This window comes from Cygnus atratus, chromosome 6 (assembly GCF_013377495.2).
Source record: "Cygnus atratus isolate AKBS03 ecotype Queensland, Australia chromosome 6, CAtr_DNAZoo_HiC_assembly, whole genome shotgun sequence".
Lineage (NCBI taxonomy): Eukaryota > Metazoa > Chordata > Aves > Anseriformes > Anatidae > Cygnus > Cygnus atratus.
In genome coordinates this window covers 33,069,764-33,306,747 of record NC_066367.1, presented here as the reverse complement: position 1 = coordinate 33,306,747, position 236,984 = coordinate 33,069,764, and the positions used below count along the sequence as shown (strand labels likewise).

Here is a 236,984-nt window from a genome sequence, read left to right as displayed (position 1 = left end):
TTTACAGGATGGTTGTCTGCCCATCCACTTGGAATTGGATTGGTACTAAGTTTTTGTTTCAGATGTGTCTCCTGTGGAACTGAATGGGGATGCTATTACCTCCTGCTGTACTTCAATGAAATACCAACTGATGAAAGTAAGAAGCGAATGTTTTCTTTTGAATGTCGTAAGGCCTCTGACCAAACTAATAAACCATCCTGGCCTACACTAGCACTCCTGATACTGCAATAAAATGTCAGTGACAAATACAGTATTTTGCTGCCAGAAAAAGGCAGTTTTTCTGTTTAAGATGTGTATGAAACACAACCCTGCAAACAAGTTGGCTAATGGTGACAGTACTGTATTGCTCTTATGCCTTTAAACATACTAAAACATAATCACTGGGCCAGCTGACAAACTCTTTCCAAATATGCAAGAGTGCTCTCAACTTAAGTGCTGTACTCAAGATGCTGGTCAATATGGAATATTGACTAGTTAATGTCAATCAAAACAAGCGAACTTCCTTCTCAGGAGCCTCTGAATGCACCACAGTGTTCTGATAATTCAGGTGAAAATGTTCCTGTCAGTAGTGCTAAAAAGAAAGGAAATATAGAAGTCTAGAATAGATGTACCTCTCATTTTCAGAATGACAAATGAGCATATTATACTAACACATCCAACTGTGCTTATAATGAAAATGGATTTATTTCAACTCCGTACAGACTGACGAGGAATAACAAGTGTTCTACACTCGCACAGTGACCGCTGTCTGACAGAAGGACCGGGACCTGTTTTCCTATTGCCACTCATTGGTTCCACTCTACAGAATGCAGTAATATCACGTTCTTTTTGCCTTTTTGCACCCTGGTACTTTCTATCATGCCATAGCGGGTGCTGACGGTAGTATGACAATGTTTAAGTGAAACAAGGGGACTGTAACAGGACAACAGCTTACTCTACTGCCAAGAGAATGCTATTTCCCCAGGAGAATGTCTACCTTAGGAATGAGTAAAATGATGGACCTCATCCAAACTTTGTCAAATATAATTGAAGTTTTTTTTCTGTGACTGCTAAGAGTTAGAGTGGGCCTGAAGGAAGCATCACAAATCTGATAGGTATTTTTCATTTATTTAGTAGAAGGAAGGAGGAGGGGCAGAAAGAAGGAACAAATGAACCACCACCACCACAAATAACCTCAGCAAAATCAGAACACAGAAAATCCAGATGAAGAAAAACAAGGTTCTCTTCGTTATCACTGGTTGCTGGGGTGCAAGAGACCTCCATCCAGTTTGGAACCACCTTTTCTATGGAAGCCAAAATGTTATGGAAATTACAGGCAGTTTCAGCAGGGAAGAAAGTTCTGCAAGTGCATATTAATCTTGCAGCAACCACAGAACATGGGATGGCATCAGCTGATTTAGATTGAACCCAGGGAAGTGGTTTCTCATTGATTTTTGGTTTTTGTTTGTTTTTAATTGATTTGGGGTTCTCCTGGTTCCTATCCAACAAAGGGAGGTTTGAGAAGCCAAGCAATAATATCATATAATAACACAATGATTATGGCCAGTTCTTTTTCTCTCTGTTGACTTTGCGTACAGACTTGCTACGCAAAAAGTCCAACAGGGCTGGAAAACAGGACCCGGGTCTTTAAGCCCCTAACCCTACCTCCTTTATCCAATGTAATATACTTTGGGTGAAAGAAGTGTCATGAGAAATAAAAGGCAATGCTGGAAAAGAAAGCAGCTTCTAGCTTCTATGATGTTGCAGTCTTTCTGCTTCTCAATAGCTAGCTTATATAAATAATGGTCTGATCTGAAAGACTCTGCATTGTGGAGCTGCTTAATGTTTTGAATTTATATTTACTTAAAGGCAGAGTACGTCCCTTCTCACATGAGGCCATGTTTGAAAGCAATGAAAAGCGTAATTTAAAAGAAACACTAATATTCTTTGCAAGCCTCATATTCTTTTCTATAGCCTGAACACTATAGCATTTATACAAATAGAGACAGCTGCAGCCCCCACCAGACAGTTTCATGTAAGAACAGCAATTGAGAACATCTAAAAAAAGGAACATATTAAAGTTGAAAATTTGTGGTTAGGTCTTCCTAGCTTCTGTTTTTTTTTTTTTTTTAATTTATTATTATTATTATTATTATTTATTTCCAAGTCATTTGGAAACCTACCTCTTTCACCTCCTTTTAAAGGAACAGAATTAGGAATCTCCAGGAACTTTCCTCTTGGGATGATTTCTGGAAGTTACAAGAATGCTAAAGTAACTTAGAGAGACTTACAGAAAGGAGGCAGTGTCCGACACGAGTCACTGGTCTATTTTCCATTTATGCAAGGAATCCTGATGGAATCCATTCGGTACGGACAGATCTCCCTAGAAGAGAAAGAATCTTGCAGTAGTTGCGTTAGGGAGCATTAAATCTGTTGCAGCAATTTCAAGAGACTCTTCATGGCTTGCACTGGATAAACTCTGCATGGGAGCATGACTCCCAAATCTGACTCAGAGGTTTTGTATCCCTGCCAGGTGCTGAAAAGTGATTTGGCCCCAATCCCTTGTCTCTCATCATGTTACAAAATTGGTTCTACTCAAAGGTAAGGATTCTCATTTCTTTACAAACACATTATAAGTGCTACAGAGATGTGGCAATCGAATACTTTGAGCAAATAACAAAAGGTATTTTCTACTTTTCATTCATATAACTCATATCTATGAAGAGCCCATAAAGAAAAAAAATAGTATTTGCAGGAGTTACTAGTTTCCAGTCTCTCCCAGCTAAGCCCAAACCCCAAAAAGCATTTCCCTCAGAATAACTCACTTGTGTTAGCTTATGCAAGTGAGAATGTCTTTTGAAATTAACATCAAATAGACACTTTGCAATATTGCATCCATTACATGAAGGAAAATAAAAATACTTTAGGCATTGTTTATATTCATGTTTATGTCAATCCAACTAGAAGAGCAAGAGCCCTGAGATCACCAAGCACAGTAAGATAGATAAGGGTGAAGATCAAATTTAAGTGAGAGGCAGAAGACTTCAAAAATATTTCATTTAGTATGTACAGCAGACTCTGCATGAAGGAATCACGAGATTAGGTAAAAAGCAAACAGCAGTCCCTCTCGCCATGATAGCCAACTCAATTCTATAAGGTTGAATTCTATCTCCATTCTATAAGGCCTGAACCTCAACCAATTTCTAAAATTACAGTTTATATCCCTTTCCTTAACATTTACTTATATTTACTTTTTAAAATAATCAATGTTTTAAAATACAGCTGAAATGCTTATCATACAGCATTAAGAAGCATTTGTTTAAAACTAAGTAATTTCAGTAGTTCACTAACTGTTTCCAAATAGGTATTCCTAAAGCGTCACAAAACTTTTTTAAGGCAAGATTGACAGAATACAAAATCATGTTCCTCGGTTTGCATAAATATTGCTTTCCCACTGGCCTTTCCATACTCCCCAGATTTGCTAACCTGTCAAAAGAGAAAGGCAACCTGAACTTTATATAACATAAATGGAGATTATACACTTACATATCAACTGAGGACCCGGGCTTCAATGTCAAATTGTCTTCTGGTATTTTCCTAGATGCAAGTCAGAGCACAATGCAGTTTCAACATTTATCTGCATGCCAGTGAGCACGCAACTGGGAGCCTGTGCTAGCACGGAAAATGCTTTTGCTTATTTGCACTTCTCTATTTAGTCATTAGAAACCAGCAGAGAGGAAGAAGCTAACAGCTCTGGCACAGATCTATCAGTAAAATTTTCTATTTTTTTCCCCACTTCTGTTCTCCTAAGGTTTTTATTTTTTTCCCTGTGCTTTTCTGTGGCCCTAGGAAGGCCAAGTGAGTGAACTGTGCATGTCCATGGACACCAGCAAGTCTCCAGCTCTAATCCCATGCAACCCCATGACACCGCTGTATGTTTTGGGACAGATTTTAGCCTAATATTAAAAAATAGCTGTAAACATGACCAAATTTCACCTCTGCGGGGTCTAAGAGGGGTGTGTGCGGTCCTGAAAAATGGCAATAGCAGATGGAGAGAGAGCAAATTCACCAGAAAATTTGGCAGGAGGGGCAGATGGGGCCTTCCTCCCCTGCTGGACCAGCACCTCGGGAGCGGGGGGCAGCGCTTGCCCCTCATCCTGGGGGGGCCACGGGGGGCTCCCCCCTCTAAAAACACCCCAAACCCCGCAGGGGGAAGGCAGAGCCCACCATGGCGAGGGGCGCCTGACAGGGCTCCCGCTTCCTCGGCCAAGCACCTCAAGCCCGAGGTCCCTGTGGGCTCTGGAGGGCGGGCAGCCCCTCAGGGCGGCCGCTTCCAGCGGCTGCCCACAGCCCTTCCCTCAGCCTCAGCCAGCCCCGGCGGCCCTGAGGGGAGGGAGCGCCGCCACCTCTCCCCTCCCCAGCACCGCGGCGGGACGGCGGCCCCTCACAGGCCGCTCCGCACGGGGCAGAGCTGCCCTCCGGTCCCGGTCCCATCCCCGGTCCCGTCCCCGCAGCCGGGCGCTGCTGCCGCCACCGAAGGCGCTCCCCGGGGCGGGGAGGGGAAGGGAAGGGCAGCGCCGGGAGGCGGCACCGCTCTCCCACCTGCCCCCCGGCGGCGGCGGCGCCGAGGTTCGCGATGAGGCGGCCGCGGGGAGCAGCCGGAGGAGTTTGTTCGCCGCCTGGCCCCGGCTTCCTGATGCTCTGAGCCGGAGTCTGTCTCCTCCTCTCCCCGGGCTCGCACCCGGGCTGGATGCTCCCGTTCGCTCCTCGCCTCGCCGCTCCGCTCGCCAGCCGCCTCCTCGCCAGCCATGGAGCCGTCCGCAGCCGCCCTGGACAGCACCCCGGACCCCGCCATCGTGCAGCCCCCCGGGAGCAGCCCGTCGCTGCCCCCCCGGGAGCAGCAGCAGCAGCAGCAGCACCAGCAGGAGCAGCTGCGGATCGGGGAGAGCGGGCAGTTCAGCGAGGGGCTGGAGGACCGAGGTGAGCGCCCGGCGTCCCTCACCCCGCACCCGCCTTCCCCCGGGGCAGCCTACCTCCGGCCCCGGCCGCCCGACGCCCACCCCCGGCAGTTTTTTATTTTTAATTTTTTCTCCTCCGTCTTCCCCTGCAGCCCCCTGACGGCCGCAGCCCTACCTCCTCACGCCTCCACAGCAGCCCTTCCCACCCCTGTCAGCCCCACACCGGCTCTGCCCGGACCCTGCGGGCACTCCCTTATAACACCCCTCTCCCCGAACCTTTCCCTTTTCGTTTCCCAGCTTTCAAATCTCCTCACAAACTCCAGTAGGGGCTGCTCCCACCGAAAACTTGCCTGCCTGCCGGGGCAGCGGGCGCACATGGCGCCGCCGGGCTCCTGTCAGCGGGGCCCCGGGCGGCCAGGTCAGTCAGGGCCCTCCCTTAGTCCCCGTCCCCTGACTGGTATTTTATTCTTTACCGAAGTACCTGACCAGGGGTGGAAAGCTGCCTGCTTCCCAGCCGTGTTAGCCTCAAACACGTTAATTTTTGGATGTCTGTTGGCGGTGTGCAAGGCACTCGGCTTACCTGCTGCCCGGCTGGGAATACAGGCAGCTGCCATTTTAACCCTCCGCCTTGCCCCGGCCTCCATAACGTCTCCAGGCTCCTGTTCCACACAATTTGTCTCCATTTTTTAATTCACGTGTTGGGTTTTCCTTAGTATCTCTGTTCCATTTTGTCCCATTTCTCTCTCTTTTTTTTTTCTTTGCGCATCCCAAAGTCCCTTTTGTGTTCCCAGTCTTCACCCCATCCTACATGTAACCCCTGTATCCCCTGGTCTCTCTCTGGCTTTCCAAACTCCTGTGCTTGCTTGCTTATCCTAGCCATGAAATAGAGATATACCGAGGAAGAGCAATCACCATCTTCCCTGCACGCTTTCGGTCACGTTGGGACTGGGGACGACCCTTTTCCCACGGGTGCCCTTACTGTCACAGCCAATGGCAGGTGGCAGGCAAATCGACTGAGGGCAATTTGAGGCTTCAGTTCTGTTTTAAGCAGTAGGAATCAGAAATTTTGGTTAGGGTTCAAACGTGGAAGTTAGCAGAATTTTCCATTTGTGCCCAGTATGACAGAGCTAAAGATGAAAGCTGGGCGTTTTGGTACTAAGGGTAGTTCTGAAAAGAGAGAGAGTGCGATGTACCTAACCTTTCTTTCTAGGAGGGAGAAGAGACTAAAGCTGCTGATTATTTCTTTCTTTGCATTCACACTTTCAATGGCCCTCGTGGTAGCTTTTTCTCGTAGTCCTTCATAGGAAAGTCACCAATTCCATCTCCCAGCTTAATTCCCAGTCATCATAGAGGATATTCTGGTCTGCTTTTTGCAGGTTGTCCCCATTGGAATTGTTACAGTCTGTCCTTTTAGATTGTACTTTTTCTTATGCTCTTTTCCTATGAATCATAGCTGATCCAGTTATAGAGATGATACTTCCATGTTTGCTAAAAATAAAAAATAACCTCAAATTTTAGAAGAAGATATTTGCTCTTTAAGATCTAGACCCAAATTCAGTGGTATATTTTTTTTTTTTGATGGGGTCCTTAAATTGACATCTTACGTGAACAATTTTTCTATTTGCCTTATCTCTTTCACAAATTCTAACTTGACATTTTAAAATGATCCTTTAGCCAAATAGAAAAGTACTTCTGGTAAGCCAGCATATGGTAAAGAATATCCTAGAATCACTTCACAAATATGCCAAGCTTGTGTTCTGCAACTGTTAGGCAGGTTTTTTTTCTTCTGAATTTTTTTTGGAAGAAAATCAGCTAATATATGAAGGTACTAAAAGATAAAGTAAAAATCCAGTGGATTTAACCAGCTCATCATCACTTCTTTAATGTAGGGTTATCTATGTGTTAAATAAATAATTGGCAGTAAAATTATTCAGTATGTTAACATCAGGGTGGAGGAATTTTATCAGTAGATACTAGCTTTTCATTTTTGTTGCAATGCAGGTTATACTGAAAGTATCGTTCAGCCTGCCTCCAATAGATGCTTAAAATTTGTTTTCTTATGGTCAGAGGCAAAAAGTGGAGGTTTACCATGTGAATCGTGTTGTTGTGTGTAAATTAATGAGCAGGTGTTGATTCTCAATAATTTCCATGCTATGGGTTTGGTAGTCATGTGAATGAGTTTGTATTTTTGTGTGCTATCCCTTGGGACACTCCTGAGAAAAATACGATCTTTTCAGGGAAGAGAATTTTAATTACAGAAAATATTACTTTAGGAAGGAAGGGATCATATCTGATAGCTAGAATATGCCAGCCATTTTGAAAGAGAGAGGGAGAAAGAGAAAGACACACACACACGCACGGCAGAAGTGGCTCAGTTTTATAAGGATTGCAGTCTCTGTCATACTGGACACGTGCTTGACATGTGAATACTAATTGGCAGTGCTTTGCTAGCTCTGGGGCTTATTATTCACTTCTCAACTTAATTAGGATATTATTTGATTTGTAATTATCAGCTGTATATGTTGGTCTTCCCAGGTAATAGTGAGCAGTAGCCATGAATTATAGGATGTCTTTAAAGAAAGAACCAGGTGAAGGATGTTTCTTATTCTGTTTTGTGTTTATTTCATGTTTGAAGTCTTGAGAATCAAAATTGGCTAAGGAAACCTACTTTGCTTTATATTCCAGCAAGATTAGGGCCTTAATTTAAAATGTCTGTACTGGGGAGGGGGCAAGAAGGGGGAATTACAAAAACATGAGATTTTTTCTGTATGGTTTTATTAGTAGAAGTTAATCCTTTATTTCAAAATCTGTTGTTATTGACCTCATATCAGATAGCAATTAAACTGTGGATTGTTATGTGTACTGTCAGAAGATAGGTGAAACGTTGCAAAAAATACGTATTCCTTCACACAAATGAAGGCAGGCTAAGTGAGAAATGGCAGTGCAGTGCTGTAGGTAAAGGACTCAGACCTTTCTGAGTTGTCATCTGGTAATTTTCAAGTGTTAGACAAAGAATTTGCGTATTAAGACACAGACATTGTTTTCTGTTGGGCCTAGTAATTCTCTTGTGCGCGAGTTTGCGAATTCTTTTTCATTCATGAAGAGGGCAGAGTGTAACACCGAAGGGAGGAAATATTTGAAGTTGTCTGAAAACACAGCATTAATTTAAATTCTCCCAGTGTCTTTCTGAACTCTCTAATAGAGAAACTCTCTGCTTTCCACGCAAAGTAATTGACGGGAAAAAGCGTAAGGCATTTTTCCAAGAGAAGACGAATTCCACCAACTATTCTGGGATTAGAATTCTGACAGGCTCGAAGTGGCAGAATAAAATCTGGTGGCTCAAACTGCTACCACCCCTGGATGCCTACCCTGCTGCTGACACATTGCTGCCCCTGGGGCAGAGATGTCTGATTCACTTCTGCGTTGATTCCAAAATCACTGCAGTGTTGAGCCAGCGCATTACAGCCAGTTGAAGTTAATATCTGCTAGCATTAATAAACTGGGCTAAGCGTGGTGTGGGTTCAGGAGTACGCTCATAACCAGATCAGGTGTCCCTACCTCCAGGGTTGCAGTAGCCATCAGAAAGGTTGGAGATAAAACTGGGGGAGGTGAGGACAGTGACAGCTTCAGCTGTTAGGTTTTAATCTGCTGCTTTGTCTGCCAGCACTCCTCTTCCCTACCCTTTGCCTAAGACATTGGACTGGCTACTGAAAGATTTCACTATTTCTACACACATTTTGACAACATTTCTACACACAGCGACCTAGTTCTGCACACTGTGGTCAGGCAAGTCCCTCTGAAAAGGGATCATCACCTGAGAAGGACCACCCACAATTTCTGGAGTAATTCATTAAGAAAGTTAAAAGTCATCAGGCCTTCTGTCACCAGCTAAGCAGATTTGAGTTGGAACTTGCTGGTGAAAAAAATGTATCTGCATGTTTCAAATTAAATGAATATCATATGCAGAAAAGAATCTGGATGGGATAAACAAATGGCAAATATGTTTAATTATGAACGCATCAGAAAAGTGGCTTAAGACTCAGACTGAGAGAACAAAAACCAAAGAATGTATTTTTAACTTGGGTTCTTTTCTGCAATTTAAGACGAGTGGACAAAAGATCTGCACAAATTGAAAGCATCAAAGAAGAGAGAAAGCAGTCCTGTTCCGTTTTGTTAGCAGACCTTTGCGCTGATTAGAGTAAGGCCCGAATTGTTCTTCAGACAGTTCCTGGTGCAGCTTCTAGCCGGGGATGTATTCTTACCTTTGGGGAAGGACATTACGCTTCAAGAGTTCTTTTCAACTGTGCTAGCTTTGATTCTAAAGTGTGCCTGCTTCTACTTTGATGCTCAACATGTGCAGTGTATTCCCGTGCATCGGTAGGTTATTTCTCAGAGGCTGGCGGACACAAGTTTTTCTCCTATGTTAATTATGTTCAGGATCCTGAATTGCAGAAATGGTTTTTGATCTCAGTGAGTGTAGGACGGGGCTCTTCCTTGTGTAGATGTATAGGTGGAAAACACAAGTGATGTGAATTTCTGTTAACTGCCGCACAATCGCAGTGCTCTTGTAAGTGGCTGAGGTGTGGGCCTTACCTTCCGTGTGGAATCAAACCAGCTTGTGTGTGTTGTGCTTGCTTACTCATACATTTCTGATGGCTTTATTCACCTAACCACGATAACCTTGCTAATGTGAGGAGGATTTGATTCTGTATTGATTCGATATGTAATATAGAATGTAAATATGCGATCTAGGTCTGAACTAACACAGCTGTGTTTTTAAAAAGAGCAATGTATTGTTCATATCCTCTTTGCTTATTGCTTATCAGGTTTACTAGAAAGCAGTACAAGGCTAAAACCTCATGAAGCTCAAAGCTACAGAAAGAAGGCATTGTGGGTTTCCTGGGTCTCCATTATTGTCACACTGGCTCTTGCAGTGGCTGCTTTCAGTGAGTATTGGGAATATTTTAAATCTTCACACCTCTTTCTTTTTTTTTTTCCTTCTTTTTTTCCTCCTTTATTCTGTTGGATTCTCAGAATTTCTCAGAATCTTTGTGGAAGCTTTCTCATGTTTTTTCTTTGCAACTGCTAAAAAGGTTTCTCTCTAGACTGCCTGTGTCTGCATGGTGCTTATAAATTAGTAAAACTGTTGTTTTTTTTCTGCAGAGAATAGGGTTGTTGAAGGTTGGAGAAAGAAACAGGAGGTGTTGATTCCTGTTAACATTTATGCATGTGGAACTGTTCGTTTTACAGAATAGCGTAAAAAAATCATTATGGAGTGGATTGCCTTTAACCAAAGAGGTCAAATATGACAAGTCTTAATCCACCTGGGATTCATAGTTGGAACACTATAATAAACAATAGTGAATTATAAGGGGGAAATATGTCATTTTTCTTACACTAGCAGATAACCTAACACCATGTTAATGTGAAAGAGAAATACCAGCCTGTTTTTAAGCCAGCGTTTTTCCGTAAGTTTCAAGACATTTGTCTATTTTACCTCTACACAAAGAATTTGAAAAACAAACAAAAAAACCTCTATTTGGAAAAGTGAAATATATTTCTTTTATTTCAAAGCAGGAAAAAATGCCGCCTTGTGTAAATAAAGATATATTTCAGTTCAGTGCAAAATCTTAAACCACCAGCATTCTTAACGTAGTCAGTTGAGGAACACTACATTCTCATAAGGACAAAAAGAAATGTGGAGTCTGGATCAAAATCTTTGCAATGGCACATTGTTTGTTTAAAAGAGGAAAAAGCAAGAATTATTGCATGTATATGTTTGTATAAGCAAAAGGAAAGCTCTGTCTAGGAAACAAGGCATCTAAGATGTTTAAAAACATCATTCTTCAGCTTGAAAAAGACACTTGCATTTTTTTTGGAAGCTGCAGCAGCATGTGTTTTATTATTCTAATCTGCAGTGTTCGACCTGCTGCTGGAAGTTGGTGTCAGCTCCCAGGAGAGATTATTAGAATCTGACCAAATGGTCTCTGAAACCCAAAATACATTACTTGGAGCAGTTTTTATGGAAACATTGGTACAACAGCTTGATTCAAAAAGCAGAGAAAAGAACAGGAACACTTAAAAGCAGAGTCTAACACTAAAGAATTTGAGCATTAACAAGAAAGCAGGGCATCAGAGTTTCCATTTTGTTCTGCTTCATGAAAATGCAGTAGTCTGTCTTTTGTACTGCAGCAACATAAAACTGTGTTTTAGAATAAATTTAATTCATTTCCTATTAACAATATAATTTTAGGAAATATTGAGACATAGCTTTATTGTATTTTAAACTTATGTCAGATTTATAAGATATAAGTACAAAAACAGCAGTTAAACCACCCTATTTCTTTTAAAAGGGTCTCTTTTAAAATTTTGTAGTTTTGTTAGGTTATCTGCTAGCTTTTTTTTTTCTTTTTTTTTTTTCTCCTTATTAGTGGCATTCTGGTAGTGTTTAGAAATCCTAACAACAACAACAAAAGGCAGATACAGTAGTCCCTGCCTGCATGTATATTGTGACTCAGGTGGAAAGGATGGTCACTGAAAGACTGAAATCAGCTATGTTTATGGAATTTTTCCTCTTGGCCTGAAGGGGTTAAATTTATGAAGAACAAAAGAGGAAGCAGCACACATACATATTCAATTTGTAGGGGATCTCTTAATAAACAATTGACAGTTAACTTCAGTGCCACTGAAGTATTGTCAGGGCTTTTGGTATGCTTAATATTAAAACTTTTTAATCTTTGAGGAAAATGCAGTGCTTCTAGAATCATTTTGCTCCCCCATGTAATTTTGCAGTTGTGTTCAGTTTATTGTCTCACATCTCTTTTGCTGTCCTTTTAGCAGGTTTTTCTAGCCAATCTGTGATCTGAGAGACACGTCAGGTTCCCAGAGTTTGCTGCCTGTTTTATATAAATGACTGGTTGTCACCCTGGGGTGTCTGACACTGCCAATTCTTTGCAAACACCTGCTATTTAAAGTATCCTGTTTCCTTTTTACCTCTTGTCTGTAATGGTAAGGTGTTAGCAACATGGCCGTGATGTTCAGTGAGAAATGGGAACCTGCTGTGGTAATTGTCAGGCTACACTGACGTACTCTCACTACTCTTTCTGATTTCCTCATAAGGTCTTTATGCAAATTTCTGGCTTATACTCTTACAGGCCTCAAAATCCTTTCTTCTGAATGTATGTTACAATGCTGCTTTGCAGCTGCGCTGGATATGGTAAAGATACTGGGCCAGGGAATTGGCATTGCTTGGTAACCGCAGTTGAAGGAATGGGGCACCTGGAGGACAGGAAAAGTACTAATGAAAGTGATACTTGTTGCACGGACTGTGTGCAGAGTGGGGAGGTGGTTCCCAAGCCTCCTTGTCCAACCAAGGATATGTAACTAGACTTCCTTCCCTTTTTTTTATGGCCTGTTCTGTCACTTGTGTGCTGCAGCTTGATTATGTCCAGCTTTTCAAAGACCAAAGTTGCTTCCCAAGCTATTTTTTGCAGCATTAGAGTATGTTGGAATGGCTGCTCTTCACTGGTGTGAGACGTTTCCTTCCAGTGGGATTACAGTGCCCCAGCTGAACCCTGATCTTTTGCTTGGTAATACTGAAAGAGACTGGTAAATCTCAAGTTGATCTGAATGCATAAAGAAGTTCCTTATTTAGGTAATGATCCGTGGCACTTGAGGCTAGAGCTGCGCTGAACTTTATGTGTTAGTCTTATTGTTAAAAAGGACATCTGGTCAAACTTTCTGGAAAGATCCATTCTTTCTTACTGTCAGGTATTTAATATGCTTAATTTTACTGCAGAAACGCTGTGCTCTTAAAAGACCTTTTGGCAGCTTGAGCTGCTGTCTGTAAATACCACTTCCTGTCTGCAGAAGCACTGTGCGGTAATCGTCGTGGTCTCCCTAGCTCTGGGTGCTGTTGAAGGCATTGCTTGTCAGCACATGGTTGCACAAGGCTTCTATAAAGTCTTTATAGACTTCACTTTGTAAAATCCTTGATGTTAGCAGAGCCCTATGGTGCTGTTTCAGTGGCTGTAAGTTAGGCTTGCTTAGGATCAGCTCTTTGTATTCTGACATTTGTGGGTTTTGTGCAACACATCTATATTCAGATACTAAGCAATGCCTGACAGATAAGTTAATTTCCCTTTTCCTTTCTATATTGCCTGAAACATGCATGCTTGTAGAGTTCTCATCAAGAGTGTATTTTCATTTTTGTAAAAACATAGTCATAAACTGAGACTGGGCATGATGAAAGTTACTAAAATCAGCATTAGGTTGCTGCTCAGCACCCCAAGTAAGTACTGGAATAATCACGTTAACATAATTCTTTCTTTCTGCTTCACAATAATACAAGAAAAGAATCATAGCATAGTAAAACATTTCTGTAATATATGTACGTGTAGTATAATGGTGTGATCTAAATCATTTTGTAATAACAACGATAACTTCTCCTTCCTGTAGCTGCAGTGTTGTAGGTTCATCGTGAGCCTCGTTTCATTGTCATAATAGAGGATGAGGGATTATTACAGGTGGAATGGAACTTTTGTGTTTTGCAACCCATTGTTCTTAGTTTCTTGACATTTATGTTACTAAAACCTAATTCTGAAAAAAATACAAATACATCTTTTGTTGTTATAGTTTATTTTCTACCCAACGAGCTAATCTCTGATCATATTACCAAAGCAGAAAACAAACTCATTCTGCCTGGTACTTCTTGTCCTGTTTAGACTTGTGATTCACAGAACGCGTTCTGTTCATTCATCTTTTTGATTTGATTAGCTAAAATTGTTTCATAATGAATTGAGTGGTCATATCAATATGTCAGAACAACACATAGACCAAATTCTGTGCTGCAAGCTCTCTTTGTAGCCAGAGATTAATTCAGATTGTATGTCAGCTTTGTAAAGGGCAGTGGTCAAGGTGGGACTTGAGTCCCAGTGTGGTGAGAGCATGCCTGAATAGGCTCTGCATATTAACGTACCACGGGAAAAGTTGACACAGGGCTATTTGCAAAATGCTGGGGAAATAGCAGTAGGTTGTGGAATCTGTCCCGAGTGCTTGATGGACTACTTGTTTTAGACCACTGTAGATACACTTGAGGGTTGAGCTTTGTAGAAATAACTGAAAACTTTAGTGCAAGTGATATGTTTATGATTTGAAGTTTTACCCTGGTAACTGTTTAGCCTGGTGTAATAAATATGCACTGTTATTTTGAGAAGGTGAATTCTATTAATTTGTTTAGTGTTTCAGTTGCAAACTTGGTAGCTATAATTCTGTAAGTGGAAGTATTTTATAGAATTAACTATTGGTCCATGGATAAGACATTGCAAGAAAATGCAGAGAAACTGATGTTCTGATTTTGTATGCAAAATCATTTGTGTTTAAACATGAATTCCTGAAAAATTCTTTATTAAAGCAAACTTTCACATACTGGGATTAGAGAGGCATTTTGTTTGAAGTGGAGGGAAAATGAAGTTTTAGGATAGAGCTTGCTCTCAGACAGGAGGTTCATGCTAACTTAGACTCTACAGACATTCAAATGCCAAGAGACCTTAGAAAGTCTGGATCCAGGTTCACTTTCCTCATTCAAATGACTAAACTGAGCCAGAAAATCTTGTTTTGGCTAGCTGTAGGACATGGATGCTGATTCTTCTCCCCTATTACACTACTCCAGTGCAGTTCAAATGGAGTTACATGGGACAAACACTGAGCAAGTGAAGATGTTGTCCTCTGGATGCTTGGATGTGGAGATATTGATGTCATCTGTCACTCCTCATCTCAGGCATACTACACATACAACTGAGTTGGGGAATGACTGTATTAATTTATTAATGAATATATAATTTTCCCAGTGATCCATTCCTATTGTTGCTTGAAAAATTAAATATATGCAGACTTTGCCTCGTTTGCACAATACTTAGTATACCCTGGGCGCAGCTGTGAATAATACTACTAATAATGAATGTAGCTGAAGGCTCATGATTCTGGGCCTCTTTACTTTGGATATCCAATTCAACAGTCTTTAAAGGTCATTGAATTTCAGAAAAATGCCAGGCATTCAGAACTCAGGTTGGTTTAAGAGCATCTCAGCTGGGCACCTAAACAGAATTCTCCAGGATCAGACCACATGGAAAGTCTTGGTCTTTGTGTTTTCTCTTCTGGGAGCTATAAAGCATTGCATTTCTCAGTCCTAAAAATCTGAATGTTGTTTTTTTCTTTTTTTTTTTTTTTCCAGCAGAACATTTGTTGTGTGTATTCAGAAAGTTCCATTTTAAGTCACAATGCCACGCGGAAACTTAAAATGAAGTAAAGGCTAAGTACAAAATAGAACCGCTGTGTGATAGTATGCAGATCCCTCATTTTGCATACTTCTCAGGGCATTTAATTACATCATTTACAAAAAGACAGCTGCTTCAGGGTTGTAGTCTCACAGAAGCGTTAATGAAATACAGGATTTAAATTCCCAAGGTAGAATTCTGATATTGGTGACATTTGTGCAGCCCTATTGTCCTCCTTATGACTGTATCACTACAGTTGAAAACAGAGCTTGGCCTTATATCATATTATACCTAAGATCTAAAGGACAAAAACCAAATTGCCTGTGCAGCACTGGCAGAAGAGAGTCTTGTATAGGTCAGTCTGTACTTAGTAACGGCAAAATACAATTTTCATTCACTGAAAATGAAATGAAAAGCCAGTAAGGGCCTGTCTTTTTTTAGGCATACAAAACTCTAAGTGACTTTCTTGGTAGGAGAAAATAGCATATGGGTGTCAAGTTCAAGACTGATGACTGCTGAACAGAAGTATGGGTCTAAAATCTGCAGTGCTTCACACGTCATGAAATCTTTTACTGAGCTGACGGGCTGAATGATGACAGAAGTCTGTGAAATCTAGAGTAGCATAGAGACAGTAGATGATCTGTATCTATATATTTAAACAGTAAAGAAAAGTTAAAAATCGTTGCTGTGGTGGAAGTTTATTAAAACAACTGAATTCATTTTTAAATGCTGACCTTTAAAATATGAGAGCCTGTTGTATTTTTGTATTATAATACTGAAGCTTAACCATTCCTTGATCTATATGGTGATTCCTTCCTGATGAGAGAAGGTGATCCCAAAGAATTTTGAAATTAAAATCAGGTGGTGATATTGAGGGAAAGCTAGCACTATAACATCATTTCTTATAGAATAGAAATCCTCAGGTATGTTAAATCTAAGGTATGTAGTGTAAAAGTCATAATCACAATTCTGTTCCTTATCCTTTTATTTTTCCTTGATGAGATTCAGAGTTTTGTTGTGCAAGACTCTGAAGTAAGTCTGGGCAATATCTGGTCCTGTAAGAACTATAATAGTTATTAACATCTATTATATTATATAAAGCTTATACCATACAAAATACCTTTATATATAATATACATATTCTAATATTTATTATTCCCTTATATTCCCTATATAATATTCCCTTCTAGTACCTAAAGGAGGCCTGTGGGAAAGCAGGAGAGGGACTCTTTGTCAGGGAGTGTAGTGATAGGACAAGGAATAATGGTTTTAAACTGAAAAAGGGTAGATTTAGGTTAGATATTTGGAAGAGATTATTTACTGTGATGGTTGTGAGGCCCTGGACCAGGTTGCCCAGAGAAGCTGTGACTGCTCCATCACTGGAAGTGTTCAAGGCCAGGCTGGATGGGGCTGTGCGCAACCTGGGCTGGTGGGAGGCATCCCTGCCTATGGCAGGGGTTGGAACTGGATGGGCTTTAAGGCCCCTTCCAACCCAAACCATTCTGTGATTCTATATTTTTATATAATATTGTGAATATATTTTTATATTGTGAAATTGAAATTCAGCCCTGAGTTCTGCTGTCGGAGTTCTGCTGGGTTTCCATTACAGGCAGCTTTGTGTTTGATGATTCAGAGTTTCCAATTAGGTGAATGCAGCTGGGTGGCAAGGTACAACGTACAGATGAGTAAGGTAAACAACAAGGCAGTGGTAAGTAATTGGGCTGGTGTCGGGCATCCTGCTCATAGCCCTCAGAGAATTATTCTGTGCTGTTAGAGGTAGGTGTAGATGGAGACTGTTTTGTGTATGGGAAGGGATTAACTGAATGCTTAATGGGGTGGGTTGTAGGCTCATCAGTTGGTGAAGGCTGGCCAGTGTGGGAATGATGTGCCCTACAGCCATCCCTAGCCTGCAGCAGAAGAAAAAAGTAGACAAAAATATTTAGAAAAAATATTTACAAAAATATTTAGAAAAAGAATGGATATTAGGTTTATTGCATGTGATCAGTATTAACCATTGTATATAAAAACCTCTTTGACTTTTTTTTTTTTTGTGTGTAAAATGTAGTTTAAACGATCCTCTAGTACAAGTCTGAATTGCTGCTCTGGCTTTTTTTCGGCACATCACGTAGACAAGTGGTTATATACCTGCCCTTGAAGAAACATGCCTGCAGTCTTAAAAGTCAAATGTATTTTCAATCAATCGATGTAGTATCGGTTCCCCACAGTAGTAACTCGGTTATCACACACTTAGGCATTGTGCAAGGGCATGAATGTGTTAGCAGACTGCTTTATGAACGCCTGATGTACCGGCAGAACTTGCTTTTCATAAATCATGAGGATTCTTCTCTGCCCCCCTCAATTAAAAACCTGCTTTGCTTATTGACAATGACGACTCTTTGTCAATGTAACTCTTTGTATCTGGAACTGAAAATCAAGAGTAATGAAAGAAAACAGGTGTTTAATATTCATTGTGCGTTATCACTTCATTGTTTGATGTCTGTGAGGTTGTAAGTCACTACTGAGGTATGACAAACTGCTTGGGCAGCAGGGAAAGGGATGAGTAGCATGGCTTTCTTTTCTTTAGGATTTCTTTACTTCTGCCAGAAATTTTTAAAAAAGAGATATTTTAACTTGGTAGACTACAAAACGTAAAACTTGTACAGGATTTGAACTGTTAAATAACAACTGGTTTGCTTTACTGGGGAGGTTGGTAGCGCGTGGTGTTTACTTCTTGGCACCCGCTCGCTGGGATTTTTCAGTAGGTGTTTGAGGTCCTTTTGCTGAAGGTCTGGAGCCTGTTAGATTTTAATACTTTTCAGGACAGATTTTCATTTCCAGATGACTCACCTCATTTTGATATGCCTGCACTGTAGGAGGAGCTTAATACCAGTGAAATAATCACATAAATAATGTCTGCTGCTTTACAATGCAGCGTCGCTCCCAGCAGCTCTATTTACCACGTCCCGGCAGAAACCCCGCGGGCTGGCTGACAAACGTGCTTCCAGTGCCAGCACTGGGGGGAAATGGGTGCCTCGGGTGGGCTGGGTGGTGGTGGTGGAGAAACTTGCTTATAGCAAAGGGTGGTGTGCCCCTCCTGGGGTTAATTACCCAGGATTAAGTTCAGGACACTTTTTTTTTCTGAAAATACCAGCAAGAGCATAAAACTAATGTCCGAGGTACTCCTGTTTGTTACCTGCTATGACACTTTTTAAGGAAAGGCAAGTTAATACTAATCTTGTGAAAAATCCACTTTGATAAATTAATCTAGTATTTCATTTGAAAAAAAACCACCAAACCTATTATTTATCATTGTAGGTGATAAACTGTAATTGAGCCCCACTATGCTCTGTTAAACTGCTGGGCTATTTCAGTGTAGTAGTAGATGCATTTCTGGCACGTTGCAAACAATCCATGTGTGGTTTGATCCAACTATTGTCATACCTTATAGAAAATGTTACACAAACATTACCCTAAAATAAAAATAGGCAAAAATACACTTTTTTTCTCTTCCATTGAGGTAATATTGCTTTGAGGGGTAAGGGTCTACAGTTCTGATCTCTGTTTTACATTCCCAGATTTTGATGGCCTGTCAAGCAACTGCAGTGTCAGTTGGTCAAATAGCTCAGGTTGAAAGCTGGATAGACTTTGATGCTTTGCATTAAAAGGGCAGTACTACTGGGTCAAATTAGTTTTTTTCAAATAAGGATTATCTTAAATCTTCAGTAAAGATTGAAGCCTAATGTCTGGAGATAAGGTAAGGCAAGATAACTTTTATTAAAACACTAACCTTCATTTGCAAATTAGCATTCTCTGGGGAAAAAAAAAAGCATAAAGGGCTCCTGTGTATCTCTTCTGACTTTCCTGTACGACCTGTTACCGTCTTGTTTTCTCTGCACGTGCAGAAAAAGGGAAAGAAATGCTCAACTTTGGAGTGAGAAGAAGCTGATTAGTCAGTGCTAAGTCAAAGAAGAGTGACCAGAAATAACCAGCTGGTATTTTGCTAGACATAAAAACTGCAGAGGAAGGGGGATAGTCTGACAAGTAACATAAAAATAGTTAGTCAAGAGGCACAGTGCCTTCCAGGAACTGCTGCAAAATAACTGGCTTTTGGTACCTGCATCACAAACTCTGCCTTTCTGGAGAGATCTCTGGGCCATTTTCAAGCTAGGTGCAATGCTGAGAACGTGAGTAAGACCTACTGCAGAACTGGATCCTCAGCTGAATCCTAAATGAAGTTTTCTCATCAGGTCTGAAGTCTCTGTATCTTCTGCTGTTAAAGATTATGCATCAGGGAACTGTTACGTATAATGTATCTTTTCAGTATGTCAAGGTGAAGGAAATGTAACTTTCAGTACATTGTCCTCAGATCACATTTTTTAAAGAAATGTATCAGTGACCAAAAGATAACAGTATTTCCCCAGGCTCTGAAAAGGAATACTCTCAAATTTTAGAGCCAAGATCTGTTATCAGTCAGTGGGAGATTTAATAGGGTGCAAATGCAGCCTGCATTTTCAGCTAGGATCTGTAGCTGGGCGAAATAAAAGTAGCTCCTTGAGTTCCTGCTCTGGTAGGCCTGATAGACAGCTTTGGTTGAGATGGAATGGAAATACTGAAGTCCAAATTAGAAAGGAGTTACTCAGAAGTAGTATTTTGTGGAAATTGCCTCTTTTACTGTGATTGAAAGAAAGATTCGTGATCCTGCCGTGGTACGAATACACTCTCAAAGCAATGAATGGCTTCGGATATTTAATAGCAGGTTGGTGCTTGGCGCAGTAAAATTCACATTTAGTGTAAATGGAGTTAGTCACAGAAAAGCGTTTCTAACTGATCCATGGAAAACATCGGGCAGAGCCGAGTAACCAGCATCAGGCCTGACTAGCGCTAGGGAAGCCAGTGGCAAAACTGCTAGTGATTTCGGTGGTGAAAGTGGTGGTTCCTAACTCCGTGGCTAATGATTGGCGGGGTAGAAGATCGCTTCCTAACTGCTTGGCTGAGGAGTCACGAGCAAACTGCTAAGCAGCACGGGCAGCCCGTACTATCAGGGTTTGATGTTGATCCGTTTGTATGTGCGTAAGTGCATGCTGCTGGGGATACAGGAAGGCAGACCAAAGGCATCGGTCTCAGCTTGTTCTGTAAGCCAGTGAGCGAGGGCTGGATGTAGCCTGCAGGACCGCTGTCTGCCTCCCCACTTGACAGACCCCGCTGTTAACATATAGCAGGCTATAATGCCTAACTGTGTGGAACCAATCGTACCCAAAAGGGCCCATTCACTTGTTCTTCTTTGTGGCACATTAGAAACTGATAATAAACTGCGCATCCTTTTTACTTAGCATGACTTGGTATTTCTGTGTGTAATTAACTGCAACAGGAGAAGGAGAGATTATTTAACAATCTTCTCGCTAGACGTGAAAAAATAGGACAGCAAATTAATTTTTATAGATTGTTAGTTAAAGAGGTAAAATTCATTATGTCCCTTTTACTGTGTGAGTTCAGATTGCATGAAGACCTTTGTTACTGCTGGTGCGTGTGGTTTTACAAATAAAAAAATCTGCTTTTGAGATGTGGGCAGCAAAATGATCCAATCTGGTGATTTTTGAATCCTGGTGAATGCTCGGGTGAACAGTACTCAAAGGGAGTTTCCCTGCCATTCTCCCACCAAAGGATGCTCGTTGGGTTATCATATGTACATTTCCCTGCTGAGAAGCATCTGGCGGATGAAAATAAGGCTTGGATTTAAGGAATAATGTGGCAAGTAATGTTTAATGGCTTACGGGATCTTTGAGCTTAAAATCTCCTAAATATAATTTACAGGGGCAGATCTTCAGATGGAGAAAATACGCATAGATTTGACTTGCATGGCTTTATGTCAGTCTGAAATAGATAAGCATCCAACACTAAAACGTATGGCAAATGATAGGATGAACTTATTTTAGGTGACGTATTTTCAAACTTATTTATCCTTCTGGCATTTTCTTGTTCTTTTAGTGGTTAGACTTGCTTTTCATCCTTTATTTTTTGGTGAGAGAATATTTGCTTAAGACAGCCCGCTTAAACTTCCACAAGTGTTTTTAAAGGCTGAGGAAGAAAGGTGAATTAACACTAACTCAGATCCTGCCGGGTTCACAGGGATTTGGCCGAGATTTTGCTTCAGGGACTATTCTGATTCTGGTCATAGCCCAGGCTTTCTTCGTAGCCTTGGGAAAATGATTTTGCTGCTGTAAGCTTCTTCTCCATCTGCACACATCAGGTTTTGATCCATAAAAAAGTAAATGAATTTTCTGCCCCAAACCGGAGTGTTGTGCTGTATAGTAGTTGACGTGTTTATGTGCATCGTGAGTCTTCTATAGTGAAAACTGGCTCTGAATTTTGTATTTTGAGCTCTGGGCAGGCATTGCAGGCTTTTTTGTCTCAGCCCTGGACCTACTGATTTGTGGGATATTTCAAAGTGACAGAATTTGTTAGGCTGCAGTGGTTTAGATGTATGTGACTCGCACGCAGGGCAGCCACCACACAGCTGAGCGAAGTTTTTATGGAGAAGCGCGTGGTTTTGCCCCAAACTTGGAGAGGGATCACACTGCTATTAGAGCTGCCTGATGTGTTCAGAGCGTAAAACTTGTTGTTGGCGTCGTTTCCAGCGTTTGTGGCTGCTGAGCAGTTTGTCACCAGCAACAGTGAATGTTACGCCTGATCCGCTGGAGCTGTGTGCTGCTGCCAGGAGGGAAGCGTTGCTTGATAAAAATCCCGCTGTTCATTAAGGCACCTGGACTTGGAGAACAGAGAGGGGAAAGTGTGAATTTCTGATGTGCGCCAAGGCTGGCTAGCTAGAGAGAAGTGCAAGAATATGAGACAGCATGTGAAAATCGCTGTACCAAACTATTTACTTAGGGGCTTGGACTTTCTATCTCTGCCTCTCCCCTAGCTTTGTTAGACAGTAGAGAGATGTAAGTCTTATTAATATGACTTTTTTAGTGCTGGGAGAACTGCGTTTCTTCTGTCGCTCTCATTACTAGTTTTGTAACAGTTTTAATTAGTCAGATAGATTTTTGGAAAGAACTTTTTACGACTTAAACCTGCTAACAAATGAGTACTGTAGAGAAATAAAGGAAGATGGGAGAATGCTGGGAAATACTTGCCTTGAATTCTGTGTGTACAAAGTTTTTGACAGCAAGGAAGAGATCTGATAGAGGTTGGCAGCTTAAAAACTTCTTAAGTCTCTCTGAGCAGCAAGTAAGGTGCCTTTAGTCCATTGACAGGAACGCATTAGTGAGGCCTTGAATATTTACTTCCAGGAAATAACTTTTTTTTTTTAAACTCTGTTTGACCTGATGTTCTGTGTAACTTGTCTTTTCAGCACAAGTCTGACGTTACTCTTTTGCAGGGCTGTGCTATGTTTGCTACTTTTACTTTTTTGGGTGAGAAAAAACTGAGCCTGAAGACAGGGAGGCTTTTGTAGGAAAACTCCGCAGTTCAAAAGTGAGGTTTGAAAACTGCATCGAAAGTGCGGTTGGATTCCGCGAGGTAACAAAATGGTTTGTCCTTTATTCTTTCTTCATTTTTTTTTCTCCAGGAGTTGAACAGGCATTTTTAAGAGGCATTTGGATAATGCTCTTAATGATCTGTTTTAACTTTGTGTCAGCCCTGGAGTGGTGGGATGGTTGGACTTGGTGGTCTTTGTAGGTCCTCTCCTACTGCTACTCTTCTATTTCTTTCAGAGTTTGGCTGGCTCAGGTGTGCCCTGGTAGAACTAAGTCAGCTGTATCTTTCACAGAGGGTGTGGACTTAACTGCATTTGCTGCTGCAGGAATCTGCTGATAGTTTGTTACTGAGCTGTGAGTATTTTTCAGGGCTTGATACAGAGATGTGAAACTGGAGTCTGATGGGTCAGACTAGTTGAGTCGTGTAGGTCCCGGAAGGTTGCTGTGGTGGAGAAGGATTTGTCCCGGGTCCAAGGGGTTGAAAAACTAAGCAAGGATGTTTCTGAAGACTACGGAGGTCTATCAGCGTGAACATTCATGCTGTCAACCAGAATGGTGTTCCTGACTGGTTTTCCTACGTGGCTGAAAGTTTGTATTTGCCTTTTTTGAGAATGTAGAGGATGGCCATGCCCTGCCATCTTCGGACTTTCTGCACATGAAGTTTTACTCTGTATTTCCTGCTGGTATGCTTAGAGTTTGTTGTGAAATAGATGCTATTTTGCAATGACAGTTGGGCACGCTGAAATTTAGTGGAGTTAGTGATGAGTTGTTCTTGCTATGTACTGTATGTATTTTCTAAATAGACTTACTGCTGCAATGCAGCTTTCTGCTGAGTGGGAAAAAAAAACCCTTGCTAAATTTTCATCTTACAAAAAGCAAGCCAAAATTATGTGCAAAATTCTGTAGTATAGGGAAAAAAGGTTTCCTAAATATGGTGCTGATTTAAAAGAAAACAAAAGAAAGCACCCCCAAAATTGTGGTGAATTTGTTTTAAATTAAAGTCAGAAAATGCTTATCACTAATGACATAAATTTTTTGTGTTCTGATGCAGTTCACTTATTGAGCATACAGGATGTATGTTTCCTTGATATTGCTTTCTTTTTTGAGCCTGTTATACTTGTCATTTCAGTGCCTGGTGGGGAGAGGAGCTTCAGGTAGATGGCTTGAACCACCTACAAAAGAATTACTGTCTGGTCTAGTCAGTGCACAGGAGAGTATTGCAGCCTCAGGTGGCGTAGGAAGTGTTTGAAAATGTTGATGGGAATTAGGGAAGACGTATGGAGGAATTCTTAAGGAAAGAATATTAAATACTAACAGGGAATCTACTGTGTCTGCAGGTCAGCATTGAGAAGGTTTCCCTGTCTTGGGTGTCACACGTTTGTGGCTGTCAAGTCTTTGTATCAGACTGCTTACAGAGCGGCCTTCACAGCACCTTCACCGTTCTCGTGCTCTGTGTCCCTGGAATGAGAAAAGCCAGAGTCTTGTCTGATCACCTGGGCAGGCGACTTGAGTGCTTTTAAAGATGGGAGGTTTCTGATTTTTGCTTTTCCCCAGGGGACTTCTGTAATCTTGGTATTACTGATATATTACACAGCTTCGAGCGTGATCAGCCTCAAAACTGTGAATGGTAGGTGGACCTGCAGATTTCCATGGCATTCCCATCATTCAAGAGAGCAGGCATGCTTTCAGCTGGAAAGGAAGGCTGGAACCCAGCTATGGCTATGCTAAACTGAGGTGGAATTGGACTCGTCAGTGGATTATCCTGATGACGACCCACCGAACTCGGCTGCATACCACTTTACAAAGAGGGTAGTGATAGCAGAGGGCACACAGGAAAACAGATTGCATGACTGTGTTGCAAAGAAGCTGCAGGACTGATAAATTGGTTGGACAATCTAACGTATAAATATAAGCATGCAGATACTGTGAATTAGAGCAGGAGCACAAACTGGTACCTTGCTAAGTACAGTGTGATAAGGAATTAAGTTGTGTGGATGCAGTGTTTCTCAAAATGCAGTCTCAGTTTCAGACAAACTAAGTTCTCCAGCAAGCTGGGACAGCAAGGGGTCAGGGGTTATAGAACCAGGCCTACGCTCCTTTGTGCTACATGCTGCTTGGCAGAGTGAGCAAGGTTGCTTATAGCTGATAGTGATACAAAACTGATTTAATTCAAAAAGAGAGTGTCCCATGCTGTCCGTTTTTGAAACACTCGCATATCTTAGGAGAAAAGGAGCTTTTGAAGGTAAAGAATTGTATTTGCTGATTCTTGTCATGTTCACCTATGTCTTTTTTTTTTTTTTTTAGAGTTTCTCATGCAAGTATAAATAGGTCATTTATCAGAAGTAGTGGACACATGAAGACCTGACCTTTGCTCGTAATGAATCTATTTAACTATCATCCAAGTGATGTATTTCACAGTCAACTGTAGTTTAGAAGTGATATTACCTGAGTTTTACAGCCAGTTTCACAGCCACTTGTATTTTGAAAAGCAGCAGATTTGATCCTCAATTTGAATGTGTCCATCTCTGGGGGCGAGATAGGAATGAATGCACATGGTGTGTTTTTCCTTTCACAGTGACCTAGGCTTCACATTTGGAACAAGGTGAATGTGCAAAAAGTATCAGTTACTACTATATAGTGCAAGAACACCTTTTAGACCTAAGCATTTACAGTCTTGTTTTCCACACTCTAACTTTTTGTGTGCACATACAACGATTACACTAGGAGGTTAGGTAAGAAGCATGGAAATTAATGAAATGTATCCCATTAATGATGATGCATAGCTCTTACACTCATAGTAATGCATCGCCCTTGATTTCACTTGTGTGACTTTAATCAGAATTGATCTAGACTTTCATACCCTATGGCATGTGTCTTGTGATACAGAAAAAAATTGAGATAAGGAGAGTCAACGTCCTGGGTCAGCAGAAGATGTTAATAAAGGGGCTCTGTTTGGGAGGTACTTGGTATTCATTATCTTCACTGCAATCAAAAAAAGTTCTTTGACGTAGGGGGAGGTCAATAGCTGAGAAGATTTGACTTTGTAAAAAGAAAGCACAAAATACAAAGAATAAAAAAGTACATAAAAGAATGATTTAGGTTACGTTTTCCAATTCACTGTTACCTAGTTGTGACATAAAATGAAACCGATAAGCATACAAGGTAAGCCATGCAATATGCCCGCAGTACTACAGCTGTTTGCAAAGAGCAGCCTAATGAACCTAGGAATCAGTTTACTTCAAAGAAAGACATTTTCAGTCTGAAGATATTGCCAGGGAGCACTTGTTCATGCTTCCAAGATAGGATTTTGACTGAAGCAATCAAGGTCTGTAAACCCTACTACCGCAGTTTAAGAAATCACTAAACTGTCCTTAAATGTCTCCTGAGTGCCTTTGCCTCTAGCTTTGTTTGCTACCTTAGAAAGTCCAGATTTGTTTTAATATAAGTTATTTATTTTAGCTTTAGGCAAATGATAGGCTCCAGAAAATCTGTATTCAGTTTCCAGTTCTGATGCTGTAACTCCATTTTTCTGTCACTACGTTGCACTTGGATTTTGAAGGCTGCACCCAGGTCTAGACATTTTAATTTAAGATAAAGAATTAGAAGGGAATTAGAGATGAGAAATTTGAATGACAGATGTAATTATTTGTTTTGTTTTCACTGAGATTATTCACATCCTCTTCATACACTTAGTAGGATCGTGGTCTTGGGCTTTGAGTTCTGCAGAGATCTGTTTCTAAGTGTTGGTATAGTATAGAATACAGTGCAGGAGTCTACCACTTTTTGATAAAAGTGACAGTGGTGGTATAGTGATAGAAATCACAGAAATACAAAATAAGGTACTTAGGACTTTGAAAGAGGTTCTAATGTGGCTGCATATGGTTTTGATTCTCTTTTCTTAGCTCTACCTATTAAAAAAAAAAAAAGTCAAGATCATTTTGAATTCTGATCGTCTCTTTTTAATCTTCAGTTCTTCCTTCTGTGGTTGGATGGGAGAAGATCAAAATTTCATGCTCCCGTGCCACCTACAGGTGTGTAGCACTGGGGAGTTTGAGGTGGGGATGAGAACCCTCAGTGAGATTCACGGTGTTCAACTCAGAGTGGAAGAACAAAACCTAACCCTTCCCGTCCCACACCTGTATTTAACAGTGCTTTCTGTCTCTGTTGCCTCATCTGTTCCCATGCTTATTTTAGGAGGAATCTAATGGCCACTTAGAAAAACATTGTTTTCTTGTTTCTTGCTCTCTGGAAGGACAAAGGCTTAGAGCAAAGAGGGATTGTACATTAGTACAGAAGCAATTCTATTGTGTTACAGCATCTGGAAGCAAGGGTATTAAAAGTCACCGAAACACAAATTCTAACTCCAAAATTCAAGTGAATTCATGTGGCTTAAAATGGGCTGTGAGTTTAGGGAATGTCTAAAAATTAAATTTATATTAATTTTTCATTGGAGTGCTAATGAGAGAATGGAATGCTGTCTGTGAGGCAGTGAGGAATGTTGAGAAAACGATGAGAAAAATAGCCTCTGACTTTAGTTTCTGTGATTTTAAGTGCAATTTTAAGCCTGTTATGAAAGGCTTATACTCTTTGACATATAATGGAGTTCACTGAGAACCAGAGAAGAAGCAGTAACCGCCATCAGAAATGTAGCTATTCGGTTTAAATTTTTTATTATGTAGAGAATAACAAAAACAAGCCCCTTTTCTTTTTTTGTGCGTGTGTACAGTAAGGCTGACTTTCTTATGTTTAGGAACAAGTATTACGTTTCAATCCTATACTGCACACTTGTGTGCTCTACTTTCTAGGCCAAGTGTTTACACCCTCTGTTGCCCTTTTCCCAGTGGTAAATGGAAATAACAACACTTTATTTCTGTTTCAGAAAGACCAACTTATTAAGCACATTAGCACTGCCCAGTAGGAACCGTGCTTCGGATCACAGGCTAAGGGAGAAGGCTGCATTGCTGTACAGCTTGTTTTATCTTTTCTCCTGCCTCCAGCACTACAGCTATTCAGGCAAATTGCCATTAAAACAGTGTTGTGGATCAGTGCACGGAAAATGTGAGTTTTTATGTACAGATGAAGGAAATTGCAATGCTTTGGTTATGGCATTTCCTGGTATACAGGTTTAGTTGTAGCATTTAGGAGTACAGGGGGCATCCCTTTCATGTAATTTGGCATTAAGAAGGTTAAGTACCCATTTCCCTGTACATTTCTGGAAGGACAGGCTGTCTCACCGTATGTGCCTCACTGCTCCCTGGATCCACTGACATCGGTGGTTTGAAAATCCAAGCTCCCAACACTGCTGGGCGCTGCTGTCAGTGGCTCACAGGCAGTACCCAGGTGTGGCAAGCCTGGTCCCCTTCTTGTTCCACGCAGGTACAAACTTTTCTCTACTTGGCAAATGGAAAGATGATGTATTCTGGCTGTTGGCAATTATTAGTCTTAATTTTTTGTTCACCTGCTTGTTTGCAAGGATTACCATGCTCTGTTTTGATTTTCTGTAGGCTATGACCCTGCATCACACAGCTCACAGTGTCTGCTTCTACTGCCGTGCCCCCTTCCCCAGTTACTGGTGAAGGATCCAGAACATCGTGTTACTTTTCTGTTTGGTGAAATGATGATTAAATCTGAGCTGGTTTAGAAAATAACATAGTGATTCATAATGCTGCACACAGCTCATGTTGAATTTTAAGATTAGTAAAAATAGCAAGGGTAGCTGCTTTGAACAACTGTCAAGTTTGCGACGCCAAAATTAATTGACAATTTTTTTTTTCTTTCTCCCCTGATTTGCTTGGATTATAGAAAGGCAGAATTTAGCTTGGTGTGAAAGCAGCAGAACCTGGAGACGTGAATTCTTTATGCATATGCACTCTTATCTATCAGATGAAACTCTGACTCAACTCAGCAAAGTTTCTTAGCTTGGATTTTAATGGAAAGAAAAATGATTTATCTAGTAGATTAGGAATGTTAAGCAACTTCCTCTCTTCTGTGCTCGCTGTACAAGTAATGACATGGTATTTCTGCAGTTCCACAATATAAACCTGTTTAGTTCATACAGTTAATTGCCTTTAGCTGGCATTGGGTCACAGCGTTGCAAGTAGTGGACGTCAGAGCAGTTGACATTTGTTTGAATGGTTTTCTGTCCCCAGCAAACGAATAGCTTGCCATCTTAAAAAATTAAATTAGGTTTTCCAGTAGTACTCGAGAAAGCCATGGTTTTGTATTTGAGGTGTAAAATGGAAAAAGAAAGGTCGGAGAAGGAGAAGCAATCTCGTGCTGGAAGCGCATGTTACCCTGGCTGCCGTTTGTTGGGCGAGAGGCTGAGCGCTGAGCCAGGCAGGAGCAGTGTTTGCACCAAGTGCAGCCTCTGGAGGACTGCACAAGCCCTCTGCTTCTGCTCTTCTGTGGGCAGCGTCTCCCAGCAGGGGAGAACGAGAAAGCAGGTGCAGTCCACGTGCCAGTTTTCTGGTGTTGCTCTACTTATTCTTAAAGGAAGATGAGGACAAATTGAGAGTCAGGTCTGGCAGGGTGGTGGGTTGTGGGGACGCCAAGCAGCAGATAATTTGTCCCCTATGGTCACTGTGCTTTACATTTTCTCTTTCTGCTGTGGGCATGAATCTTCTGAAAAGCAGGGGAAAATCTTTCTTTTGTGAAGAAATGGCCTTTAGAATAAAAATTCCATTAGAATCAAATTACATGTTTAATAATTTAAGATACTATTTTAGACGTTATAAAACTGAAAGAACTGCATATTGCCTTTTGCTCACTTCTTCCCTCCCTTTTTTTCCTCCTCCTATTTTTTTTTCTTTGAAAGTGCCCATTTTTTTTGGACCTGAACCTGTTTGAGTCAAGTGCTTAAATAGCACACTTTATACTGTTCTGATCACTGAACACTGGTTTTTTCATTACACTTTTACAATTCTTGGTTGAAAGTCTGCTCTCTAGGTTACATATCCAGTGTTACTTTGGGGTCAAGCACCTGTTCTTAGACAGGCTGATGAGCACTGATAGCACTGATTACCTTGATTAGCATTGGTAACCTTGCCATGTGGTTTCCCAGGGGGTGTTAACCAGGTCCTTTTTGTTTCTGTGCTTTCCCTGGGTCTAACTCTGCTCTTGTCTTGGTCATGTCTTGGAACTACAATTCCAGATCCATTGTATCTGCCGAGTTGCAGTAAGTTATGTGTTTGGTTTATAGTTTATCACTAGCAACTAAATGCCAACGAATCAGATCATATTTACTGTTCAGTGCTACTGCGAAGGGTACATTAGAAAAAGAATCATTTGAATACTGACTTCAGAGGCCTAACATTGACTCTTAGTACCCCTGATCACCTCTTAGTATCTTCTCCCAAGGGGCAGTTTTGCCTTACATGATTTTTTTTCATGAATTGTTGGAGATGGGTTATTATATAAGGTTTTTTTTTTTTTTTTTTTTTTTTTTTTCCCCATACCATCTTTATTTTAAGGGAAGTTCATCTGATATAAAGACAATTTTGAAAATATTAATTCCAGAGGACTTGCAGGCCAGGACACTCGTTTTTTATCATGTTTGTTATTTTGAAAACATAACCTATTTGTTTTCAAAATCTGATACATCGCTTGGTGGGATTGGCAGCTCAGGATCTCCAAACAGTGAAGTTTAACATTGTTTGACATTGTGTGCCCTGTGATAGCAGGGTGTTGGAATTTGTGAAGTCAGGGTTTGAAGCATATGAAGTTTTGAAATTTGAGTCACTGCTCTGTAAGCCAAATTTCAGTAGGAAGCCTGTAAGCATTAATGAAAAGATTGTTTAATAACTGTTTGTGAGGCTTGTTTTTGCAGTAATTACCTTTCAGAAACACAATATACTAGTTGAAGCATGTTTCATTTCACAATCAAAGCTGAAAACCTTGTGTAACTGAGAAATATATTAATGAATTACTAACAAATATTATGTATAGTTAGCATTTGATCTGCACTGTGATTTGGGCACGTGTTGTTTTTCCATGTGTAACAACACTATAATTATCAGAAAGAAAGCGAAGGATAGTAATAGTACCCTGGTACTGGGTACTTCCAATGATGAATATATTTAAGTTCAGCGAATAGTAGTCCTAAATGTGGATAGATTTTTGAAAAGATGAAAAAATAGTGAAGTTATTTCCAAAGCAATGCTTATTTTGTTGGTGCAAGGGTTCAGAAGGCATCTTATAAATTTGCAGTTCCGCTTTGAAGCAATCTAGTGGGGGAAATTGTAATTTAAAAAATTACACCAGGAGTTAAATTTATACAAACTCAAACCACCAGGCTATTTTAACAGGCAGAGTGCTGTATAAATGAATAGATTAGATCTGTGTTTGTGTCGGAACCTGAAGGTGCTATCACTGTGGAATTCTACACCATCGGCTTTCACACATCACATGTCAGCTGGGTAGGATGCAGTGCTATTAAAACAGCAAAAATATCAAAGGAAGTGCCTTTGAGGTGTCTGATCTATTTCAACTGATAATTAAATGGTAATTATGCAACAAATCGTTCTTATGAAAAGGTTTAGTTGAGGCAATGTTGGAAATGGTGAGTATGTGTAGAAATAGGGACTTCTTTGGGAGTACTGATTATCTTCTTGATGCCTGAAAATATGTATCAACAAGATGATGTTCATGGACCTAGACTAAGAAAGTCCACTTAAAGAAATGGTGTGGCAATTTCTGAAGTGCCATGAAACTCCATGAGAGGATTTTAGAGAAACTTAAAACTGTCATGCTGTCATCAGTGACTCAGATGTCTGGCATAGGACTTTCCACTATAAAATTTCCTTTAAAAACTCCGTTCTTTCAAATATTTCATTGCATTAGAGAGGAGATGTTTTCTGAAATAAATCAAAATCCCATTGTGGGTATTCATATCAAGTAAAGTGTCTGAAACTCTTTTTTCCCTGCAGAATTATTGGACTTAAAGGATCCAATGTGCAAGGGATCTTCCTTATTAGAGGTTATTTTATGATCTTAACACTGGTTGGATGCTGTGGAAAACCTATATATCCAAGACTAGGCCCCGTTTCTTCTCCTGCAATGGGAGAATGTTTCCCTCCTTAATGAATCCTGTCTGTTTTGTCTCACAAATGCATTTTTTTTCTGTATAATTTTAAGTTAGCACAAGTTTTTAATATTTTAATTTCTTAATACTGACATTTTGTCTTCATACATATATATACACACACGTAGGTAACACATAGGTAATTTCAGGAGTCTTTTAAAAAGGTAAAATTATGTTCAGAAATACACATGTGCTATTCCTGCTGTCTTTCAGACCAATTGAATACTTGTCCTTGAAGGGAATGGCTGGGCTATGTGCTTTGCTGCACTGGTGGCATCATAGCATGAGCTCTGCTGGTGCTGATTTTGAAAGTCAGAAACATTAGGAGGAACTTGAAAATCTCGCTTATATTTTTGGTAGCTAATATTTTGCCTAAGGGGAACAGCTCCTTCCAACTTATGCAGTGCTTATTTCCTATCCTGGAATAGTGCCTTCTGATGTCTTAGCATTTGGAAGTACAAGTGCTATTTGATATAAATTATTCAGTGTTCTTGAAATACCATTTATAACACAATACCGTATAGTCCTACTGGTGGCTGCATGACATGCCTGGCCTGTGGGCTAGCTTGGTACCGGCCTGGACCAAGGGAAGCTGTTGTCACCATTCATTTGTCGCACTGAAAGAGGGGACCTTCTCCCCGCTGGGTGGCTGTGGCCAGGGTTCCTGTGCTCCTCAGCTCCAGCCGTTGAACCGATCACCTTACCTGCAAAAGAGAAGGTTTGAAGCTGCTTTGGAAAAAGAAACTTTTTTCCCGTTGCATCTATTCAGTTGATCACATGTTTTATTAGGTTTACATGCAAGTGAATTTCGACTCCTTGACAGGTACATGCTTGTGCGGTTCTCAGTATACATGCACAGACAAAGATTTTTGACTTGGTTTTTGTGCCGTTAGGGCAAAAGTGGTTCTCCAGACATGTTTTCAGCAAAACCCTGAAATTAGTAAGTGGCAACATCAAAAGTTCTTGTTTTTTTAATGAATAATGTCCTACTTTGGAGAAAGACATATAGTTTTTGATCAGTCCATGCTGCACTTCTGAAGTGGCTATGAATTAAAACGTAGGCTGTGGACCTGGGTGTCTGATATCGATCAATCTGGAACCTGAGGAACCTGCGTACTTTTCAGTATATGCTCTTGTAAATGCATTTTGAATCATAAAACATCCCGAGTTGGAAGGGACCCACAAGGATCATCCAGTCCAACTCCTAGCTCCACACAGGACCACCCAAAACCAGACCCTGCGTCTGAGAGCGGTGTCCAAATGCTTCCTGAACTCCAGCAGCTCGGTGCCGTGACCATTGCCCAGGGGAGCCTGTCCCAGTGCCTGACCACCCTCTTGGTGAAGAACCTTGTCTGAATATCCATCCCGAGTCTCAAAATCCTCAAAAATCTGATAGAGTTACATGGGCAGCCCCCAGATCACTGGTTTGCCATTTAAGAATAACAACCATCAGCTGCTATTTGATAGCGGGGCTTTATGTTTTTGCTAATGGAGTAGTACCATGTCGTGCATGCATATTGAATTGCCCCATTATTAGTTAGCTCTGCAGATGAGCACAAAAGCCACAAACACAAGACATAAATATGTCAATGGAATCATTCAGGGAGGCTCATTTAACTTTATTTAATATTAGAGAGATCACTTACGAAAGATTATGGGATACTTCATTTACGGCTTGGTGCTTTGACTGTTTTTCTTGGAAAAGGCCGCTATTTGGAAGCATAAACACATTTTCTGCTAAAAAAATGTTTAAAGCAAAGCTATAATTGGACGTCATCCTTTGCTAACACTCATCTGAGAATATAGTAACAAATTTTGTAGGACTTAGCTGGTGTCTGTTTGAATGGGATTTAACACAGTTATCTGGGCTCAGGGCACCACACAAAGGGTAGCTCAGAGCGTTTTCTCTCGTGCTTTTCTCCCTACCCCCATCCCAAGTTCAGCATCCTCGTGATACTTCTGAGTGTCCTGGCATAAATAAGTCACTGTGGCACCTGCTAATGTCTCAAAAAGCAGAGAACTGGAATGCCTCTTGCTAGCAGAAGCTGACTGTCACAGGAATCACTGCCTTTCCTCCCTCCTGCCACTGATTTCCTTCTGCATCAGGGTGAGTCCCTGAGAACCACACGGTATATACCTCATTTGCTCAGACTCATTGGTGATGTGACACAAAATGGCATGTCGTTGTCTGGCTGACAGACTTCATGCTGTTGTTTGCTAGAAGCTCCCTTTTAGCTTTTTAGTTAGCTGTTTCCCCTAGCAGTATCTTAAGTGTTGCATTCTTAATGTGACACACCTGAGCGATCAATATCTTTAAAATGCATTTCAAGGAAAAGCTATTGAATGATTTATCCAGAAAATGCAGAGCATGGACAGATCCTTGTCCCTTGCCCGTGTAAAGCTCACACTCTAACCGATGAGCCTAATGACAATAAGAAATCCCAGAAATCGCAGTTGTTGCTGTTAATCTTTCTTAATGAATGTAGGGGCTTTTAGACCTTAGTTGTGTAAAAACCATTTTCAGATAGGAAGATCCTGAATTATTCATCTTGCAGTCATGCATCAACATGTATATGGGTCCCTTGAGAAACCAGTGCTGTGTGTTCTGTTTGTTATTTTTGGTTTTGTTTTGTGAACGTTTTGCATGGAGACTGGCAATTAATATACCAGAATAACGAAATCCTGCTGTTGTAATGGCAGACATGAAAAAGCCAAAGTAATTTGACCCACTGGAAGGGATTACATCTGAAATGTATTTGGATTTTATGTTTTTCTACTTTTTTTTTAATATATCTCCCTGCTAATTTCGTCATCCTTACCTTTTAAATAAAATCAGCTGTAATAGGCTTACAGGTCCATTTAAATACATTTCTGCAGAGTCCATACAAAATGGCTATTGTTTTGTAAACCATTTTTATCTCCAACAGGATATCCCAAAGACTCTTGACGGTGCATTGTACTTAAAAGGCACGTTCCCATTGATGACCTTAACAAAGTTTATCTTTTATATATTACAATGGGCCCTTTCCCAAGCACCACAAGGTACGCTATGAATAGAGCACAGAAATACAAAAGCTCTCAAATAGTTTGCATGCAAAATGACATATGGCAACACAGGGATAGCCTGGATTTATGTGCGTAGGCAGCTGCAGTGTGTCTGGGGAGCACTGATCTGACAGGAGATGCTGCATGCCCTGGAGCTCTCCATAGATATTTTAGCCTACGAGGAGACTTTGTAGGTGTGGAGATCCAGGTAATTATTTAGGCAGTAGTGACTTTGGGGTTTCTCCCTGCAGTAGCACTGGATTTGAATGCTTGTTGCAGGAAAAACTACTCGGTTAATGTGGATTAAATCAAACAAGGATCAAAGTGGCTTGTTGATTTATTAATGACATGTAACTGGCAATCAGTAAATTGTACATGAAGGCTCGATATCAGCAATACAATGGATAACCCACAATATTAGATGCTTACAAACTATTTACATGTAACTGTGAATTTCTAAATGCTCTTTTATAGCTCACCTAAGGCTATATGTGCATCCCCATCCCTCCTCATGGACAGAAAGGTTATAGGGACACATCTTGCTGGGCGCGTTTGCACACCTCCAGCTGGGGACATGGCGATTCATGCCAGTGGATGCTAATGAGGCCAGGTTTTGCCCACTGCTGTTTTTACCACTCTTCCCTACTGATACAGATGTTAGTATTGCTTTGTTTTAAAAGTTTTTTTATGCTTTTCTTGTTACTCTGTAATCGCGTGGGTGGTTATTGTCCTTGTCTTTAGCGTAATCAGTGTTGGGTAGACGCTTTCTATGTTGTTTTTGAGTGTTGCATTCACACGCACTATTTGCACTAGCATCCCTATCTTAACAGCTGTTCTTATTAAGGCCGTTTTGCCGAGGCCTCTGCAAATGCTTGAAATACTTTCTCAAGTCTTGTAAGTCCTGAAACCATCGAGCAATTGAAACCTGGAGAGTCCTACCGTTGAATACTATAGATCTGACTTTCTGCCCCAACACCTTTTTTATTCTACGTAGCCCAAGAAACCATTGCAGTGTTGAAAGATGCCATACCATGAGAACTGAAATGATAGGGTTTAGATTTAGTAATGGGTTCCTCCATGCTTTTATGTCTCCACCCATTAAAAGGCTTTCACTGAATGGAATTGAATTCCTACGTATCTATTCCACACACTACTTCATCTGGCAGCTTTATGTCCTTTGCTTCCATTTGCCACCTTCTCACCAGGCTGATCTTGTAGCGATTGCTCGAATCAGAACATTTTGTTCTCAGAAAAGGAATGCTGAAGGTTTATCCCCTTTTAAGTGAGCATTTCAAAGAGTGATGAATGTTTCCTATTCTGTCTGTTGTGAATTCATAAAACAAGGCCAAAACGTACCTACCTGATTGAGCCCTACAGGGATCTTTACATTTTACATTTTATATCATACTCTCTGAAGCCACAGAATTGGTCAATAGCAGAGCTGGAAATAGGACCCCAGAGATCGGACTGCTAACTCCTGGCCTAAGCAGTCATCAGAGACAGCTCTGCCTTTTTGCTCAGCAGTTCTTGCCTACTCCAGCCTGTTTAAGTTTTTCTGAAGTTTAAACTACGATAAACATTTAAGGTATGAAGATAATTCGTATTTGGTTTAGCATGCATATGTGTTCCTTTACATTACAAAATCTCCAAACATTTTTTTCCTTTCAGTAGTAACTTGAAATTTAATAGGTGTATATATCTATATGATGAATGACCTGCAAAAAAGGACAGTGAAAATATGGCAGAGAATTGTTCCTGGGCTTCGGGTCTTTGCGTTGAGGAGTTAGAATTGCAGCCTTCAGCATTTTTGGAAGCCTTGGGAGGTGTAAATGCTGGCTTAGCTAAAAAGCCGAGTAATTCACTTGGAAAACAGTGAACAGTCTGGTGTGTTTTTTCTCTGAGCTCTGCCAATGTATGTTATGGAGAAATGGCTAAATGAGGAAACGCATGAAAACATTTCCTCAATTCACACCTCCCACTCAACTGACAGTTCAAAAACTGAGTCAGAAGGGCTAAGAATTGCTCAAAAGTACTGTTGGAATTTGGCATTGACTTTGGAGCCAGGATTTCATCTTCAATTTGTCGTACATTACCTACTACTGTTATCAACTGCCGTGTCTTGACCGGTGAAAATCCTTTATTGAAGACTGAGAGTTCCAAGTTAATTATTTTTTTTCTCACCTGTTTTTCAAATTTTTGGTTTTGGAAATCCTTTGAGGTTCTGTTTTGGCAAAAGAGTAGCGAACTGCTGTTGCTTTGATTTCCTGTACTTTTTCCATATTTGAATAGGTGAAGTTTAACTGTATCATCCAGGGCTAAAGGTATCTGAAGAAGTGAAATACTAATGGATTGCCAATATAATGGTAAAAACTTAACAAATGTTAATCCTGTAAGTGCCAGGAGGTAGTTTTATTCCTAGGTTTAGGTGTTTCATAGGCTGGGTGTCTGTGTAACACCTGATTCTGTAGAATAAAATGCAACAGCAACCACCTGCTAAACTCAGAATTTCAGCAGCTGAATATCAGGTATAGGAGAGATGCTGAATTTGAACTACCCAGGAGAGGTATGGCTTACTGCAGAACAGTCTTAAAAATAATTTACCTTACGAAAACTTCTGTATTATGGGAGTTGTCAGTCCTGTGCTTCATCACTCTATAATATTATGAAGTAAATGCCTATAAAAACAGAGAAAAGAACGTATATAATCAGATTTGTATGGGGATCATGAAAATTAGGTATAGTGGGGGAAAGAAAGGCAGCCTTATTTGTAACAGGTTTTTATTTTTTTGGCTAGTTCATGATTTCCTGGCGTATATTCCTAGTGTATCAGAAGGGTGGGTGGAAAGGAAGAGACTGAGAGAAAGGAAAGTTACAGAATAGGTAGCAACATTCTATACATTATATATCAATATTTATTTATTTGAATTTTTAAAATTCTGGTACCATTTGACGTAAATGGAATTGCCTCAGTGCGTTTGTTAGAACTTGAATTGAAATTGATGCATGATTGAAATCTGTTTTTATGTTCAGCCCAATTGTGTTAGTTGTCACCAGGATGACGTTAGATTGCAAGTTGCTCCTTGTATAAAGGTTTGCATCTGAATCCACAAGGAGAGCTGAAAAATTTGTTTCTAGGAACCTGCTATGTGCAGAAGCATTTTCAGCAGCAGAATTGATATTTCACCATACTTGAGAAATATTTTCTTACTCTGGTCTTTTATGATTTTATTTTATTTTTTTTATTGTAAAATAAAATGTGATCTGTTTGAGCAACATATATAGTTGCTCATTTTGCCTGGATAAACAAACTGGCATTGTGTAAGTGTAGAATTTCAGTCTAAATTCTGATTAACATATCTTTGATTTGATTAGTTTCTTACTATATATTGCAGTTTTAAGCCTTGTCTTTGGGAAAGAATTAACTACGACAATACAGGGGATGTAAAAACATTAGAACATCCCATATTTACAAGGTATATTTGAAATGGGTCTTTCCAAATAAAACAACCGACTTATTGAGTATTCATATAATTTTCTAAAATGTGTTATTGATATGGTAGAGTGTAGTATCATTAAATGCATATATTTGTCTCTCAGATAGATACAAATACAAATTATTTTTATTGTTGTCATTAATATTTGTGTTTCCAGGCCTGCATTTGGAATAGGAATTTTGGTGGTGAAGATAGAGAAGTCTGTTCCAGACTCACTGTACATATAACACTTTGTACCCATTGTTTTAGCCTAGTTATTTTAAAACCAGAGATCAAACATATATTTTTTTTCACTATGCATATTGGATGTGATGCAAGGCCTTTTAGATTGTATTACAGAAGACTGGAAAGAGAAAATAAAAATGCAAAATACTCTCAAGTTTTAATAAAGGCAATCCCTGTGTGTATAACTAAGGAACTCAAAATGGTGATGCAGTTTGATGCCAGTAGAAATGCAATAATTATGTATAAGTGCATGCTAGGTGCAGTCCTTTACGTTGTCCAGAAGTGAGTCTGGAGCATCACTACGTTTTTACTCCAAGTGAGCAGATATAAGGGAAGCTGATTTTGGCAGCAAATGCGTATACCAGAGAATTTCAGTTAAAAATGATTCCTGTAATGGTAAAGCTGAAGTCAGTGATATATTCTCCTCTTTTACCTTAACCAAGACCTTGACCTGTGCTAATAGAGAAGAATAGCTTAACACTTAGCTGCACATTCATTGAGGTGGGACATTGTTTTGCTTAAACAGACTGTCCAGATGGCTTTGTTTTGAATATCGCTTTCCCTGTTTGCTTGGCTTGCTCTGGGAATTCTGTAAACATGACAATATGCTGACCACATCTGCAGCACACACACAATACCCGCCGTATTTCTTCATGGACCTTTCATTTATATGCCACAATGTGAGAATTTTATATTATGTAATATAATTTCTTTCCTATTTCTGAACAAAATGTGTGTACCCTCATTGGAAGGTTTTTACATGGGTTCAGTAACATGTTTGACCGGCCTGTTTTCCGATCGCATGGGTGACAAGAATATGGTTAGAGAAATAAAAAAGCATTTACAGAGGAAAGAGCTATTGCCAGTTTTTGAAGCCAGGCCATCAGATATGTATTAAATGAATGTAATGGGCATTATTTTTCATTGCACAAAGCCTGAATTCTTTACCTTTTGGTACACGTAAACAAGATTTCTGTGCTCAGAAATCTTCAGTGAGATGCAGAACAGGCAATTTCCAATTTTTATTAATTTGTCTTTTGGAAGTTACACTATTGAGAGTGCAGTTCCTTTTAATCCTTTGTAAAATTTTGAAACTTAAATGAGAATAATCTACAGTATCTTAAATGAGAATAATCTACAGTATCTTTATGGCCATGACATTTTTAACAATAACAAAATACCCTTTAGATTTCTCAACATTCTTATCACAAGGATTGAAACGTTGAATAATATGTATAACTCTTCAGCTGTGGGTTTGTAAATAGTAGATAATTTTAAAAACAGGACTGAAAAATAATGTACCTTGACAGCCAGGACTTCCTTGATAATTAAAAGAATATAAAACTGGAGTATCTTTTATTTCATAATTTTAACGTCAAAACCATGCGTTACTTCTTTACAAAAGCATTCTCTCAAGAAATATAGGGAGCACTGTGGGGTACACATCTGATCCAGATGTTTCTCAAGTGCTCTGAGAAAGTCTGCTTTACTGGTAAACCATCGTCTCTTGTTGAGTGGTTCTTTTTCTTCTCTTCCTTTTTTTTTTTTTCTTTCCATCAAGCTGAAAAATATTCCTGGTATCTCAGCTGGAGAGTGCTGTAGACAAGTGCTAAAGAACAGTAATATGTCTTGAGCATGGTCAATCTATAGTAACTCAAGACATCAACACTTTACACCAGAAATTTAGCATACACCAGAAATTTAGCATATGAAATACTCATGAATCTATTATAGGCAAGTATTTGTACCTTTCCTTTCAGTCACCAAAAGAGGCAGACAGTTTGTCACATATAGACATGTACACAACATTGGTTTTATTTTTCAAGTTTCTGATATACATACACCCCAGACACCCAAGATCCACAACCACATACCCAGTGCTTGACTTTCTCAAAATAGCTTGCAGCTTCGGTGACCAAAGTTCACATGCAGTAAGTAATTGGAGGCTGTTAGGATTTTTGTGGCTCTAGGCTGGCTTTCGTGCTGCTGGAGCTTAAACACACCTGGCTGTGTCTGCTGCTGTCATACGTGCTGCAAATGGCCAGATTGGTGGCAAACGAGACTGGTCCGCAGCTGCCAGTGCTGAGCCGTCATTTTTCTGGTTGCTGGATAGGTGGCTGAGGCATCATTTTGCCCGTCTCAGATGTACCCAGTCATTGCACACTGCTGCTCAGATTTTGGGCGTAGGAGGTCCTGGAACTAAACCCGCATTGCTATGGCTTGGAGGAAATGGAGGAGGAGATGGCAGCACGGCAGCCAAGAACAGCAGCAGCCCAGACTGTGCGCCGTATTTTGGTTAGCTGGGAGAAGGTGAAAGAATAAAGCTCTGCTGCTGCTAGGATAAGTCTGACAGTTCTCTCTTCCTGTCTCATCCTTTCTGGTTCCAGATGTCTAGCTTGTCAGCGGAGTATCACTTCGGGAGAGATTTACTGGCTGTAGATGCAATCTCTGGAGCATTTGGTGGGCACGTAGTAACTCAAAACCCTGAACTAGAATGGAAAAGAAGGAAATTCGCAGAGCTAATAAATGACACGTAGCCCTTAGATATCACACTTTTTGTGCCTCTTCCCACATCTGACAAATAGTTCCTTAAATAAGCTTTTGTAGTAAAATAATCTTAAAGTCCTGCCTCAAGTTGGATGATTTTCAAAGCGTAATGGACCCTGGCTACTCTGTGCCCCAAGGAGAAGTTGGCACAACCAGGGTGTTATTCCTGGGGTGTCAGGGTGGAACGATCCCCAAGAATCTGTGGGGTATGCCCATTCTTCCCTCCATATTTGCATGCCCTGTTTCTTAGAGAAGTCTCTCTTCGTGATTTTTTTTTCACTGTATATGTTTTTCATCTGCTGAAATCCTACTGAGGATAATTAGCAAATAAACCTCTGAAAGATTATCTAATTAATGGGAAATTGGAGTTGTACAGTTTGGCTCTAGAGATGAAAGGAACCCGTGTGTCTGCATGCACGGATGGCCCTGTGTTATCTTTCCTTAATGGATTTCAGGGGTGTAAAGTGATAGGTCGGGAAGGCTCCAAATCTTCTCATAATTAACCTACAATCTACTGAAATAACGAGGGAGATAGAGTTACTTATGAGAGTTTGGGCAACGCTACCAGTTTAAATGAGGTATTAATGTGGCAGAAATTTGTCAGTTTCTGTTGGGGTTTACAAAATCAAGACCACTAATTAATGCCTATTTATTGATTCCATTCATTTATTCGTTACTTTCATCCTTTCTTTAACGCACGTTATGGCTAAATGACTTATCTGGCACTATCACCTTTTAACACGACACACCAGCCCATGTGCCAGCAAATGCTATGCTCATAAGCCTGCTATTTTCAGTTCTAATTAACTTTTAGATGTGTACATTCATCAGAAAGAAGGGTAATATTGTGATTAAAGGTTTTATTCATTTGCTTAATAAAACCTTTGTTCTAGCGATAATAATTAGCACGCTCTTGTAGAATAGGAAGCTTGGCACGGTAAATTTAAATCTGCCTTCCCCCCATCAGCCTCAGCCCTGCACATGTGTCCCTTTTTGACTTCCACATTTGCAGTAGGTATAGGTTTTCAGATGTAAATTAGATAATCCTCATTAGATGAAGGATGGACGTTGCAGTACAGTTTTAAAATAATCCTTTGCCCTTTTCCCCTCAGCCCAAATCATATTATGGCATAGACAGAGACTGCCTCACAGTTCAAACAGTAGACAATGGCTAAACCTGATGCAGAGGCACATCCTCTTTATTCCAGAAGGAGCAAGTGTTGATTGAATGCAGTTGCTGAACATCCCTTGAGCCGTGCAGTTCTGTTCGTGGTCCTTGCCTTTGCTCCAGAGGGAACTGATTATCTCCATTTAAATGCTACAGCAGAAAAGGGAGCCTAAAAGAAAAAATGAGATGAAATACTTCACCTATTATTATCTACTATTATTATTATTATTATCGACTACTATTATTATTATTATCTATTATTATCTAATATAACATGTTTTATCTCTCTATAAAGAAAATTCAGGGACTAATTAAGATGAGCCTGATCTCATCTCATACATTTCCTTGTAGGTCATTACAGCATTGCTGTGTATGTGCAGACAAGAATACCCTGCTCCCCAGTGTCACTTTATTCTGGAGCAGAAGTCATAGCAGATTTACATTTATGTCAGGAGACCTTAGGAGAAGCTCCATGTTCTTTGCATGGGAAGAAACGGCCGTGAAGTAGCTCACACAAGAGGCTGATACCATCGAGGGCAAAGAACCTCAAGGGTGGGGATTATTAGGGTAGTCTAAACACACTGCCTCTGATGTTAATGGTGTGCGCTGCATCACGTGCACTGCTGATCCTGCGAGCTATGCTCGGTCCTAAAAAAAACTCATCCAGGTTTTGTGCCAGCGCAGATGGAAATTATCAGCTCTCTCTCTGTGAGGTGCTGGCCTCAGAGGCCCAGCCCTTAGAAGACGCCCCAGTGAAAGAGCAAGTGGTGTCAAAGCTGGAGATGTGAAAGTGCCATCAGCATATCAACTGCATGCCAGTTTTGCCTTGTAATACCTATGTGAGTGTCTTCCTAGGCCTTTGTGGTGGAAAAGTCCCGGTTTGCTTTTTTATTTTTTTTTCAAAAGGTTGACTGTTCTTTTCCTTTTTTCCTTATGTTTTTGTATGCTCATTCAAAAAAGTCTTTAATCAAATATAAAACTCTGAAGATCTAATTTCTTTGTAGGGTTATCACCAATACTTGTCTGAATGTAGGACTGAAAATAATGGAATCATCATTATGGATCTATGTGCCCATGGTAATAGAAGCCATACTCTGTATTGAAGTTTTTTTTACAGATCCTCAAGTGCAGAAAGCCCCAAAGGAAGGCATGGGGTCATCTTTGGGCTTTGCAACTCTGCTAGGGACAGGTGGGAGAGGAAATTCTTCAGTGTTTATAGATATAATCCAAAAGGAATTAAAAAATAAAATCTCAAATACTATTAATTGAAAATCTCCCTCAAATGTTCACTTTGAATACTAAAACATTAAAAAAAATCTTTTACTTGAGCTATTTTAAGGTTCTATGTGGAAAATAAGTTACAGTGGAGGTCCCCAGTTTTCCAACACACCTGAATTTTTCAAGAGAGAAAATTTGTTGAAATCGACCTTTCTTGCATTCAGGATACAGTCTTACTGCCCTGTTTTTCATTAAATAAAACAAAAACATAAAATAAAATTATGCCAGGTTGGGCTGTCAGATTTTTCTGTGCTCAGTGCGTAACAATCCCTGCTTTTTCCTCCAGTAAATTTTTAAAAATATTTCTTCCTCCGGTCAAGCTGAGAAGAGGAATACGGCTCCCACTTCACAAACAATAGCTGCCCGAGGAATATGAAAGATTTATGTTCATTTATACAATATTTAAACTAAAAGCCTCTCGCAGCATGTGGCGATGTCGGCGTTGTCACGGCAACAGCTGAAGATGTGTTGGGGATGGACAAAGCCCAAGTCTTGGCTTTGCCCAAGCCGAGGCCAGCAGCTCAGCTGTCGCTTTTTGGGGCTGTGTTTTAAAGGAGCAGGAGCCACAGCTGCTTTCCCTGCTGGTTTCTTCATTTAGAACTGAAGGCTCCTCTGCTGAAAAAAAATAGGAAAGCCAGTGCCAGAAGAGTGCCAGGAAACCCACACGCTTGCTTCTCTCCTTTTGCTGTGGCAGCAGGTATTGTGTTAGAAAAGTAGCAAAAGGAGTAGCTACCGCTGAATGGTTGAGCTTGAAGACTGCTTAAGCCCATATGCAGTTGTCTTTCCTTTCCCTCACCTGAAGCATTTTCTGCTGATGGCACGAAGCTGGGATGTGAGGAGCGATCTGTTGCTGCTGGCTGTTGATAAGCACAGCTCTTTTGGGCTCTTTGGTGTCATGGGGGAGCTCTGCTTCTCCTAGCTGATCACAGAACCATTCAGGTTGGAAAAGACCTCCAAGATCATCTGGTCCAACCACCCTCCTACTACCAATGTCACCCACTAAACCATGTCCCTAAGCACAAATCCAGCTTTTCTTTGAACACCCCCAGGAATGTGACACCACCACCTCCCTGGGCAACCTGTCCCAATGCCTGATGGCTCTTTCTGAGAAGAAATGTCTCCTACTTTTCAACCTGAACCTCCCTGTGTTAGCACTGTTCTGGGTTTCTACAAATGCGGGATATTGCCACATCTGTCAGCATAGTTTGGCTTGCTTTCCTCCCAGTGTTTGTGTTGCCTACGTCTACTTGAAAACACACAGAAGGATATTTTGCTTTGCAGTGCTAAACTTTATTCAGTTGGCAGATGTGCACAAGTGACTACTTCACATTTGTTTTGGTTTGATGTGAAGTGTGCCTTGTTGTACACTATTGCAGCTTCTCGAATTCTTAGTCAAGTGTAAAGGCTGTGGGATTTGTTTTGGACACTTGTTTTTATTTTACTATGTTTTCCATTACTTGCACTGCTTTGGAGATGATGCTGGTGCAGCAGTAGTTCCAAACCTCAAGGGAAAAATAAGAATACGTTCTTTTGTGTATGGTATCTCTCTAATTATGTAGTTGTGTCATAAGAACACGTTGCACTAAAATCCGTACTAAAGAGAGGACCTGCATCTTTAAAGCACCGTAAGAGGCTCTATAGTTAGTTGACCACATTCTTTAGGAAATCAGCTCATCTCCTCTGCAGGACTTGCTATGCAGATTTTTGTTTGTCTTGTAACATTTTAAATAATCTATACAAACCTTAGTAATAAGATTATAGAGGGTTTTTTTTGATGCTGTTTCTAGATGTTTTTATTTAGAAATTTCTAAAATAAATGGTTGTTACATCTTGTTCTTTAGGCTACATTAATTTTCTTTAGGAAAGAAAGGACATACTTACTATCCTCTTTGTAATGAACATTTATGTGGACTCACATATTTCCTTTCACATGTCTAAGGATGAACCAACACCTTATTGATGCACTTTGGTTTAACAGTTTTTTGCCTATGGATCAGAATTTCCATGTAAAATTCATTCTAAGAAGAACTGAAAATGTTTTCAAGTCACAAAAATCTACTGAACCACCGGAATTCAGGCACAGGGTAACACTGAAAGAACATAAGTGCTTCCATTTTGTTAGAGTTGATTAGCTTTAAAAGTAAGATCTCATAAGTACAGAGCTTTGTAGTACCTTCAAGAGTGGATTAGGACACTGGTTCACTTTTGAATAGGTTTTAATGTGTTTGTATAAAAGGTCAAAAATACACTTATGTAAGTATACCTACTTTTCCACTGAAATTGAGTAACAATAAAATGATGTTGTAGATCTGGTCCAGTGTATACTCGGATCAATTGAAGTAATTCCATTGATTTTCCTGGGCACTGGGTGAGACCTGAGTTTAGCAACAGGCTCTGTATTAAAATGAGCTGGAATAAATAGGTATATAACTGCATTTACATTTTGTGTTTGTTTTTCAGTTCTCTTCTTGTGTAACCAGTGGCAAGGTTATGTTAATCTTTCTCAAAGCACAGGAGCTGTGTACAAGTACCGTGAGTCACTGCACATCAGCGAGGTTTTATAAATGCCGTGGTACAGAAGAAGGTGACTAACACAGAGTGATCAGTCTTTGTCATTGTCAACTAGGCAACTGAAAGGAATGGCCAGGGGGGAAAAGATGAATTTGGAGCATGAGTTGAGGTTTCGCCATGGCAGGATGCAGGAATGCCATGTCTACTTCTGATGGAAAGCATGAGATTAGTCACAGCACACAGGTGAAGTCTTGACAAGGTTTTTAGGACAATTCTAAAACTCCTTCAGCAGGAGTGTACATCTTTGTACATGAATGGAGGCTGATAGTTATAAGCAGTCAATTATATGAAAGCTGGATGATCAAGCAATATAATAAGAATACCTAAAGAGCATGATGCAGATTTATACAGTCTGGGACTCTCTTCTTATATTGTGCTTCTCTCTTATATTACAGTCAAGTTACTGTGAAATGTACTGGGAGGTAACTATACATTACTCCAGAACTGAACTCACAGTCATTTTCTTTGCACAGCGAATAACATGTAGCTTGCTCTTTCTACGTTTCAAAAGTAAGCTATTTTTCTCATATAATCCTTTTTTTTTTTAAACTTTTTTTTGAAAATAGTATTTAATGCAGTAATATAGGCTACTTGTTTGAATCTTGGCAACAGTATCTGCTGAGCTAACAGAAGTTGACCTTCTTGGGGTGGTAGAAGGAAAATATTTGTTAAGATTCTTCTCATATGTAGCTGGAAAGTTGTTTGAATTCTATGCTTGTACACATTAACTTCAGATAATTTACATTAGCTTTGCAGTGCTGATTTTTTCTTATTTTCTCTTAAGTGTGGTGAAAACTAGGCTGAAGGAACTTTCTGCAATTTCTCTTGTACGTTGCTGCAGGGCATACCCAGTGTCTGGCTCTGACCATAGGGCAGCGGGAAAGAAAAGATGAATAGGAGCAATGCAGGGAAAACAATTCAATAACTTGTGGACTTTAAAGAATGTCTTACCTGGGAGGGAGGCTGAGGGATCATGAAAAATAGTGAGTACGTGAATGTGATGAGAGCTGTGACTGAATATGAACACCTGTTTTGGCATGGAGGGCTTTGCAGGAGGAGCATCTTTCCTGCAGCGGGCAGCTGAGCTCGCTCGGGGCAGTGGTGCTCATGTCACAGGGGGAGTCAGGCTGAAGCCTTCCCGGTGCATCTCGAAGCCTTTCATCACCAGGAAAGGAGAGCAGCAAATCTGGCACAGCAGGAATAGTGAGCAAGACAGCTTTAGCTTTGGCTGGTATAAAACGCTACAGTGCCATTACGATTCTCAGCCACTGAAAACCTAACTCTTCTAGGGAATTAATCTCAGGCTCAGGGATAGGATTTGAGACTACAAATTCAGAGCACTGGACTTTTTAAATACAAATCCATTATAATTGTAGAAGACGTGTTAACCCTTTGTAAGTTTGCTCTTTTCAGAAGTGCTCTTGGCAGGAAACAGCTGTTTTTCAGACTGCGCTTATCATTTTGGAAAAATTAAGTTGGAATATTTTAGGTGACTCCACTGATTGTTGGTGTTTTTGGTCTTTCATTGAAAAATCATTGTAGCTGCAGGTCACTTACATCTCAATTCTGCTTTCAACAATCCCAGTATACTGAAATGTGGAACATTTCCTTTTAGTTTCATTCTAATAAGAAGCCTTTATATCACACACAGACACACACACACACAAAAGGCAACAAAACCCCTTTGTGTGCTAAAAGAAGAGGTGCATGCTGTTTGACATAAAGGGATATGTCCTGGGAATACGTTTCTGACATTTTTCAGGAGCTTGCTCCTTGGAGCAGTCGTACATGGAAAACAAAAAATAACTGATGCACTTTGAGTTTTATTAGTATGATTACATGTTGTAAATAGCAATATACAGCTTTTTGATGTCCTTCTGCCTTATCATCACATTTTATCTGATGTTACCTGGACTATTTTTTCTCCAAATAAATTAGGCTCATCTAGTACAGACAGGAATGAGATTTTTCTGTTACTTTGATCAGAATTAGCAGTAGATGTGTCAAGGCAATTACTCCAAAATTGGAGAGATGCAAAGTAGAGTGGTATGTCAGTCATTTGCTCTTTTTTCTTTTAGTTTTAGAACTCTGTGTCCTTGTGGATGCTGTTGTGATCTTCCTGATTTTGTGACTTACTGAGTGGCATTTCCTACCTATTGTCCAGATTGAGCAACTAGAAGAAAGCAGTAATAGTTTAAAAATGTTTTTGTTAGAAAAATCAGCATTATGTGTTTCCAGAAAAAAAAAAAAAAAAATTATGAAAAAGCAGCTAACAAAGCTGCCTTAAAAACACAGAACAAAGGAAATTTGTTCCTAAGGCTCACATTTCCTTGTAATTTTTACTGAATGGCTTAGAGCCCACAGCTAACTTAATATATGGGGTTTCTATACCGAGCCTGACTGCAGTGCTATTCTCTGTGTCCCATGTGTCTGCACTCTCTGTGCCATCCTTGCTAGCAGAACATCTCCATATTACAACACTGAAGTAGGATTGATGACAGGCTTCTTTATTGTGGCCCTTAGCAATAGATTGCTAAGATTAGCATGCTGCCTGAGAAAGAGATTTGTCTGAAGGGCTTTCAATTCCTTCCTACGGTTATAGTCAACAGAGAGCTATCAGACAGCTGCTTCTGTCCCTGACAGGTGTGTTTATATTTCAGCCTAGAAAGATAAAAAAGATAACATGGGATTTCCTTTTCTTCTTCCTGACTTTTGATTTATTTAGCAGGAATGTCCGTGTTCAGAACTTGGATTTTTAATTAAATCTGCCTAAGGAGGATGAGTTTTCATTGTTTGGTGATCCGTACAGAAGAAGAATTAATAACCCAGCTGAAACTTTGTCTTTACATTCCAGCAGCCATATGAGAAATAAAGCAAGAGTTTGCAATCTTTGTTGAGCTGAAATCATGCTAACAAAAGAAAATGTGTTTTAGTTAAAAATGCATGGGCAAAGAAGGTCCAGCCAAGTAAAAGTCTTCTGGACTTGCGCACTTTAAAGTGTTTTTGGGAATAGAAAAGAGTAAAATTATTACACAGTAATGAACTAACATGCCTTCCATTGAAGGCAAAGCTAAAATAAAGCTAAGAGTGTTTTATTTTTTATTTTTTATTTTTTATTTTTTACAGTAAGAGCTGTAGGGAGTTTCTGTCTTGAACATTTCTTCTTGGATGGCTTACTACCTTCTCTTCTAGGCTTACAAAATTGCCTTCACTATGAAGCAATCAGCAAGCACCATTTCCTCTGTGCTTAGAGAATTCAGATAAATAACTTCATAGATATTATATCCTAATTTCACCATTTATTTCATGAGCAAACCTCTTTTGTTCCTCAGAGTCCAGCTGATGGGTGGAAGTCACTATGTTCAACAGTTTGCTTACACCCAACGAGCAGCAATTTATATAAGCCTGCAATTCCCTCCCTTCTTTATCAATACATTTTACTTGCAGTTAGCTGGACTATTTAACTAATCTGTGCAAATAAGATGATCTTTGCTAACAGAGACAGAAATGTAAGTGAAGTGTGACTTTGGTCGGAAGCTGTGATAGCCTGTCGATGTATGTGCCAAAATCAGCCAGCTGGTCTGAATGAACAGCAAGGTAACATTTATGGTCATCTCTTGCTTTCCAGTCATTTGATCATAGAAATGAGTTTATAGGGTAAGATTCTAGGTGCTATTGTGCCACAAGATATCCAACGATACAGTAAATGTACATAAATGTTGATAAGACAGTATCAAAATAAAATTAAATGATAAAAATAGTTGCTTATTCAGAACTACTGTAGTTGGTTGGGTAATTTTTACTCATATTAGCAAAATTGACCAGTAAAAATATTGTGCAAAATCATGACAGTTTTCCCAACTTACACTCAGTTCCAAAATAAATGTGATTTTATTCCAATGTAATTTTTCCATGTCTGAATTGAAATTCATGTCTGAATTTCAGTGTTTTGTCAAATACCCAATGTAGATGAGTTCTTGAACATAAAAACCAGCAAAGGGATTGCAAGTGATGTTGCATTTTAAAAAATGCAGATTCTTGGAGTGTGGGAACTCCCCTGTCAGAGTTCTCCAAGTCTGAGATGTGAAATGTCTACACGCCAAAGCTGGCTGCACCCACGGGCAGAGAAGTTTGAATGGATGTCCTCTCCCACAGTCAGGAGGAGTAGCTAAAACTCTACACCAAAAAGCAACTTACACATTTAAAAATCCTTATTCCAATTTTATCTGAAGCCAGGCTTAAAGTTTCTCTACTAGTTCACGGAGGTGTCTGGTAGGGTTAGCATTCTTATTCGCTCTGTAAAAAGAAAATCTCTGTAATGTTGTGCTATATTCTGACAACCTGCTTAATTGTATTTGGCAGCTTGTTTTGGTTCTTGGGCAGCTTGCTAGCCATCTAATTAAAATGGAGGTTACTGTGATATGTGGCTTGTCTCTTAAATTTATAGGGATGGTGAGCAAAGATAGAAGGAAAACAAATTTATTTTTCAACAACCAAAGCTTTCCAGTTCGAATCTTCCTTGTTTTTCATATTCTCAGGTCATTAAAATGCTCAGAGAACAAACATCTAATATAAGACTGAATGCCATAAATGTGAATTTCTTCTGGTCTTGTCTTACACACCATGCTCCATTCTTCACATGTTCATGAAAGCAGCGCGTAGAGAAATAAATACAAGCCCTCTTTTTTTACCTTTAAATGGGGATGAGAAAAAGCTTTCAACGTTTGCATTATTAGGCTCCTCTCTCGCACATCTCCCGCTGACGATGGAGGGAAGCAGTGGTGACGTTAGTGACTGGCTGGTGTAGGAAGTGCTGTGGAAGGCACCGATCCATGTGGCGACAAGAACAGTTGGCTCTGGAGAACAAGCCTGCTGCACTGCTGCGTGGGGCAGATCTGCGTCGGATCGTGCTCCGTTCCCTCCAGCTTCCAGGTTAGATCCCTGTCCCAGGATCCTTTATGAGCCAGGGCCAGTCACAGATGGACTCCAGTCAGGGTAGCAGGCTCAGATTTCTAAATCCCGAATGCATATTTGCAGAGAAATTATTCTAATTTTGTTTATCTTCCTCAAGAACAGCATTGCGGGACTTACCACCTGTTAGCTGAGGGAGGAACCAGACAAAAATACTCAGGAAGGTGTCAAGCAAATATCTTAGTTTACCTTCAGTCCTTCTGACAGATTTCCTGTTGAATTTAAGTGATTTTTTTGGCCAAAAATAGAGCACAGATAAATCGTTATGCTAGAAATTGCTTAAAACAAACAAACTGACCAGCCTATCTATTCTCATTTACCTGAATTTGTCTTTAACAGCTCTTTCACACAATTATTTGGGGTATCTTCGTTACTGGGTGTCCAGCTGTCAATTCTGTGTGAACTCATTTTTCTGTACTTCAATTTCAAAAGCTTTGAAAGCTATCTAAAACCAAGGATGCTTAAAATAGCCACTTTTGTATTCAGAGGTCTCAATGCATTTGTGTTACATGGGTTGCAGTGAGAAGAAAAGGTGCTTATAATAACCCAGCAAAGGGGGTTGCATTAGTCTCGTGAAATATTAGGACAATTAATTAAAAAATATATAATTACATTACACTAACATAAGATAAAAGGCAGTATAAAATTCTGTTCACTATGTGTTTTATTCAACACCTGATACGCTTCTCAAGTGCTGCTATATTTCTGTCTAAAAGCAAGTCTGCTTTGATTTTCAGAAGTCTGCTGAAATACTTCTAGTATAAAAATAGAATATCTTAAAACTGTTAGGCTATGGGAATGCCATAAAGATCACGCAAATCATTTCTAATTGGGTTACCATTTTCAGTAGTTAATGTTTGCATTTCCAAAAGTTGAGGCAGTGCTTTGAGTGTGAAATATCACAAAAGGCAAATTATCATGCTAAACAACTTATTCAGATAGATAAGATATTCATGGAGCCTGCTGTCACTCCTTGCAGAATTGCTAGATGCTTCCATATGGTAAAACTATTTTTCGTTTGTGTACCATCCTGAAGCGTTGAAGTACTGTAGTGTCATTGTATAGTTAAAAACTCTAAAAAAGGCAAGATTTAAGGGTTTTCCAAAAGTAACTTAGTAAGGCAGTATGAGGTGTGAACACATGACGACCACCTGGACCTGGCTGCCTTTTCCAACATTTACAATTTCTCTTCAGAGTCCAGTTCTGCTCCCATCATCTTCAGATCTCTTATGATCCTTGATCCAGGTCTGTGTCCTTATCTGTGAACTGGGGAAACCTCTGTAATGTGGGTTTATTGTAAATATACCTGTATGTCTCTAACGACATCATAACTCTGTCCACACACATACAGAATTAAGAAGTTAAAATTCATCAATTAAAAACTTGTCTGTTTCCCCCCAAATCAACCATTTCACTTCGGGTCGAGTTAAGCCCTTTTACGTGTTACATCCAGCTGCAATTCCAGGTTCCTGAACCATTTCAGGCCAGGTAAGTAGGTGTGTGCCTCTGTGACCAAACATAAAGATCACCATGACCAGGACTTTGCCAGAGCAAGGAGGGCCCTTAGGTAGAGATTTTGCTACCTTAGCTTCCTCTGTCTTTAAACCAAAGGCATGTTCTCTTCTGCCAGGGAGCGGGTCAGAGGAGTCTACAGGCAATCTGAAGACATCTACTGCTAGAGAAAGAGAAATTCCTTACTTTAAACTGTCCTAATTAGAAGCCAGTGTCTAGAAGAGCACTGGCAAGGCATTCCTGTTAGTTATGTCCTTTGCTGGCTGTGGTTTGGGAATGATTGTATTGTGGTGATGCAGTCTTGGGTGGTCACATCAGAGTGGAACAGAGCCATAGGCACCTGCAGGAACTCTGACTCCAGAGGGGCAAATAACTGCAGTGGAAGTAGTGCTGCTACTCATGTAAAGCAAATCAACGACATTACAAAGTAAAAATGAGTATATAATGGTTTAATATTTACCAGTGGTGAACGTAGCTAGGACTACGTTTATCCTTCAGGATAAAAAAGCAAAGAGGAAAAATAAACAAAGAAAAAATAGATTCCCATTTGTTTGGAAAACGTTGTAGGGTAAACACAAAATAGTGCAATTTATTGTTACAGCACATTAACTGCTTAAAATTGTACTGAAATTCGAGAAGAAAGAAAAGATCTTTCATCAAAAATGTGTATATTGAAGTTTACAGTGAAAATATGATCTGGCAGGTCTGTATTTATTTATAACCAGAAAACGCACGTGTGTTGTGTTGTGGAGAGCAGACAGTGAGAAGGGGCTCCTGCGGTTAGTATGGGAACTTAGCCAATGCACAGATGTTTTTGTGGGCTGTTTTTAAATGCTTACCATGGCTAAAATGTTTCTTTTCTGAAAATTTATGGAATTTCAGAAGGAATTCAGCTTGAGTAGATTTAAAGCACAGCCATATTTTTTCTGATGTTATTTAAGAACTATATGTCAGGTAAGGGATAGATGGAATACTTCTAGAAAGGAATATGATGTATGGCAAAGCTAACTAAATCCTCACTTGATCTAAATCCTCCATGCTGCACTTCGGTCAGACAATTTATATGGAGCAGAGGTTTCTCTAGAGTGTTATTCCAGGTATTTAAGGCTGGGCTGGGTTTGTCTGCTGGTCTGAGGATTTTGAACCTGGAATACCAAGCTATGAAATGCTGTCTGGATGCACTGTAAGGCTTGTGTTTTGAATCTTTGTACCATGCTGACAGGTTGAGAATTAGGTTTTACAATACTGTACAATTATTTAAGTTTCTTTGCAACATTTTTAAACTGGACCTACTTATTATTTTAATAGCAGCATTGATGATTCTTTAATTGTTCTTGGTGCCTAATATACCACAACTGTGGAAAATACAGTTCACAATCAAGCCAAACTTGAAATATTACGATAAAAATAGGTTCAAATTAAAAAATAATTTCTGAATCTGGAGGTCTGGAATTTGGAGTTTTCTGATCCATTTCCTTCAGTCTAAATTTGGCAAACTTCAAGTGAAACATCTTGTGTAATTTAAACCTCTAGGCTTCCTCGCAGTAATGGAACCCAGTAACCTTGTCCAGGGTGGGGGGATGCAGTTTGCAGTGGTTATGTTCTTTTTAATGTGCTTATGTTCTAAATAAAAGCTAATAAACAGTCTCATTTTTTATATAGGGACATTTATTGTTGGTTGGGCTGTAGAGCTAGCCTGAATTTAAATTTAATTTAAATATAATTTAAATTCAGGCATTTTATGTGTAGCAAATGTGTAGCATTTGAATTCTACACATCCGAGCTGTAGCTCGTGTATGCTATTGTTCTTTATGTATGCTTTTGAGAGGGTCTCTCAGTCTTTCTAGTGTGACCCCAGGACATGAACTTACCAGACCATGAGAAAGATGGCAATATTTCAACTCTTTTATTAACAATTCAAAGCCCTGCCGGCAGCATCCAGGCTGGATGTTCCCATAAGCTAAAGGCTGGATGGCTCTGCCTGGGGCTGACGGATCTTCAGGGACTGGTAAAAGACGTTCAGCCTGTGTCCAGGGTTTGGGGGTACAGGTATAAAATACGAGTTCAGTGGATCTCTGTGAAGCTTCCAGAAACCCAGTTAAGTCAGATAAACTTTTCCAAACCTTCACCATGTTTTTCTGGCTTATTCTGTTAACTTAGGTAAAATCTGCTCAAAGCAACTGGCCAAGCTCCTGAGAATAACCTTCTTATGCCGCGGAGGATCTGAACACTTCTCTGCTAGCTTTACCTCTGGTCAGTAAAACACAACAAGATGGAAGAAATTTTACCTCTGTAGAGTCTCCTAGGTCATTAAATGTGGAATAACCTTCATTTGGATACAGAGAGTTACACATCTTGGCCCCAGGGCTTTAGAAAGGGCTGTTGAGTATGTCTAGCATCGCTCAACATTTCTGGTCATTTGTGGGGTTTTTAGCCAAAGCACCACCCATTCCTTGTCTGTGAACAGGGCCAAACTGCTTCCTTTGGGTTTGGAAGCTAACATCAGACTCCAAAAAGCAAAGCCTGTGGGTTGTGCGTATAAACTGCAGAAGCTGCCCTAGTAAATGTGAAGCTGGGGCATGTGCAACATCACAGACTTCTTCAGCTGTTGTCTTTGGCACTGGAGCTTCAATAATACATGTGTCATTAAAAGACAATGTGCTTTAATGTCACCGCACGGAGTTATTTTGGGTGATTCAAGTGACCCTGTTTGAAATACAGCAGCCTATACACCTGTACGTTCAGTGGCATAGATTTAGCACCGTGTGCATGGAAGGAAAAGTAGCATCTCTTACATGCCTTCAAGTGTTAATATTCCTATACTTAAATGCAAATGTATGCATTTAACATCCCAATAAAGCTCAACCTGGGAAAACTGGAGTATTAACATATGGACCCTCTTCTTGTTCCTGCCCCCTGCAAAGCCAAAACTAAACCAAAATAGTGCTTTCTTCTCTCTCTGTCTGCCTATTTTTTTTGCATGCTTTTATTTATTTATTTGTTTATTGTTGAGGTCATCCAGTTTGAAAACAGAAGGTTGGCATATGACAGAGGAAGCACGGGAGTGTGTGACGCAGTGGGATGCTGGACAGGAGGGCTCCTGCTTCCTCCCTGCTCTGCGCAGGGCTTGGACGTGCTGCACGATTGCCACTGCACGGGCTTTGGAGCATCCCTGGAAATTGTTGCTAACTCTGCCTTACTGGAGTTGCCTGATTTCTGTTGTTCTTTTGTTTATTTTTTTCTAAAAGCTTTCCCTGAATGAATAGTTTTTAGCCTAGCTGTGCTGGAAAGTGTGTCGTGCACCACTGGCTGCTCTGGTGTATTTGATTTACCATTTCTTAGCGTTACATCTACCAAAGTGCATCAGTGAAGGCTCGTTGTTTATGGAAGTTATCTCAGCAGCTGTTAAAAGAGACATTATTTTTTTCTGAAATCAGGAACTGATTTATCCTCGGTCTGTGTCTCTTTATTAGTCTGCGTTTGCTTGTTTTTTTACACTACTGGTATGCTCTTGGGGGCTGTTTACTGTGTATTGCAGAGAAAATTATTCATTGTTTTCTCCACATGGATATTTTTTTTCATCTTCTGAAAGTAATAGCTTCGTTTTTCCAGTAGGAATATTTCATAATTCAAGATCTAACAACCAGGGAGCATAGTTCAGTCCTGCTCAGCTGCCAGGGCTGTTCTGCTCATTGGTGGGACCTGCCAGTGGAGGCAGGGATGCTCTTTTGGTAGTAAAGATGAGTATAATGAGTGACTACTCATTAGTCCCTTTGGGAAAATGGCATCCATGCTGCCTGCTTGAAACCCAGTCCTGTGAATATGTAGCCCCTGAAATGGACCTCCTCTGGTCCTTTGCCATAAGGCAGTGATGCAGTGACAAGAAAAATATCATCAGAAAACACATAAACAAAGGGAATTAAGGGAGAACTGGTCTTTAGTTATTTTCAAGAACCATGAAAAAAATATATCTTTTTTAAAATTATGACATTGAAACGTTGAAAAATGAGTGATTTCAGTTAAAAAAAATCCTGGAGTCAGAGGTGATAATAATTAGTATTTTTTGTTACAATATCAGCAAATTGAAAAGGATTGCTTGGATTAAACTCCAACAAATCTTCTCCTGATACACACTGTTGTAATTCAATGAAGTAAATAAAGTTATGGAAATTTGTAGCTGTTAAAGATTCGATTATTGCAAAGGAGTGAAACAAAAAAGTATTAGCTGAGAACAAGGCAAGGAATGAAAGATATTCCTGGAAAATGTTACCACTACCAATGGCAGCATTTGTCACCAGGCTGAATCTGCAAAGATGTTTAGGATACCTTGAGCTTTTTTTGTTTTTTTTTTGTTTTACTATGGAAGCAGTAAAGAAAAGTAACATCAAATAGAATTACTCGTTTACATCAAGGACCTCAATCCTTTAAAAAAAACGAAGGAAAAGGTAAAGCTGATTAATACTTTTGGTGGGATTGCACCTTTCTTTTTGAAGGGAAGGAGTTGTAAATCCTAGGTTCCTTAGCTTTACTGCTTTAGTGCACATTAAGGTCCAGCTCTGCCTGCAGTCCAAGGAACAGTAGAAATAGGCTGGATGATGCAGTGCTCCTCTGAAGTGTGTAGGATGTGTGCAGAAAACAAATTCAGAAACCGGAAGAGAACAACTTAGAGCAGAGTGGCTTCTTGGCCTTACAGCCGTACCCTGGCCAGTGGCAGAGCTGAGGGAAGGTCCCCAAATCGCACTGCCCATCCCGCAGCTTCTTCCCCTGGGATAGAAGTCTCCGAATGCCCTTCTGCACGTCATTCTGCACAGAGACTTCCAGACAGGCAGAAAAATCAGCACTCCTACAAATCTGTCATAACTCGACTGAGATCAAGGGCCAGGTTTAATATCGTAACTCTCTTGGGCTCAAGGTCAAAGTTATACTTTCACTTGAAACCATACTGGTACAATGGTATTAACCAGAATTAAGGGTCTTTACCATGGGGATATCATTATAAAACTGGCAAAATCTTCACATTTTGTACAGATAGGGTTGGTATAGTTTTGTCTTTTTAACTTTCAGACAGAAACACAGGTGTAGGAACACGATGCTGATGGACTGCCCATGCAGATTCGATGTCTGGCAGAGTCAGCTCCGAGATACCAGGTGTTTAGCAGCTATTTGTAGCTACCCTGCTTATTGCAGATACTGCAGGCATGTGCATAAACATCTGTAAATTTTGCTCTCCTAAAATTTCTGTGTGGGGAAAAACTGGTACCTGGGGAAAGGCATGTGTACCTGCTGGCCCTCATGTGCAATTAGTAGGGTTCAGAACAAGTACTTGTGGTATTCGAGCTGTGTCTGTTCTTTGTGTTTGGTTGTTGTGAGGGACTTTTCGTGGATTTTTCAAAAAGTATTTCTCCTTTGGTTTTCTGTGCTTGGATTTACTTTGAAATATTTATTGTAATACTAGTTTTTGATGTTGTGCCAACACCGGGAGATGAAAACACAACACTTCAGTTTCGCTTGGGATTCAGTGCAGCTCCCAGCCCTCTTGCTCGTGACTCTGCGCAACCTGCAAGATGTGCATGGTAATACACACAGAAATAAACCCAACACTTCGAGTGATGCTTAAATTGCCTGCCTGATATCTGCCAAGTGCAGGTCGTGTGCATTGAAGCCCGATCATTTATATGCCGACACTCAGGTGTGCCTTTCAAAAGGCTACCTTTAAAGTGAACACACTAGATGGATTGTCCCATCAAGAAGCTTCCTAAAAACACTTTCCCCTCTCTGAATAGGTAATAGGAGATTTTGGGACGGATGGAGGAGGCACTTTTATGTACCATCCTTCTGATAACCCAGACCCAGCGATTTCTGGCTGGGAGAACAGGAGGCAGAGTTAATTCTCTGTCCTATTTCTTGCCTCATCTGGTTGTGCAGAAGGGTGCCAGTGTTCTCCCCAGTCCCAGGTACCTGCGGGTCTGGGTTCTCCAGGAACACATTTTAGATGGGTTAGACCTGGCGAAGGCTGGCAAGAGACTGGGCAGCTGAAGAGTTAAATTGGCGTGGTATTGTTAGGGCCACAGTATGGTTTTTCTGAGGCACATGGGAACAGGAATGGGGGAAAATATTTTTTCTGAGGGCAGAATTTGTGGGAAAAGGGGGTATTTTTCTTTATTTTGAATTACTTTGGGGGGGGTGAAGGAGCTGTAGTCAAATCTGATCTTGGCAGACTTCACAGATTGATGTCACTATACAGGTGGAGACAGTGGTAGATTTGTGGCTCACTGTGCTGCCTCTATTTTTAGGTTCTGGCTGCTTGCAAGTTCTGTTTACAAATGTCAGGGAAATGCATTAGGATAATCTCCTTTGCTTTTGAGGTAATAAAATGCTGCCCAATTCAGCCAATTGAATAGCTAAAAGCTGGCTCCCCCAGTCATGTCGCCGTAGCTGCTAAACGCATACAGTGACTCCAAAGGATTTTTAAGCTACCCACTCTGCTCTTTCCTCATTGCTTGTTTCCTACCATCATCCTGATTCAAGGAGATTAGGAATCTGTTTGTTTTGTTTTAATATCAGAGAGTCATCTGAGAATAACTGAGAATGTATATCAAGGAGAAAGGGGGTGAAACCCTCGCCTCGTGATCCTGTGATGCTGTGCACGGTGGTGATGCTGCGGGCATGAGGACCACTGGTGGTCCACAGACCTTCACCCCAGGGTCTCAAGTGCTTGGATGGTAATAAGAACTTCCCCAAAAGTCCTTTCTTCGGGGCATGGGATGGGAGCCGGTGGTTGTCTTTGTGGGAGGTAGTCAGACTGGCCACATCCAGTAGTCAATGCCCTGTATGCAACTACTGCAGTTGATTTCTTTGCCACAGAGCCTAGACTCATGGCCAGAAATCCCGTGTAAGCTGGAGTGATTTACTGGTGAACTTTATTACTGTACTTGTCAGCTGGAAGGATTAATGTGCTTAAATCAGTGTTGAAGGTACTTTAACATTGTTATTTGACATGGAATGAATGACAAATGGGTTGTTAAAACCAGTATGTAATTAAATAATACAAAAATACATCTTCCCCTTGCTTAAATGGTCATTCCTACTTTTATTATGGCCTTTTACCACCAGAAGTTAGTACTGAAAGGATATCCAAGGATAACAGTCTTTGGAAAGTCTTTTCTACTGATCTTATTCACTGGCTAGCAAGAAGGTTTGAGCAGTCTTGTGACACTGTTGGTCCAATGATTAACCAATGATTAATTCTTGTTTTTAGTTCCCGTTTCAGATAGCTCAGGCCAAGCAGATTGTGCATTAGCGCTGTGGGTATGCACTGTGGTAGAATACATAAAAATAAAGTTACGCTTTAAAGACACTAAATATGTCTCCCGAAGCATTCTTAAGATGTAACTCCCATAGAAACTCATTTTAGTACTCATTTTTAAGGGAAACACAGAGTTAATGTTTTAAATCTGGATTAGGGTAGGGGAAAAAAAGCTGGAAAATTAGTCAAAACTGGGGAGAGAATTCCACTTCAGAGGCAGTCTAGAGATACAGTAGGAAGAAAGTGGCTTTGAATGGCATCACATGAAAACAATAACTACTGGCACAGGGCAGGCACGTGTGTGCCTGTGAATGCCCATATTGTTGTTGATGCAGCCTATGCAGTTCTGGGAACTGTACGACTCTAAGGAGGTATGCATTGGGAATCTGATAGGAAACATATTTTTATGCAGTGAAGTGTTCAATTTTGCAGCTGGAACACGGCAAGCTGGTGTCAGCTTGACAAGTGGAGCTTTTGCCCGGTGTATCTAACCAAGGAGTACAGCTTCTTTTTGCACCTACGAGCTGAAGTGTGGGAAATGATGATTTAGTAATGAGAGGGAGCTGTAAATCCGTACTTACTGCTTGAATACATCTCAACTTTGAGAATAATAATAATAAAAAAAACATATCTGGAAAGGAACTTGATGACTTTTCTTTTCGTTTTGGTCAGCTGTAAGGAGAAGGTCCAAACATTTGTGGTATCTGGCGTGCTGGTAGCCAGAGCTATGTCTTAGATGAATAAGAAAAGGGATATTTATTCCAAGATTTTAATCACTGATTACCCAATAAGTGCCACAGAACTCTAGTTTGCCATTACTGAAAAAAGATTTTGTCAGAAAGATGGCAGTCAAGGTGCCTGGATGGACCTCCATAATTTTCTGGCAGCAAGTTCATTGTCAAAGAGGTGGACTTCTGTGCCCTGGTGGAGCAAAAATCACTCTGAGATGTGAAGTTTCTGAGAGTTTCAAATGGTGGTTTCAACATATTTTTACCCAAAACCTCATCCAGAAGGCAGCATACTTCATAAAATCACAATTTCTGAATGCTGTGGTAAACTCTGTCCCATTACTGTTCTGGAAGAAAGAAAAGCAGCTCTTGAGTGACCTAACCATGTCCTGGAGCGCTAGGTCTTCCTTGTAGACCTTCTGTAAGTTTGGGTCAGGTCATTCTAGTGGCAGCTGGGTGAAACTAAGCCCATGTGTTGAAACTAATTTTGGAGCTTCCAGCTGAGATAAAAAGAAAGGATAAAAAATTAATTGATTCTAAATAATGTTTTCTTTTCTTTAGCTGTCTCCGTAATGAGATACAGTGCATCATCATTTGGATTTGCTGTAAGTAGAGATACAACTTAAATATTCTCTAACTTTTTTTTTTCATCTTTCTGAACATGAAATGCCTGATTTCAAACATTTTAGCCTTTAAATTTGAAGGTTAGATGAATGCTGTAGAAAGTTTGACTTGGGAATGAAAGTTCTTCTGGTGGGGCAAGCATATTTTTTTGCAATTTTTATGTGTTACCTAAAATCATGTCTTCATTTGCTAGAAATAGAAATGTTCTCTGTCTTGCTGATGATATAGAATAATATGAAATCTTGATAAAATGGGATTTTGAAAAAAAGTTAACATTTCCTTGCTTTGAAACCAAACTTTCTACTGAAGAAAATTAGTGAATTTCCAGGGAAAAACAATGTTTGACAGGCAATTTCAATCACTTTTAGAGTCCTTGCATATGAATATATTAATAATTTAACTCTTGTGGTGCCACAGTGGCAGTTTTTTTGAACTCCTCCACGGGTGATGGATTACAAATAAATGTTCTTAATCCTTTGGTGACTTAATGAGCTCTGAAGTGTATCATTGTGCAATAACACATGGCAAAAATGTGAAGATCAATTTAACGAATGTAAATCCTACTTTCATTAAAATGATTTATTTGAAGCTGCTTTGTGCCTGTGCAGCAGGATGGTAAATGCATTACTCCTAGTACAGGGCGTATTAATGGCCCACTAACCAATTGACTCTGTATCTCTTTCAGTTTGATGCTACCCTGGATGTTTTGTCATCAGCGATAGTTTTGTGGCGTTACAGCAATGCAGCTGCTGTACATTCTGCACACAGGGAGTACATGTAAGTACACTTAATTACTTTTGGCTTTGATAAAGGCCTGCAGAGCTTTTGCTGTCAGGCTGTGATGTTACAAATTCCAGAGCTTTGGCAAAATTTTTTTTGTCATTTCAGCAAGTATTCATTCCTTGTGCCCATTTACTGCTTGCACCCAAACATGCAGCCTGTACTTGGGCAGACCTCCCTGTGACTGGGGTTTTCTTTGCAGCCAATATAGTAATTGTTAGGGCTTTGTTTGTTGTTGTTGTTGTTGTTGTTGTTGTTGTTTTCTTTCTTTTTTTTTTTTTCCTTGCAGCATCTGTATCAGATGAACTGTATTTGCAGTCTGTAATGGATATGTAAATCTCTTATTTTGCATTTTTCTCCATTATTCTTACCATTCTTATCATATCCCTTTGAAATCAGTGCTTGTATTATATGTGTACTTCTCTTAACAAAACTTGAATTCACATTTTGATGTTGAACCCCCTCTCTTTGAATGTAGATTACTTCAACTGCTGGAGATATTATTAGAAGTTGAGGTTAACATCTGATAAGATCAAGCCTCTTTTAGTGATATGATAGTAGGGTGACATAGTTTATTTGTGCTACTGTACAAAGAGAGGGAAATACACACACAAATTCCCTTTTTATTGTTGAACTACTGCTGTTTTAGTAAGTAAGAGTTTAACAATATTTATATGTCTTCTTTATGGAAAAAAGGGTATGCTGGCAAAGGAGGAATATTTAATTATTGTTATATGAATCCTGTGGGGAAAAAAATCTTCTTTAGTTTGCAGTGCAGCATTGATCACAATGGAGATTGTACTCTGCATCATTTCATTGTGTAGCATTTCTGCTGGCAATATGTGTGGTAGCTGAGAAGATCAGATGGAGATTGGCTGGAGAATTATTCCAGCTAGTGCATGAGGACAACTTTTGTCTCCTACTCTATATTTATGGTACATCAAGGTGAAAAACTGTATTGCATTTATCTACCTTGTTTCTGTTCAGTGCTGCCATCGCTAGCAGTCCCCCATCTGGCTTGTCTGAAGATAATTCAATTATCCCCTGGAAAGGACTGCAATTACATGATGTAGGGGGATAAGGTAGTTTTTGTCCTGAAACACGTCTAATGAAGTCCCTTCTACAAAAGGTGGTGCCTGATGAAACTGGCCTTTTATATGACTGGTAGAATCAAGGAAAAGTACACAGAGGGGGACTATAACTTGTCTCCATAACTTGTTTCCTAAAAACTAAGAAAACAGTAAGCAGTATTTTTAAATGCATTAACTCAGGCTCATGCAACAGCTTGCCAGTGCTGTGAATCCCTTTCTGGCAGGGTTCCATACAGAACGGTTTGGAATAAAAGGCCATAGAAGATTGATGTGGCATTGATTCATAAAAATAAATCCAGAAATGTGTGATTAAAATTAGTCTTCCTGCACAAATTTGGAGATCTTAACAGACATTTCCTGAGTATCTTGCTTTTGTGGGCGTCCACAGAGATTCCTGTCAACATTTAATTAACATATTTTTGAAATCTCCTTCTGCTCAGCTTTTTCAAGTGAACATTGTAAAGTACTTTATAGAGAAAATAAATCCCAATACAAAAGAAGAATCAACATATCCCTATGGCTAAGCCAGCAAAGTGAACAAGCAAAGTGGCAAACATATTTTCCTGCTTTTTATGCTCATTTTTAATTGCTTTCATAGAATCCCTCTGCTTTACATAAAGCTAAATTAAGTCAATGAATTACTTTCCATGCCCTCTAGTTGAAGACAGCTAAGGTTACATGATGAGATCAGTATGGAGTGAAAGAATATTACCATATGCTGGGAATATTAATCACTGGTTAGGCAGTCTGGTTATTGCTCAGTTTCTAGATTTGACAAGAGAATCATCATTGAATGGACAAAAAAGGAGATCTCTTATCTCTTAAGGCAGTTCCTACTGGGTCAGATTTTTAGGGGAAGCACATTTCTAATTTCCTGTTGTGTTTAATCAGCCTCTGGCTTGAAACCCCATATGCAATTATTTTTTCCTCTACGCTGAGAAAATGTTGCATGGCTCCTTCTGGCTGCTTTCTTAACTTGTAAATAATTTGTGTATCACGTGTGCTATAACTACACCTGTTCTTTCACAGTCCTTGTTTTCTGTGTGCCAGTTCCTCAGTGGGAAAGTCTGCTTTCAGCCCCCTGGACAGTTTGGTTGTAATTCCTGCAGGTGCTGCTGTCATGCTGTGCGCTATTCGTGTTTCTGTGTGCCTAGCCATGCTTTGCCTTAGTGGAGAAGCTACTTGCCTGTGCAAAACTCAGTGTTTCTGTAAACACATTATTACTGTTTAACAGAGAAAGGTGTGCCACGGTGTGTGCAATTTAGTTTTTTATCTATAGGTCTTTTAGTCATTTAAATATTATATTTATGTGTATCCTAATGTACCTGAAAATAATCCATATTCTTAAGTTTTTTACCAGGAGTCAAATGAAATTGCCAATAAATTACATGTTGCAAATGTATAAAATTTCCTGTTTTATAATCTTGACAGCTGAAGATTGATCCAGAACCTGCTGATATCAGTGGGAAGCCTTTCCTGGAAGGGCAAAGTTAGATCCAGTCCTAACTGTTAGACTTTGCGGAGAGAGGGCATAAATGTAAAATGAAAAAAGGAACCCCAGAAAAAGATACGGGGAATACAGCCTGACTCATGATATATGATGAATTAAATACTTACAATAAAATGCTAGGATAGAAAAGAACTGCGTAATCTTGCTAAGATGTAGCCATATGGAAGTGAGATGCAGCATTTTGTGAGCTGGTACGGGAAGGAGCAGTAGAAAAGCGCTTGCTGTGCCAATTTCTGTTAAGTTGAACTGATGCATTTCCATTTGACTTCAGGGGGCTGTAGTTTTGTAACTACCATAAAAATTTGTCCCGCTGAGTATAACTTGTTCCATTTTTGCTAGTTTGTTTGATTCCTCTCCTTTTCTGGGGCAAGAGGAGAACTTTCTTGGTGTACACGTGACCAAAGTTATACAACATATATCTTTGCTAATTCTCTTGGTAGTTCAACTATAATAATCTAAAATATATTATAACTCACCTTTGGGATTCACCTTGCTTGAAAACTCCTTGCTATTGATGGCCTGAGGAGCTGAGGCTTGCAGGCTTTTCAAGTATTTTGTTGATGGAGAATTTTTCATGAAAAGATATATCTGGTTAGGTTCAAGTTCTAGCTTTAATTACGATGAAATTTTTATGCTTTATTTTTAGATATACCAAGTGGCTTTGAAAATAGAGTGAATATTCACAAGGATCAGGTATAAGCCCCTGTAAGATTGTAAGGCACATGAGATGCTGCTTGAGTCTGTCTAGCCGGCTCGTTAATAGAGGTGCGTGTAGGAGTGGGGTGGACATTTGATATGTTTGTGACTGGTACTTTTGGGATAGTTTCTCACTATCTTTCTGTTTTGGCAGTCAAATACAAGAGGGCAAAACCTTGCAATCAGTTCGCTTTCCTGCTGGCCATAACCGGTGTACAGATACTCTTGTATATTCTGCCCTCCAGTTAATCTTTAGCAACATAATAGTTTCTTGGGTTGCTGAAGCAAACCTAAATTTTGTTGAAGGGAGAAATTCATTGAAATTGATGTGGTAGCAGTGGTTTTTCATGTACGTAAACTCAGTAAATAGCAGTAGATGCCATTTCTTAATAGAAGACTGAGTCATTAGGGACCTGGGAAATGTCTCATGCGAGGTTGAAATAGTAACTAGCTGTACAGCCAAAGGGCAGCGCTTTGATCGGGGAAACTCAGGGATGAAGGATTGGGCTGGAGTGATGGAACTGGGGGTGAGGAGGAAACGGTGAGAACTACCACTAAAAAAGGAGACTGAGAAAACAGAATAACAAACTTTGGGCACACAGCCTCATGAAAAATCTGTAAAAGATGGAGCTTTTTATGTGTAGGTAGTTGGAAAAGTCTCAAAACTGTGAACAAAGAAAACATCTCCTGTTTGATTCCGGTCTGTTCAGGGAAAAAGGACTTTGCTCTCCCTAAATTAATGCTGTTGGCAGCCTACTCGGGTCAAGTAGCAATGCTACTTTTTAGGTTATAAAGCAACAAACCTGCTACATTACAGAGCTACAATTGCATTTCTCTGCAGTGCAGGGGCTGAGTATCTGCTTATGTCCTTAGGGTCCATCGCTCCTAGGAATTTTGGGGGGGGCTATTTTTTATTATTTTATTTTGTTTTTTGAGCTTGTGTGTTCGGTATTGCAGAAACTAACTGTGCAGCATATTTAACATGGTGATTTGTGGCAGTTGCAGCTGGTGTTTATTATATATTATTTTGTTGATGGTGCCAGCTTAAATTCTGTGTTTCCCAAGAACCAGTCTGTCAACATCTTTCTTAACCCAGTGCCAGAGTAAATAAGAAACCTTACTTTTAATGAGCATGCTGGATAAAGCCAAGAGCAAAATGCTCACATTTCTTTCACAGTTTTTTTGATTGTGTATGTCAGACTCCAGCTATTCCTACCTTTATTACTGTAATAAGAAAATTAAGTTGTATCATGGGCAAATAATTCCTAATGAACTCGTAGTGCTCCGTGTTGCCATGACATGATACATAATGAATGCAGATGTGTCTTTTATTCTGATATTGGTGAAACTGTCATCCAAAACATAGGCTGTAGAATTAAAATAACAGGAATTAGATGGAGTCTGCTGTGTGTCAGACGAGGCTGCAGATATCTGTCACACCTCTGCCTGCTGCTGAGAGAGCTTTTTGCCGGGTGAAAATAGGCATTCCTGTCTGCAATGGAGCAGCGTATTAGTCTGGAGTGCTTGTTCTTTGTGGCTAAGATGACACGTGGAAGAGGAGGTGGCTTAAATTATCTCCGTTCCTGTACCTATTTTGCATATCTTTTCTCACCTTACACAGGATTTAAAAACAGTGGATCAAGAACTGGGAAGGTCTTGCAGTCTTTCCAGCCTTGCTATTAGGCATTGTCTAAAAACTTCGCCATGTGTCAGTAACTTAACTTTCATCTCTGTACATTATATCTCAGCTTTTTCAGCCAGATTTGATACTGTCAGAGTGCTGAACTCATTGGCCAAGTGAAAAATGCCTGCCCTGAGGATTTGATTCTTAATAGGTTCTTAAATTATGGGGAGAATGAACCAGGATTCTCATCTATTCTCATCTATTTTTACATCCAGAGAAGCACATCTGTAAGAAATCCAAGAATGTCTAACTTAGTTGGAGTTACCTGTAGTAGTGCAGCTACAGGTGCACTCAAGTGTTATGTCATGGCAACACAGAGCGCTATGAGTTCATTAGGAATTATTTGCCCATAATACAATTTAATTTTCTTATTACAGTAATAAAGGTAAGAATAGTCTGACACACTCAATCAAAAATATCTCTAAGCATGATATTTGACTGTTCCTCAGGGATGCAGTAAATAGGAAACCTGACTCATAATGAACATGCTAGATGCAACAATTAGAAAAACTCTCAACTCTGTCCTTCACTACCCTGCCCCTATGTTTAATTAAGCTTGCTGGTAAAGATGTACACCTTATTTCTAATCAGTGTGTCTTACATATATACACAGGCATGTATGTCAGAGAACTTCTCTAGAAATATGCTGTATGGATATCCGTACACCTGGATTATCCACCACATACGGGTATGTAATGAAAAGAAGGAAGGAAGGAAGGGAGAGAGGAAGGGAGGGAGGGAGGAAGAAAAAGAAGGAAGGAAGAAAAAGAAGGAACAAAGGAAGGAAGGAAGGAGGAAGGTAGGAAGGAAAGAAGGATGTTCTGACCCTTTCGTAGGACTTCATGCAGTAGATGTGAAATTTAGGGCTATGTGACACTATGACATGGGAATTAGGATATCTAAAAACATTTTATGGAGCATATTAATGATATAAAAAGCCTTTTTAGAATACTCCATGAGTACAAACTCAACAAGGTACTAATACTTTTCCTTGGTTTCTTTATAGCCTCCCAGGTATGTTACCTTCTCACAGAACATGCCTTACTTCCAGTTCCTGATTATGAATAGCCTTTTCAGGTAGATGGGGCAGGGCAGAAACTGGTCATGTAAGTGCTTCAAATACTGCCAGGGACTAGTGAATGTTTTTTTCTAGGAGAAAGATACAGCTTTGTACTTTTTTTTTTTTTTTAATAGTCATACATCTTCTTAGGCATGTGACCTTTGAAGAAGCCTAGTCAAGTGATCAGAAACCCTTAACAGTTGCTTAGTTACCTTCTCTCTGGAATTTAGAGCTAAGTAAACAGCAATAATAAAATCATCTGTAAATGTCCATATAGTAAGTAGACATCCACCCTGAAAATACCTGAAGGAAGAGTCTTTTGCTGTAATGTTCCCTTTGTCAGTATGGATATCTTATGGATACAGATTCTCCTTTGACATCTTTTTCTCCTGCTCATTACTTCCTGGTGCATCTCATTTTTGGAAGCCGGGGATGTGAGGGGTGAGCATGAAGTTGTATCGAGTATATGTGTATTACATTTTGGCATGCAGTATGGGCATCATGATGTAACCTCCTTTTGCCCTCAAAGCTTAAGAGAGTTAGAAACTGTCTGTAATGAGAGGAAACGACTGTCATACTGCCAGGTGAGCTCAGCCTCGTCTTTCTTTTCCTTTGATTCACAGGAAGAGAACATGCTGATCTGCATTGTCACAGGGTGTGTTCTCTCATGATACAAAATAAGTAAACAAAACAAAAAACTGAACTTTTTCAGTATTTGTACTTTATTTAAAATGTCACGTGCAGATTGGCTCCAGTGTACTGGCTAGCCCTACTAAATGAGTGCTGTCAATGTAGGTAGTGTTGAATGAAAATAATCCTCTCAGTGCAGACCCAACAGTATCAGCCACATCTGAAAGAACCGTGAATAATTTTGTCTATGCTGTATGTAAGAAAGAGATGCACAGATGGCAGAATCCACACCTGCCCACAGTTAAGGGCAAACCTCTGTGGCTGGAGGAAAAACTCTTTTGTGATGAGTGATAGGAATAGCTAAGTGATCTGGAAAAATATTAAATGCATGGAGATAGCCTACAAACTGCAAAGAGTTGAGAATCTAACTGCAGATCTTGTGCAGTCCTCAGCTGCCATGAGTTGGTCCTCCTGTGGCATGTGTGTGTTTCTGCTACCTGGTGGAGCACAGAGCAGAGTTTGTAAAAGAAGTGTGGCTATGCTTGAATGTCTACTTTATAGGAGGAGAATTTTTTTTTTCTTTTTTTTTTTCATCACACTGAAAATTTCTAAACCATTTTTCTTCTAAAATATTTAGTCTGCAAATACTGCATCCAGGTACAGTGCTGGATACAAGTTTCAGAGGTGCTTCATTAGACTAATTTGCAAGGCTGCATCGTTTCTTCAGAAATCCATTATCTCCTATTCAGGCAAAAAAGTGAAGCATTCGTAAACTTTGCTCTTATCCAGGCAGGAATGCATGTATGCATACATTTATGCACACACACACACAAAATTCTCACACATAGAATTTATATTAAATACGAAATAGCAAATGTATATATTTATACATTCTAAAATCTGTTTCAAAAAGTGTGGCATCTGTAGACTTGGCAATGATTTTACTCGAGCTAGATCCAAAATCTATTTAGTTTATGAAAGCCTTTCCTTTTACTTCACTAGTAGTTGATTAGGTAGTATTTGTGGTTATTGCCTAGTATGCACACACATACTTATTATGTAAAATCAGGGATATAATGTTGTTCTGTACTGCAATTTGATAATCCCCCTGAAAATGAGTATTACAGAAATTCTCAGAAGGCTTTAATTTCCAGCTTCAGAGGAAGGACAGGATCTCTGCTCACCTGCTGTGTGGCTACCGAGGCTAGGAGCGGTGATCAGCTCTTCACGAGCTGTGATGAAGGTCTTGCCCTGAGAGCAATTGTATGGTCCATACAGACCAGAAGCTACAAAGTTGGTCCTAAAAGTTTTCAAAATTTCTAAGCTGTAGAAAAGTCTTTTAGCCTAAAAGCAGATATTTAAGATATCATTTAAGACACAAGCAGATATTGACAGATGTGTGAGACCTGGGGAATCAAATTATTTGTGGGAATGATGCCCCATTTCAGCTGCACGATTTTAAAGGATGTTAATACCCTGTTCTTCAGCAACTGGTTGAATTTGTGAAGGTAATTAAAAGTTTTAGAAGGCCTATAACATTTTTTGCATGAAATGGATCCCTAGCATAGCTAACCTGGGTCTCAGATATAAACAGCATTTTCCTGCATGTTGTGGAAGGAGAGGTTAGGCCATGTGATAGCACTGTATATTTTTTAATATAGTAAGTGAGGAAAGTGCTTTCAATGATAGTTTGGAATATGACTTGAAGTCCCTTTTGTTTGTAATCTGGTGATTTTTTGTGTTGTTTGTTTTGTTTTATTTTTTTTTGTGGTGAGGAAAAGGAGTAGGTGTAATGCTGCTGATCTGGATTCTGGCAGTTGGAGGTGGATTGGAACATGTGCAATGAACATCGAGCTCACTTTGTTGCTGTGCAGTTTGAAGTGACTGTCTTCACCCAGCAACAGGCAGGTGTAAAGACAGAACAGCTGTGATTATGTACAGTTTGGTGTCCAAGCCTTCATCAGTAACTAAACCTGATAATAAATAAGCCACACAACAAACATAAACAACCAGTACAACTGTCTGATTGGACACAAAGAACCTTAATATCCAACAGCAGAGTATGATGAAGAAGCAGGAACTTCCCTTGTCTCCCCAGACGCCTGTAAACCAAAATGAGCATTTTTAGCACCTTCTCTCCAAAATGTCCTCTGATTTCTTCCATTACCTGTTCTTTGTCCACTGCTTTTTCTGACTTTGGCTTCTCTACCCTGCTGTACATTGTTCCCATAAGCCAGAAGCCACTGGTTTGCCCCCACAGAATCGCTTGTTGGTGACCAAAGGATTGGGTTTGTTCCTCTGAGTTATCACCTTTGGAGTATCAACATTCGGTTTTGCCTATGCTTAAATCTTAGTCTGGCTGTGAGTGGAACTACATACTTGGCTACTGTCATCAGACTATAAGAGCTGCCATAATACAAAAGTTAAATGAAAGTAGCCTAGCTCTGTTTAAGCAGGCTGACTGCTTCTCATCTAGAAGTGTGGTGCAGGTTATTGCCAGCTCCAAGTTACTGACGAAAGGGCATTCACAGAATGTAATTTGTATTTGGTTACAAGAAGAAAGAAAGCAAACGAATACCAGCAAAATGAAGAGAGAAAAAATATGACTAGGCACAGAAGATAATTGGGAAAAATATAGAAATGGTTACAGAATTAGAAAGCAAATGAATTTTGTATGCTCAGAAATACTTCCATAACTCCTGTTGTGGCAAAAACCTCTTAGGCAGTTGCCTTGCAGTGTTGTGCCATATGACTTCCCCTGAGTAATTACATACATGATATTCATGCTGTCACCCACTAATATTAAAGTCCTTTCAAATCGCATGGAAACAGGAATTAGCACATTTCTGTTCTTTATTAAATTAATTGGTTTTATCATTTTAATTTTGTTTCTCGCTTAAACTCCAGAGGATTCATTAGTGGGTTTATTCAGAGATTAAATCACATATCCATCACAAAACTGATTTGTTCAGCTTTGCTGAAAATCTCATATTACTCCTGGGTTTAGAAATCATATCGCACTTATTGGCCTGCAGCAGCACATTTTAATGCTGACTTAAAATTCCTTGCAAAGTTTCTCACTATCTCTTCACTCCAGCAGTGAAAACAGCCTGTAGAGACTGTAACATTGCCTTTTCTGTGGCCTATTAGGACCTATTAGTGCTAGAAGACCTTGACAGAGCCTTCAGAGATAAAGATTTTGTGGGTAAAGATCCATGGGATCATAGGATAATTCAGGTTGGAAGGGCCCTTTGAAGATCTGTAGTCCAACCTCCTGCTCAAAGCAGTCAGCCCTGGGATCAGAACAGGTTGCCCAGAGCTTTATCCAGGCGGTCTTGAAAACTTCCAAGGATGGAGGCTGCACAACCTCTATGGGCAATCAGTTCTCAGGGTGGAAAGTCCATTTCTCTTAGAAAAATACATCACGGTAAGGTTCTTAACAACCAAAAAGTCCAGAATTAAACTAAATTACTGTTAGCCACCTCTACCTGCAGGCTAAGGAAAGTTTGGGGCCTAATTCAGCTCGAGGGTGTATGTTTTCACTAAGGAACACCTGGAGTTATTAGTATACATATTAGTACCACAAGCTAAGACCAAAAAGTGCAGGTACTTAAACTAATGATACAGCCTGGTGAAACTCGGTATTACTGGGGAAGAGAAAAATGAGGAGAGAGAGCAATAAAATCTAACTTGTGAATATTGAAGGATGCACACTGTCTTGGAAAAATGGTAAATTGAATGAGTGCATGAAATGTGGATAAACTGAATGCATGTTATACAGTGTAATGTAATCTGAGTTACAAGAGTTAAGGAGGGGCCAGGAAGGATGAAGCACAACTGACCAAAATCTCTTTGGGATTGCTTTGTGGTGAAACTGGGAATCTGTACGAACACCTAATGCAATAAAGAGAGCTACCTCTATATGTACCTATGTTGCCAGAGAGATTCATTCCACTAGAAGTTCTGTTGTTATGGGAAAGTTTAACTTCCAGATTTAGCCTAGTAAAAATGTCACGGGGATGCGTAGATGTGGGTTAGAGCTGAGCCAGTCTGAAATCGTGGAGTCTTTTACTGCAGGTGTTGATTTGTTACCCCTGGTCTCCTCACAAACTACACCTTTGAAACCCTCACCAAAAAATAGTACCTGTAGATAGTTTGTTTTCTGCTCAAGATGTTACTGTAGCTGTATTACCAGTAGAACTGAAAGCTTTTAAAAACTTGAATACAGTTGTGCATTGAAGTCTTGTTTTGCTCTGATTCAGTATGCAGTGCCAGAGAACCAAAATAGCAAGATATTTAGTGACAGATATAATGGCTAAGTGAGGAGGGAGGCCAGGTTTTTAATATTGCATTTTAGATGTATCAAGTTAACAGAACTGGGAAGTAATTAGACTGCTACTGGCAATCTTGTATTATCCCACATGGTGTCATCACGTTGCAGGGACTATTTTAATGAATTTGAAGTGTGCTGGTAAAATTGGTTCCAGGATGTATCAGACAAACTATCAAGTACGTGAGAATCTTTTCCCTCTCCACTGCCCCAAAACAATGGTAGCTGTGAGCTGCTAAGAGAAAGCTAGCACATATTTGCAGGTTGTGTTCATATGCATCCTTAATTTTTTCCTGAATCCTTAATTCTGCTGTACCACCTCTGCTGCATATTAGAGCAGATTGACTTGAGAGGAGTAATTACCAAGAGCTTCATTACAAACCCTTGCTGGTACTGTGTCGTGTCACTGTATTCCACTTGCCAGAAAGATAGAAGGATAGAAGGATGATAATTAAGAAGCAAAGCACCTTCCAGTGGGTATTTTATAGCAGTCAATTGATACGAGGAAACCTCTGCTGTCAGTCATCCTTGTGTAGCTTAGTCCAGATCCCTCTTGAGGTAATATACAGCAGAGCTTGTTTCTGGGGGTGTATTCATAACTTTTAAATTATATTTATCTATTTACTTATTTTTCTTTACGAATTGTTACAGAAACATGTAGCTGAGTGTCTAAATCTGCAGTCTTAATTCAGCTTGGCTGCTGCTTACACAGAAGAGCAAGTAATGGGCTGACTCTTGTAAAGAGTAGTCAGGTGGCAAGAGCCTTACAAAAGGTAAAATTGTTCTATTACATTGAAAAATAATTGCCATAGAAATCTGAGTGAGATTGGACTTCACTTCCATGACTGAAATATCACAGAATTTTTCTCTTATCACTACCTGTAGGAAATCCTAACAAATAATTCCAAATGTAAGACAGAATTACAGATAAATCTGTGAATTAGTAGGCTATTTTGCTGTGTCTGCTAGATGCAAATGTATTGAATAGTTGGACATTTTCTTCCAAATTAAATTTGTGGCATGAAAGAAAAATAAAACAAAAAGATAACGAGATAACTTATTAATAGCAGCCTGAAAATTCAGTTTGTGGAGTTGGAACCCCCTGAATCTCACTACTTTTCATAGCTACTTGCATAAAAGCCATTAACGTATGCAAAATAACAAACTGTTGATTAAGGGAAAGGCTATCAGCTGCCTATTTTGCTGGATTTCCTCTTCTGGTTTCCTTTTGAGTTATGAGACTTTGTCCTCAAAACGAAGAATTTTGTCTGTTTGAGCTCCACAGGGGGAATGTGCTATGGCAGATGAAGCAGCAGCTGTATGTCGTGAAATACAATTACAGTTATCCTCATAGTGATTGGTTTTAGTGGAAATATCCAGGAATGGTGTAAATCAAAATGGGTATTTATAGGGCTGTATAAATATACATGGGTCGTATCTGAGTTGTGCTGCTACTGTAATGAGTTGTAGCACTGCTTTCAGAAAAAGGTCTTTGGGAAATTGTCAGGTTGTAGCACACCCAGAAACAAGCTTTACTTAGAGACACAGGTTTAATTCTTAGAATTCAGACATAATCAAATTTCTGAATTCCACTACAGGTAGACTAAGAGTAATCAAAGCTTGAAAGCTATATAAATTCTTTTTAAAGTCCAAATAGTTTCATACTTAATGCCCAAGGCAGTGGTATGACTGATTTAACAGTAAGTTTCATCTGTGACAAAGTTAAATAGAAAAGCTGACAAAAATTATGAGTTCATTTTTTAATACAATGAATTATACTTTATATTGTCTTCTGGCTTTTCATATAGAAATATGGCATCAAAAATGCATCAAGAAATATATTCTGCAGATCACCATATGTTACCAGTTCCTACAGCAAACTAAAGAAGACCTGATGGTTTCACTGTTAAAATTATAATATTAAATTCTTTCTACTGACTATGTAGCACACAATTTTAATCGCTCTTACCTTCCCGGTGCTATTGCACTAAGAAAAAAACTTTGTAGGCTTCAGCTGTAGTTGTCCTAAAAGTTGATTATTGCTTGCATATCAGAGAGATGCCCTCACCTCGTCCTTTCCGAATTAGTCTCTGATTCTTTATATTCTGCACTCTGAACAATTCCAGAAAGCTTATTGTTTCTGGAAATCCAATCATGATTTTCCATTAGGTTTTAAAATGTTTTGACTAAATTTTCTCTGTATTTCTTTCTGTTTAGAAGCCATTAGAAATAATATATTACACGGAAATGAAGGAAATTTCAGATTCATGCATTCTTTATTAGATCTTTTCTGTAGCCTGCCAAACCTGTAGCAATCGATTATTTTGCATTATAGATATAGCATATCTCTGATGATGTAGTAATTATACAGTGGGAAGATCATATTTTAACTTAGGTAGAAATGGCTGTAAATAAGTACTTTTTTTTTTTTTTAATTTCTACTTATGTTTCTTTTTAAGTAAGAGTAGGGTATTCACGTAAATTTGAAGAACAGATTTCTTTGATAGCTAATGGTGAATTTTGCAGGCAATGCACTCGTTATTTTCTGTTTCTACTCAATATGGTACTTGTAATATTTTAGGTTTTTAAAGTCAAGTAGGGAGATACTTTGAGGAGTGTTATGATTTGAAACCCATGATATCTGGAAAATCTTTATGGGGCTTCCAGTCAAACCTCACTTCTATCTAACTCCTCTTTCATTAATTTTTATAGTCACTTCTAAGTGAACTTGTTTAGAAATGCCAGTTGGCTCATCCAATTTAATTGAATGTTATTAATGAAATTGCATTTACCTACAACCTTGGCACTAACACCCTTCATGTGCAGCTGAAAACATTTTATTTGGTTACAAAGCTGTTGAATAATTGTTAGCAGGTGAAAGTTAGCAGGCTTTTATTAAAGTTTTTGTTGTCTAATGGCTTGAAAAGAAAGCAAGTTTATACTAGTCAATTATAATTTTTTATTATTTACTACAGTTAAAATTTCAATTAATTTTGGAGGTTTCTTATTCTGCATTTTTATTTGTGTTTTGCATAGTTTGCAGTCTAGATAGAAATTATTTTTCTGGCAAATGAGATTGAAAGAAGCTACTTCAGTAGGCTCAGTAGTAATGCAGTGTTTTGCTCTAGTGGTTTTGCAGATGAATTGATACACTCAAGAGGACAAGAAACATGTATTTTAGCACTTAAAGTACTATGCCATTGCTCATGAATTTTGCATGGCTGTGGATTCCAAAAGCCAGAATGTAAAGGAGATGCTAGGCTTGCTAAATATGATGACTGAATGCTGATTCAAGCCTCAGACTGCATTTCTCTCTGCTATTAATACTCGTGTCACTGTTATTAATGTATTTCTCTTTTCTTTCTTCTTTTAACTATTTTTGGCTAAGTAGGTACGTGGGATTTCTTTTGACACAGTAAAACTGATCTGGAGAATAAGATAAGCAGCTCAAGATTGCTGAAGTCATTATTTGTCTGCTGGCATTAGCAAAGATGCAAAATGTTTGCTGTTAGGCTTGTGGTGGGAGAGTTTACAGAGATCAGGGTAAGCACAAACAGTTCAACAGGAGTGAGAACCAAATCAGGCAATGGCCAGGGCAAGTGCTGATTCCCTGGACACATGAAGCTTGTGCCAGCTAGTCTGCTGTTTGCTTGCCTGTCTTCCTCAGAAGATATGTACGGGGAATAGGAGATGTGCCAAGGGGAGGTGATGATGTTTCACTGTCTTCTCTTGCCTATTCCCTTGGCATTAAAAAATATTGGCACAAACAAGTTCAATCCATTCTTTCCAGCTGATGGATCTGTGGTTGTGTTGGTTTAAGCCTGCTGGGAACGACAGAAAAGTTTTTCTTTTAGTGTTGCTTTCAGATGAAATGTCAGCAATTCTTGCATGAAGTGTATGTATCTTGTTTCTGTCTGTCACTGGCTAAGCAAGTGAAGGAATTAATTAATTAACTTTGTAGGTTACAACAGTGCTAAATATTACAGAAGTAGTAAAAGGTGGTACTGGAAATTTCTGAGTTGGACCAAACTAGGTCAAGAGGCTCTGGACAGATGTCTGCAGTGATCCATTTGGACAGGGTGAAACTGCAAATCTCAGAAGGAATCAACTGCAGAACTGGGATCTGCTTGCAAATACACTGTGGAAAACTGAAAGCCCTCTAATTTTTTTATTTTGCTCATTCTTTTGGGGAGATGAACTTTCCTCCCTTCCCTTTGACTATTTAATGATTGTTGCAGGTTTGCAGAGAATCCATAATGCACGTTTCTTTCTGTGCCACAGGTTGTGGACCAAATTTTTGTTCTCCTGTTGAAATCTAGGGGTAGGACTGTGGGGTAACAACTGTCTCAAAACTTTTCTTCAGGCTTTTTGCAGCACATTGTGTTGGACAAGACTGAGGGCTGTGCTGCAGTTTATTGCAAAGACTATAAGGAGCTGAGCATCTCTCCTAAAATAGATGGAGCAGAGCTGTGCCTACCTGACACAGTACCTTGTCGAGCGTACCACCCTGGTGGGAAGGATGCTGGCCTCTGTTGTCTGTACTCCTCTGCATGAGAGCAACCTCTTCACTGAGATCTTGCCTGCAGGATTATGTGGATTGTCCACGGCGTGGTTCTGTGTTCCTTGTGTTAGGGAATTAAATGACCAGCTCCTCGCCCGTGCCACTGCTGCAGCTGCATCTTCTGTTGTAGGCACAGCAGTACCAGCCCAACCGCAGTCCCTAGATTGAGCTCGATGTGAACATTGCGTATGCTGCCAACCACCAGATGGCCTGATGTCTGAGTTGGTAAAAATAGTAGCATGCTACTGGAATAATTATAGCACCCGTAGACCAAGCTAACAGCTAAATACCAAGCGATGAATACCACAGAAAGGAAATAGAACTTCTGGAGAAAAAAAATGTACATATAGAACTCAATTCTTAAATATTTAATGCTTCAAACAGTAAAATTGCTCTTGCTGTGTATCTGTTTATGGTATTTTGCTATTTTCTAATAGAATTGTATATGAAGAGCTACTTGTAAAGTGGAGTTATGGATATGTCAATACTGTAATAGACTGGCCATTACTGTTTGTGTAGAGAAAATCAAAGCCTTAAGTCCTGTAGTATTTCTAAGCGAGAGGAACTCCATCTCAAAGTAATATTAGCCTATGAACAAAACAAAGAATTTTCTCTGTGACTTTGAAGTTCTGGGTCTGCATTACCTGCTTTGTAAGCCCTCATTGTGCCCGTGTCCCATCCAAAACAATTATTCTGTTACTTGGCCCATTTGTTTGCTTTTTCTAAAACCAGATTGTGGGGCAGGATTAAAAAGTCTAATTCCACACAGCACCTAATTTGGTGAGGCTCTGTTCCTTATTTCTGACATTTAGGTATCGAGAGACCCCTGGACAGCCTGTGAAGTGATCCTAGTGACCTAACCTGCTGGATTTTTTTAATAGTTGTGTTTAATTAATTAATTTATTTATGGAGATTTGGGGAGTAAACAGAGATTTCACATCCAGTTACGCCACTGTTACCAAACATCTTCCCTGGTTTGGTAAAGAGGATGAAGTTCCCTTGCTTATTTCTAATGCCATACAAAACAATAACAACAACAACAAAAAAAAAAACGAACAGAGAAACAGACCTCTAGAGGACTGTGTGGTAAGTCATCAGGAGCAGAAGAGGCATGTCTTTCTGCCTCACTCATACTCTGAAACATCATCTGGTCTACTCTGTCTTCTCACATACAATCCAAGTTTTAAGAACTGGGAAGGATCCAGATGCCTCTTTTTCTTTTTTTTTCCTCTTCTTTAATCCAAGTCCCTAACTACATAAGATTTTTTATCACTAAAATTTAGTTGTGTGTTACCCATCAGCAGAAGGAGAGTTGAAAACTCCAAATATATTCTTAGCAAATTTTTAACCTTTTTTTTTTTTTTTTCTCCACAGAGCTTGTGTTATCTTGGGTGTCATATTCCTCCTATCATCTATATGTATTGTGATCAAAGCCATCCACGATCTAGCGAAGAAGGTGCTTCCAGAAGTGGTAAGGTGATTCATGTTCTTTAAAATGTTCTCTTTACATTGCCAGTGAAACTGAGAAAGGTCAACATCTCCTTTTAACAAGCCCTGTTGAACTTGGTGAAGCTGTAGCAGGTGCAGATCCTGCCTGGCTGCATGTACAGGTCCTGGTCTTCGAGCAGTATTTTCTTCTTATGTGATGGAGTCTAGTCATTATAGGTTTTTACAGGCTTGACTCCATCTTCTCTTCTTCATATTTACCTTTACAGGCCAAATCTTTCTCAACATAATCACTTAAAACTTTTATACAGGTTTTTATACAGGAATAGGAGTTCACTTAAAGTGAGGCAGTCTCTCGGGGCTTAAAGAAAAATGTAGAATTTTGAGAGGAGAATCTTTCCACAGTTTAGTACTCCAATAGCTTCAGTATTTTATTTTTAATGTGGAAAAATGTATTTTTGGATTGTATTTTTTTGTTTTCCAGCTCTTGCCTCCAATTCCAGAGCCATGTACGAGTAGCAAGAATGAAACAGGTGAGGGGAGCATGCTGGGTGAAAGAGCTGGCTTTTCAACTGGCTCACCATGGAGCATCACAAAGGGCTTTTCTCCTGCTCTCTACTTTCTTTTGGTTATGAAAGCCAGCCCACCGATAAAGCAGTTCTCTGCAGCAGCCTTTCTCTCAGTTCTGCTCTGTCCTGTCCTGCTTGCTTCCTTCCAGTAGTGGTTATTAACTTCCCTGAGCTCTACTCATCCAAATCACTGGAAGAGCCATTTGGCAACGGTTCCACTCCCAGAAGACTCTTCCTAATGTGCCCAAACACAATTAGGCTTTGGTTCAGGTATTGCATATACAACCTGACTTGGACCTTTTGTATTCAGCCTTCATGAAGTTTGGTCTGTATACATATTAAATTTGGTCTGTATACAGTCTTTCGGCTTCTCCCCAACAAGTACTGTTATTTACTTATCATTGGAGGGAAGCCTCAACTCCTTGCTTTTGACTGGAGATGGAGGCAGAGCTGGAAAAAGAGCCAAAATGGAATTTGAACCTGTTACCCACTGATAGTACTGCAGATGACTACTGGGTACGGTACGCTCATGGAAACTTCTAAGTAGAAGCTGGGCAACTACAGAAAGTTATTTTCAGTAGTTTAGTGAAGTTTGGGCAGCCATGAGTAGCACTGCAAAAGCCCAGCCCATGAATTAATGCATTACTGAATTGCAGCCAGGTGCATCGTTTGGCTACAGGTGATTCATGTTTTCTTTGCATTTCACTTTCCCTCTTTTCCACTCTTCATAATTTACTGCCTCCTCAGCTCTGCCAGCATAACAGCACATGTAGTTGCTCCCCAGCCTGGTTCTGTCAAAATGATGTAGGTTAGCTTAAATGCTTTTGTTAGTCAGTTCTCCAATTCAACCAAAACATTTTGACAGAAGTGAGTTAGAGAGTGAGCCATTGTGCCAATAAGGCTGAAGGAGATGTTGGTAAGGGTGAGGGAAGATCCTGCAGCGAAAGCCAGTTGAAGAAGGCCAACCTCTTAACTCGACTCGACCCAAACAGTGCATCTGGCTACAGTTTGACTCCTATTTGGTGAGAAAATTCAATATAAATACATACTCTTGACTGTGTGAAGCAGAAATAAGAAGGGAAGCCTTGATAAAAAATAAAAGACCCGTTTGGTGACTTGATGGTAATGTAGATCAGATTAATTTAGATGGCTCAGTCTAATTCAGTGTGGGTAAATGCCCTAGTAATTTCAGCAGTAGGAACAAAAGTTTAAAAGGTATGGCATCTATATCTCACTCTTCCATCATTACAGGTGTCATCTACAGGTGAGGGTTCTGTTTCTTACACAGGAAGAAATGTCTCTTATTTGCACCATTAAAGTTACGTATGAATTTCAGACATGTAGTACTTCCTCACATTTTAACTTTTAATTTTTGAAATGTATTTACAGCAGGAATAAAATATGAACTCTAGAGAAAGGTGATCTCAGAGAGCAAATCCCACTATGTTTCAAGTGTCCTGTAGGAATAATTTGTACAGATCCCTTATGTCACAGACTATTTTGGATTCAGACTTTGATGGCCTAAAAACCATGTTGAGTAGGCACAAGTTAGGGTGGATACTGATTACATTTGACCCAATATCAGAATAAGTGGACAGTTTTGTTCTTGTGACATCCGACTGACTGCTCTCACTCATGCATGTGCTCCAGTAATATCAGGAGTTTGAAAGATGTGTCTGGCAGGGCACAGACTGTGGCTGACTAGTGGCAGGGTAAATGCCACATGCGCACACAAAGGGTTTTACATACCTTGAGATTCTCCCTGGAAAGTAGGTTAGAACAAGGGATGAAAAAAGATGATACTTCTGTTCAGTGTCTCCTAAATGACATGGCAAGGATTCTCGTTTCAAAGTCTGCCAGTACATGTCACTGTGAAACTGGTGCAGGTAAGGGTTGCTTGACAGGTGAAAGATCTCTGTATAAACAAGGAATAACAATGAAAAAAGGGGGGACTGAGAGAACAGCACTGTAGTGAAGATACTGCTGCAAGTAATGGCCAGTGAGGTATTAAGAGTTGCTACATTAAAACTACTTGGGCAGAAGGATGTTGCTTCCAAATAAAACCTTTTGATTTGCTCCAGCTGTGCCCAACTCCGACCCTGATTTTGTCCCTTAGCGTTATGCAGTGCTCTCTATCTCAGTAGAAGTAGTCATTCCTCCCAGCTGTTTGGGTCTTTGCTGGTCAAGGGAGTTCTCAGCTCATCTGCAGCTGCCTAGGCAATATCATTAGCTTCTTAGAAGAGCAGAAATCTGCTCAAATGAAATGAGTAGTGGAAGAAGTTTCTTCACCTACTTTTATCCAGGCTGATATCTTCTACTTCTTGGACTACCAGTGAATTAACCACTAATAAAACCAATTTCTGTAACATCATATAACTTAGACATGTATGGAAAAATAACATTTTCTGCTATGGCATTTTGTTTAGTAATGAACTAACCTGTTCTGCATCAAATAATGACATGAACTATTTTCTGGTGGCGATTTCTGTATCATTGGGATTTCATATTAGCATGCTACTCTGATGCCAGGGATGTTATCCTAGTGGCATGAGCAAGAATAGAACATCAAGATGAAGGAAAGATCAGTGTAACTCCACCGGTATCCCAAACTGATATAAAAGTAGCATGAAGAGCTCCTCACCAGATTAAGAAGATGTAGGTTACAGTGTAAGTGTTCACATCTGAGTCATAATTGCACGATGTTTTCATACAGTTTGTCTTAATTTGTTTTTCTTGAAGCAAAAGTCATCGAAGGTGTGGGTACTTTTCAGAGCATCGTGTGAAATTTTAGATGTGTGACTTCAGTCTGAGGGGATAATCTGGTTTAGCTCAACTGGAAAATGTTGACTTGGTGTTCAGATGCTGAACACAAAACGAATTATGTCAGCCTTGAAGACAGAAATGGTTTTGAACGTGTTGCTCTACCATTTGTGTAGGATTCCAGATTAACAAGAACGTTAGTGCAGAGCAGCATGGCTGGCTGCATCACAGCCAGAAGTGTGGTTTTAAAGTCTGTTTTTTACATCTTAATTTGTGGTAAACTTCGGTGACTTTGTCAAAGCTACAAATTGGGAGCAGTTATAACTTCTGAGTTCATCTTAATTTGTGCAGATTTTGGAGAAAATAGTATATGATGTGGACAAATTTAATTTAACAAATGAAACAGATCAAGCAATCAAGTATCCATTAATGAATTGTAACATGCTATGATTAAAGACCTAAAAGTGTAGTTACTCACTTCTGAATCATTCTAGATCACTTACACAAAGTTCATTGTATTTCTTGTTGGATATAAAATACATGGGTTACTTCTCTGTCGGTTCTTAATATGCATGCAGAGAGAAGGATATTTCCTTAAAAAGAATTTATGAGATCTTTAGAATAGAGATTCTTTTGTCCTTGAAGTGGATGGATCTCAAACAAGTGGCTTTCATGGAAATACTGCTAGCTAGAAAGGATGAAGAATTCACATGACTAAGAAATCATTTGAATGCTTTTTCAAGTGTTTGGAACACAGCTTTTATTTTATTTATGTGGACATTTAGAAACAGAAGTCTGTGATATTTTTGTCATTTCATATGATGATTTCAGTTGCAGGTCTGCTAATGCTCACCAGGATTCAGACAACCAAAAGGAGAATGACAGGCTTACATATTCATGGCATTTCCAGCTCAGTTTGCAGGACTGGAGCTCAAGTTTAGCTCTGTCAGGCATTTTTCACTCACCTAGCTGAATTCTCTTTTATTCCATGCTGAATGTAGCTTCATTGAAACACACTGAATTACAACACTCCCAATGTACATTGGCGTAGAAGAGAGGACAATTAGAGCTACTGACTTTCTGCATTTTTTAATACTGGTTCTCCCTTTCTTTTCTGCTTTTATTTGTTTTACCTTTTCCTCTGTGTTAAGTAATTACAAATAATACGTAGTGTATATGCTTTCAGCACAGACAATGTTTTTTGCAATTTTTCAAATACTTTAAAACCCTGGGAAACACAGAAATGCTCTATTTCTATTTTTAGTTCCTTTGCTTGATATACCAACGAGTCTCTTTGCCTTTGAAATCACCTGTAAGGTAGGATATAAATGACTAGATAGATTAATTGGTTTAAAATATGGTCCATTTTAATAATACATGCTTGTCCGGAATTTTGACTGCTGGTAATGCATGTGTTTTCTATATGCAACCACAACAGTGGCCATGCTGAGTTGGGCTGAAGGCCCTGTGGCCATGGCTCCTGGTCCTGTTCCTGACAGCAGCAGGTGCCTGGTGGTCCTGGTTCTGGCCATCTGCATCTCAGCAAGCCCCATGGTCATGGGGATGCTAGCTTCTGATGCCTTTGTTCTTCTAGGAGTTTCTATTAGCACTTTTTAAAGCTCTTCAGGTTTTTAGTATTGACAACATCACATGATGCTGTAATTAGGTACTGTAGGAAGAAATATTCCCATTGTGTTTTTTTGAATTTACCACATCGTGACTTCATTTGTTGCCTCCATAATTCCTTTACTGGAAGAGGTAAATGATGGTTACAGCATTTCCCTGTTAATCATCTCCACCCCAGTCGTAAGTCTTTCTCCATTGTATGCTCCGCCAGTCTCTTTTGACAGCAGTAGAATCCTTTTCTGTTTAATCCTTCCTCATGTGGGAGGTGTTCATTATCTTTGGTCACCGCTGACTTTCTTCATGACTTCCTTTTTAGTTTTGTCTCCATTTCTAGATGGGGAGGCCTCTAGAGCCTACAGGATTCAGGGTTTAGGAGTCACCAGAGACTGACAGAATACGTTCATTTTACTAAATTACTGTTGAGCACTGAACTGATATTTTTGCAGAACTTTCATAATTGTAGATTCCAACTGCTGCGGTTAATAGCAAGTTCAGGAATTGTCGCTGTTAGATAAGCTTAGGATTTTCCCTATGCATATTACTTTATATAATAATTAAAAAGAAGCCTGCCCTGAAAAATGACATCCTGTATCAGGAGAGTTGGCCAGTGAATTAATTTTTTCACGTACTATGTAATTCTGTACTTGTATTAATTATATACTTTTTACTATCATGGGAAAAAGTTCCTTTTGAAGTAAATGAGATATATATTAATCCTCGAGGTTTGAAATATAATCCCTTCCGCTGGTGTTGTCAGCATTTGTGACATAGAGCAGTGTTTTCTAACAACTGGTCCATAGAATTATACTGTTTATTGTGTTTTTAAATTAATTAATCCATGAAGTCATGAATTAGGGGGTAGACGATAAAAATGTAGATGTAGAAGTACTGCAGCTAAAGGGATCTGTTTGTCCAAAGGGTCTGGAAAGCATTAAAATTGAATAGATGCAGTGAGAAGCATAATGGATTGTTTTTCTCTCACACATGATTTTAGGAACAACAAAAAGTGCCTGCAGGTGAATTTCCCTTCATACTTACCGGAAGTACTGCCCTGGCGGAGGATGGATGTACAATTCCTCCTGTGTTTCTACACTTATTGTGACAAATACTCTGAAACTAAAAATTCTCTCTATATAGGGCAATCACATTTTGAAAGCTTTGGAAACTACTTTTACTGAGCACCAGAGAACAGAACCATAGAGCCATCTAGGTTGAAAGTGAGCTTCAAGATCATCAGGTCCAACTGTCAACCTGACCTTCCAAGTCCCATCACTAAACCATGTCCCTCAGTGCCACATCCATGTGTCTCTCCAGGGATGGCCACTTTACCAGCTCTCTGGATAGCCCATTGCAATGCTTGAAGAAATTTCTTCTCTGTGAAGAAATTCTTGTTGCCCCACTATTCAAGGTGCAGTCTCACCAGGGCCGAGTACAGAGGGACAATCCCTTCCCTGGTCCTGCTGGCCACCCTTTTTCTGATGCAGGCGTGCATGGCATCGGCCTTCTTGGCCACCTGGCATACCTCTGACTCATGTTCAGACGTTGGCCGACCGGCACCTCCAGGTCCTTTTCTGCTGGGCAGCTTCCCAGCCACTCTTCCCTGAGCTTGCATGGCTGCATGAGGTTGTGTGCCCCAAGTGCAGCACCCGTCCCTAGCCTTGTTGAAGGCTAAGCAGATCATCTTGTCACAGGAGATCGGGTTAGTCAGGCAGGGCCTACCTTTCATAAAGCCATGCCAACTGTATCCAACCACTCGATTGTCCCGTGTGTGCCATGAGATGGCATTCCAGGTGATCTGCTCCATAGCCTTCCCTTGTACTGAGGTCAGATGGACAGACCTGTAACTCCCTGGATCCTCCTTCGTGCCCTTCTTGTAGATTGCAGTCACATTTGCTAACCTGTGATCAGCTGGGACCTTCCCGGTTATCCAGGGCTGTAAATGATGAGCATACAGCTTTTGTGTACCTTCCAGGGAGGATCTGACTGACATCTAACCTTGCCTTGAGTTTGCAGAGATGCTTCCTTTTCCTTTGGAGACAAATCTGCGTGGGTGTCTATGTAGACGCAGTTTGTGCATGCATCAACACATATGCGCAAGTCATTTTCTTTATCAAGCTGTGACCTCCTTTCTCATTTGTCTGAAAATGTTTTTAATTAAAGCTTTCATATTTTATGAATTTAGAGATGTGATGACATTTTACACTTGTTTTGGAACATGTTGTTTTTGAAAGAAATCATACTGCTCCTCTCCTATTCTTATCATATAGCTAGGATGCTTAAATATTCAGTTAAGATTTCCTGAAAAATAGTGGGTATAGATGTGCTGTACAGAACCTGTGCAGTGCCTTCAGCTCTCACTTAAGTGTGTAACACTGTCTTGAACTTCCGGGGCGGGGGTTATACAGTGCATCTGCCCAAACACTGTGAATATCGTTGTCATGAGGGATAGCTATGTGCAAGTTACTGTACGCTTGGAAAACTTGAAAAAATACAGAAGGGTCACAAAATCCTTGAAAAACTTTTTTCACAGGAAAGAGTGATGTGACATTACAGCTACAAATTCCATTTTTTTTTTCTTTCCTTATTTCTTATGTAGCTGTGAAGCTTTATTTTTGTAGGGTCTGTTTCAGCATGACATGCCAAAGTTGTTAAGTTGTTATTTCAGTTTCATATCCTTGACTCCTAAGGAAATTTGTTTTCACTCATCAGTTCCTTTTTTTTTCTTCTTCTTTTTTTTTTTTTTTTCCTTCTCTTTTTCTTTGTTCCTAATACACATGCTGGAATTGTTAGAAGAAGTAGGCCAGCTGCTCTTCCTTTCTGGTTTATTTGGAACTAAGCTTGCTGATAATTTTAGCAGTTCTTCATTACATCCAACGTATTAAGTTAATCAACATTTGGCATTTGGAATATAAAACCTTCATTCTGTTTACCCTTCCACTTAATTTTAAATGAATCATTCTCAGATTGTATAATTTCATTTATATATTTTTTCCTACAATGTTGAGTATTGAAGCTAAAATAGAATCACTTCTTAATGGCTCAGAAGTGATTTACTATTTTTTTTATAGCTATCAGATTCAGAATATTACCCGTATTGTTCCTCACAGCATTTGTTCTCCAGCCAGTGTTGGCCATAATAAGGTAATTCCCAGTAGGAAAAGGAATTGCCATTCCTTTATTGATGTTTCAGAGAGCTATATCCATACCAAGTACCAACCCTGAGGATTTGATGCACGCGTTTCATTACAAATAAGGAGGAGTTATGTCATATTCCATGACATTGATGACATTATGCTTAGATTTCTGGGTAAATTTTAGTAATTTCTTTATGTTTTGTTAGTATATTGGGAAATGGATTTAAAACTCAAATTAGGCATAGTTTTCAAGCATTGTTTTGTGTTTGGATTTACTAGTGTTAACTCTTGACATCTCTCTGGTAACAACCTTTTTTCATTTGCCTATTTACCTTCCTCATGTCAATCACCATATATTCTTGAATAAAATAAATATGAGTTGTGTAAAATGGTGAGATTTAGCTTGGCTGTTGCCAAAAAAGAATTTGCAGACAATTTCTTGTTTATTAAGAAGGCTAAAAAAGCCCAACCCAGCAACACTGAGAGTGACTCTTTTAATTTCACCTGGGGTTGTAAATCAATATCCATTTACTATTCAGTTACTGCGTGCGTTTCCCTAGATAATAGTATAACACATGTAATGTCAATGCAGTTTGGCATTTGTCCTCATTAGTATGGCAAAGGACACTTTTTTGCAAGAGTAAGCAAGCGTCATGCCATATTTCTGACATTTCCTGCAGAACAAAAAGGAAAATGTAATCAGTTTGTATACAAAAGACGTGATGCACATCTGATGTGGCGCCTCCAATGCTTTTATAAATGAAATCCCTTGTAAGATTAGGCCGCGTGTAATTCTATCATATATTATTGATTAAAGTTGAAGAGGGAGCTTGGAGTGACACAGTGTAGCATTTTGAGTTTCAGTTTAATTGCAAATTCAATCATTTATAATAAATACATATTATATTTAACAACATCAACAGCTGAATTATAGGTCAATAGCAATATAGCAATTACTTGTGTTTATATGTACGTGTCCTTATACATACTTCTCTATAAACTTCTAGTCTCTCACATACGTACAATTTATTGTGTATAATTTCAAATCAAAGTACTGTATATATTAATTATATGTCAGAATCCTGTTTTGTTATTGTTACAGTAATAGTAGGTATAGTTTGATAGCTTTTTTTTGGCCTTTAACAATGAATTTAACCCTAAAACACACATGTTGTTACATGTTGGTGAGAATGTTGCAGATACAACGAAGAAATGTGTAGTTGATACCTTTTTTCCTAAATTGTGGCTTACTAGGTAATTGAAGTGATTGATGAAGTCTTGTTTTCAGGTCTTGCTGTGGTGATATGAAGTGAGTGTTGGTGACCGCTAGCCATGCGGTAGGTTATGTGACAGGGATTGCTGGCCTCAATCTCCCCATACCTGGAGAAGTGACAGTCTCACTAAAGAGACGTTTCTGAGTGTGGGGACAAACACCATTTAATTATGTTTCCTAGCTGATTGGTGCTAACACAAAATAGAGGAATTCTGGGAAAGTGTGAAGCAAGGGTGATCTGTGAGGCCCGAGGGCCTGTTGCAGGAGTCCCAGCGTTGCCTTAGGTAATGCCCTGGTGTTCAGAGTCCCTCGGTCCCGGGCCACGGTGCCCCTGCGAGCTGCTCTCACCACACGGTGCCTTCCTTATTCATGTCCTGAAGCAGCGCTCTGCTCTGTGGAATTGCTTTGTCACAGTGCCTCAGCACTAAGGATACAAGTTTAAACATTCATAAGAATTTTGTTTTGGAGCTAATAATAGATCTTTGTATCTCCATGCGAAGAGTCTGCTACTTGAGTCAGACGCTGGGCTGTCGGTTTGTTTTCTGACAGTGAAAAGCAATTAAAGCTCTTGTCCCTTTTGAAGCTAGCTGGTGAGGTAGGCCCTCTGGCTTCCCAGAAGCTCCCTGTAGACTGATTACATAAACTATTTATTACTTGTGAGAAAGTGCGGTAGAGATTTGGACTTTTTTTTACAAAATGTTTGTATTGGGAAGATCTCTAAGGGGAGGAAACCAAAATCCGGTTAAGTAAGGTGCTCCCTGCCAGCCAGCATGCCCAGGTGAGGTGAAGGCAGGCGGCAGCCATGGGTACATGGAGGTGGGGACGGGAAACAGGGTGGCAGCAGGCCCTGGTGGGCACTGGAGGGGCTAGTGACCTGTCCTGGACTGAAAAAGGGTCGTCGTGGGGATATGAGAAACAGCAGGGATGGGGAAAATCAGTATTTAGCAGCACAAATCCAGCGTGGTTTGGGCTAGTCACAACATCACTTCTGCCAACAGCAGTTGTAGCATTCCAGAAATACGTCCCTACCTTCTCAGCCAAGATGTCTCATTTTACTTCAAACCCTTCTTTCCTGGGCAAGACTCAGCAGAGAAGAGGTGGGACATGGTAAGAGGTCACCTTCTGTGGGAAGGGCAGAGCGGGACAAAGAAGTGGTACCAGCAGCTCCCGGCTGCGATGGTGGGGGCTGATGGTGGAGGCTCACAGGGGAAGGAGGCTCACCACTGGTGAGGAACACTGGAAAGGCCTTCTTCCTCCCATGCCAATAAATACCTTTTTACTCAATGCTGTAAACTTAGAGTGAAATGAGAACATTTCTACATCCCAAAAGAGGAAATGAAAGGTTTGTAAATGAAGGACAGATGGAAAAAAAAAATGGTAGAAATAATGTGGTATGAAATATGAGTAAATTATTAGGGTCAGAACAAGTAAGACATTCTAGGAAAAGGCTAGGAGCACAGATCAGCTAAAATTCAGTTACTAGGCTGGGAATTGTGTTAAAATATCTCCACCTACTAAGCCAAGCACTGAAGCATCCCCTGCAGCTTTTTTTGTAGTTTTTACAGTAGGTTCAGAAAGAGATCAAAGTCACAACATCATCATCAACAAATTTCCCTTAAGCCATAAGATGACTGCTGCTTTTGGTGAGATCCTTGAAAGCAGGGACAGAAATGTTGTCACGTTTTTGAAGATCTCTGTTCTCATCTGCACTGGTGGGGACAATGCATTCGGATAAAGTGCAGGAAAGCTGCCTGCGGACTGCTATTATTCCTTTTTTAGGAGCAAAGAAAGCATCCTAGGAAAGCTTTCTTTTTTGGGAAACTATCATGGCATAAAATCTTGCATTAAAAAAAAGTCTTAAATTGGGACATTGCAGCTGTTAGAGTGCTGTGTAATGAGATGGCGGCCCAGGATGAGTGCCTAGCTTTATGTACACTGCTGTTTTATACATGAAGCCATCTAGCCAGATAATGTGTGCCTATTAATTGAGGTCTCATGTACAGTGTAATAGTAATGAGGGAATATGATGAAAAGAAATGGAAAAGGAAAGACCTTTATTTACAAGGCTGAGAAGCCTTTATCATATGGAAATGATCAGAATTTAAATTTTTATCATCTGTCCCAATTTGCTGCTGCTGCTTTAATTAAAATAACACCAGGAATGTGTGTAGTGAGTCTGGCTAGATTTGCTTTGTGCTCTTGATGACCGTCAGATGCTAAGGCAAGGGCTACAGAGAGGGCATGACTGAAGGAAGATCCTGAGGGAGACGGTGCCAGATGGCCAGGCTTATTTTATTAATTTGGCTCTCCGTTATGGCTTCTCTCGTCTTCGTTTCTCCAAATGATGGTTAGTTTAATGGGAAGCATTTCACAGCCACAGTATGACATGCTTAACTCTTCAGGCCCTGCGGTGCTGCAGCAGGGGGGGTGTGCCAGCCCCAAGTCCTGTCACCCGGCGGCCCTGAGGGATCAGGTAATCTGTGGAGCCCCTTGTAGCGGTCACATCCTGCAGGCTGGTGGTGTACCAGCACAGCCAGATGCTCTCCTAAACTGTTTCCAGCTTCTGATCCTGTATGTAGCCCCCAAGGAGCATTTTGAGCCGATTTCTGCCCTTTTGCTGCCTCACCTGCTCGGCCTGCGTGCCTTAGGTGCCGGCCAAGCTGCTGGGCGTCACCGTGGATTTTGAGCTGATCTCTTACATCTACAAAACCTTCTTGCTAGCAGCATGTAGCCTCACGCTGCTTCTTCCAGCTGGGTACCTGGAGATCCAGCAAGCGTGGAAAAGGACTGAGGAAAGTGAGTGTAGGTGATTTTTTTTTTTTTTTTTTCCCTTCAGTTTTGTCTCCTCGCCTTGTACTGAAGTATCGGTCGCCTCCTTGTGGCTGTTGTGTAAAACTGCGACGATCATTTAAATACTGCTTAAGAGAGACGAAAAGAGATAACAGAATCTTCTGAAAGTCTATTCTGCACAGTCTAAAGCAAGAAATTACTGAGGTGTTCACATTAAGAGCAGGGTTTTCTACCTTCTTCCCTTTCTATGTCCATTGTGATTGCAAAGGAGCTATGATTGATCCAGTCGCTTTAGTATTAGCAACAAAATGAGCTTGTGTTCTGTTATTAAAAAAAAAAACAACTTAAGAAGACTTTTTAGTTCCTGAAACCTTGATAAAAAGCCTATTCATAAATTCACTCCATGAGTTTATTCAGAAACCTGTATCACATATAAGTTGCCTTGGCTGTCACTAAATCTGTTTGTTAGACTGATTTTGATGACAGTATATACTATTATTTTTCAGGGTCAATAACTGATAAAAGGCAGTTCCTATCAGTTGGTGACCAGCTGGGTTGAAATTCTGTAGGGAAAAAAAAAAAAAAAAGGTCCTTCAAACTCGAGGGGATCGTGAGCAGGTTTGCTTGCCATGCTTACTATTGCAAAGAAAGTGAAAACAAACTTGTTCATCTGTAGAAAAGTTGTATTCTGCCTAATGGCATGAGAACAGTACTCTGACTGCTAGCTCAGGGTAGAGACTCTGTGGTCATTATGTTGAGGGAGCATGTCATTCTGCTTCAGGTTATTCTGAAGTCTTACACATACGCAGTATCAGATGAACTATTTAATAAAATTTTAGATGAGATTACAATCCCAAGACTAATCAGAATTTGTTAAACTATCAAAATTAAATCTTTGGGCATGGTAAATATACATTTTTGAGAAAGAAGCACAACATTTAGAAGCATGAACTTGACAGGAGTTTCTTGCAAAGTTTACCCAGCCCTTGGAAGCTTTGTTGTTGTTTCAGATCTTCTGGAAGCTTCCAGCTTTACTCGCGAGGCTGACACCAAGCAAACATTCCCAGTATTTCCTTAGCCCTCCAAAACTGACTGGATATCTTCCAGTCATTTTGGTAAAATAATTTCACAAATGCCTTTTTTCTTACCGTTACCCAGTTGCTTTAGTTCTTTGTTCTAACCTCTTCTGTTTTGTGCTCCTTCCCTTGGTGCATTTCATCTTGCTGTTCAATACTGTGCCAGGACTAGAGAGAATGAGCTCATGGCTGACAGAGAATGAAGTAGACTTGGAAAATACAACTTAAAAAAATTGTAGGAAAAGATACGGAATAAATTATTTTGGGGGATGTGAGCACATTACATTAGTAATCCAGTTCCCAGTATCTTCCTAAGCAGCTTTCAAAACTCTTTTTTGATTTCTTTGGGTGTTGAATTGCTGCTGAAATAACAAAAATGGATGGAGGTGATGATGAATCATTATGACAGTGTTTACTATCAACGGGGATTTTTGCCAGGGTATTTTAATCGGTAACAGGGTCCCAATGGCACTGGCCCACTTAGACCTGCAGATAAAAAAAAATATATATTCTTGCTATTTTCTTTATCTCTACTGATGTTGCAACAGCTTAAATTAAAGCTTCTATTAAGAGTAATAAATTAATCTATTCCAAAGCTTTGTGGTTAGATGGCAGGCAGGCATGGTAGTGCTTCTGCATTGCCCCTGGGCTGATGGACCTCACTGGGGAGGAAGCACAGGGACCCCTTTTGGGCATCTGGCTGTGGCGCCGGTATTTCAGCACCCAGGAGTGGCTCTGCTCACCCCAGCTGAACACAAAATAGTCAGGGGAAAGAGGTAGGCGCCTGCAGACGACCTCTTAGAGAATGTATGTTAAACAATAATTAAATTTGCCCTACATAGGCACTCAGCTTTCCATCAGGGGAGCCTAGGGAGCTCATGTTATGTATTCAAATTAAGTAATGTGGATATTTCTGTAGCTTTGAAATGAAAGCCCAGTGAAAATTTGTTTTCTAAGAGCTAAACCCAATTTTGCACATCAGTAGCAAAACTCATACTATGGCTGTAGCTTGGACCAGACTTTACCTTAGGAAAGAGGGAAGCCAAACATAACCAAAGCAATTGCAGACTCAGAAATGAATTAAATTATTATTTCTCACATTAAAAAAAATCAACAAAGATCCGGTAAGTGGGATTTTGCTCTCAGTCTTTTATCCTGCATGCAGAGCCTTTGTGTTTGATTGCATTAGACGTCAGATTACTGGGCAGTCTGCAGTCAGCCCAGCAGGCATAGAATCTGAATCTGAGGAGTTTGGGTCCATTCAAATTGTGTTGCTTGGGACCATCATTAATTATGTTTGCAAGAGCAATTACTGACAGTAGTATAAACAGAATAAGCACCGGCTGTCATTAAAGTCATAACTCAGGAAATCTTTTTCTCAGGTTGTATACTTCAGTGGCGCAAGTAATTGCATATTAACTAGTACTATTTGTCATTTAGTATGTAGGACAGGACCAGAAGATATACTAATGCCTGATGTCTTTTCTTTCAGGATGATTTTCTGTATAGCGTCTCCGTTTTAAGTGGCATCCTTTGCACTGTTTTGGCAGTAATCAAATTTATGCTGGGAAAGGTCCTTACAAGCAGAGCGCTGATAACTGACGGTGAGTGCAGAGATGATCCTGTTGCACTTACAGATTCCCCCAGGGAATGCTGTAGACACGGGGGATACTAGTGACCCCCCGCACAAGGGCAACTCTGGAAGAGTATTAAAATGAGAAAGCCACTGGGGAAAAAAAAAAAAAAAAAAAAAAAAAAAAAAAACCAAACCAGAACAATCTGTGGTACCACTGGAATCTTACGTAAAGACATAGCTGAAATGGGTTTGTCTGATGGAAGTCAAACAGTTAATGGATAGATAGTAAGCAATAATATATAGAGAGCATATTATTAATTAGGTGTGTGTCAGAGGTTAGATTGCAGCGTGGGGCTACGACACCAATTTATATAGCTTTGGTGAAGTCACATCCATCCTTGCTGCCTACACCTGGTGAACAAACTCACGCCTACAGTGCGTATGTAGCAGAAAAACGCCTTCCTGCCTTCAGCAGCAATCAGCCTTCATGCACACTGCCCCTGTAGATGTAATTTGCCACCCTGGTTCTTTACCTGCTACTTGCTCTGTAGAGCCTGTAAGGTATCACATGGAAAACAATGCCTTTGGCTATTGTCCCACCCCCTGCCAGTTTGTCACGAGGTGAAACTCAGACACTGCTGGGAAGACCTCACTGCTACTGGCCTGTTGGTGCAGCTTTGTAGTGCCCAACTGTTGCTGTTTTGACAGCAGCAGCCTGAAATGCTCCATAAGGATACACAGTAGTGTTAGTGATTCAGGGATCGTAAGATATAAATTGTTTTCCTCCGCTAAGATTTCACTTTAAGGAAACTCAATTTTGAGTTTTTTCTGTGGATACATATAATTGCTTTAGTATGAGTAATTTAAATCTACTTAATTTTTTTTTTGTGATGTGGGATAACGCGAGTATTTATAATTTATGTTGTCCTGCTTATATAAATACTTTGTGAGTACCTATATTATAAATACAAAAGAAGCAAAAAAAAAAAAAATCAAAACAGCAGTGCAGGGGGGTAGGAGCAAGTTACTGCCTCCCTGCATGTGTAATTCTCTCCCAATAGACTGTGTTGTTCAGTGATCCTATTCCTTACTACAGACCCCCTTTTTGTTTGAAACAAAAAGATTAGCAACCTGCAAAAAGGATTATGGAAAGGATCCTGGGAACTAGACCAGTGAGTCTGGCTTCCTTTGCTGTCAGAGTTTAAGTGAGATGTGTTGACTGTTTTAGAACTATTTCTAAGCAGGCAAATGACTAACCCTCCCTTTAAAAAAGGTGCCCTGTTTTTTAAACAATCAACTTTTTTTTCAGACAAAACATTAGCTGAAAAACTCCTGTATAACTTTAGCTCTGAATTGGTCTCCTGTATAACACAGAAATCACTTTGCCCATAATTACATCCTTGTGCTAATTATATTGTTTCTGAGCTGGAGCATGCTCATCCTTTGATTAAAAAATTAGGGAATGAAGTATACAATTGAATCATTCTGCTTTTTATCTCCATTTTCTTCTTTCTACAACTATTTTAGAAAATGTAGGAGGCTGATCTTACCATGTGTAGTTAGATATCTTCTTTCACGAAAAATATTTACATGTATACTTGGTTTATTAACAATCAGGAGGAGACAGTGTGATTCAGTGTCTGAGACAGATTTAACACTCCCTTGCATTTCTTTTATTAGTGTTTTCTGTTTCCTGCTATTTTACCTCCTGTGATCGCTGGCTGTATAGCACAAACTGTTTTGAGTAAGCCAAGCACACATTCTTCTTCCTGAAAAACAGGTTTATTTCCAAAGCTTTAGATTCTCTGTCATACATGTTAACCTCTATTGAGGATATATATTCTTAGAAAAAAAAATGTTTTAGAATAGGGCTTTACAAGATTAGCTCTTTAAAGCCTTAATATTTTAGTCCTGATAAGGCAAAATGTTATTTGTACAGTTTGTGTATAGCAAAAGTTCATGGCCTTTTGGATAATTACTGCAGCCCTTTCCTATCTTGAATTTTGTACCATCTCAAAGGACAAGTGCAGAAATGAGACAGACAGGCAGCGTCACCCAATTTTCCTGTAGGTTTTAGATACCCATTTCCCTCCCAGATTTAGCCACCTGTTGTGTCCTGTGCTAGTAAGCTTTATGCACAGAACGTGGGACTCATACCTGCAGCCTGATTTCCTGCCGCCCCAGCAAAGAAAGGTTTGACTGAATGACAGTCAGGAAGAGAGGACAATTTCCTTTGTAAGTAGCTTTTAGATCATTTGGAACCATCAGCCAATAATAGCAAGAAAATATCTTACTATTTCCTGCCTTTTGCATATCATGTTGATGGGATCTGACTTAAGCTGGAGCAGGGGAAGTAACGCTAGTTTAAATATATAGTTAATTTATACTTAATATATTTACACACACCATATTTCATTGACAAGTATAAGCAGTACAAGTTATATTGCTTGGGAATAAAAAAGATAAGGATCTCATTCGAGTGCTTTGTGTCAATATTGGTTTAGCTAGACTGGTATAATTAATTCAGTAATCAAGCACTTACGTGCAAGTTTCGAGATTCCTATTGCAGAATGCACTACCACAGTTGGAAAACAAACAAACAAACAAAAAACACAGCCCCAAACCCTTTTCTCACAGGTCAGGGAGCCTGAAACCTTTCTCTCCCCATTCTGTCACAGACTTGCTAGGTAACACGTGCTTTTCCATGCCAGGGTTTCCTTTGCACTTAAATACCCTTGACAGGAATCTGGTGCATCTTAAAATATGGATGGATTACACAAGTATGTCAGCTATAGAAGGTCAAGTCTTAGCTACATCTTTCAGAAAAAAATTAACACAACTTAGGTAGGGATGGGATATGGGACAAAGGAGACATTCAGGAGTAAGTGCCATGCATGTGGTTCTTGGCAGACATGGAGAACTGGAAAAAAATGGGTAAGTAGTATAAGCAGCAGCTGACTGGAGTTGACTCATGACACAACATAGACTATTGCAAGTTAGTTTTTTTCATTTGTCATCAAGGTATCTAGCATTTGGAACCCAACAAAGAACGAAAAGTTTGGGACCGACTAAATCAAGACACAGTATGGGGAAATTAACGTAAAATATTTTAAATCAGAACTGACAAGTGACAGAGGTCTTACAAAACACTGGTCAGACACCAAATATTCGAAGTTTGGTGTGTAGAAATGCCCAGGTCACCTCGTGCATGGGTCCTCGCCCTATCTGGTGGTACCACTACAACCACGGCTTTTCTCCCTACAGGTGACCTTGTCTCCTTATGTGAGGTTGTTGAGATTTGATTCTCTCTTTTTCTCCCTTCCTGTCTAGGTTTCAACTCTCTTGTAGGTGGAATAATGGGATTTTCCATCCTTCTTAGCGCAGAAGTTTTTAAACACAATTCTTCTGTCTGGTTTCTGGATGGCAGTATAGGAGTTTTAATTGGACTAACAATATTTGCCTATGGGATCAAGTGAGTATCTCCTGCTAGTAGGTATTTCACTATATACTGCAGGTGGGCTGTCTTTTTAATGGAAAAAGCTATAGCTCTTAAATGTCAACGTAATTCCTGTAAAATCTGTCACTGGATTTTGTTAGACTAGCTGCCAATTTTGAAGCACAGGGCAGGAAAAAGGACAAAAGGCTGTCTGTCTGTCTGTCTCTCTTCAGTAGGAAGGAAGAGAACCTAAAGAGAAACTGGAATAATTTTTGGGAGACTTTTCTATACCTGAATTTAGAGATTTGGCCTTGAAATATTAAAAAAACAAAACAAAACAAAAAAATCATTGGTAAGATCACTCTATGCTACTCTTACAGACACTTCTAAGCACTATTTTTTCCAGAGAAACCATAGCTTTAAGGTAAGATGTCTAAGCTTAAAGAATGATCTTACCTCTGATTTGTTTCTTAGTCTGACCCTGTAGCAACTTCTGAACTGAAGGTTAGCCAGTTGTATTTCGAATAATATTGTTTCCACTAAATTGTAAGATGATTTCTTGATTCGTGACATCAGAAATGAAGTAAGATCAAGTGAAGCTCTGCCACATGCTCCTTTACTGCCACAATTTCCCTTGACAGCATGGAATCTAAGGGTTTTGTGTTTCATCTCCTCTCTTTCCGCCATAAGACAAAGGGGGAGATGCAGCAACCTATTTAATTGGAGTCACCACTGTTGAGAACTAGCCCTAGGCTGCAGTAAGCCCTCTGGAAGCTGTGTGCTTTTTTTCCCCTTAAACTTGGAAAAAGTTAATTAACATTTTAATGGGAAATACCAATCTTGGAAAAGCACTATAATTGCTGTTACTTCAATTGCAAAGCTAGCTATTCTGGAAAACTGCAGTGGCAAATCAGTACCAAAATATTTAAATGTACCAAACAGCGTTGGAAACCTTTCGTACATACAGCCTCTGAAATTCATGCTACATCCGTGCCATCGTTCTGCCCGACAGTCAGCTCAGCCATTGTGTCACCAAGACACAGTAAGGGATAATGAAGTAAACAAAGGATAAAACTGAATTCTGTTTTAGCAGCTGACCTGGTTTTTCCAGTTGCTGAAACTGCTGCAGTTCTGTGTGGTTAGAGACCTCCTTACAGCAGCCGTGTGGCAATCAGGTGGCTACAACATGCCTTCTTCCACTAACGCCCCATCTTCCCTAGCCAGAAGTGACTGCTGCTGTGCATTTCAGTTTCCAAATGCAGCTGTGTGTCCAAGCTTTCTAAAGTCGACACCATCTCCATAAAGTTTTAGACTCCCTTTTGGGCAGAATCAGTTTTGGGGTGGAATTAATTCTGATCAGGAGAAAGCAAGATAAGGGTTACTACGTGTGAGTTCTCTTTTATTTATAAAATAAAATTGTGTTTATAATTAAATAAAGCCCCCCAGTTCTAGGGCCTTCCTTTGTGTCTCTACATAACTGCTCCTGTGCTCTCCCCTGCAGGCTGCTCATTGACATGGTACCCCGCGTAAGGCAAACGCGCCACTACGAAATGTTTGAGTGAAGATCACACCCTCTTCTTTGTAAGGACTGTAGACCTACAGCATCATGCATTTTGGCAAGTGGTGCCAATGGTATTTTATTAACTATGCGGTTTGTTTCCCGTGGTCTGTTTTTGTTAAAGTTTGTTTTAATGGGAAATCTCTCTGTAAAACCGGCATATGTGCACACTGCTTGCAATTCAGCGAAACAGCAGCATTTTTCTGTCAAGTATGCTATCGATTCCTGTGAAAATAGAAAACATGCAGTTTGCAGTTTTAACCCAGCTGCCATGTTGTATATTCTAGAGTGAAAGTGTTCTTAATGATGTGATAAACCTGTGGGTAAAGAAGTGCCAGTTTCAGATCCTGTTTTTTTCCCCCAGCCTGTATTTTCCTCCACATGTGCTGTAACAGAAGTGCAAGCCTTGCTAACCTCTTTGGCTAACAGAGTACCCCGTGTAGAGAGTGGACACCAAGAGCTGTGTTGCTTCAAACACTTAAGTAGCTACTTCTTCCACCCCTTTTTAAATAGACCACAGAAAGAGCAGTTGCAAACCTTTCTGTGAGCAGAGAGGTACTTCATTTTAATCCTAAACTAACTGAAACTCTCCCTCCTCAATTTAAATTCTATTTCTTCCTAACAAGACACCATCCATTGCTTTGCATGGACCAAACAAGCACACGCAGTATTACTGTACAGACCAAAGCCAAAAAGTCCTGCAAGGAAGAGGAGCTGCTTGAGGAATGGGATTCTCATCTTCTATTGTACTTTGCACAGGTGTGTCAGCGTGTGTGACTTTGTGGTTGCTCTGTAGTCTGACAATGACACAGCAGTGGCTCAACCTGGTGGTGAGATAGAGATCTATTTATTAGACTTAGATTGTTCCGTAAAGTGTTGCTCACCTTCCATCACACGTCTTATGTATTACTTAATAGCAGGTTAAATTATCAAAGAATCTTGATGTATAGTCAATAAAACTGGTATCTATTTTATACAGTACCTGAAAGTAACATTTGAAAACTATTTCCAGAATGTATCATAGAGCAAAGTCTTCCTGTATAGCAGCCTATTAAACTGGATTCTCTGGCTATATCCATTTTCTCTTTATTTTATATATTTCAGGTTGGCTTTCACAACACAGAGACAGTATTGTTGCTTCTGTTTATCAAAGGTGGATAAAAAATAGCAGACAGTCCACTGTAGAGGTTGAAATAGGACTACGGTAAGTAGCCAAGTAGCTAGAAATTCCCATTTCTAGCTACTCTACAATAGGTTATGTAAATGACAGTAGACCTACAATTAGTAGTTTAGTGTCTGTTTAGTGACTGAAGTAAAGTGGGGACTCTGTTTACTGGCACCTTGTGTTATCTAAAACCATATTTCCCATCATATGTCACTTAGCAAGTCCTTAGCCAGGTTCTCAAGGATCTTTATTAAAAGCAAACACCAAATGATACGTGTAGGGAGAGACCCCCGAGGTTTCACTGACCTGACAGTGCCTACATAAGGTGTGCAGCGCTGGGAAGGTGACCCTCCCTCCCTTTTGAAACACAACAGAAAATGCTTTACTGCAAAATGAATTTTGTTCTGCTGCTATAGCTGGTTTACATGTATCTTGGATCGATCAAGTTTGTATAAATGCTTGTAAACAAACTTTATACTATTGTTAGTATCAGTATCCTGGTGCTGCTTATGCCCGGCTGTCACTGGGTGATGTTAGACGACATCACGTGTCACTCAGTGTAAGCGGGAAGTACAACACTTGACAGGACAGAGGAGGTCCTTTATAAATGCATTCAGCAAGAGCTCCAGAAGGACCTACTGTAGAGGATTTGTCACTGTACAAAAGGTGGACTTCTACATGGCACATACCAAAGGCCTTTCTTCATGCACAAGGTCCTAATTTGTTATGCTTTTGCTTAGTCCTGATGCTTTCCCATTGTGTTTCTTCTCTAACTCCAAGTTGCCTGAAGAGAGCCATGAAACGGGTACTTCCCTGCTGATGAACTTGCTTGTGTCAAGCATCTTCAGCATCAGTATCATAGACCCATAGCCTGAACATACCTGTATTACGTTTCGTGTTTTTTTTTTTTTTTTTTTTTTTTGTTCTATCTGCGCTGTTTACCCTTTTCCACCTCTCCAGGGGCTTTGTTACTTCTCCAGTCCCACTGGAGACTAGAACGACACTTGGGAACTACTAACAGTGCTGCCCCACAGGGCTGTGCACTACAGCAGCAGGTTTCTAGCAGAGCCCGGCACCAGCTGCTTCAGAAGAGAAGCAAGAAGGTAAAATTGGTTGTGGCAAGATACTTAACTCCTCATATAAGCTTGGCAACATGGTCCTAGACCACTGAAAGCATGTAGGACATTCAAACCAGTGTCCAGCACAAATGTTAATGAAGCCTATTAAAATGCTGAGCACAGGACGATGCAGCTGTGTTCCTGCATGAAGCAAAGGTAAAGGCTGAGTAAATGAAGTTTCACGCCTCTTACTTAGAGGATGTTTTGTAAGTACAGACTCCAGCTACATAGCCTTCGAAAAGGTGAGGTTAAACAACTTCATCTTTTTTCTTACCAGATTAACTTTACCGTGAGGGTGGGCAGACGGTGACACAGGCTTCCTAGTGAGGTTAATGTCCCAACGCAGCCAGTGGTCAGGAGGCATCTGGGTAATGCCCTCAGTAACATGCTTTTGGTGAGAAAGTGGTCAGGCAGTTGGACTCCAGGCTCTTTGAAAGTCCCTTCTAACTATCCTATCCTGTCCTATCCTGTCCTATCCTGTCCTATCCTATCCACAACTGCAGAAACTTTTCAGGTGCTTCAAAGCACTTCTGATATTAGCAGGTAAATACAAGAAAATAACTGAAACACTTGTGTGACTTCAAAGGAAAAAGAGCAGGAAATAACAATACTCAGAGATGAGAACAAATACATGCTGATGAAGCCAGCTAGCGTCAAACCCACTTCTTTTGGTACATTACGTAAGGAACAACAATCACTGCTCCTCCAGTTTACTGAAATGTCCTGACCTAGCTGGGCACCTGAAGGTAACACTTTCTGTATTAGTTTTCTTTAGTAAATGTCTGCACCAGTTGTTTTCTTGCTAATGATATAACAAGTGCTCAGCTGTGCTAACTGAAGGTGGACTTTTCAAAAGCTGAGGTAGCTCAGGATGAATCACCTGGACCTCAGCACTGCCCAACATAGTATTTCACTTGGTGATCACAAGCTGCAGAAGCTTGTCAGCGCTACCAGATACTCTCTGTTGTGCAAAGGACGTGAGGAAGACAGTTGTGTTCAGACAAAACACAGCGCTGGCCAGTACAGGGAGTGCAAACTGATGCTCACTAAAGCCTGCCCAAACTCAGAGCTGCAAATTAATCCCTGAAAGTGACTACGAATCTGAGCAGAGGCTTTGAATTTGGCCGTGTAGTTCAGCAGAGAAGGAAGCTATCAAAAACTCTCACGGCAAGGATTACAGCAGCTGCAGCCTTGAGCCCCAAGCCATGCCTTGCATACGCCAGGTAGGGACGCGGTACATTTTGACTACCTCCCTTGTTAGATAATGGAAATTGATCCCATTCCCTTTGTAGTTACAAGTTACCTTTTTTTTTTTTGGAACTCAGAAATCACCAAGTTAGCATCCTGTACTGATTTAGTCCACTTTCAGCTTTGTAGGGAAGCCATAAATGAGCAAGCTCCTGCTGCAGCCACAGAGGCAAGGAAGCACCGGAGCTGCTGCCCAGAGGTGTCCCCGGGGTGCGTTTCTGCAGCTGCCCCATCCAGGACGTGCAAGTCGGAGAGTGGGTTCGCTGTGCTCGCAGCACCCTTCGTTTCTCAGCACTGCTTCCAGGAGGCTGCTGCTGCTCTGGCGGGAGCCCTGCCACCAAGCGGTGCTGTGACCACACACACACACACACACCAGCCAGCCTGCCACCGTGCTCACCGAGTACCCGTGACTGTGCTGGAGAAGCGCACCGAAACTCGTTCCTGGGGGCCTGGGTCACGCAGCAGGAGCATATTCAAACCATGCAGCAGACAGTCAAGGGACGTCGCCTGCTGTTCCTCCCTCGCTCGGGAGCTGGATGCTGGCCTCTGCCGTTCAGCCACAAGCCGAGCGTTTGAGGAAGCCCTGGGCAGTTCGGGACTCTTACCTGTTTGGTACTGCAGGCTGCCCACTGGGGCCAGCACAGCTGCTGCTCCAGCAGCATGCGAGAGGAGAAGACCCTAACACCACGCGCACACCCAGAAGTGGCACCACCACGACGGAAAGCAGATGCAGAAGGCATTTTATACAAAGCCTTTACAGAAGGGCTACGATGTTTAAAGTCTGATTTACCAGTAACAAGGACACATCCCGTTTTGTCAGCTAATACTCTTGCCACCAACTCTAATATTTTTCAGAACTCACACATCTTAATGACACGGGCCTTACGGGACTGGGCCCCACGGGACCGTCACCCTTCACCTCAGGGCACTGCAAGGAGTAAGGGAGCCATCAAGCAGAATCCGACCCCACAGCACAGTCCTGAGCAAGTCACGTTGCCTCCTGCCTGCTCTGGAGGGGGGAAATCAAAACTGAGAGGGGACTTCTCCGACTGAGTGCTTCAGAGCTCTGCTGCACTGATCACGTGAGCACCAGACATCACCGGCTGGAACAGCAAAGCCTCACACCGTGGGTACAGTTTCTTTAAGAGATGGTGCTACCATTCCAGTGTCTGTGTCCAGCACACTTTGCTTTGAAGGTTCCCTTGTCACAGCTGTGCACAAAGCAACACCTTTGGTCCCCCAGGCCGAGGGCTCTGGTGACGTGACACTTCACACCCGGAGCCTGCTCAGTGCAAACATCCCGAAGTTTTTGGCAACAAAGATTTACTATGAGGAGTTCAGTGAAATACAATCCCCCCAATCAGTACAGTAATAAAATGTGCAAGTCCCGACAAGCACAACCATAAATTAGGAGCATCATTAGGCAGTCAGCTGGCCTGCTGCATGCTGAAGTGGAAAGTAGCAGCGTGAGGAGAGCAGTCACTGCAAATGTTTCCATCTGTGGGCTCTCTACCAGCTGGAGTTTGACTGAAACCAGTCTAAATGTGCAAGAGTTAAAGCACTTAGCATTTAATCTCCCCCACTGATCTTCTTTCCAGTACAGCTGCGCAACACGTGTGGGTTTTATTCCAAGTTCCAGCGCTCATACATTTTTTTCTGTTACGTGACTGCAACACATCTGACTGCCATCTTACAGATGTCTCCTTATAACGTCAAAGCTGAACAACAATTAGGGTCATGAAGCAGGAAAGAAAACATTCTCCAAAATAACCAAAACTAAGTGAGGAGTGTCCTCTGCTAATTGATTCTGATGTTAACAAACATTTGGGAATTGAGGTATGTTGAACAGCAACACAGAACCATTTTTTTTTAAACTATTTTAACCTAAGGTGAAGTAGGCCAAGAAAATGTCCATAGGACGGAGTGGCTGGTGAGCCACTCACCAGCTTCAGATACCTCACCCCACAGAAAGAGTGCTGTAAGGCTGTTTCAGAAGCACAGCTAGCAACCTGCTGCAGAAAACCATCACATTTAGTCACGATGCACTAAGATCCCTCATTCCAGCTCTCAAAAAGATCTGCAGCTGGATATCCAAAACCAAGTCACAAGCCTTCTCCCAGCTTGCAGGCATTTCACGTTCTTGCTTCAGCTTGACATCTTGATTAATGCTATTGATTACTATTGGTGTGTGTCATTAATCAGAATAGGAAAAAAGGGGAAAAAGACAAGCCCAAGGTGATAGTCACAGCTTTCTGTACTATTCTAACTTTCAATTACTCAGTTGTGTGACCAGATTAAGCAGTTGCTTCCCTCCAGTGTAGTTTTAAAAAGTACGAAGCAATTGTCTTACAAATGGATATTCCTATAACATAAAGAGCTCATCTTCCTGGTCTTCATTTTTTACTTCCCCCCCCCCCCCCATTCATTTTACTACCAAATACAATCTGTGCTCCCCTCTTAGACTCTTCTATTAGGCCTGGATGGCTCCACTGAAACCTCTCAATGTTCCCAGCAGAAGCTGACAAGAGATGACCTTTCACTCAGGCTCACCGGGGAGAACAAAAACCGAATTGGACAGAAACAGAATGGATGCAACTGAAATAAACTGACAGTTTAGCATAAGAAACTTCACTTTGTAGACATTTATATTGCATGTCTTTTTTGATATATATCAGCTCATAACCTCCCAGGCGTTTTATTACAGCACCTATCAAGTGCATAGGCTGCATGCCCCAGTCCCTGACGACACAAGTTACGTCTCGTACACAGTCCTGGCACCTCTCAGGAGGTCGCTGCAGCACCCACCAGCTGCTCTCCGCTGCAGCAACTCCAGCCCAGCCATCAGAGCGATGCGAACTGAAGTGATGCAGGTGCCTGGTCTGAAGTTTCCTGCTTGATCGCTTGTTCCATATACAAGCGTTTCTTAAGCAGCGCAAGCTCTTTGCGTTTGAACTTGGATCTTGACAGACAACGCTCCGTAAGGCCATGTTAGCACAACACAGCTTTTATTTTTGAAAGGAATAATGTACTACACAAGTACATACTGCATGTCAGTGTCTCACCGTGCAATTCCCAAATCTTCCTTTTGTGCTTGAAATTTCTAGGAAACTGAGAATGCCTAACTAGTGCAGTGGCAGACCTGCCTCCTGAAATGAAGCCTGATATTATGCCTTTTTAAATCCAACACAGATTTAAACAAACCAAACCCAGAAGATGGTTACTTGCCTGTTCCGATCACCAGGACGTGGGTAGGTGGGACGGCTCACGCGATGGCTGGCTTCTCAAGAGGTAGGCCAGCACCAGCAGCAGCAGAATTGCCAGGCCACAACAGGATACACAGGTGCCATTTCAGAAATAAGCAGCTCGTGGGCTCCCCATTTAAGCACAAAACAATCGTAAGTCCAAATCACACAAGAAAAAAGTTTATTGAAAAATAAAGTTCTCCCTAGTTTTTTTTCTACAACAGTGAAAACAAAGCATTTTTCTATGCCATTAAAGTACAGACATTTAATTTTCTAAAAAAAAATAATAAAATAATCCCATCCTACTGAACCCCAGTAACTTGACAGTATGCGAACCACTGTGTTCTGTTCTTTCGGAATCGAACTGCTTGAACATAATATAGTGGAACACAACCATTTAAATACAACAAAGAATCAAGATTTTAGGAGAGAATTCCAACCGAACACGTGGTACCAGCCAGCTCACGGACACCTAAAAACTCTCACTGATTCCAAATTACTGTCTGAAAAAAGCAGCTTTGTATTTTTACAGATTTCAGTAGGTTTTTTTTTTTTTTTTTTTTTTGTTTTCTCCCATTTATGGTGCTACAGGGATTAGTCAGAATTTTACAGCCTTTGCCCATGGAGAGACTCCTCCAGGGGATGAATCAGACCAGAGCCCAGAGAGCTGCCCCACGTTACCCTCCGGAGGCTGACCCTGCAGTGGCCAGCCGAGCAAGCTGCAGGAGACAAACCTCTCTAAGGTCAAATTAGCTTTGCGAATATTCCCCTATTTTTGTCATTTCTCTCTCTTAGAATCTTCAGGGTAACCCTTCTCAAAATATTTACTCTTTTTTTTCCTTTGGTAAAACTGCTATTTCCTCCTCCTCTGCTGTACTTCTTTGTGAAAACCAAATAAAACCGGGGCTTCTTAAAAATGGTTTTCACTGTCATTGTATCGCTACAGCCTTGTTAATGACTGTAACAAATTAGCTGTGGGCATAACCCTGTTAAAATGAACTGCCTTCAGACAGCAATCGATCAGATTAACTCGATTTATCGTGTACCTATGTGATACTTCGAACTCCTTTGCAGCTGCTGGGATCGAGGCAGGCTGTGCCACCCGAGGGCTGGCTGGTTCCTGCAGGCACCTCAGCACACTGGGATCCAGGCATCTTTTCCTGGTACAGGGAGGCAGCAGTGCATTTTACCCCTGCTGAGAAACGTGGAGACAGCAGCGTCCATGATGCATCGGTTCTGCAAGCCCTCGTGCACCATGGGGGATGCTGTTCCCATGCAAAACCTGCCTTCGATAAAGGGACACGCAGTCTCAGTGCAAGATGCCCGCCCCAGTGCCCAGCAGAGAAAGGTGTTTCTGATTTGGGTACAGCTGATCACGTTTTAAGCGCTGTGTGTGTGGGACGTGGGGTTATGACTCATTTTATCAATACTTTGAGGGCCTGATTTATTTACCCTTTTAATAAGCAGGTGGCTTAGTGCTGTTGCGAGGCCTGCTGAATCAAAACGTACTACTGGTTTTCATGAGGTGAATACGTGAAGGATTACTCCCATGAGAGCAAGATGCTTCGACAATGATTGCACTTTGTTTTTCCCTGGAAAAAGACCACGAACAATGCCTCAAATCTGAGGTTCAGCCTCTGGTATTTTCAACACATTCCTACAGTAAACATTTCACACTCGATACGCAGAGCTTGCTGTTTACATGTTCCATTTAAATATAGTATCTGGAAGTTACAAACTAACTTTAGAAAAACTATAGAGCTGTTTAAAAATGTGAAGACAAGATCTAAGTCACCGCCCGTAAAACAGTAGGTTTTGATGTTACACTTACAGCAGTATTAAAGCATATCTAAAGGAAACCGTATCTGTCCCAGGCCTTTTCAGCCTGAAGAGAAACATGCATCTGTCAGTGCATTGTTCTCCTTGACTTTACAGTGGTCCCTAAAACGATGGGATCAACGGAGAACTACAAATGGAAATCACAAGTCAAAAGCTGAAGGCATAGCAGCCGTAGGGCAAACATCACAAAGGAACAGCCATGCCAAAAAAGTTAGCACCCCTGGAAAAAAAGATTGTAAAACTGGAAATGGATAACTAATACTCTTTAAAAACAGCAACAACAAAAAAACTGCCCCCCACTGCCCCCAGCACTTCAAAACATTGACTGGACAGACAGTCAGCCAAGTCCTGAAGTGACACTCCTGAACAAGTAACACCAACCCAGCCGGCGAAGGCAGGTGCCACAGCACAGGCAGAACCGGTTGCTGATAATGCGTGCAGCGTAACCTGCGAGCGTCTGGTCTGGTCTCTGTGCTGTAGGACAGAGTGCTTTATTAAAAAGGGAGAGCTGCTTTTTTTTTAATTTGCAGAGAAATTAAAGGAGGAGTTCTACTATCACTGAAGCCAGTGGGAGTCATGAAGTTAATTAGACTTGGATGAGATTGCACCCAGCCTGATTCATCCCCTTTAATTTATTTTCCTAGGAGCAAAATCTGGTCCTGAAATGTACCTTGAGCAAAATATATACTTAAGAAAGCAATTTGAATTTTGTTTATGTTGAGAGCAGCAAACTTGTAAATCATCTTTGTAACGCAGAGGGGCCACTCACTTTTCAGAGGGGAGAGCATTTTTCATTCAAAGGGTAAACCAAGGACATCGAGTAGGATTTAAAGGACAGCAACAGCGTGACCAGGTAAGGAGAGAAGATGTACCTAACAACCTCATTTGCAGCTGACAGAAACTTTGAACAAGGCTGAATGTTGTCAATAAGCACATTTTGAGATCTGGTACAAGTGTTTGGGAGCGGAGCTGGACGGGGAACACGCAGAATCCTAGCTCTGTCCACAAACAGACCCATTCTGCCGAGACCTGGGCAGCAGCTCTTAGGCAAAATGCCTTTCTGACAGCAAAGCAGTAGCATTAAAAGGAAAATCATCTGCAGTAAGACGAACAGCCAGAAGGAGCTCCCTCTCCACTGAGACTCATAAATTCAGGTATCATAGAGGACTGTAGGGGCACCTGGCTCACCCTGTGCATTTCCACCTACAGACATCCTTATCTGAAAAACCAAACTCCTCGCAAACTTGAACGCAGATCTTAGCTCTTCCTGTTGATCAAATCAGATATGCCTACTAGGTATTTTCTGTTAGCATTGTCTCCCTGGGGAATATAACAGCTTTAGTCTGCTCTCCGGCCATTAGACAGACATCCCATCCTAGCAGGAGCACGCCTGGCAAATTACAGGTATTCAGTAACGGGTATTTTGCTTTCAGAACCAACTTTTTGCAAGAATCATTAATATGTTACAGTTTCTTTTATCTTACTAACCCTTACCTTGTATTTTTTTTAGAACGAATTTCCCTGCTATGTAAAAACATTCAAAATTCATCCTGCTAACAGGTATACGCTCATCAAGCACCACTTTTACCTGCAATTAGTGTTCCACTATACTTGTTCAGACAGTGTCCACATTCAAAACACCTATCCAAACCCCAAAGTTAAAAAAAAAAGGCACATAAACATTAAATATTTGTAGGAGAAACAATCTGATATAAACAAACACAGAGCTGCAACTATAAAGTACAAAAAGAAACCAAGAAACTAAGCAAAAAATGCAAAAAGCAACTCTATTTATACATGTGCAAATCAACTTGCATATATGAAATAAATGAGGTTTACATTGGCATTTTTAAACAGTGTGTATTTACCAACTTCACCTTTCAAAGGCAAGCCATAATTTTATGTTAATTTTAATAAATATGTAAATGCATCTCTCAAGTTTTCTAATCTCGTAGGAACAAGATCTTTTGAAAAAACTAGGTCACATACAAAAATACAAAATTTTAAAACAAAGAATGTCTTGATATGAGAGATATGTTTAAAAGCTTGTAAAATGTTTTTCTATGCAACTTTTGACACTTTTTCCCATCGATCACTGGTCAACATATTCAAACGCAAGTCATGCAAAAACCTGATTTCGGAGCAAAGGAAGCTGTAAGCTCAGCTCTCAGACTGAAGCCAGTAGCACAGCCCCAGCTCTAATACCCTTAAGTGCAATACTCGGACTACATCTTTAGCCTTTAGTTAGGAAGGAAAATAGTTCTGGAATGCGGACAGAAGGCTGACCTCTATCCTGAAACGTGGATTTATTTTATTTTATTTTATTTTTTTACACATTTTACTAAATCATTCAAACTTTTAAATAGTCCCACGTGGATTTGCCGAGTGCCTGTCTGTGGGTGGATTCCCTTATGGACCAATGCACGAACAAACGCTGCTCGGGGACGGGGCAGTGCAGTATCAGCACTTCAAAGTTTATCCACTTACAGTTCTTGTATGACGTTTTCCTTTTACAGAAATTTAGACTGAAGCTGTATTTCATGAAAGTAATATTTCTTCTGAAAATAGAGGTCCAGCTACTACGTTCAAAATGAATAATATGGGCCTATGAAATTACAAGCCTCGATTCTTTTTTCTTTAGGATTAAGGACTCATTCCCTATAGGTTTCAGTGGAAATAGGATCAGACCCAACTGATCCTCAAGCCAGTTCAGAGACTTTGTCCCTGGCTGAAATGCAAGCGGCATTGGTGTTTGCTGTTTCATTTTTGCCAGTATGCAGTTATTCAGTTCAGTAGATTAGAAAGAAATAGTGCTACAGCATGTAAAAAAACAACAACAACAAAAAACAGAGCTTATAATAGACTCTCCCTGCTGTGGTAAATGCAGACTTACCATTGAGCAAAGCACTAGACCAGAAAATCTTATAACAACAAAACCTTCCCCATCTATAAAAGTTTAGAGGCAAAATAAAAAGCAGAATGCCACGTGGGCCATACAGCAGTGGGCATCAAGCACATCGGTATTTACAGCAAGGAATTACACTACAGCCAGAACTACGCGGTTTGCATTCGTAAGTGCACACACACACATCTTTGTTTCTGATGTGATTCTGTGATATGTCCTTCTGAATTAAATGCCTGCCTGAAGAACCTCGGTCTGAACTAAAAGACCAATTCAGCTGTCGCCTGGACTTTCAGCACCAGGTAGAAGCATGGACTTCCTTTAATACGCAGGATTTTCCAGTTGCACAAATATGCACAGTTATTTGGGGAATATTTTATATAAATACAAAGTGAACTGTTGCACCTGCTCAGAGGCATTTCTAATCCTCCTCCCCCAGCTTTGTGAGGGCATTAAAACAACTGCAGGCTACATTTGTGCTGACTGCAGCAAGTGCTGGGATATGCTAGCAGTTATGAGTTTTCAGACTAGTTTGTGTTTGTTTTCTTTTCATACAAAATGTTTGCCTCCCCTTAAAGGACCCCATTGCTCTGGGTTTGGAAAACTACCCTAAAATACAGCAGATTTTATCATCATCACAACCCAGTCAGGGGTATTGCTGCTGCTCAGCATCTCCCAGGGATGCTTTGTGGATGCTCAGCAAGCTCAGGATTTAGGTCCTCCGTAGTCCACAGCAGTGTTAGGGGTGGTACAGCGTGACACCCTCAGGAGTGCTGAGGCAGGAAACAAACTTAAGAAGGCCAACACTGCTTGCAGACTGAAACTTTCAGTTGGTACTTCTCTGTTCTCTGAAGAATTTATCCAAGCTTACATGGTGTTTCCCTTGATTGGTCTTTGGTAGGTGAGGAGATACATGAATGCTCACACAGATAATGAATGCCAGTTACATGAAAAATCTGACCAGATATATCCAGAAAAGGAAAAATTAAGGTTTCTATGCTTTTCATTAGTGCTTTTCATGATTACCTGCTAATATTAACCTTTATGAAAAGACCATCATGCTGGTTTGATTTTTTCCAATATGATGAGAGCACATCCGAATTTTGAACATGCAGACTATGGCTGCTTTTGAGACATACTGCAGAGTTGTTTCTCACTAACCTTAGCGTATCACTTCCTGACTACAAATGGTGCTGTCAGGCATGCCACCTTCTGCTGAAAATAACAAAAAATCACCTCTATGAAAAGAAGATTTAACCCGCTGCTTCAAATCAAGTTTGATTTTAATTCAAACTCTTGAATTGTTTTTTTCTCATTTTGTAACTGGTGTGCCTGTTAAAAACAAAAGACCAAAAAGCAGAAGAAAACCTTCCCCTCTAAAGAGAAAAATGATCAAAGAACCCCCAAGATTGATCAGTACTTTTCTTACCAGTTGTTCTCCTCTTGTTCTTCAGAAGTTTGTGTTTAAAAACCTAGCTAGTTATGACAACATTTTACATTTCTACCATACAATAATTATAGTTAGCTTAGTTTAACCTTTCTATGTCATTCAGCGACACTTTAACTACTGGAAGGCGCAGCAAACTGAGGCTCTAACGATAATATTGCTCCAAAGATGCTGAATACTTTTTGCTTCACACAGTATTTCTAGGAGACAGACTACAACAGAAGCGTGGGCAAATTCCAAGGGTCACTCTCTAAAAGGACCAGTAAACTGGGACGAGTCCGTTCGTAACACGGCAGCACGTTCTTGTAGCTGTTCCACACCGAGGAACGCCACCACCCTAGCCAGTTGTCGCGTCACCGAGATGTGTCACGCTCTGGCAACTGCCTGTTTGCTCACTCATGATGCTTGCTGTTCAGACTGCTGTGGTGCAGCAGCCGTGGTGCAGACAATACCTTGTTGAATACAACGTTAAAAACAAACGAACAAACAAAAAAACAAAGAACTGGGCCCAGATAACCCAATAACAGATACAGAGCTATCTTGTGATTCCAAATTCTTGTGAAGTAAGCCACTTTATAGCCATTCGAGATGAAGCAGGACCCAAAACAGTGCACCTAATAATAAATTGTAGTCCTCCCTCCCCTGCACCCACCCCCCAAGCACACTTTTTTTTCAATTTTCTACTGGAATGATGTTGACATCCTTTAGCTAACCATGGTCGGGGATGTTCTAACTCATTAAAAAAAAATAGAAAACACGTCACCCAAAGAACCAAAAAGGAAGTTTGATGGGTGTGGGAATTTTCTACAAACTATTCTGTGCAGTCATCTTCAAATCACTGTAGAACACGAAACTCATTTCTCTTCGCAAACAGATGAAGCAATTTGAAGAGTTACACTGCAAATGTTCTAATAAGAAAAAAAAGATCAGTTAGCTGTTTGTTATGAATCCTTCCTCTCTTAGTAGATAATTCTGCCCAGCAATGATAGCTCTGCCTGCAGCCAAAAACCTGGACAAAAGTGCAGGAAGTAATAAGTAGCTCCTCTCAAAACTACTTACATTTTGTCCTCAACTCAAAAGAAGCTCTTCTGCTGCTATAGGCAGTCTTTACAAAGCGCAACCTGTCCCTTAATATAGTCCCTGCACGGGCAGATTCTTCTATGGGTTGGGTGGGATCCAGCACAGCTGAACAGTAAGAGGTCACCTTGGAAAACGCAGTGCTTCCTTCTGCCATCATAGGAGGGGACCAGAATATCATTCACAGACTCGATGGTGAGACACTCGATGTTATGCCTAAAAAGTGAAGCACATGTTCAAAGTCAGTGGACTTTATGGGAGTTCAGTACTAAACTCACTAAAAATAAAGTAAAATACTCTATTACAGACTAAATCAAGTACCTTTAGAACTGTGTTTTTTCAGATACTACTCATTACAGCCAAAGCTGTGGAACTTTGCACCTGCTCAGCCAGGGCTGCAGTGGACCCCAGGTTTTACAAGTCCCTTGAAACACAATCACATTTTTAGCATCCGTGATACTGCAGCACAAGCACCTTTGCTTAATGCAGGCAACACAATGTCGAAGGGCACTGTACTGAGCATGCAGGTAGGAGGTGGAGGGAGGAAGGCAAAGACGTAAATTTTTGGCTCTATGCTTGTCTCGGGGCTGTACTCCTCACTGCAAAAACACACACTAGGTGAAACAGCTTGCAGCACAGCAGTAACTTCTGCCATCCATCCACTGCTGTGAAGGACTGACTGCTGACCTCACAAGTTGCTGCTGCCAAAACCAACAGCGCTTCTCCCCCCACTTGCCCTTCTCACAGAACTCATACACCAAGCATCGTATGTGGCAAAAAAACAGAGCAACATAAAGAGACCAAATAATGTATTTGTACTTTAAGTACTTACTTAAGCAGAGCTTTGTCCTTGTTAAGATGCTGGAAGAAGGAAGGCTCACAGATGAGCTGGCTTTCCTGACAAACTTGCTTACAGGATTTTCCAGGTTCAGCGATTTTCACTTGAAGGGCACTTAACGGGGGCCACATCACCTGCCCGTGACAGAAATCCTGCAGCGACGGACAATATCTTGTTATGATGCATCCAGTCCCTTGGTAGCAATTTCCCCATTAGTAAAATAAGCAATTATTACCCCAAACACTCATTTTGCAGTTTATCTTGGTTGTACTAAAATCACTCAGAAACATAACAAAAAGAATTTTTAGCATGAGTGAATTACCACCTCTGATTGCTCGTTGAAATGGGGTAGGGTGGGGTCATGCTTCCCAAAGAAGCTTCTTTCCATCTGTAACTTGCTTAATTAATCATAAGCAATTGTAGATCCTCTCTTTAATTTCACAAATCCAACCCATTTTGGCTCTCCCAGTGACTTCTGTTTCACTAGCCTAGTGCTAGCACAACTGTTCTGGCAGCAGCACCAGCACCACGAGGAAGTTGCAGAGGCCAGCTACCCCGCAGGTGGGAAATGCCTCAAGTGGCGACTGCTCTGGAAAGGGTCAGGGGACTCACAGCACTGAGTAAGCTGAACTCATAGAGACTGAAGGTTTCTATAAAGCAGCCAGGGTTCAAAGAGTCCGTTTGCTCTTCTGGGTGGAAGTGCTGGTCGAGGTGCTCTCCCAGCAATGAGAAAAACTGGCTGTGAGTTAACATGTGCAGTCAAGCGTCATGTGCAGCAGAAGAGGGAAGGAAGAAACAGTACCTAAACACATCTGCCAGCAAAAACTAGTACAAGTTTTTACAGTCTTGACATTTAAAGTGTGAAAAAGTAAAGATAAAAAATTAATCACTGGCCTTATGTAACATTCCTTTATACTCAGCCATCACTTTAGCGTTTGGCAGCTCTCAACAAAAGGACATCGAAAGGTTTGGGCCCATTCCATCAGGGTTTGCTTTCTCCTGACAAAACTAGGAACAGGTCCAAGACTGCAACCCAAGGCTTAGAAAGGCTAGGCTACTTGAAATTTGAATGGAGCTAAGACCCCCAAACACCTACCAATTCTCAATATCAGTTCTTTGATTTTTCTCCATTTAGATTTCCTCTGCTGAAGCCGGAGGCTTTTGTACCCCTAGGTCTGACCATAAATTTAATATCCTAAATCATTTGTCAAACATTTGATAGCACGTAGCAGATGTTCACAGTTAGACCTTATCAGTCTACATTCTGTGAATATTATTCTCATAAACACTCCGCATAACCACAATAAGTGAACCACTAGGTTGTACAGCTGCTTTATCTGCACAATAGCATTTTGATGAAGCAAAGTAGTATGATATGTGTGTATACCACCTAAATATAAGTGTCAGTTTATGCTTCAGGCATAAATTGAGAAGGAAAAGATCAGAGAAAACACTGATTTTTCATGAAGTCACACTGCAAATGAATTAATTCTTCAGTCATACACATTTTCATTATTAGGTGTCATTGATCTATTTGGTTTAGTGCATTCTATAGCAAAGGAATAAACTTTCATATTTGAAAAAAAACGAGTAATTTTAGAGGGTACTTGTGGCAGAATAATATTAACAGCATCTACAGAAAGCAGGTTCACAACAGATGGTCAATGGTATTTTTTAATGAAGCTGCTCATGAAGGTTGCTTTGTTATTTGGACTTCGGTGCTCTGCTTAGTCTGCACTTTTATAAATCAACATTTAAATATTAGATGCAGGAGGAATCTATCTGGGTTCCAAATCCAACCCAATACTGTAACACTGGATGGGATTGCCAGCTATTGTGGGCAGAAGACAAAGTTATTCAGACAGGGAAATCACTTGTGAGGCTTCACCGTTTGCTGTGGACTTCAGTTTTTAATATTTCTTAGCGAAAACGCCAAGCCTCCCATTTCTGGTCCGCAGCTTGGTGGGAAGGCTTCCCCAGCACACGCTGCCTGTAAGCACATCTCAGGACATGGCCTCTGCAGGTAGCAGCACACACACGGCCGTGCTGCACTTCGCTATCACTGTCTGGTTTCCTTATCAGCCACTGCAGGCAACCTAAGTCTGGTAACTTCACCCCAGTCTATCTTGCCCTGCAATCCTACACACATAAGGGTTAAATTAAGAAAAGATGCTATGCAAAACCAGAGGTTAAGGTTCACCACAGGTTGGGTTTATACTCGTTCCACCTATAACCACAATTTTAAGGTGAGGCACTTAGCCCGCTTAATAAGTTGCTGCTGACGAAGGAGGATGTTGTTCTGCCTGCCTTCAACCCCAAACTCTTTAAAACAAATTCTTAACTTTTTTTTGCTTCATCTGACATGGCAGGCACAGTGCTAAGTACATACAGCTAGTAATGGTACTTGAGTATCCTGGTGGCTGTGAAATAATAACAGTTTTTGACTATTAGTCAAAGCAACGAACAAAATGATACTGCTGTATTTATTTCTGAGGGCCTTGCAGTAAAGGCCAGGGCTTAGTCCTCAGGAGAAGTGTAGAGGGGAAAGAAACAGTTTTGCCCCAAAGATGCTCTCTCTAAATTGATTCTGTCTTCATTGTATGGAGCTCCATTTCTTCTTTATTGACGAAAAATCTCATTTACAGCTAACTCCGAAGATCAACAGCAGCAGAGGTATTTCTACAGGCTATGGCATCAGCACAGCAGCAAAAAGCATCAAAGTGTTTATCGGCAGGAAGTTGGAAGTAGCTACGTTACGTTAACTGAACTTCTGATCTGAAGCCATGTTATTCTTTACTACTGCCTGTAACACTGTCATCTTCAGAAATAAAGGTACGGGAGCCCATCCAGTGCTTTTGAAAGAAACTCTGGAAGTTAATTGGCATAATAGAGATATAGGTTATTCTTATCACTCTCCTGCAGCAGCCAGGACAAAAGGGAAAAGTTGGCATTGGCAACAGATCTGGTTTTGGCAGGAGACCAAGCAAACACACCACAAAATTATCTCTATATTTATGTGACGCTTCATGATCCAGAGGTATTTTTGTGTGTACACACCAACAATGCCAGCTGTAAAAGCGGCCACATACATGCTGAAAAGTTACTTTGCATGTCTGCTTCTATACAATACCAGAAGAAGGAAGGTTCTTTGTATAAATGTGTATATACAGTTATATAATAATTTTAAAAGCTCCTGTAAATCCTGAAATACAAACAAGTATATCCAGTTTTTGCAATGGCATATGGCAAGTCAGACATTCATGGACGAATCAGAACCCAGTGCCAAACCGAAATGCAGAATGAATATTTTAGTAGCCAGCACTTTGTCTTAATTGCTCGACATCCTCTGCATACATGAAAAATCCCAGTGGTGTGGTGCCTGGTAGGAGCTTTACAAGCCAAGTCCACAGAAGTGAATGTCCCCATACCGGCAGACCTCCAGTGGAACCTCAACTGAGCAAGCAACTGCCCAGCCAAAGACTGCACAGTTAAGTTCATTTCAACTTGACAGCAGCAGCATTAAGAAGCTTTAGGACTGAGGGGGTCTTCCCTTTCCAACATCAAGATTCGCCCACAATAAAAGTATAGAAGTTCATACCTGTCTTTCAATAAATGCGTTCATCCTCTGAAGCATTCCCTCACACGTAAATTCGTAGGGCAAATAGGGGTCAATCTGTTGAAACAGTGTGTTAAGGTTAGAGATTTTTTGTTCAAATCTACTTCATGTTGGACTGTGGTAGCAGCTCATATTCCACATACTACATTATAGAAGCAAAAAGAAATGAAACTATACTCCTTAACAAACCACAATTGTACAGTGTCATCAGCAGCTTGAGCTGATTTTTGCTCTGTTGTAATGGCTATAAAGTTGCTCAGTGACTATCTTTAAGGAGATGTCAAATGCTGGAACTTCAGGGTTTATTGCAAAGTAATAGATATAAAACTACCCTGAGATCCTTCTGGATACACTAGAGCTCCTGTTTTAACTAATTTTCAGCTCTAGAGTTGAAGTGAAAAACCAAAGCATTGAGACAAAAAAGAATGTGATACCTTTGAACATGCTGTCAACATTTTTTTCAAACTTTTTTTCTTTTGAAAGTGCCCTGATTAGAATCCCATGCTGCAAGTACGTAGGCACTTCAGTGGCAGTTATGTTATTGCTACAAAATCAGTCAAAATAGTTAAGCATGTACTTGGAGAGCCTGCACTGCTCTAAGAATCAACAAGGAAACCTCACTGAATGTACAGAAAATATGTATTGCTTTACAAATTACATACAAAATTCATATTTCTTTCCAAATTCACTTTTTTTTTTTTTTTAAAACCCGACTTATCTAGTACAAAATCATGATAACCAGATACCGTAGGGTTGGAATGACAACATTTTTTCCCCAATAACCTACAAAGCGCACCACCCTAATTAGACTAACATTACAAAGCAGTCTACGTATGTTCCATGATACACTCTCAGGTGTTGATTACAAATCGAGAATATATTTCTCACCTTTTGATTCAAAATTGATTTCACAGCCCTCTCAACTTCAGAAAGATCATTGATGTCCACAGTCCAGACATGGGGCTTCCCAATGTAAACTTCCGCATAGGGATGCTGAGATGTTAACTGAAAGGAAGAAATGACATTGGTAAAAATTACATATCCTGCCCTCTCTCCCTTCACCAGACTTAACAGATAAGATGTGCTAGACTAACCCAAGGGTTCTGCTAGAACTGAGCAGTCAACTTCATTCCTTCTGAGTTATCTTTCAGATTTTTTTGTGGCCTGTGACTGCCTCCCAGAGCTGTCATTCCTGTCCTGTCCCAGCTTCAGACTGTATTCCTTGCTCCATCTCCCCAAATTTCAAGCAATTGCAAGCTTCTATGAGTACCAGCGTATAAACGACCATTTCTATCGCTTCGGATGAGCTCTGACTCTCGCTGCTGCTACTGCAAGCGTGATCTGACCTCAATAAGTGTTAACTGCCTTTTGCTCACCCCTTTGTCAGAAAACAATTTCAATACATAGTCAAGTAGGTAACTGCCAAAAGTGCTATCAGAGATTGCTTGTTGGATACTTCAGAACTAGCAGGACGGCACTGAGTAAATTTTGTGACAGGTTCACGCAAATAAAATGAACACACAAGTGAACACGTTGAAGGGAAGTAAAAGCTGCAGAAGAGAGGGGAACGTTTCACACTGGCCTCAGAAGAGAACTATTTTTAAAATAAACACAAAGAGAAAACTGCAGGATAGATTAGTCATAGACAACTTTGTACACCTGCCTCTTGATGCACGATGCTAAAAAAAAATACACCATGCTTGCTCTCTTGCTTTAGTGAACGCAAGGAACTAAATTTGCAAATTTGCCCATTGCATTTAGTTTGTGGACAAAAGAAACCAGTCTTACAATCATACACGGGATCACAAGAAACATCTCCATTGTGCCTTTAAAAGTATGAATACAGACAGCACTGTAAATTCCACAAAGCTTTCGGCATTAGGCTTCAGACCACCCTTTCTCTACCACCTCAGCCAGACCTGACCTGGACGACGAAGAGCTGCGCTTCTCAGGCCAGTCACTGCTCACATACTGAGAACAGCCAGCAACAGGTTCTATTGCACGAGTTACTCTGCACCTACTCTCTCAGAAAGTATTATTTCCTAATACTGAAATGATTTAATGAGCTGAGGCGTAATGTTTCGTGGGTTCAGGAGATTCTTCTCCTGGCTATGGCAAAAGCCCCTAAGAGTTCTCATAAATGCATTTGGAATTTCTAACTGAAAGTCTCTTTTCTTCCTAAAAGCAGAAAATGATTTCTCTAGGGAAAGAAACCGCACCCACCAAACATATTTCGACTAGATTTAGCATACAGTGTTTTATTTCCCCCTTTTTTGGTCCTTCCCAGCTTTCATACAGAGTTTTCACTAGAGGACCCCATCTCGGGAGCAGAAGGGAACCAGGCCGCCTCCTGCCCCAGACCCACCGAATAAATCCTACCTGAACAAGAGATACAGTGACTCGCAATCGTTCCTGCACTGTGCTAAATACAGACTTTATCTTCAAATTGGTCTATGAATAATCAATTAATTTGCAGAATTACACAAGCTTTTGTTTTCCTTTAATACCTAAAAACACTGGCAGAGGTATTGTATTGTAAGGACTTCCTTAATTCCTAGGAACCAGCACCAGGGTAAGAGGCGATAGGATCTAAAGGCAGCCGTGGAAACCAGTTCCAGCGAAGGCTGCGCTTACGACAGATCAGCTACGCACGTGAACGGAGCCACGTTTGTGGTGAACGTTTATTATATTGTTTTGCACTAGAGCTGCCAACAGGGATTACTTTTCTGTGTGGTCAGGCGCACGGCATTTCAGTTTGAGCCGACAGAAGCCAGCAGGATTTAGCACGGCGCTCCCTGCGCTAGGATTCCTGCTGGGCTGGGTGGGTCCTGATGATTTACTGGGGCTGGCTGGTTCCAGTGTCTGGGCACAGAACAACTGGAAAAAGAGACACACCGCTGAGCTACTCAGGGAAGGAAAGCTTCGAAAGGTGCCAAGGAGAAAGAGAAGGTTTAAAAGGACTTCTCCTTACTGCGATCTCCTTCGTTAGCAATGGGAACTGTGAGCAGGGGTCAGTTTGGACTCAGTGTCCTGTACCTGCTGAGTGTGTAATGAGATGAATGATAACCACAGCTCTGGCACACAAAATCGCAAGCAACCTATGTTCATGGTTTTAAATGGCAAGCTGTCTTATGCTCATCAGATAGCTGGTGCTGCTAAGCGCACAGTTTATAAAGCCAAAGTGCAACTTCACCTGGGGAACACTGCTGTGTATGCTTCACATCACCAAGTGTTACCACAGAGCTGTCCTTTAGACAGGCACAGAAAGGAAATACATACACACACTGTTGAAGAACGGCCACAAGTAAAAGTGTTCATGTCAGAAAGGGCTACATGACTAGTAAATATTTCTGTGTTGTAGGCTAAATTTTACCTACACCAAAGAAGAAAAATCTGATGCTGAACATCCCTGCCAGGATGAGGGGCTGGCTTCCTTAGCATTGTTTTTCCCTTAACAGAGTCTTAACACCCTGGCTGTTTTGAAACCTTGAGGTTTGGTTTTCCTGTTCTCTTGAAGAGTCAGTTCTCCAAATTTATTCAGTGTTCAACTACAAACGCAGTGAGTTGTTAGCATTAATACCAGCGCTCAACAGTGCCTTGAACAGATCTTTTCTGAAGGAAAAAACCACACATACAACAACCCAGAAATGCTATTTTATAATTTACTTAAACACCGATTCAATTCCTGAAAAGTACACAGTAATGTTTCCTCAGCTAAACAAAGAACTTTCAAATGATGCATCAGCATCACAGGACACAGAATCATAGAACCACCTAGGTTGGAAAAGTCCTTGCTCTAAGACCAAGCCCAACCATTAACCTAGCACTGCCAAGTCTACCACTGGGCCATGTCCCTAAGCACCACATCTACACCTCTTCCAAATGCCTCCAGAGATGGTGACCTGTTCAGGTCAGAAGATCAGGTGTCCTAATGAAATTCCTGTTTATGGTCTCTCAACAAACATTAGCAGAATGCACAGACAGACACAGAGGTAAAGCTTAACAGTATGTGAATGAAAATTTTTGATTATGCTTTAAAAATAAGGACTGACAATCCCATCATTGGCTAAGGAAAGTGACAGTTGTACACTTTTTGTGATGAGTGGTGAACATGTATGCGACTTTTCCTATACTATGTATTAAAAAGAAATCCACAATAATTTTCCACAAAGAAATTACCAATATTAACAAAGCTTACCTCTCGGAGTGTAGGCTTGCCTTTGAAAAATTCTGTGTTTTTGCTACTTTTTGGTGGATTAAATCTTAAGTTCAGAAAAGCACATCCATTAGCAATAGCCTCTAAAGGAGCAGGACCTTCATATGGAAATCCAAGACCAACAAAGAGCTGAAAAACAGAAAACATAGACCATCTTAATCTTTGTTCTTTACAAAAATCAAAAGCTAAGAACTAACATAAAAGAAACAATAACACATTCAAAATGTACAAGCCTAAAAAATGTAACATTAAGAAGAAAACGTGAGGGATCCAGTGGCTCACTCCCTCATACCCAAGCAGTACTGGAATGTCTTGTCAAACATCTGACCAAAATCTTCTGTAATGAGCTGACGTGTTTTTTCACGTGGTTGAGGCAACAACAGACCTTTTCATTTTTTTGTGTGGAAAAAAGTCCTTTGGTGGTTTGATCAGTGTTCACACGAAGCTGCTGGGCTCTCTTGCAGGTCCAGGTTTTACAGCACTAACCTCCCTGAACAGCTACACTACTGTCTTCCCCCTCTCCCCCACATCAGCCAACTTGCTGGCTTTGCCAGGACGACCGTGCTCCTGCCAGACTGATTAAGTCTAATTAAAACGGTAGATGGCAGCAAACAGCAGCTGAAGACGCTGTAACTAGTCAGCAAGGGCTTGCATAGGCTTGAGTGGATTCAGTGCCCCCAAGGCAAATGGAAGGAGAAAAAATGCACCGCAAAGCTCTTCTTGTTGTCAGCTGAGATCACAGGCGCTCCAAAAAGGCAGTGTTTTTCCTCAACGCAAAGAAATGTAATATTTTGTCAGTGGCACAGCATTTATTAAGATCTTGACCCTGTTCTTGGCCTAGCATAATTAAACCCCCTGAATTAAATATTTTTATTTGGAAGTCTGCGGATAATGGGAGATGAAAAGCTCTGGTATCAGCAAGTTCTCAGCACCGCTGAATGACTTCACGTACATGCATGTACTTATATAGCGGCCCATTTTTTCAAAACAAAAGGGAATCTTCGTAACTATTAGAATCAAGTATTAATAACTTAGAACCATTCAAATTATACTATTCTACATGAAGTTTTCTGCAACACGGCAGTGAATCCGAGTAACAGGATATTCACAACCGAAGGCCCCTTCCAGGAGCTAACCGTGGCATTGATGCACGTCAGGCTGGGCACAGGCACTGCAGCCTCACTCCTCTGACCCATGACAACAGTTCAAATTCCAAGTTGGCTGGCTAAAAAGAAAGTTAACACCTCTCGCCTCGTTTGAGAACATGCAATTTTCACTGCACGGAACTGAATACTGGTCTTTCAGTTTCCAATTTTCAGGTTAAAAAAAAGTCACCCACTTGCAAAATGTTTCTCAGCTATCTTGCTGAGAAATCTTGCAGGAAACTCTCCAGTGGCTGATAAAAACAGATCTGAAAGCCTAGCTCCACTAAAGCTAGATTATGTAAATTTGGGTTTTATATATGGCATAAGATATATTACCTTTCCGTCAGAAAAAAAAGTTACATACTGACTTTCACCTCAAGAGGCTTAATTTAAAGGAATTCCAGTTTCCTGAAAATAATGAATTACAGACATGAAACCATTTCATACAATCTGCACACAGGATGTTATTATTGTCATTATTATTATTATTTTTAACTACTCCCTAGTTCAAGCAGACAACCAGATGAGAACCAGCAATTAAAACCACCTGAAGCATCAATTCTCCCATGATCCTGTGTTTGCCTGTTATGTAGAGAAGGCTGGTTTGTTTGCTTTGTCTTCCACTTTTTTAATAAACCACTGCTGTGCACTGCTGAACAGTTTTGTGTCTGACTGGTCCGTTTATTTAGGAGGAAGCTCCATGGGAAAAGAAACATGTTTTTATGTTTTGACAGCATAGAGCACACTGTCAACACTTAATCTATAATAAATAGCCTGCCACCTGTTTCACATCCATTTTCAAACCTTACTTCTAAGCAGCACCACACCTTTGAAGAAATAAAGAAGGATGCTCCTCATGGCTAGGATGCTGGGTCTGTCTGTGCTGCCTGCTGGCCCCGAGTCCAAGGTTGCTGCTGCTCACAGTCCCCAGCTCCTACTTGCAGCCCTCCAACGTCTTCTATTATTCTCCATCACATCACCTTCATCAGCTCAGCTGAGATCCCCAAACTGAATCTCCTCCCTGCTCCTGAAAACTGGCCTTATTAAAGTTCCCTGGTAAGTATTGTTGTACAGGATAAAGATCAAAACTGAGGACTATCTTAATTGCCCCAAGAAAGCCACATTCATTAGAATTCAAAAGGCAAGCATTAGAGAACTCGGGTCCTTTCTATAGCTCATTGGCATGACGCTCTAATTTGCTAATCCTTTGAATTATATGCAACTTGTTACTTCCTGAAAGGCTAAAACAATCCCTCAAGGTACTTCCTAAAGGTATGTAATAGAAATGCTGCAAGTCGCTAATTGAAAAAGAAGGAAAAAAATACAGTAGAAACAACAAAGACTAAAAATGGACAACTACTTTCAGCTACCAGCGAAATACCATCCATCCTCAGTACAGATAAGGCCGGGTGGAAGAGAAGGCTCCCTCCCCGAGAAATGGCAGATTAGGAACAGACTGCGTTTCCACTGTTTTGTGACATAAATGCCCTCTGCTGCCTCCACATAAGGATCCCTCTACATAAGGCTCCTGGCTCCTGACCACAGCTTCCAGGGTGCTCTCTTACCAGGTGCTGCGTCCGATAACACAGCCTACAGAGGACAGGCACCTTCACCCCGCACCTGGAGACCCATAACGCAAAAATTGCAATCCAGGTTGATAACGTAACTGTGGGTACACGACGTTCAGAAACAGCCCTCACCTTGCTTTATTAGCTGGAGCCAAATTACTAGGCAGAGTGGAATTCCTTTGTACTCCACTGGTAGGTTGGTTCTTGAAAGCATTTCATTCTGTGTGAGCATTTTTCTGAACTTTAAAATGTTTTTGAAAGCCACGCTGTTATTATTAACACAGCGCTTTCAGTGGGCACATGCCACAGCAGGTGGTGTATGCTTATGCCACATAACAAGATGGTTGTCAGGAGGAGTTTATAAAAGTATATCTATGGGAGATAACAGCAGAAAAATACAGATGTAAAAAGATCATTAGCATCAGGGTGGTTTTGGTTTTTTGCCTTCTGTGTGTATGTTTTAAAACCACTTCCCTGTCTGCAAGGTCTGCTACCCAGCCATACTGTAGGGCTGCATAAATCAAAACCAGGGTCTCACTTGCCCAAGTGAAATAAATAAAGCAGGTGTTGAAACCTTTCAGCAGAAGTACCTTGGTTTTCTTAAGAAAGGCTCCTCAGGAACCTTTTCCGCCTTTGCAGTGAACTGAATCCCTGTTAGGAAATCTCAGGCTCTGGAGCTGGCCAGCAAGCACCACATTGGCCGAGGCGCCAGTTGTCCGATTACAATGTTGGCATTCTCTTCATGGTGTAGTAGCTCAATGGAAACTTCCCTGACATGACATCCAACTTGACAAGTGCTTTACAACCACTCCCATGAAAAAGCAGATTTAAAAAAAATCTGTATTCTTTCGAACCAATGACTTTCAGTTGACACTAAGCAATTTATCCACGAAATTTACAGCAACAGATTGGACCATTATTAAAATGAGTACTTGAAGAAATAGTCTCCCATTTACGGGCAAAAGAATAAAATGAGGAATGGATGTTGCAACTGTATAGGCCTGAATAGCTCAACATTTAAGAGAAATATTTCATATTCCAGAGACTGAGTGCTATACTTCCATAAACAGGAGTGTTTATCTTTTCTTCTCCCCTTTTTAATTTTAGTGTACTTCATTTAATTTATTCTGTTGGGCTGGCGGGTTTATCATCACTTTTGTATGCCTCCTTACTGAACTACTTTATATATTTTCTTCCGAACAACAGAAAGAGAAGGGCAACAAAGACTACTGTTAACTACCTTAATATATTTTCCTCAAGAATATAAAATGCTTTCTGAAAAAGTCGATCCTTTTGAGATTGAAACTCCTTTAGAATAGATTCACTAGTTAAACGTCTATGCAACTGTTTTTGTGAAGTGTGTGAAAGTAGAAAGTATATTACATCCTAAAAGGCAATATAAAAAAAAGTAAAAGTTCATTTTCCTATTTAAGCTTATCCAACATTGCTGCAGGAATTTTCCCAAACTGCCTCAACAGGGTACTGGTCCCGCTTTTATGAATCACCATTCAGAAAATGTAAAATTCATTTAATAGAAGAATCTGGATTCCCTCAAAAATTCACAGTGACTGGAAGCAGAAAGTTGCATCTGAAACTTTCTCTAAAGGAGGAGCGTTCTTCAATTCAGTACTGGTTCTTCCAAGACAGCCTGGTCCAACTCCTCCAGCTGCCCACTTGGCTGGAAGTCAGCTAAGTTGGCAGGAAGGCTGCCAGCTTGCCTACCCTATTTTCCTCTGACGTGATGAATGGCTTTCCACCTTCTCATCAGGAACTGTTGGCATCTCCACTTTTTGTCACGCACTGCACAGCTGAGCTAGCCATGATGAATCTCAAACAGCCCCCTCCTGCTTGAAAAGCATACTTATTCTGAAATACATTGCTTTGTAACATACTCTAGAAGAAAACGGCAGCTGCATGTTTTTGAGAATAACTGTGTCCTGTACCAACTACTTTAGGGACCAAATTTGGGGATTGCAAAGCTCCGATCAAGAATCATGACTGTTACCTATTGGTATTTTGCTGTCTAAGGGCAAAATGAGGCAGTGGAAAGTAAGTTGACAGGTGCAACTTCCTTGAGCTGGGTGACTTGTTTAAAAGAAAAAGAACAGTAATTTTTCAAAGAATTTTCCTCAATGTTAGGAGAAAAAAAAAATCCAACAACACAACAATTGTACAGAAAATCATTAAAATGCCTGCAGGGCTCTGAAAACACTACAGCTTGGATCCACACTTCTCACAGAAATATAGTTTGTGAAGAATAAGGAACTTACTGAGCACAGGAGTACTTCACTGTCACAAGCTAGTATCTTCCATTCAGTCTTGCAATTACTAGTCAAACCATGGAGTAAAGCTAGTCTCATCACTTCCTGTCATAAAACCCTGTGTGAACTGCAAAGCATGCATTAACTTCGATTTGTCCTAAATTGTCTTTATGTTGCATCCTAGTGTACTCAAATATAACTAGTATTATGAACTGTTCTTTGTAAATTTGGACTTCAGCAACTAAATAAGAAGCTCATTAGCTTATTTAACTATTTTGGTGAATAGAGTGCAGTTTTTTCCAGAAAGAAGTCATTGTTTGTACTTGGGGTTATTACTATGTCAATATTCTACCCACGTTAGTACTATGATTAACACAGTGATTTCAGACTCCATGAAGGTGAAAGCTGTGTAATCTCAGTATTATCTATGATGAAAGTAAATGTTGACTTTTTAATCTGCAACATTATGTGTATCTGTATGCATCAAGTACATACACCCAGTGGTTGCCTTTAAAAAGTCATAATTTGCCAACAGCTGTCATGCAGAGATGTCAAATTACCATCATTTTCCCAAATATTTCAAAAAGGAGATCTCTACAGTTGTGTGGGAAGACTGGAGAAGTACTTGCTTTTTCTTTTGTTATTTAATAGATTCTTTCAGTAAAAGTGCACAGCAAGAAACCATCAGCAACGGAGTGTAAGTTCCATATATTTTTGCTAATTTTAAACACGACCCATTTATTTCAGCAACTGAAAGTTAAACATTCTACTTAAAGGTAGTCTACTAAAGCATTTTAACGTTGTAAAGTGTTCCACAAAGATTATGGGAATGGCACTGAAAATCCAACAAAGCATTCTGATTTCCTGGACAAAAAATTATTTATTTAAATGTATACACTGTCCTTTATCTTGAGCTCCCTTGACTACAGGGCCACAGGCAAAGCATACCACAAAAAGCACACACTTTTTTTTCTCTCTTTCTGTCTCTGCACAACTGGAACAGAGGAAGACAGAGGAAGGAACTGAATCAAGTATGAAGCGCTTGCCTTTTTTCTTTTCTGCCCTAGAGAGTAGGATTAGTCTAGGTTAAAGTCATTGGTAGGGCAGAGCAACCATTTCTATTGCATGTCTTTTGGATAATGCTTAACTTTCACATTACAGATCTAAAACTATACTCTCAGCTGATAATCTTGAGCTGAATACCACATTTAGGAAAATGAAAAATGCGTTTATCCATGTTTTTCAAGCTGGTTGGTTAAGCATCTCTCTTAGACTGTAGGTTGTGGTCCCAATTTTCTAGGAACAGCTGTCAATCCACAAAACATGGACATGATGAAAAATGTATTCTTAGCATACAGAAGACAGTTAAATCTCCTTTTTATTGGTCATTTATTTTTCCAGTACTTTAAAATTAGGAGCGCAATCGTAGGAGGTGAGATGCATGTATTTCAGATACTGTCTATCTTTAGCTATTTTTGCCATTTCTCCTTCTTTACAAACTTACCTTGGTTTCCCTCAGCAGAAACTGCAAATCCCGCCCACTGAGTATACCGTGGTTTTTTACGTAGCCGGGAATATACATTGTGCTTGTCCCATGAACAGTTCCATGGACTTCCATATAGGTGTGAATGACGTCCAGATAAGCCTTTTTATCCTGCAACAGCAACAATAAAATATTTTACACATTTCAAGCATAAGTCTTCAGTCAGAGCTGGTTTTGTCTCTTGGACCACAGAAGCTAGAAAGGGAAGAAGCTTCTTATTCTTGTATTTTTTTTTACATGATTCCTTACATGATGGTTCTTATATTTTTTTTTTTTACATGGGTCCTACAATATCTGATATTTCATACATCATTAATTTTCTTTGTTACTAGTTTGGAGGAAAACTGCAGCTTTTTTGTTTCATAGTATATGTATAAATAAATATGAAGGTCCCATTAATTTCCAACTGGACCAAAAATAGGTCACCACATAGCCGCATCCTTAGCACTGCCTAAACAATACTCGTCCTAAAAGGAGGAAAAAAAGAGAAATATCAAATTGTCATTCTGCTTTAGTCACAGATGCAACAAAATTCATTATTGTTCATCATCTTTGTGAAGAAAAGGGTGAATTTCACCTGGTAAGCTGCACTCTTGCCAAGTGAAAACACGTTCTTATCTAAGTACATGGGATCTGAATCACAAGATACCTCCAAATATCCCAATTACCTAAAGTTTTAAAAGCATTTTGGAAAAGACCCAGAGTAACGGTTCTATATTGTTGCAATAATCAAAACAAAAAACCCACAAGAAAACAGTACACCACCCTAGTTTGCAAACAAGAATTACTTTAATTTTCAATGCCATATGTTTTTGAGTTTTAAGGACTACTACCATTCCAAAAGCAATTAGCTAAAGACTGTATTTACAGCCAGTATGCAGCACAGATCAGAGACTTTCCCTCAATATTTGCACATAGTCTTAGTAATAACTCTGAAATCAGGCAACAAGTTTCTGTACTTCTTGGCAGCAAGGGAGCGTTTAAGAACTCTACTTCAAATCACTATTTTTGTCATGTAAATTCTGTACACTGTTCTTCTACAGATGCATGTGAAAGCTGGCCAACAATTTGACTGAAGTTCATTCAGAGGGCAAGTACACTGGGAAAACCCTGTCTTTTCAAATCATGGAGGAACAATAAGGCATCAGGCCTAAAAGAATGAACATCATGGCTTCCTGAAACTTCCTTACCAAATGAACTGGTGATATACATTCAAATACACAGGTTATTCAATGTCACAAAACGACTGGCTTCTAGCTGTACCTTCCTCTGCTGGCATTCTGTTTGTGAAGAAATAAACTGCCTGCCTCATTACTGAACTGCTCTGGTCTGGTGGCTATGCCAAGATCACACCATTCAATGTCCCAGGCTAAGTATTATATAAAATAGCCAACAAATGGAGACAAATGTGCTTTCTTGTTTGACACAGTTGCTCTTATTGTTAATTAACACAAACTATTAAAAAAAAAAAGTTTACTTTTATTTCACTTCTACTTCAAGTTTGAATTACTCTGAAAGAGATGTTTCTCCCTTTATTTGTAAAATAAAGTAACAAAGTTAGAAACTGTAGAGAAGCTCATGTATTTTGTTAAGAGAAAATCCATTTTGGAACTTTGCAAATATTTAGGAGAAATATAAATGGTGTAGCCTCCTCTTCTTCCGAGGACGAAGCACCAGCCTGTTGTCAGAGGCAGAACTAAATCCTGCCTGTCTAGAGCTTACTACAAACAAAGCCTGCGAGTTTGGCTTCAGTGTTCTGAATGCAAAGAAAAAGCCATGAAGCACAGGCATTAATGACAACACGACCTTCCTGCGCACTGCATGAACAGTCAGAACAGTGACGCACTTGCTGCACATCTTATCTCATGTCACACGAACTGGTAACATGAATGCACTCTAAGTAATTCAAGAAAAATAAGAGAAGCAAACAACTGGAACAAACAAAACCAGAATTATCTAAAATTACACTTATTTCAATGAATGCTATGACAAAATTTGTAAACCTCTGTTATGTAATATTTAGTTGTTCTAAAATAAAATACTTGCCATTAAAATTATTTAGTCTTTACAATATAATGATTGTAAAGTTCCTGAGGAACTGCACTTTTGGCTCCAAGGTTGTTGAAGGTTCTCCTTTTTGAACAGAGACAACTTCTGGCCCAGGGAGTCCATGAAGCACTTGTCTTGGGTTGCTGTGCAATGTGTTTGAGTTTGCATTCTTTCTTACACATCAAGACTTGGCTATTTCTGGAGTCAGAATACCAAACTAGATAAATCTTTAATCTCAACTGGCCATGCTGCCATTTTATTATCTTACCCATTATCTCATTTTCAAAGATGAACATAACATGGACTGATGCAATTATTACATTTTCATGTCTCCTGCTCGTATATGCCGCCAATATAAATCCAGTGGGATTCTGAGAAGCATCTGTGACATTCATCACTTAAATTCTGCTGAAAACATTCTTTGATACACATAATGGACCTTGAGTGTATCCCAAAATATTTCCCAAATCATCTATAACAAAGTGAATCTTCCTACTGTATTTATGTACTGTCCTCTATATAAATACCAGCACCTGCTTGTTACAAAACAGGCAATATAGCAAAAGAAAGAAAAGCAGTATAGGATGAAATGAATAGGTTTCTACGCTGTATTTTACAGTAGCACTTCTGGGGGACAAAGGTATGGTTTAAGTGAGCAAAACATTCTAATTCCATGTTTTTAATATTTAGAAAGTGAGAGAGCATAAATATGGCATTTATAGATACAAGGGCTATAAGTAAATAAATCAAGGAATGCGATTTGCAAACAAACAAAATACCAACATTCCTTCTGCTGTTAATCCATTTCCTGAGTTTGCTTGCTTGAGTGCGGATTCAAGTGTTCTTTTATCTTAAAGAATAAAAATAAACTGCAGATTTTTACTTTTCCAAAGGTAATTTAAAGAGAACAGATCATGGGCTGCTGGCTAGTAATGCAAAATCAGCATTCTCTGCAGTTTGGGTCAGATTGCATTATTCACTGTACATCTGGTGTCTGCAGTACAAATCTAGACCTACAGCATGAAAGATAATCACATCACAAAAGAGGCAATTATTTCTCCTCAGAACCAAAATGTAAGAGTAGCGGTGACTAAGAGTCATACAAGCCTTTTCTGAAACAAGTTTTTAGCAGCTAAAATAAACTTGCCATTCAGGAAAGACATTTTTGTTGATCACTGAGTGCAGAACTGTTATTACTGTACATCAATTATTTCCATCTACTTTTAAAAGCATCATAAAGCCCTTCTCATCAAAGAAATCAAATGACAACTGTCTGATAAGTCTTTCCCTAAGACAATGTTGACAGCAAGACATAGCAATTTCAGTCCTGAAGGGCTGAAATTTTAAGTTTGTTGATGAAAATGTAAGAACTATTAATGTGACAAAAAAATCATAGTAGAAATACAATGCATGAAGAACTGAACTCCTTTCACTTTCTTGACGTGGTAGATAGAGGGCATGAAGTTTTACTATGACTTTGTCAGTCTGGGGTTATCACAGATTATTATTATTCTTTACAATTTTAGACCACTTGGGTAACCTCACAGAACATGGTAAATTCCACAAGGAATGAAACTAGCCATCACATATGCAGAGCTACAGGCTCATTACGTTACACAAGATCTTGATTCAGAGTCCCAAAGTGGATTAAGAGGCCAAAAGTTGAAGCTGCAAAACGCATGTAAAACAGCTCGTATAACCTTTCCACACCTTCAAACACTGAAAAAAATCGGAACGCAATGCTTTTATAAAATTTGACAAATGCAATTCAGGTAAGAAAGAACTACTGGGACAGGTCTTTACATATTTCCTAAGTGCATACTGTTGCGTCTAGAGGTCCAAACATTTGGGTGCTTATTCGCCCAAGTGTCAATCCCAAGATAAGCCAAAATCCAGTGATTATGCAGTATGTAACTGAGACTGATACAAGCGTAAGACGCATGAATCATGAATCTTGACTCTTCTTTCTAGGATTGAAGGCAGAAGTATTGGAATAGCATGACGGGAAGTTGCAGAAAGAAGAACAAAGAGACTTAGACCTAAAAAGGAGCTAAGGCAACATGAAAGGCTTCAAACATGCCCTTTGAATTGAATTGAAATGTTCTGTAAATCACATTCTCATAATGGAGAGAATTAGAGGTTTCACTCACATTTTATTCCTTCTTTTACACTTAGGAAGAGAGAGGTCTCTCTTTACTCCATAGTGTTGCCGGGTCCACACAAAACCCCTAACTGTTGATTACAAACATTCAAAATTTGTAAGTGTTGCACTTGATAACTTACCTCTAAGAATAATATTTAGAAATGTAGTGAAATTCTTTACAGCCATCTATTTGTAATCCTCAATCCACTTAAAACTGATTTATTTGTCAGAAGAAAGCAAACAAGAAGACATTTCTTACAGTCTCTGCAGCATGCATCCTTCTTGACGTCCAGCAAGACATATCCAGACTTCCCCACTGCAACACGGGACTAACGCCACTGGTCTCAGGCCATGGGCTCATGTATTTCTCTGTATCCAGCAGAGCTGACAGAACAGATCATGGTATTCTTTCCCTTCACCACTCATCATGTTCATATCAGAGTTTAACCCCATTGAATGAGGTGGCAAGTCAGACCGTTGTCTGTAAGCAATCCCTAATTCTCTTTAGCTACAATAACCTGGTTAGTTCACCAGTTTAAGCAGGTGGTCTGAGCTAGCCTCTCCAGCTCTGTCTAGTCATGCAGCAGTGATGGGTGTATGGGGATTTCTAGCAAATATGAAGTGACAAATAATTTGGGATCTTTCTTCTACACGCTTAGCTAGATGCAGAGAAGGACCCTTGTCCACGGCTATAGGAAACCACGATGGCAGTTAGCTATTCTAGTCCCACTCCCAGGGAAGAAAAAAGAAAAGAATTCACTCTGAACTGACAATGTGATGTCCTCAGTTCCATTTCAACTTTTCAACAATTTTTGGTTTAAAATTTAACAAGTTATCTGCAACCGATATTCTGAAAAAGCACTTTAGTCTGGGAATCAGAGCACCCTCCCCTTCACGCCGTGCTTCTCCAATGACTGACCAGAACCAGCAGTGACGTGTGTTCAGTGGAAACTATACTTTTTGTTAATTGGCCATGTTCAATATAAAGAAAGGTAGCAGGACAAATAGATTAGCCTGGTTCAGTATATGCCATGATGGCAGATGAAAAGAACATTGCACAGGGAAAATGAAGAAAACATGAGATAAATTACAGATACAAGATTAGTTCAGGCCTTTTGGTGATGACGAGAACCGGATTTTCTCTCTCCATGTAAGACATCCCATATTGTCACCAATTCAAAGCCTATCTGTGGTGACTGCACTTCACGTACTGGTGCATATAGGCATGACTGCTGTTACAGTCTGCAAGTTACAGTTAAGATGTGCTTCATGTAACAAGCACTCAGTAAGCATTTTAATACAGCCAAATATTAAGTTATACCTCTTTGGAAGAAACAAGACAGGCATTACTTACAGAAATGGAGCACTGACTTGGAAAAAGCAATTCTAAAGTAAGAGATACAAGGGTTTTGGCTGAGAAGTCATCTAAACATGAGTTCCCAATGGTGAAAAGAGTATGCGCATAATAATGCATGTAGTATTTCTTTCTGACTTCAAGGCTCTTATGGCCCACACACCCTTTGCCAATACTCACATTTCAAGAGGAATGTGAACAATCTTGAAAAGGTTCAGCGAAAAGGGACATGCGAGAACACTTACGAATTAGAAAGCACAAAGTTCTCAGTGGCTCAGCACATACAGGCTTTTCAGAAGATGACTATGGGTTGCTTTAACCTCAACCTATGTATTTCTACAGGGAAACAGAACAAACATCAGTCCAGTAGACAAAGTCTATACCTGCTATTAAAACTGGAAATTAGTTTGGAAATCTGTACTAGAAATAATGCATAGTCTTGAGGGAGAAGGCAATTAAGGAATTTACTAGAGGAAGTAGTGGGGTTTCCACTGTGTGCTATTTAAAAATCAAGATTGGATGTTCTTTTCCAAAAAAGTCCTATTCTTGTCTTAATCAGCTCATGAATATCCTCTGTGTCACACCAAATCTCAGACTACACAATCACAAGTCTTCCCTCTGGGCATGTAATCTATTAATACATATTTCTGAATTAATGCAGGCTGAATAAACTGAAGAAGATATATACATCTGTGGGAAAAAAACAAATGCTGGTGACTATGCCAATACCTTGTTCCTTAAATCCAACCAGTACTCAACAGGTTGTTGTACTGATAGGCAGTACAAATCAGGTCAGGAAGTATAGATGATTATTACATGCAACTGTTCCTGAGAGACTGATAATGAGATCAGGAACTAAAAGTACATGAGCCTCAGCTAGAAGAGACATGAATTAAAGGAACCCAGCTCTGCACCAGCATTCTGCAGGCAGAAGAACAGAGGGCAAATGGGGACAAACCAAGCCATTCTATTCCATGAGCTCAAAAAGTGTAACTGCCACAGTATTTAGTACGATGCTAAGCAAAATTTCCTTTTAAGACACAGATTACATAGCTTAGGGCAGTAAGATCAAATTTAAACCTGAGAGATTGAAATTGAACAAGCATAACTAATGTACATATTTTTCTCAGCAGAGGAGCCAAGAAGCATTCAGCTCTACCTTTTCCCTAGCACAAAACCTGTTAACATTCTCCCATTTCCCTTGTTTTTGCTGTCTCACAGATGGACCACTTGTAGCTATGTTTTCAAGAACATATTCTGTATAGTCACAGTTACCAGACAATATTGTTCCTATGGGTCAGAAAACTGTAAGATTGACATTCTTATGCCAAGGAAGAGAAAAGGAAGGAAAACGTGAGAAACAGATGCTCTCACACTGTTGTATCATTTGGTCCTATGCATGACACAGCACGTACTGATGAGTGCCATTTTCAATTGACAAGAAGCTTAAAATATAAGATCTTAAGGCATACAGGGGATATGGACACAGAGGTGAGTCAAAAGAAATACTGTTATTAATGAGTAATCCTTTTTCTTTGAAAGCTGCATAAAATTTACACTCCCAGGTATGTGAGCCTAGAAAAAAAGAGCTCCAGAAAAGGACAGTGGACAAAAAGCAGAGGGCACTGTGAGCTTAACAGTCAAACATATGATACTTGGTGAAAATATGACCAAACCTCAGCGCTGTTATTCTGGAGCTCTCCTCTGCAGATGGAAGAGATATTGCAGCAATTGCAGTATTAAAGAAACACAAATCTGATATTATTACAAGGAGATAAAATGAGATTTCACACTTCTACGGTTTTCAGTGCAACACAGCTTCTAGCGCAAAATACAGCACATTTTTGTTTGTAGATATATGAAAATAAATCATTGAAAGACATTTGTTTATGAAAACGATTAAAGTCTACAAAGCCTCTGACACCTTCAATTTCACATTACTTGTAATAGCTTCTGCATTTTCTAAAATTATTGTGATATCAAGACTATAAAAAAATTATTATACTGGGAAAGTGTGCATAAATAACAAATGATCCATCTCAGTCTAGATTGATACAATCGTGTTCATCAGAAAGACTTCAAATTGTTCAACTGAATTCTTTGATTGTTTTCAGAAAAAAGAACTTAACAGATTTACAGAAAAGGAATATTTAAGTTTAGAATTATGCATTGTTATATTGATCAAAATAAATTTGCTCAAGCATATCAGGTATGGAAAACTCACCTTCCAGAAATTATCCACTTTGCCATAAACGAGAGACTGATTTTGCCTTTTGATGTCGTTAATGTGTTTGATGTCACTGGAATTCAGATGCTGCTCTACCACAAATCCAAGGAAGCTGTTATCTGGAGTGTGAGCTGTAAGAAATGGAGAATATTCAAAAAACTTTAAAGCATTAATTAACATTACAAAAGCGTAAGTATTGACAAAAAAAAGTAGGTATAAGGAACATAATATACAACACATCACTTCTTTATGTTCACACACATACATTTGCTTACTTTATTATTGAGAAGAGTTCTTATTAATTTTAAGTCCTGCTGCATATGCTTACTGAAGTAAGCAGTTATTTTCTGGCTCATTTCCTGCAATGAAACTCTGCAGCTGGACCTAGGCCAATGATAACGATTCTTTGTGTGTTCAGCTTTACTTTACTATTAGAGATAAGAGAACCAGAAGGAATCGAGCTTGACAATCCCAGAGACGCAACACCAACAATTTGAAAGAACACTGGATTTATGCTGGTTAACAAAGCTGTATGTTTCTCAATGTGATAAATTTTAGTGAATTTCCTGGGCTCACCTCTTATACTGGGAGAGCTAACACTCCATCCAGCTTGCTGCCTATTACGTATCTGTATTAAGTATTAGCCTACAAAGTCACACCACGCAAATCAGAATAGAAATTTCACTGCCTAATTCACTACATATATCTATGTTTAAATATTGAAAAGTGACAACTGAAATGATCAAAACTGTTGTGTTAATTGCAAAGGATATGAAATTTGGTCTTAATTTTCTATATTAGTTTTAGCCTCTGTTGGTCTTTCTTCAGCACTGACATCCAGCAATACTAGGCGCTGCTCTCCTCCTTTAAAGGCACAGAGCTGTAGGCTCATTACAGCTAAGTTATTGCTTTTGTTTGCTTGTTTGGTGAAAAGGTATTTAATTGCATGGATGGACTACAATATTCACGGCTTCAGGTAAAAATTCATCCCTATTGTATAAAAAATACTGCAATATGTAGGGGGTTTGGACCTTACCTAAAAAGTGGCACAGCCCCACATGTCTACACAAAACTGCACTGCAATGAAAACCTGGATCTTCTCTGTAAGTCTCACCTTTTAAATTCTGTTCGTTCAAGTTGACAACTTGTTAGTAAGTGTGTTTTGCAAAGAAAAGGGGGAAAAATGCGGAAAAAAGGAGGAAAAGAGGGAGGAAAAAAAGACCCCCCCCAGACACATGACATACAATGCTAAACCCATAGTCAGAGTTCTACAAAATAATTCTATTGCCATTATGAGGCTTTACTTTTGATTCCTCAAACCCAGCAAATAGGAAAACACAACAGAACAGAAACCATACGCAGTACACGGTTCCCTTTGTTGTTATATTTAATCTTTCAAGTGACAATTATTCTTCTTTCACAAAAAAATGTCTCAGCAACAGTTAGGCACTCACTTAAACCCAAGGACTTTTTAACATTTAGCATAGTGAATGGCATGTTGCAAATATTCCTGAAAAGGGGCATTTTTCTATCCTTTCATATTTTTGGATAAGAGACTGCATTCAAAGGAGAGGCAAGGCAGTACACACTTGAAAAATAAACCTTTGTTGAAGTTTTAGAACTGGTGGAATTCAGTGCCTTAAATATCATTGACAGGAAGCACTCAGATGGATTTTTAAACAAGATCATGCAGTTTTTAAAAGTACCAATGCTGCTATTTTGCATAAAAGAATTTAAAAAGAACATAAAAAGGGAAAAAAACTCATGCTTCTGGAAAGCTCAAGCATTTGGTAATATGCCACAGGTTTGAATATGGCTTTCTTTTTGCTCAGTAATAATTTTCTGCCCTTATAATCAGAGTTCTCAAAACATAATAGAGTCTGGGGATCTTGGGAAGGTGTCCAGGGTTCCAATCTGGTGTAAAAATTTTTCTGATTCATAACAGGCACTTTCAATCATAACCCAATAAAGATGCTGCTCTCTCTGCAGCAGAGGACAAAATACAAAAATAAACTTCAGATATCCAAACATGCTGATGCTTCAGCACCTAGTACAAAAAGAAACAAAATCCTCAAACAATCTATAGCACTGTAATCACTCATGCCTCAGAACGAGTTTGCTTGCAATCTCTTTAGCACTTTCCCTGCAAAAGCAAAACAGCAGTCGTTTCCAGTATTAAAACCCAGAAATGGTTACCTACTGAAATACCAATACAGTAACACTCTTCCAAAAATGTATTATGAAGTGACGTGCTCCAAACAATAGAATGCAACATTAGTCTGTACTGCCATAGATAACAGAGATCTTCCCTATAGGGAAGATTTACTTTTTTCTGCATTTCTTGGAGTGGGATCGAGGAGTAAACACAGCTGTACCACAAGTATTCATGCAACTACTTTCCTCAAGTGTACCGTCACCCTTGGTGCTATCTTGAGCAGGATCTCACAATCAAATTTCCTAATAGCTGTTTTACTTAAATACAGCACAATTGAGCCTTTGGCTCGTTTTCCATGTATGACAAACCAAAAAATGTTAGCAAGTCATGTGGACAGGGAACAAGCTCTGCTCGCTGAAGTCCAGGCACTAACTCTGCAGCCACTCCCAAGTCCCATTTCCCCACCACGCCTTCGGTTGCTTGCTTCTACATAACTGGGAATGGAAAAAACTTGCACGGCAAATGTTAACAGACAAAATATGCCTCTTCAAAGATTTTTACAAGGCAACCAAATTCAAAAGCGTGTCAGCTAGACAGCAGTATGCATACTTCTGCTGTGAAGAGCGGGAAAGTTTGAAAGACATGACTATAAAGTCTGATTAGAACAAAAAGCGTACATCCCTGGTCTTGGCCTCAGATAAGAACCATCACCAAACTCCAGAGGTCAGGCTGGTCACTGCCCAGAACTTCCTTATGGACTTGAGCTGAGAAGCTCCTGCAAGTAACAGCATACACTTTCCTCTTTCCTAAGCCTCGCATACCCTCAAGCTAGCTGGCAGCGGCGAATCTTTTTGTGCTTTTCAGAGATAACAAACTTGAAATATTACAACATGCAAAAGAATGATCCTTTGATTCTAGAACTGAGTTCCATAAAGTCAAAGACTAGCGCTAGAATAGGTCACTGTAATTATTTAATATGATAAAATTTATAGAGAATTCCTTTTTCTGGGGTGATGGTGGGGAATATTTAAAGATTCCTCAAAGATTTATAACAATACTGACATCTACTACTTGTTTTTCAATAGCTTTGTACTCTGCTGGGAGAAAAGTGAGAATCAGTTCATCTCAGGATAAATGCTCACAACATAACAATAAGTTCTGTGAAAATCTTGAGAAATCCATTCCAAAAACTGAGACAAAAATTTTTTTGTAGGAAATGCCAGCCACCACTTTCCACAGGTACACTAAGAAAAAGGTTCCCTATCATTACTTACATTGCTATTGTGCTTTTTTTCCTGTGTATGACAGTATGGTAGAGTATTTGCATACTCTACACTTAGGATTCTGCCCTTTTACATGCATTTTATTAAGCCATGAACTTGTTTTAAATAATACAAAAATTCTTCTCAATAACAGCATTCTTTTTTAAAACCCCAACTTCTTTATAAACCCAGGCATACTTACGGAACATCGTATAGAACTGCTGGGGATTAAGGTTCCACTTTCCCCATGGTGTCTTGTGGCCTTTAGACTGGGCATAATGGGCATGGTTAAACTCTGGTTCAGTTCCAAAGGAATCCAGAACTCTTAGCATACACCTAAAAGAAAAAAAATAAAGACTTACTGCAGGTACACAAGCATATGTATATATAAGCATGTGTACATAGTTATAATTAAGATGTGCTTTGTTTGTATTTGCAACTGTGAATGATTTATAAACTGAAGGTACATTTCAATTTCAAAGGCATTACAATCAGCAAGTTGAAGGACATTTCACACATTCAAATAGAAACCCTGGAGCTTGGTTTTGGTTTCCTTGTTCTCAGAAAATGAATTCATGCTTCAACATCCAAGTACAGCTTATGGGAACACTACTGCGGTCACCTACATTCCTGGGGCTCTGAAGTAGGATTTAGGCAGAAGAAGAGAGGATTCTTCATCTATTTCCTAATGTTCTTACCCACTACTACAAAACCAGTGCAACAGCCAAAGGCTACATACCACGATCAGAGCAGAATAGTATTTTGTCTTTAGACAACTCTATTTAGTCTCCAGATTCCGACTTTTGGGTCAGTTAGACCTACTGGAGAAGCACTGAAGACAGTTTAATTTGCAGACTTGCAGTCAGACAGGCCGTTTGTTTGTAAAACTTTTTGTTAGAGACATTTGAAAAAATAATACAAAAGTCAAATGTCTGCAACAACTGCTCTGCAACTAAGAGAAACCTTGGCATTGGATTACAAAGAGTCTGGAGAAGAGATTCACACGGTTCTTTATTGAAAAGTCCTATTAACTCCTTGAAAAAATAAAAACTACTTAAATTATGAGTTGTATTATTTTAAAAAAGAATCCACAGCACATAAAAGGCTGAAAAAAAACACCCTCAATATAAGATGGGGCATATTCTGGCATACAGGATCAAGGATTTGTGTTTCCAAAATGCAGCCTTGTAAAATTTTGATATGGCTTGGACAGGAACTTTATTTGTAGTGGTCACACTGACCGTTAGCTCTACTGCAAATGAATTGTGTTACAAGGCTCTACAGCTGCTGACCCTTCTGTTCTTCAGCCCTCCACAAAAAAAATCTGAGGAAAAGATTGATATAGGCCGTGCAGGGCCATGTGCCACATTAGGTTGTGATGTAAAGACGTGAAGAACTCTTATCATGGCCCACTTTGTCACTAAGAAAGAAACACAACCTCACAGGTGGCACAGAACAGAGGTAGCTGGTGAAAGTTACTATTAAAAATGTATTTCCCACTCTTCAAAAAATTTCCCATGCCTCAAGCCCATATACATTCTCATGAGTAAAACATCAAGTTTTTGGCTTTAAACGGTAACAGAACTTAGCTCCAAATATAGTTCACCATTAAAAAGTGAAAAAATTTAGTCCCCAAACCACACTTACATACTTATATGTCACTCTTTTCACTGAAGTATTCATTAAATTGTGAAAAAGCAAAAAACAAAACCAAACAAAACAACATGAAATGCCACTTTTGTATTTCAGAGTACAAAAGGGGCAAATTTACTTTGTTTTTCAATCTTCATAGAGATCTTTCAAGCAAAAAAGTCAAAATATACAACACATTGTAATTCACCAAACAACAAAGCTGACAGATCAGTTTCTGTGCAGTGTTTTATGTCAACTGTTCTCAATGAAAATATTTTACAACAGTAGCAATTATCTCTGCATCATACAAAATACTCCAGCAAGACCAAAACAACTTCTGCACTGATGAATCACTGAGTAATAAAAGCCCTCTTACTTCTTGGCAGGCCTTAAAACAGGATTCTTAGCAAATGTACGGCTTTTGGCCAGGTACACGAATGCAGGGGAATGAGAAAATGGGTGAAAGCTACTGAAAACCTGCAACACTACTGGAGTTTGTCAAATCACACATGTAAGGAGCAGTGCATTGCATGCAAATGTCTCAATGTGCTTCATTACCTCTCGTTTTCCTGTATTCAGATGTAAGGTATGGAAGCACCAATTATTTATAGTGATATCGTGTCACTAAGTCCAACTTACACGGGGTCTCTGAAGCAGTAGTACAGGAAACATGATGCAATGGAAAGTAAGTGAAGCAATGAAGCAGGGAAAACAAAACCTGTGTTTATAGTATTAGGGCATGAAGAAAGTCAGAAAGATAAGAGAAGATCACAGCAGAAAGAATTGGTCTGAGACTGATTTGCCTATTCATTGACACGGTTGGTTGACTCACGAGACGTTAAATTAAAAATGAAACAGACATATCTCCTCTTTAAAACGAGGAACTGAACATTTCTTTTTCTAATTTTATGAAGCTAATGGAACTACTGAAAACTAGTGATTATATATGTATTTGTAACTCACTGAAGCTGACGGTATTTAAAATAAATTGTGTCTGAAATCTCTCTCACACCGAAAGGAGAAAAAACAAGGGGTACATCACTCCCATAGAATAGAGCACTGTCCTTTGACACACTAGTGTGATACCACTGTATATTTTACATTGAGTGTGCCAGAAAGCACTCTTCCCATCTACAGAAGATTTCCACAAACCATAGACGAGTTCTTCTAAAATGAGGATTGGTGGGTAGCAAACTGCCTATAGAAACATCCACATCGATGTTTTCTTTCTTCTGATATATTAGAAGTGACAAATGTTGTGTTTACAAAAAAAAGGATAAAAGTAACCCAGAATTATCACCATTTTTCAAGTCAGCATTTTTCCATAAATATTGGGCATATGCACAATCTTAACTGGGCTGCCCTGGTGGGAGTATTTATACGTATTTATTCAGGTCATTCTTCCACCTGAGGTTATAGTTGTTCTCTCCTTGTACATCCTCTTTGTCTGGGTGAGCAGTGCTGTCCAGCAGCACCCATCACTGTCAGCAACGAACACCGATGCCAGCAGGCACTGCTAAATGAAGGGCACGTTGCTGCAGACAGACAGCAGACATTTTCCTTGGAGCAAGCTGGTCCAAACCCCACCATTTCTGGTGCGGAAGCTCTGTAGGTGCGCTGAGCTCAGGCACAGCAACGTGCCTGCATGCATACACAGACTCCAGACTGCTTTGGCTCATGCCCAGCCAAGCTCATGTCTGCCTACAGCAAGCTCTGCAGATACATGTATTTTTCAGGCTCCTCAGTACTTGAATTCAAAATGTAAAAACTTAGTCAGAAAATATCCGTCCTAAAACAGATATATTCTAGAAAACATGTAAACAGCAGGAATGTTGCTCATTTTTCAGGATACCTGTCATGCTCATTTGTTTCAAGAATAAAGCCATTTAGATTTTAGGCATATGGGAATGAGTCATTGCTAGAGAGGCTGGAGAAAAATGAAAAAATACCAGATTCATCTGCACTGTACAGAGGATGCGGGTGATAAGAAAAGCAATGAGCTGCACCCCTCAATCTATATTAAGCCACTAATTTTTATGTTGATCATTGCATGTAAACTGCATTCAAATACCCAAACTTCAGAACTGAAAAATGCAGCTTGTCCAGGCATTCTGCTTGACAATAAGGTGCCCACAACAAATGAAATCTGTTTTGATATATTCCTGCTATTTACAGCACAGTTATAACCCAGATCAAACACGTACTACCAGGAGTCATTGGTGCTACAGACCTCAGAAGGACGAAGCGCTATTTCAGCTGCTGAGAAGCACTCACCTCTCGCAGCAGGTCGTTCTTGTGAGCTACCAGTCCTAGAAACCTGATTTGAGATTGCCAAAACCTTCCTCAGGGCCCAAGTTCACTCACAAAGATTACATACCACACTCTTATGAAGACACTCTTCTGAAGGCACAGGTTAATTCTACCGCTCTATTTCAATCCGAAGTCAATAAACACACTTTATTTATATTTGAGTCTGGTCTGCACAAAACAGACTAAGCTGACCAGCACACGTCTGCTGAACCATACGGCAGAAAACAAAACACCTCTTTCAAGACAAAGGAAATTTTTCATTCCTGCTGACATTAGATACTAATGAGCGAGGAAGCAAAGTTTGCGAAGAACAAGGCCTACGAGGTAGCTTTATATATCACCTATATGCTTGTTTTACTGGAATTAATTCAACAAGAATATGTAAATATGGTCTTTTATACCAGGCTTACTCTCTTAACTTAAAAATATTATTATATGACAAACTTTATGAGGTAAATCATGATGCTGAAAGAAAAAAGGTTGCAACAGGATCGTTGAACAGGAGATAGCTTGCTTGAAACTATGAATTAATTCTTCTCCTCTGGTAGTCTCTGCTAGGCTCCGGACCCTGTTTTCTGCACTGACCTTGAAGAACAGTATCAAGTAACTACAGAGATCCCCGGCAAATACAATGAAAACCTGAATTATAAGGAGTGATCCAAACCCCTGAATTTATTTATTTATTGGGGGGCAGGGGGGAGAAGGCAAATTGAAGGAAGCACAGTATATAAAATATTCTACGAGCTGGCAGAGAGAGGGAGGAAATAATTTATTTTCCAAAACCATGGGGGATAAGCAGGAACATGCAGGTTGCAAGAAACCAAGCCAAGAAAGATACCTTAAAGAAAAGTTTAATAGTATGAAATACTGTGGCATCTTTTGGAGTATTCTCTAAGAGACTAGGCAAAAATCTCTCAACAAAGATAAATACATCTGATCTGCAACGGTATGGACCTGATGAGGTCCTGTTCAATCCCCAGATACACAGTGCTGGCTGTGGAAGAGAACTAGCGATTTTTTTTCTTCTTCAAAAGCATAGCTAAAAAACATCTCATACTACCTAACAGATGTATTTACAATGAAATTTAATTCTTCTCTCCTTAAACAGAAAAAGTCAGTCATTACCACAAATTAGGAATCAATGAAAAACAGATTGGCAGCTTAAGATTTAATGATTCATGAAACAAGCAAGAAAAATTGAAGAGCTGATCTAATAAACTCAATGTCATGGTGTATTTCCACCATCTTTGCTACAGAATATGCCAAATAGAAATTTAAAATACTTCTTCCCTTTTGGTTGTAATTTCCTAAGTATGGTTTTCTATCCCGACCACAATACCGTATGTGATCGCCTAATGACAGTTACATCTGGCAGACAGACAGCCAACTCTAACTCAGTGGAAAATGGGATTAGCTTTATTAGCAGGCTCCTAAAAACCAGAGTATCTGTTTACTACTCTACTTTAAAAAAGAGATTAAGAGTAATCTAATATGCAATGTTAATCACAGAACTTTTATTTAAAATTATGCTGAAAAGATGCAATGTTCTATCAATCCTGAAGTAGAAAAAAACACAAGTCTTCTGCCTTCAGAGAACCTTTCAATTTCTTTCCTCAGCTAGGATTTACTGGACTTTACAGATCATGAAACACAACTGATTTGATTAGGTCTAGAAAAATCAAAGTCAGTAATTTAGATTTGGTTTTATTTCATGCTGATATATATCAATGCAACATGTGTGAGGCTTGCTCATTTAAAGATATTGACAAAAAGAAATCTGGTTCTAAAACCGCAGACAATAAGAAGGCCATTCCAAGTAATTTCTTGTGACAACCATCTTCCATCCCTGACGGAAAAATGTTTATAGATTATAGAAGCAACAGCAACTGCAATTACCAGCAGGTTTATTCTTTAGACTTACTCATGAAGACAATTCTGCCCCCAGCATCTTTAGGGATGGGACAGAAAATATGACATTGTTGTTAAACAATAAAATTTAAATAGATAAATCCCTACAACCATCAATCCAGTACAGAGACAAACACAGACAAGCAAAACACGCATGTTCTGTTCCTACTAAACAGCAAAATTCAATAATCTTTCAGCCCATCTATTAATTTACAAATAGATGTAAAGAACAAAACTTGGGAGAGGGGGAGAGGGGATAAAGAAAAGAAGAAAAGAAAGACAAAGATGATGACTCAGCAATATAATTCATTAAGATTAAAAACACTTCAATCTGCAACAAGTATTCCATACGTATTTGGGGAGGGCCTTACATTTGGTATGCAACAAAGAGGTAATAGCTCCTTTATTCTTAAGGAGAACAGATAACTGTATTTTTACTTTTAAATAAATTCCGATTCATGTAAATGTACCCACTTTAGTATTTTTGTGTGTTATTCCACAAAAGCTCTTCAACAAAGCAGTTTAGAGGTCAAATGAGTATTATACTTACTGGTAATGTACCCACGATGGACCAAGGGTTTTCTTAAACTGAGTGAGTCCCACAATATCAATGTAAATGAGTTCTACAACTTTATCTCCCTGGGTAGGACAGCCAGATCTGTTACCTACAACCTTCTTCATAATCCTAAATGGAAAAAGAAGGAACATAGAAAAGCATGACTTTCCGATCTACCTTGAAATTCATGCTATAATATTAGTTAATACCAATAATTCACCTTTCCAAAAAAGCCTTAGTTTTATCTCTTCCAAATCAGTAACCGTGTAAAAACATTCAAATGTTAAAGATCCTCAGCATTTATTAAAGAGCTGCATATGCAGTGAAATGCTAATTTTACTAAAAATCCCATCCACTTTAAAAAAATAATACGGTCTGAATGTTTAAAAATAGTGTTTTGAAATGATTGGAAATAATTTCTTCTATTGGCAGCTTGATGATACAAGAGCTCTCTACAAAACGATGCTGTCATGTTATAAAAAAAAATGAAAGCTACAGAAAAGGTGTATGTTCCCAACCTTAAAATAGCTGTATTATGCCTAATGCTGAACATCTCATGCAAAGCAAGACAAAGATGAGTGAAGCAGCAATGTGACCTAACATAAGCAATTAACTACATCAAAAGTAATCTGTTTAAAGGATTAAAACCTCTATTTTAAAATCAGATACTGAGTGAAGAATAGTAGAAACTGAAGAAGAGGACACAGAATTAGGATAATCTGTAAAACTTTTTACTGTAGCTGGTTAAAGCACCTGGAATGTTAAAGAATAAGCTGCTTAGTCTGAATTTTACAACATTCATTTATGAAGTCTCAGGAGCCTGAAGCTACAATGAAAACACATTATCCTTTTATAGCACATATTTAGCTCATGAAAATAATCTTATTGTCTGTTTAGTGAATTATCACTTTCATTTTATGCTTCAAGAAATTATACACTTTGTTAATAGAAGCTTCAAGAGTTTACAATTTCCAATTTTTATTATTTTTTTTGTATTCCAGTTTTAAAATTGAAAGTAATCTCCTTACTCCTTGAGCTCTGCCAGAGAAGCTGAAATCCTGATGTCATGGCCCAGTAAGTAGAGAGATGTAATTAAATCACTCCACTGGACTAATTCACCAAGTGGGCCACCACTAAATGCATTCTCAGCAATCTTGAATCCAGATTCCTTCGTCAAAAGCCCCAGATGAACAAGAATCTGAAAAGAAAAGTTATATGTTAGTTAAACATTAAACGTGCAACTAGTATTCTTCACAGCATTTTCTCTCTCCCAAATTCCAACTACGGACACACATAAAAACCCAACCAAACTAGGAAGCCCAAACAAACAAAAACAATCATCAACAACAAAAACTCTAACACCTCCACCCTAATTGGAGACCCTGTAAATAATTTAATTCTGTAATAAATCTCTAGAACAGTAATCGTAAGAATGTTACCATATTCTTTTGCACTGTGATATGCCACCAGATCAGTAACAAAACCCCTAAATAAGTGTTATTCACAAAACATGTAATTCTGCACAGAAAGTAAGTTGTGGTTCACATTAATTTCTTTTGTTTGAATAACCACTTATATTCTCAAGTAGGATATACTTGCTTATGCGACAGGACAGTTTAATTCAGGAAGGGTATGCTCTTTTGGACGAGCCATTAAGGAACTTGGAAAGATTGCGTAAGAATGACAGGATGCTTTATCAACCTCTTCTCTGCACTGCCACTGGAGGAGAGTTTTCTCTGTTCAAGTTCCTTGAAATCCGTGCTTGCCTTTCTAATGAAGCACAGAAGCTGAGTTCCAAACACTTCATTACATATCTGGACCGCTCTTTGAGTGTTGATACATATAGTGCCAAGCATAAAACCCCCAAACACTAGAAAACCTTATCCTTCACTCTTTAAAAAAAAAGCAACATTCATAAAAACATCTTGTTCTAATCTCTGCTCCCAGAAGAGAACTGGACACATTAAAATGAAATCACCATATGTTTGCAGAGCAACCTTAAAGGACTTTTAAAAGCAAAGAATCTAGAGCATTCCATCAAAACTGACTGTACAGGGCAGTGCTGCTGCTGTTTATTTTTGAGTTTATGTATTCTCAGATGTTATATTTCTTTAATAAAACAGCCTGCATTGCTGCTTGAAAGAAAAGCATTGCTCCTTGACAGAGTGAGCCTCCACAAGGACTGTGATAGGTGACAAACATGAGAGCCACCATATGGAGCCCAGGTCTCCTGCAGGGACTGAGAATCGCAAGCAAGGAGCTGAGCTGCAGACAGGCAGCCTTCAGAGGGGGTAGGAACACAACTGTGACTGTTGCTCAGGATTGGCTCCAGTAAGCACAAGGCAGGAAGGGAAACCTTTGTGTTTAAGAGTTTCAGTTTTATCTTAACTGGCTGAGGTAATTAAAAAAAATAAGAATTCAAATTAAACAGAATTTTTGATTTCAAGAGTCTCACAGACTTTAAACTGGACTCACTACAAGTCAAAAGAGATCCAATCAAAAGTGGCGATCAACTTCAAGTCTACTCCAATCCAAACCAGAAAGATGGCATGTAAGATTTTAATTGTGGACAAAGGAGATATACAACTGTTGTTTTCTACAACTATGTAAAACATTCCAGTGTAATCAGTTTGTGGTAAATTTACAGTTTGTTTCTTTAGAACCTTCTGCATAACTTCTCTTTTATCCAAAATTAAAGATGTTAGAAAACTTATTCAAAGACTGACTTACTGAATGTATAAAAACTATGTGTAAAGCAAAAAAACATTTTACAAATAATTTCAAACAACAAAATACTCCTTGAAAAGAGACAAATGTACAAACGTGAGCCTTTTACACATATATTGGTATTTCTGCTCCAAAGTTACGTTTGGAAAATTTAGCTTAAATAAGGCTAAATGATTGCAAGTGGCAAGAGTAAAAAGTGTTTTAACTTACCTTCTTTCGTTTTCTCTTCTCCAAATTTTGTTTTTCTGCAAGTGATTTAATTGCTTCAATCCAGGTATCAGCCATTCGTCTAATGCGTAACATCATCCACCTGAATTCCTCATGCCTTGACATCATTTTGTAGAGAGGATCAAAGTTGATACGAATTTCAGCCTTCAATTAAGTCATTAAAACAAACAAAAAAATGTTATTGTTCAAACTGTGTACCTTCCAGAAGTGATGAAACTACCCAAACATGAATTGTTCCTTACATTATTTGTTGTAAAAAAAAAAAAAAAAAAAAAAAAAAAAAAAGATAATGCTTCTTATCCTAAAGTCAAGATTTTACTTTACAATTACCTTAAAAGAGGTTGTAGCGAGGTGGGGACTGGGCTCCTCTCCCATGCATCAAGTGATAAGATGAGGGGAAATGGCATCAAGTTGTGCCAGGGGAGGTTTAGGTTGGATATTAGGGGAAATTTCTATACTGAAAGGGTTGGGTGGCGTTGGAATAGGCTGCCCAGAGAAGTGCTTGAGTCACCTTCCCTGAAGGTTTCCAAGCTATGTGTAGATGTAGAACTTAATAGCGTGGTTTAGAGGTAGACTTTATTTAGTACTAGGTTAAAGGCTGGACTATATGATCTTAGAGGTCTTTTCCAACCTGAATGATTCTATGATTTTAGTTCAAGCATTTAAGATCTCTTTATTTAAATAGACATTTCTAAGCCATATAAATTACTGTTCTTTTTATTAGTAGTACTTGGTAGCACCAGAGTATGTTTGCAATGTTTCACAATGTATTTATTTCTGCAGTAGAAGATTTAGTTTTGTTCATGTGTTTGCAAAAGGAGGCTAAAGTATCTCTAGGACATGATATAAATTCAGAAAATTACACCGAGGATTCAGATATCATCGTCAATCTTCAAAATACAAGGAAGTCTCTTATAATAATAACATTAAGGCAGAAACATTGCTACAGTATTCCTTTAAAAAGAAATATTCATTTTAAAGCCAGACTAATGCAAAACAATTGGTTTTACAAAGTATGACATTCTACACCAAAATTCTATAGGCGATGTTCATTTGCGGCCCAATAATTATCTTAAAATACCTAAGTGCTACATAATTAGGCTGTAACAGTTTAAAAACTCTACTGCACACTGAGTTATTTCTAAAGGAAAAAATCAAAACCTTACAAAACTGAAACGTATATAGGCCTCTTCTGTTACAGCATTGTTTTATATAAAGCCCAGACTTATGGGATAATAAAAATAGATAGTTTCACATATGGTCACTTAATACTGGTGAACAGTCTATGGATTTGCAAATTTTCTCAGTATCTGTGTACAATATTACATAAACTAAAACACTTAAATGTTTTTAGTGGAAATCTGCCACCAAGACAGCAGTATGACTGGAGAAAATATGTGATGAGCTACATATACATAGTCAAGGATACTGTCCTTCAGTTTTGAGGAGCTGAGGAATAACAATAGTAAATTCTAGTCTTACTAGCATTTATGCGGCACAGGCTTCCAGGGTCTTTTGATTGAACAATTACTGAACACTCGTGTTTTAATGCTTTTCTTACCACTGTTTTTTGATCGGTTTCTTCATTAGGATTTTTTGCTCTCCAAGGTAAACGAGGACACCAATTTTCAACCTGCAAAACAATCAAATTAAAACAAATCATTATTTTACTTTCAGCTGCCCTACCAAACTCTGACTGCCTTTATATTGCACTTTCCTATGGTTTGAATAAGACATCAGCTGATTAGTAAGTCACTGCAAGGCAAAACCTGCCTTCTAAGAAAAGCTTAAGACGACTTTTTGCAATTCAATTCTCCTTTAACCTTGCAAATTTGCAACTAAAAGTAGCATTTAGATATTCATTCATGATAATGAATACATGATAGAAACCCCTTTCAAGTCAGAGGTCAGCTGCTAAATGCTTTTTCTGAGCAGTTCCTAAATATTTTCAAAAAGCAGTGAATTTTCTATGCTTCTAGACCTTACAAAATATATATTCTATATATACACATTTCCCATCTGCCTAGGCTATCTCTGTAAAAAGACTGAGAAAAAACAAGGATCAGAGTTCTACCTTGTAGAAATCTAGACAAAAAATTGAAAGAAAGATGAATTTAACAAAAAATCTTATTTGATAAGTAATAGGATAATAACTTAGGTAACGGCATCCACAAGTACTAATAGCCATAATTCTGAGAGAAACAATCCATGCAAATACACTACTTCTACTACGGTCTACTAGAAAAACAACAACGGCTAGTAGGTAGGGAAGAAACAGCAAATGGATACAAGTCACTGAAACTGCCTGTGCTTTCCATGGGAATCTCACTTGTTCTGTGGAATCTGTATAACTCATGTGAAATAATTAGCCCATTCACTGTTGTGAAGAAGGAATTTCACTGTTGGAGGCAAACCCACGAAAGCACAACAGAAACATAACTGCATTGCAAAAAGGGAGGGTCCCTCCAGTCGCAGACCTGTAAGCCTGAAGAATTAGAGATTGATACCTTAAGACTGTACTGAATGATTGCCTAGAAGACCAATCACATGAAAATAATAAATTACCAAATATCACAACCTCATTAAATAGAAGAAATGTATCAAGCGTAGTTTTCTCTGACAAATTATATAAAAGCTTTAATTTGAATGCTATGAATTCATCTACCCAACATATTTAATGCAACGTTTGAAAGCCATGACATGAACAACCTTGTTTGAAATACCTGATTATTCATTGAACTCCAGCTCTGGAAGGATACTAGAAATTGTAGCAATTAACAGTCTTAACTTTAGCTGTGGAATTGCTACTAGAAAAGAGTTGTATTAAAAATTGTGCACAGTCTCAATTTCTCTCTCCTTCTGTCAGGGTTTTAGCTGGGACAGAGCTAATTTTCTTCATAGAGGCTCACACAATGCTGTGTTTTGGATTTTTGATGAAAACAGCAGTGATAACATGGCAATGTTTCAGTTGCTGCAGAGCAGGGCTCACCCAGAGCCAAGGACCGCTCAGCTCCTCGTGCTGCCCTGCCAGCTCGGGCTGGGGGTGCCCCAGGGGCTGGGAGGGGACACAGCCAGGACAGCTGGCCCAGGCTGCCCAGAGGGACGTCCCACACCATGGGGCGTCATGCTGAACAATACAGTACCTTCGTGCTTTTAGTAATATTCCATTTTCCTTCTAATCTAAATCAAATTACTGAAATACAGCTCACAGATAAACATTGCAGGAGTAGACTCAAAGATATATCACAACTTGTCTAACAGTCATTTTTTCCGTATTGGTGTTTAGTCAATTCAATCTGAAAACAGTAACAAAAAACCAAGAGCTACAAAAAAAACCCACAACTTGGCTCACCAGAAGATTTTTAAACACATACTCTTCAAAGTATGCTGGTTGCCTCGTTATTTTCAGGACTGGTACGTGAATGCAGTAGGAAGAATGCAGAGGCATTCTCTTATAGAAAAAGGAAAGGATTTGCTGATTTTGATAAGCCAGTGGCTCGCAAGTGAGACCTGTTAGATGTGGGATAATAGTTAACAGGAGCACCCAGAAAGCAAAGATTAAGACCAAAAACGTGATATACAGGGGGAGGGGAAAGAAGATAATCACTGTATTAACTTGACTCATGGGGAAGCGGGGATGGAGAAGCAACATACTGACTGACACACTCGCTAAGCCATGTGTAACCCAATAGCGAATTTCAGGTACTTTTGAGCAATAACCATCAGAGGCACACACACGCCTCCAGGAAGAACGCATTATGACGGCCAAAACAGCCAAAATGCTGTTGTGTTGATCAAAACAAAAGTGAATTTTGCAGGCAATTAAAGAAAGAACTAGAATTACTGTGTCGTGGTTCAAAGAGAAAGCGAGAGGGAAATCAGAAGGTGATCAGAGTCACGGCAGGGTTTAACACTCGCACACTGCAGCTTACTCAGAAGTTACTTTCAGAACACAGAGATATCATCAGATGCAGAACGAAGAAAGCAGAAGTGAAAAGCTGTAGTAGAGAAACCTATGCAAGTCGTAATACCTGTGCTTATAAAGGTGCTCAGCACTCACGAAATATCACACTTCTAACGAAGACGAGGTTTTCAGAGGGAACAGAGATTTCTCTGTTTCGGGTTTTTGCTTCCCTGTTCAGTGCGAGCAACGGATGATCAATGATTTATGCTCTTTGGCAGAAGAGAGGGGGATTTCAGCCTAGGCAACTACACAAGTTATCTAAGACTCGAGAGGCAGCCTTTCTCAAACTACTGGAAAGGGGAACAATAGCACTGACAGGCTTAGACTGCAGAATGTAACAGCCTGTTGATGTGATGTTACCTACACAAGAACTATCATGCTGCTAAATTTTAATTGCAGCTTTACTCAGGAAACATGCCAATTGTATTTTCATGTGCATTTCAAGTAAAAAGCTTCCAGTTAGCCATGACTTTGGATGGCACAGTGTAAAATTAAGGTCTACAGCAATGTAATAGAGGCAAAAGTCCTCAGTAAAGACTGCTCAAATATCTTGTAAAGAAATAGGATCTGTCAGAGCGAGTCCAGACAAGGGCCATGAGGATGACCAGAGGGTTGCAGCTCCCCTCCTAGGAAATGGAAGGCTGGAAGAGTTCTGGAAGAGTTGGGGTTGTTCAGTCTAAAGAAGAGAAGGCTCCAGGAAGACCTTATAGCAGCCTTCTAGTACCTACAGGGGGTCTTCAGGAAAGCTGGGGAGGGACTCTTTGTCAGGGGTGTAGTGATAGGACAAGGGGTAATGGCTTTAAAGTGAAAAAGGGTAGGTTTAGATCAGACATTGGGAATAAATTCTTTACTATAAGGTTGGTGGGGCAGTGGAACAGGTTGCCCAGGGTTCACAAAGAATAGCACAAGGATTCCTCTCACTAAAAATGAAACCTCAAAGGGTTCGGTAGTTTCCTTGGTTGCCTCATGTGACCAAATACGGTCTGGAACAGACAGCTACTGTACTCATCACTTCTGAGCAAGCCCCACAGTCGTTCGTCTCAGCTTCAGACCAGTAACCACTGCCAAGCCAACTTCTCCGAAAACAAAGGGAGGTGCTCTGAGCATCCTTCCGCATTTCAGTAACTATGAAAGGATCTTTATCTCAGAACTTGTGTTTTACCTCAGGGAGCAGTAACCTCCAACTATAAATGTGGTGATAAAGAAAGGTGAGCAAGGACTAAAACCATTCAGACTGGTTTGAGTGAAAGCCTTTAATCTCCTTGGCCTTATGCGATACAGAAGCACCAACAGCACTGCCTGCTCTGGGAAAAGACCCAATGCTTGGAGCTTCCTTCTCTCCCCTTGCTCTCACGGTGCCCAAAGGAAGTTTTTCTGCGGGACCCATCAGCTTTCATTGAAGCTATGAGGGATGAGACAGCAAGGTGGTGGGGAATGTGAGGGGCTGAATTAAGGATGTGTGTTGCAAAACGTCTTCTGGAAGCTGCTGCAGTGGGACATGAAAAGAAAAATAATGCCTTGGTTAATTTTAGACTGTACCACCTAACTAATGAAAAAAAGTGTGCAGGAAATGCAACAGCATAAAAGCGTACCTCATCCTGGGCCAGGAATCTTTATGATCAAGTGGCATGTACAACAGCAAAAAATTGATGTGGATACTCATACATACACACATTTGCATACATGTATATGATTGTAAGTAGCAAGACTACACAGCACATGCATAAGGCTGAAGTATGAAGTTACAAATATGGTATTGTTGCCTACTGTTACGGATGTTTTCCTTGTCATGGGAAATGATGACAAACGATTATTTTATCACTAAAGCGTGTCTAGATGAAATCTGTCAGAAATGTACAGACACTGCAGCTTTGTATTTGTTTAGCTACAGATAACCACATGGCCAAAAGCCACAAGTCTGAACAAAAGGAAGGACGGCAGCAATGTTTGTTCAGATCTTGCCCTTGGACTTTTTTATGCATTTTACTTGATCATTTAAGAAAAAATACATAAGCTCATCCCTGAAGAAGGAATTGGGATGTCTCTCCGTGCTTTCCAGGACAGCCTTTCTCTCCCTGGGTTAGCATCAGTTCTTCCTCTAGCTTCTTCTCTCCATAGCAACTGAGTGCTCTGCTGTTCTGCATGATTGGGTAGGAAGGATGTGATAAAGTACAGAACAGCAGTTACAGGAGATTGTTGGGAAGCAGCAAGTGCAGATTTGAAGACTGCCCATTTTTTGGATGAGCAATATAAATGCTAAGCTGTTTTTCAGAACAGACTATATTTATCTTTCTCCTGTCATATTTCTGAATAAGAACAGCTGTGCCTCCTGTAACTAGTGTCGAATTCAATGCAAATCAAATGTATTGGGTAGCCTCTGATCATTCTCAAGAGACTAAGTCCACCTGAGAAGCCTAGTGTCTCCTGCCTGGTTCTGAATCACAGTAGACACAGCACTGTCTAGAGCATATGTAGATAGCTCCCTAAGGTTAGGTTACATGCTACTTTAGAAGCCCAAAATTGTTACACAATTCCAGATATTAGTGGGAAGTGCTCTGAGCTGCTTGAACTGAATTACAGAGCTCCTCTAGTCCCAGACAATCCCCTTCCACAGTGAGAATTTACCTTTACGTAGCTTACTGAAAAATGAGTTAACACGGAAAAAAGAACAAAAACCCCAAACAAACCTAGACAATCAGAAAAGTATCTCAGAGGCTTTGCAGCTTTTATCTGTTCCAATAATTCTTCCTTGGAAATGCAATGAGACTGGAGAGATGTTAGGATTGCAGTGCTCAGCTATATTACAGAGCAAGGACCTTGATTACACTCCTAAAAAGCCAGCAAATCTCTGTAGCACAGGCCAGTCTGAGCACCTTCCAAACTGAATGCAAGCGTACTCTGCCAGAGGCTCTCCACAGCCACAACTTCAGGAAGTCCATTATATTTTCAAAGAGTACTAGTGGGAGCTGGACAAAGCAGGAGCTGAAGGATACTCGCTGAACACCTGGCATGAACTTCATTTTGGACTCTTCTGAAGGAAAGGTGCGGCACGTCTACAGGGAAACTAAAGCCAGTTTGCAATTCAGGTGAGCAGAGTTATTGCTCAGTGTAATTCAATCCACAGTGAAGTGCTACTATTAAGAATCTTCTGTCAATAAGAGCAGGAAATAAACAACACTGCAATACCTGGTGAAAGACAGCGCATCTTGAAATTTATTGGACAGTATGCAGGTAGGCAGAGAAGGTAACTCAACGTTCACTTAGAAAACCCATTTAGGCATTTGAGGCAAATGAAATGCTACCTTTGGGAAGGTGACTTTCTCCGCTCCTCCAGAAGCTGTAACATCTACATGGTGTTTAGCATTTGCTCAGTGATACGTAATCATTTTGAAGATGGGACAAAATCTGTGGTAAGATGACTGCGTGCTTGTTCAGTGAAATTGAGAAGCGCGTACAGGTAGCGTTGGGAGTTTGTTTCCACAGGCAATCCCCAAACGGTCTCTTATCTAACTTCAGTAACGTGCGTTCAATTTTATTCCTCTCTTACACTGGCATCCTCCAACAAGACAGAAGAATACTAATCCCTGTTTAAAAAGTGCCCAAGGTAGAAAAGATAACTGAGCTCCAGTCTCCCAAATCCAGGCCAATATGCTACTGGATGATTTGGGGACAAAGTACTGAACATCATTAGCATTTTAATTTCTTAGGAACTGTAGAAGTTTAGTGCAAGCTTTTGCTAATTTACACTTCAGACAAGAATGCTATTTTTGTCTTTTTTTTTCTTTTAAGTAATAGTGTGGTATTTAAGGAAGTTGGTTCAATGTTACGTTATGCTGAAGAAATGGAAATCGCTAACTCACCTCATTGTTAGAGATTATCTAACACATGCAGCAGCAGTTGGGGAAATGGGACTTCCACACAGAAGCTAGCAAACTGCATTAAACTAGCAAAACCACAAGGATCTGAGGAACCTGCATAACTGTAATTACCAGATGTTTTCACTATTTCACTAAAACACGCCTTAGACTAGAGCCTGCATTCTGGGAACAAATCCACATTGAAAATCACCTTCAGTCTGTATTGTTCTGCTCAGTTCCTTCACAGAGTAAAGAAAAATATTACTGTAAAAAAAAGCGTTGTTTCTATCAGTCTAAAGAACTAAAAATAAGAATTCTCTCCAGTGGTATTCTAGGAAACATGAAAAACTACAGAAGTTTCAAAGACTGTGTTGCTGAAACAGCTTTTTGGTCTTTTGAAGCGTTGGATCCACTTTGAAGAAGAATACCAAACATTACACTTGCACCTGAAAGGTGAGTTTGGGATCCAAAGCCTGGGATCTTCATGGTAGCTGCCCAGCTCCAGCATCAAGTCTCAAGGGAGCACAAGAGAGCAAAACAGAGGGAGCTTCCCTGGACTGCAGTAACTTGCACCACAGCCACTGTCTCACCAGCCGGCACAGCAGCAGTCCTGCTCCTGGGTGGCAGGCAGTCCTCTGAGGAAACAAATGTCTAGATGAAAAAAAGGAGCAAATAGATCCCTCCACCTTTTGTTGTTATTAAGCTGGGAAACTGTGCCAAATTTATTTTCTAGAAGATATTTTCTGAGGTTTCATTTGTCAGCTGCAAACTAGCATTTTGCAGTGAAGCATGTTTTTGTGCTGTCTAGAATTCATTCTCTCTCATTTCTCACCAGAAGCAATGCCATCCATGAAAGTTTTAAGTGTGCCAATGACATAGTGTTAACCAACTGGCTTTTTCATAACTAAAAAAGGTTAAAAGGAAAAACTCTTCTCAATGGATAAGTTTGTATCACAGTTAAAAGGAAACCAGGCCACAGTTATTCAGAAACCTTAGAGTTAGCTTAACTTCCTTTTCAACTTTTGCCATTTCTAATCCCTGCCTTCCTCTGTCCTTCCAGAAAACACAAGTCTGGTTTTGCTGTTCAGGACATTTATTTCTCCTCCAGTCTTTCCAAGGCTCCAGCACAATTAGAGTACTGCACGGTTGTGCATCGTCCACCTGGAGTGACCTGGTGCCTCCAGCAAAGCAGCTGGTTAGAAGTGCAAAATCCTTGCAGCTTTATCTGCAAGTGTGTACAGGATACAGCTTTAAATAAAAAAACTAAACCTGAACGCGTTGGACACCTTCTTGCTTTCCCTCTGCTGCCATGCTCACCTCCCAGTCTGCTCAAGCAGCCAAGACACCAGAAGAGAAGCGGAGAAGAGCTGTTAAGCTAGCTGTCGATGACTCGTACTCCTACGGGAGCGCCGTCAAAAGCAAACCAGAGGAGGCAGAGCTGCTAATACTTGCATTTGTGCAGGCTCTGCAGAAAAGACGACTTGGATTTTCACTGTGCTGTTTCTATTTTGCAGATACACAGTGACTACATAACCAGGGCGTAGGACAGTTTTATTCCTAGCTGTGTTTCTAAGGCTTTGCATAAACCATGGGCAAATTACTGTCTCTCTCTGTGGTTCTGACCCATATTACACAATGAAAAGTAACATTCTGGGCTCCTCTGTTTATAGGTTTGAAACCACTTTACAAGAGAGAGGTGAGTTTAACATATAATATCCTAATAGAATTGCTTTAGGAGAAAAAATCAGATCCCGAAAAAGTATGAAAGAGCATGTGTTCTTGTCACACTAGACTGCAGAGATGATTTTACAAGCAAAAGTAGACACACACAAGGATGGTCCAAGGGCTACAGCACCTCTCCTATGGAGACAGGCTGAGGGAGGTGGAGTTGTTCAGCCTGGAGAAGAGAAGGCTCCAGGGAGACCTTACAGTGGCCTGCCAGTACCTACATGGGGCCTGCAGGAAAGCTGGAGAGGGACTTGTTGTCAGGGGGTGTAGTGATAGGACGAGGGGCCATGAAACTTTAAGTTGAAAGAGGGGAGACTTACACTGGATATCAGGAAGAAATTCTTCACTATAAGGGTGGTGAGGCCCTGGCACAGGCTGCCCAGAGAAGCTGTGGCTGCCCCATCCCCAGCAGTGCCCAAGGCCAGGCTGGATGGGGCTTTGGGCAACCTGGGCTGGTGGGAGGTGTCCCTGCCCATGGCAGAGGGATATAACTGGAGGAGCTTTAAGGTCCCTTCCAGGCCAAACCATTCTGTGATTCTACATGTAATTTAATATTGCCTTATCAAACAGAAGATGTTTACATAACCATTTTATTCCTAGATTGTTACCTTAAAGTGAAAAAAAATCTTAACAGTAATATCCTGCCAGAACCCTAACACATTTTGATGTTTTAAACCAGCAGATTTTACTCGAGAGCTCTGTAGGCACATTTATCATTCAGCTGTGCAACCCTACTATAAACTGTCAACTCTTCATCCCTGTCCACTTTGACAAATTACTCTTGCAATAGCATTTCCAGTTATCCTTAGCAGCCAACACACCTCATAAATCCACATCATTGTAGTGTTATTAGAATTTCATTTCATGCTTGCATTCACGAACGTTTAAGCTTTCAACCTCTGCTGCTGGGCATTAATCATGGAATTAATCATAGGATTAAGAATGCCAAATTTAAACTCAAGGTTAATAACATGCTCAGCCAATATTAGTTTTACATCCTGCCATGGGGACAAAACTTCCAAAAAAATGTGTAAGATCTTAGTCTGAAGTTCCCAAATATACCCACAGACAATGGTGCTAATTGTATCTTTGTTCCATGAGGAAACAAGAAGTTGCCCAAATTCTACATTTCTTCCTAAAGAAAAAATCAACTTCCTGCACCCTTGAACAAACAACCATTTGCCCTCTGTGAAGTGACACAACCCTTATATTGGAAAAACATGTCCTTTAATTAATGTATCTATGTTATCTTGGCTTAAATTTTAGAGAAATACTACTAATCTTCCAAAATATTACAGGTAGCAGACCAGACTGTAAGAATGGACAGAAAAATGTAAAAGGTCTTACAACTATAATATTTATAAAAGTATTTGATACATTCTTATGCACATGGTAGGCAGTTTTTGAAACTTAAAAGTTATTTCAAATAGACTAGCTTATTCCACAACATTCTGAAAACTCAAGCTGAATGAATCCTCTTACACCATTTAACAATTACAAGATACATTTTGTCCACCACCAAGATAAAAATAGTTCTCATACTACTTCTTGCTAGCTGTGACCTTAAAAGCAAGAAGTCAAGAACTCAGAGAAGAATAACTGAACTGTTACTTATTCATATATTTTTATCCAGAAGGTTTAATGTTTACTAACTACATGATACAATATTTAAAGCTATCAAGTAATAAAGCTCTGCAGTGAGTAGTTGTAAGTGGTAACTTTTCCTTGCTCCTGAAAGTTTGATTCAAAATTTCCCTAAAAGCCTTGAAGTTTTAGCTGAACAAAATAATTCAAATACAACTTCTGCTTCTGTAACAGAGTTCCAGGTGCAAATCAGAACGCCCTTATACTAGTTCCTGTAGGCTCAGTAGTTCATTTGAGGAAGGTACTATTTGGCACTGTATACGAGTATAATACAATATGGTCCTGATCCAAGACTACAGGTCCTAACTGTTGCAGCTGAATAGCTACCACATGCAATAAGTAGTGAGGAAAGAAGGGTTGGGGCCAGTAAGAATCCACAACTGGCACTACACCTTCGTAAACTTCATTTGTACGTGAAGGAACAAGTGTTTGTGTGCCTACAAAGACATCTTCCTACATACACTTACGTTCTTAAAAGATACACTACACTAAATAGCATTTCACTAACTAGGAATAGTATTTGATAAGGAACCTAACAAAAGTCCTCAAAAATTATTTTATAAAAAAGATTCTGTACTTAACATTCTTTATATATCACTACACTTTAAAACTGGATCCCCTCCTCAAAGACAAAAGAAAGTTGTTTGTTTTTGTCAACAAAGGAGTATTTCATAAACAGCCTTCCTGGCAAGCTGAAGCACACTGTTTTGGAGGGGGAGAACACAGTACTGTAACTGATGCATGTAGAAAGTGGCTATCTGTATAACCGCATGAGGAACATCTGCATTCTGAAACATATGACACATTAGGAGCAAGAGCTAGTCGCATTTTGCCACGGGGTTGAGCTGAAAGATCAATTATGAAAGAACTAACAGCATCAACTGAGTCTTCAAAGCTGATGATTAAACAGAAGATTGTCACAGAAAATACTGTGACTCAACAGGAACACAAAATAATAAATATGTCATTTAAGAATACCAGATTCTCACATTCAGTTGACAGGTATTCTCATTTCTAAGATACATTTGCATTAAAGACATGAAGCACCAGCTGGCTGACAGTGTACTACTGCACTAATATAAATCCACTAATGCTAAAACAATCTTTTAGTAGAAACTTATATCAACTTCAGATGATTATGAAACTGTACCTTCAGCTTTTATGAAAAACAACAGGATAAATAATACAGTCATACTGGATCTTTTCCTACACCAGCTTTATAGCCCATAAATAAATCAACACGAAGCGCTAGCAATGTAGTGAGTCAGATTTGTGATAAAACCCAGCATTTTTTATTTCTTCAGATGTGTGTTTTGGACACACATTTAACTATTAATGCTGCTTAAAGCAGTGCTCTGAAAAGTTCAGCTGCAGCAAGCTGAGTAACTTAACAGAATCTGCTTTCATTATAACTGAGTTACTCATATAATAGACTTACTGTTTTCATCTCTGATACAGAACTTAAAAACCCAGCCCTTCCTCCTGGAATCCTGCAGAAACTGTGTAATTAATATTAGTTCACAATTCCGCAGCCACATTGGCTCTCTCAGTTCTTTACAAGTAGGAAGCCACTAGGTATCAAAACTTGTGCCCAAATCAGTTGCCACAAGTTATCAGAATTTTACTATTAAGAAAGAGGTCAAGTCATCAAATACATTTGACTATTTATTTCTGGCATACACACCACAAACTAGTGACACAGAGTGACTAGTGATTAGGAGTTCGCACTAAATCTTGTTTGACAGAATTTCTTCTAGGAAAACAAGCATTATTCAGGAAGTGGGAGATCTGTGGAAAAAAACTACAAAAACACCAGGGCAAGCACCTTATTCAGCCATGTACAAAACCGGGCTTTAAGCAGGAAGTGAGCATGCTTCCTAGGAGGATGTACTACCGCATTCCACTTTCTAAATTTCACACTCCAAACACCTCCCCCTAAATTTCCTATCTACTGCTACCTTAGGAGCTACACAGGAGACAACAGCAAGCATTCAGAGGCAAGGGTCTATGACTGAACTCCACACTTCAGTTTTATAGGGTAACTCGTGTGGACTCACTGAGCAGTTGCTGTTTACATCACTTCAGTTACAAACATTAGAATTCTCCATGCTAGAAACACCTGGTGGACTGAAGAAAAACAGTAAAACACTTCTCAATAATTCTGTTTTAATAATGTTTTCCTCTTTCTAGATTTTTTCTGAAGAAAGTTATTTGTTTTGAAAAATGTTCACATTTTTCATGAACAGTTACCAAAAGCTAGGGAGGCACTATGATTTTCCCCTTACGCAGATAAAAAGATTACTGACCTCACTGAGGTAAATAAAAAAGGAGCACGTGGACCCATCTACACCGTAACTTGCGTAACAGGGATCCGATCGCCACATATCTTTCATCCACTGAAACAGAACAAAAACAGGGTTACGTTTAAGCCTCACAGAATATCTCTGAAACACACTATTTCACACTGAAGTCAGGAATAACAAAGGAAAGCTGCAAGCCACTATATCCAAACTGATAAAACTCAAATAACAAAAAGGGAGTTTTATGAATATTTTGCAGCACGCTACATCTCAGCATTCAACTCCGCTGGGGAAGTAACTACATACCAGGTGTGGGTACAGTTTGCACAAACTGTAAGCCAGGCAAGCAGAGGCAAATACCAAAAGGAGAATATAATCAGGATTCATATGTATGGGTGTGGCTGGAGCCAATTTTCATTGCACCCCATTACACACGCTCTGCAATTTAACTGGCCATTTTAGTTACCAAGACAGTAATCTGACTCTGCCAAGAACCGACCAATTCTGCAGAAATAAATAATTCATTTAACTTCTTATTTTAACATACAAATGACGTACTACATAGCCACCACACAGCCCATTTGTCAAAATGGATCAAAACAGATTTATATACAATTGTACTTATTTTAAATAATATAGTGTAAGAATTTTATTTAGAGAAAAAAAGGTAAGGAAATTTCACGTATACTTCGCCAGCTTCACTTTCAGAAATAAATCCTAGTATTTGATAATTATATGAAAGTACTCAACAATTTTACTTTTATCCCAACTACTAATACAGTTTCTTTACATTTGAAATGTAGTTTGGAGAAAAAAACAAAAACAAAAAAAAACTCTCTCTGCAAGTTTATTACTTTTTCCTTTCCAACCAAAGTCTGATGACTTTCAATATTTGGTCTTTCCAACTACATTATTAGTGAAATGCAGGATTTATAGAAAACGAATTGTGAACCCCCAAAACCAAAGTTTTGGTGGCAAACTTAGTGCAGTAGGATTATTTATAGAAGCAGGTTTAGAAAAACCAAATGATCTTGATCATTTCATTTTTTTTTTTTTAAAAGCTTTCCATCCAAATGAAGTTATTGGGTAAATTGACCAAAGTCACCCTGAGCAAGACAACAGTCTTCTGCTTGGAAACAGAACAGCTCCTCTGTAGGGAGCCTATGTTCTCACCCAGGGCTGAAAGAACAATGCTAAGAAGGAAGGGAATATAAAGTGCCTAGCTGGTGAGTAGAAGAGGCAGAATCCATTAAAACAGAAAAGGTGAAAGGGAAGAACTGGACAAAGCTGTTGGCAAAGAGGGGAAAGAAGTATAAATAAATGTCTTGCTGAAAGAGAGAAAGGGCTGGAGTGAGGTGCACACAAAATCCCAGCCCTGGGTGGGGGGACGTCCAATGACTCATGATGGGGAAGAAAACAAAGGGCTTTTTAAAAAGGAGAAGGTGTCTAAATAACCAAATGGCATTCAAATAGTAACGTATTTCATTAAATAACATGGCATTTTAATATAAGGTGGCATTTTATGTCTGTCTTAATACGATGACACTTTGTTTCTCTGCAGGAGTATTAAAGGGTAAGGTGAGGAGTTTTGTAGTGACACTAAATACCCTCTTTTTTGACCCAGTTGCTCTTATATTACACCACTGAGTAGTGACTTCTTGCAACATATGTTCAGTTTTTAACAGAACACACATAATAAGATTAAGAACGGCTCACAGTTACCTTTATTTTCCCTTCACAGTGAGGAAAACCATCCATAGGAGGCAATTCACACTGTTCTTGGGCTCCATTTATGAGATCTAAAGAGAAACAGAGACCATAACTGAATTTTGTTTTACAGTTCTGACAGACAGCCTAATGAATCCTTCCTTTTATTTTTATGAATCCGCATCCAGACTGACTGAAGAGTCCTACTGTGTAACATTTGTTATATCATTAAAACTCAGTGTGCTCTTTTTTGATTATAGAAAAAGGTTGCATAGCTTTCAACTTTGACTTGCAGTAAGTGCTGAATTATACACAAAGCAGTCTATGAAGACTTAAATAAAAATTAAGCTAACCCATACTGAAAATAATAAAAAGCAAAACAGCTTCCTAATCAAAGCATGCTTAAAGCTACTAAACTGCAATAATTTGTTTATAATTGTCAAACATTTGTAAGATGTACATTACTCTAGAAATGAACTCTAGATTTTCCAATTCTGTTATCATTTCATAAAATACTCATGATCAGCAGGCTTGGCACCAGATACTTGACCCAATTAAATATTGCAATGTGATCTAAATTTACAACTGAGTAACACTGCATCATAAAAAACTATTATGGTCTCCTAATGTATACACATTTAACTATTTTAGTATCTTGTAATTCTCAACTTTTGCAGCATGTTAAAGAACGTAAGACAGAGAAACTCTTCTAGACCATAAGCCAAGGAAAAATGAGCAGTCTTTAAAGGACATTATCACACCCGTTCCAGGATGGGACTTTCTTCTAAGAACCCAGTAACACAGGCCTTTGAGGCAAGAAAAATGATTAATGTGGTGGAGAGATTCTCACTAAAGTCAGTGGAGGATAAGTTTTTTAATTTAGCTAGTTCCTCCCGGAGTTATCTAAATTATACCTGCATCATTTCTGGCTTTTCCCATGGACTAGAACCAAGATCATTAAAGCCAACCATCCATCAACATAGCAACACTTCACACCATGGCATTTTAGTAGTTATATTGCACAACCTCACCCAGAATATGCTAATTAGAAATCTCAGTTAAAAAATAAAAAAAGGCTGCAGCATTAGAATAAAGTATGGACAAAATCCGTGAAAAAAAGCTAGAATACTTTTGTGGTTTTACTGTATACAAAAAAAAGCCTTTTCATGATTTATCTGAATATTTTGCTTTTTATTTATTTAGTTTTTTTGGAAATAGTTTCTTTTAAAGATAAAACTTGAAATGCGAGTGAAGTGTTACAAAATGGACTGGACGGGGAAAGAAGAATTATGCCTGGAAGATGATGTATTTGGCAGTCTCCGCAGCAGCAGCAATTTGACAAACCGAGCTGTACTGCCACCGACAATAACACTGAAGCTAAGCAGTTTTTCAGATGACTTTATAATTTCAAATCAATAAGCACTTTCAAAATACTCCGATGTTCCTATCCGTATGGGATTCTTGTGGACCAGACTGCTGACATCTATGGCTCTGATTTCTGCTCCAAGGAGAAACGTACAGAGCATGCAAACAGGCGTCAACAACTTGAACGCATGTTCTACATTGCCTCAGTAAAGGTAAATAACACTGGGACTTTCTGCTGTTCAGGAGTCAGACCTCCTACCTGTATCGCGCTGAAAGCGCTCAAGATCAAATAGTACGCACCTTAAACGAAAAAAAGGCATGGATAAAATTGTGGCAGTTATTGATAATTAGTATAATGGCATTAGGTAAACATTAGTTTGTGGTCTAAACTCTGGCCCTTATCTCGTTCCCTTTTCAGGTGGTAGAAAACAGCATTGAGTTGTTTTTTTTTAATTTCTGTTTACAGAAGAGTTCCTCTTTCAAAAAAGGACTGTTCTAGTTTTAACAATTCATATCCTTTGTAACAATGAACAATTACAGAATAAATCTTTTTTTAAAGGGATTCTGAAAATTAAAATTCCACTACTGCAAAAGAACAGTGTTGCATGAATACAAAGTAATCCATCACACCAGTATTCAGGTTCTGTCTTTAGCAGTTTGAGGAAAGTAGTTGATATTCTAAGCACTTTTACAAAGCTACCACCTAGATCTTAGATTTAAGTTCTCTCCTCACTTGTCAACTAATTCTGTGAGAATTTCAAGAAATCAAATGTATTCTATGCTAGATATGTTATCCATTACTACATTAGGAACTCATAAGCCTGAATACAAAATAAGTACTGAGCTTTTTATAAGACATGTTAAATCCAGATCTTCCCTAAACATAAGAGACACTTTAAATCTATGACATATCAGATATATAGTTCAACTGCAGGAAAAATTCAACTTTCAACATCGTACTGAACTCAGGGTTGAAAATACTGAACGTCTAGGCAACAAACCATCTCTTCTTCTAAAGTCTCTTTAAGCACAGGGTAGTAAATAAACACAACTATTATCCCTTATTTTTCAGCAAAAAAGGTTTAGCGTGCCAAGTCTGTCGCACCGTATTAGATTTGCATTGGTATCTTGTGACACTTCTGAGAATGGGAGGAAGGAGAAAAAACACAAGATAGAGAGAATGAACTCTTTCTTGGTACATAAACATCGGTAGACTAGATAGTTCACTTTTGTCATGCATCAACTCAATCTCTGCACTCAAGTTTTTATAGATGGGCACATTATCACTTTTCCTGTCTTGAACATACTGGTCTCCATACATTAGCGTGAGAAATAAATGCACAAGTCTGAATTCACTTATGAAAAATAGTGGTGGATCTGGGCAACCACTGTTTGCCCCAAAGCAGTACCCTTCCATCTTGGCCATTGTTAGTGTGAGTTCTAGATTGAGAACCATCCCGCACAACTTCTCCTTCTTCCTCGATCAGAACCTGTGTGAAGAATTACATTTCAACCAGTTCACTACCAGCTAGGCGTGAGGAGTGTGCTGGAGCCTGCCTGGCACAGCTTTAACCTGGGGGCAGCAGAAAGGCTCCTTTCCCCACCCTTACTGCATTATCTACTCTGAACCATAGTCAAAGACAGAGGAAACAGCCTTGGAAAATATTGAAAGCCAAGGGCACTGTGGCCAGCCTCTTTAACTCTGAGCTGATAGCTACAAATTAACAGCCCAGGTTGCCCGCATCACACCCTGCTGTGCAGCTCTAGCAGTGGAGGAAGCATGGGCTGGACAGCATTTCCTCATGCACGTCTAGCTCAGAATGTGCCTGCACTGCCGAAGCAGCTCACTGTTTTGTTCCCAGGGTGCTGCCATCCATGCTAACCAAGAGCACGCTCTCCTTCAACAGAAGTCCAGAGGTGAACAAATCATATGTATCCCACGGACAGCCACGACCACCTCAGACAGACACTAGCAACGTACCCTTTTATATGGTTTACAAAGAGCACATGAAGCAAACGGAAACCTAGGGACGCTGACCTACACATCTTGGTCTTCCAGTGTGAAAAAGCAAGTTTAAAATACAAGTCAAGAGCACAGAGCTTCTTCCTGGTAGGGAGATGATGAAAAACCCCAAACCTAAAATACTTCATTAAGCCAGACATTTTTAATGCTGCTTTCGTGAGAAAAAAGTATTTAAGAAACCATACAGATTTTTATCCTTAATTAGGATTTATAGCAATTAAAATACAAGTTCTGAGATCTTCTTCCAGCCAAAACTTAGAACTTGATGCCAAGAGTTAAAAATGCAAACTGTCAAGTCAGCACAGAACACCAGATAACACTTTTTTCTCTTAAGTTAGGTCCATGATATTTGTTTCTATTCTACAGACGCCCAAGTGTTTTTGACATCAAGCACAATTTATTTCCTCTTGATTGCTATCACGCACAGATTAAACATTTACCTAATACGATATTACATTGACAGATTGAAAACATGGATGCGAGCACGTTATAAACCTAGGAGTACACAAATGTTTTTTTAATGCAGTGCTTTGTTTGTGCAGTCCTGGGCCATTCGGTATGTAACTAAACCTCCATCTCGGCACTCAGAAAGCAGCCATATGTTCACTTCACCAACGTCTGTGGCTGTTTGACGACTAACAGCTCTGCATCAGAGATCACTAGTGCACAGCAGGCAGAACTGAACTTGTGAACAACTAGCAGTTATTTCAGTGCAAAGTCTGGCGCATTAGCATGAATGACGTGGCGGCTTGAAGCTGAGCCACCTGACCTTGCACTACAAAGGATGCTTCTCCGTTGTTGCTGTGTACAACTAAGGACGGATTGGTACCAGTCACCTGCCTTTGACACTGAACTCTTGAAACACCAGTTTGCAAGTACAGGTCTTTAATGCTCGCGCAATCAGACTCTGTATCAGGGGTTTTGTTTGTTTTACTGAAGCTCAAGAGCGAGCTGTGTGGCTCAAAGAATAATCTGTGATGAGGCATTCATTTTTTGTTTGCTCTCTAGTTACTCACTAACAAAACAGTAGAAATAAGGCTTAGTAACTGCTGCGTATGTATTTTGTCCCTTTGCTATATGCATGTCTTATAATAATAAATATCCGTATAATAAATTACGTGCTTCGTGATAGGCTCAAAAATTGTGCTTGTTTTTCTCAGTACGGTTTGGAAGTCTAGAAATAATCCACAAAGACAGTAAGCTGAATAATAGTAATAGAAAAAAAAGATGCAATTCCATAGTTATTTAATAATGATTGTTGTTTTATGACAAACAGAATACCTACCAAAGTTCCAAAATAGCACTCTTGGTTAAAGCAAATGAAGACGCCCCAATCCCATTGAACTGCAAACTGTGACACCAGGGGCCTATCTAGCTGGGTAAGGACCAACTCTTTGTTCTTACAAGAGCAGAAATACCCTAAGACCATTTTCAGACTAGTGTGAAGAAGCATATTAGAATACCTTGTGAAGACGTACAGCACAAATAATAGCTCAACTCAGTGTTTCCTATCAGGAAATCTCATAAAAGCAGAAACCTCCTTAATATTAAAAGGACAGAGTAATCATCTGATCAGTCTATTCACCCGTTTTCTCTCTACCTGCTCTCTTTCTGGTTTTGATCATTAAATAAATTTACTATTCTTACTTTAATTTATGGAATCCTTCCCTTTCTGCTTCTATTTCTGTTCTGAAATCTGGAATCCAAGGTTAGACGCAATACTCTAGTTAAGGCAATTTTCATTTGTATAAGATCTCCCTTCCCTTCTCCTACTAATTAACACATTCTCAAGTTAATTCACATTTTTCTTCTCCAGCTGGGAAGGTTTCTTTAAAGAGAGAATTTGCAGTGTGAGCTGAAAGCAGTATCAATACTTTCAAAGAAATAAACTTGAGGTTACAAGATTGTAAATGCAGAGCACAAACCGCTTTCTACTAACATTTCAGAAACTTTAGGAGCAAAGCATTGGTATGATTTAGAGAAAATTAACTTTTCTACTGCTAGTCCATCCTCACACCAGCTGTGCTGCTGTGTTCCATTAATGCTACTGAAATCAATGCGATGTTAGGAGAATTCAAGTAGTAGTCAAGTGGTTAATCAGAATGCAGCCCAGGGGACCACTAACAGCCCCTTTCAGCATTACTAATACAGCTTAGCACTGCAGTGGAAAATGTTCACGTGTGGTCTTCTGCATGGTCATAATGCTGTGCTGGAACAGCGAGGCTTGAAAACACACAGCTCTCTACAGCTCCAAGCTATTGCCTTTGCAGGAGGCAAACTGACAGGAAAATGGGAAAAAAAACTTGCTATTATATATAGTGTGGAAAAAGAATACAATGGAGAAGGCACAATAAATACAAATCAAAGCGTTGCCCTGAGCAAGCTGTAATCTTGACTCCTGGTATCAGCAGAGCCTACATCCAATAACATCCAGTATACACAGATGTTTTATGAGGACTAGTTTGTTTTTTTTTTTTAAGGCATGGCCATAGCTAATATCATTTGTACTACTTTAACTGAAGAGAAACCTACTGTAGCCCTCTTAAGACAGGAGGACAGCTTTGGAAATTCAAAATATGCAATACTTTAGCTTTTTATCAAGTTTGTCTCTGCAAGCACATAACTATAGGATAAACCATCGTCACATACTGCTAAACCAACAAGTCTGTCCTGCGCAGGACAAAGTTCACTGGAAAGAGCCATGGAAACAAATCAACTTATCACGAAGTTACCTGAGCCTTCCTTCCCACCTCAAAGTCTTCAGCATGTCACCCCAAACTCTGCAGGAAGAAGTACACGGGAATACAAAGACAAATGTTCTTCTCACCATAGCAACATTAAATAAAAATGCCTGCTTGCAGCATTGCCAAAGCTGACTTGTCAGTCTGCCTTGCTACATATTCGCGGGTGATGCCAGCTAGCTGACAGGCATCCACGCAACATCTTTTGGATGACAAGTAAATACTGAAGTCTGCATCCAAATGAGTGACTTGAACAACTTTAGTCTTAACATCTTTAAAGAGATCTCATCAGCCTATACACCAGAACATGCTAATGCATAAGCTAGAAATGCTCTGGAAGCTAAGAACAGATACACCAAGAGTCTCTCCCTCCCTGAGCAGTGCTACGTGCAGCATGCTGGTACTGAACTGGGCTCAGGCTCAGAAGGAGTCCTCCAAGTAGCACCTACATACAAGGGGGGGAAATTGAACATGAACCGTCATTTGCTCATTTTTATGAGATCAAAGGCACACAGAATCTTCCAAAGTCACATTTTTCAATGCAAATGACACTGCTAACAACCACACTGGTACAGCTTTCAGTGCAATTATACTATCTAAAACGTTAAGACTGTGACACTTACCACAATGCTAGTTTTACTGAACACGCACTGAAATACAGTGAAGGCAATGGCCTCAGAGCACCTTCGTCCTTACCTTAAAATCAACATCTTTACTTTAAAAAAATGTTTTGTAACAAGTATATTCATAATTAATACCACTATTGTTTAGCAGTGTTTTAAAGAACAAGGTACTGAAAGTTTCCTTCAATTTACTTAAATCAATTTTTTCCCATGGCTGCCTGAAGTACACAGCAAGATTTCAGGCAAAAATAAACAAAGAAAAGCCCAACCAACCAAAAAAACAAACAACCTGCAACACAAAACCCACACACCCTGCTTATCAGAAAATAAAAACTCAAAGGAAACAGGATACACGCTTTGATCATTTTTGTTCAAGGAGATTGTCCTATTGGATGAAATACGCTTAGTGGAATACCGTTCCACACAACCAGGAAACAAATAAATGGTTTATCTTAGAAAAGCCCTAGTGTTAGAAGCTAAACTGCCTAAATGAAACTCATCTTGTGCCTGTAACAAGGATCCAACAATTCAGCTGCAACAGAAGCTGTGCTGTAGAGAAGCTCTGCCTGAAGGTGCCACGGTTTCACATTTTCCCGTTTTTATTTTATCATCTTAAAACCAGCAATTTAAGGTTTACCTAGTATGTTGTTATTGGCAGTGGCCCGGAGCATCCTGTTTTACGACTGACAAAAACTCTTATCTGCTTTGCACCCCAGGTGTAGATTAATATGTTATTATGCATACGAGAAAATACTACTTCCCACAAAGCCAGAGAAGATTGCTACGAACACTCTTAAAAGCTTTTCATCAAATACAACTTGGACAAATGAAAACAGAGGGGAGAGAGACAGAAGGAAAAAAAGGACTTCATTGCATCTGAAACCAATCAGCTAAAGCCTTGTAAGCATCACTATTAACAATTTACTCTTTCATAAATCAAATGGAGGTTCTGGAAAAGCACTTGAAAATTGTCAGTATCAAATCAACAAGCTTGTTTGATGCTTTTGAGGAGGGGAGAAGGAAGAGAAGAGCATGCTTATAATTTTACACATGGATCTAAACAGGGAGGAAAAAAAGGAGCACCCACTCAAGCTATCCAAGGGACCTCACAGCTTTGCTTTCCAACCTCGCCTAGGCAGTGCATCAGCTCACCTTATCCTCTAGCAGAGGTCCCATCCTCAACTCCTTTGGGATCAGGATTAAAGGTATTTGTGACAAAGAAATCTTGCACTCCATTATCCTTTCATGCAAACCAAACGAAAAGAGAAGCTTTTTTGCTCTTACACTTCTCAATGAATGATTCTGAAAAACTAAATTCAGTGGAAGAAACCAGGTGTAGTAACACAGTACAAATACAAAACCTAAACAAAATATGGACACGAACAAACTGTACATTTCTACGTCTAAATCAACAACGTAATTTGTCTGAGAGTCTGAGGAGGAAGATATTTCTAGTCTCTAAATGTGAACTGAAAAATGAATCAAAGACAAGTTTGAGTTTACCTACTACAGAGACAGCCGAGCTCCAGTTCTTGCTAAATCCTCAACATTTCCTCCTACCAACTGTTATCACCTTCTTATCATGAACGAGCATAATCCAGATGGATTTTCTTCAGATCATTTAATGTGCCAAAAACTGTACACACCACTCTAATATCTACTGCTGCAGATTTCACCACTGCTGTCTCAGCTGTACAGCAGGCCTGACAGCCAGAGGTGGAACAACAAAAAAAAAAGCTAAATTTCTCCATGGCTTGCCGAATAAGAAGCACAAGCGATAAACAGACTTTTGGAAAGTAATGAATAACTAATTTGACACAGCCTCTAAATTCCAAACACTGAGTCATGTTCCTACGATGTTTGCACCTCTGCCCAAAAGTACAATTATAAATATTGTTCAAAGACTACATTTTACTTATGTTAGGTAATCTCCCAACAGCAGCGTATCGTGGGTTTCATTATGATAACGAGGCGGCTACTCTACTGAAAGAAAAAGTCATGGGCTCCGTACCAAGTAATATCCATCACATAAATTGCTTGTTCATGCTACTGTGGTCAAAGCACAGGCTGAAGGATTGATCAAAACTGTTTTTAGGAAGCCACAAACATTTCTATTAGGCTGTTACAAGAGCGAAATAGCCACGATGGGTGCTGTTTAGCCAGACTTAATTCAACTTCTGGCTGTATTATTACTAAAATAAAGATAGATCATTTGTCAAATCTGCCAAGCAGTTTTGCTATTTGCCAGGCCGGTGCCTCCTTTTTCCTTCACTGACAGGCTCTTTCACAGAAGGCATTGCTCATTCCTTTATTGCACAATACCCCAGGTTGTAAAACTGCCCAGTCCAACACCCCTCTGGACATCCCAAGACTCGGTGGCTCATAGCTCACGCTTTCCAAGGGCAGACTCCATTCTGTTTGTTGGACATTGTGCTGTGGGGCTTGGGGGTTTTAAACTCTGATATCCAGGTACTCTCCCGATGTATTTTCTTTCCTCGAACTGTCTTACTTCATCTTTTTTGTTTTACTTATCAAGATAACCTACAGAAGTTACTGATAAAAGTTTAAGATGACCTTTGGTAGCCCTTTAAATGACTTTCTGATGACAAACAGTAGTTACAGTTGTTTTCAAAGCAGCTACAAAACTGATTATTAGGTCTTTTCCTCATTCATAGGATTCAGAGTAAATTTTTCATTTGTTTCTATACCTTCAAGGCTGTAAAGGTTGTGGATCCCTTTCTGAACGCTGACAGAATTATAGGCACCTGCTGCCCACCAGCAAACACACAGCAGGTCTGTTCAGGCAGCTGCAATGACCACTCTCAAAGTCTGGATACGTATATCCACAAAAGAATAAGAAAATATCAGAAAGTACGTAAGGTTATTATTTTTCTTCCTTAGAAGGACGGGTGATAGATTCAGTACCAAGGGAATGCAGTAGCTAAAGGTGGTGTTAGCTTATGTGTAGTGCATTAGAAGAAGTATCCTTGCAAGTTCATTAATTATACATAAGAGCTTTCCTGGACCAGCAGATATTTTACCATCACCGTGTATACTGGGCAAAACTAAATATCCCCTGACCTCAGCTCATTGAGAAACACATCAGCATTTTCTTAACAAATTGATTTCCCAACCGCTTGTTCAGCAAGTGTAACAGCCAGCCATTTCTCAAAACACATTAACTTCACTGCTACCTGGATTACTTGCATACTCAGACACAAACTCACATCTGAGCTAAAAACCAATGTGCACATGAACAGGAAAACACTCATACATTTTAATATGGTAAATATTCTCTTCTATACTATTATTCTGGTTGTTCATACAATGTCAATAGATGTGAAAAATTAAAAAAAAAGAAATCCTGATCTGGTCCAAGTGTCAGTGTTTTTCTCTCTCAAAAGGGAATTTTGCAATCCGTAAATCTGAGTCACAGCCACATGCCAGTTCTGTTTATTACAGACGGAAAAAATCATAAAACCAAACTGGATTTATTCCAGTAATTGGACTCTGGAACTAAACCAGGATTCCTGCATTATTACCATCCACTACCTGTAGCATATAGATACTGTTTTTACAACTGCTGTCTGTTTACAGCAATGTAACCGATGCAGAGACTCCACTTACAGGCAGACTTTGAGAGAAGTGTTGACTAATCATTTTTTTGTTCTTCCTAGTATGCAGATAAAAAGTACCCTTTTTTTTCCTTAATGAAAGTGTTAGCATTACATAAAATACGTAATGGACAAAAGCTCAAGGCGCTCAGACTGACAAGTCTAGTCTGCCATGGTAGTCAGTCTTAAATTCATAAGAAAAAAATGTTTTGTTCTTGAGCTTGTGACCAGTAATAATCAGCAATGAAAACAGACAAATATTTACAATGTAATCAGCTTCTTGTCTTTCTATTGCATCTTATTTTATCACAGGTAGCTAACCAGATAGTACATAACACACAAGAAACTTCGTAAAAGGTCAGGGAGGACAAAAGTAAGATTTTACAGTCACTGTGAACAGAAGTGCAGCTTAAGCGAGCATGAAGCTTCATTTATTCCAGGAAGCCTTACCATAGGTAAAGGGGCATGGTTACACAGATTATAGGTCTCAGCGTATTGTGACAAAAATCATAAATGCATCAAGTAGCTCTACTGGAAGCAGCACTCTTCTAGGAAAATCTGGTAGAAGCCTGCACTGTTATGCTGATGAATGAGGCTTTAAAGGCTTAATTTACTGCAGAGTTTTAAGTGGTGACTGAGGTAAAAAAAAAAAAAAAAAACACATTTGCAAAAACAAATTTAAGTGCTCTTTTAAAAATATTAATAGCAATATTAAACACAAATTTGTTATTTATGGAACATCCTAGCATGGTTGTCCACATGGAAAGAGTTGAAATTACTAGCAGCAAATAACATAATTCCTCTAAAGTCAGCATTAAAATATTACAGCTGATAGAGAGAAATGGTAATCCTATCGTGTCTGCATTTTGTGATCACTTCATCAGCTAAGAGCTGAATAAACTATTACAAAGAAAGCAATGGAAATACCACATGTATTTGTATGCATACATGTTTCAGTTTCAATAAACTGACAAACCATTGGGTAACAAAATCCCTTCTCTACAACAATTTGCAGATTATCTCAGTTGCTCTATAACAAGGAAAAAGGACACACTTGAATCACAACAGCAAAAAAACCACCCCTGTGTCTGGTATTGTAATCACAGCATTTACTTACCCAGCTTATTTTCTGAACAACTCACTCCTAACATAAAATACACTTATATTTGACCTCAAAGCAGTAACTGTATGGCTTCTAGAGTCTGTTACTGTCAGGAAACTACTATGAAGACAGAAGTAGAAACAAACTTTTCATTTCCATTTGGAAATGCCTCCGATGAGATGAATTCCACTCACTGCTTCAAATGGACAAATAGTAAACACTAACCAGCAGATACACATGGGTTAGTCCCAAGCTCTATTCTAGCCATTGGTTCTATCCAGCCTGGAGATACCTGAGCAGTAACATCATCCAAACAGACACCAGAACAATATATTAATCACACCTTAAGATATTGTTTCTTAAAGTTTTTTCCATCATCGCTATTTACTATAATTGCTTCGGGGATGTATTTTAAACTTAATGCATCAAGAGTCAAAGATAAAAAAAAAAAAAAAACAGCCTGAAGCTCTAGTAAGACAAATAGTGTTCTTTGCCACAGATCAAGCCCCAGGCAGCAAAAAGCAAGATAGGTTCAGCAAACTGAAAACTACCAAGCTCCTTAAAGGTTGCTTGCGAGTACTAACACTGTAACTCTGGCCAACTACAACAACAACAAAATTCATTCACCCTGAGCACTGATTAGTCATGTATCATAGTCAAGCAGGAACAATGGTCCTTTGCCTACAAACGTGTAAGCAACAACATAAGTTTGCTTCTTCAAGTTATCTGCAAATCTATTGAAAATAACCGCATCAAGTCTCTCTTTTGTCCAACTACAAAAGCAAAATATACAGGTCCGTTTTTCATTTTATATATAACTCAGAACCTGTACCAATCCTGTCCTATCTCACATTCCATCTGCGACTAAGATGTTGTGTTGTATTCCTTGGGGTAGTGATATGGTTCACCCTGTCACTAGTCTGCAAGTGCCATACCTCTTTAGTTGCTTGTTTCTAATCTGTCTTCAGTCTAACCAAGACCAGAGACACGGGAGAAAAAAAGTTGGTGCAAGATAAGCAGTAGTATAAAATGCACGCACAGGGCTTTACTACATGCCTATGAGCATGCTTTTATTTTGTGGCAAATGAGACACAGAAGACTTCTCTCACCATGACATAAGATGACTTAACATCTTAGTACGGGCAAATGCTGGTGGGACAGAGCAGCTGACGCTAACTCTGCTGGCATGCTGCAACTGTGTCGTCACTTGCACAACCACTCTCCCAGACTTCTTGTCAAAGGCATTACCCTAACAAAGCTTGCATCTGCTCCATTTTGCCATATTTAAACACCCTCTCAACAGAAGTATTTATTTTGCTAGGAAAACCAAGCACAGGCAAGATTTAAGCGTGCAGTTATGACAAAAGACAAAACTAATGATTTCAAATGACTTTTTAAAATATAAAAGCTGAAGGGACCGGGGTAGGTCATCTCTGTGTGTCAAATCATAAGAGCTATTAGCCAGAGCAGGGAATTACATTTTTACATCATAACCAGTAACGCACATGTTTTCTTCTAATTAACATCCAGTCAAGTGCATATGGTAGAAATGCAGAACATATTTGCACCAACCCAAGTAATAAGGCTTAGCGAGAAAATATATGCCCAGTTTCATCTTCCTAATGCACAAACATTTAAAAGTATGAAACATTTACTGTGAATAAAGTAGCTTATACCCCTTTGGCAGAGAATATTATTTTCCTTGGTGCGTCCAAGTTACCACTGAAAGTCTTCCTCTGAGCCTGTAAAAGATCAGTGGACTTAAGAGTGCTATTGAAATGGGCTAGACTTCTGAATTTTGTTTAAGACACTTCAAATTTCTGTAACTGAAAAAACATATTATTGCATAGAGAGAGAAAATACAGATTAAACAGCCCACATACATTGCCATACCCACCTGCTACATTAAGCTTTTCGACTGCTCCTAAGCTGGGAGCAGGAGTGGTACTAGTATTGTTGGTAGAGTTTGCTCCTGTTCCATTCAGTACAAGATTTTCCACCTTGGACTCTAGCTTCCCAATGCGCTGCAAGATATTATCCAACAAGACAGCAAGCGTTTTCTTCAAATCTATGAATGAAAATGGAAGTTATATTGTTTAATAACGCAATGCACACTATCAGAACCAAAAAATAGAGACAAGAATGAGACTGAAATACACACACAGTCAGTGCAAGTCTTTATCATTAGTAGTTCTGTACACTAATGTTCCCTACTTTGTTGAGCCTCAGGTGTAAATTTCCCTGGATGTGGAACTGGCCTTCCTATGCGTTTTATAAAGCACACTGCAACTCATATACGCATCCTACACTCAAGGGGGAAATGTGCACCCATGTGGGTATATACACAGGAGCAAAAAAATATATATACACTTGCTTTGTAATAGCTCAAGTAATAGTAAGTTGCTCAAATAACAATGAATGGCTGCATCTTATAAGCACCTACCACTTGCCTTCAGGTACTATGGTGGAACTTTGCATAGACACACAAACACGTGCTGCCCACCTCTAATTCAGTACCTGCAAACTGCTGGTGGGTTTTGGGATGCCTTAAGCAAAACAGAAGAGCTTGACTCCAGCACAAACACATGGGGCACAAACCATTTCAATTTTGCAAAACTGCTCATTCAATCTACCAGAATCAGCTGGAGCTATTAAGCATCAAGTAGAAAAGAAAAAAGGAGAAATCACGGACAAAGTACTTTAATTTAAAAGCAAAGCAGGCATTAGACTTGATTGAGATATCTGGCAGGGAAGTCCTTGCCATATTCCCCGACTACTCCAATAGCAAGACCTTAATCCATATTCAAGTGCCATCAGAGGAACAGAATTTAACGCTCTGTTAGATTCTCAGTCACTTGGAAACCACAATTCCACTCCCCAAAGAGGGGACGGCTTTGGGCCAGTATAAAAACCTCCTCCTGCATCTATTCCGCCACCATCAGGTTCTGCACTGGCACACAGTGTTGAAGTCCAACCTTTCCGTTGTATACCCAAAACACACACAAAAAATAAATCACCCATTTCTTTTCTTCAGTCTGTTGGCGATTGTCTCTACTTATCTGTTTGCATTATCTGTTGGATCAAAAATGGCAATTCACTTTGCATGGAAAGCAACAAACAGCAGAAGGAGTTTGCATATCATACGACAACCAAGGCCAAGGAAATGTTTCCTGATTTATTTTTTCTTTTCTAGTTCTTTTGTTCAGTTTTCTTAAAGCAACACAGACATGTTTGTAAGCTAAAAGAATTGTGGGCAACGGGGGGGGGAATAGACCGCTATTAGACTACACTCTATAATTAAAGTGGCAACAAGCCAAATAAGATGAAAGAAAAAGTACTGTTCTTTGTTCGTTTACTTGTCTCATGATTAAAGAATTTGGTGTATGAATTTACATTATTTTCCCATTTAATTACATAAAATAATTACATGTACATTGTACAATACACTTTCTGCTTTCCACAAATTTAAAATCAAACAGCTTTCCGATCTGCAATAGAAAATTCCTCCATACACCTGAAGGGATTCATCTGCCCTAGTACCAGCTGCAGTTTTGCCATAAGAGATTTTGTGCTCCTTATTGTTTTTCTTAGGGACAGCTCAATTCTTGTGCAAATGTGAGAGTAAATAAGAGAAGGCTACTGCATTTAGAAAGCTTATATTTTTTTCTCTTCTAATATAAAGGAGTCATATTTCTTCCATGAAGCCATAAAGAATATATTTTTCTTTGTGATTTTGTGTTTTCTTTAGTCTAAAGATCAGAATATGGAATCTTAAGTGCTAATAATAGCATGCCTTATTATAATTTTAAGTATAGATGCAGTGCAATGGATAAAAGAAGCATTTATGAAAATCAAATGATTCACAGTGAGAGCCCAGAAGTCACTTAATGGGATAGTGTGCAGAAGAAAGGGAAAGTAGAGCAGGAACTTAACATCCACAAAAACATGGTATAGAGAAGGAAAATCTAGGAAAAAATTGTAGTACAAAAAATTCAGGAAACAATGAGGAAGAAACATAGTACACAAAGGCACATACAGAGCATCAAGACAAAGAACAGCTAAACCTTGTAATCTTTTAACCCTGCTACTGAACCCTTTTAACCCTAATACTGAAACATGGAGATAAGAGACTGCTTCCTAGAACAAAAAAGCAATTGAAGGCCAGTTTGAGAAGGGGAGGGTGGAAGCAGAGATTCAAAATAATTTGTGTAAAACAACTGTTTACTGTTATAAAAATCTAATACTCATTTATATTTGGAATACGACTTTTTAAAAGCGTTTGATCCACCCGACAAGTCGGTAATACAGTAGAAAGAAAAAGAAAGAAAGAACACAAGCTATGCAATCAAAATTAATGAGTGACTGAAAACATTTTGAGTGGGTAAAAGCGGCCAAATCAAGCAAAGTTAGAGCCTGATCACAGGAATCACGAAGTCTGCTCGCTAATAGCAATCAGAGGATTAAAAGAAATAAAAAGGCCAAACAGCAAGAGCAGTTGTCATGGAATAATGAACCAACTTGCACCCACTGTCACTAACATTAGACATTAATGGGTTTATTTCTGAACAGCTAACCTGATAAGTTGCTATCAACAAATCGTTTGGTACGCCACGGAAGACAGACTAACGATCTAACTCAGTTTAATGTAGCATTATTTAATATGGTGCCATTCGCTCACCATTGCGCCTTTCCCACTAGCATTTTAAATACATATATTACCATTACTTTACATCCTTCAAAGCTCCTTAATTTGAAAACGCTTGTCTACACTTGTCTTTAAACTGCAAATTCTTCTTAGCTGTAGACCTTGAAATTTCTCCACAAGATTTAGCTGTAACTTACAAAAGTGTTACAGAGTTATTTCTCCCACCTTCAAATGCTGTTAACTTCTCCTGGGGAACTTGACCACTATTTGGCAGCAAGTCAATGTATTCCACAGCAGGACTTGGAGCAGGAAATGAAAGTCACAGGCAAAAAATTGCAGGGGGAACTTAGCTTAAGGATATCCTAGCTAGGGCACGGATTCATGCAGTTACCCTTCAACTTCTGGAGAAATATATTGTTTTGCTTTATTTATTTATTTTCTTCAGTTCACCTAAAATCAAGCAACCTTACAAGATAAGGGGACATTGATAATGGTTATATATTAGAGGGCTTTTTTTTTTTTTAAAAAAAAAAAAAAACCTATGCAAATAATTCAACAGCAGGTCAAAAGAGGCAACCCTACCCCTCTGGTCAACATTGGTGAGGCCCCACCTGGACAAGAGGCAACTGGCACCACCCAGAACACAAAAGCTTCCATCAGGAAGAACTTCTGCACTGTGCAGGTGACAGAGCGCTGGCAGAGGTTGCCCAGAGAGGTTGTGGAGTTTCCCTCCTTGGAGGTCTTCAGAAGCCACCTGGATGTGGTGCTGGATGGTCCCTACAGGGGGCTGGGACCAGGTGACCTCCAGAGGTCCCTTCCAACCTCATCTGTTCCGTGATTCTGTGAATCCTTTAGGGACCTCTATGTGCTTGGAGATATTCAATCCAAATATTTATCTAGCACCACTCTATTTTGCTTGTATTGCTCTATAAGATTACAATAGCAGTGTGGATCAAAGCGAAGTCACAGATGAGTAGAAATTACTGAGGAACTGAAGAATAGGGAATGCTTGTTATTTAAGCACCAAAGCAATATAATTGTTAGCTGTGTCAGGGATGACAATATCAGCCTTACAGAAAAGCACTGTCTTACAAACTACCCCCCCCCCCTTTTTTTTTTTAAAGAGGAAAAGTGGTGACAGAAACAAGAAGACATCCCAGCATGATATTTTCATTATATGCACCAAAGAGAAAAAAAGCGCAGCTTTGATCTGCTGCACCCTAACCTTCATTCTTTTTTAATCCTACAAAAAACAGATGATTTTCTACAGCAGAATATTAAGACAAATATAAAAAGAAACAAATGGACTAACTAGCAATTAAGTATCCAGATAGTCTGAAAGCGCACAGGTAAGTAGGAAAGAAAGTGAGCTTAAAAATCAATCTGACTGTATCAGATTGAAAAGGGACCTCACCTCACTTGAAATTAAATTATATTTTTTTCGTAACGTTTTCTGGTAACACGCACCATGAATTTCTTTCTTTCATGCTTTCACACATACACAAACTGAATTGCTATGTAGTATGAAATGGAGGAGGGGAAGCATTACAACCCACCATGCAGAAATAACTGCCAGACAAAGCACTGAAACTCATGAAAGGAAGTTCTCTACCCTGAGGTAAATATGACATATTCAAGCTTAAATTTAAGCTTGGACCACATACATAATCTTAATACATAATCTTAAATGTTAGGTAAATTGACTGGACACAGAAGTGCAATGGAAAAGAGGAAAAATAAACATTGCAGGTCTCCGCTTTATCGCTGAGGCAAGTTATTTTTCCAAAAGGATTTTTTTATATCACTGACATGTAAACTGAAAAGCTTCCCAAGGTTCTCAAGAACAGCAAAACCACACATTTTTTTAAATCAAGTTCTAACAAATAACCTGAGGCATAACAGACACTGTTACTAGATGGATGTAGTAAAAAAAAAATTAAAAAAATTAGCTGATAACTTCGTTTCCAAGTGAGTGGAAATTTAAATTTTGTCCCATTTCATAACTTGCAAGTAAAGAACGTTCTCTCCATCTGTGCAGAAAACCTACAGCATGAAGTACTGTCAACTGAGCAGCATTAGGAAGTACAATGTTTGGACAACTTAGAAAAACCCTTTATCAGATTATCACATAATCTAGGACACATGCTTACCGTATGCTGTCACTGTTCCGACATAAGGCCCATCAACCACATTTTTATTTTCTTCAGCTAATGCTTTGATGTATCTTTTGCTGAGATCCAAAATTTGCTCACGCAGGACTGAACTGCTTTCGTGCTGTGTTTGCTGCTGAATAGTAAAATGCAGAAGCATCATTCCCCAAATAAAACCAAAAGTCACCAGAAAAAAGCCAAGTTTCTGAGAGGACAGCTTCCATGGAGAGAATGCCATGATTCCCAACAGCTTCTCACAGAGTTACTACAAAGGTTCCTAAAGCATGAAGCCAAAGAGCAAGTTCATGGTCCGGGTATATACAGATCACAGAGCAGGACTCAATCTTATTCTGACTCCTTAGTCAACGTATATCTGTATCTCAGTTCCATCCTGCAAGATGAAAGAAAAGTAGCAAGGTTAACACAAAATATTAGAAATTTTTACCAGCTTTATTAGGTCTACATTGTAACTAGTACAAAATGAGAGTAGACAACATGCTTTTTTCAGTAAACGTTTAGTTTGTACATATCAATATTGCACTATATTAGAGCACAAGCAAGCCAAGGAAAGCACTGGAAAAAGAACAACGAAAGTGATGCGCCTGAGCAGGTGGAAAACACCTCTCAGTACCTGGATCAAACTCAATGCTTGAAGCTGTTTCCAAGCTGAATTTCAAGGTAAGGCCGCTTTAACATTTTTTATTTTTTTCCCCCCTGTGTGTGTACACAAACCTTTGTGATGTTGCCAATGCAGCAATTTAAGACAATTCTTAACATAATTCAGTTCTCAGAAAACAAGTAATTTTAGCTGGCACTGACACTGTTAGAAGTTCCTGGCAAGAGCTATGGCATATGGCTAGATAGATGATCAGGAAATCAGACTCCCTCAGGGGTAAAGAGCAAAAAAAAGAAGTCTACATTATTTAAACCAATCCACTCTCCTGGCTTACATTGCAAGGAGTCAGAAGGCCGGAATAATCTCTTCTTGCTCCTGTGTGGCCTCTGCCATGCATCATTACTCCTTATTCATAAAACGTAGTCCGATGAGTTTGCACTTTGCAACTACATTCAACACACGTCCCTCTGAATGCTACAACACATCTTTTGTATATAAAAATTAATATTCTCAGAGCCTTTCCCACACTAAGGAAAAAAGTTGGCTAACTGCCTTCAAGACAAACAGTAGGACCATCTTTTCATGGTAAACTCAAAAATAAAACCTGGCATAAGCTATCCAAAGGCAAGAACAGCTCTGTGATGAGGGCTAGAGGCAGGGTCCTTAGCATAAAACCCTACAAGAGAAGAAAGGTAATTAAAAGGTAATTAAGTGTAAGCTATCGTGTTAAAACATGGATTTGGTAAAATGCGATCCTTTTAACTTCATAATGCTCCCAGACAGGATTACAAAACAATGTTCCCTTCCATTCTGCACTTGCACAGATAATGCAGATGTTACTCTCATTTAATAGGATAATTACACAGATGCCTGCTAGCAGTACTCTGCTTTTGTGAAAATTCCCTTTAGATCTTGCCCTTTCAGTTCAGCTAGCAGCTCTGCAGAGGGACAGGAATACCCTTGGACTACCTGACTTCCACCACGACTTCTGCGTGCGTTTATTGATTACCACTGCCTGTGGAAGTGCGTTACACAGAACTAGAAGCAGAAGAGGAGTAACCGTACCGTGCGTCTTTGCTGCTAAAAGAACAATTTGAAGCCATCTGTTGCTTAAGGAAGAATGGTGCAGAAAAATGAATCATGAGTTCACAGAAAAAGATTACAAAGGATTAATGCTGCTCTTCATAAACTTAAGTGAATTTTTCAAGAAACAGCAGAGGGAAGTTTCACTTCTTCTGGTTTATTTTGCTATAGTCTTGGGATACTCTTGGGCTGACTGAAAAGTAGAATACTGTTATTTCACTAAAAATTGAATGCTTTATTAATTCTCTTGCAATATCTGGTGTGAAAAAAATACAGAGAATTGTTGCTTAAAACAACATTGCAATTTTAAAATGAAATATCTAATATCCAACACGAATTCCCTCAGTGACTTAATTTCAGATAAGAATTGACAGCGTCCTCTATAGCAATAAGATCTGTGGCTACAACAGTCGATATTTTGTTCCCAATTATCAGTTTTATGCCACAAAGGAAATATTGAACACGAAGGTAAAGCTACCACCACCCTTGTTTTAACAGACAAGTGCTAAAAATATTTTTTGAACAGTTGTTTAGGAAAAACACACAGAACATTAAAAATAGCAATTACAAAAATATGTAGGTATCCCACAATTTTGTTTAAGTTCTAGAAGAAAACCAAGGATGATTATAAACATGTGTCTAACCTATGAGCATCACCTACTTAAATACAGCTGTTGACTTCTTTATTCTGTTCATCAACAAACAGAAAAAGAGCCTTAAACATACCCCCAGATTGTAAGAAGGCAGTCAGGAAATATGAAAGCTTTTCCATAAGAAAGAATGACCGTACATTGGCAGCTGGAAGAACGGTCTCTGCGATTTCAAGTGATAAAAGAAAAAAATCAGCTCTTACGATACCAGTAAAACAGAGAAACTACTCCCCACATCCAGCCCTATTTTTCCTGCCCTTAAAGCGATTCCAGTGAGTAGCACCGAGATGATCAGGCAGTATTTGCACAGCTCATCAAGTTACAGCACTGCTGGTGGGCAGGAAGGCTTTCAGAGCACACAGGACAAGACTCTGGGTGTCAGGCTCCTTCCGTGGCTGGGCTGCACGCCTGCACTGGCTTTGGTGTACATTTAATCCTAGCTTTGATAGATGCTGATGACTACAACACGGACAGTGACTGCCACATACTTATAACGACGCATTATACGGCGTCTAAACAGACAACGGTCAGAAGACATCAAGGGATAGGTGAAGCGCATAAAGACAAATATCACAGAGATGTTCCCACGCTGCTGTTCTGGCAGGAAATTAATGAGTGACTGAAGTGAGCCACAGGTGAAGTTATAAATGCACATGTGCCCATCATAATTGCTCATGGACTTTGGCCGTGCCTGCTGACTAGTTATCTCTCTGCCCATATCAAGTAAGCCAATGCCAAGCTTAAGGTGGCAGCTTATTTCCCTATTCCCCACCTCCCCTTTAAAAGTTTCCTGAAAGGAGCTGATGCTCTTAACTACTCCGACCTAGCCTGTTCTCCAAAGTGCACAACAGTAGGCAGTACCTGAAGAGGATCTGGAAACAGTTTTGTACATGCCTCTGCAGAACGTGGGACTGCACCCCCTCCCTTAGAAAGAGGTGCTCTCACTCTAAGACGACTCTTGAAATACTTCCAGCAGCCCTCTGGGAACTGGCTATGTCATAGTTGTGAAGTTGTATGGGAAACTGTTAGGAAGATGACTCCTCCTGACTTCCTGAGTGCACCTACTGTACCAAAACTAAAAGTCAAGTGTGAAAAACAGGGTGAAAGTGAAAAAACATACCAGGCAAATCAAAAAAAAAACCCACAACACTAATAAAGAATGGCTTTGTTTTGTTCTTCCTCATATTCAACTCCAGCCAGTCAAATCTCACCACAACTGAATCCACACACACATACTTTTTTATGTTTTTTTTTTTTTCTTTTAGTTGCTGACCATCTTCAGGGCACCAAGCAGGGGCCAGACAGCAGGCACAGCGAAAGGCTCACTCCACATCTGCTTCGCCGCTAAGGGCGGCACGCTGCCCTCGTAGCCTGGCGGGGTCATAGAAGCACAGGAAGAAAGCTGCAGCCTCAGGACCCACCGAGAGCTTCCACCGGCTGCTTTTTGTTTGTTCTTCCAAGAGGTAAGTTCCGCAATAAAACATTTGACAAGACTCCAGGAGAAGCCCGATATCAGACTAACTCCCAGCACCAACCTGCTGGTTTCCCTGACGAGAAGACAGATAACAGCCAGATCATTTAGTCCGCTGATTCCAACAACTAATCACTTAATTTACTTCAACTGTTAAGGTCATACATTTAAACCACCTCAAAAATAAATCCTCCTCATTCAGCTGGGATCAGTCCTGTAACAGACAAGATTCACAAGATCTGAAAGGAGCAGAAGCACGCTAGCAAAGCCTGCAATGTTAACCCAAGTAGGCAAACGCAAGGTCCAGGCAATGTTTCCAGCTCGCTGAAGTTGCACACATCCTCTACATACCTCAAAGAGGACGCCACATGTCATGGAAGGAAAGGTAGCTGAAAATTCATGCAACTATCCCAGCCTTGTCTAGTAACCGATGTTTACGCATGCTTTTAGTAGGGGTACAATTTAAGTTCCTTAGTATATAAAAGAATGCATAAAAACATTTCCTCGTCTGAACTATGGAGCCTGAGTTTTGCTCGTCTTCCTACTGCTCAACTTTATTTTCAGCAATGCTCCTGCCAGCTGGTTCTTTCCTTCTAGCTGACAGATGTCACTGCTTCTCCTCTCTCACCACCATCCACAGCTGAAAGGGCACCGCACGCTGCTCCTGAAGCGGCAATTTGGGATGCAACACCATGAAGTGAGAAAAGCAGAACAACACCGGGGCACAACAGGAGAAGCAGGCCAGATGGACTGAGGGAGATTAAGAGTATAAATACTCTGAGTTTGTTTTTTAGACTGGGGGGGCATGTTTGCTTTCACGCATATATATGTGTGTGTGTGTAGTAGAAATTGGCAGGAGGTGGTGGGCAGAAAGTTGAAGGAGAGGAATTGATAAGATGCCATAAAAAAGTAAATTTGCATCTTGAGCAAGCAGCTTGCCTGCACTTTCAAAAATAAATTTCTCCACTTAGAAACAGTTTGGGTGGCAACTCAACCAGCATTTCCCCATGTGGGCCTGTGATTTCACAGAGCACTCCAAAATGTTTCCAATTTTCTACCAAGCACATCATTTTCTGCAGTTTAGTCCTACATAATATAAATTGTCATTCTTCTCATGTTGCTTGCTTACCTTGGTATTTCAGGGAGGAAAGACAAAAAAAGAGGAATGTTTACACAGAAGTGATTACAATGGCAAATCTCCCCGCATACACATAGTAAACCAGAGCCAAGATAGAAGAGAAGGATACAGGACACTTTCTCCAGGATGCAAGAAGTCTGTTTTTCCCAAAGCTGTGCGGAAGGATCAATCTATGTGCTTCAGCCAGCATGCATACTATCACAACCACTACTCTTTACTGTTTCACATTTAGCACTCACTGCTAAGTACCATCCTCCAGTACCCTACCTAAAACCCTCTCAGAACTAGTTATACAAATATTTTATATTGCACAAACGATTTTCCAAACGTTTTCTGATAAATAAGATACACTTCGTATCTTCTTATACTGCTTAATTCAACATTTTACTGTACCTGCTGTGGCTTTACAGAACTCAAAGGACTTTTAATAGATCAGAGAACATTTTTGTTTTACGTGAAGATGCACACCAGTTTAGGCATGTTTGGAGCATGGACTGGCTAGAGCAAAGAGAACTACACCAAAATACAGTTGATAAACAAACCAATGAAAAAATGCCGCTCGGACAGTTGACCTACAGATCAAAATTTCTTTAGTATCAATACCAAAGAAGCTCAGAACTGAAGCGTTTACATGGAAGAAAGATGTGACAAGGAATTTTGTGTGATCCCATTGTTTTTAACCCACATGGATTAAAAAAGGGAGAAAAGGCTACAAGAAAATCCTTACAGATTGAAATTCTTATGGTTCAAATAATTCTTACGGACTAAAGACATTCCAGACAACGAATTTAAGGTCATAACCAAAACCTATCCCAATCTTTTAATAACAGTGCTTAGAGATCAAAAACCTGAATTAATTTTAGGATTAGGAATAGGAAGACTTCCTCAAACTTCAGAAAACCAGAAATATCCCTGACCTTGAACAAAATAAATTTAAATGTTTGCAGCCATTTACAGGCAAATTGCAGGGTATATTAATAACATTTATCTTGTCATTGCATTAAAACAAGATTCCCAAAATATAATTTTCTCACTGAAAAATGACATTTCGGGATGTCAGCATGGTGATCAAGAGATTAGGAAATAGTTATTTTTTGTTATATTTAGAAGGAAGTAACTTAAAAAAAGAGACTGAGAGCCCCAGTCATTTTAAGACTTAGAAAACATCCCTAAAATCAACAAAAAAGTATGCATGAGTCACATTTTCTTGCCTTCAAGAGTCCCTCATAACTCAACAGATGAGCCTTAAGTCACTTCATTAATTTTAATGAATGTAAGGAAAAGGAATCACGGACCAGAAATTTTCTGATGTGGACACAAGTACATACCTTTTTGTCTTCCCCTCTTTGCATCTACCCAAAGGTGACATCCAACTCAGTCCAAGCCTAACACGCGACGTCCTCGTACGCCATTCTCAAACTTACAGTTGAATTATGACTGCTGAGAGGCAGAACGCTGGCACTTGCTGAGAAACACGGTCTCACACTTTTTAGATCACCTGGAAATTCTCCAAGAGTATGAGCAAAATGCCTTTGGTTATTACACAGCAATCCTGTGTGTGCAGCTTGGGCTCGGGGAATTCTCTCCTGCCTCCCTAAGTCAGAGAGTACAACTAAAGCTGGAGGAGCTAACAAAAATTGCTTTGAACTTATTCAGAAAATATTTTAAATGAAAAATGGAATTGAATTCAGCTGATAATCAAAGCACCCAAATTACTTCGCACTCTGGGAACTAATGTTTATTACAGAAAAACTGAATCCGTTAGCTCATTTCACGCATCAGGCAGATACTCCAGGCCCCAGTCTCTCCCACCGCTATTAACCACAACTCAGCCTGTTACATCACTTCTTGCGGTCTGTCCAAGAGAAAAACAAGCAGCTCTCAACAGCAGCCCTGTCCAGCTCACAGAGGAAAGTCAAAAAGTGCTTTGTATTCAGCAAGAAAGCTCTCATCGATGTGGATGCCCAACTACCATCTCTCGTCAACTTGATGGCCAACACACTCTGGCAACTGTGCTGGACCCCATGCAGACAGCTGAGAAAGTTCAAGATCTAAGGAAAGATCCAAACATGTTCATGCTTCCTACATCTTATTGGAAAAGTTTTAGACTACAGAAGATGCTTAAAGAATTAATACATCTCTAAGAAAATTAACTTACTTCAATTTCTTATCATTGGCTGGGGATGCTGGATAATCAAAACATGAAAGACATTCTTATTAAATTGGGTTTCAATAAATTGCAGCTACAGGATTATACATTCAAGCTTTCCATAAAGGTCGCACCAAGACAAAAAGACAGGAGAATCAAGTTAAAATAGAGAAAAAGTAGAAAGAAACGCATAGGAAATTAATGTGCGTGCTATTGAGCAAGTGCGTATCAGATCATAGATTGTTTTTTTTCCCCTAGCTGAACATTAAATAAGTCTTCAGAAATATTTATTTCTTGTTGCTTTAGAACACGTTGAACCTGGGTCAAAGTATAACATCTCTTCCTACAGATTTGTTCTTGGCAAGCATTTTGAACACATTCCAATTTATGTGGTTAGACAAATGGTTGAAAATACGAGCTGCATCTCCAAAGCACAGAATTTAATGGAATTAAAGTTTTAACAGTCACCCATTTGGAAGCAACAGTGCTGTTGATTATTCCGTTGCTCTGGTTTCTGTATTTAAGACCTTTATTATGGGAAAAGATTAGATATGACACAAACTGCAATCTCATTTCAAAGTTAGTAAAACAGCAAAACATTCGAACACATACCCCATACCTCCTGTGTATATCCTGTTTATAAGCATTGGTATTTACCAACTGCTGACACAATTAGATGAGCACTCAAAATTAAAGCTGCTAATGGTTCTTATTTCTCTTTCTAAGTAACAACAATTTGGAGCAGAGGGATCAGCTGTGCTTAGCACTAAAAGGCAGTCTATCCCATCCTAGCTGATGAGGGACTGTAGTGTTGCTCAGTCAGCAACAGCACCAGGGCTACAAAGCTTGGATTTTTGTTAAACTGTAATGTCATACCAGAAACATTGCAATCCCACTATCAAAATGTTTAAAGGGGCGTACGTGTAGGGCTGCACACATCCCAAAAGCCCAGTTAGAAACCTACAGTCACACAAGACAGAGTTTTCCAGTTATCTGTGAGATGTAATGAACTATACAAGCTTCCTCTGCAAAAATACGAGCTCTACTTCGTATTGTGTAGGGCACAAAACTTAGGAACTATTTTAAGTAGGTGGAAAACAGCCTCCCTTTTTCCAACATCCCTAGACAGCTGTAGAACAGCTTGTACTGGCAAACTCAGGAATATTTCAGCTGTGGCCCTTACAGAACTAAGTGAAAAAAAAATTAAATGTAGAAAACAGCCAGCGCAGTCAAGCAGCATAAGGCAAGTAAATCTGTATTATCGCTTTGTTGCTCTCTCAAATTCAGACTACTGCCAGGCAGGGAAAGGGGGAGGGAGAGGACACACATACGAGTGCACACACCGAGGAAATAATTTTAAGAAGTCCTAGCAAGCAACACAGGTTTCTAAGCTGCTATTCTGCATAACAGAGCATTTTGGGAACCTCCTGGTACGTAAGGACAGATGCAGAACCCGAAAGGCTCTTTGTTGCTTAGAGCCCATCGTTAACAATGCATCTTTTTAGCCTCTCTCACTCCCAAGTTTTCAGGTCCTTTGGATAGTGACCATCTATTATTACTTGAGAAAGCTATTTTGCCTGATGGTTCTGGTCCACAGCACGATGATGCTTTGGGTAATGAACTTTCTTCAAAGCCTCAATGCTTTTTATAAATCATCTAACTTACTGGAAAGGCATCCTTTCCAAAGCATGTTTTGCTGAGGCTGTTGTCAATACCCTCATTCAAAGTTTGGTAGCAAGAGTAGCTTCATTTGCAGTGCTGAAAGCAAACCTTTATTCCTTCTGCAGCGCAGTTCCAAAGCAAATGTTAATATCTTGGCAAATTTAATTATTTACAGTGTCAAATGCTTTCATTTCAGAGTCATCATGGATTTGCTCTTCCTCCTCAAAGAACGTAGTTAGAACTTACACAAGGCATTTCCTCACTGAAGTTATCCTGAAATGAACCAGGAAGCAAAGCCTGAAGCCTGCCTTTACCAGACAAAATCACACCTCAGGTGTCAAAATCTCGATTTACGTTAGCAAGTACCACAACAGAACAGGAGTGGATCTGCAAAATAAAGCGATAGGTTTAGAGGATCTGACATCCACACCACGTGTGTGTGTTAATACTGGGGGGGGGACAGTGCTGTGGGTTGTACCTAGTCCTCTTAATGAGGAATCGCTAACAGCTCGAGGACATTTGGTGCATTCCTGGAATATCTTCACTAAAGGGGAATCCCATTTGTAATCTCAGAGTACTCCAGGATACAAGCCACAGTGTTCTTAGCAGGGTTATTACTTCACTTCTAAAAGCTTCTCGTTCAAACCTGTTTGGAAACAACCTGAACTACTCTCAACTACCAAACTCATTCATACCATAGATATTCACCACAGGAATTGCCAAGAAAATAAACTCATGAATCAATTAGCTGCAATTACTCCCTCAAGTAACAAAACACTTAGTAACTTTAAAGGCCAAAAAAGGAATACAAAAAGCTATGTCTTTACTCACGTACATTTTGGTTACAAAATGGCTCATAGCTGCAGATTTATTAAGGCAGAACCTGCTTCAAACCAGAATTCAGCTTATGATTGAATGAGCTGCAACTGTATCAAAAGGGTTACCTGAATTCCTGCAGCATGCTGAAGCTGCCCAGATCACACACTGGCCATTTTACAGCCAGGTAACCATTCTAACAACACGCAAATACTTCAAAAATGAAGTTGCAGTTTAAGTTTTCTGTATTTTTCATCATCTCTTTGGAATCCATGTCTTCCCTTGCGGTGCTAGCAAGGGTCTTCTCAGCCTGCTGCTAATTTACACAAACTTGCACCAAGTGTAACAAGCAGTCCCACAGTAATTCCATTTGATTCTGAAGTTATGAGGGAGAAAAATTAGATGACTGGAAGAGCCTTGTTTCAGTGGAAAATTAGAGTAGAAAAATCAAAGGGGCATAAATTTTGTATTCCCATTTTCAGTATAACAGGTCAGAGATAATAATATGAGCAATAGAAGAGAAGGTGAGACCTTCCTTTTAATTATGAGTAAGACTTTGAAAATATCATCAGCAATTCATTGACACAGCAATCGATGCAATTACAGAGTAACGGATACAGGGAGAAAGAGAGAACATGAGTAAGAAAGGGAAAAAACCTTGAAAATCTGAGAAAAAAATCACTACAATAAAGACTGAAGTATTAAGCTAGTCAAGAAAGTGAAAGGTGACACAGGGAGAAAGAAAAACGCTCCAAATGAGGAGATGAGGCAACAAAACACTTCAGTGCAAGTCAAAGTAAACCAAACATACCATAAGCAGATGAAAAGGCACTAGCAGAAGTGACCTGAAAAGACAAGGGCTTAACAAACTGAACACACTGGGTGACGCAGGAGAAAACAAAACCTACAAAAGCAAACACAGCAAACCACTAAGTGTTATTAAATCAACGTTATGACTGAGATGCCAACAGATGAAAAGGAGATTACAGGGGCAACTACTGATGTATAACTAATAAAGTCCCACACACAAACGGGTCGGTAAATATCAATGAAGGAAACAGTTTGCTCACGGTGTTACTGGTGCTTCCTGATACACTTAAAAGTTGGCAGAGCTTTCACCTTGAGCGAGGAATAGGCAGACCTGCTCATTTCTGAGAAAGCCACAGCCAGTGATTACCTTCTGTAAATAAATTCTCCAACATAAGGGGATACTCCCTCAGTATTAATGTTCCTCAGTACTGCTACCTGTATTGCTGGATCAACTTAAAAAAAATTTCATATGGTCAGATGTCAGTTTACACCATGAGGATCTGGTCCTTAGTGTGTAAATAAGGTCTGCTCCATTACATGTATGTACGTTCACAAGTGTAAGTATTTCTACAGCTCTCCATGGCCACCAGGGCCAAGACACAACATTACCTTCTCACGAGACATCATGGGTCTGCATTAAGGTTACTGCCCAGGTAGCAAGGTGATGCTGGATGCAAACAGTAGGAAATAGAGCTAGAGGCACTGCAAGAACATATTCAAGATTTACATGCAGGATTATGAAAAAATTAGTACAAATTGCATATTAGCATTTACATCTCAGAAACCACAAGGTTTAGTGTCACAGTAATTAATTAAACTGGTGAACATGACCTCCTTCCATGCGGTCAAGTAACAATTTAGAGTTCCTCTAAACTTACGTTTTTCAAAACTGTAAGCAGTGCTTCCAAATGTTCCAAAGCAGCCACTCTCTTCAAAACACTTTATGCACAGACTTATGCAGGCAGAGATGCTCAGAAACGCTGCATATCCACACATCTAACCACAGGTGACAGAAGAGGCACTATTGAACATCCTTTAGAGACTTCAGCAACTGCCAGTAGCTGTTCCCCACGGTTTCTGAGAAGGAACCCCTCTCACCGGTCTGACAACACACAATTTGGTACGTCTGGTGATACTGAGTGCAGACTACTAGTCAAGGGTTCTCACAAGAGTGTCAAGAGTTCTTCTGATACTGTTAAATCTAAATACAGTCAAAAAATAACGTGCTTTTAAACCCAGCCTTGCCCACATTTGCGGTTTAGAAGTACAAAGTGAAATTTTCTACAGGAGTCAGCTGGCTGGGCTGTTTCAGTTACTAGAACACCACCATCCTATGCACGACTCTCACAGTTCATATACATCCATTTTAACAAAATCTGCTTTCTGGTTAGTAAACATATTTCACCACAAGCAGCAAAGCGCTCATATCTCGTACTGGGACTCATCCATACCATTATGTTTTAACAGGTGGCTGCGTAGTGAGTGTCAAGCTAAGAAACACTTATTTGCATAACATCCTTTCTGCACTTTTATATAAGCACAAACCAAGAAGCACATCCTGTCAGAGAAAAGGATCATTTTGGCGCGTATCAGATTGTTCCGATTTCTTTATCAAGTACGATTTACATATCTCACCCTTGCCTCTTCCCCTTTGCATCTGAACTTCAAACTCCAAACCCAACAAAAAAGCAACCCACCAAACACCTGGCTTAGAGATGCAACAAGTTTTGTGGGACCAGCTGAAAGTACAAGGCTTGTTTGTTAGGGCTGCTGCCCACGGACCTTCAGCCACAGCTCTGCTTTGGAACCCAAAGCAGCAAAAGCTGTCTCCTCGTGACATTTCTTCATCAACAAATGGAAACACACAGAGGATTATAAACCAGAGATAGCTTCCATCCGCTTGACCAGGAGAAAATATTCTATCCAAACATGTGTGTGTCATTAGCCGAAGTTGTTTTCCAGCATACAAACTCAATCCTTGCAGCTGGCTTGCAGCGTGCCCGGTACTGACTGCAGCAGCTCCTCGGGATTTATGACCACGACGCAGAGGTCACTGAAGTTAAGAAGGAAGGGCTTGTTGGGCCCTCACACGGGTAGAGTTTCACTTGCAATAAGCTGCCCCAGTCAGTAACAGAGCAACTGACTGTATGTGCACCCAAATAAATATTTTCTGTACCTCGGTGTCAATCTAGGTAATACAGAAAGGCAGAGTGTCCTTTGTTGGCCTCCCTCACTTTGCAGTAGAGCAGAAAATGTGGACCACCAAGCCTGATTGGCTTGGATTTCCCAGTACTAGGAGGAAGACATACACGTTATGCAGAACACAAAAGCCCACAAAAATCCCCTTGCAGCTCCACTCAGGTTCAACAGCTAGGGGACAAATCACACAGAAACCCCCTGAAGCTGGGCACTTCCATGGCAGGGTGCTTCAAGAGCACCACATCCATCCTTCTCCTAGCACGTCCCGTGCTCCTTCGTGATCTCTCCCCCCGTCCACAAGGAGGAAATCCTCCAGCCTTAGACCACCTTCCCCACCGCCCCCTTCCCTTGGCTGTAGGTTGGCACAAAAGGGACAGGGAAGCACAGGAAGTGTTGAAGGCAAACATTGCAAATATCATCGATGGGAAAATTTGGAACTGATGCCCTGAAATTTCCTCCTGCTGATTTCCTCCAAGTACCGGTCTGCACACAGCACCCCTTCAATTATTTCCTATTACTAACTGCACCGTGCTTCCCTTGCATTATGGCCTAGGTCCTTGATGTTTTCAATTAAAACAGAATGAAAACCCAGTTTTTCTGCATGATAATGAAAAAATAACCTAGCAGATAAGCTTTTTCTCCCAATTTAATAGACATTTCAGTCTTTTGAGGAGATGGAGAGAATTATTACTCCAATTTTCTACACTCTCAAAACAAAGACAAAATCCAATATAACACCAGTTTCTTTAAAAAAGAGTCATAATGGTATTTCTCATCATTTAGCTTTTAAGCATTATAATGCACTAGATATAAAACTAAAAGCATCTCATTCTCCACCGAAGGTAGGCTCTCTCTGAGGCAACTATCAACAAGCAAACAGAACCATTTTCATCACTTTGGAAAAAGAAGTTTAGTGGGGGGGAAAAAAGCACGAGGAGTATTTTGACAAACACGCACAACATGAGAAGTAATTTTCACCTAAGTGCACAGAGATCTAAAAAACCACACAAGACTTTTTGTAAAATGTGTTTTGCAAAAGTACAGAAGCAAACCACATTCAAGACTGCACGATAATGAAAAGATAATCTGTCAGATAGCATTTTCCCCACTTTAGTTGGTAATTCAGTCTTTTTAGGGAATAGGGAGAAAAAAAGATGAGTTTGAAGGACAAAGGTAGGAACCAAAACTACCCAAGATCTAACGTTAGCAGTGGGTGAAGGATAAATGCCTAAAAAAAATTCATGAGCATAACTGAAGTGACATTGCAGACACTGCAAGCAAATAAACATCAGGGAGATTTGAAATGCAAACCAGCAAGCCTTAGGAAAGTGTCAGCAAAAACAGTAACAAAAAGCTCTCCACACTGTAGTCAACTCCAAGGAAAGAGTTTTGAGAGAACAAGAACAAATAGTTTTCATAAAAGAGAAAGGGACCACGACATCCCACTTTTTTTCCCCCCAAGAACCTTGACAAGAATTCATTTTTGAAGCGAACATTTGCATAACTACAAAAAGGGTCACCCACTGCATTCCATTTATTTTAAATAAAAATGTATTCCCTAACATTCCTTACTTCTCCTCCTCCACTGAAATCCTTCGATTTCAACATGGCAAGCAAATTCCAGACGATCAGGTTTGGAAAGATAAATGAAGTGCCTGTTGTGCAATTTTTCAAGAGGAGCAAATCAAACGGGACTGCCTAAAACACAACCAATGAACAAAAGGAGCTGACTGAAGCCGCGTGGAGAAGCGGCAACACCAAGGTTTCAGTGGACCGTGTAATCTTATGTACCACTCCCAATGAAAAAAAAAAGAATTAAAAGAAACTAAAGGAATAATAAAGGCCGTAGGAAGACACGGCTGGTTACAAGTTGCGTTGGAACAGATAATCCATTCGCCTGATCTAAACATCCGATGGAAGCAGAAGGGAGAAATCAGCTTGCCTAACAGCATTGTTAAAGATGTGGTACTGAGAAGGTTTGGAGCAAACATACAAGATAAAGGACACAGCACAAAACTCCCTATATGTATACAGAACGGAGAGACAAGTAGAAACAGTTATCTAACCACCACACTGCTCTCCCCTATTACATTTCAAATCTTACAAATTGGCAGCTTCCAGGATGAATAAATACTGAAATGTCACCTAAGAGGGTGGAAATGATTAGGTGAGACAATAACCAGGTTGATCCTACCACCTACCATCTGCTGGTGATAGCGCTATTTGTAGCTGTAAGCATGAAGAACGTGCAAACATTTTTTTAGAAGAAAATTTCTGAAGTCGTGAAAAGTCCCAATTCCTCTGAAACACAAAAACCCCACGAGCTTGACCACATTTTTCATGTCAAGTTGTAATTCATGTCTGTGTATTTCTGTCTGGAAAGCTAAATTTGAGATATGTAAATGGATCAAACTGTACAACAGTGTAGCTTGTAGAGCATAACGAAAGGTGGAAGGGAAAGAAAGGAAAGACGCACAACTGTTATTTCCTAGCCAAGAACTGGCTGGATTTCACCAGAATACACCGGTGAATGCGTCATATTGTACATGCAAGGTTTTTAGCATTAGCCTCACCCCTCCAGACTAGTGTTACCGCATTACAGCAAATCCTCCATATGGATTAGGAGCCTTGGGTTTGTCATCTGACAGCACCAAGGACAAGACAGGTCCTGTCCCCAGCAGCCAAGCCGTGTAAATGCAGAGGGTGCAAGCGGATGGACTGGCAATACAAGGAACGAGCAGGAAGCAGTCATGCCAATGAGACGGGCGGTCTTATTGTGTTTTTTTTCTGTAGACATCACAGCAAAGTAGAGTATGGGGGAGATAAAAATAAATAAATAAGTAGTGTCCACATTCAGCTTGGGAGAAGAACGTGGTTTCAAGAACATGAAATCTGACTTCTTAGTTTAATGGAGGCTTACTGTTCAATACAGGAATTACAAGTAAGAATATATCATTACCCCAAAAATATTCATTTACAGTTTTTATTATTAAATACAAAAGCCATGTTATTCTCCACATTTAATCATTATGACTATTAACAAATGAGAATAAATTCTGAATCTCTGTCAAGGCCAACGTTTTCCATTACTATAAAAGTATGAAAGTGCAAGTAACACACATGCAGAAAAATAAGCATTTTTGTCAGACAGTCATGCCAGGTGACTGTCACTAAAAACGCCAAGAATTTGTTAACAGATTCTACTTTTTTTTCCTGTTACAAAGAATTTTTTGTCTCAAAGAGGTGTAACTACGGAAGTTTGTTGTCTTTTAAAGAAAAAGAAGTTTTCATTTATTAAGAACTTTTAAAGCAGAGAAAGTTCTTTGCCTGAATTTTAATGTATCATGTAGGTTCAATTATCCCACAGAAATCCTTTGTTTTATGCAAAGTATTGTCCTTGAAAGTTTCTGTCTCTACTCTTTAGCCCACACCATCAGGATTTCTTATAATTAACCAATAATTATAAGGCAAGCCCTACAGAACTCCCCTTAATTACGGCTACTGTCAACAGCGGAGCAAAAATCAAGAATGTTAAAGACATCTCAAAGATACAAAGAGGCATCTAAGAGATTTAAGAACACACCCAAAAGCACAATTTCCACTGCACTTAATGAGGCTCCCAAAGGTATCTGCACAACTTTTAGAAACCAGCCTCTAAGGATGTGTCTGAGCACACTTCGCACCTGTAGCTCTCATCAACATCATCTTGGCATTGTGGGCTTTTGGCACCTCGGGAAATGCCTACACATTTAAGTCACTTCTGATTATCTCCATCTGTGCACTTTTATTCTTGTATAAAAGTATCTCATCTCTGTTTATAGTTTAAACCACAAGCCTGGACCTAGGGCTCACACGTGGAGACAGGAATACTAACAGCAATTTATAGAAGGGTAGGAGGGAGGGCTGAATTTTTCACCACCAGCTTTTTCTTTTTATTTTGTTCCAGAATGACTTCTTTTCAGGTTTTTTCAATATTAAAAGAAAAAAAAAGAAAAAAGAATTTATTTAGGATTTGGTATATATTTGCTACTGTTTGAAAGTCAACCTAAATCACAACTGGAAATCAAGAATTCACAAAAATAAGAAACCTTTTCTGGAAATTTGAGAACTGAGAATGAAAAGTTTTCATCTACTTCTCATGATTTGCTTAAATATTGGAAAATTAAGGTGACCTATATTTTACCAATTAGCCCGATAATGAGAAATTATAGTTTACTGCCACGCTGTTTATGTTGTATCAGTTTTATAGCAGATTAAGTATAATTTATGTGACTATAAAATATCTTAAGTTATGAATTTAAATACCTTCATAGCATATTCAATATATACATATGAATGCACATGAATACAAGAATAGCTCTAATACAGACATTCCAGATGAGTGAAAAAGAATAAGAACAAAGGAAATATATAGGTGATGAAGGTCAAAGGAAGACATTTCCTACCCCTTGTGTTTTGAGAGGGTAGTCAAAAGCTGGTTAATTTTGGTATTTGGGAAAAATTTGATCAGTTCAAGGACTGGACAGTCCCAGAAAGAGTACTTATATTTAGTAACTTCTTTCTTGGCATCGTCTCCAGAACATTCATAGTAACAGATGGAATAAAACTGTGGCTCATAGGTAGGCCGGATCCACCTTTTAGGACAGGATTCATTTAACCCAAGGGCAGATGGGGCAGCACATTTCAGAGACGCTGCAGATTTCTGTCACCAGTTAAAGTTTGTGGGGGTCATTCACTCAAACCTGAAGACCTAATTGTGCTATAACTTCAAGAGCTGCAGACTCTAAGTGAGTTCAGTAACACATAGCCAGGACTTCTTTGCCAAAATGCTGGTAAGCTGCCTCTGCTGTAGAAATTGTTGCTGTTTTCACAAAGTTAACATTATCAAGAAACATGGCCTTCCTGAAAACACGACAAGACTGATAGAGATCTTGCAGGGGTTGCACCAGGCACAGACTGCTGTTTCTGTTTTCTTGAAGCTCATTAGCATTGCACAGCTGATGCCACACAATGACAATGACAGCCCCAAGGGATCTGACAAACACAGGTTGCAGTGAAGGTAGGAAGAAAAAGATTCGAGGACAAACTTGAAAAGAAAAAAAAAAAAACATTATGCTTTGTAAACTGAAGCAGATTTTGTGAGTGGTGGAAGCAGGAGAATGTTTCCTGCTCCTGGGAAGTGCTCTGACTGGTTTACCTCTGAGGGCTGGGGCTGCGTGTTCCAGTGAGCCTCAGCGGAGCTGTGCAGAGATTGGCTTTCTTCAGAGACGCCAACAAACAGAGATGGTTTGAGTAGGACAAGGATTGCCTGGCATGCCAGGTGGAGGAGGCTATTTTCACTTCAACATAAATGCGAGAGCTCCCAACTACTCTAAGAGGACAGTGCTACCCACATTGTTTCGACATGGCTCCAGGCTGCGTGCTCAGAGCACTAACTAGCAATGATGTATTGGTAGGCAGTGGCGGGGCACTCCTTGCTGCCATCGGCCCCGACGAGTAGGGCAGTGCAGCCCTACAGGCCAGCACGAGCAGTCAGAGCACACTGGCGCTCTCCTCTGAGCTTCAGCCAACGCGCTGTGAGCACAGCGAGCCAGCCTTACTCTGCTGGGCCGTGACATCAGTAGCGTGGCTTCCTATAACCCTGCTGTACCAAAGTTATCCTCAACTCCTTCCGTGCATTCCACCAAAGGAGAGAAAGCAAAACTAGAAGGCTGCCCAGAAGAGCAAAACCTTATTTTGAAGGCATACAGATTTATTTTGGATTACTTACAAGGAATTATGTATATACAGAGTTGATTCCTATAGCATCCAAAATCAATGTTACTTTTCCAGTATTCCACTTGATCTTGAATAGGGGGAATTATCAATGCTGGGTGTTCAGGGACAGGAGGAAAGAAAAAGGAAACACACAGCTGGTATCAAGTAACAGACTCAGTCCCATACGGTTTGAGGTTGGCCTAAGGAAAAGAACTGCACCATTAAAAAAAATAAATAAATCACAGCACTGGACAACTTAAGGAATAATTTCCATCATTCAGAAATCCAGCTTAATGATGCTTCTCAACTTAAAGTGCGTTTGCTTACAGTACTGAGAAAATAAAGACTACTATAAAAGCCATCTCTACTCATGCATTCTTGTTTCTTTTTTAGTTAAGTAATGAAAATAGAGCGTTTCATTTAGCAAAATAAAAACAATACGTGGCATGATTACACTGACAACACTTGAGATGAAAAGCCCACCACTGAATGCACTTCAGGCTCAGTTTATACAAGATCATTAGCAATGTACTTTCCTGCAGCAGGAGAAGAAAAAGCATGACCCCAAAACAGCAGCCCTTGCTTTCTGTTTGTTTACAGCATTATGCTTGATACGTACAGCATCTTCAACCCCTACTGCCATGCCTGCTTCTCACCTATCATTATATCCTTGCAAAGTGACTGAGCAAGTCTTGAATTTTCTTTTATTGTATTCAAAAGAATAAGAAATTAACTCTCTTAAACTTCTTTAAAGCTCATTCATCCCACTGAACACAGACAGCTGTTCAGTGGCAATTTATGTAAAAGCAAGATCATTTCTTGACAGTGTAGGAGTTGCTGCCCAGTCTTTAAAAGAGCAATTGACATTTCTCCCTTTGCCCCTTCTAAGTACCTAATTGCCTTGGTCTCCTGATACAGCGAGCCACTTAAAAATCATTACATAAATCCCACAGGACACACAGTCATTACACCAAATAAAACAAATCTGTGTTCTGAGTTTAGATTTGTATCACATGTTTTTGTCCACTGCTGTACAGTTTTTATTTGGCTTAGAAAGGGATTAATTTAATTATTTTAGGAGTTAAGGCCATCAAACGGTGCACATAAATACTACAAGGTTTGTAACAGCAGTCAAACATACTGGTATGTACTGAACGTACAAAAAGCACTTAGAGCACTGGATGCTCTTTATGGTATCTTTTAAAATGGGATAGCCCAAGCTACTTCCATCCTCATTTTCCCATCTTTCCAAGTCACCTTAACATCTTGCTGTGTCAATGCCACTTGCCAGCAAAAATTCTAAGCAAAGCAGACCAATTCTCAGCACAATCCCTCCCTTTTAGTATTACCATAACTTGTTGGTTAGCTTTTTAATGACTATGTCACTTCATTGCACTCAGAAGAGTTGTTATGGGGTGGATTCTGTGGCCAGACAACTTGAGGCCCCCTTCAGACTGGAACTGATGTTTGTTCCCGTCACCTGCGAGCCATTCCCACGGTTAGCTGGGAACGTGTGACACTTTCAGTGGCTCTTTCGAGCTTTGGACATACTGTGTCTCCACACCACACCTTGTGCTTTTTCTCTTTAGACTGAACGCTCCTCCACACCACGTGCACAATCAGCCCTTGCCTAGCAGGTAAGATGGGGTTCAACATCTGCACTGAACACAACAAACAAAAAGCAGCCTTAGTTTCATAAATTAATCAAGTTCTGCAAATACCTGATATTATTTACTCTGATATTGTGGAGGCAAATAAAAACCACGAGTGATATACAGAAACTGCAGAGGAAAGAGGAGGTAAAAAGAAGACGGGGAAGTACAAATGGAGGAAGGACAATATTTAAGGTAGTTCTGAAGGAAGCGCAGAAAGCCTCAGTGAGAAGTGTTTCATACACCCAAACATCTGGTTGATGAGTGGTAGCTGAATCAGTTTCTTCCCTGAAAGCACCAAAATAACTCTCGAAAGTTGGTATGGAAGGCAAAAGAAGGAAAGAAAAAAATGATAAGAACTACATTGTGCTGCAGAACTGCAGAATTTGTCTTGACTTGCGTGGGAGACCTCTTGAGAGTTAGCTGCTCTCTTTCACTGTTAACACTCCCCACAGAACTGCAGCCTTCTCTGCTCCGCGGAGACACAGGCTTGGCTATAGCTGTGTGTGCTAGGACTCAGGGATGTCTTGCAAGGCATGGCATCGCCCATATAGATGCGACACCCTCCTACTCCCCCCCCTTTCACTTCAACCCCCATTGCCACTGAAATGAAGGCCTCACCAAGCCACGATGGGAGTTTTCTGTGGCAATGCAAGAGGTTTCAGTACACAAAGTATGTATTGCAAGGGTCCTTGACAGGCAGCAGTTCAGAGCGAGGGGTGGTGGTAGTTGAAAATTAACTAAATCAAGATTGGTCCAATGTTTCCCCTTTCACTAAAAAGGGCAGGACTCATTTATATCAGCAAGTTCAACTGGCAACAAAAGCACCACAGTTCAATTAGAGCCAAATTAAATTATGGCACAGCTATTGCTCATATGACAATAACAGTATTAAACAGGTGTTGAATACGCTTTAATTATCCTTTAACAACTCGAGGCAGTCAAAAAGCAGGACACTGTCAGCAAGAGCCACTGCCATGAAATACAGGCTCAAAAGTAGCTCACAGCAAGAACCTCACCTGTAGGCGATCCTGAAAGCCTTGCTCACTGTCTTAGCTCTAACTGAACAATCCTTCTCCACATAAAAATCACACTACCTCGTCAAAACTGTCGGACTCTCACTTCATTACTTACATGCACAACTCTACATGCGGTAGAGCACACAGATACTCAGTCGGAAGCTGTGGCACTCCATAAAGCCTTCCAGCTGGGCCCACTCTCTGCAAGTAACACCTTCGGTTCTAACTGGGATAGCAGCAATATAGCGAGTTACAATATTTTCAGTACAACCTAGTACTATTCATACACATTCTATTTTCAGTCCAAATTCCCATTTTTCCACTTAACTTTGACTTCCCTTCCCATCAACGCGTACAACTAAAAGGAAACAGAAGAGCTACAAGACAATACAAACCTGGATATAACACTCCAGCATCTGAGATGCCCTTTCTTTTCCTGCTTCTTCTCAATTTTTATGATGTTTAATAAAAAAAAATCACATGGGTGGACTCATCCATAGGATTCCATAGTAAGCACTGTGGACTCAATCTGTAGAAACTAGTGACAAAATGCTTCATATACTAACTTATCAAATTAACAGACATAGCAGATGACAACCCCACCCTAAGACTGGAATTAAAGAGCAAGGTTGCCTCTGCCATAGGCAACAAGCGCAAGAAAGCAACTGCTAACAAGAAGAAAACATCTGGAAGATGTGTTTATATATGGAACACAGCTTCTGACTAAGCAAACAGAACAGGGAATTTGCATTTGTTAGTTTATCTACAGTATGGCTGCTATGCAAACAGCTACAAGGCAACATGAGAAAAATCCAGAAGGAAAGACTCGAAACATCTTCGGTGTGTGTGCAATGCTTTTCCATACCCCCTCTGGAGTATGTACAAAATTAACAGCTTCAATACAAGATTTTCATTCTGTTCAATCATAAAAGAAAAACATCACTTCTTAAACACATGCACGCAGAGAATCCTTATCTAGATGAGAGCGCCACAGCACAAGGCGCTTGGAAATAGGCAATCAATCCTTTGCTTTTTCTGTACTCTTTCCATTTGTCATCATAAAGCAAAATAGGAAGAATTTAAAGACCTGTCAGTTTTCAGATGAGAATCCTACTCCTAAACAGGATTAGCTGGTAGCCTAAAAATATCAGCCAGTAATCTCCCAAAGTCATAAATTCATGTACCCCACCAAGTTTTATACCAGTCACTAAAAGAAATTAGGTCAGAATCCAAATCAGATCACACCGGAGCAGCATCAATCTCCTTATTTCAGAGCTGTCACATTTTAAATCTTTCATAGAGCTTCCACATAAATTATTAAAACCAGATCTTTCTTTGAACAGAGACTAAACTGGAATGTCGCTTTTGGTTAACATTACAGTTCATTAAAAAAAAGCATAAAAAGAAGTTCATCTTCAGTCACTTGAGACATATTCCTCTATATCTACGTGCACATCCCTGTCAAGCAAACAAACAAAGATATCTAGCAGACTGCTTTAGGGTTTCCAGAAAATGATCTGGGCTCAGGTTGCAGTACTTGTGCCACTGCAGTCTGACAATACAAGTCCCTTCCTGGCCAAATTCAGTGCCTCACTAGTTTCTAGCAGATTGACACACCCTACCCACGTCAGTTCCAGTAATACCAGGGATGTTCCCATTTTAATTCTGCACATCTATAATCTCTTCCCACTGATGAACTGCACCCTGGAACATGAGACATATTATGTAGTTCGACTCTAGCACTGGCCTGCTATTCCTGTACAGCCCTGTAATTTATTTACTACATACACAATAAAACAAACATCATCATAACCTCCAATCTTTGAAATCTGTTCATATGAAGCCACGCAAAAATTACTGACAGCTGTCACAAGTAGAGCTCATGATACTGTAGATATCAACATATTTGGCCCCTGAATCTATTAAAATAAATCAATTTGAACTTCTAGCCCCCAGGACTTGTCCTGCTCAGCTGAATTGGAATTTGCCAACATCATCAAAAAGAACAACAAAATCTTCAAGTGTCACCAACAGACACGTTATCTGTTTCTTATCACAACTTGCTATTGAGACCTTTTATCATCTTATCAATCGGTCAAGTGATTGACACAATCTTTTCCTGTACTGCTTCTAGTTTCCTTCTCACAATGTCAACAGCCTTCTGAGATGCAGATTACAGGATCTCACCTACATGTAAAGTATTTGAGCAAATTATTATAATTTGCATCTGGAAATCATCACCTGCACTATTCAAGAAGTGGCCACTTCAGCCTATGCTGTTATGCTCCAGACCTTGACTGCCTGCCATTTACTCGGAGAACACACAGGTTCAGTGAAAGCCTCTCATTGATACCATGTTCCCAGAAGTACAGTGACTTAATTTATAGTTTTTACCATTGCATTTATTGCTTTTAAACTTTGTGCAGGACATTGACTCATATGGCTGACAAAAGAGGTAGGCAGTAGATACGACCAGAAAGAAGTTTCAACTGCAGCTTTTAGCTCTGCAGGCGTGTCTCTTTCCGTGACGAGGAGCAGCAAGCTCTCCAAGTCCTGACATCTTCAACTATAAAATTCACACTTTATCTACCAACTTATCACCACAACCAAACCAGCTGTAGAACTAATGACAGCAAGACACTAACACTCTTATTTTAAGTAATTTTACAGTGACATTTATGAGCAGTAATGAGCTATATGAATCAGTGGCATAAACCTACTGGAGACATAATGAACTAGAGGGCTAAAGAAGTGGTCTGAGTGCTGATTAAACAACTCTATATTTTTGCCACGAAGAATTAGTATCTTATTAAATATCATATTTTTGACTTGTTACAAAACACGTTTCCATGGCTGACTTAGAATAACAATCACAAGTCTACAGACTGGCAGTTCCTTTGGGAAGGGACATTTATTGACTGCAGCTTGAGAAAATACAGAGAATGTCATGAGAAAAGCCAAACAAAGCCTTCACTCCTCACACAGATCCACAAAAAACCCTACCCAATGATTCAACCACTGGCTACAGCCAACATCTTCGCTAGCAGACAAAAGCTCCCTTCACTCACGTGCTCTGAGCCCACCAGAAACTCAAGAGCATTGTCAGCATAACCTGGGAGATGAACAAATGCCCTGGAGACACTGGGTGCAACCCAAAGAGACAGGCCCCCTTCCCCTAGTTGGGTCAATATTGTGCAAACCACATTCAACAGCAGGTTTGTGGTTTTTTTTCTTTTCCTCCATTGGTTCTGCTTGCGTGCAGGGGACGATGTCTACTCATTTCAACAGCACTCCTCAGTAAATCAGAGAAATGGGAATACGTTCTCAGGAGCCCATGCTCACAGGCAGATAGCACCACACTGCTCAACTCCAAGCATGCTGACAAAACAGTTTTGCATATTTCTGTAACAGACAATACAGAAAAATCTACTGAGTTCTCTTCATCCCAAAATCTAGTAGAGCTGCATTTTAAAAAAAAAGCACTGCTGTGAAGACACCCTAATAGCTCCATTAGCTTCATATGCTCCCTCCTGATGGGATGTAATAGATATGCAGAGATAAAGCAAATAGCAAAAGCAGCCAACACAAGCTCAGCTTGAAGGCAAAATACAATAAAGAGCTTCCACAGACCCAACTCACAGCCTATCATGGAAAACAGACGTGAGGACTTCTTGCTGGCAAGCACAGTTTCCCAGGACAAAAACAAACCAACTGCCTTGCTGCCCTAGCTGCGAAGAGGACTCCTGCTTTACCTTCCACTTGCCTTCAAAACCTAAACAAGTTCCATAGAAAGAGTTAAACTTATCTGTTCTCCTCTCCCTACCTCCCCAGGGGCTACAAATTCATCATAAAAGCTTAGGCAGCTATAAAAGCCATCAGCAAGAGAAGGGCAGGAGTACATTAAACAAACCCGGTAATCTAAATGCCAGACTGCAGGCAGCAGTTGGGCACAATATTCCAGCGTTTCCTTCAACACAAGCAAGTTTGCAAGAGCACCACGTTACAATCTCGGCCTACAGAGCAAGTCTCTTTAGGCATGCATATCAAGATTTTCACTCTCTAATGCAAGAAAGAAAACAGCCCAAAGGTCCAGCTGAAATAACTGTTCCAGTAATCATCTAGCCTTTATTCTCGGTTAAACGCTTGACCTGAATTGTTAATGTTTATAAAGATAAAAAAGCATTAGGCCTCCATCACTTGTTCAACTCATTCTGAAACGGGTACCAAGACTGACGTTTCTCTTCAAAGAGGAGAAGATACTCATAAAATATCTTGGCAGTTCAACCCAAATTAACGTTCAACAAAAGGATTTTTTTTTTTTTTTTTTTTTTACAGAGCTCTTTGTTCAGGTTGCAGGACAGCACAGATCCTGCAGGTACTGCTCGTGATTTACCCTTGAAGAAAGGGCTGCCAGTGACACGACCACCGAGTTGGACAACCCTAATGTTTTTTTTGTGGTTATATCATGCTTGTTATGAACCAAAATCTTGTTACTAATGCTAACGTCAGACTTGCCTTGTCTTTTGACACAGAATCCACAGAGCTCTGGCACCACAACGGTGAAGCTTTACCTAGACCTTCACTATTCCAACAGCTCTCTGATCAATAATATTTAAACAAAAATGTTGTGTTTTTATGAACCACAGATGTTCTTTAATAAGAGGTCCAACAAGTCAACTTATAAAGACCAAATAGTCGAGCACATGGCCATACACTGTGAACTTCCAACCTGAAGATAAAGTGGAGCCCCCATAGAAGTGGGGCTGATATACCTCCAAGAAAAATACCATGCAAGTCCCAACTCAGTCTTTCTAATCACAAATAGGCAACTTCCTTAATTCTTGGAAATGGGGAGTCAGAACTCATTTGGGGAGGGGTGAGGAGGGTGTGAAGGAATGAAAAAAACACATAAAAACACATAAATGACTACTTTTCTGCCGAGGGCACAAACATCAGGAGTTCTGAAAGAGGTGAGGTGACTGAACCTTTTTAAAGGAGGATGTTCAAGGCATTTTCAACAAAAATCCATGAAGAATGCAGAAGTCAAAGGGAGCCTTCGCACTGGTAATAAATGCCACATTAAAAATACAGGGCAACTGCAGAGAAAAAGTGCACACATGTAAGGAAGCAGGAAGGGACAGAAAGAAAATAGCTGGCAGGATCTTTAAACTGGGAAGCACATTTCCTTCATCTTCGTCATTCATCTTGAGCAGTTAATAAACTGTAATGTATTTTACATCTCTGTAGTACTGCTCTTTCAGAGCAACTGATAAAAAGTCAAGCCTCAGCAGCAGGGGTATATTCTGAGGGTTGGGACCTTCGGTAGGGGAACTGCAGTTCATTATTACTTCTCAAAGAACTACATATATATGTAACAAACTAACTAGGATTTATCAAATCCTTTAAGTAGATAATCTAATATTAGATATTCATTCCAAAATAGTTGGCAGACAGTTAAAATTAGTGAGTAGTTTTGCTATCCTCAGAATTAGGATCTGGAAAAAAAGAAAGGCTTTTTTGCAACTATAACAAGCAGTAGAGACATTTCTTCTGTGTGTTTCTTCGGAACTCGTCGTAGTCACAATACGATTTCAAATCACCTAGGTTAAAATCTGATTAATTGTAAATAAAGATCACAACTGCTTATATTTGAGCCGGAATAGTACACTGGAAACAAGTATGCACCCACCATCTGGCGCACAGTAATTATAGAAATTAAAAACGCATTTCTGTGGCCTGCCTTTAACAATTTTTACTGATACAGTAATACGTGATCTTCTTAGGGAACATAATCTAAATTCATGCTGTTAAATGATCACAGGACTATCCACTGTATGGCGTAAGCAGTTCATTAATCTGGAATCTTTAAAAAAAAAGCTTGCTTGCTTCCTAGTAATAACAGAAACGGTTTCTGTAGCTTCACGTCATGCCGTTAAATTTAATCCACAGTCAAGGCAAGTTAATTTCACACCTGCTGAGTGATATCCTGATGGATGGCACCACAGCAGGTCATTAATTTTCTTTCCTTTTGATTAATTTCACACCATACACTGGACACAGTCTTTTGAGTTACAGTGTCTGAGAGCAATGTTTAATCCCTGTAAAGGGCTAAAGCGGTTTTTGACTGCGTGCCAAAACACAAAGCACCCAGATGTGACCCACGAAAGGAAGCATCAATAGGCTTGGCACTGAACTCTGACACTGCCCCAGGTGTGGCAGGGCATTCTCAGTCAGAAGTCCTTTTTAAGTGCATTCTTCTCGAGAACAGCCTCAAAACAAAAATGCTGGCTATTCCTTATGTTTGAAGCATTTTTACACAAACATTCTGCAGCATCAGGAGTGAGGCTGCGGTGACATTACCGAAACAACTGAGAAATTTTTTTGCCACAGAACCCCCTTACTGTTTAGTTACTGCCTTTATACCTAGCAAGGTATAAAGGTTTACCAAGACTACCGTGTCTGCTGTTTTCAAATGAACATCAAGTGCACATGGGGCAAAAGAGGAGGAAGAAGGGGCAGCCCTGCTTCACGCCCCTCATCCCACTGCTCCGGATGCTCACTTCCTCACCCTCCTTTGGATGAGAGGTGCCAAATCAACAGATCCCTTGATGAGCTGTTCAGATCACAAAAACAAAAGGAGCCTCTCTCTTACACAAGCTTTCGGCTTGTTGTGCAAACCAAGCTGTCCGACAGATGGGTCAGGTGCTAGTGAAAACAAAAAGGAGAAATTGTATCTTTTCATAATGAAGAGCTGTTCAGCTTGGCCACTCTTCGCCTGTGGGGGAATGATTCCAAGCAGCAGCCTCAAAAGCATCGCGCTCTGTGCTGACCACAAAGAGAGCCGGCCCTCCTGAGCTCAGACCAGTCCCTGCTTTTATCCCTTCCTCTTCCTCTCTCTCCATGCCCATCAGTATCCTACAACACAGCAAATATTCAGGAACCATTACTGCTTGCAACTCATTCAAGATTTCGTATCTTTTGTTCTTACTTCCTAATGCTGCTTCCCAATATAGAATGAGCAACTTTTTAATCTCTTCCTAAACATCAGGAAAAATAATTTAGAAAATAGAAAGCACGCTCACGTGCTTACCAGCAGCCCTTTTTGGCAACAGAAGCTATCACAGTGAAGTTGAAGCAGTGGAGAGAGTGAAGAGGAAAACAGTTACAGGATTTGCTGAATGGAAATCACGAGGACCATGGAATTCAGTATGCCCTGCTTACATTTCTGGATGTGACAGGCTGAGGCCAGGGAGGCGTGACCTCCGCCAGATCCACCCCTGCCAGCAGAAACCCTACTTTCTCTCCAAGCAGGAGTCGTTGCCTCCTCACATCTGCCCAAGGAATTAACCTGAATGAGCATCCCCTAGACATTTCAGTCAAAATAAAGTGGGTAAGAAGTCATTTGCTATTTGAACTACAAAGCTGGTCTGGCTATTTTGATTACACTAGCTCAGAGAGTATGAATTGGCCCTTCAATCGAGATCGCAAGAATACCTTCTGCCACCACTCTGTTGTCCTCTCCGGGTCAGCATACTGCCACCGTGTCTCCCTAGCAAGTTCTTGATCAAAGGCTCTGCATAAAGCTTGAGGAGATGCTCCTGTGATGTGTGTTGTAACAGCTACCTGTTTATTTGCCAACGTGCATTTTCAGCATGAACTAACAATTTCTACTGTCAGCTCCTACAAAGGATAAAATACTGGATGAACTAGGAGCTGGATTAACAGGATTTAGGTGCAGACTGGAAAGTCGGAGTAAATGATCGCAACCAGTAGAACTTCCAAGCTTGGCTTTCAGGACAAAGCTGCCATTGCTGGCAACTGGTTATGCCGATTCTGAGTCAAGAGTATCAAAAGAAAAGCCAGAGTTAGAATACCGTTTACAGCAGTATGAAACTTATTCCTCATCGTTGCTTGGTTCCCACCATGAATGAGAAAGGGAATGTTTCAGTCCTTTCCCCAGTTAGCCAAAACACAGTAAACACAGTATATAAAAAGACTTTAAGGAACAAGTTTTTGATGTCTACATTTTTAGATGTTTAAAGCACACCTAGGTACACATAGACTTTGTTTTGTACCTCTGAGCACTAATGGACTGCTGAAGAAGCCACTCTCTTTCTATCTGAAATCTCTTCTCCAGCTGCTGTCTCCCAGGCTTCCTTCTGCGGAGACGTGCATTGTTCTCCTCAGCCTGGCCTTTAGGCTCTTCGAGCTGGTGCTTCAGCAAGAACGAACACCAACCAAAAATGCACAGCTAGGCCACAGGTCATGGCCCTCAAACCCAGCCAGCTTCCTCACCCTCACGGAAAGGGTGATGCTTTGAAAGAAAAGAAAAGTAACCTTCCTACATAGCATTGAAACTAGAAAACAAAACAGCAACAAAAAGACCAACAACTTGCAAGCAGAGACTTATGCTGTTTTCTTTCCTCGTCACACAAATTGAGGTGAAATTTCCCCAAGTGCCTGGATTAATGCTTACAAAATCCCTTTCATTTTTATAGCACTTTGTAAACTAAAACCAAAGTGCAATAAAGAATGAATTTTAAATTGCTGTGTCTCTATTCATTATGCATGTCACCAAATATCAGGCAGAATCTCTGAAGGTAAAACTCAAACAAATAATAACCACTGAAGCAACGTGATGGAGAACAGCCGACAAGTGATATATTTAGCTTCATCCTATCTCTGTCCCCAGAGGAAAAAGTGTTCCTTCTAGTGTGGGAAGGGGAGGAGGAAAAAAAACACACTTATTTGGCACGTTAAAAAAAAGAGCCTAGAAAATGAAGACATGTTTTCCCCTACACTGATAACCATTTTAAACAGCCTTATACAACTATAAAATAGCATTACATTTGCCTTGACGTGAATTTAAGCTTATGCTTTTCACGCTGAGTGACACCAGAGGGTTATTTTCCTCTCCTGCCCACCGCAGTTATCTTGAACAATTTCAGTTTAAGGAATTCTGCCCCTCTCCACCTTTTCAAATCAATTCAAAGCAACTGAAACAAATCTGGTGAGGTAATTTTGCACTTGGCTGAACCATACGAAGATTGTGTGATCTACGGGCATGTTTTATACCTGTTGCCCTCCTCTTTGATTTCACCAGACCAGGAATTCCACCATGAGAGCTCTTTGGCATGCTCTCAGGCAGGCAAATTGAGCTTTTCTCCCTCCAGTGCTTAGAACACAAGTCAGTTCTTAGAGAACACTTTTCTGTGAACTACAGCATTATTATCAAATGAAACTGCTTTAAAAAAAAAAAAAAACACACACAACTAGCAGAACCTTAAAAAATGCTCTAAAAATCTCTCTGGTTACGACAAGTGGAGCTATCGACAGCAGATGAGCTGCTGTGGATATAATGTAGAAAACATCTTTCCACTGTGGCTGCTTTCTAAACTCCTGGCAACATCTACAGCAGGACATGTTACTTCTACAAACCTGTTCACTGTCCTAAACCAAACTGCTTCCAGAGTCCAAAAGGAAATTCAAGAGGCAGTAATGTTCAACTCTAGAATAGCCACAGTGGGTGGCGGGGGTGGGGAGTGTATTTTGACGTAACAAGAGAAAGCTAGGAGACTTTCCAGGACAAATATGGTGGTAGTAGGCTTGCCTCAAAAGGAACGTTCATTAGCAGCAAGGACAACATTTATTTGCCATGTATCTAATTAAACATTAGGTGGAGAATATGGGAATGAGCTCTTAAAGGCACCCAGTATCAAAGATGCAAACCCACTGGAATTACTTCTACTTGCTGATTTTCTTCTGGACCTCAGGGGCAGGTTCAGCATCCACTCTCTCAGCCTGTTGTAAAATCCAAGTATGACATACCTTCCTAGAACCAAGGTCCTGTCAATGAGCTAAAGGCACAGGGTACGGAATAAATCCGCATCTCTAAGACAAATACCATCTATAAATACACACAAAAACATCCACTTTCAGACAACCCTTTTAAAAATTATTGCAACCTAGCACTTAATGTAAAAGCATACATAAGGCTGCCAAAAAAGATCACCTAGAGCTCTGAGCAGAATTTAAATGGTCTTCAAACAGTCCTGTAGTAGTGGCAGAGGGGAAGAGGCCACTTCGCTGACGCAACCACAGCTGAATGAATTTCTTTACTGGTTAGTCATAGCTAGCGAAGATGATAAGGCAGGGACACAGAGGAACATATTTTCTAATATTATGAAAATATTCATTCCTTTCTACTCGCTGGGGGAATATGCTGCCAAATGCATCTTTAAAGGCTAAGTGGGTACAGGAAGCCTTACTCTTTTAAACCCTGTATAACCAGGCTATATAGATTTACCTTAGTAACTGCCAGGATTTGGCAGAACTTGCAGAAAACTATCTAATACATTTTAGCACATTTTTAACATCCAGAGCAATCCATTTGCTTTGTAAGCTACAAGCACAAGGACCCAAGACAGGCTATCCTACCACCAAGTTGTACCTTAGCCTACTGACTCACACCTGCGTCGCACTGCAGAAGGCAGATAAACCTATAGTCGAGCCACGTGAGTGCAGGGTGTAACAGTACCTCTGATCAGGGGCAGCAAAACGAAACCCCGCAGAAGTCAGTCGCTCATGTTCATTAGGGATGGTCTTAAAGAGAAGAACTGATCATACTAACAGCCTGACAAAAAGACAGGCTATATTTATTATTTATTTTATACTATATTTATTCAGTATCATTTCCCTCCGTGCTTCAGGAGGTTACGATATTCCTTCCTACAGCTTTGTATCAGTCAAGAGCTTCCAGGCTTTATTCCAGCAGCTATTAGGCTGCTGTTCTAACGCTGGGAAAAGATGCACCCCACGATTTGGACCCAACACATGACTTGAGGCTTAAGCGTGAAGAGTGCTTTGGAAGTCATCTCTATAGTCTTGTAGCATTATTTAAATCCCCAATTATTATTTAATACTAAGAAGTGGAACAGTTATTTCGGCATATGGCTTTTGAGTGTTTTTTATTTATTCTTTAAACCTCAGAAAATATCTGATTTTCAAGGTAGTCAAGCAACTAAACTTGTTTTCCCATAGGTAAGGTTTCATTTAACCCCTAACCTCTCCTCCATTAACTGCACTGCTCCTGCTCTCCATATGCAAGTTTGTTTTACCTTAAAGAAGAACTCTACCAGTTTTTTCAACAATTCCTTGACAACAGCTTCACCACCACCAGACTCTCCACCTATCGTTCTGTAAGATTCTTTAGAACTAGAAGTATTTTTCTTCTGCTTAGCTAAAAAATGAAAATAAATAAATACAACACCGCTTCATGGCTATAGGCATCTAGCTGCTATGACACTCAATTCCACATCATGTATCTAAAATCTGCATACAATGAAATGGAGAGAATCACTGCAAAGTGGGTCTCAAAAAAGCCCACTTGCAGAAGTATAACAGAAGCGTAAGCTTTCTGTGGAAAGCTAACAGACTTACACAGAAATTTCAGAAGATAATATTAAAAAAGCTAAGTTCAGAAATTTAGATTCATTTGATGTCTTGCTTGGCTCAGCTTTCCAATGTTCTAACAGGCCGCTGAGGCAACCTGAAGTAGTAAGGTCACATTTTCTCTATAATATGCATAACATCACATTTGTTTCTCCTGCTCAGCCAGCTTTTTTTTTTTTTTTTAAGATACGATGACAGGCTTCGAAGAGATGCTTATATAGACATTTAGAATAGAATCACAGAATCATTAAGGTTGGAAAAGACCTCCAGGATCATCTGGTCCAACCATCACCCTACTACCAATGTCACCCACTAAGACGTGTCCCTAAGCACCACGTCCAACCTCTCCTTGAACACCCCCAGGACAGTGACTCCACCACTTCCCTGGGCAACCCATCCCAATGCCTGACCATGCAATAACAAAGCCCGGGATGTGATTACAACAGCAAAATATAGAAATCAATTCTGGTGCCAGTAACCCCCCAGGGAAAAAAAATCTGCAGATCCTGACAAACTACGGGACACTTAGCGATCACTCACCTCTTCAACATGCTACATTGATTTTCTGTAGATTCAAAGCTTGTGCAACATGGGCAGAGTCTGATCTTCAGTAAAATGACTCATTTCAGACAGTTGCTTGAGGTCAGTTGAAAAAAGCCACATCAGAAAAAAAAGGAAGAGGAACTGCGTGAAAGAGTTATCGATGTGACAAAGAAATAGATAAAAGATCAACTGGCCTTCTGAAGACATGCAAGCCATCTTTGAAATCAGCTGGCTTGAGAATTAGTTGGTAGGCAATCTAATAGAAACGTTCGTCTCATATCTATTATCAGCTGACTATAACAAAGATTCAGCGTAGCTACAACCATACCTCTCAGACTTCATGAATTTCTACTTAATTTTACAGATGAAGAATCCATCCAGGTTTGTTGATCGGATGGGGAAGGACGAGATCTGTTTTAGCCCAGTTCAGTAAATATTTTTTAAAATATTTAATAAGGAAACAGGTTACACAGACATGATAAAGAACTGGAAGATGGGAAGGAACGTGCAAAGTAAAGCTTAAACGTTGAGTGTATGAAAGTATGTCAAGTCATAGGGTGAAACCTCAGCCTTGAAGATATGATGTTTGGGGAAAAGAGGCAAAAGGCATCAGAAGTCTGTACTGAAAAAGAGATTTTGCCTCTTTCAGAGCACTGCAGAGGACACTCAAACACTTCTCACACACAACAGAAATCCAGCTTAACAAAAAAAAAACACACAACCAAGCAAAAAGACAACAAAAAACAACATGCACGATTGTTTTGACTTAACATTGAGAAATAGCTGAATTTTGACACATGTGCTGAATAAGAAGTTATATTCACTAAGATCTTCACACTCTAGCTGAAGGCTGCTGCCAGTGGAGAAGCAGCCAGGCTGAGCAGACAGAAATACATATGTTGCCCGCATTTCTTCTGAATGCCAAATGAAAAGAGAGCACAACACCATTAGCCCCTCAGTCTCTTTAAGGTGTGGAACACACACAAGAGGCAGTGCTAATAGCAACAGATCAGTAGCAGTGACAAAGAAAACATGCTTCAAATTACACAAAACAGGGAAGGAAGGAGAAAGACACAAGCCCAGATGAAAAGGAAGGTATGACCAAAACCCTGAAACCTCTTACACAATGTTCTGAAGAATTTCTAACACTTCTCCCTGTTTATTTTTTTCCTAAATCAGTTTTACAGCTCAAACACTGGTGTACTGTCTAAAAATTTCTTAAATATCAAATAAGGAAATGAAAACCTTAACACAATAACAGCTGGACAACCATCAACAGTACAGTCAGCCACACAGGCAAGCCAAATGAGAAAACAGCAGAAGGGGAAAAAAAGAAAGACAGTTTGGTAATACCGTTTGACAAATTTCTTCTTCCATTTGTCAAATGCGAGGATGACAGAGGAGGTCAGTACAGAATAAACAATGAAAATGTTCTTCACCTGTATTTTTATAGACAGGTTACATTTTTATCCTTAGCAATTAGGCCTGATCCCCCTACAATATGCAAGGTGGAAATACTGAGCGCTGTCGGGTTCCTGGAGTAATTTCTGCCAAACTACAATGTTGCATCAGCAGCCTTTCTAATAAAATGCCAAATTTTAGTTATTTAAAGAGTGAGGTGGGTGGCATATTTAAAAATACTCTGTAGCTTGTGGAAGGGCAAGAGTCTGCCTTTGTTAAAAAAAAAAATCCTCTTCGCATAACACACATCCAAAACCAATAGCACGAAATCTGATTTGAATATCAGAAGTTTATGTAGTGAGCAGGATATTTTTGTCCTAATTAGAATAAGCACAAACACGTACGTTGATAGTACTTCCACAGAGCATTTCGGGAAAGGGAAAAGGCTGTTACTTTGTTAAATAAAACTGGGGCCACCTGGCCTACTGGAGGGAGCTTTAACCCATATTAACCCCATTAACACAGCATTTTAAGGAATAAAACCACACTTTTCTAAATTAGGCTGATGTTGAAACAGCCGAAGCCAGCACTGCCACTGAAAGCAGCAGCAGCTTCACCACCTCCGGAGCTCCTTCCCCAGCTGACACTGGTAAAAGGCAAAGACAGACAGGGAACAGCTGATGCAGTTTTCTTAAAAGACTATTTTTTGCTCGATAAGGCTCGCTGCTTTCTTTGCTGTAGATGTGGCCACATGCATACCAAGGTCTCAGCACGCAAGGAAGTGCTCTTAGACATGTTTTAAGTAGCTTACACAATATTGCCATTCTTCTGTACCATTACACAGCGTGCAAGCCATGGAACTGGGACACACGAAAGCTACTATGGCAGGAAACGTATCAAGGTACAAGGACTTTAATACAAGCTGAACAGAAGCTAAACCTGTTACAAGCTGATTTTTATTTTTAAATCAGCCACTACAGACCTCAAAGGAAACTTTAAGAGCACACTCGGGCCTCATTGTCCTAGTTTCAATAAACAAAGCCAGAGGTTTAAATAGCATCTACTCAAGAGCTAAAGTAAGCGGCAACACGCCTTTTACATCAGGATGGCACTTCACCCGCTGCACTTGGCCTCTCGCTACAGCGTGATGAAAATCCCTTCGTCCAGGCCAGGGACACACTGAATCACCGCTGGTGACCCACCAGTGGCAACAGATCCTGCACAGATCGTGCTGAACTTCCAGACCATCAGTAGGTGAGCACTACTTCCAGGGAGCTCCATCTCAGCTGCTAGCAAGCCTCGATGGAAGCCAGCAGGGAAGCCAAAACCTCAGTCATCTTCCAGTCTGAAAATCCTCCTCGCTCCCTCCTTAACTTACCTGGTGAGAATTTGGCTAAAACTGGTGAGGTGAGAGTCACTGCAGCCTGCTGCTCAAAGGAATCATGCATAGTCCTATCAGGTTCTCCAGACAGCCCTAAGGAGAGGCAGCGAAGAGATTCAAACAAAGATTTCACAATATTTAACAACTAGTGCCATAAAGCGGGGGCAGTAAGCATCCCCAGAAGTCTCAAAGCACTGAGATCTAGGCTCAGAATTAACATGTCAATTTGCTTTGTTACGTGTGCGACCCAGTTTCATTTTTTACATCATTACAAGGAACGCAGAAGTTCTCGTTTTACTGATCATCCCATTTCTCAAACGTAACTGCCAAACTACTCAAAAAAATCTGGAAAAGTATTCCAACAAGAACTACTACTACCTAGCAGGAAGGAGGACAGTTTGTATTCCTCTTTCAAGAGGAGGTACGATATTGAGGCAAAGATTATTTCTGGAACTGGTTTACCAATAAACTCAATTAGTATCTAAGAAAATGGCTATTAGAACCATTAAAACCTACTGTTTTAAAGTAAAACCATAAAAATCATTTAATTTGATCACAGGCTCTTAAAATTTGTCTAAATATTCAGAACTGGTTGATTTTATATATAGTAAAATAGCTGCAAATGCTTTCACTTTATTTTTCTACTTAAGCTTTCTCCTCCTGTATGCTTTTATTTTCCACTGTAGTAAAAAGAAAAGTAGCTGCCTAACATGTATAGGCCTTAAGTGTCAACAGAGCGATGCTACATTTCTCCGTGCTCCTGGAGGATCAATAGTGTTGGCTGAGAAACTGCATTTCATGAAGGAAAATACAGGGAGGGAAACTGTTCATCTTAAGATCTTGCAAAGCAAAACAAAGTGCCGAGAAACTGATTGAAATGATGCAGCTGTAATAATCTGGTCAAATATCCAGTACAACCCATGCTGAAGTCTGAGAGGTACAGACTGAGAAATCTTTTTATTATTATTATTATTCCTTTTCCTATACAGAGCGTTCTACATCATTTTCCTGTTCTGCCAGATCAGGAAATGCAGATACTGATCTTAGTGACAAAATCCTACCAAAATACAGGAGTGACAACTCTTAATTAAACCCTAAGGAGAAAGAACCCCCTTTTCTAATTTATCTTTATGTCTGTTTAAAGTTCACACCCGATTTCTAAGCCTAGAAACTAAACTTTCAGTTTGAGCCCTTCAAAAGCCTCTCTCAAACAAGTCATTTTGTTCAGTCCTCTAAATCTTTTTTTCCAGACTCTTTCCTCAGCTCTCTAGACCTGTTTCCACCACCCCTCCAACAGAGGTACATATTTTAACTTCCCACCTGAAATTCCACCAACACACAGAGACTGAGAAAGTCGCTTTTCTGCTCCTGTCCTTTACTTGTAAGGGAACTTGTATCTCTAAGACCTCCCCTCTCCAAGCACCAAAAAGGTACCTTGCTTGGCCTGCTTGCCTACTTGTGTTTTAAACATCTCCTTGCTGCCCAAGGAACAGCCCGCTCATTTTGCAGCCCCTCCTCCTGCCGGAATCATCGCAGAACGCACCGTGTGCCTACCACTAGCCAAATACATTTTTGTCAGGACTCTGTGTTTCAGGAGGGGGTTTCAGAGCTGTTTCTTCGCTTGATTTTGGTTTTACAGTGTGTTAATCGGATAGAAAAGTTTGTATCCACATCCAGTAAATTATCACGTACGGAGAACACTGCTGCCAAGCTCCTTTATCACAGGTGTTTGCAAAATAAGTATAAAAATTTCAGTGTTAAGAGTATTTCTGGATTTTTCTAGACATGAAATACATGGCTGCTTCATTCCTCTTTTTTTTTCCCAAGGAGAAGACTCCTTGCCAGGTGGCTCAAATTCCAAGATCAGGTAGACAAACAAAGACACAGCAAGATAATGCTCTGTTCTTTTTAGGAAAGGTGTGGGTATGTGTGTTCATTTTAATGTGCAATTCATACCAGAAGCAAAACAGAAAGAAAACTCATCCTGACAAGATGAAGATATGGATGCTGATGTTTGCTTAATGTTCCTCAACAGATTCTATGTTCTCTATATTTATTGGTATTTTAGTTATTAAAACCAGAAATCTTTAACTGAATCTAGGTAGAAATGGGCGATTCAAACCAACTTCAGGAAAATAAAACTATTTGATGGTTCCCATTACTTGGAGTAACGCTCGAGAAGCCCTAGAAGTGGAAGCATTTCTGTTACGCAGAAATAGCCTTCACACAACAGCGGACTGCAGCAGTGTGGGACTTGGGCTCTACAGTTTGGTCATGCAAACAGCGTCACTCTGCATTTAAGGCAGTCACGTCACCGTGTTTCAGAATAGAACAAGAGGAGTAATGGGCTGGCAAAAACTTTATTAACACGAACTTCAGGCTAGCATTTTCACTCTTCTTAGTCTACAACATGGGAAATTAAATCAATGCACACAGTGTCTTGAACAGGACCTATCAAGACAGACTCATTGAAATTACATGAAAGCATTTTAAGAAGTAAATGATTTGTTCAAAGATTTTTGCTACGAATACCATATCAGGTGCAAATTTATTAAACAAGTTAAAAAAAACATGCCTAACTCCTTCATGCATCCCACCTTGGCAAGTTTTACATCACCAATGAAACATTTCAAATAGACCATCTACAGTCAAGCCACAAAGTTCTTCTTACAAAATAGGTCATAACAGCAGAGAAAAATTGAAGTTTGACTACATTGGGTCCCTAATACTTGGGATCATCTTCCAGGTATACCACATGCGTATTACAGCCACACTCTGCAGAGTTCAAGGGCAACTTCCAACAACGGCCACGAAGTAACTCATAGAGATTTGTTTTCATTCTGTCAGACATAGCGATGGGGAGAGAAGGAGAACAGAACAGATCTTTGCAGCAAGGGAACAGACATATGGAGAGAGCAGGGAGGTGACAAAGAGGAGAAGGATAAGAGAGAGCATTTTAAGCCCAAGAGAACCACTGCCTGAGTGAATCCACACATACAGCTTTGCACTGTTGGAGGTCTTCTGTAGGAGTGGGTGACTCCACTCCACTCACACGTTACAGACGACTACCACATAACGTGCTGGAATCCAAAGCGTTCATATCTTGACACGTAACACATCCGATAAACCTCCAGATCACAGAATACAGCAGGATTTGTAATTCGCTGCAGCTTGTACCTTCAATGACCACTTCATTAGTAGCTTTCTGAAAATGTTTCGATAGGACCTCAAAAGAGGTTATGTAAACTGCTGTGCAACAGTCAAGAGCGCTCATGTGGCTCACCTGATTCTTTGGGAAGCAGGGAATACAACCTTAACAGGCAACAGAAAGCAAGCAGCAACAACCTTCCTCACCCCCATCTCTGACTTAAGACATTCTAGTTACAAAACTGTTCTCAGGAAATGTAACCAAAAGGAATACATTGTATGGGGAAAATGAAACAAAAAACTTGGACACTAAGAAATGCAACAAACTCCAGGATACAAGACCAGCGATTGATAAAAGTGAAATCAGTTTTTTTTTCCCTAACAGTATAAATCTCCTTCCTTTTTTTGTAAGGAAAAAAATAACAACAGTCACTAAAACAATCTGCCTACTACTTGTAACCTACGTAAACCCTTTTGTCTAAAGGATGAGGTCAAAAGAAGTGGTTGATAACTTTCAAATACTACAGTCTTCTATCAGGAAAGAAAAAGCAGTAAGACAAACACCAGTGAGCTGGACTAATAATCAAGGTTAAACAGTTTGGAATGCCTGTGGGATGTATGAAGAAATATGCTTCGCTAATAGGAATAACAGGACCTTGTGAGACTCAAAGAAGGGCAAGGATCACAGGATTCTTAGCTCATACAAACCATAAATAATAAATCAAATGAATCACACCATTGACTTAAGCTTTCCTCATGAAAAGGACTTTGCTACTTTGAATCATAGACTTTGCTACTTGAAGCATTCAAAGAGGGAATCCTTGTCCCCCGAACTAATTTTGTCTTCTCCATTCTTTCCTTTGGGTCTCCCTAGTACACAAGCTGCCACAGACACACAAAAGCGCCACATTTTTAGCAGAAGTTCCTGGCAGAAGCAACATCCTGGCTTGAGTGCATGCATCGTGGGCTTGAAGGAACCACCTGATTAAAACCAACAAGACTTCTTTTTGTTGCAAGGCGAGAACAAAACTCTGCCAATTTGTCTCGAGACAGCTCAACTATCATCCCAGCTTGACCAGAAGAGTGAGGCTATCCACCTTGATGAAAGCCTGCATGGTCACAAAAAGCAGCTGCCACACATCCGAGAGGTGGTGCTAGCACTTGTGTCACTAGTTCTAATCACGGCTGTTCCTCCTCAAACACTGTCCAACTAGAGCTCCTATGTCAATAACCAAAACCCTTCACAGAACTAATAAATGTTCCTAGAAAACCTTACTCACCTTCCTTCTGTGGCTCTGGATCACAGTAACTGTTACCAATGCACATGAAAAAAAAAAAAAACACAAGAAACTGACAAAAGAAGATGGAGTCACAAGTGAGGGAAACCAAGCCACTACCAGAACACGATCTGAACAAAAACTTAGTTCTCACAGAAGTTACATGCCGTCATATTCATCCGGGCTGTTCAAGAAATTCAAGTGAGACACAGTGAAACCTTCACAGATTCAATAATGTATACCAGTAACAGGAGGCTAAAACAAGAAAATCAGAGGGGTTTGAGTATGTGTGCGCATACACACAGAGGCAAATACAAAAGTCTACTTTTCCTTCTGAAGCATTGCAGACAAAAAGGTTTTTTGCTTTTTGTTTAAGTGCCTACGGTATATGAAATGCAGAGACGTGTAAATACTAACTCTGCAAAAGCAGAGATTAAAGGATGGTATTATACCACTCCAACCACTTAAGAAATTTCTTAAATTGAAGACACAGTAATAGCAAAACTGCTTGGTTCGTGGAAGAGTTTCCCCTCATCAGATTCGCAGCTAATTAGCACTGTGCAGCATGTTCATCTCCTTCAGCAGCTACTCCTGCGTTTCATTACCAAGTGACTGCAGGAGCACTGCTCTGGTTCCAAACGCGGCTAAGCAAGCGAGTTCAGCAGGCACTTTTGGAATAACATGACGTAAATGAAAATACTACCAGAACCTGGCTTTTTTGATATTTATCATATCAGATTTCTTTCCCCCATCTGTTCAGTAGACTATGTCAATGTCAGCAAGTAACCATAAAGTAACGTTTGCTGCTCTATCTCCCTTATCAGTCCCTTCTCATATCAATAAAACCAAATTCTCTCATGAAACACCAAGGCAATCTTCTTTAGAATTCAACCTGCTCAAAATATGAACGCCGTGTTCACAAAAGCCTTCAAAACACCTACCACACAGCTAATAATCAAGTTACTACATCAGTGCAGGGCACTTAATGTCAACCACCTCTGAATTTTAATAAAATTTGAGAGCCAAGATAGGGAGGAAACTTGCACAATAAGCAAGTTCTATTAAAATAGCGAAGTGAACTTGTTAGATGACAGCAGAATATAATGCCAGAAACATAACCTTGTAAAAATAAATAAATTCAGACTGAAATGAATGGTGCTACTAAAATTCTTCATATTACCTCAAGTATAGAAGTTGATGGTATAACTTTTTGTTTGTTTTTTGTTTAAATCAAGGGAAGGGAAATTGGTTGGAAGGAGATGACAAACTGGAGATCAATTGTTGTTAATCCAAATCATTTCAGGAATCCAGAGCACCTCATTATTTTGCCAGATTCTACATCACGAAGCAGATTAAGGATTTTAGATGATCTGCACTCAGTGTTGCTGGCCACTTCCTGAGTTTTAGGCAGTTTAGTTCCTGGAGCTTAAGCAGCCTGATCTTCTTACACTCAGTATTCAGCCACTTGGTTTTTTAGCATCTTTTCAGTCCAGGCTGTACAAGCTGGCTTCTTCTTAGACAGCAAGACGGATTTACCACCCAGAAAAGGGACGCCTATATTGTTTAATCCTTATTTGCTCATAGAAAATAAATCCATATTCTACATAGGAGAAAGAGAAAACAGTCTATATACCTTACATTAAGGTGAGTAGACAGTCCTTTCAATACACATACTGCTCTGCTAAAGACTAAACTATTCTCTATATTCTCCTGTACAGGTACAGAGCAGAAGGCAGTACTGCAAGTTGCCTTATATGCAATAAAAACACCAGAAAAAAAAACGTGATAGATTTTTTACGACTATTAGGCTTGGCACAGCCACCAGTAACTATGTGAACCGTGGGTCCCACAGTAAGCAAAATTTCTCATGAAGAACCCAGTCATTACACGAGATGAAGAAAGAGAAAGGTAAATCACCCATTCAGACTAAATTGGACCGAGTGTCCCCAGGCAAAATGGCTCCAATAACAAACAGCAAGAACTAACCGGTTCCTCCTATTAAGGGAGATCGTCAGTCCTTTACGAAACGGCAAAACTATTTGGGAAGAGCCGCGAGCAGCCCATCGATCCGGGAGCGGAGGCGCAGCCTTGCTGCCCCTGCAGCCAGCTGCCCAGGGGGACGCGGGGCCGGCACGGCGGCTGCCATCCCCTCCGCCCCGCTGGGTTTGCCACACAGGAGGCTGCTCGCAGGGGTACAGAGCTCGCACCGAACCACCCTCCGTGCCCGCAGCGAGGGCAGCGAGTCACGCTGTGGGGAAAGCCACCGCACTACTTCACGGGGACGGGCGGCAGAGCCGTTGAGGGAAACAGGAGCGGGTACCCCAACGGCACGGATCCCAGCAGCGAGCCTTCAGCATAAAGGGCATACCACGTACCCGCCTCACCGCGGCTCTGAGGGGCTGATGTGCCCAGCCTCGACCCAAACTTCACCGGCCGCGGGCGAGGAGCAGCGGGCGCCCTGAGGAGAAGCAGCGGGCACCCTGAGGAGAAGAACCGGGCGTCACCGCCGCCCCCGGGGGCCATCTTCCCCCGTTCCCCCCTCACACCCCACGACCCCCGCGCCCCCCCCCACCAGCTCTCCCAGCCGAGCCCCGCCGCCCCCCAAGGCCCCGGCGGGGGAGCCGCGAGGCGTCCCCCCTCCCGCCTCGCCTCACCTCACCTCAGCGCCTCGCCCGAGCGCAGCCCCCCGCGGCGGGCGGGGCGCGGCGCCCATGGGCCCGCGGCCTGAGGGGCGGCCGGGCCGCCTGCAGGAGGGCGCAGGGAGCGTCTGCAAAGTGCCGCGCGCGGAGGGAGAGGGGGGAGGAGGAGGAGGAAGAGGAGGAGGAGAGCGGCGCGGCCCTAAGGAGAGGGGAGGGAAACGAGGGGGGGGGGGGGGAATGCGCGCGCGCACGCCCGCCCGCGCCTATGACAGGCTGAAGGCACGGCAAGGGAGCGTGTGCAAAGTGCGAGCCCGGCTGGGAGGCGGCAGGGAGGAGGAGGAGGAGGGCGGGAACGCGCCGCCCCTCAGCGCCCGGCGCTCCGTCAGGGGGCGGCTGCGGGCGGCGGGGGACCCCTGGCGGGCGTCCCCGCTCCTCCAGCCGCCCTCCTGCCTCCTGCCCCGGGGGGAGGAATCCTCACGGGTCCGCCGTGAGGGGCGGAGGTTGTGGGCAGGCTGCTGGCACAGGGGGGCAAAGCGGCTGGGAGGGCGCTGGGAACCGCGCCTCAGTTGTTTTCCGCTCATCGGAGGCTTGTGGTTTCGGATGCGCACACAAAGGAGGTGATGTAACGCTCATCAGTCACTTTTGAGTTTGATGTGATCTATTGCTGAAGTGACATACCCAGAAAATAACAACACAAGTCTCTCAGCAGAGCCCTGTCCAAAGGCAGAAGTAGGAGTTATTAGCTAATAGCTCGCTGAAGTGATCCCGCATACAAGGTTAGGAAGTTACGGCGATTTTACAGCGTTTGTGTCTGACATGGCTAAATGGAGAAACCTGGCAGAGATGAGCAAGCCAAGCACATCCATTAAGGAAGTGAGAACTGCACGGCTGAGGGTGCTCCCTGTCCAGGGAACATGCTCTGAGGAAAGGACAGCTCCTCGGAGCACAGCGGACAAGAGGCCAAGGGAAGACAGAGCAGAGATCCCTGCAGCATTAAAGCGTTAAGAGAACCCAGCCATAAGCTGGCATTTACCTGTTTATTCCTCATTACAGTGTGTAACAAGTAGGTCACCGCTTATGGAGATTTAGCTTTCTCAGGCCTGTTCTACACTCAGCAAGAAAGTCGCGGTTAAATCTTCGCCCATACGCTTGCTCACTCTTTGCCTATAGAAGAGTGTGTGTGTGTGGGGGGGGGTGAAAGCACAAGGAGAGGCTGATTAGGACCATTAGGGCCAATTAATGCAATCAGGGCCCTGATGCTGGCATCTCATCTTGCCTGTTTGCATCACTGAGTCAGGAGTTCTCTCCACCTCCAGAATGCTGCCTGGTAATCCCCCACCACCTCTGGGTGCTGGGAGGAACCACGTGGAAGTGCTACACGGGAATTTAGGGTGCCTCCGAAGGGCACCTACGTGTTCAAGGATTAGCCAGGAAACATGCTTCCCAGGGGCTGTCACACTCAGCCACATAACTCTGCACGTGCTTCCTCAGTGTCACCACAAGTACATCTGCAGCACATCCTGGGAGGCCACATTTGGTGGTCGAAGAAGATAAATCTGTAAGTCTGTTGCGTGTGTGGGAACTTTGCATAAGGCTGGGATTGAGGGTCTTGGCTATACCTCTTGTTCATGGAGGTCTTTCATCTTACTCTGAGGCCTGTCCCATTAATACAGGAAAAAATGATGTTCTGGTAGAGGTGTTCTATACATCACCTACTGACGCTGTTCTCCCGCTTGATTTTGTATCTGAAAGTCACGGGTATAGCTATGCCATAAGTAGATAACTTTAAAAGTCCCTTGTGTGATTGTAGGCCGTGTCACAGCCTCAGATTGGCAGAGGGCTCAGTCTATGTTAAAAAGTCACATATTTATGAAGTTCTGCTTGTTAACTGTGAACTCAACACAAAAGGACAGAAGTAATCCTTAAAAGACGTTGAAGGGACAATTTAAGGAATGTTTACATTATGAGACCAATTCTTTTGCACTTCTCTGTACTGATTTTTGGGAAATTCTGATTATGGAACAGCAGCGGTTGATAACCTAAAATGTAAATGCACAGAATTTACCAGTGCTAACTCCAGAATTGCTTCAAGTCAGCATTTGACTCATAACAAGAGTATAAAGTATAACAAGAGGCAAGGTATAACAATATTGCAACGCGTATATGTCATTGTAAAATTTGGTTTTCCTTTCCTAATAGCAAAATTATAAAATACCTATTATTAGAGAATATACATATACAAAATATGTTCCTATATAGAAATCTTTCTTCTACCTCTAATGTTCCTGCCTTGGTTCTGGTTGAAAGCCCATGCGTGTTTCAGGTAGATGGGCACAGTGTTACATCACTTTATATTTCTGGGATGAACAAAGCAATAAAGCACTTGGGATGGAACTAGAGAGAACCTACATTATGATCTGCATCTCCTTCAGAGTCCTATTGTTTGGACTCTGGAAGGTCTCCATACCTTCTGTGCAGGGTTTCTTGCCTTCTTTTATAAACCCCACACGTTAGCTGTTAGTTTTGCAGATACCAGGTGGGCTCTGCTGGTAGGCCAAGTGCTGTGTTAATAATGTTGAATGTGACTTCAATAGAATGAAAAAGAAGAAGAGGAGAAAGAAGAAGGAAAAACTGACTGAAGTTTGAAACAAAGAGAAAATGAAAGACCTTCCTGAAAAGCATGTTTCTCTCTTCATTGTCAAGCACAGTAGCTGTGTCCTGAGGCTTCCAACATAAGCTTTTAAAGCTTTCTGAGGTCTCCCTCAGCTTTACTCATACAAATGCATTTACCACAAAATAACTCCAACCTCTATGCTGGAGATCAGAAAACTTGTGTGGTCTTATTCAAGAATGTATCTTGCTTTTTTTTGTCTGATTGCACCTTTCTTAGGGCCTCATCTATGTTTCAGACTTTTTTTTGAAGTACAATGCAAAATAATTCTGAAGCTCTGTATTTTTCATATTCAACACGACTAGTATTCTGATCACAAACTGAAATCTTGAAGAATCACCCTCTCTTTCATTCCTCATTCACAATTCAAGGTTGCTAAAGGATAACCTCGATTTAACTCTGATTAAATATCGAAAGAGTAGGAAATGGGAAATGTTCCTGTCCTTTGCCCACATTCAGGTAAAGCCCCTGTTTTTAAAGCAGTTAAGATTTTGCAGTTAGATTTGAGCTGTATCCTCCCACCAAATTTTTATGGATATGAAAAAATCATATTTTTAAAGGTATTATAAACTCTGCCCATCACAAAAGACCAAACCCATTAATTATTATTTGACCCTCGCCTTTGAAGGTTTTCTTCTGTCCCTTGTTCATAAATGTAATAACTAGGTTATATGATGTTCTGTCACCAGAAAACTGATCAGTATTCCAACAGATCTTCCCATTACCACAGACATTGTAAATATAAATTGTATTTGTACAAACATTTCCATTAACTTTGCATTAAGTCATCAAACAGGAAATAAACCAGTGCTTTTAGGTACCAAAACAGATGTTTCCAATCGGTATGTAATGTGTGCAAAAAGTATATTAAGCAGCTCCGTGTTTGCAGGAAAATTGAGATTTTTTTCAGAGATCACAGTGGCATTTCAGTGCAAAGTGGCTTGTAATTGAAAATATTCATAGGCACAGTCTAAATCTGATAGATCTGATTGATTCTCCAGTGTCTTGTGCTCTTCATAGTAATTAGTAAGAATGGTCATATTTTACATCCACCTTGCACAGGTTTGAATGACTTCTCAAGGTGCAAGAGATACTCTGTGTTCTCATTTGAATGCAAACTGAAATTGCACCGTGATTTATTTTAGAGACGTCATTGGACCCGGAGGAATTAAAGATTTTACTGAGCAAACAAGTCACTGGCCGCTCAAGGAGATTTGCCAGAGGGACTGTGCGACAGATACACGGTCAAGGCAGAAATGGAGTAAAACTGAGAAAAAACAAAGGCGGTAAGGACACAGTAGAAAACTTGGGTGGGTTATTTGTATTGGTGTTTGCTATCAAGGCAGTCATTTGGGAAATTTTCATTCCAGTATCATCTTTGTGGAGCAATCGTCTCAAACTGAAAAAAATCAATACAAAAGTTTTTAGATTGAATTAATGAAATTAACAGTACTAGGGCTAGATGGTATTCATCCAAGTGTTTTAAAGGAATTAAGGTAGGAAGTTTCTGAGCATTTATCTCTGGTACATTGCCTAAGCAGCTTCTTTTCGTAATTATCAGAGGCACCAGTTTCAGAGAGTGCTGTAGTTACTCTGAAAATTGGAAATGGATAGCTTAGCCTGACTTCTGTCCCTGATGGATTGGCTGGAAGTATGCATAGGATATATACAGGTGGCATATGTATAATAGATTAATATCTATACATGATGCTCTTCTTTGGAGGTAAACAATAAGCTCCCAGGTTTGTTTGCTATTTTAAGGAGTCGGTAACCATCTCTCTGATTGGGGTGATATCTGTTCAGGTATCAGCCAACTTTTAAACAAAATCTTAAGCCAAATGCGTACTGACTTAAAGAAATTAAATTGTCATGGGATTTGTCATAGGAGGCTTAAAAAATAGGAGTAGAGAAAAAAAAAGAAAACAAAAATAGAATTAGGAATATAGGGTCATTTGTCACTGTGGAGGAAATTTATCTTTGGAATCCCTCAGTACCTTGTTTTGTGACCTTGCTTTTTTCGCAAGTTTGTAAGTGATCTGAAAAGGGAAGGAATATCGAGGTGACAACTGCAGATGATATAAAATTGCTCATGATAATAAAATCTAAAGCTGATTGCAAAATGTTGCAGGATACAGTGATACTACGTGACAAGAAAATAGAACAGCAGATATAATTTAGTGTTGATATTGCTTTGCATGATAAATGCAAAGTTACACAGAAAAGTGACAGCCTATATAACCAAATGGATGTTTGATGTTGCTAAACAGGAATGAGATTATGAGATTATTTTGAAGAGTCTCAGAAAATATCAGCTCATGTTCAAGTGATCAAAAGAACAGAATTTGGGGAATTATTAAGAAAAGATCTGTAAACAAAATAAAACACTCCTATGTCTGTACAGATCCGTGGTACACTCAGATTTGTTTCCCCCTGGCAGTTCTCTTCCCCTACCTCAAAAAGGATACAGTAAAGCAGGAAATGATGGTAAGAGTGATCAGAGACTTTGAATTACATCATATGAGAAGAGACTAAGCTGACTAGAGACTTGAGAAAGAGGTCATAGAGATTAAATACAGCAAGATTATGAAATCACAAATCATACATACATGAATGGGGCAGAATTGTTCAGTGTTTTCCACAGCAAAGGAACCTGTGATACCCGTAGAATTTTTAGTAGTGGATTTCAAGCAAACAACATGAAATTCTCGTCCAGGCAAAATACAAGTTAAATTGTAGAATCTTCAGGATTTTCTGGAGGCCAAAAATTTAAATAGGTTCAAAAAAGTACTGCATAGTTCAAGGATAAGAGATCCTTTAGCTGCTGCTAATTAGGTAATGACTTCAAAGAAGCCTCTAAATCTGTGACTGTTAGGAAGCTGGGAAGATGTTCCCTGGGGGGCATCATTCTGTATTTGTCCTGTCCCTTCCTCTGCCTACCAAAGTGTCTCCTCCTGTTCTTTCTTTGTGACAGGGAGCAGATGGGCCTTCATCTGGCTGAGCGCAGCTGCTGCTACATTCTTATTTGCTGACTGATCTGCGGAATCTTTTCTAAGGACTGTTTGCTTCACCTTAACAGAAACGACCTGAACAGGGCAGAATGCTTTGCCTTTACACTGAAGTTCAACCTCCTCAAGGTGCAGAATGCCTCTAACTCAGTAAGTCACAACAACCTGTAGATTTGATGTCTCTTTCATGCTTTCCTCAGTTCCCATGCAGCACCTGTCTTATTTTGAATGGTGAACTGGAGCAATTTCAAGGTAATGGTTGTAACGAATATTCTGGCATTGTTACGGTGCTGTGTCCCAGCTGAACTTTTTATATATCCACACCTCTTTGTCCCCAGTATAGCCCCAATAATTTGGTGATATAGTACTGCACCTCATAGAACTGTCTCATGTACAAATTTATTTACTTATTTTTAAACTAATGTGCACCCTTGGTGTGGTTGCAAGCAGTGTATTGGAGAGATGAATTTGGAATACAGACAATCTAATTGCATCTCTGCTGCACTATCGCTAGTGTAACCAAGGACTCTGGATCAATGCCAAAACAAAATCATGAAACTGATTGGTTTTCAGCCTTACATTATTAATTGTTTCTGCATTTCTGATGTTGTTCGTATCCAAAACAAATACTAGGAGCCAAATAAACCTTAATTTTGATTCTGGTTTTACAATATGAACTAGGATGCTATTTGAGATTTCAGAATCAGGCCTAGTACTTTAAAAGACATGTACAGGAAATGTCATATTTCCTATAAATTTCACAATCTGGGTAGTACTGTTGTACATATGTGTGGTTGTTCTTAAGTGATTTTTTTCTTTAAAATATTTTATTAACTTATTTATTTGAAACTCAAAAGGATATACAGATTCAGAAACATACCTTAAAAGTTCACTTTTCACTAATGCTAAATGCATTACCACACAGGGGTGAAGAAAACAGATCACGTAGGCAGTCACTGAAATTGGCATCTTTTCTCTCTCAAGTAGCCAGGTGACATTTCACTTATGGGAACTGTTAAACCAGGGTGTTAAAAATAGATTTAGTTTTCTTTCTATCTACTTAAAAGGGAGCTGTTGTCACTATTTTGGTAATTAAAGTTTGAAAGTGGGAGGCATTTGATTTATAGAAAACATTAAACTGGGGACTGCTTTATAAAGCCGAGAAAGAACTGATTCTAAAACTTCACAAACAGGAAACAGTTTTCAACAGTTTATGAACTGTGACAAAACAGACTCAACAGGAGATAGATGAAGCTTCTGTTATTATTAGAAACAAACTCAAACTGTGAGATTTAGATCAACAGCTTTGAACACTCTTCCTGTCAGCCCCCCAAAAAAAAGGAAATTTTATGTAGGGTACTGATTCACTGTAATTCACCCCACGTCTGAAATCCTGGAATATTTTTAAGCACCAGGAAATTATTTACAGTAGGTCTTGTCTGTTAATTTTGAGATGGTCAAAAAAGACAGAATTCTTGACTGGAGAACTGCCACATATGAGAGCTTACATGTAGGGTTTCTGCTAGTGAAGTGGATCTGGTAGGTACCCTTTGCTTTAATTTGGAAATCTGAAAGGTTAAGAGTCCTGTGGTCTATGAATACCGAGCTGAGGTATATTTATGTTGTTATTTGGTGTTATTAATAACGAAAACATTCAGGTTGGCTAAGGTCTGGACAATACCGAGCATATACTTGCAGTTGTTGGTGCTAAATGAAAGCATTTGTGGAGTTTAGTTCCTAAATAATAACTCAGTTCTGTAGGTTATCCTAAATGGCATCTCCTTAAAGGTGATTTAAAGTTTCAGCTTGAAAATTTTCATCTGACATCAGTGAGAATCTTTTAGATGCTTGCAGTTCTCTGGAATGCTGACATTATGCGATCTGTGGTCCCACCAAGTTTGTACAACAGAAAATATAGGCACAGTCTTTCAAGCACTGCAAAAGTCTTGGAGGAGTGCTCATCCACCTGGAATGTCAGTGACCTCTGAGTCTCCTCGTGCAGTTACTGGACGCTCCTGGAAACTGAAAGTCTATGCAAAGGATTCCCATTGCAAAAAGAGAAAAAACACCCTTAGTTTTACAGTTTTCTGAATGTGGTGCTTGACTACGCAAAGTTTAGCCCAACGTCAATATTCACTCAGCGTATTTAGAATTGACAAAATACAATGGAGTTCCTAAACTGGCTCTTGCAAGAATTTGATAAATTCTATCAAATTTAAATTGTCTTCACTACTTACTAGCAGAAATATCACATCTTCTCTGTCCTTCCATCTCTTACCTTAGGCTCCCAAGACTCGTTATTTTTATGTGTTATTACGATACTGAGGCTGAAGATCTTTTAAAAAAGGATCATTTCTTTTTTGCAGAGAGTGGACTTTATGGACTTTTTTGCATAATACAGTGGACTTTATGGAAATGGATTATGCTGACTGTAAAGTATCTTAACCTTAACAGACAGACTGCTTTCTCTGAGATACTTTTCTTGAACAAGGACATGTCATGCATGACAAAAAACATATTTAAAGTGAAATTATTACGAGAAAGGAAGAATTCTGTACAAGGTCTCTTAAAATAATAAGCTACTTAATGGTAAATGCAGCCACTAGACATGCACCAAGTCATTTGACCTTATGTATATGCCAGCATAAGAGAAGTCTTGCAGTATGGAGTCAGAAAGCAGAGGCTTCCATCCATTAAGGGAAAATATTCCTTTGTCAGACAGTCCATTTGAATAGAAAGGACTCTAGCTGGAACCTGGGAGAGTTTTTACTTACTCAAAAATGTATTCCTTTTCTAAAAAAAAAAAGGGGGGGGGCTGGAAAATAACAATACATCTTCACTATTTCACCCAGGTCTGCTCTATAGCAATATATAGACATTGTGAGATAGACAGTTCAAAATTCAAAGCTGGAATCGGTTATGTTTGCTTTCTGCAGCTGTAAAATTCACATTATTCTGGATCACAAAAGAGTGAATTGCTACTTATTTGATAAAAGAGATGCTTTAACAGGAAAAATCTCAGGGGTGAGTATCAATTGGGACACAAGAAGTGGGGGGAGCTCTTCTTTAAGTAACGAGTCTAACTTCATCTTCCAAGAACAAGACAGTATCCAGAAATTTCCAGTTTTCTAAAACTTTTCTTTGTCTGTGTCCTCCAACTTTAAATCATTCAAAAAACTCAGTTTCCTTCTGTGTTCTGTCCTCAACCATCATTTCTGCTGTTGCTGGGAGCTGCCACCTTTGGAAGAAATTCTGTGTTGTAGATGGCCAATAAAACCAGTCATCAAGTGGAAGTTTTTACTTAGCTTTCTAATGTAATAAGCTCCCAGGCCATTCAGGACTTATAAATGTGATAAAAGCAACTGCAGCCAGAAGGAATCTGGGAAAGCAATGCAATGAACTTACAGCAGCTTGTCCACTGTAATGGACATTATTTCTACGTGAAAAATATACTAGAAGATGGGAAACTTTATTTTTTCCTGGATTTCAGGTATTCTGTGGATTGTCCAGATACTGAAATAGGCCTGTATCTTTATTTCTTTTTCTTACTCTTTGCCATTATTATAGAAAAATCAACAGTCACAAGCAAAATTCAGGAAGAATCTCCAAATCCAGTTCTGATGTCACTCTGGTCTTTGACACACACCAATTCCCATGCATAGGAAGCATTTAGACATACTTGGTTATCCCTGGAGATACAGCCCATTGCTAGATGCAGCCCAGCTTTTGAGTTTTCTCGTATGACTGAGATTCTGGAATTTTGACGTATTCGTAATCAAGTTGGGTCCCTGGCTTCAACTGACTCTCCACTCTCTGGTTTCCTTCCTTAGGCATTCTAAAATATATTTCTCATAGGCAATTTTATGTCCTTAGACGCAATATACCTGAGAGGCATGAGACACAAGGAAAGATTGGGTGGCTTCATCTAAAACTGCAGAACTGAATTCTAGCCAGATTTATAACTGAGATATCATTTCAGCGTCAAATTTCTAAACATCTTTTGTGATTTGTTGCAAGAGAAAGACCATCAGACAGAGTCTTTTGATACAGACTCCATCAGCCCAAGCTGGGGAGAGGCGACAGAGTTGCAGGTTATCACCCACTGACCCTCAGCAGTCTCATGTTTGTACATGGTAGAAGACCAAGAGATCTTAGCAAGCAGGAAAATGTGTCTATCTATGGGTTGCCTATGTAGTTTGTGGGGTAGCAGGTGATTTAGGACGTTCCTGCAGTTTAAATAAATCTGGCTAAATAATATAAAAGTTAGTAGTTTGAAGACTTGCTTTTCAAAGTCACTAGGAATTAGAGTTGTTGACAAGTGACAAAGGCAAGCATTCAATCAGGAGAGTCAGAGTTCAGAGAAATGTCATCTTTTTATGTATATAAATATTACAGGAGGTAGATTAATGAGGTATAAGATGCTAGCAGGAAAGAAAGTTTTTTGCATATACTGGTGATTTACCATTAATTATCCCCTAAAAAACATTGCAGGCTGAGTATGTCAAATCAGGTAGGTCAAATGTTTACTTTGGTAAAATCTAACCAGCCTGCTGAAGCTGGGGTTGATGAGTGAGGATGGTACCAATAGTGTAGGAATCACCAGAGCTATCCTGTCAGCTCAGCAAGTGGAACTGCAGATGCCTGGGGCAGGTGCAAAGCAAGGTTCAAACCACTTTTCCTTCAGAAAGAACTTGGGAAGCGACCACAGTTCTAGCCCATAGGCTTAGGTGCTTGGCTATTTTCTGGAAAGCTCCACGTTGCCCTTTCACTGTAAAGATGCTTAAAAACTGGAGTCACTTCTGAAACCACCCACACAACTTTTAATTGTCTATTTTATACCAACATTCCTAGATTTCCCTATCACTGCAAATCCCCCCAGAAACCCTTCCGGCAAAAATGAAAACAGCTGCTAAAATAGAGACTAATTTAATGGCAAACTCTAGACAAATAATATGTACTCCTGTAAATGTAGAAACCTGTGGATATTTCCCTTTTAGATGGCATTTTTGTTTTAAAATTACATACGTACCACAGAGAACCCAATGAACATATTTCAAATGTTTATTTTATATTTGCTTCCCTAGAAATTATATGTACTCGTTTATGTACGCGCATATAGATGTACTCATTTATACGTGCTTATTCAAAAAAGTCAGAAACTGTTTCATTCTCCTGTTCTGTTCCTTGCATGTACAGACTTACAACAGTTATACACAGAAAAGACCAGTCAGGGCTTGTCTGTCCTGCTGCGAATGTGGAATCACCTTCTCCCACACAGTGTATTTGCTGATTATTTTTTTTAAGCTGTTTTTAAGAACTTTCCAAATTCCTACACTCTCTTCATATCTTACTGATACTAGGGAATCTAACAGCTGTATTTACTGTTTTCTCATTAAGTCCTTCTTTTCTTAGCTTCATGTAATTCCAGTTGTTTCCATTTACAGAACTCAAAACAATTCCTCTCCTGTATTTTTTGATCTTTCAAATGTTTTGGGAAATAACATGTTTTAGTATAAATTACAAAACTAATAGCCTTCAGTAGGCTGCTAGTTTGTCTCTGAAAGCACAGTTCTTTTTTCTTTCTCACTCTGTACAAGTTACTTTTTTCCTGTTTTCTGGATATTCTTTCTCATTTTTCTAGTTCTGCCGGTCTTCCTTCCCGCTGATTGAGTCTAAACACCAGCCAGGGTTAATAGCTGACTCCCTTCATGGGAAAAGATGTCAGATTTGGGATTAAAATAAGGGTTCCGAAGAATGGAAAAATGACTACCCATTAATAGAAAGGAAATCTGAACTCACAGTCATCTGACTCACATCTCGATTTTTGTCAGAGTTACAGAGTTCAGATGGTTTGCTGATCTCTGTGGGACATTCTGCATAATCTGTTACAAATTATGAAGAGTAATTACAAAGTAGACTGGAAATTGCGGAAACTGAGTTTTTCCAAGTTCAACAGATTGTTGAGCAGTAGGTCCAGAAGTACTGGAATCACAGAATAATGGGATTATAGGCTTTGATTCCTTTCAATAATACATTACTGCTACTCTTTTGGACGGTCCTTTTCAGGGGAGCAATTACTGACATGCAAAATACCACCAGGAAACATGAATAAAAGCAGTATCTCTATATAAACAATTGCTGTCATTAAAGGCTAGCATTCAGAGTTTACTGCAGGACAGCAAATAAATCCAGGTCACGAACTCCGTGACTGTTCCAAGTGGCTCCTGACACATGATGCTAAAATTTGTTTTGTCTTCCTCGTGAGTCACATGTGAATCTACAATCATTGGACAGCTTGCACACAAAACTTTAAGAAAGATAATGCCACAGAATCCAGCTTCTTCTCTATTTTTTTTTCAATCTTAATTTTGAAAAACAGTTGTACTGT

The 236,984-nt window shown here is 40.0% G+C and overlaps 2 protein-coding genes and 1 long non-coding RNA gene across 10 annotated transcripts; 2 read left to right on the top strand and 1 right to left on the bottom strand.

The window, feature by feature from the left end:
* Positions 1-4,583: 4,583 nt before the first annotated feature.
* TMEM163 (transmembrane protein 163) lies at positions 4,584-99,892 on the top strand. 2 transcript variants are annotated; one of them, XM_035556089.1, is made up of 8 exons: positions 4,584-4,959; positions 9,764-9,883; positions 61,172-61,215; positions 61,920-62,011; positions 78,951-79,047; positions 93,743-93,854; positions 97,157-97,298; positions 98,764-99,892. In XM_035556089.1, the coding sequence occupies exons 1-8, from the start codon at positions 4,788-4,790 to the stop codon at positions 98,822-98,824; spliced, it is 840 nt and encodes a 279-aa protein (XP_035411982.1). In that variant the 5' UTR covers positions 4,584-4,787; the 3' UTR covers positions 98,825-99,892. The 2 variants fall into 2 exon arrangements, with proteins under 2 accessions (XP_035411982.1, XP_035411983.1); XM_035556090.2 differs by lacking the exon at positions 9,764-9,883 and having other exon boundaries at positions 4,635-4,959; positions 98,764-99,794.
* A 5,867-nt stretch (positions 99,893-105,759) lies between these two features.
* On the bottom strand, positions 105,760-225,206 carry MGAT5 (alpha-1,6-mannosylglycoprotein 6-beta-N-acetylglucosaminyltransferase). Of its 7 annotated transcripts, none has more exons than XM_035556093.2 (18): positions 224,941-225,206; positions 182,060-182,450; positions 177,162-177,332; positions 163,812-163,888; positions 162,096-162,185; positions 150,158-150,229; positions 148,579-148,740; positions 146,670-146,839; positions 145,636-145,770; positions 139,438-139,571; positions 135,816-135,949; positions 128,007-128,156; positions 121,511-121,657; positions 118,201-118,317; positions 117,295-117,369; positions 113,691-113,848; positions 112,841-113,074; positions 105,760-112,689 (listed from the first exon to the last, which is right to left on the bottom strand). In XM_035556093.2, exons 2-17 carry the CDS (start codon positions 182,295-182,297, stop codon positions 112,876-112,878), a joined length of 2,229 nt encoding a protein of 742 aa, XP_035411986.1. In that variant the 5' UTR covers positions 182,298-182,450; positions 224,941-225,206; the 3' UTR covers positions 105,760-112,689; positions 112,841-112,875. The 7 variants fall into 7 exon arrangements, with proteins under 7 accessions (XP_035411986.1, XP_035411987.1, XP_050567655.1 ...); XM_035556094.2 differs by having other exon boundaries at positions 224,936-225,037; XM_050711698.1 differs by lacking the exon at positions 224,941-225,206 and adding an exon at positions 215,073-215,107.
* Positions 225,207-226,389: 1,183 nt separating this feature from the next.
* On the top strand, positions 226,390-230,612 carry LOC126913359 (uncharacterized). The gene is made up of 3 exons (XR_007708508.1): positions 226,390-226,478; positions 228,737-228,877; positions 230,563-230,612. It is a non-coding gene; the product is annotated as an uncharacterized LOC126913359 (long non-coding RNA).
* The last annotated feature ends 6,372 nt before the right edge of the window (positions 230,613-236,984 follow it).

Bases quoted from the DNA above. Each gene is read 5' to 3' on its own strand.
- TMEM163 (XM_035556089.1), top strand. From the start codon at position 4,788: ATGGAGCCGTCCGCAGCCGCCCTGGACAGCACCCCGGACCCCGCCATC. The intron at 62,012-78,950 runs GTAAGTACACTT...TTTTCTCCACAG, and splicing joins TCTGCACACAGGGAGTACAT to AGCTTGTGTTATCTTGGGTG. The intron at 93,855-97,156 runs GTGAGTGCAGAG...CTTCCTGTCTAG, and splicing joins CAGAGCGCTGATAACTGACG to GTTTCAACTCTCTTGTAGGT.
- MGAT5 (XM_035556091.2), bottom strand. From the start codon at position 182,297: ATGGCATTCTCTCCATGGAAGCTGTCCTCTCAGAAACTTGGCTTTTTT. The intron at 177,333-182,059 runs GTAAGCATGTGT...TTTCATTCATAG, and splicing joins CGGAACAGTGACAGCATACG to ATTTGAAGAAAACGCTTGCT. The intron at 148,741-150,157 runs GTAAGAAAAGCA...ACTTAATTGAAG, and splicing joins AAACCGATCAAAAAACAGTG to GCTGAAATTCGTATCAACTT.